Source organism: Ambystoma mexicanum, chromosome 2q (assembly GCF_040938575.1).
Source record: "Ambystoma mexicanum isolate Mex_15411 chromosome 2q, UKY_AmexF1_1, whole genome shotgun sequence".
Taxonomy (NCBI): Eukaryota; Metazoa; Chordata; class Amphibia; order Caudata; family Ambystomatidae; genus Ambystoma; species Ambystoma mexicanum.
In genome coordinates, this window is record NC_090924.1 from 412,342,877 (window position 1) to 412,631,234 (window position 288,358).

A 288,358-nucleotide genomic window follows, 5' to 3' on the forward strand; every position below is an offset into this window, starting at 1 on the left:
TGAGGAAGGGGATCTCCCTCCAAATCTCTGCTTGGAGAACCGGCTCACTCGAAAGGGACAGTATTTAGGAAGGCAACATTGAAGGTAGGTAGGTCCCTGGCCCCAGAAAGCCTTTTGGACAATGCAGAGGGTCTTGAATTTGATCCTTGCAGTCAGGGGGAGCCAGTGATGGGATTTCATCGCCAGAGAGATGAGGTCCCTGGGCTTGAGGCCCAGGATAAGTCACGCAGTTCTGTTCTGGATGAGGTGCAGAGGACGCAGGGCAGAAGCAGGGAGGTTGAGGAAGAGACTGTTGCAGTAGTCCAGCCTGGAGAGATCTAGGGCTCTGGAGACAGTGAGCCGCTGAGGGAAATTTAGAACAGGTAGAGTGCCTCTAAGGAGGTGTAGTTGATAGACTTTTTTGAAATGTCAGAAATTTGAGAGTAGAAGGTGAGAGTGGAGTCAAAGATGACCCCAAGGTTTTTGGCCTCACAGTTGGAGGTAGTTGTAGAACCAAGGGAGGCCGGCCAGAGTAAGAGGGGGAATGCGGGAGCAGGTGTCCCAATGCGGACAATCTCACTTTTATTGGCATTGAGACAGAGGTCTTTTGCATGACTGAATGGCGGGCAGACATTCAGGTATGAGTGAGGAGGAGGCGGCAGCTGAGGGCAGCCTGAAGGATAGCTGAGTATCATCCGCATAACACTGGAAATTAGTGGTGAAAGTGGCAATCACACCTACCAGGGCAGCCATGTAGATGTTGAAGAACCAGAGGGATAGGTTAGAATACTGGGGAACGCCGCAGGTTGACAGGGTGATAGCTGAGAGAAAGGCACCAAGTTCGACCTGGGATGGGTGGTCGGAGAGAAAAGAGGTTAACCAGGCCAGAGCCTGACCTGTGATTGCCAAGGTGTCATGAAGCTGTGAGATCAGTATGTTGTGGTTAACCTTGTCAGACGCAGAGGAGAGATCAAGGAAAATGAGGACAGAGGGAGTGTTAGTGTCAAGATTTGAGAGCAGGTCTTCACGGGTGTTCAGAAGAGCAGTTTCTGTGCCTCTGGATGCTCTAAAGCCAGACTGATGGTCGTGGAAACAACTGATTGATTCCGTGTGGAGGTTTAGCTGAGAGAGAGCCAGCTTCTCCAGGAGTTTGCCCAGGAAAGGAGTGATAGAAATCGGGCGGTAGTTTGAAGGAATGAAAGGGTCAGCAGAGGGTGTCTTGAGAAGAGGGTGCACAAGGGAGTGCTTGAGAGCAGTTGGGAAAACTCCAGTCAAAAAGGAGAGGTGGCAAAGGTCAGCCAAGGCAGCCAAGGCAGGTGCGAGGGAGTCAATGTTGTCCTTGAAGGTTTTGGAGGGGCAGGGGTCAGCTTGCTTGGATGAGGCCTTCATAGACCGGACTTGTCTGGTGACCTCATCAGGTGTGACAGGGGAGAGAGAGGAGAGTGGAAGTGGGGGTGGAGCCAAGGGAGGCACAGGTGCTGGTGTGTGCTGTGGTGTGGGGGGAGGGAGGAGAGGATGCCTTGGGTTTTAGTGATGAAGTGTGCTGCCAGGGCCAAGCAGAGGTCCTGGGTGAGAGTGACAGAGGAGGCTGCTGCAGGATTGGCCAGTTCCTTGCAGACATTGAAAAGTTTGTCTGTGTTGTTTGATGCCGCAGAGATGCAGGCTTGAATAAAGACTATTTTCTTGGAGCAGATGCAGAGTCGATATTGCCTTTGTTGGAGGCTGCAGGCCAGATTGTCAGATGGTCCACCAGATGAATTCCATTTCCGCCCAGCTTCCCTGCACTTGCGTTTAAGAGCAGCCAGGTCAGAGTCGTACCAAGAGTTGCACTTTTTGGAAGGCTTCAGTCGGACCCTCATGACAGGGGCAAGAATATCAAGAGTGTTGGAGATAGAGACATTAAGGGCAATAACGACTGTCTCAGGGTGGAAGTCAGCTGCAGGAAAGGGAGGCGGAGAGTAGGTGAAGGCAAAAGCAGCCACTGTCATTTTTTTCATGGGTCTGGTGATCTTGAAACCCAGTGACTGCCGGGAGTGTTGCTGAGAGTCAGAGGAGAGGAGAGCTTCAGGTGAGTTGATGGTAGAGAGTTGTCATTCCAAGAGAGGGTGATAGTGAGCAGGATAAAGAGTGAGTTGTCAGTGGAAATGAGAGCATCCAAGGTGTGGCCTGCGGTATGAGTGGAGCCGGAGGGTAGAATGGAGAGAGAGAGAGAATCACATAGCTTACGGAAAGGTCCAGACAAGTCAGGAGAGTCAAGGTGGATGTTAAGGTCGCCCAACAGGAAGAGTTGAGAGGAGGAGGAGAGTAGAGAAAAGGTTAGATCGGCCCATTCCGAGAGGAAGAGAGTGAGCTGTGCAGGAGGTCGATAGAAGGTGGCCATGAGGAGAGAACATTTAGGAGAGAGTGAGAGCCTGCAGACTAGGCACTCGAAAGAGGAGTAGGTCTGAATAGGGATAATATGTGTTAAACATCTGTTTGCAGCTCTACCTTCAAATAACCCACCTCCAAGTACTGCTTGTTAATCTGTGCAAAGCATGTGATTCTAAGCAGATCCACAAGTCTCTGAAGGCATACATTACTTACTGTATTAGTATTTATGATGCTTGTCTCTGCTCAGATTTATATTTGCCCACCCTTCCTCCCCTATCAGAGATGAAGGTTCTTGGGAAAACCATCTGAGGGACCTTGCCGTATGAGGGATCAAGGGTTCAGTGGACATCACACTCGGGAAAAGATTACAAACACGCCCAGTCGATGTCCGTTCGAATACCTCATGTGCAATACTCTATGCCTACCACTAGATGTCGAACTATGCAAAACATGTGATTGCAAGCAGATATAAGCATCAGAAATACGATTATGGTAAGAAATGTATGCCATATGCTTTAATCAAATGGACCATCTGCAAATAGAACACATAGAAAACACGATACAAAAACCCACCCCAAAGAAGGAACAGAGAAGATGTAACAGACTGAAGAAAGTAGCACTCTGAGCGTAAGTCCACAGGTGATGCAAAAGGATATGTCTTGTATGAAATCAAGATTGGTCATGACATAACCAGTCTCTAGGGCTCAAGTGGACAGAGGGTCAGTTCAGAGTCAACAGTACCTGGATTCAGTGCTTTCTGGGTTGACGCAGTAAGACCCGGCGTTGTATGTAGATGTGGGGGTGGATGAAGTCCAGTTCGGATACGTTGTATTGTGTGGGCCCAAGCAGCAAGCGGGAAAGGAGAAGGGCCGAAGCTGGTACCTCTCTGCAGATGTAGGTCAGCTCTGAAGGAGCAGGTCGGGGCAGTGCACAATCACTTTGCAGTTGGCCAAGCAGAGTCAGGCTTTAGCAGATGGGAGGGGTCGATACATTTGGCTTCATCAGGTCACATCATTGAAGAAATGATCTTGGATGCATCGATGGGCAGGTGGATGAGGCGGCAGTTCAATGGCTAGCTGGGTCAGCATCGAGTAGTTGCTTGGGGCCTAGCAAGTGATACGCTTGGGCTAGGGCATGATGCAGTGTCGAGCTGGTTTAAAGTGCAAGAAAGTTTGTGGTGGTGGAGTAGAGCAGCAACCAGGGATGGCAACTTCCATCTTGTTCCTGATGCTATGAACACAAAGCAACCGGTTTTGTGCTGTAGAACATGGGGCATCTGCTGTTCTGGACCTCTGGTTGCTGTGAGGTTCACTCTGGGGGACTCAAGGACAGGGTGTTTCCGTTCGGGGTCTGCTCTCCCAGCTCTGGGGTGTTCCAGGTCACTCCTGTTATACCCTGGGAGTGGGTATGGGACAGATATTCCTTCTGTCTTGGATGACTCCTTCTTCACCTCTAAGGACTTTGGCAAGTACAACTTTATCACAGGAAGTACAGCAAGTTTACCTGAGTGAATCTGCATGCTTTAAGGATCCAAGGGAATCTGAAGAAGGGGTGCAACACTCCTCCTTTAAAGGCATAAGTTCTCAGGTGATTGATCTTAAGCTAGCCTGCTTTAATGGTTAAATCACTCCCCTGAATGGAGTCACCTTTGCCACTCTAATGTCACACCCAAAGTGCATTGCTTCAGACGAAGCGGAGAGGACAGAAAAGGGAAAGAGAGATAGAGGGAAACAAAATGGTGGAAGTCTCCTGCCAGTGACCAGAGACCTCCTGCTAAAAACAAAGTTTCTTTGCATATGCAGCACTGCGCTGTGGGGCTACACCTATTGAATGCATGTGCTCCTTTGATGCCCAGAACTTGGACAGCTGACTCATGCGCTACGTTCTGGGTCGCAGGGTGTCACCTGCCCTCTTAAAGAGATAAAAGAGGAGGCCGGCTATCCATGTACCTGTCCTACCATTTAGTGGACTACACCATGCTGAGCTGATTTTACATCAGCTTCGAAAGCAGTGCTGACTCACAGGAGTTGACACGTGCACAATATCAATTGGTTTGTGGAGGTCAGGATCATGAGTAGTGTCATGCACAATGCCTAAACTCAGGTAAAGCTTTATTTTAGGGATTATCCTGCCACTATCCTCGGTTACTCATGATCAGCATAGTTTTGGGACAGTGGTGCACATCTTAAATGTAGCCCCTGTGCGGCAGACACTTGGCTGTCACTGCAGCTGTCAATTGCAAAGCTGAGACCTCTGAACCTGCTTTGTGCCGCTGGTAGAGAATGCCCTGGAATTAAAGATATTGATGCAGCAGTCAACCGATGCATAATATGCTTTTGGCATGGAGCTTAGGAAATGGAAATCTGATCAGAAGATTAAGCTTTCCAAAATGGAATTACCTGCATCATTTTATTATTTAATTAAAATTAAAAAAGCCAGTGATTTGCACCCTTGCCAGATAGCTATTCCTCACAGCATGATATAGACATAACTCCATGAACCCACAACAGGCACTGGTCACTAATTGTTTCAATTGAACTAACATGATTACTCCTGGTGCTACTACTCTTTCTCTGTGACCTTAATGACCCTGGGATTCCTGTGTTTTTTAGAATATTTTCTGAGATGCCTACATGCAGATGTTTTAGTAATGCAGGTGCAGGCAGATACCAACAATGCTGGAGTAGGAGATTCGGCAGAACCCTTCTCAATGTTGCAAGGCCCATTTACTAGGGAAAAACCGGGAATACAGAGTAAGGCAACACACCAAAACAGGTTCACCAACACTGGGATAACGTCTTGCAGACCTTCTGCAGTGACTGGACTTGCAGATTTATGATGCTGCAAAACCATCACTTCAAAGGGAACATGTACAGACAGGTGAAAAGGGTGGTGGCAAATGATATGTGTATCATCTAAAAAGAGCCAGTCAATAGAATATTACTGTTTAACTTGTGTTTTAAAACTTTTCAAAACCTTGTCCATTCATGAAACTCTTTTTAACTTCATTTAACTCTTTTAAACTCTGTTCTACTCTTTTAAATGTTGTAAAAATGCATGAATTCTTTAAGTTTGTAAAGTCTGTTTAACTGTTTTTATACATGTTTGGCAGCAACTACTATGCGGAGAAAGGGAAGTGAGGAGGCAGTAAGTACAGACAGTCAGCAATAGCCTTGTAGTACCAGGTGAATCCTAACTCAATTCTGACTCTTACTAGTAGATGCTAAATAAGTACTTTTTATTTTCATTTTTTTAATTGGGTTTAGTTGTACATTATAACTTTTCAAATAATATAAAAAACATTTTACATCTTTATATAATAATAACAATATAAAAAGAGAAAAGAGAAAAGAGACAAAAATCAAAAAAGAAACGAGAAAATTAAATATAAGAAGAGGATTCAGTAATTCACGAACGTATCTTTTAGTCAGCACATTTCCCTCACCTTGGCTTATAAGAGGGAGAGATCTAAGTCTGTCTAGTCAGGCTTTATCAGGTTAAAATCAAATACATTTAGACATGAGTTCTAACTGAACATTCTCATTAACACCACACTCTTTTGGATCTTTAGCATCATCATCAGGTTTTGCATTTGTCTGTTGTATCTCCTTTTCTCCAATCCAAATTTTATTTTTGAAGAATTTATCGTGGCAATACTTAGCGATATTTGTTGTTCATTCATAATCATAATCCACATTGCATTTGGTGTTAGAGTTCGATATTCACCCAAAAATGTATGAAAGTACTCTTTCCTCATATTTGATAATGCCCTACATTGTACTATTTTATGTTGTAGGGTTTTTAGTTGGGTCTCAAATTTACAAAACCTGTATGGAGTTATGTGCGTAAGTTTCTTATGTCTTGTAGCAAGTAACGTTCTTGTCGCCCGCAAATCAAAGCGCATTCTCATTATTTGGTTGCAATATATTTTATGTGGAAACCTTGTTAGGTATTTAGGAATTTGGTTGAACATTTTGGGAGCAAAGATGCTATGTTCAAATACTTTGGCCCTCATTACGAGTCCGGCGGTAGCCATGCCAGTAAAACCGGCAGGCTGCCGCCGGACCCGTAGGGATTTACTGGCTGCAGACTTGCCGGAATTACCGGGACATTACAGCCCCGGTGATCCGGTAATTCTGGAGCCAGCTTTCTGTAAATCCACATTCCCTTGGATTCCCGGAGGACTCCATGGGAATGGGTAAGTGTAAACACCAGCACCATGTGGTAAAGGTGCTGGTGTTTCCGTGTCCATCTGTGGCAGGTGGCGTAACGTCCACCAGGTCAGACTTGGAGGGTGTAACACCACACAGCCACAGAACTTGTAGTTAGCCGGTCCAGAAAACGATGCCGGTAGGGTTTTACCGGCACCGTTATATCCTGACCGGCTAACTTGTAATGAGGGCCTTTATATTGATTGCATTTTATCTCAGTCTTAACCCAATCATAATACCAACATTTTCGTTTGCCACGATTGGGGTTAGAGACTGAGGTAGTTCCATCAATGTCAGCTTCACTCATGTTCACCATTTAACCTGTTTGCCAGGTGCATAGCAGATTTTCAGATTTTTGTTCTATCATGTTTGCAATTATTGGTATCACTGATTGATTAAATGTGTCTTTCATTAGGCATTTTCCATAAAATGATATTGAATTCCATGATACAACAGCTCTCAAGGATATCAACCCTAATTCATAGCAGATTACAACAATGGGAAATCTTTTTGACACCAGCAGTAATGCTTTCCAGAATAGGCCAAGGAGGTATTCCCAATTGGGATGGGATTCCGAGCATTTAAACTGTGTGCCATATGTTACGGCGGGGATAACTGGTTGTACAATGTCAACAATGGGAGGCAAGTATATTTGCCATATTTGTGGTGAAGCACTTTTGCTTGTGAGCACAATGATTACATTTTGTGCTTCATTCCAACTTTATAGGGTACTTCAGATTTATTATCCTTGATGTTTCGACCTAAATATTTATATTTGTGTATAATGGTAAGTTATTTTGTACCAATTTGCCAGGTAAAATTTGAGTTTTTGTTTTTTGATTTGGTATTCTCAATTTTTAGGATATTAGATTGCTATTATTCACAGCAAAGCTTTTTAAGAGCTGGTCAGTTGTATTTGCAGGCCTATTGGGGTTTGATCGAACAAGATAAGATCATCAGCATATAATAGCAAATCTATTGGTTGATCTCCCAGTTTAGGGGGAAAGGCTCTAACTGAGGCTAGGTGTTTATGAATGTCTTTGATATAGAAATTGAAGAGTGTAGCTGCAAGAATGCATCCTTATTATAAGCATTTATTGGGCTGGATAGTAAGCCTTGTTGATTTAGCTTTTTCTCCCAAACAGATGTATTGGTGTAAAATTGTTGTAATAAGTTTATGGTGGACAACCAGCTAATTTCAATTTTTGCCATAGAATTGTGCGAGAGACAGAGTCAAATGCTTGTTTAAAGTCTATCAGAGCCGTATATAGTGGTTCATTTGTTGTTATAGCTTTCTTTTTAAGGGCAGCTACAATGAGTACATTTGAAGCTGTACCCACGCCACTAATACATCCTGATTGGAAGATGTGTAGCATATTTGCTGTTTGCAGCCATTTAGTTAGGTCTCTTAGAATTAATCTTGCATATATTTCCCCCGGGGTGTCTAGAAGCGCAATGGTTCTATATTCGGTCGGTAAATTATGATTGCCCTTTTTAAAATTGGTATTAATATGGATTGGTTCCCTTATATGCCACTGTCTGAAATATAGTGAGTAGAATTGGAGACCAATGATCAGAGTAGGCTTTTATATTGCTATTAGATATCCTGTCGGAACCAGGAGCTCTTGATGAACTTAGATTTTTAATTTGTAAAAGAATGGCAGTTACGTCAAATTTTTATTTAGCTGAATGGTTTGTATGGATTTCTTGATCGATAATAGCATTCTTTTGACCCGCAAATAGGTTAGAGAAATGGTTTATCCATTCCAGCTCACCTACTGCATTCAGTAGTAGCGAAGCGGTCCCTGTATCTGCTCCTTCTTTCAAAAGGTTCCAGATGTGTTCTCTGGATTTAGATATAAGTGCAGCAAGCATATTCTCATTGACATTTTGTGTCATAAGTAATTTGTGTTGTATTAGAAAGTTTGGATGTTTGCATCCTTTTTCCTACGTTCTTTGAGTGAAGAGGTTTGGATGTTTCTTATCTCCAATCTCATCTTGCGTTTTCTCGCATTAATTTCAGAATCATATGTATGTACATTTTTATGAATAGGAAGGGTTGTAGGACCCACTTTTTGATGAAAGAATGTTAAAGTATTAATCTATGTTTCTTGTGGGTTATGAGATGGATACATTTCTTTGGCAGAAAGTGCTTCATGTAGTTTTGCAAAATATTTAGTTTTGAGATTGTCCATTTGATACGATTTCTGCCCTCCATCAATTGCAGATTGGGTACATAATATTGTTGTCAGGAGCATTTATTATAAGACCATGTGGTTTCTAGTATATTTTGATCACTGTCAGAAGAGAAAATGACTTTGAATGTTGTGATTCGATGTATTTCTTGTGTGGAGATGTAGACATAATATAAAACAGCATATGATCAATTTCTTTTCCATGTTGGGCAAGAAGGTGTGCCGCCCACAATCGTGCCATTAAGCATGGTCATGTTTCTTTTGGCCATTAGGTTCATCCATCTGGATGCTTTTGATGTAAGTGGCGTATCATAGGGGGGGATGCATCTTATGTTTAAATCCCCGATGATTAACGTGGTTTAAGTATTTGTTTTGATTGCATTGATATCAAGCATTGCTGTTATATGATTCATGAATCCAACATCTGTTATAATAGCAGGGTTCCAATAGACATTGAGAATGGCTGAGCGTGCGGCCACAGTATGCGTAAGATCATCAAATTCAACTTTAAGAAGTTGGATGCAAGGGTGTGAGGCGAAAGCCAGAATGATATTTTACCGCGAGCATCAGTTCTGAAAGCAGCAAGTAGGCCAGCAATGGGTCCGTCTTTAGATTGTTTAATTGCTGGTATCCAGCAGAACTCATAGTTAGGCCACATGGGTTTGATGGTTATCCATGTTTCTTGGAGAAGAATGAGGTCATACTCGTGTAATGGATGGTTTTTGGGGGATTTTATAAGATGTGTGAAACCTCTGGTCTTCACGCCACCATTCTCATTGTTTGTGGTATAGACTTATTTAAAAATGAATAATTTTTCCCATGCTTAGTTTCTTTAATGGATTTTATGAGACACAACCATTTGGTTTCCTGCGGAGGTTCTGGAATCGTTTTAAAGAGAACTAATATTATAGATCAATTGCGGTAGGGATCTCTATAATGTCTGTCCCTCATTATTAATGTAAGCATATCAGACTGCTTTACATTGGTCTCTCCTGTTTTCAAATTTCCACACCTAGGGGATGTAGATAGATTTGCTTCTATATAGTTTACATCTTTAATTTCTGTCACACGGTGTCACTGAATGTTGTTAGTTTTGAGCTCAAAGGCTCACTCACGGGTTTTTTGTTTCAAATTGAACTAGATCTTTATTGCTCCAGTGTTAATTTTCTTTTCCTGTTCTTCACCTGGTTTATACATGAGGGGCTTTGTTATATCAATCGCTAGTTGCCATTGAGAGAGCAGGGGCTCACACTCAATTGTTAACGAGGAGGTTGAGTATGTTGAATAATTCAGCATGTCAACTTCCTCATTATCTTGGACTGACACTGACTCCATAGGTGGAGCAATGTGGTCCCTGGTTAAGCTGTTATCATCTAATTTCGAGCTCCTAAATGTCTTTGCGTCAAAGGCTATCAAAGTATATCTAATGGAACAAAATAAACCATTACTAATAGTTAATCTCTATCGGAAGCCGCTGAAATATAAGCTAGAAGAATGTATCCAAAGAATGTACAATATTTTGGAGCGATGGGTTATTACACATCCTAACTGTGCTATCATAATGGGGGGTGATTTTAATTCTGACTATTATGAGGGCCTAAAAATCAATAATGACATCATGACTTTACTAGTCTTTCCAAATTCCTAGATCCAGCACACACCATCTTACAATGGATTTCCGGAGGTGTTACATGGTATCCCCTGTGTCTAAATACTCATGTAGCAGTCAAATGCTACCCTTTCCTACTGAAAAGGCTAGTGGCAGTGGTTTTTCAACAAACTACCATGATTTTTCCTGACCGCGAACACCGGTAGCTAAAAATCACCATTTAATTTTGGAAAGGTCCATCTAGTGTTTGTCTCTGCTCGCCAAATCAGGTTTGCTCCCTTTGTTTGTGTGCCTTTGGCGGGCTTCAAGACTGAAGACCACCTCTGGCATTTGAGTGTCTGGGGTAGGCAAGAAGTGAGTGAGGTGCCCGAAACTCCCTGTGCTTAGTCTCCCAGGAGACCCAAATGCACTTAGGTGTGATTGGCTGGCTGACTGCAAGGACAGCCACCATGCTGGGTAAGTTATAGCTAGGCTGGAATGAAAGGGAGAAAACTGTTTAAAAGTCAAGGTTCTTGGACTGGAAAGCAGAGTCGACCACTGGAATGAAACAACCAAAGAAGGAAGAGGACGGTTGCTGCAACTCCTGTACCGTTGGTTTGCCCAGTGAAGCCCTGCTGCAGGTCCTAATTGCCAAGTTCATCTCGACAGAGAAGCCCCTTCAAGGGCGACTTCTTCCTTTGAGTTGGTGGGACCAATCAACTCGTAAGCCACCTGAACACCATTCTCAAGGCTGGTTAAGATTAAGCAGGGAGAGGGATACCAGCTTGTGTGCTTGAATCTACAGCTACTGGAACTGAACTGACTCCATCTTGTTTGCTTTTTCGATGATACTGTGCAGTGCAGAAATCCCCCGATGTCCTCCATCTCGTCCCCACGACTGAGGCTCAGGAACAGTGAGACCTGCAGGAACTGCCAGGAACCAACTACTTCAGCTGCATTTGTTTCTTTATACTAAGGTACTGTACCAACCCGATTGAGAGAACTTGCAGGCCTAATCAGCTTGTGACCCCACAATTGATTCTTTTTCGCCTAAACTAGTTCTGAGAACTTTTGCAAGACTTTACCGTTTGATACCAGAACTGCTTTTTCCTATCCAGAACAGTAGCCCATTGACTTTGGCCTGGCCTATTGACTTGAATTGAACTCCTCTGGTGAACTGAAACTATTTACGCTGTTTAATAAGAATATGTGATCTATTCTACTTACTTTTGTCCCTTTTGCTCACTTTTAAGTAACTGAACTGCCATTTTGGTCCTATTTCGGAGGAGCTCAAACTGTCTCAAAATCTTATAGTTTTGTATTGAAGTGTATTGGTATATAATATTAAGTTGTCTTCTACTAGTGAAATGTTTTCTAAATGATTGTTTAATCAATTACTAAGTGTTTTACCAAGAAACCTTGAGTATAAGTGTCTACTTGAACCACTGTGATTGAAGGTCCTCTGTGTAACTACTTGTACTGCTCACATTCACTCTTGAGATAAGCCTGGCTTCAGCTCGCTACCAAAAACTGTGTGGTACAGACTTATACCAAAGGTTGGTTTGGCTAACGCCTGTAGTCCTAATTGTGTGTAGTGGTCCCAGAGGATACTGCATGCAATTCTGCCTAACAGGCAGATCACCTCCCCTGTCATACATGGCATCGAGGTGGATCCTATTCTATGATAGACTACATTTATGTATTCTCCAACATTACATCTAGTTGTGGTTGGTGACCATTAAGGTTCCTGGAGTAGGTGACCATATGCTGCTTGAATTTGATTATTTAATCAAAACTCCAATGTTTTAAAAGAAACCCTTCATTGGTGTTTATTGAATTTGACTATCCAGGCATCTCTCTTAAATGGAACAGCAAACTAGCCTTGGCATTCTCGAACCTGTAAAACATGGAAGTTCTTTCCTCTGGGGTTTTAACTGAGACAAATATCCTTCAAACTTACATGTATAACATATTATCTGAGATTGTGCTTTACTGTCTAAAGACAACCATTTGCTCCAATCGTTCTATACCTGATAAAATCAAAAAGCATGCCTACAATAAAGAAGTTGCTCAATCCAAAAGTGATAAAAACAGCAAAATAAGAGAACTTCAAAAGATGAACCTTCCTATAAATCAATATAGAGAAAAGAGATGTATAAGCCAAACTCACAAGAATTTGCTCAACTCACTGAGGATCGTCATATAAACACGAAACAATCAGACCATGATTACAAATCTGTGTAATCATAATTCTAGAGCATTCTGGTTGACTATGAATCAGACTATTGGTAAATGATGTGACAATTTGGAACTTCATATTGCAGAAGAAGTCTGGGTTACGTTTTTCAGGATAAATATAAGCTACCACAATCGTCTGAGCATGTGAGTAATCTCTTTCAACATTTAAGCATTGATGGTTTATGCCCTTGAAATGATGATGATATTCTGTGGGTCATAAACAAACTCAATCCATTGAGAGCTGCTGTCCCATATGGTATCCCATCATTTGTAATAAAATAGAATATTTGGGCATCTATTTTGGAAATTAAATTTGATAAGATCTTCGATACAAAATCTATTCCAAAATCGTGGTCTCAATCGCTTGTTATTCCCATCCACAAGAAAGGAGATCTCTCTAAAGCTGCTAAATATATGCCTATATCCCTGACTGATGTGGCATCCAAGATGTTTGCATAGCTGATCCTTAGGGAATTGGAGGACATTCTGCTCCAGTCAAATACTTTATCTCATTTTCAGGTTGATTTCCGCAAAAGAACGGGAATTCCCGTGAATACGACAAAATTGGCCCATCTTTTGGAGGCGATCAAACATTGTCATACATGCCCCATCTTTTTGGCATCTTTAGATATCTCACCCACATTTCATTGTGTAATACGACCGATTTTATGGAATACATTGCTGGGAATTGGAATACCTATGAGACTAGTACAGCTGATAGCTGTGTTACATTGCAATACTACATACAGAATTCATCTCACTCAGAAGGGAGCATTACCAAGGACTATTCAGACTTTGGCAGGTGTCAAACAGGGCTGTTGCTTGGCCTCTACTCTATTCAATCTTCATCTAAATGATATGGATGAAATCTTGAACAACAATATAATAATACCTGTACATTGGGCAAGCTAAGAATGCACTAGTTGGCATTCAGAGATGATCTTATATTCTTTGATCAGATGCCTAGAGGGTTGCAAGCAAAACTTGAAATATTCATGCAGTATGCCAAAAAAACAACCATCAGGCTAATGCCCTTAACCCTTTAAGTGCCAGCCCCCCCCCCAGTGCGAAGGCCTTTTTTAGTGATTTTGGTATTCAATACCTTGTAACTTTTTTGTTACATGAGATATCTCTGCCAAATTCGGCCCCTTTTTTTTATATTGGTGGTCGTAACGCCACCAAGGAATCCTAGGTTGCTGCAGGGGGGTGAGAAAAAGGGGGAAAATGTTGGGTTTAAAAAAAAATGCCAATAAAATGATGTACAATGAAGCCTGTGTTTTTTTCCTTGTAAGAGCTAGGAACAAATGGTTTGCTGTGCTGAATTCCCAATTTCCTGGCTTTCAGGAACAGGGTGAGTGGTTATCAACCGTTTTTTGAGTGGTATGCGATTTTGGCGATTTTTGCCAATTGGACATGCGTGGACGGTATGGAAGAAAAGGGTAGGAAAGCCGAATTTGGAGGACAGAAAAGCATACATTTCCGAAAAGTAGATACAATTCCAAGTTTAGGAAGTGGTGATATGTGCAGGTCAGGCAACAACTAGGTAGCGGAAAATTCCATAATTTGGGGAAAAAAGCTGGAAAATGACCGAAAACAGAGGTATATGGTGGATCAGGTTGGCTTGGTACGGCAATGGCTTCTATGAATTTTGAGAAAAACAATGCTCCGCTACATTCCCCCAACTCTTGCAGTTAGGAAATCACAAATTTGTTGTAATTTTTCACAAAACAAGCAATACCACAAGCCAAAAACTGAGCCATGGAACACAGGAGTTTTATTCTTATGGTCTAGACAGACATACTTAGCATGTGTAAATCAGGAAAACCAATGTGGTAAGGAATGACAAGCATACATTTTTTGAAAGAGCACAGGCAGACCTTTTCAATGGTAGTTGACTTGTGCAGGTTACAAAAGTGTATGGTGCCTAAAGCATTGACTAAATGTAGGGCACATTTGGGAAATTAAACAGTTGTGTGAAAAAGGGCACCAGCAAATGGGTCAAAAAGTTATGAAAACCACAGAAACACATACCTTCCCGCGTTCCCACATGTGTGCCGACGAAAATGGTACCTCAGATGTGTGGGTGCAGCTACCTGGGTGCCAAGTGAAAAGCCTAAAACACTGCTAGACCCAAGTCTTTTCCGTCAGCTGAATTTCAGGATTTTTTCAGAATACACACCGTACAGATGTGGGCCTAGGGTGTCCAAGCCACCAAACAAAATAGGGAACCCCATGCATTTCCGAAGAGAGGACACCTCTGGGAAACCACAGAAGTCTGAGTTGCACAAATCAGCCCAGAATTTATTACCCAGAAACCCCAGCAAATTCCGAAATGTGGCAAAAAAAACCCAATATCCGTAAATTTCACTTGGCTCAACCACCGAAACATGCTGCCAACAACACATGGCCTACCTTCCCACGTTCCCACACGTGTCCCGATGAAAAACAGTACCTCACATGTGTGGATGTACCTGGGCACAAAGGGGAAAACCTAAAACACGACTAACCCCAAGTCTTTTGTGACAGCTGAATTTCAGGATGTTTTCATAAGCGCACACCATGCAGATATGGGCCTAGGGTGTCCAAGCCACCAAGGAAAACAGGGAACCGCCTGCGTTTCCAAAAAGAGGACACCCGTGGGAATCCGCAGAGGTCTGACTTGTTCATATCGGCCCAGAATATATTACCCAGGAACCCCGGCAAAGTCTGAAATGTGGGGAAAAAAACCCCAATTAATGTACATTTCACTCGGCTCACCCACCAAAACACGCTCCACCAACACATGGCCTACCTTCCCACACGTGTCCCGACAAAAACAGTATCTCACATGTGTGGGTGCACCTACCAGGGCACCAAGGGTAAAGCCTAAAACACGGCTAACCGAAAGTCTTTCCCGACAGCTGAATTTCAGGATTTTTTCAAAAGCGCACACCATACAGATATGGGCCTAGGGTGTCCAAGCCACCAAGCAAAACAGGGAACCCCATGCATTTCCGAAAAGAGGACACTGTGGGAATCCGCAGAGGTCAGACTTGAGCAAATCGGTCCAGAATGTATTACCTAGAAATCCCGGCAAAGTCCAAAATATGGTGAAAAAACCCCAATTTTGGCACATTTTATTTGGCTCACCCACCAAAACACGACCCAACAACACATGGCCTACCTTTCCAAGTTCCCACACGTGTCCCAATGAAAAACAGTACCTCACATGTGTGGATGTAACTACTTGGGCACAAAGGGGAAAACCTAAAACACGACTAACCCCAAGTCTTTTGTGACAGCTGAATTTCAGGATGTTTTCATAAGCGCACACCATATAGATATGGACCTAGGGTGTCAAAGCCACCAAGGAAAACAGGGAACCCCATGCATTTCCGAAAAGAGGACACCTGTGAGAACCGCTCAGGTCTGACTTCCTTAAATCGGCCCAGAACGTATTGCCCAGAAACCCTAGCATAGTCAGAAATGTGGCAAAAAAAACCCAATTTCCGCTAATTTCACTCGGCTCACCCACTGAAGCACGGTGTCAACAACACATGGCCTATCTTCCCACGTTCCTACAGGTGTCCTGATGAAAACGGTACCTCACATATGTGGGTGCAGCTACCTGGGCGCCAAGTGGAAAGCCTAAAACACGGCTAACCCAAAGTCTTTTCTGACAGCTAAATTTCATTATGTTTCCTGAAGCGCACGCCATAAAGATAATGGCCTAGGGTGTCCAAGCCACTAAGGAAACAGGGAACCCCATGCATTTCCGAACAGAGGACACATGTGGGAATCCACAGAGGTCTGACTTCCTGAAATCGGCCCAGAATGTATTACCCAGAAACCCTGGCAAAGTCTGAAATGTGACGAAAACCCCCAATTTCTGCCTATTTGACTCGGCTCACCCCTCGAAACACACTGTCAACAACACATGGCCTACCTTCTCGCGTTCCTACACGTATCCTGATGAAAACAGTACCTCACATGTGTGAGTGCACCTACTTGGGCACCAAGGGGAAAGCCTAAAACATGACTAACTCCAAGTTTTTTCCGACAGCTGAATTTCAGGATTTTTTCAAAAGCGCACACCATGCAGATATGGGCCTAGGGTGTCCAAGCCACCAAGGAAAACAGGGAACCGCCTGCGTTTCCAAAAAGAGGACACCCATGGGAATCCGCAGAGGTCTGACTTGTTCATATCGGCCCAGAATATATTACCCAGGAACCCCGGCAAAGTCTGAAATGTGGGGAAAAAAACCCCAATTAATGTACATTTCACTCGGCTCACCCACCAAAACACGCTCCACCAACACATGGCCTACCTTCCCACACGTGTCCCGACAAAAACAGTATCTCACATGTGTGGGTGCACCTACCAGGGCACCAAGGGTAAAGCCTAAAACACGGCTAACCGAAAGTCTTTCCCGACAGCTGAATTTCAGGATTTTTTCAAAAGCGCACACCATACAGATATGGGCCTAGGGTGTCCAAGCCACCAAGCAAAACAGGGAACCCCATGCATTTCCGAAAAGAGGACACTGTGGGAATCCGCAGAGGTCAGACTTGAGCAAATCGGTCCAGAATGTATTACCTAGAAATCCCGGCAAAGTCCAAAATATGGTGAAAAAACCCCAATTTTGGCACATTTTATTTGGCTCACCCACCAAAACACGACCCAACAACACATGGCCTACCTTTCCAAGTTCCCACACGTGTCCCAATGAAAAACAGTACCTCACATGTGTGGATGTAATTACTTGGGCACAAAGGGGAAAACCTAAAACACGACTAACCCCAAGTCTTTTGTGACAGCTGAATTTCAGGATGTTTTCATAAGCGCACACCATGCAGATATGGACCTAGGGTGTCAAAGCCACCAAGGAAAACAGGGAACCCCATGCATTTCCGAAAAGAGGACACCTGTGAGAACCGCTCAGGTCTGACTTCCTTAAATCGGCCCAGAACGTATTGCCCAGAAACCCTAGCATAGTCAGAAATGTGGCAAAAAAAACCCAATTTCCGCTAATTTCGCTCGGCTCACCCACTGAAGCACGGTGTCAACAACACATGGCCTATCTTCCCACGTTCCTACAGGTGTCCTGATGAAAACGGTACCTCACATATGTGGGTGCAGCTACCTGGGCGCCAAGTGGAAAGCCTAAAACACGGCTAACCCAAAGTCTTTTCTGACAGCTAAATTTCATTATGTTTCCTGAAGCGCACGCCATAAAGATAATGGCCTAGGGTGTCCAAGCCACTAAGGAAACAGGGAACCCCATGCATTTCCGAACAGAGGACACATGTGGGAATCCACAGAGGTCTGACTTCCTGAAATCGGCCCAGAATGTATTACCCAGAAACCCTGGCAAAGTCTGAAATGTGACGAAAACCCCCAATTTCTGCCTATTTGACTCGGCTCACCCCTCGAAACACACTGTCAACAACACATGGCCTACCTTCTCGCGTTCCTACACGTGTCCTGATGAAAACAGTACCTCACATGTGTGAGTGCACCTACCTGGGCACCAAGGGGAAAGCCTAAAACATGACTAACTCCAAGTTTTTTCCGACAGCTGAATTTCAGGATTTTTTCAAAAGCGCACACCATACAGATGTGGGCCTAGGGTGTCCAAGCCATCAACGAAAACAGGGAACCCCATGCATTTCCCAAAAGAGGAGACCAGTGGGAATCCACAGAGGTCTGACTTGCAAATCGGCCAAGAATATGTTACCCAGAAAACCCAGCAAAGTCCGAAATGTGGCAAAAAACCACAATTTCCGCACATTTCACTCAGCTCATCCACCGAAACACGCTGCCAACAACACATGGCCTACATTTCCGCGTTCCCACAGGTGTCCCGACAGAAACCGTACCTCACATGTGTGGGTGCACCTACCTGGGCGCAAAGGGTAAAGCTGAAAATGCAGCTAACCCCAAGTCTTTTCCGACAGCTGAATTTCAGGATTTTTTCAGAAGTGCACGCCATACAGATGTGGGCCTAGGGTGTCCAAGCCACCAAGGAAAACAGGGAACCACATGCATTTCCGAAAAGATGACACCCGTGGGAATCCGCAGAGGTCTGACTTGCGCAAATTGGCCCAGACTGTATTACCCAGAAACCCCGGCAAAGTCCGAAATGTGGCAACCCCCCCCTCCCCAATTTCAGCACATTTCACTCGGCCCACCCACAGAAACACACCCCCAACAACACATGGCCTACCTTCCCGCGTTCCCACACTTGTCCCGACGAAACCGGTACCTCACATGTGTGGGTGCACCTACTTGGACGCAAGGAAAACGCCTTAAACAAGGCTTACCCCAAGTCTTTTCCGACAGCTAAATTTCAGGATTTTTTCAGAAGCGCATTCCATACAGATATGGATGTCTAGGGTATCCAAACCACCAAAGAAAACAGGGAACCCAATGCATTTCCAAAAAGATGATACCCCTGGGAATCCGCAGAGGTCTGACTTGAGCAAATCGGCCCAGAATGTATTACCCAGAAACCCCATCAAATTTTGAAATGTGGCAAAAAAACAATTTCCGCACATTTTACTCAGCTCACTGAAACACGCCACCAACAACACATGGCCTACCTTCCTGCTTTCCCACACGTGTCCTGACGAAAACGGTACTTCATGTGTGGGTGCACCTACATGGGCGCAGAGGGGAAAGCCGAAATCACGGCTAACCCCAAGTCTTTTCCGACAGATGAATTTCAGGATTTTTTCAGAAGCGCACACCATACAGATATGGGCCTAGGGTGTCCAAGTCAAAAAGGAAAACATGGAACCCCATGCATTTCCGAAAAGAGGATCCGCGTGGGAATCCGCAGAGGTCTGACTTGCTCAAATCGGCCCACTATTTATTACGCAGAAACCCTGGCAAAGTCCGAAATGTGGAGAAAAAAACTCAATTTCCACACATTTCACTTGGCTCGCCCACCGAAACACGCCACCAACTACACATGTCCACCTTCCCACTTTCCCACACGTGTCCTGATGAAAACGGTACTTTATGTGTGGGTGCACCTACCTGGGTGCAAAGGGGAAAGCCAAAAACACGGCTAACTCCAAGTCTTTTCTGACAGCTGAATTTCAGGATTTTTTCAGAAGCGCACACCACATAGATATGGGCAGAGGGTGCCCAAGCCAAAACCCAATTTCCGCACATTTCACACACCGCCAACGACACATGGCCTACCTTCCCGCATTCCTACATGTGTCCCGATGAAATCGGTACCTCACATGTGTGGGAGCACCTACGTGGGGGCCAAGGGGAAATCCTAAAACACGGCTAACCCCTTGTCTTTTCCGACAGCTGAATTTCAGGATTTTTTCTGAAGCACACACCACACAGTTATGGGCCTAGGGTGTCCAAGTCACCATGGAAAACAGGGAACCCCATGCATTTCTGAAAAGAGGACACCCGTGGCATCCGCAGAAGTCTGACTTGCGCAAATCGGCCCAGAATGTATTACCCAGAAAGCCCAGCAAAGTCTGAAATGTGTCCGCTCTGCGCCCGATCCGTGACCAGCAATGCTTTACACAAGGTGTTGTTGCAAGGGGGAAAATCTCCCCTTTCCAACAACACCACCCTTTCATATCCCAAAAACAATTCCCTGGTGGCTAGTGGTCCCCAACCCCCTCCGCCTCCCCATTTTGGTCGATTTTCTTTTTTTTTCAATTGTCCCCCACCCCTGGAGGCAGATGGTCACCCATCAGCCCCCAGGGTCTCCATATATGTGGCCCCAAGTAGTAAGCAGCCCACCCTCCCCCCGCATTGAAAAGAAATCCCTGGTGGTCTAGTGGCATTGCTAGCCATGGATCAAGCACTCTGCACCCGATCCGTGACCAGCAATGCTGTCATACAAGGTGTCGTTGGAAAGGGGAGAATCTCCCCTTTCGAACGACAACTGCCATGATCTCCAGCTTGAAATACAGCCGGAGATCAAGGCAGAGCAAGGTGGACACTCACCTTGCGTTTTCTCTGCAGCAGCCGAAAATGGCTGCCGCAGTGAAAATGCTTTTACTTTCATGATTGCGTGCATTACGCACACTGACATGAAACTGAAAGTAATCCAGCCCCCGGGCAGTGAGGAGGGGCCTGCCACTCACATAGCCCGGGGGTTGGATTACTGTTTTGGGCATCGCCCAAAAAAAAGTGCCAAAAAGGACGAGTTATCTCGTCCTTGGCAACCTGGGGGTAATCCCAAGGATGAGATACCTCGTCCTTGGCACTTAAGGGTTAAATCTAAAATTGTAGTCTTCACGTGACCAAAGAGACTAAAAACATTTGGATTAACTCTTGGATTCAGAGAGAATTGAAAGTCCCAGAGCTACATACCTAGGCTACAATCTTTGTAACTCGATGAATATGTGGAAAGAATCAATGAAAGAAAAATTGAGTGTGCTAATATCAAAAATTAAATGTCTATTCTCCAGAGTTTGCATGTTCTCACTGCTTCCAATCCTTGAACTCTATATACTGAAGATCAAGCCCATAACTCTCTGGGGGCTAGTTGTGTGTGTTATAGATCTAAGTGAACATCTAAACTCTATTCAGGGCCATTTATAGAAAGTGGTTATTTGCTTATCCAAGTCATGATCTAATGCATTGATAAGGGTATCACTACATATTATCCCCACCAAAAAAATCGCCGTATATATGGTCGTATGGAACTGCCACAGGCGATATTTTTGGGGGTGATCATTTTTGGGTTTTTTGGGAGCAGGGGTTGCGGGGGTATCCCCCGCTCCTTTAAAAATAGGGCAGGAGTTGTGGGGGTGTCCCCCGCAGGTTCCATGCCTTAATATCGCCGCAAAAATATGGCAATATTTTTGCGGGGATATTAACACATGGAACCTTGATAAGGCATGAGTTGTGTTTAGTATCATTGTCCTCAAGACTCCACCGGAGACAAGTATCCAACTACTCGAAGATCATTAATCCACACAAAACCCCCATTTATGAAGATCTGGACATAATGATAAAGGAAAACTCAGTTAAATCTACTAATATATTCGGTCATAGAATGCAAACTTTACTACTGACCTTTGATTCTAATGAGGATGAGTGAATTAACCGCCCAGAGAAAGTAAAAAAAAAACAACATGACTATGACTGGATGAAAATTATAGAGTACCTGAGCAAGTGCTCACTTTACAAAGGAATATGCCTGCTTTCCTAGAAAGAAAAAACAAAAAAGCACTATTTTAAATGTTTTCCATTTAATAAAAGCACAAGCACTTTATATGCAATTTTGTTTTAATCACTTTCCTACTCGAGAAAGAACAAGGCAATGGGTCAGCACTAAGGATACAGATGAGAACTTTTTGTTGGTTCTGTGAACTGCCCGGAGAAGCTGACACTTTCAAACATTTGATATTGAAATGCCTGCATTCTGATACTCCCAGATTACAGCTTTATGGGGATGATACGTCAATAAAATCAGACTTTTATCTTAACTTTCTTTGTTTCAGATTGATGTGGGATGACAATGTTTCTCTCCTATTGATTTGAACTCATGATTTAAAAGTCATGAACCTTCAAATGTAAGTTCTGGTACAAAAATATATTGCTATAGGCTGACTAATGTTTTAACTCACAATGTAAAATTTTCATTTTAGAGATTTTTTTTAGACACAGTTTCTGAATTGCTAACATGTTCAAAATTGTAATGTAATGAAAATTGACAATCATTTGTAATTTTAAGATATGTATAAAGAAATAGTGTAATTTTGTAAAGGTTGATTAATTAAACTATATACAATAAACAATAAAAAAAGAGATAGGGTAAGATGCGAGCCACAGATGCCATGTGTTCTGAGATGAGAGTTGCAAGAGGTGATTTCAAAGAATACACCTGCAAGGTGAAAGAAGCTATTCAGGAGTGCCAAATTGTCTGGTCTCATGAGAAAGCTATTGTTTTGCCATGCAGGGTTGACCTCATTGTTCACATTCACTCCCTGATTGGGTCCTCTCCGTGGTATGCACATTATAAATTGGACAAAGCTATCTGAACCAATAAGGAGAGTACATTATTGCAACATTTTACCTGAATACAGTGGACCAATCACATCACAGTGTTTTCTGCTGACTGCACAATTAGGTCATCCTCTAAGGGGTTGTATTTAGATATGCACAACCAATGGGGTAAATAACTATAGGGGATGTTTATATTTTTGTAGAGGTGTTAGCTAAAGGGGAATGCAGGATTATGTTGTATCTGTATGCTTTGCTTATGTTAATTTGTGTTTTTCCACCTTAAAAGATGTAACCTGAAATGTAACAGATTTCAGTTCAATAGGACTGACGGTCACTCCCGGCCATATCTGCATGTAATAAAACTTTGTTTTTCTTGCAAAACGTATACGTATTGTTTACCCCCTTTTTGGAGTGATTCTTATCGATCGTTTTTTTGGCCTACCCTACACAACACACTCCCCTTCACATCTGGTACCAATGTACATACAATCTGCATGAGCCATAGTTTTGCCCACAGTAATATCCGAAGGTGCACAACAATGTACCTGAAATTAACAAATACCTTATGTTTTCTGCTAAGTATTATTGGGCAATACAGTTAAGGCTCACTGAGGCATGACAGCAAGGGCGTGCCAATGAGTCCCCTCATTTAAACCCTGGCTATTGGTCTTCAAACTGAAAATCCATTGCTGTTCTCTACGTAAGAGTATAGATGTAAGGTTACCACTTATTGTAGGTATCTGGATTGTTTCTAGAATGGTCTAGTTCAGTTCATCAGCCTGGTGTCCATTCTGGCTAAAATGTTCAACCATGGAGGCTGTCATCTTTTTGGGTCTTATTCAAGACTTATGTTCAATGATTGTTTTATTATTCATCACAATATACTTCAAATGGCATGGGCAGGTAATCAATAAATGATACCTGCAGAATTGCAGTTCGTAAACTTCTTTTGGATCCAAGGAGTCTTACATTCAATTTCAGTTGTCGTGGTTCTACTTGTTTGTGCAAAAACTGAACAAGTGACAAAAGGTGCAGGTCCTGTGATCTCTCTTATATTCTATTTTTTCTCTTTGTGAGGGTTCTTGGTTGTTCAACAAATCTGTAGCATGCAAAATACCATTGTAGATGTCACATATTTGATTTTTTGCCGAGGACGTCAGCCCCTGCCGGAGCTGATTTCCGGAGACACAACTTTTCAGAACACAACTTTCCAGTAAGAGGCAAGCGGGTTGTCGATGAAATCCTCTTTCCCTCTCCTGCTCCACCCCACTCCTTAGAGACAACATCTTGCTCTTTAGGTCAGTATTTTTTCACTAAAACAAGGGGACCCAAGTTGACTTTGCACTCTTGTTATATTTTAGATATCTGTTTTCCTGGATTAAGCAGGAAGCCCCTCATGTATAATATGAATGCAAAGGAGATTTGGTCTAACAAGGCTGAGATGAAACAGCTGCCGTTGGCAGGTGTGCCTGCCCCTATGAGTATGATGAGTGACTCTTAATTGTGCACATTTTGCACAATCAACATTATATATAGTTGAGTAAGAAACATAGTTTTCTAGAAAAAAGTTTACCAAGATGAATTAAGACATTAAAAATTAAAGGGTAATCACATTATCTATATCAGTGCACATACATGTTCTCAAAATTAACACATTTCCTAATGCTTTATGTCTTTCCCAAATGGTACCAGCTGACATCCTGGAAAAAGGTATACAACTATTGGAAACACTATTTTGGAAATATGTGTGAAGACATAAACATGCCAGATTAAACGTAACTGTCTACAAACTAGCAAACTAATGGAAAGTTTTTCATTTGTGATCAGTGGGTATTCCACAGGGATTCTCAGATAATGGTGACCAAGAGATGGAGAACAAGGGAAGCTATGCAAAGCTAATAACCAAGTGGTGACTGCTCCATTCAATTTTGGTGTATTCATGTTCTTACCCTGGAAAAAGGCCCCTCCTTTTATTACACAGCATGCAATCAAGGGATATATTTTAAGATTTGGGAACACGTCACACAAGAGATAAGGTGTGCCCACTGAATTCCCCTCCCCACTTCTCTCATTTGGCAGCCTAAATCACATTTCTCAGGGTCCTTTGAACCTGTACAATTAAAAAACCTTTCTTGAACAAAACCTGACCTCATCTAGGGAGCTGAAGAAAAGGTTTGGGTTCCCTGGTTACCTATGGATTTGTAACCATATGAAGATTTTTTGAGGGGTGCACTGAAACTGACCTGCCCAATGGAAGCCTTTGCAGGCACAGATTATACCTTAATATTAGGCCATATTATTGGATGTTAACCTATTATAATAAAGATCACAGTAAGACACAAGCTGCTGCATGGGTGGAAAAATAAAGGCAAGAAATAGATGTTGTAAATATGCTGACGTATTGGAATATGTTAACTTTGCCTTTGACAAAGTATCTGCAGCTTCACGTGGGACTCCAGACAACGTAAAAATTGAGGCGGTTGTGAAAAGGAACATCTGCAAGAGAATAGACATGTTACGACAGCCAGAAAATGTCCAGCAGAAGACAGAAAAATAGGAGGAGGAAAGGTAGAGTGTTGGGTCTAGTGGTTAGCCAGAGCAGTAGGAAAGACGATCATATGAAAGTTATGATGGACATGAGGTAGACCACAATGAATTATGGCATGTATTCATGCAGGGAAATAACATAAACCTGATATAGCACTTGACCTGATTCTAGTAAGCCATTGAACTAATTCTGAAAGAACTATAATGTGCAATCATATACTATTTTTATTTATGTAATGCTCATGTAAAATTATGTTGTATTGTATGTAGTGCTTAGGCAGAGTTGGAATGAATGGTTATGACATACAAATGCCATACAAATGGCCTTATTATACTAACAAAAAATAGGAAAGAAGTCCTTCTTGGACTACTGACAGGGGTACCCTAGAAAAGGACTGTTCTGTAACATAATAGAAGTACAGAGGCAGTTCCATATCCTGTCGTACCAGGAGTAGTGGCAAGTTCCAGATCCTAAGGTCTTTCAGACACCTTGATCTCACAGAGGACTCCACATAGGTAGCCCAGTAGGACTAGCATAGTTGATACCCTAAATACCCATACAATAGAAATGACAACCACAACCTGAGACAATAAAGTAGGTCCTGTGTTGATATTCACAGGTTGTTAAGCATTGTTTCACAGCCCAAATGTCGAACTGCCTAGGACAACTCCAGGCAACCCATTTCTCAATGAAACTCCCACACATGGATATGATAAGGGAGACTAGCATGGGTGTTGCTTTCAAAACCCCCAACAACAGTGGCAGAAGACATCCATCTTCTAGTACATGACCACTTACTTTATTGGACTAACTGAAACCTGGACAAACACATTAACAATCAACATACGTAAAGACAATTATTAAGACTGACTGGTTACATATGTTGGCCTAAAAAATAGAGGGGAATAAAACATCTGACTCATGTCCTTGCAAATTGATCTGGTGCCCAGGCCCACATTGCTGAATGAGGTGTGAAGCTATCGTTCAAATGTAGGGAAACTAGGCAAAACATTTTATATGCAGAGTCTTCACTTGATCCTGCAGATTTGTGACAATGTTGACAAACTAGATGACTTACAATCAATGGGAGCCTTTTTCATTGCCAATTTTTGAACCTGTGGGCGGACGCTATGGGGGAATTGCCGACGGGCTGCTGGGAGCTCTCCAAATCATCAGCCAGAAATAGAATTGCTGTTTGGCATGGTGGGAGGAAAAGGGGCTACTAATGTATTTCAGGTGGTGCGGGCAATTTGGAAGAAGCGTCTAGGGATGCTACATGTAACAGGGTTATATAACACTGACTTGCCATGGAGTGTGGACCCGAAGCTTCGATTGGCTCTTAGTAGGTTGGGGGTCTCTGACCTGGGAAATATTGGGGGGCCTTTTAACATGGTCTGTGGCTTCTGACCCCCCATATTTCTGTAATCAGTCACTGTGCACGTTTCAGAAACAGGGTATGCTTGATGCCTTTTCCCAATTGTACTAGATGGTGCATTGTGCACTGTACCATGTATAGGCATGTCACAATTTGCATGCTGGCACATTAGTATGCAAGCAGGTTGTTGGTATACTATCGTTGTGAGCCTACAGTATACAATCCTCACAATCCTGCTGAAATTCCCTGCCGATTCTGCACCAGTTACCTGGCCATCCTTTCTGATCTTGGGGCCAGGTCCCGCCTTTTGCTCACCTGCCCTGCCTCCCTGGCAACCCCCTGCACTTGGGGACTGGTTCTGTATCCCTTCAGTCCCCTTAACAGCACTTATGTCTGCTCTTACCTTGCACTTGCCACCATCAGGCCGTTTTATTTATCGTATTTATTCTTCTTTCTCATGTACTGCAATGCACTTTCCCCTTTCCCTTCCCCTGACACTCTTCCCTTTCCCCCTACCCTCGCACTTGTATGATCTGAATGACACCTGGCCTAGTAGAATCGTTGTCTGTCTTCCACTGTTTTCCCCTCCCTTGCCTCGTTGCGCCTTGAAACACTTGTGTATAGGCTCGTTATAAATGCCATATCATATCATATCAATGCTACATTTGTTTGACCCCCCCACCAGGTCAATTAACCTTGACCCAATTGCAGAATAAATCATTCAACAATGACCTTTCGGGAGTACAGTATCAGCTCCTCTACCACCACCAGCCGACAAACAGGAGTAGGATCCAGGGAGCACTGCTTCCCCATCATAGGGTAAGTGGCATAGTGTGACTATTGGGGCTTTTGCTCAGTCCAGGTTAAATTCTGGATGGACATTGACATATAACTATATGTCTCCAATGGGTCTTCAAACATGCCCTAAAAAAGGCAACTTGATTACCACTTTGGACCACCGAAACGTGTTCTGTTTAAGGGGCCTAATTAGCAAACGGGACCTCAGAATAGATCTGTGATTTGTCACACATGTTGGCAGACCCTTCTTGAGAAAAAATAGTAGCGATTGATAACTGATCCTTTAAAAACATCTTGCCGATGCCAGGAAAAGGAATGAAATAAATGCTTCCTAATTGGACAATTAAGGTCGTACACTTTTCACTTATCCCTATTGATGTTGGATACAGAATTATCCATGGAAAGCAAACCAGATGATTAGATAATTTGGTGTAGCTTTAGAAGTTTGTTGGGACACAAGAAAATAAGTAACTATGGAATGTATTGATTTTAATTATTTTTGATACCTCCATCCACCCTTTTGGTTTTCCTGTTCTCCAGACACACTTTCCTCATTTTCTCAGTACGGTGTTGGTAAATAGGTACTTCTACCAGGGATCTGGCAACCACATCCGTTCTTTCGGGTCTTTCTCTTTTCTCTGACCTAACCTCATGCCCAAGGCTCTGTCTACCCTTTGGCTCTCTACAAGTTGTGTTTAAATATTCTGTGTATTTTGTCTTATTGCATTTAAATTGTTTGTTTTGAATATTTTGATGGAATAATACATTTGTTTCCTTGAAAGAAAATTCCACTTTTACAGTATTATGTTTCTGTATTGTTGTGCTTCTTAATGTCACTCCAGAATTTTTACCATGCAGGATATCAGGTTTAGATACCTGTGTTTAACTAACTTAGTTAACTCACTCAAATAAACATACAGGATGGTGACCAGACGATTGGCTGCAATCTGGAAGAAAATCCCAGAGGAAGCAAGTACAAGCCTGATGATGCAGGTGCCGCTAGCACAGGAAGGGGGAGCAAGATTTCCCAAATCTACCAGGCAGTGCGGAGGGAACTCCCCTCAAAGGAGCTGGTGGTCAAGAATAAGTGGGAGAGAGACATGGGATGCCAGATATCAGAGGGAGAATGGAAAAAATCTGGTAACAGGTCAGTGAGTTTTCGAGGAACACTACATTCCAATGTATCCAATATTATCTCCGGCATAGGGTCTATGTGACCCCGGTCAAATTGCATGCAATGAATAACAACCTGAGTCAGGACTTTGCCCAATGTGTCACGGGGCTGCCTGGCAATGGACACATGATATGAGGTACGCTGTTATCACACACTATTGGTGGACAGTGATTTTCAAGATTAATGGATTGCTTGACTCCGCTTTGTATGTTTGTGGGGCATAATCCGGGGGGGGGGGGGGACCAACATAAAATAAGAAACCGCTTGGCTCAGTTCATGCTGATACTAGCTAAAAGGCAGGTAGCCATTGCCTAGAAGAAACCTCAGGGTCAGTCTGTGATATACTGGTAGAAGGACGTCTGCAGGTGGGGGATGGTGGAGTTGGATATTTTGCAAAGAACTAGGGACCCCGCGCAGGAGGAAAGGGTTACAGTGGACAGGAGGCAGGTGCTAAATGAGCTATGTTTATCTGAGGGGGAAGGATGGGTTGATAGAATGTTCAGAGTTGGAGGTATCAGGGGAGGGGGAAGGATTGGCAAGATGCAAATACCCCAGGGGCAGGAGTGGACGATGGATATGTGGCTGAAATACCCTGTTCTTAACCATATGATAATACAAGTTGCTGTACATATTGTATTGTGGTCTTAATGCAAACTGAAAACTGAAAACTCAAATAAACAAATGTTTCCAAAAAGTAATTGTGAACTATGATATCCCTGAAAACAGCATGCTGCCTTTGACTGCGGGTTCGTATGACTAACAAATACAGTATGTGTATGTCATAAGGTATTTGAATGGAATATGTTGGTCTGCTGCACATGCAAAGAATCATTAAAGTTGAAAAAGAATTTCAATGACAAGTTTATGTTTGTAGCTGTGGCCTTTATCATTTTTTTTTTGTTTGTTGTTGCTGTGATTGGCTTGAAATGGGGAACCAATGATTCCCCATCACACACGTGATTGCTGGAAGTGCATTTCACAGTGGCGTGCCTGAAAGGGGTTGTCACTGTGAAAGGTAAAAAAATAAATGGCGTTTCTATACATTTTTGGGGGATTATTCAAATGCAAGTGTGACAGCTGCAGTTTAAACCCTGGCTTTCAAACATCAAGAAAAATGTACAGGGAGACCGCCAGGGACCGCAGATGAGCATTGCGTTGTGAAACTGAAGCTCCACTGAACCCCAGCCAAGAAGGACCTTCCTATCCACCCAAAGGTCGATTCAGCCCCATTCTCCATGTAATGAACGCTGTTCTTTTAGGGGTTGGGCCCCGTGAGTTGTGGACAGAGCAAGGTGCTGAGGGCCATCAACAGCAGCAGAGGTTGGACCGGGGCAGCGATATGCTCGAGCCTTCTCGGCAAGGCAGGGGGGTTGGCTCCGATGAACGCTCATCAAGGGACAAGAAAGAGGAGGGAGCCAGGGTTGCCCCTGCAATCGTGGGGGAAGGCAGATGCGTGGCACCGGGGGAAGATATAGTAGCGGTGGGCTCTCCACTGCATGGGGGAGCCCCTGAAGCTCAGCTGAGCAGTACGCCCGTCGGAGCCCACAAGTGCCATGGAATCTCCTGGCCTTCCATGTCTCAGAGGAGGTACACGTGTGGTGAACGGCAATTCACCAAACCCACACACAAAACGAAGTTCCCTCTGAAGACTCAGCCCTCTCCAGGGATAAAAACTCCTCCAAGCCCATTGTAGGCACAGTGAGAGCCTGTCTCCTCAAGGTTTTACAGCACATGAGTGTGGCTCAGGTCGGCCTACATAAGAAGATTGACAGGCACCAGAAGCCTGTTAGGAACCCCTTCACCTGCAGGCGGCGCTCTGGATTCTTGTGAAGCGTGCTTATTTAATTGACTTGCAGGACACTAGGTGGGTGACACTAACCTAGGACAACCTAGGGATTGACAAAGAGACACTCTGTGCTGGAGACAAAGTAGACCTCAGCACTCAAGTTCTCTGAGCTCAAGGCAGAATGGCAGCACTCAGCCCCTATTAGCAAAATGTTGGGTATCAACACAGATGTTCAGAGTATTCTCTCGGAAATGAAGGTGTTCAGGTCAGAGGTCCAGACATCCATTACAGAGATCACAGGAAGGATCCAAAATGTTGAAGAGAGGCTCAAGGTGCTGTTGAGTAACCAGCGTCTGGCTGACATTATTGAATTAATGATGGAGTCCCGAATCAAGGAATTGGAGAAACAAGAATGTTGCCCTTTGAGTGAAAATGGATGACATTGAAAATAGAGAACTCAGGAATAGCTTAGCATCTGGGGCTTATCGCAGTTGGAGGGGGGAGACCCCAGCAGGTATAGAGATCTAGGTAAAATCACAGGTCAGGTCCTTCCGGAGTGGCTCTAATGAACCCATTTTTTTGACTGAATACACATAGGAGGAGACCCTCTAATATACATAGATCAGTGTCTGCTTAATGCTACAAATACCAGGATAAGTCAGGATCCTGGAGGAGGCTAGGAAAAGAAATGCAATCGAATGGGAAGGTGCAACAAAACAAGATTTGATCAGGATCTATCCTCATTCACTCTGGAGCAGCGCAGGCATTGCAAGCCCCTTACAAGCTGGTTAAGCTTGGAGGGGATCTGGTACAGATGAGGCTACCCATTCTCTTCATCCTTAGAGCTTCAGTAAGAAAAACACATCATCAAGGAGACAGAAGCAATCCCCCCATTACTGCAGGAATGTCGGGTACATTTGCCACCACACAGCACCAAAGACATGCAATCGATATAGGACAAACTGAGTAGTTCCTTGTCCCAACTGGGAGTGAGGAGGAAAGTGCCAGGAGTGAAGTCTTTCAGGAGGTTTGCAATTGTGTCACCGAAGGGGCACATAGATAGGGTGATTTCTCTGCTTGGTGCTGCTTAGATGCAGAGGGGAATACTGAAGGAGAGGAGTGCAGGCGAAAAGGTGTAACTTTGATTTCAATTTGGAGTTCTGTTTATTGGAGGGAGAGCTGTATTTGGGTCTGGAGCAGAAAAAGGGGTGGGGCATGGCATGTGATAAGAGGGGAGGACTGATATTGGTTCTTGCTGGGGCGGCAAAGTGTACTGGCTTCTGGTGTCCCAGGATCTTTGGGGAGTCTCTAGGTTGAGGAATGTTTTTGTTCTTATTATGATGTTTGGTTATGTGGAGGAGAGCTTGGGGGAGGGAAGAGGGAAGAGTGGGAATTGGAACCAAATAACTATGTGTGGATTGCAAATAAGACAGACATCGGGGGTGGTATTGTTGAATATGAAGGTTAAGATAGACATGTCAAAGGTGACTTTCAAAGGTTAGGGGAAAGACAGGGAATGTGGCTATGATGAAAGTTGCAACTTTGAATGTAAGTGGCCTAAACTCACCACATAAAAGTCCTTATTCTTGAGAGAGTTTGGGAAACTACAGCTATTGCTTCTATTCTTACACAAAACCCAATTAAGGGTGACGGAGGAACATACTTTATTTGGGAGAAGCATGGGGCAAACATTTTGGGCCTCAGAGAAGCACAAGAAAAAGATGGATGGTATACTCCTAACGAATTCTTTCCTATTGAAAAATGTGCAAATCAAAAAAGCCCTTGAGGGACGGCTTTTAGGGGTTAAGGGGCATTGGGAGGGCAACCTGATTTCATTAATTGGGGTATATGCACCAAACACATCACACACCTTCTTTTTACAATCTGATTTTTACAAAATAAACTGTTGTGCAGAAGGGATTAGGCTTCTGGAACAAGATCTGATTTAATACCAGAGCCTGCATTAGACTAGAACTCGAGTATGTCATCCACAGCAAGGAAAATTGCTCCTCAGGGTTTACCTAGAGGCGCATTCCCGGTGTGATGTGCGGAGGAAATATCAACGAGGGGTTGTAGGGTACACCTTGTTTTCGGTGCCACACAATTTTACACTAGAATTGATTATATCATGATAGGTAAGGAAAGTGATGCCCTATAATGTGAAATGTTTGTGGGTTTATTGGCCTCAAGGCTCGAAAGAGTGCTTCCCGCTGGGATCAATCCAGATCAGGGGGGGGGGGCTTTATGGCAAACAGACAAGGGGCAGACAACCTTCTCAAATCAGCAGCTGTCAGCCTCTCACTGGACGCTGAGAGGTCCTTTGACCAGGTGTACTGGACATTTCTGAGAAAGGATTTAGACAGGCTCTTTATGAGTCAGACATGGTGGAGTTGGGCAGATGCTCGAGCAAGGGTATCAGTGAATGGGATTAGCTCAGAGCCCTTTAACCTCTACTAGGTATGAGACAGTGGGCTCCCCTCTTGCCCTTACTTTTAGTGATGGAGCCCTAAGCAGTTGGTGTCAGAGCTAACCCTAAAATAGGTGGAGTAGAAGTAAAGGGCAAGTATTGCAGGCTCAGTTTGTTTGCAGATAATGTACTACTCTATGATTAAAAAAACACAATCTTTTCTCACGCACATAGAGGACTCGATTAGAAAAATGCAAAAGATATTCAGGATGCAATGTCAATTTTGAGAAATCAAATGATTTCCTATATGAAACCTCCCCCTGAAAGTAGACCAATATCTAAAGAAAAGGCCTTTTCATAATCAGATAGCGGGGATATTGTAGTCACATACTTATCATGAATCATTTGCAGACATCGGTAACCTATAAATATGATTGTTTATTTCCTCTTCATCTACATCAGTTATGGCTACATCCTCCTCTTTTTCAAATAATTGTCCTCTGCTGTGGGTTGAAATACAGGAAGGTATCGCTAAATGGGCCAAACTATACCGTTCGTAGATGACAGGTCTAGATGCCATCAAAATCTAAATTCTGCCCCTCTTCCTCTTTCTATTTCTACATCAGATGCTCTCCATCTTAGTGAATACTATTAGCTTTTTCGATTGCTTTGAAAAGCCCTATTAGGCATCTTGTGGTTGAAAGGATTCCCAGACCTCCAGTCTTACTACAAGGCAGTGCAGTTGAGAGTGCTAGTGGACCATCTGGATCTGCGCTCTCAATGAAGAAGTGGCTATATCTGGGCAAAGTGGTTCTGGACCCAGTTTCTTTGAGTCTGTGGCTCTGGGTCCGCCAAACTGGAATCCCTTTGAGGGTTCTTAAGAATCACGTCCTGGCAATTTCATGGGATAGTTGGATAGGGTGGAACCATACAAGGTGGCTTTCGTTGTGGCCTTCCCATGAGTTGAATATGGGCACCTCCAATTAGAAGCCTAATCCATGAACCTCTACAGTTCCAGAATTGGTATGAGGTAGGTTTAAAGATGCAGGGCAGAAGTGGTTACTTGTCCAATACTGATGTTTCCCTATGTTCAGATGAAGGGGGTATTACGGGATACATGTTGGGAAGAAAACCCCTGCAGAGAACTGACATCCTTTGAGAAGACCATACTAATAAACAATGAGTCAAAGGGTCTAAATACATGCTTATATACAGAGTTACGATTATCAAAGCCCAGAGACCACCTGCGAGTTCGTACCCAATGGGGTAAGGGCCTAGAGAGAGAAATTACAGATGGGGAATGGGCTCTGATTTGTTATAAATCGTCCCATCATCCATTTGGCAAGCGATTACGAATTTACATCAATGGCATTACTTCCCACACCATTAGTGCAATGTATGGTTGCTGATTTCAAACACTTTAATGTTAGGGTGAGTGTTGTGAAAAAAGAAACGAGCACCAAGTCCAGAGTGAATTATTTTCTTAGTGACTAAATCATGCAACCCTTTTTTTCGCAGACATATTTGTAAACTGTTAAGATCCGTGATCATTTGTATGTTGCAGAAATGCTCTTTTGTTATTTGCAAAAAGGAGTGATTTATCCCGTTATTTCTCATAATATGAATACAAAATTGTCCGTCCTGGAATCATAACCTCCCATGAATACACACAATATTGTATGCCTTTTGCTTATTAAAACTAGTGTAATGCTCTTATTATGAGCAACACATATAATTGAAGTTATCATTGGTAATGAACATTGCACACTTTTAAAAAGAGACAACATATGTTAGTACATTTTAACAATTTATTTTTTTCAGTGGCTTCTTTTGCCCAGAATACACGCCATTTTGTCTCCCAAAATATCCTTCTTTCAAAGAAAGGATCACACACACACACACACACACACACACACACACACACACACACACACACACACATTAATCCAATAATCTGGTTCTTCTGTGAGTAGGAAAGCAATGGTTAATTTTGCCTGCTGGTGATCCAAGTGAAGTTTCCAAATACCAGGCCAGCCTCCAAGTTGGAGAATGCCTCTGACACCACTGCCCTCATTCTACTTTTAACCGTAAACAAACACAACACCCACTTCAAGATATCTGCGTTCTTTCTTGGTCACGCTGATGCCAGCAAGGGATTGAGTGGTTGTAGCAAAGGTGCATCAGACATGGCACTCTCACCCACTGAGAGAGAGAAAGAGAGAGAGAGACACACAGAGTGAGATATATGGATACAGAGAGAGGGTAAAGGAGAAAGATTAACTGAGAAAGAACTTGCTGAGAGAGAGAGAGAAAGACAGAGAAAGAGCGAGGGAGTGAGAAAGAGCAGGACAGAGGGAGTGAGAGAGAGGGAGAGAGGGGGGAGAGAGAGAGAGAGAGAGAGAGAGAGGGAGAGATAAGTGGATTAGCCTATGATTTAAAGGCTCTTGCATTATCGCATGTACATTTTAAGTTCTTCCTTAGCTGTGGGCAGGCAAAGATATGGGAGGTCAAACTTGATTGCAACTATAGACAGCATGATTAGTGCGAAAGGAAACTAATCCGCTGATTGGGTTAAATAGTACATGTTATGTGACAGTGGCCATTGCACTCTATGTGACTAGCATGACTATTACACAGTATTTGCTGGCTGGCAGAAAAGCAGTGCAAGGCCGATTGTTCCTCTCTATGACAAAATATCGATGTGATTACTCTAAACTAACAAAGGACTGGAATCCTTCAGCCTCAGCCACCGGATCATTCATAGAATCTAGCAGATCCTCAAACATCCTGCCAACCATTTGAGTGCTGAAAAAAGGGAGGCAATTAATTCCACATCATGATCTGTCAAGAGGTTTGAAAGGAATCCTTACCTCTGGCTACAGTGTGTTCCTTATGATAACGTGTGTTAGGTAGGCTAGCTGTGTACTACAGGGCACGGTGCTGCTTTCACTCATGCGTATTCAGTAGTCTGGAGGAGTGGCTCTGGAAGCCAAAGGAAAGAGATGACTGCATTATTCAGTGTAGACACACATTGATGGATGGCAGGCAGGAGGAAGCTTTTATTCCAATTCTATCACTTCCCCAATTGGTGTTCAGGTACTCATTATTTGTGTTGCTCCCTTGACAGATCCTCCCTTCCAAATGAAAACACCTTCACCTGCCTTTATAATTGTTAGGTAGACTTGGTGACAGTTCGATGGTAGTAGAACCTACAATTACCTTTAATGTCTGTCCTTTCGAAATACAGTTGGCAGATGGTAGTCGGCATTTGTTCCTGTAAAGATGCCATTACTACATGGCATCATTTCTTTCTGGCACGTTCATGGTGCAGGCCAACTATGAATTAATTTGTCCTGCAGTATTATTGCAGGTGGTCAGTGTTGCCGAACTGCCGAAATGCACAAGAAAGTCCAACAATAGTATTGCCAAATTGAAGAACTAGGATGTGAGCATAGAGCCCCCACAATGGCAGAGCATTCGGCTCAGAGGTGAAAGTGCCTTGGTGAAATGAATAAATAGAAGAAATTAATTTCCAGGAGAAGGGCCGCACACATGTTTTTGCATACAGCTATTGTTGTGAGAAGATAACTAGAATGTCAGATCCAGAGTTGGCATCCTGTCTCAAAATGGGAGTTGCAGGTGCAAAGGGCAGAAGGCCAAAGGGCCAGTTATGGGGAAGGGATTGTGGTATTCCAAAGGATGTAAACAAGTTTTGAAATCACTGATTTCCACTCACTATACGATTGCTCCATTTCTGTGGGATGCTGCAGCCCGAGCTGCCTCAAGAATCACTGTCCAATTAGAGAAGAGCTTTTTTTAATCAATTGCACCATTAACAGTGTCAACCAATGTCACAGCAACATTTTGAGCTGACTATGAAATTAGGTCATGTTTGAGGGGTGGTATTTGTAATGGTCACGAGAAAGTAAACTCCCAGTTATACAGTTTAATATATAGGGTTCTTTAGGGCCTTGATGACGAGTAGCCAATTAAAGTGCTAGGATTAGAAATAATGTTGCCTTTGGAAAATATGTTAATTTTGCAGTTTTCCTTTTTAAATACTGTAGCCTGGAATGGGTGTGTTGATTTGTTTTTTGGTTCAGTTCCACAGATCTGCCCACTTCTCCTGGCCGTATTTGCAAATAACAACCAGTTTTTCTTGCAAGTTATGCACCCCATTTTTGTTATATTTTGGATTACATTTGGGGGGCTGCACCTTTACAAATAATGATGCCATTTATTGTACAGCAGTTTGGATAAGGCCAGTATTTTCCTAACTTCCGGGAGGCAAAAAACAGACTGGAGGTACCTAGGGATCTCAATGCCAAATTAACCTGGTGCATGTGGAACAGTTGTTGGGAGGAAAAATGCATGCCATGCTACCAGCTAGGGCGTTCTGATAACTGGCGTCACAGTGAAACGCTCCCCTAACGTCTCTTTAATGCAGAAAAAAAACAATGACAAACTTTGGTCTGAAAGAGCGCCTCTCATTGTTTCTCCTTTTTTGATAATTTTTTTTAAATCCAAATTTAAAAAAAAATCAGGGTATCAAGTCTTTTTTATTTGTTCTTCTGATTGATTCATATTGAGAAGATCAAAGTATTAAGCCTTCTTCTTTTTAATTCAGATTAAGAAAATCAGAGTATTAAGCCATTGAGAAAATCAGAGTATTTAGCCAACACGTGTTTCGAGCCTTGCTAATTTAAGCAATTCTCTTCTTTGTGGTTTAAGCGCATTTATCTGATTTATAAATACAATCTTTAACCAGTTAAAAACCATCCATAAGCCTAGAGGTTGTTTTGAACAACATAGAGTTCGATATCACAACAGTCATGCAAAATCAAAAGCAACTATTGAAATGGCTTACAATAAGGGGTCAACATTCATGATAATTAATATTCAAAAACATTAGAGTTCATGCAAATCAGAATCAATGAAAGGCAAATGCCAAAAGGTAAACCACATTTTGGATAATTGAACCAATGTGCACAACATAGTATGAAAGACAAAACAGACACAGAAAAACATAAATGATTGTTAATCAACAATTATTCAAAATAAATCAAAAGGAGTTTCACATTGATGACAACTGCATACCGAGTAGACATACGCCACCGTGGATTCCCAGAAGCACCACCTATATAACGTGATTGTTAATGTCAATCTTAGTAAACCGTTCCATAAATACCTCCACCTAGACTCTATTGGTAATGCTTCTTATGGCCAAAATATTGATCACAGGGATTGTTTTGTATACAATTTTAACACCAATATTACATTACATATCAAACCAGAATAGTATAGTATTACCCAGGGAGGTCATTTCAGCAAAATGCCAGGGGTAGCGGAAGTGACATCACATGACCCTTGACCTCTGATGGCATCAAGGGTAGTGATGTCACTTGACCCCACCCAAAGTAACATCACAGGAAGCGATGGAACACAGCATTTCACCCCTTGACAAAACAGGAAGTGACATCACATTGCACTGGTCCTAACTATACTACGAAAAATATGGTTACGATATCACTGTAATGTGATATCCATTTAATACAAGACTGGATCACCACATGTATCATTAAGATCAGTTTGTATAGACCGATATTAATAAATCACTGTGAATGCAAGCAGACGTCCAAGGCCAAATGATAATGATGTATTATTATATAGCACTTACACTTAAGCGCTTTAATACAGAAAATATACATTCAATATCACGCAACCTGTGTTGCTACTCATTTATCAACCTCAGAAGGATAAAAGGCTAAATTGACCTTGCCAGGATTCAAACCTGCGACCTGCAGCTCACTCACACATCGTAGCAGAGAGTTCAACCCACTGAGCTATTCTACTGGCTATTGCTATCGTACTGCCTATAGTAAAATGAGCAATTACATGTGCGAAGGTTCTCAAAGTCAGAAAGCAAATTACACTCTGTAGTGTACTGTTAAACTGGTGAGATTTAATAGCAGGCCAGTTCATCTGCTAGTCTGGTGCAAAATATTACACTTGTGGAACCCCCTGTTTTTTTAAGAGGCCTGAACAAGAAAGTCATCCTCTCCAGAAACAAACAAAGATCCACTTGGCACTTGGCAGGTGTGACCCCTGGCGACCCCCAAATGACGACCCTGGATTTATCTGAGTATGAATGGCTGTTGGTCATATTCTTCACTTGATCTGTTAATTTTCAGAAATTCTGCATAGAAAAATGCAAATTTTAGCATGGTTGCCATGGACCTTGCCTGTGAGATCATCCCTATGGTATTGTGGACTGACCTTGTGATGATCCTCTGAGCTCAAAACTCATTAAGTTCTTCAAATGCATGTTCCTCAGGCAGGATATTGTGGGTACATGCAGTTTCCTGTACCAAAACCATGGGATAAGGTCTCACTCAAATACTAAGTGCTCATCATATTCACATTTACTGAACAGTGGAGATGGGAAGCCTCAGATGGTTGTTTGCCTTACCTACGCTTGGGAAAGCAGTGATTCAGACATGTGTTGCCCTGCTGGTCAGTGTTGCTGTGTGATCCAACTCCATTTTAGGTTGTGTAGCTTTTTATACAGTCGCACAATGCACATTCATTAACATGCAAAAGGGACTGCATTGGCCGTCAAAGGTTAATGGATGGTCCCCATGATTAATTAGCTTTACGAAAAGTGTGACGACAAAATTCGAAAATTCTATTGAAATATCACCAATCTTCATATTTGCCCTAATACCGAAATGCAATCATATAAATATAAAAGGTGTGATCTATGAACCCCACAAAGGCACATGAGTGAAATCATACAGTAGTATCAATAATGCCCCACATTAAGGGTTTGGCATGAAGAGGTGAAAAAACGATTCCGCCTTATGACAATAAGAGCATATCCTTTTACGTTTCCAAATTGACAACATCATGTTAGTAATATTTGAAATATGTAACAATACCATGACTTTGAGCATAATCATTGATTGATGAAAACATGCATCTCATTGTCCTTGTTGAGGACATCTAAATTCAATTATCAACCTGACCTCCTTTTGTCCCAATTTAGATTCTCTATTGTCACATCTGGCCTCACGAGTGAATTTCCTCATGCCAAAGAAGCATATATGCTTAATGACTTCATTCCGATGTTCTAGAAGCCAATGTTTTGCCAATGGGTTCTATGTATTCCCTGTTATGATGGCATAGAGGTGCCCATGAATCCTCACTCTCAGTTCTCTCTTAGTACTTACAATATAAAATGTGTCACAGACATAGATGATACAATAAATGACAATGTCGATCTACAATTGACAAAACCATCAATGTTATTCTGCTTATTAGTGTAGATCGTATATTCAATAATTTTGTTAAATGCATGATTGTACATATAACACATACCATATTTGAAAGATCCTTGATGCTTATGCAACCAATATGTTTGTGAGCTATTCCACGCAAAGTTTATAATACTGGGACTGATCAATTTACCAAGATTTGTTGCTTTTGTGAATACTACTTCTCATTTGCTCTTAATGTAATGTTCGCAGCTAAGAGAAGTACGGGCTATGTACCTAAACAGCCTGTGCACTGACCTTGGGGGTCTTCAAGGAGAAGAAGAAGCCACATGGTGGAACAGGCTGATTGTTAAGTCTAATGCTTGGGTTCAATGAGTACAGCTAGTCGTTCAGCTTAGGTTAACTTCTTTACTAAGTTGACACAGAAGGTAAGTACAAATGGAGTAATTAAGTCAAGTATATAACAAGAAGAGACATCCACCAGCCCCCTTATCCTTTAAGTTTCAGGCCCCAACTGACAAATGTAGAACACATAGGCACACAGCATTCATAAAATTCCACACCAACATTCTGTCAGGGACTCAGGCATGGATACCAATCAAACAAAGGTAAACACAGACATAACACTGATGTCAGGGGAAAAGACGGCCTGGGCACTAGCAAAGGCGAAAATTCTGGAAGCCGCTTCCCAAAAAATAAACGCACTAACTGTAGCTCGATCCATAACCCAAGCAGAAGATCTGGCCGGATGATAGTTGTTGGAAATAGACTCTAAACTGACAAAAGGAGTGACTGGTGAACTGAACAAATCGTTGTGAACGTGCCCTTCATTGCCGTGGACTTTTGACTTTTGAACTTTAAAATGCATTTAGCGTACTCTCTCTCTCTTCTTTCTTGACTCCCGAAATGGAGCATTTTCCTCTAATCTTAGTGGTTATGTTACCAGACCTTTTCTCTTCGTGTTTCGCGGTTTCCTGCTTTTCTATCTGCCTCACTCCCTTCTTCCATCGTCCTCGTCTTCTTCTCCCTCTCCTTTTGTCATCTCTTCATCTTCATCTTTTTCTGCTCCCACTTCTTTTGTGCCTTCCTCTTCTGCTTCAATATTTCCTTTTTCGCTTCATCTTCTGCAGTTTCTGTCCTCTCGTTTTTGTCTGCAAACCTCTTAACCCCCAACGAACAGTCAAGAGTCTTGTAAAAATTGCTAATGCGATTATAAACAAGTAAATAAAAAAACAAAAAAATGTATGTAATGTTTGAGTTCCTTGTCCGAACAATACATTCCAATCACTTCTGAGTATTTGGTAATGAATCTGACAATGTCATTGTGTTCTCTCTTACATTTATGAGTTAACAGCGTAATATTATCTGTTTTGCTAGCTTTAGCAGCAGCAATCCGAATATCATGTGTATGTAGCCTCTGTTAATAAACCTTTCAGAAATCTTCAACACCTCTTCCTCAAATTCCTCTGTTTCACTACAATTTCGTTTTGACCTTAGCACTTTCTCCTTTTGGGATGTGTTTTACAACAATCAATTTATGGCCACTCTGTGCCTGTAAAATAGAATGAACCTCTGTAGTTTTGTGATGGGTTTTGGTAACAATTCTGTTGTTATGAATGCTGATCTCTAAATCTAAAAATCTGATGGCATTCTTAATGTGTGTGCAAGTTAGTTCAATTTGGAATCGACTTTTTTTTCATTTGGTAGTGAAGTGTTTCAGTTCGCTTTCACTCCCTGTCCAAATGACAAAGATATTATCAATGAATCTTTTCCAAATTAACACTTTTTTCACTGCCTTCCAGACCAACCTGGTACATAGTTTATCTGCCAAGTACCTGCATAGATGTTGGTCTTTTCCTTCTGAGAACACATAAATATGGGCACATGCAATTTTGACCCCTTCCAAGAAGTAAATGGGAAAATCATAGTCTGAGTTTGGGGGCAGAAACTCTACCTCTTTTTTTCTGAGCACATCAGTGTGCATATGGTTTTGGGCTGGAATGTACAAGTTGGCAGTACATGCCATATAATGACCAATGCAAGAAGAGGAGAAAAGAACATTACAGAAAATACAGTAGGACACACAACGTTCTTCTTGTGCACCCACCCTGCCACCCGCATCCAGACACAGACAAACCAGTTTGCAGTACTTAATCAATACATGGTTTGTGAAAAGCAAACATAGATGCAACAGGGAAAGTGGGGTGACTGCCGGTGAACAGGCATGCAGAGGTGTTCTAAGTGTCTAGAAGAAGCAACTGTAACATGCCCATAGCAACAGGAGTCTCCAAGGGGCAAAGGGAGAGCAACAAGCTATTATTAGTCTACCAGAGTCCTGAAACACAAGCAGGGAAGCAAGAGTGAGAAGGGATGAAGTGTGTGGTCTTGTATGATGAAAAAGAGGTTCCCTGTCTGACAATAATTCATGAAGTGAACATAGGGAATAAAGGTAAATGTCCAAGAGAAAGTCTGGCAAAAAGAGTACCATAGGTGGTTTAAAAACATTCCATGGAAAAAGAAGGTTATGCAATCGATTAACATTGGCAGGTGGGCAATAGGAACAAGTCCAGTGAGAAAAGATGAAGTCAACCACCAAGAATACAAAGGGGCCTAAGAACCAACACACAGTCCCATGGAGCATTAAGGAGTGCTAGGCCTTTGGTGAAGGGCCTTAAAAGACATCAGATGCATGGCATCATGGACTGAGGTGCCTCAGCATTGCAGTACAAATTACTTCTGGCCAAGCCACCATTACCGCCACTCATGAGCGGGTCAGTAAAGAAACCCAGGAGCAAGTTAGTCGAAGCACCAAACAGGGGGCAATGGCCCGACATCCACCTACCCAACAATAAGTACTGTTGCATGATACCATACTAGTGGGAGATACAAAGGAATTTATCACAGCCTCCCCCACTTCCTTCGATGAATAGTTTTCTCTGTGACTAACGACTCGAACATTTTCAATATTTCAAAAACGTTAAAGCAAATTAAAAGGTGTTTAATTAAGCTACTGTATCATAATCAGTCACACCTGTTAAAATGAGTTGTATAGTATTATGAGTCTAGAGTTTACAGTTTAGAGTTAATGGTTTTTCAATATATTTAAATGTTGCAATTTAGAATATCCAAAATGTTCATAAAGTTAGGGTTGACATGAACCACAGATTCCACAGTATCTTGTTTGTTTCATCCTTGTGCTGCTGTTGCCGGCTACCTTTGAAGCAAGGTGTTCATAGCCTTCTGAACCTGCACACCCTGGCTCATGGAGCAAAACATAATTGCAGCAATGATGGGCCTGCTTTGGAGTGTGTTGCATACCAGTCCTTATCCCCATTTTTGTGACTACCTTTGCCTGCATAGTTTTTCTGAGAGGGTATGCTCTCCCACCCCATTTCTGTATTCTGGGAATGTGTTGTTGTATACACTGCACAAGGCGAGGCACCTTCCCCTCACTAAACCTATTGTTCTATGAACCATCTAAAAAAAGAAATACTCCCAAGGATAGAGAAAAGTTCACAAATAGTTTACAGTTTAGATTTGATGGTTTTAAACATGTTTAAAAGTTACAAGTTAGTTTATCCAAAAGGTTCACAACGTTAGAGGTTACATAAAACATGAAATTAGCCTTGCCTCACATTTAGATAGAATTATGAAGATTTGCCATGTGTCACATTAGATTTGTGATGATAAGCCATGCATCACATTTAGATAGATTTGTGAAGATTAGGCATGAACCACATTTAGATGTGAAGATTAGCCATGTGTAACATATAGATATTTATTTTATTTATGTATGACATTTATATAATTCCCAAACCCTGAGGCATCACAACATTTGTTACAGGGAGGAAGGAAGAAAGGTTACACCAATAGACAAACATCAATCATAGTTGTCGATGAGCCAAGTTTTTAAACGTTTTTTTAATCCAGTATATGATTGTTCATTTGTGATATCCATTGGGAGGGTGTTCCAGAGGGGAGGTGCAATGACCCCAAAACTAGAGCCTCTAGCCCTTTTGTACCTAAAGCGAGGAGTGACCAGGGAGTTACTGGAGCTTGATAAGTACTCAACCTGGCAGTTTCTGGGAGAATCAGTGGTTGAGGGAGTTAAGTGCCTCTTTATAGATGCACTTGTGGGGAAGGGATTTGGTCAGAACGCTTTCGAACATTACAATAATCCAATTTGGAAAGGATGAGAGCATGTCCAAGCATGAGGCAGTTGTTGGGGGCTAAGAATTATCTGCTCAGGGATATGAGCTGTGATGTGTAAGCTTTGGAGGAGGAAAGAACATGAATGTGTTTCATCATACTTAGTTACACTTCTAGATGGACTCCGAGGGTGTTTGCCTGTTTAAGGAGAGGGATGGTGGTACCATTGATGCAGAGGGAGGTGAAAGTGGGGTCCAAATTTTTTAGGCGTTAACGGGACCCTACAATGAGGAGCTCCGTTTCTTCATCATTCAAGCAGAAGGTGTGTGTCGCCATCCAATTTTGTATGGTGCTGTAAATGGAGATGAATGTGTTGGTGTCCTGGGCGAAGTTACCCGTGATGTGAATGAGTATTTGGGTGTCATCTGCAAAATTGGTGTCAATGACAACCAAAGAGTCAAGAAGGTCGAAAAGAGGTTTGGTATATGTATTGTATAGCGTGGGTGAGAGGCAGGATCCCTGTGTCACTCGCAGTGGGGCAGCAGCAGCCTCTCCGATGAAGACTCTAGTGGTCTGGTTGCTGAGGAAGGAGTGTATCCAGGCAGTGGTTTCAGGAGAGAAGTGGAAAGGCTTTGGTGCTGGAGGTTTGTTTCCGTTCTATGTTTGGGGCAGAAGCCTGATTGCCCCCTTCCAAGCAGATGATTGAGCTCTAGAAAATTCTGTACTTGTGTAAAGGCAATGTGGTCTAGAATCTCGAGGAGAAAAGGGACTGTGATGATGGGACGGTAGTTAGTAGGACGAGATGGGTCGAGGGATTTTTTTTTATGAATGGGGTGATCCATGCTGATTAAATGTTGGTTGAGACTTCATTTTATAAGAAGGAGGCGTTAACAAATTCTATGATAATATGTGATAGGGTGGGAGCACACAGTTTCACAATATGGGCTAGACAGGAGTCACCTTTGCAATTTGACAGATTTAATGCAAGGATGGTGGCAAGCACTTCCTCTTGTGTGACTTCACAATAGTGGTGGGGTGGGCCACCATGGGGAGGTTGAATGACATGGGTTTAGGTGCTTTAATGGCAAGACTGGCTTTCCTGGCACTCGTGTTCACCTGCAGGGTGGTGATTTCTTTGTGCTAGGGCATCTTGTATGGTAGTACACCATGTTTTGTCTGTGAGGGTCGGAGGAGTGGTGGGAATGGGAGTCTCAAGCTCTCACAGGATAGAAAAGAGTTCTTTGGTGTTGCAACCTGTGTCATTGGGAAGAGGGAGGCTCAGACCTGTAAGGAGGATTTGGCTATGAGTGCTACCCGACCTCCTATGGTATTCAGGCAGTCAGCCATGAGGAGGTGTAGTTGGGCAGGGTGGCCAGAGAAAGGAGAGGACCTGAGAGATCGTGGAGTTAGGATTTTCGTGGTAGCTAGGAAGTCAAGTTTGTGTTCTAGTAGTGGGCCATGGATGTCTATTGCATGGGCTCCCAGTGACCGTAAGTTCATGAGAGCTTATTTAAGGCTGTTTGGTTGTTCAGTCGCGGTGGCTGGTGAGAGGCCTGATGCATTTCCACAGTTGGAGATGGAGAGATGTTTTTTTTTTTCAGTGAGGATGTGCAGAGGGTCAACTGTAGTGGGCAGTGTGACTGAGAGGCTGTTCTGGCACTTGATCTGGCAAGTCGTGAGACACCCAAACATGGCTGGGTTTCTCCTAGGTTTGTGAGAGGACAATGTGCTGGGTGGAGGGGCTGGTGATTTTAAAGTGTGGTAGGAAGGGTGTAGGACAAGGAGATGAGGGTGGGCAAATGCAGAGCGGGATGAAGGAGGGGGTGATGTTGAGGTGGGCAGAGTCTGGAGCATCTCTTGCTGGTGTAGTGTAGCGGAGTGATACAACTTGGGCGGGTTAGGCTCTGCTATTCCATACTTTGGAGCATGTAAGTTGGTTGGGCAGGCATAATACATTGGAGGCTCTTGCAGGGGCAGACTGGGTGCACACATATTTTTTCACAGTGTCATTGTGATAAACCCAGAACCAGAATGAGCAGGCAAACATTTAGCAATGGCAGCTTCTACATTAGCCTTACAGGAAGTCGGGGGGGTCTCTCACCAATGTCAGTTGCAGAAGAAATGTCCATTCAGCAAAAAGAAATTTGAGCATTGTTCATAGACTTCTGGTACTCCTATGGTCGGGTCAAGTCTGACTCATGCACTTAAGGTTTTTCTTCAGCAGTGATGGCAAAGAAAACAATATATTTCCACAGTCGCTGTGAACATTCCAACATTTTTCCCTTAAAGGGAAAGGTTAAAGTGTTTTACTCAATGTTTGGATATGGGCAAGGAGTTGGAAGTGTATACAAACAATACTAACATTAAATCTATCCTCAAGAGGTGTTGACATTACATTTTTTATATGGTGATCCTTGGGGTTGGGGTGTGTGCTCTTGTGTGTGGCTTCTCCATGTCTAGTGTGGGACTGTGTTGAGGTGGTCTGGGGATGCCTTGTATACCTCTTTTGGGCCCGGCAACCACTGATTTAGAGTGGCTGATTGAAACCATGCTCATTGGGTTGGATACGGAGAGTAGGGGCAAAGTAGAGCTCTGGAGTGGGGGGAAGATAATTAGGACTGAGTGGAGTAACCAGCAATTGCTGAGATGTTCTTTGAACAGAATGCTCTTCAGTTCCTTACTGATGGAAAAGACGGAAGGGTGCAGTGTGATTTGCATTGGTAACTGCTTTAAGAGACAGAGAGCAAAGTTAGGAAAGCCAATTTTTAATGATTGTATGAAGAAATTCTCTACCATACTGGATGTAGTTGCCCATTGATTTAGTCTATTCATACATTCAGAAATCTCACAGTAGCATTGAAACGGCACCTTGGTTTATGCTCAATGGAATTATATGTTTGATATTTTGAATGAAGTGAAAACTGCCAAACTGAGGAATACATTTAAAGCTTTATTTACTTGGGACAAAATCAGGACTTTGTAATGTGGTGTAGATTTAAAGCAATATTTACTTTAGCATTAGATATCATTTTTTTCATTTTTTTTATTTAAAATGATTTAGTTTTACAATTAAACTTTTCTTTTATATTATGTGAGTATATCAGGTTTTATGCAGTCTTGGAAAACCATGCAACATCAGATGATTTGAGAGAGGGAGACCCCTATTGAATTGACACTATGAAGTGATTCAAGATATCAGTCAAGTATTGGAAATTGTATATATCAATCTTCTGTCATTGCCTTTTAGAATCTTTTGTCATCTTGAATCTCCTTCCTCTACTTGTGAGGATATCTTAAATAGGTCACCAAATTGCCTTCTCTTTTCGTTGAGCGCATGGCATACCGTTATCAGGTGTTTCAAGGACTCTGCAGAAGGCTTCAGCCTTTGGAATTTTCCAGATGGTAGTGAGATGTTGTCTGGTCGGGACGATATTCAGGCGGATCTTCATAAAAATTGCGCATACAGAAGGGTCCAGAAACAGCACCAAATATTGTGGGAGTTCGTGAATTGCTCTGATGTCAAAGGTACACTGTAAGTTCATGACATGTTTTTGTTTGGCGTCTGTGGTTTTAGCCCAATCGTTTCATTGGAATTTTATCTTTGCCCGTTGTGATTGACTGATGAGCATTTCAATAGAAATGTCCTCGTTTTTCATTTGTTGAAGTATGGCAGTTTTCCAGGTTTCCAACACAAACTCGTTCATGGCAGATGGCGATTTGCGCAGAACTTGGATTGCTGAAATAGGTTCTGAATTCATCAGCTTTCGCAGAAGGTCCATCTGCTTCCACAGGACAATTGAGGATAACGATTGGATTTCCAATTCAAACCTGATTCTTAGTATCGGAAGATTTTAGGAAGTTTCAAAATTTTCCGCCAAAATATTGCTTCAAGGGATTTCAAGTTAATCTGGGAAGCTATGACCATCGCTTCACTCCCATAGGTGACGATCGGGATGACTTTTTGGTGATAAAACGTCACAATTCGTTCTAGAGAAAATGTGCAGTATTGTCTGTATAGCATGGCTCCTTGTCTGGCTAAGCTTAGAATCTTGTCATCTAGAGAGGTCGCCCAAGCTGTCTCGGCTTTCTGTTGATTGATAAGTATCCCCAAGTACTTAAAGGTGGATACTGCTTCTAGAGATTTGTTGTCTAAAGCGAAGATCATGCGTCTAGATCGTCCATTTTTTTTTCGTGGTGTAGTAAGTGTCATAATTTGTTTTTTATTTAATATTAATCTGTAATTAATTTGCCACCATATATTCTTCCATCATGCACAAGCTCTTTTGCAATCCTGAAGGGGTTTTATCCAGTAAAATGATATCATCTGCGTAGATGAGGTAGGGAATCAGCGTTGAATTGAGCTTAGGAGGGTTGAGGGTGTCTAGCTTGATGTGAGTTACGAAGTCTGCAGTGTATAGGTTGTACAAAGTCGCTGCAAGTGGGCAGCCCTGTTTGTGCCCATTATAAGATCGAATTTCTTTTGTGACAATGCCTTCTTTTGTTAGCCTAATGGAGACATAGGTGTTAGAGTACAACAGCTTGATAGGTTCAATGATGTCCACGGGGCAGTTCCAATTTTCAAGTTTTTATGGGGATTGGATCTGTTTATGGCATCGAACGCTTGTTGAAGATCTATAAAAGCCACGTAAACTTGCAAATTGTTTCTCAAGGATTCGTGCTTTATTAGATTGAGTATGAACAGGTTGACATTTGTGCCCACGTTAGATGTAAACCCTGTTTGGCGGATGTTAAAGCGGTTAGTTTCTTTGGCCCACATGGTCCGTTTTTGGAGAAGATATGAGGCAAATAGTTTTCCCAGCAGGTCCAAAAAGGCAATGGGTCTAAAGTTGGCAGGCTCATCTCTGCTCCCTTGCTTGTAAATGGGGACCAGTATTGCATGGGTCCAAGTTGTGGGTATGACTTTTAGGGTGTTGAGTAACGAAAGAATATGGTCCATTAGTTTCGCCCAGGTCTCAGGGGCCTTTTTCAGAATCACATTTGACAGGCCATCTGGGCCGGGTGCTCTAGAGGCGTTTAGTTTTTTATCATTAATTTGAATTGGATAATGTTGACTTTGAAGCTATGTACTCCCTTGTATTCATCTCGGGTTTCATGAAAATTATGTACATTTTGGGAGCAAAGATGAAGTACAGAAGTCCAGCACCAGAGGACAAGATTGCAAAAATCTCCACTGCTACCAGGTATTTTCCATTTGTGCTGAGATAAGCAGGGATAAAAGATAGCCATACACTAACAAACACCAGCATGCTGAAAGTAATGAACTTAGCCTCGTTGAAGCTGTCAGGCAAATTCCTGGCCAAGAAAGCGACCATAAAGCTTACACAAGCTAATAGTCCCATGAAGGATAGCATGCAGTAGAACATCAGTATGGAACCCTCGTTGCATTCTGCAATCATCTTCCCATTGGTAGATTTCATGTTGAGTTCTGGGAATGGGGGTGCACGCCAGAGCCAAATGACTCCAATGACAGACTGGATCAAGGTGGGGACAAGTACAATAGTGTAAGATGTCCTTGAACCAACCAATCTTCTTAAATTGCTGTTGGGTTTGGTGGCCCTGAAAGCAATGACAACTGTGATTGTTTTGGCCAATACAGAGGAAACACAAAGGGAAAATGATATCCCAAAAATAACCTGTCGTAGCATACAACTCATTGTCCCAGGCTTACCAATAAAAACTAAGGCACAAAGGAAGCACATCATAAGGGCAGCAAGTAGAATGTAGCTGAGATGAAGGTTGTTGGCTCGCACCACTGGAGTTTGCCGATAACGTACAAATACCCACAAGACCCCGGTGGTATTCAGGACAAATAAAATGGCTGCCAAAACTAAAATTAAACCAAGTGTTTCATTGAAGGAAAGGAACTCAGTCTCCTTTGGGATGCATCTGTTTCTTTTCCTGTTCGACCATTCATCATCTGGGCACTTAAGGCAATCTATGGAATCTGAGGACAATGAAAAAGCTGTTATTTTCTACAAAAACATGAATTTTAGCACCAAAGGTAAAAAATAAAAAGGAATTAATTCACAAAGATGTTACAGTAAGTAACTCTGCATTTCTCCTGGAGAAAATTATTCAATGCACAAAGAAGGTACTCCTAAATTAATAAATTAATTCTAGTAGACCAGGTGCAAATTAGATTTACTCATAGTAACTTCTTCTGGAGTTGAATAGCCCTTTACAGCAGTAAGTTAAGGCTGAACTAGAGGGAATCTTAGGTACATTATTGTGAATAGATTAAAAGGATTAAACCTTGAGATTTTGTGAAATATATGTCCAACACTTAAAGAACAATATAACATAATAAAACTTTTGTTTAAGCTCATAGCTGTTTTATGATAAAGTTACTTGAGATCCCATTGTGATGTAACTTGTTCCATTACTGTAGATAGGGATGATTACAAAATAAATTATTGTTAATGACTCAGACTTACTCTTGACTTACTCTCTCTTTCCATGAGAATGTCAGAATGACTAAATAAAACTTCTTTGTGAATGACATGGTCTCTCTGGGGTAGTAACTCAGAGTTATTCCTTATAATTTCTGTATGCATCAGTCTCAATTTGCTTTTCTGAAAAACATATCTACAAAATAACCTGTTTTATTTTGACAGGAATTACTTATATTTTGTCTAGCCACATCCTAAATATAAGAGGGCTGATCCATAAAGACATTAACTAGCGATAACTCAGTCTTTCTCTTGATAGAAACCATTTGATGAACAAGTTACCCAGAGTAACTTTGACTTGCATCTGGAAAGAGAAGAGTCATTCTGAAGTCAAACATAAACAAAACACCCCATTCCATGTGTATGTCCTGAAGGAATCAGTAGCTGACTTGCACTTAGCAAATATTTTGTACACATGGGATTGATTGGTCAGCTCCACAGTAGCCTTTAACGTTTGTTAATTAGTTACGTGTGATTGGTAAAGCAACTTGAATCTGTTAAAGTTCTGAGTCATGATTCTATTCCACTCTTTGGTACCTATGTAATTCATTTCATTGGTTAAATGCCCATATGCCATCATGTGTTTCGATCTTACGTTTGGTCTTTGTCAAAGCTGAGCTATCAAAATTAGATCTTTAGTGTTACATGACCAATTTACAAACTGTGTATATTATACATGTGCTAAATAAACATAAATTCATATTGAAAAGAAAAAAACACAAAGGGAAAAAATTAAAAATGCCAGTGACACAAGCATATAATCATAATTGAGGAGGGATGAAAGAAGACAAAAGAAAAAACAGAGCATGTATTGTTTGTTGTGACAAAACTGGCACACGTATATATTCAAACTTTCTCTTATGATTATTACTTGATAATGCTTCCCTTATCTCCCAGTTTAATGGGGCGTTGACAGCCGATACGGCAGACTGGATCGATGTTAAGGCCGTTACCAAAGCTGTAACCTGAGGTGTTAAAAAAAAGGCATTTTCATTCAAATGAATGGGAAGCCACACGCGTCCAGTTCAATGATTGAAAATGCTGTCCCATGATGGCCACCATGGATATGGAAGGTTGGGCTCCATATGGATCCCTTCTTCACTTTCCATGGTGGCCAATGATCCAGAGCAAAAGCACAGCAACAGAGGAGCTATTACCGCCAAAACAAACAGGGGCTGGTGGGTGGAGGGAACATAAAAATAAATAAAGTTATGGGAGGGTGGGGAAAGGTGGCGCGGTGGGCAGGGGAAGCAGCCTCCAGGTTCCATGGATTGCAGGTTGAGATTAACGGTTTGAGCCCGCGATCCAGGAAACCTGATTGGCTGATCATCCCATACCAACAAGAGGGAACACTGTTACATGTGGGGTTGGTGCTACATGGGTTATGCCATTCAGAAAACTCCTAGGACCAACTACTAATTATTGCCTAAAATGTTAAATTAACTGAATTATTCTTATGCCAGAAAATCAAAAATCAAATAGACCAGGATAGAATACTTTGTTGTTTAGCTAATGTATATTTTTGAACAGACTACACAAATGTCCAAATATATACATTTAACAGAGCAACATTTTCAAAATAAATAAGGTTGAATATGCACATAACAAATGAAATTGAAAGAAAAAACTGATGTTTTACCAATTCAACATTTAAAGAAACTAATCAAATTTTGACAGAAATAGACTACCATCAAATGTATGGATTATAACCAGTACAACATTTTCGTTGTTCAGCTGATATATACTCTTGAAGGAACAGCACAAATGTACAAATGTACAAAAATATAAATTTTAACAAAGTACTCAAAATAAATAAGGTTGAATATACATGTAACAGAAAAAATTGAAAGAAAAACAGAAGTTTTTGGCAATTCAAGATTAAAGATACTAGTCAGATTTTGACAGAAAGAGACTGCATTTCAAATGGATAGATTATAACCATTAGCACATCTTTTATCTGGGAACAGACTTTCAAATCAGATGCTTCTTACCAGCCTCGAGGCGGAGACTACCTCTCGAGATGGGGGCTGCTCATCCCACCTCGGGTACTAATGTTGGATGGTGAATTTCTATCACTGTTTTGTAATGTGCACTTGTGCCGCAATATATATGCAATGCCACCACGGGGAGCTCACCTTTTTTATAAAGTTTACCTGAACCCAGCTAGATACTGTTATAATGGTCCATACTGTGTAGTATATGTTGGATTTCTCTAAAAACATAAGTTGTTTGTTAACTTGGAGTCAGTTAGGCCATTGTCACTGCTAGTGATATGCCACATGTTTCAGCTCTCCTTATGTTAGGCAGAATCATATGCAGTACCCTTTGGGAACACCACACACAATTAAGACTACAAATGCAAGTACAAATTCACCTTTGGTACAAGCCTGAACTACACAGTAAAGTAGTAGCAATGGCTGAGCAGCCAGATTTATCTCAAGAGTAAAGTGAGCAGTATCAGAAGTTACACAAAGGACAATAATTACTATGGTTCAAACAAACACTGACTCAAGGTTTCTGAGTAAAATAATATACATTTATTTACACATTCATTTGTAAAACAGTTCACTAAGTAAACAGCAGAAAAATCACAATCTTAATATACTGTACAACACACAATCAATTCTGGACAAATTAAGCTCAAAATGAAGTGTGAGCAAAATGGCACTCCAGCCATTTAAAAAGGGAGGGAAAGGCACGGTTATACTAAATCAAGCAGCACCAACAAGTAAGTAGGCAGGGCAATCTATAAAAGGCTTGCTATAATGAGGATTCAAATCAAGAGGCCTGGGCCAATGTTAATGGTTCAGAGTCTTTGCAGAGGATCACCCATTTCAGAGTAATTCGCTGTTGTCTTTGCCAAGAGTTTGAAACAAAGTTGGTTGAAGGAAAAGTTATTTAAAAGAGTAGAGAAGGACAAGCCGTCAGATTGGTGAAAGATTTAAAACACTTTCACTGCGGTCAGATGAAATGAACAACCGCGTTTGAACAGTACCTTGGAAGAAGAAGAATGCTGTAGCTGAGGCAGAAGTTCCTGGCAGATCCTGCAGGCTCACGTTTCCTGAAGCGACTGTCAGACTGACACGAAGGAGGAAGACTGGAGGGTCCTGTACTGCCCCGGGAAGAAACCAGCAGCAGAGAAAAGCAACGAATAAAAGGTGCACTCCTTAAAAACCAAACAGGGTCTGGTCCTCCTGGCTATCCGGTTCACTGCAATGGTGCACAGCATATTCGACAAGGGAGGGAGGCATTGCTTGGTGTTTGGCAAACTGGTTGGTCCCACCAGCTCAAGGGAAGAAGATTCCTTGCAGATCTTCTCTGTCGTCGAAGTTTGGAGATTCGGACCCGCAGCAGCGCTTCACCAGGAGGTTCAGTAGCTGCAGCAGTCCTCTTCCTTCAGCTTCTCTTCGTTCTCTCGATCCAGTGGTGACTCTGCCTTCCAAGTCCCAGAGACCTGCTTTTTATGCAGTTTTCTCTTATTCACACAGCCTGGCTGTCAATCACACAGCAGGGTGGCTGTCCTGGCAGGACAGTCACCTAGCCAATCAAACAAGAGTGCGACTTGGGTCTCCAAGGAGACCCTGTGCAGGGGGCCTAAAACCCCTTCCTCACATCCTGTCTACCTAGACTCTCAGGCCCCAAAGGAGGGCTTCTGATTTGGCACACAGAGTAAAACATGAGAAAGACCATTACAAAAAGAAATGGCGAATAAACCCAGCCGGAACCAAATAAAATTAATTGGGGTCCAGAGGATTAAAGTTCGAGGCTACTAACATAGCCTAAAACAGTACCAAGGTTATTTTCATAGAACACAGTAGGAAAAATATGGTAGTTACCACTGCCACCAGACAAATCTTAAAGAAAGGGGAATGAAAAAATGTTCCATGAAAGGCAGACAAAAAGGGATAACTATTAACCCTTTTCAGTACTCTATGTAAGATAGTTTGTACTGGGTCTGTTAATTTAAAAATAATAATAAAGTCAATGGCAACTTTACATGTTCTGGGAGACAGTAGTCAGTCCCAGAAAATGGAGTTTAAAGTGGGAAGTCTGAAAAAGACAACCCTGTGTCACTGCACTAAAGGTGCTGTGTGACACACAGTAAAAAGATGATGCCTATGGAGTAGGTGAGGCTCCACATCCTAGGAACACAAACATTTTAAACACACAGCAAAACACATGTAATAGTTAGAAAAAAAGGCTCACACTCTTACCAGGTGAGAAAATATATTCTAGAAATACAGCAAAGCTGCTGATGGACTCAGTGGGTAAGGGAAATTAGCCATTCTGGAGAATTCTCCCTAACACCTTATAGTTGCTAATTCCTAATTTTGATTGGAATTGGAATTGTAAGCCAGTCTGATTTCTGAGTGGAGCGAATGTCTGCGGGAACCCAAAATGACTTATAGGAATGGGGTCATTCCGAGGTTGGAGGTAGGGGAAAAACGATGCCGCTAAAGGATTACCGGCATCGCTTACCGCTACGGGCAATTCTGACCCACCAGACCGCTATTTACGGCACTGCAAAGTACAATGCTGTAAATAGAGGTCTAGGGTCGCTCATGCGACACACCGTGCCGATATTAGCGACATGCCGTAAACCGGAGCTGATCCATGCAAATAACGGGCTACACAAGACAGAAATGTACCTTACCGGCATGGAGCAAATACCGGCATCGCGGACCACACGTAAACTGCCATGTGCAGTGTTCCCAGCTGTCACAGCTGCACACAATCAGCACTTGTGGAGGCAATATAGACTGGGCCAGCACAAAAGGAGCACACCCCACCCCTTCCCACACCCAGTCACACACAAAAATGATTCCAATACTACTAGCAATGCTGGGACTGGAGGACATGATTGCAGTGGAACTGCAGCAACAACAACAACAACAGGCAGCACAGGGAGATGCAGGAGGAGAAGGAGGGTGAGGCAGGCCCAGCATGCCCCACCTGTGCAGCCAGTGGTACCACGCAGGAAGCCCCCAATCCCTTGCATCAAAGCCAGTCCATTCAACCTAACCCCTGAGCAGATCCACACCCTGTACCGGTTGGACCGGGACACCATCACCACCGTTGTGGACATGATACAGGACAACATTGTCAGCCTCCTTGAAATACGCACCGCCATCCCACCTCTACTGAAGGTAGTGTCTGTGCTCCACTTCATGGCCACAGGCACCTACCAGCACACAGTGGGGCACATGCATGGCATATTACAGCAATTATTCTCATGTTCGCTGAACCAAGTGCTCGATGCCCTCCTGAAGCACACAGACAACCACATTTTCCTACCACAGACAGCCCAGGAGATCTCCAACACCAAAGTTAGTTTCCATTCACTGGCCCACATCCCTGGTTGCATTGGTGCCATCGACTGCACCCATGTTGAATTGGTGGTCCCAAATGCCATGGAGGCAGTGTACCGCAACCGTAATTTATACCGCTCCATCAACGTGCAAATGGTATGTGACTCAAACGAGATCATCACACATTGTTGTGCCCGATTTCCCGGATCAACCCATGATTCAATGGTCTTGCGGAACTCCACGATACCACGCTACATGGAGCGACATGCAGGGCAGAGATCCTGGCTTCTCGGTGAGTTACATGTCAGGCTCATGGCATCGCAATGTGGGTAGGTGATTGGGGGGTGAGATGCATACTCCACCTGGCTGAGATGGGTGGGGAGAGATGCATACTTCACCTGGCTGAGAGTACCTGAGAGGATGGACCATTCTCATTCCCCAAAGCAGGCCAGACTTCACCTGACACCTGACCCCAAAATGCAAGACATAAGCTGCCCTACCATGAAAATGATGCAGTGTTACAACCATTCCATAGCCATCAACATGTACACTGCACATAATCAGACCGTAGCCCCCGCAACACAATAATGCAGCGACAAGCAGTTAGTATGGCCAATGCACATCACCAAATACCATCATCGAGAAGTACAGTTCTCCATTACTGCATACAAAGGAGTCACATGAGGGCAAAATACATGAACACACCCCAACACCAACACAGAAGTCCACCAAAGCAGCATGCCCACATCTGTTGTGCAGAGTGAGATCATCATGAGTCTGCAGTCAACCGTGACAGGATGAAAGCATACAATTGACTACACAGCACCCAGATCATGGCAACAACCGGTGTGGACTACCACAGTGCATGGGCACTCACAAGGAATAGGACAGCCCTGCACCAACTAGACGATGCCACGCACACCTGTCGATCTGATGAATACACACATTGCAGTAACGTCATGAGGCTCTATTCATGCATGGATATGTGGGTGCCAACAGGAAATAAATGCATGCTATGGTGTCATTGATAGAAGTTCCATATGATGTGATCACTTATACATAACCATTCTTGCACACATGCAGGTGATGCAGGCTATCCCTTGAAGAGGTGGCTCCTTACCCCAGTCCAGAACCCACAGAACAGGCACAAAGAGGACTACAATTGTGCGCATACACGTACCCGTGTGGTGATTGAGCAGACATTTGGCCTTTTGAAGGCACGTTTTCGCTACCTCAGCACGTCTGGTGGGGCACTCCTGTACGGGAATGAGAAGGTGGGCAAGATCATCATGGCATGTGTCATACTACACAATATGTGCATCAGACGGAATGTGCCTCTGCCCCCTGACGCTGAACTGCAACCACCTGACGATGAGGATGAGGAGGGTGGAGATGGGACTGCACTTCAGGGAGGCAGTGATGCACAGGAGGGACGTGCCATGCGTCAGACTTTGATAAACCAATGTTTCTAGCACACATGGATGGGGAGTGTGACATGGAGGTGGGACTCTGGGCCACTGGGTGTGTCAGGGACATGGACACTGTAGACTGTTCACCAATAAATCACACATGCACAATAAGCAATGTCCGCTCATTTGAATTCTGATTTCACAACAGATGTATTGAAGAAATGTAACATATTTAGTGCAGAAGCCCTCCACCCCACACACCCACTCCCCCCTCCCCCCTCAACTTCCCCATACACCCTCTCACCCCTCCCCCTCAACTTCCCCACACACCCTCTCTCCCTCGGCTCCCCCTTCAACTTCCCCACACACCCTCTCCCCCTCCCCCTCCCCCTCCCCCCTCAACTTCCCCACACATGGTGTGTACTTGCATGCACCATTGTTCTTCAGGAGTTCGGATTGCCAGGCTGCATCTACACCCCTTTTCCACTGGCAGAATCGGGTGGACCCCTATCTGACTTGTGCACATTCCGGACAGACCTACGCAGGGGGCTGGTCTGTCTGGAGCTGCTATTTGAGGAGGTCTCTGGTTTTGAACCACCTGTGTGGGACGCAGGGCCTCCAATGCTGACACCATTTCGGTGAGGACCTGCCTCACAGCCGCCATTTCACTACATATGTCTTTGCCAGTGGACTCAATTACAGATTTGAGGGATGCTGTGCATTCCCTCATTTCCTCCCTTGCCTGGCCACATTCGGTTATGTGCTGGTTCAGCAGCCCTGTCAGCTCCTCCTGGCGCTGTTGTATTGCCCTGATGCCCTCCTGCCTGTCCCAGACACTGGCGGATGTTGTTGATGAATGCGGAATGGTTGGGGCCTCATGCATGCTCCCCATGGGGCTGAAGCTCCCTGGTCAGGACTCCACTGCAGACAGCTCATGGCTGCTGGCATCCTGATTGCTGGGTGGGGAGTCTTAGGGTGACTGCTGGGGGCCTGTACCAGTATGTGTTCCGGGTGTCGGAGTGTATAGTTCATCATCCCACACAGCTGCTGTGGCAGCTGTCTCCCCAACAGTACTGCTAGCAGTGGAAACCGTGGACCCTGCTTCCCATCATTGCACTGTCACTTCAGGGGGACATCATCTTGTTGTTCTTTACAGTGTTTCATTTGGGACACCTACCTGCATCAGCCGAAGACGGGGCTCCAAGCTCCATGTCCCCCACTCCCTCGATTGCCTCCATCCCAATGGTGCTTGTACAGATCTCCTCCCTGGGTTGCATCTTTATTTGTATTTGTATTTGTATTTTGTTTATTTATAAAGCGCAGCCAGGCCCGGGGGCATACGGGCATGTAAGTTTAGATCTGGTTACAGTTACAATTGAATACGGTAAGCAAAGGTTACAGTGGTTACGGTTACAGATGAGTACAGATATTAGTAATACAGATACATACATACATGTTGCAATGTTCATATGGCAGGCAATATAGGCTGCCAATAAAAATATAGTATAAAATTATTTACAAAACATTATGGGGGAGGCCGCACCACCACCTGTTGCCATCCCCAGGTTACGGTTGGCAGAGATGATTTTCCGGACACGTAAACGCAGGTTGTCCCAGCGCTTCCGGACATCTTTAGCTGTGTGCGGGGTGGTGCCAACGGCACTCACTTTCTGCATCACCTCCGCCCATATCTCTTTTTTCCGCTGCACTGCGGGTCGCTGCATGTTATTGGAGAACACGACATCCGCATTTTCTGCCAGGGTCTCTGCCAGCATGTTCAGCTCCTCTTGTGAGAAGCGTTCCTTGCGCAAGCGCTCAGCACTTTTCTTTAGGGCCTTGGGCATTGTGAAATGCTGCAGGTATATGTTGGGATAGGTATGGTGGTGATATGGATCCTGGTTACAGAGGTTGGCAATGGATTGTGTTTTTAAAGATGACCACCGTGCTCCTTCCCGTTCTTGTGCGATGACGCTACTTCCGGTTCCGCTTATTAGCGGTGACCACTAACAGCGGTCACAACTAATAGCGGTCACCGCTAATGCCTGTGGCATGGATGGCGGTGGAGCAATCTGCTCTTCGCGCAATGCTGTTAAAGGCGATTTTTTGCCTTTTAATGGCAGGGCGGTAAGGTCATTACTGGCATGGCGCAAAGCTTGTGCCCGCGTACTCGTAATGGCCCTCTACTAGTGGCCTTGAAGCAACATGGACACAGTATTTGCTCCATGCCGGTAAGGGCCGTTACTTACCTCCAAACTCGTAATGAGGCCCCATGTAACTGAGCTGTGCCCTGTAAATCTTATGGTTTGAGCAGAATGCTCGCAGAGCAACTCGGCATTATCAGGTATAATAGTTGAATCACACTATAAATGAGGGGTTCCTGGATTGGAGGTTCCCTAGCTGTTAGGTGACTCGCATGCTTTCTCAAAGCCTATTTACATCAATCCAAGCAGCACTCGATCTAATATTATACGTTTGATGCGCAGCCAAACTGAGTTTGCTCTATAATATACATTACTAATTCAGAGGTAAGCCTGAGTTACAACAGGTAACTTCTTTATGCATCAAATAGCCTCTTCCGAGGTGTAGCTCCTTCATGGATTGGTCTCCCTCTGTGTAAATGAGTTTTGCATCAGCATTACCCCGAGTTATTTCACAGTGCTTTTCTTGTTCCTAAGTGGGAAAATAAACGGTGCACATTTGTGTGTAAACATACAACAGAGCCTGGTAAATTCTTTGCCAATCAAATTGTCTATTTCCAGGAACTAAGCAATAGTAAGTGAGAGTTACCACTGGTAGCTTCCTTATGAATTAGCACCAAACTTTCAATAGGGGTGGTTATTTCACCCAACAGCTTGGAACTTGTCTTAGTTCTGTTGGGATCTGTTTTAGCAGAAAAGCTGGCATGATGTTCTTCTTCTGACAGAGGCAACAATAGATAATTCTGGGTGAACATGTTAGGTTATAACGTGAACCACATGAAACCACAGACTTTCTGGAACTCAGTGGTTGGGTTGGCCAGGATGATTTGGGCTAAATAGTGAAAATAGAGCTGTGTGGTTCAATGCCATGATTAGTGTTTCTTAGGCAGTGACAGGAGGTTGCATAGTAGCACAGGCCTTTGATCGCCCCAGCCACCCTCACTAGAAATAAAAAGAACATTACGACAGAAAAACTACTCCCCCTTATCCTGCCCACACTAAATACCGCTCCTGACACTTGCTCAGACCCCACCAACCTAGCCGACATGTATAACCAGTCACTGATTGCAGCCATCAACTCTATCGCCCTGCTCAAACTGAGGAAACCCAAACAACGAGCACACCTTAACTCGTGGTTTACTCCCCAGCTTAGAGTGTTACGCAAAGAGAAACGCACAGCAGAGTCACGCTGGAGAAGTCACCACTCCGACGCCCACAAAGACAGTCTTCTGATAGCCACCCTTAACTATAAAGAAGCTGTACTCCAGGCAAAAAATATTCTTATAATAACCGCATTATGTCAGCCCAGTCCAATACTAAGGAACTCTTTAATATCCTTAAGCAACTCGAGACACCTGCAGCCCCCCCTGACTCTTGCTCCAAGGACAATACTTGGTGCACCAATATTCAGTCAGCACTCCTGGGTAAAATTGCTACCCTCCAATCTAAAATCAGGGACAAACAGAAATCCCTACAGCTTGACCAACCACCGACTGACTACACCTACAGTTAATACACATTTAACCTATCTGCATAAATCTTTCTCCTTCTCCCCACTCACGACTCTCAAAGTAGAAAACATCATAAACAATTTAAAACCTTCCATTTGCCAAGGCGACCCCTGCCCAGCACCTATTATCAAGGAAGCATCTCATGAGCTAGCCCCGTTCATTACAGCATTCATAAATGCCTCTTTCAAGACGGGTATTGTCCCCGACAACTTAAAGGATGCATGGGTTATCCCACTCCTCAAAAAACCCTCCCTTTACCCTAATATCCCAACTAACTTCAGACCTATCACTACATTCCTGCTCAAGATCCTGGACCGCGCAGCCTACCTGCAGATTCGGGATTACCTCGATTTAACAATCTCCTGGGCTTAAGACAATCAGGGTTCCGCCCTAAACATGGCACAGAGTCAGCTCTGATCGACTTAAAAACTCAGATGGAGTCACTAAAGGACAATGGGAAGCTAGCTCTTCTCCTTCTCCTCAATCTCTCCGCGGCTTTTGATCTGGTCAACCACCAAATACTCTGCCAGCATCTCAAATCCGCAGCCCACTTCTCCGACTCTGCCAATGCCTGGATCCACTCATTCCTGAGCAATAGATCCATGAGGGTCTTCTCACCGCTGGCATCAGCGTATCCCTCCCCTATTCACTGTGGCGTTCCTCAAGGCTCGTGTGTATCCCCTACGTTGTATAACGTATTCACCAAGCCCCTCTTCGATGTGCTTGACTCTCTGGGTGTCTCCTACACTAACTACGCGGACGACATCCAGATACTCATCCCTATCACAGGAGACTACACAGCTGACACCAAAACCCTTAACAATGTTTACTCGGTCATCCAGGCCTGGATGGCACAGCACGAACTTTGCCTTAACGATGATAAGACTGAGCTTTTACTTTTAGGATCAAATCATCGGCTCAACAAACTAGACCAAACCTACAAGTCCTTCATTATTGACGGCAATGACATTAAAGTCTCCAAAGATACTAAGACGCTAGGAGTCTATCTTGACTCCTCGCTTTCTCTGAACAGACAAATAAATGTAGTTAGGTCAGCTTTGGCCTATACCTGCAAACTTATCACTGCCTGTAGACCCTTCCTAAACTCCACCAACTGTATCACACTTGCCAGAACTCTTGTTATGGCCAAAATCGACTACTGTAGTGCTCTCTACCTAGGGACCGGTCAGTCTAACCTTAATAAATTGCAAACTGTACAAAATAATGCCTTAAGGGCAGCCTTAAACATCCCGAGGCGCTCTCATATCTCCTCCGTCAGATCGGACTTACGCTGGCTTCCGGTAAAACAAAGAATTGCCCTGAAAACCCTAGCTTTGACTCACAAATGTCTGAGCAACAACGCCCCACCTTACCTGTCCACTCGCTTCTCACGCCACACCTCCACTCGACCTACCAGAGCAGCCCAAGCTCACAGCCTCATCGTGCCTAGATGCAAACTCCTAAAAGCTGGTGGGGTGAGTTTCCCCATCCTGGCCTCCAAACTCTGGAACACCTTGCCCACACCTATCAGAATTGAACCATCATTCCACTCCTTCAAGAACAATGCTATTCAAAACATGGCTGCTCTCCCAAGACTCATGAGACCCTGACACAGTCCAGACACCTTGTGGGGTACAGGACTGTATATACATTTTCTCTCTGCTCTGTCCCTGTATTATACGCTGTTAATGGTACCCTTCGGTACTTGTATATATGCTGTATATTTTTGTAACTCACTGTAACTACTGATTTTTGTAACATGTTTAAGAGTATGTACATGTATATATGCTGTATATTTTTGTAACTTACTGTAACTACTGCTTTTTGTAACATGTTTAAGAGTATGCACCCGGTTGCCCCTGGGCTTGGTTTTTTGCGCTTTATAAATAAAATAAAATAAAATCAAATCACAGATGTCATTTGGTGGTAGCCATGGGTATCAGCTGCTGCTCACCAGCTCCTCCTTTTTGGTACCCGTGGCACTGGTCTTGCAACTCCTAGGCCAGAGATCACAGGGACAGTACCAGGATAGTAGTCTCACAAACATTGTGCTTTTATTTTACCCATCCCACTTCAAACATTCAAAATAATTATCCATAGCTCAAAGGCACCATTCAGCGTGTGACTGGCTATGAGGCACTGACTGAAACTCTGTTGGGGACCTCTGACCAAACAATTCTTATTGGAGGTTCTTCAACGTTTCACCGGGTATGATTTAAGATTTACACTAAGTCGTCTCTGTATCAGACTGTGACATGCAAAGGTGGAATAGCCCAGGCCTTTTGGAGTTTTAAAAAGAAAATGATTCTGGGAGACCAGTCTCTGGAAGTGAGATCTGCTAAGCAGACCCTCTTTCAGAATGTTCAATACTGAAAGAAATAGTGAAAGGAAGTAACTCTGCTGGGCCCGTCTCCTAACACCTCTCAGCAGCTGCCTCATAGATTGGCCACAAGCCAGAACAAGTGACACATGCAATCCTGTAAATGGACTGCTAGAACACAAAGATTCAACAGGAGGACCTGCTTTTAACTGGGGGGGCAGCCATAATACACATTAAATCATATAAGTGTGTGCTGCCAGGAACTAGTGGCATATGTCACATCTATATATAAGACACTTCTGGTTATGACAGTGTGGTCTATGGGAATCCACAATTATGCTGGATAGCAACGTTTTGTGCCATGTTATCATCAGCTTAGTTTCTTGAGACCTTACAGTCAGGGCGTGCTGTGCATTCCCTGCCTGGGACTGAATTGCTCCTAAAAAACAGACCACTTAGGATTTTCCCCAGAAACAACATGTGTCTTCCCTGGGAAAGGCGTGTCACCTCCTGGAAGTCAAGTAATGCTGCCAGGGGGCAGGAAGAGGTCCAGTGCTTCAAATGGCAGGCTCTGTCAGGCCAAAGGAAATTTCAACAGAGAATCTTTAACGTAGGCAGAAATGAGAAGAGGGAGGAGTTAGAACAGCCAAGGGAGGGGAGCATCAGTTCACAGAAAGGTACCGACATCTTGGTTCGTCTCATGGATTCCAAATCTCCTGCAGACAGAGCACACTGGGTGTGACATCATTGGGCAGAAGATTCTGAAATATCTACTTGGATTGGTTCCTTTACAGGAGACTTGAAGGTAATCAGTCCACTATAGAAAACTGCCTATTTATCTGGTTGATACCTTGGACATCTGAAGGAGAAGAATTACATGTGAAATTCTGTTCGAAGTACAGTTTGCGCCTTTATCGTCTGTGATAGATGTGAAGACAGCAACCTCAAGGAAAATGGCAAGTCTTTTACCTGAACCATGCCAGTGGGTCATTTGGGATGAGCTGCTGCCTGCACAAGGCCTACTGCAGTTCGGAGTGTACCCTAGAACCTGCTGCCACAAGGTTACAAAACCCTGCAAGTGCTCTATAAAATCCTGCGGGGTAGGAATTGTGCAAAAAAGAACCTTGTCTATGGAGACCATGGAATGCACTCACACTATCATCCAGAAACAGTCTTTTACCCTGATTTTCAGCTTCAAATGATTTTTAAGCTGTCTCAACTGCTTTGAGATACTGCTTTGACACTTTCCCCTTTTCAATTTGCTTTCAAGTCATGAATCCGCTGATTCTATTCATTTCTTGCCTGTACTCCAGAAAGAACAGCAACTGCATCGTTTGGACCTGTTTAGCTACCTTCAAAATAAATACTACATTTAATGCTACAAAATAATGTAAAAATGTGACAATGCATCAGGCACACCCAGTGTGTTACATTTAGCTAGTGCCTGCTGTTCGTGACACTGAGGCAATCCCTTAAGTACAGAGAGTGTACATATTGTGGTACATTCCATACCAGGGAACTTTTAAATCAGAGTATTTACATACCATCCCTTCAGTCTGCCCCTCACTGGATCTGACCAACACCCTAGACTGCACATTACACAGTCTAGTGTCTGGACTATCCATGCAAAGGGACAGATGAATATGGTTAGTAAGCAGGATTAAGAAACAGGTTGAGATAATGTAGTGTTATGTCAAATATGGAGCATAGAGTAAATAAATGTCCATTTGATTGTCTCCACACAGGGTCCACATGCGGTCCTGAAGAAGGCAGTGACTTAGCATAACTGTCGAAACATCGAGCTAGCAGAGTAGCATATAGCTATACACTCTCAAAGAAATTGTTGTTAAGCCACGTTGACCCTGATATAGGGGGCCTGTTGCACAGTCTCTACAGGCCCAACAGGAGTCTTACAGACTCTATTACTTTTCAGCACACAGGCACTTTATACAGCACTGATCACTTTTATAGAACGCAAGCACTTTAGTTAGTTATATTGATTGTATTGTCATGATGTGACATTTGATATTCTTATGTGGCCAATTATATTATCATGAATGATGGCTCATGAGAACTAAAGAAAAATAAATATATAAAAATTAAAGGTTCATAAGGATAAAATAAGTTGCAATAAGGTGAGACATAGTTGATTTCAACTACCTTCAAAATAAATACAGCATTTAATGCTACGAAATATTGTAAACATTTGACAATGATATATGCATGTCATGAACACACAGTGTGTTACATTGAAATGCTTTGACACTCACCCATTTTTAATGTGCTGTCAAGCCATAGATCCACTAATTCTATTAATTTCTTGACTGCACTTCAGGCATCTTAAAGCCAGCGACCACTGAAGAACAGCATTGCAGCGTTTGGACCTCGTTACGCCAGACTGTCTTGTTTTGTTGGCACTCTGTGCGCATTGTGCTGCCCCCTGCCCCCTCCCTCCACCTCTCTTCCTGGTCCTCCTCTCCCCTCTCCCTTCCCGCCTCCCTGCCCGCCCACCCCCCCTCTGATTGGGTGTCCTCGTAGTCCCTCCAGGACTACGTGACAACGGCTCTCCACGCTCGCTTCCTTGTTGAGCCTGAGCGGGATCGAGCGGTCGCCCGTAGCCCTGTGTGGCCTGCTGTGAGGCTGCCTTCCAAGTCCCGTTGGGCTTCAGTAAGCTTCCATTATTTTTTTTTTCGGTTTACTGTCTTGTTTTGTTGGCGCTCTGTGAGCATTGTGCTGCCCCCTGCCCCCTCCCTCCACTTCTCTTCCTGGTCCTCCACTCCCCTCTCCCTTCCCGCCTCCCTGCCTGCCCACACCTCCCCTCCCCTTCCTCTCCTCCTGCCTTAAATCCCACCCCCCTGGGCAGCCCCCTGCCCGGCAGCGCCCTCGGCTAAGGGACCCTTAGGCAAAGGGCGGCTCCTACGGCTGCGGCTCCCTGTGTGTCTGCAGGTGTCCGCAGGGGACGCCAGGCGCCGGTCCGCCATTCTTTCTGGTTAACTCCACCTGCTCGCCCACCAACCTTCACCACTTCAGTGGTTACCGTCAATTGTGGCAAACTAGGGCTTTTTCTTCCCTCGCAGGACTCTCAAACTTAGGTGGCCTCTACACTGGATACCTAATTCGTATTTACTGTTACCGTTGCTCTGTAATTGGTCAACTAGGGCTTTTTCTTCCCTCGCACGACTCTCAAACTTAGGTGGCCTCTACACTGGGTACCTAATTCGTATTTACTGTTACTGTTGCTCTGTAATTGTTCAACTAGGGCTTTTTCTTCCCTCGCAGGACTCTCAAACTTAGGTGGCCTCTACACTGGGTACCTAATGTGTATTTACTGTTACTGTTACTGTTGCTCTGTAATTGGTCAACTAGGGCTTTTTCTTCCCTCGCAGGACTCTCAAACTTAGGTGGCCTCTACACTGGGTACCTAATTCGTATTTACTGTTACTGTTGCTCTGTAATTGTGGTAAACTAGGGCTTGCCGCTTCATTCCTGTCCGCTTGCTCTCGTCTGCCTTCCCCCCCCACTCCCTCCTTATTCCATGGTGCTCTCTGTCTCTCCTATCTTCTCTAACTGCTTCTCAATTGACTATCCTGCTCTCCTCACTAAATCTGGTAGGAAAAAGTTTAAAAAGGATATCCTGGTCTCCAACCCAGGCCTCCCTATCGATGACACCTACACCAGTGCCTCTTCCAAGGAAACTCTTACTGACATCCTCTTTTTCGTGCCTTCCCCTGACCAATGGACCCTTCATATGGTCTCTGTGCTCTCTCCCTTCTCCTCTTCTCCCATTATTGGTGGCACCCGTTGGGATGTCCTCTTGGCCCCCTTCCGCTCCTCTAAGGCCATCATTAATGTCTACGCTAACGGGACCGTCTTGGTCCAAGGCCCTCAGGCCAACCTTCACCTCTTTGATAGACGCTTCCCGCGCCTCATCAACTTCCTTTCCTCTCCTGCTGTCCCCTCTTCCCTGTCCTCGGCTACCTTACCTCCACCTTCTCACCCTGCCCTCTCTCTGGCGCCTTCTTCTTCACCTCCACAGGGTGTACCTCTGATCTGTACCCCTCCCCGGAAGTACTTCAAGGATGGCAACCTTCTCCACATTGCCACTCTCAACTCTCGCTCTGCCGTCAAACATTCCTCTGATATCTGTCGCCTTCTTGAGGAACTGGACCTTGACATCCTCGGCCTCACTGAGACATGGTTCACTGCCAGCTCTGTCACCAGCTTTGACACACTCCTACCTGACGGTTACAAGATCCTCTCCTTGCCCAGGCCCAACCGTGCTGGGGGGGGTGTGGCCCTTATCTTCCCGAGTGGATTCCTGTCATTGTCACTCCTATGCAGACCTACTCCTCCTTTGAATGCCTTGTCTTCCGACTCTCTCTCTCTCCTAGCCATTCCCTTACCGTGGCTACTATCTATCGGCCACCTGGTCAAATTTCCGCCTTCCTCTCTGAGTGGGCTGACCTCTCCTCCTCACTCCTGGACTCAACCTCCCAACTCCTCTTTCTTGGTGACTTCAATATCCACCTTGATGCCTCCTGTCCTCCGTCAGGACTCTTTCGCAACCTCTGCGACTCTCTCTCACTCTCTATTCTCCCGTCTGGGCCGACCCATTCTGCAGGGCACACTCTTGATGCTCTGATCTCTTCTGACCTTCCCCTCTCTGTCCCTCTCTCCACTCCTCTCTCCTGGAGTGATCACTTTCTCCTATCCTCCCACCTCACCCTCCCTACTCCACAGGCAAAGCCACCCTCATCACTGCCACCCACCTTCACGGTCATCCAACCCATGAAGCGCGTGTCAGTGAGGCTTTCGCTACCACCTTCTCACTCGCTCCTCCCCCTTCGGGTGACTCCCACCCTGACACAGCCCTCTCCACTCTCCACTCTGCTATATCTGATACCCTTGATATCCTCGCCCCTGTCATGAGGATCCGCCTGAAGCCCAAAGCCAAATGTAACTCCTGGTATGACTCAGATCTCGTCACCCTTAAACGCAAGTGCAGGGTGGCAGAGAGGAAATGGCGTGCTTCATGTTCATCCTCTGACAAACTGGCCTGCCGCCTGCTCCAAAGGCAATACCGGCTCTCCGTTCTCACTAAGAAGAGAGCCCTTATCCAAGCCTGCATCTCTGCGGCATCTAACAATTCGGCCGAACTCTTTAAAATCTGCAAGGAGCTGGCCAACCCTGCTGCAGTCTCCACCTCTCCTGTCCCCTCCCAGGCCCTCTGCACGGCACTGGCCTCTCACTTCATTTAAAAAACTCAGGACATCCTGTCCTCACTCTCCTCCTATCACCTCCCCCCCTCTATTCCCTGCTCTCCCTCTGGCCCTTCTGCAGCCACCCCTCCTCCCTCCTTCTCTGCCTTTCCCCTTTTTTCTGCTGACGAGGTTTCGAGACAAGTCTGATCTATGAAAGTCTCGTCAAAACAGGTCCACCCCTGTTCCTCCAAAACTATCAAGGACCACATCGACTCCCTGGCCCCTGCCCTGGCTGACTTCTGCAATCACTCCTTCGCCTCTGGAGTCTTCCCATCCCCCCTCAAGCACTCCCTTGTGCACCCCCTTCTTAAGAAACCCTCTTCTGACCCCTCCTGCCCAGCTAACTATCGCCCAATCTCTATCACTCCCTTCCTGGGCAAGCTCCTGGAGAAACTGGCCATCTCCCAGCTTAATCTCAATGCTGAATCTGTTGGTAGTCTTCATGACCATCAGTCAGGTTTCAGAGCTGCCAGAAGCACGGCAACTGCTCTCCTGAACATCTGTGAGGACCTGCTCTCTAACCTTGACTTTAACACCCCTTTTGTTCTCATTTTGCTCGACCTCTCCTCTGCCTTTGACACTGTCAACCACACATCCTGCTCAACCGTCTCCGTGATAACCTGGGTATCACTGGTCAGGCTCTGGGGTGGCTGACCTCCTTCCTCTCCAATCGACCCTCCCAGGTCCAACTGGGTTCTTTCCTCTCTGACATCTTTTTCTCTACCTGTGGTGTCCCCCAGGGATCTAACCTCTCCCCCTGGCTGTTCAACCAGTATCTGGCTCTTCTTGCTCACCGCATCGCTGCTCTCTGTCCCAACTTTCAGTGCTACGCGGATGATACCCAGCTCATTTTCAGGCTACCCTCGGCCTCCTCCTCCCCTTCCCTCATCTCTGACTGTCTCTCTGCTATCCAGGAATGGTGTGCCGCCAACGATCTCTGCCTTAATGCCAGTAAGACTGAGATTCTACTTATCAGCACACCCACTCCCTCCTTCCCTGCAGCTCTCTGGCCGGCCTCCCTTGGCCCTCTTCCTGCGCCTACCTGCAAGGCAAAAAACATTGGGGTCATCTTCGACTCCACACTCTCTTTCTCTCCTCACATATCTGACGTCTCTATGAAGTCACACTACCAGCTACACCTCCTCAGAGGTATCCTTCCTTTCCTCTCCTTCCCCCAGAAGCTCACTGTCTCCAGAGCCCTGGTTCTCTTGAAGCTGGACTATTGCAACAGCCTCTATCTAAATCTTCCTGACTCTACTCTCCGCCCTTTGCAACTCATCCAGAACAGGATTGCAAGACCTGTCCTTGGCCTCAAGCCCAGGGACCGTATCTCTCCAGGACTGAAATCACTACACTGGCTCCCAGTGGCTGCAAGGATTAAGTTCAAAACCCTCTGCATTGTCCACAAGGCCTTCTGGGGCCTTGGGCCAAAATACCTTCAACTCTCTCTTCCGAAATATCTTCCTTCTCGAGCTCTTCGCTCATCCACCTCCAACTACCTCAGGGTCAGCCGTTTCTCCAAGCAACGAGCTGGGGGTAGATCTCTCTCTGCAGCAGGGGCCTCCCTCTGCAACAGCCTTCCTGTTTCCCTGAAACATGAGGAGAACCATCTCCGGTTCCGGAAGCACCTCAAAACTTTCCTCTTTGCCTCCACTTTCTCTCCCTCTCTCCCCTGCTAAAATCACTGAACCTGCACTGAATCTGCTACTGGGCCACTCACCGATCTCGGTCCTTGGCCCAGCCACTCTTCCCTGCACTGCCTACCTGCACTACGGGACTGTCTCTGTATCCTACAGCCCCTTCTCCCGGCACTTACCTTGCACTTGCCACCAGCTGGCCCTATTATTTATCTTGTATTCTACTAACCATGTACTGCACTTTCCTTGCACTTGCCACCAGCTGGCCCTATTATTTATCTTGTATTCTACTAACCATGTACAGCACTTTTCCCCCTCTCCCCTTCCCCTTGCACTTTTCCCAGTCCCCTCTACCCTTGCACTTGCGTGATCTGAATGACACCTGGCCTAGTAGGATCGTTGTCTCTCTCCCCTTGTCCCCCCCCTGCCTCGTCGCACCTTGAAACACTTGTGTATAGGCACGTTCCAAATGCCATATCATATCATATCATATCAACTCAAATGATTTGAGACCACAACTCGAACAATCTTTACCCGATTTGAGATGATCACTGCTACCTACATCACTAGACCATCTCAAGCTATCTTGATTGCCTCAACATAAACTACTCAATAGGAACCTTGACGCTTAACATCTTTACACTAACTAAACACGGTAAGAGTGCCTAGAAACCTGTCTCAACACTAATTAGCCTTAGGTACACACAATAATGGTATCGAAATTGGTTCTGTTTCCCTGGCCTTCCCTTAAGGCCATAGTGACCTTTGGTTGGACAACCCTTTATTTTGTTGTTTGGTCTGTTTCTGTGCCAGTTTCACATTCTTTTCTTTTGGAGTTTGTTTTACTATTGCTGCTTAGGATGCTCATGTTAACACATCACGCCCCACCTGAAAATGATGACCTGCCCTCAGGCCATGCTACCTTAAAGAGGTGAAAGAGGTATACCTAGCAGACTGTGCCTGTTTCACCTTTCTGATTGGGATCACTGCTGGTTTAGTAGTATGGGGCTGAGTAGGAGTTGTATCCGCTCCTCACCCATGTACTCCTGCAGAGCAGTAGTCATTTTGTCACAGTCTGCATGCAGAGAATGAATGATTCGATTTTCATGCTTTTTACATGTCAAGAATCAGCACACTGTCATGTATTTATTCTGCTCAGCCTCATTCCTTCCATGACCAGTAGTTATTATTCTGTATTATTGTTAAGATATGTATTGACTGCATAGTTAGATTTGGGAAGCAACGGGGTGATTTAAAAATCATAGTGGGAAGGGCACAGTGAGGGAAACAGAGATACAAGGCAGCAGGGATATAATAATGGAAGATAGCCACCAATTTGGCAAAATGGGATCTACAAGCAACCAGGGGAGGACACAGTGGGGATCACATCGCCCAAACTCAGGTAGAGTGGAACGTGTATGGACGTAGGAGTTAGAGAGGATGCCTTCCATAATGACGAGTGTCTTGAACTCCTTCTTGAAATGTGGAAGTGAGGGGGCGAGTCTGGTGTTGATGTGTAGGGGATACCAGAATCTTGAGGAATAGACACAGAAGGCCTGTCTTCTGTGGTTTTCCTTCCTGCGCCTGCAGGGATCAAGTATGCACATGTCCTTACTTCTGGTGGATCGTAGGTCTCTGGAGATGCTTGTGGACTTCAGGGCGACAGTCTTGTGGATGATGCAGCAGAATTTGGTATATGCTTTCAGAAGGAACTTGTGCAGTTTGATGAGAGTCAGGGTAATGTGGTCAGCTTTGTGGAGTCCCATGATAAGTCATGCTGAAACATGCAGGATACCTAAGGTGTGCCATGCGTGATGAATCCGGGGAATTCATCCCTTCTCCCCAAGGGGGTGCCCCTGTGAAGCTAGGGAGGTGAGCCCACTCTGCAACAACCCCCCTAGGGGTCAAGGCAAGTGGGACCTCACCGGGAGAGACAAGGACTCTCGTTCATGTGAGGAAATCCCTAAGCCATTCAGCTTTAGCATTTTGGTGAATTGATGTCTCTGCACAGCATTTGATAGAATAGGGTTTAATGGAAGGATAGGCAGAATAGGCAACATAGGATTGATTCAGTACAATGTAGAAAGTTGATAGGATTTGGTTGAAAGATAAGTTGAAAATTATGATAGGTGACAGTTGAAGGAGAGGTTGGAAATATAAGTTGAATAGGTCATTTTGTGTGACCGCAACTTACCTTGAATGACATTAAGGTATGTGTCATTGAGAATAGGATTGCAGAATTGTTCAGAGACATTGCAGGAAGGAGATTAATTTTAGGGTGTGGTCAGTTTATACTTGCCAACTACATAGAGAAGTCTTTGAAATCCTTTTGAAAATTCTAATTCAAAATGATTCGGTTTCTGAAAGAAAACTCTTAAAAAACATTTTGTGAATTAAATGCTTTAGACAATTTCTTGCCAAGAAAAAGTCTTAGGGCCTCATTACAAGTTCGGCGGTAGCCTTGCCGCTACTGGCGGCATGGCTGCTGCCGAAATCGCGGCCGTGTCCGGGTCCTCGGAATGAGGATTTACCAGGCCATTCCGAGTTCGGAAGGCCCGGTAATTCCTCCCTCCAAGGACCCGGACACGGTCCTTCCCCATTCCCATTTCAGCCCCTATAGGGCTGAATGGGAATGGGAGAGGGAGCAAACAACGGGCCATTACAAGATGGCCCGTTGTTTGCTCCCTCTTCCCCTCGCGGGACCCGCTATGCACGTCTGGTAAACCAGACGTGCAGAACGGGTCCCGCGAGGGGAACTCGTAATCGGGCGGTACGGGGTTGACGGCACCGGCACCTTTACTTGTGCCGATAACCCCATACCGCCCAACTCGTAATGAGGGCCTTAGACATTTTTGCGAATGATAAGTGCTAGATATCCTTTTTCCGAGTCAGATGTCTGTGAAGATCTTTTAGACAAGAGGGTGGATTTGGTAGCTCTTTCAGAGGGTGTTGGCAAGTCCTCTTATGCTTCACTTGTGTAGGAAAGTTTTACAATTGTTGCAAAACAGAATCTGTATGAGAAGGAGGCATTGGTGGTACGGAGGGCTGCATCGCCATCTTTATTGGAACTCTTATCAGCTTGAGCTGATCGGTGTTGTTGGCTATTTGGAGTCAGAGACTTGGTTGGGTTAAAGGAAAGCATATGAGGGGGTTTGCATGCTCACGTGCCTCAAAAGAGGAAGGGGCTGACATGTTTCATCTGCAGGTTACAAGGAACGATCTTTCGATCCAGCGTGGGTGGGAATTGGAGGAAGGTGGGACGTTGCCATTTCAACTGATCGGACTGGACCACCAGGTCAGGTGCAAAGGGAACATGTCAGGGCGAAGGAGCTGGCCTTATGACAGTGTCCCCTATGAGCAGGGAGTGACAGGACAGACCAGACTGGGAGAGAGCGATGCAGAGAATTTCAGACATGATAAGGGGAGAGACAGCCGATCCCAGTGGTAAGGGTGGCCACGGTTTGGCTGCTGTCGGCCTGGCCTTGGCTCTCCTCTGTGAGGATCAGTTTCAGTGGGGAGTGTGGCAAAGGAAAAATGTTGGTGGGAGAGGGGGGCAGAGGTAACATTTTAAAATGTTCCTGTGGGAAGCATTGTCAAGGAGAGATGAGAAGGAGTGCAAGGAGTTGCAGCAAAGAAGCAGTCCCGCAGTAGGTCCTCAGTGGATAGAAAGGTTGAGAAAACTGGGAGGGCAGGTAGGGGACAGAAAGGTAAAAAAGCTGATAGCAGGCACAGAACTGGGGAGGAACACATGGAGGACAATTTAGGTAAGAAAGTGGTCATTAAGTCAACTAGGCCTGATAAGGAACTTGGAGGTGTTATGTCGAAATGGGTAAAGAATGGGATTGGTGAGTTAGAATCTGTGCAGGTGATAAGTGGAGGGAGATTGTTGGTAAAAGGTGTATGTGAGGAAACTAGGACAAATGCTTTGGACTTAGGTAGCCTTGGAAAACACCCTATAACTGTGATGTAACAGTATGGGGATACATGTACATATATGGAGTCCCTCATAGCACACATGATAAGGATATAGTAAGATCATTGAAGGGTATGGGGGTGCTAAATGTGTGGTAGTAGGGTGAGAAAAATTCTGATGGGGGCAATAGCTCTACGACTGTGGTACTGAGCTTTAAGGGGAGTGAAGTCCCAGAATGTGTGTATTTGGGGTATCAGCGCTTAAGCGCCAAGTAGTATATCCCAAAGCCTCTTTGGTTTTATTAATCCAAGAGTATGGCCATGTGGCACGAACATCTAGAAAGAATAAGCGGTGTAGCAAATGTGGTGGGCCCCAAGATATTAAGGAATGTGTGACAGAGGATACACCAAAGTGTTGTAATTGTGGTGGGGAGCATGTTGCATCTTATAGAGAATGCCTTAAGAGAGCAGAGGCCTCGAAACCAAGCAAACAAAAGTGAGACAAAAAATCTGCTAGAAAATTAGAGAGGAGAGGAAGGAAGTGGTGAGAATTCCTAAGGTCCATGAGGGCAGGTGGAGGAGGGTGTGGGAGATCCACAGGAGTGGGGAAGTGCCTGGAAAGGGGTTTAATGTCAGAATGGAGCACTTGTTATGTTTTATCGTTGCAACCATTAACATGACAGCTGAGTGTCCGCTGAAATCCGACAGATTGCAGGCGTTTGTGAGTATAGCAAAGATGTATCTGAAGATAGGGAATCACACTAACAGGGAGACTCACAGAACGATGAGTGGAGGTGTTGCTACTTGTGATATCTCAGGGGTATGAAATTGTGGCAGTGGAATGCTAAGAGTTTATTGGAGAATGGGTAGGATAGGAACTAAATATAGAGCTCTTGAAAGAGGGTGATGTGGATATTGTTGTACACAGGAGACTTGGTTGAGAGGCGGTCTCAATGTTCAATTTCCATGGCCTGTGTTGTATTGGAAGGATCGAGCAGTAGGTAGAGAGTTTGGTGTTGGTATTTTGGTTAAGAGTGGTATTTAATGCTCAGTACTTGAGTTTGATGGGGACATTGCACTTATAGGTATAAAAATACCAGTGGGTAATGGAACGATGGTTGTGCTCATCTTCTATAACCTGTGCATACCGCTTGATATAGGGGCATTACAGCACACCCTGACTCAAGGGGGCGAGTTTATATTCTGTGACGATTTCAATAGTCATAGTACTTTATGGAATAGTCCTGTAACAGAGATGCATGTGGATAGACATGACAGAAGAGTGTGGGCTTGTATTTTTGAACTCTAAAGAATGCACAAGGACGGATGTAACTTCAGGCAAGGGGTCCTGCCTTGATTTGGCATGGGTATCTTTGAGTTTGATGCCTAAGTGTGTGTGGAAGGTGAGGATGAATGGGGTGATGGGCAGTGATCATGGTTCTGTTGTGCTGGAGGTAAACATCAGTATGGTAATAGTGATGAGCTTTGTCCCCCAGGGTTGTAACATAAAAAAAATGGACTGGGTGAAGTTAGGTGCAAGGTGCACTGGATTTATGGTTGACAGTGGCGAAGTTTGAGGGCAGAGTTCACAATTGCCCTCCTCAGTAGAAGAGGTGGATCAAGAAATAGTGCGTGTTTCAGACTGTAGTGGAGGAACTTGCTCCGGCTCGGAGAAAGCAGTTTAGGAAACCAGAGGTCACGTGGTGGACGTCAGAATGGTTGGTGGCTGAAAGGGATAGAAAGAGGGAACAGCAGAAGTCCTTGCGCTCCAAGTGTGTGGAGGATGTGGTGGTGTATAAAAAGGCCAGGGATTTTGCTGAACATGTAATCAGGTCACATAAAAGAGATTATTGGAGGGCATACTGCAGTACGCTTTCTGCTGATACTAGTATGGCACATTATGGTTGAGATTAAAACGTGTGTCGGTCAGGCGAGACTGAGTTATCAGATCCTGCTCATCACTGTCGATGGGCGTGAGTTGGTCGATAAATGTAGTAAAGTGAATGCTTTTGGGACACATTTTGCAAGTTTCATTATTCCTCCGAGCTAGACAAGAGATGTCAAATTTCATGATTGCGAATCTGAGTGTGTTGGAGAATGTGGAAGTGTGGATGCCCTGCATATACGTGCCTTGCTCTAAGTGGAAGTAATAGAAAGCCCTGAAGTGGAGTAGGGACTCTAGCCTGCGAGAGGATGGTGTTTGATATGTCTTCCTGCAGAATTTACTGGTAACTGCTTGGAGCTAGTGTTGAGACTGTATAATATGGTGTGAGCCAGCAGGATTTATACCGTTTGGATGAAAGAGGGCTATCATCCTCCCAAATTTGAAAATGGAGAAACCAGCTGATTTATGTGAGTCTTATCGACGCATACCTCTGATGTCTGTCCTATGTAAAGTAATGGAGAAAATGGTATGTACAAGACTGGTGTACTTTCTGGAATCAGAGAGTAAACTGAGTGTGTTCCAGTATGGATTTCGGAAAAATAGGTCAGTTATGGATGCTGTGATTGCTCTCAATGTCGGACATCGAAGAAGCCTTAATTTGCAGAGAAATGGTGGGTGCAATTGTTATCGACATGAAAAGGCTTATGATATGGTGTGGAGAGGAGGACTGCTCTACGCATTGCGGGAGAAATTTGTTGATGGACACATTTTTTCTTGGGTGAAGAATATTTGGGAAAATAGAGTGTTTTGTGTGAAAGTGAGGGATACAATTATCCCAGGAATATCTGATGGAGAATGACACTCCTCAGGGAACTGTTATTACCTCTGTCCTCTTTAAAATAGCTGTGGATGGTCTCACAGGAAAGATCCAGGAGTGTGGATGTAAAGTCAGGTTCTATGTGGATGAGTGGGTCCTATGGGTGATGAGCAAGTGAGGTTGTAGTATTCAGGAGAAGTTGCAAACCACATTGAATGGTATGAAAAGATGGTGCACGAAATGGGGTTTTATGATGTCTAGCTCCAAATCAGTTTGTATGCTGTTTCAAAGACATGGAGCAGGAGCAAGACTGGACCTTAGATTGTGTGGGATTGTGGTTGAACAAGTGATGGAATTTAGATACCTGGGAGTGCCTCTGGATGAGTGTTTGCCTTGGACCACACAGGTGAACAGGATGGTAGTGAAATGTAATGGGTGCCTAAATCTGCTATGGGCGGTGTCGAGGCAGGTGTGGGGAGGATACCAAAAGAGTCTGCTGTATATAGGAATGGCTAGAAGTTTGTTGGAGATCGGGGTTCCACTGCAGCAAAGCTACAGCAAGACTCAGCTTACTTTGCTGAGTAGAGTGCAGGCAAGGGCTTTCAGAATTGTGTCAGGTACAGTAAAGTCATCACCTACTGAAGCCGTGCAGGTGTTGGCCGGGGTTTTTCCCTTGGATCTCAGGAGGGTGGAATTGTGTGTTAAATATTGGCGTAAATGCGACTCCTTCATGAATGGCACCCAGTAAAAACATGCCTGGAGGTTAACTGGATAAATGTGTACAAAGGTGAAAGCTGGGATAGAAGATCGGGGACCTTTGGGTTTCCTGCTGATAGGTTAGTGAAGTGTCTGGGGATTGTGGAGAATGTCGACTAAGTGATGTTTGCCATGTGGATGTTCGACAAACCAAAGATCTGTTTAGAATTGGCAAAGGTAGTGGTGAAAAAGAAGGGGGGCATCAAAAAATTGGCCCTTGGGTATGGGGGGTAAAGTAGGTGCACAAGTGTATACTGATGGATCCAGGTACCCCCACATGCACAAAGTAGGTATGGCCTACTATTCTAAGGAGGAAGAGGAGATTAAGATGGCAAGGCTATCAGATAATGTTTCTATATGAACTGCAGTGTTGATGGCAGTGGTTGGAGCAATGGAGAAATGGCTGGGAAAAGGTAGTGTATTTGTGGACTTGCTGAGGCGATAGAAGTAATATAGTGTTGTTTATTAGACAGCGGCTGGAGAAATACACAGTGTGAGGGATCGGGATTGAGTTGCCATGGTTCCCCAGTCATTGTGGGATATTGGGTAACGAGTTGGTGGACAGGGCTGCGTATGAGGCTATGACAAGCAAAGTAGTGTATATAGAGATCCCATTAAGTGTGACTGAGATTCTGAAAGACGGAGTTATGGGAGAATGGCAAAGCAGATGGGATACTAGCAGGAAGGGCAGGCAGATGTACGTGGTACATAGGAAGGTTCAGTGTAAGAGATGTGGATGGAATGCAGAGTTGACAGGCAGAGAGGAAACTAACTTGAATCGGCTTAGAGCGGGCCATGCAGGTTTCAAAGATTGGAAGTTTAAGATGGCTAGAGTCACTTCTCTGAATTGTAAAGCATAGGAAGCCCAGAAACGTTGAATCACTTTAAGATGGGATGCAAAAAGTTCAGACTTCAGAGGGAACTGCTAATAGCCAGGATGAGTAGGATTGGGATTTCAGTCAGGAGTACATCTGACTTGTTTCACCTCAAAACGGGGTCAGAGGATAAGCAGTGCAGTTTTCTCCCTCAGTATGTTAGGGAGATTGGGAATTGGGAGTAGCTTTGGCTGAGGTGCACGGTTGACATGGCTAACAGCGAACATCATCTCTCCTGATGGAAATCACCTGTTCAGGTCCTTGAGGAGCTATCCCAAGAAGAAGAAGAAGACGTTTCATCTGCGTGTTGGCGTTTTCGGAGTATGAAGATTGCTCGAGCACGTTTGTTTATTCGGCGATGAGCATGGAGCTGCACTGAAGATAATGTTTCAGTTTGCCTGGAAGTAGTAGACATGAGGTGCTGTAATTCGGAGACAAAAACAGCTTCATTTGGATACTGAACATTCATATTTCTTCAACAATACATTTGTTGGGGGGGACAAACATATTTATAGCCGCTTGTAGTGTTTTTATTAGGTCGCAGCGGTTTGCACAGCATGGGGAGTATTTAGGAAGTAAAGTTTAGAAATAGAGTTCATGGCTGATACATGCTGCAAGGTTTCAGCAGACAATTTAGGATGGCAATTGGAGCCATTCCATATGAGAATGAAATGGAAGACAATTAGTGATGTTTGCACAGATGATTTAGTAATGACTTATTTTTGCATACACGTTGTTTTGCAGAACGTGATGATGATGTCTATGTAAATGAGGAAGTGTTTTTTTAGTAGAAAAGGAGCAAATTGAGGCTGACGATGTATTTTATTAAGCAATGTCATGAAGATTTTAAAATGTTAAGTGGTGGATGAAGTGAGATTTTGTGAAGCTTGGTGTGAAATTGACATATTTAGCGTGTACTCTAAAATGTTGATTCGTTTTTTAGAATGTATAGCAGTATGTCATGAAGAATTTATAGTGTGAGAGTTTACCATGTATATCTATCATTTTACTACACCTTAGGGTGTAAATGCTACACTGACAGCACTGTTTTGAAGTGTGATGTTTAAGATGTCTGAACAGGGTTGTTACTTATTAAGGTGTAGTCTGTACACCCTGTAGAAGGACTGTTTTTATTTGACATCATTTTATGATCATCACTATTGCAGGACACCTTTGTACATTCTCGGGAGAGTTGCAGTGATGTAAATGGATGCTTTTTGTGGAGTGGAGAGTCACTTTGTGTCGCCTTGATGTTGTGGTGATGGACGTTGTGAACATATGGAGTTGTTATCTCTCGTGGCATTGTGTGATGTGTGTAATTGTATGGAGTGCAGTGCTTCTTGTGCAAATGTGTGTGATATCATAGGTTCTTATGTAATTATGTAATGTTGATATTGGAGTTTGACACCATTTGTGAGTAGCAGTCTGAGAGTTGTTGTATGGCGTTCTGATACTAGTTTCTGGTAGGTGTCTTGCAGTCTCACACCAGATATGAGTAGGTGTCTGGGAGTTGTTCGTTTAGGGAGCATTGGCACCAGTTTTTAGTAGGTGTTTTGGAGTTGTCTAGAACGTTTTGACACCAGTCATGGGTAGGTGTTCTGGAATGTGTGCACTATAGAATAGCCTGTTTGTTGTAAATTAATATTTTCTTACATTACTTAAAGTATTTTTGAGGTTTGACTGAATGGTTGGAGTAGCTAACCTGTGTTTGGGTGACAGGAGGGTTTGCAAGTGGACACAGGACTATTCACCTGTGTCCGTGTGTTCTGATGTGCTGCTTCCTTGAAGTGACGTTGTTTTAGTGTCTTCTATGTTTCATGAGTCACTTTTCTGTCTGTTCATGCTTTTATGTGTTTCCTAGGGAGATGTGGGTGTGTTGATGGTTTGGTCTATGGTTGTGATTTGGTTTGAGGTTGGTGTGCATGTGGTGTTCGGACGACTGGTTTTTGGGAGGGTGAAGGTATGACAGGATTTTGGTTGTGTTGTGTGGGTTGCTCTGGGTTGATGAGCGAGGTTGTGCTCAGGAGTGACAGTCCTGGGGCAGGGTGTTGCTGGCAGAAGGAGGTTAGGTTATATTGTGTTGGTTGTGAGTGTGGATTGGGTTTCTGCTTGTTTGTAAGCAGGTGATTGCACTGGTGTGAGCAGGTCGTGCTCGGGTGTGGCGGGCCCGAGGCCCTGGCATGGCAGACCAGAGCAAGAGGAGGTAGTGTTTTATTTAGTGTATACGTGTTCCTGCTGCACAAATGTTTATATATTAAGTGTTGGTTCTGAGTGGTTGTTGTTCCTGGAATGGTGGGGTGGCATCTTTGGTCTAATAAGGAAGGAAGTTGAGTGGTTGCATAATTGTATTCTAAGTGTTGTGAGCTGCTTCTGATTCAACTATGTAATGCCAAATGTACGGGTCCTGGAAGTTCTGGGAATGACTGTTGGTTGAGCCTTTCAAGATGGGAGATGGATATAGAAGGACGTTGGAGTCTGCTCTCCTGTATAACTTCAACCTTTGACCTGAAACCAATAAAGTACATTTCTGTTTTGTAATTACCTTGTTTCTGCCTGGTACCTGAGTCATTAGCTGTCCATCCTGTGGTCCGACATACTAAAACCACCCCTATGAAATAATTGCATGTGCCATTGCTTGTCAGAGTGATGGGAATATGATCACATAATTGTTTCAAGGCAGCAGCAGACAGTAGATCACATTCAGTGTCTGTAACTGAGTACACCTCCTTTGTGTCACCAATCCTCCTGTTTGCTGCATGCCTACGAAGTCTAAGAAATATGTTTTAAAAAGAGAAGTCTTGAAAAACATTTCAGGCAAGAGAGTGGCTGTAACGAAGAGTCTTGTCTTTTTGTTATTAGACTACATACTTGTTGCTGGAATAGAAACAGTCTTACAATTCTAGTAAGGACATTATATTCAGCACTACCTTGGTTCACCATTTTAGTACCAGTGATGAGAGAACACCACTGACTAGTTTGTATGGCTAACATGCATTTGCCATTACATTAAAAGGTAGTAAATTACATTCAGCATATGTAACTATGTCACATTTTTTTTGTGGCCAGAACAAGTACTTGCTTGCAAACTTCGAAATATTACACACTTAAAACTATTTTTCCAAATGAAAAGATGTCTATGTAGAAAAGAGAAATGCAGTCCGTTAACGTATCTAACTAAGTGTACTATTTATTTGCGGCTAGCCCACATATTTGTTGCTTGGATAGAAAAGTCTTATCCTTCTTTGGTGGCAGGACACGATAACCAACTTGAGGGACAACATGCCTGGAATACCACAACCTGCAGGTGTTTAAGCACCGATGTTTGTTTTTTTCCTCACTCGGGAGCGCCAGGAGTGTGGCGTTATTAAGGTAAGTTATGGTTCTGTTGGATGGTCACATGTTACAAGTGTTTGATAAGTAAGAATAGTTAATTTCCAATAAATGGTAGCCTTTCAGCTGAGGAAAGGTTAGGAGCTTTTCATATCAAGCCTTTGAAGTCATGAGGTTTGAAGTAGATGGAGACATCCTCCAGGAAGGCAACACTTTCATTGTTCACATCCGTTACTGCAAAAATCAAAATTGAAGGCAATCGAATCAGATGCGGTTTCACATTTCCCCATCATTGCTTCCATTACAATCTTGTGCAGTGTGTTATTATAAAGTTGAAGTGCGAGCAAATATTTAAAAAAAACCTCCACCTCTATTGTCATGCAGGAAGGATTTTTTGTTTATCTGAGGACGTTCCGATGCGTATAATTGTTTAGAAAAGTGACATTATGACAACCTCATGAAGTAGTGACACCATTCCTTGTATGTTGATTTGACTGTAAGGAGTTTCTTCTCAGTGATTGTATAATTTTGTTCCGCAGAACAACATTTTCTAGACCAATAGGCAACCTGATCTAGCTGATTGATGTCCTTATTTATTTTTTATTTTGTTTTACAATATTGTGCTCCAACCCACACTAGGGATGTCTGCTTCCACAGTGTATCGTAATTTGACATGGGGATGCACGAGAAGCTAACTGCTTTTTTAAGTTTTGAAAGTTTTTTTCTGTTTGTGTGTTCCCCAGGAGCTTCTTTCCTTTTTTAACAGATCAGTAATGGGATGGAGAAATGCTGAGGATTGTGGTATGACGCGCCTATGTATATATTGTGCCACTATGAAGAAGCTTTGAGGAGCACTGTCGAATTGATTCTATTTTCACTGTATCAATGATGATAAGTGGAAAGTGGACTTCTTGGAACTCGATTTGTGGGTGAAAGCTGCATGTTTGCACTTACACAAAGTGCCAATATTTATGCAGTTGACTGAGAACTGCCCAGATGTATATGATGTGTCCTTGTAGGGTCTTGCAGTAGATAAGGTATTATTTATGTAAACTATTGTGCATATTTCGGGCAGGTCCCTGTTTACTTACTGTTGTCCATTGCCTTGTTGAACAGTTCCTGAAATTCTTGATGCACCTCTGAAAGCTTTTCCTTCACCCCAACATTTGTGAACTCTAACACCTGAACCTTTAAGAACTGCTTCTATGGTAATCGATTTCTATTGCAGTTTTTTAAACAGTATTGAGAGGTAAATTGATGGGTACATTCTGCCCACAAGGGATGTGACTGTCCAACTATTCCTAGGATACGTTTGCATTGTGGAACAATGAGTAAGTCGAATTCCAGATTCTCCAAATATTCATTCAAACACTGAAGAAAGAGGGTATATGTACAGCTACATACTGGTATTGAGGTTAGGCTGGTTCTGTCGACTGCACATTTTATGTTCCATGTTTAATGTATTTTGGTTGTTATGCTGTAAAGCGCTTTGGTGTAAAGCGCTATATAAATATTAAAATACAAATACAAATTCCCTTTTGGCTTGTTCTTACCAAAAGAGGTGACTCCCAGACTTGTCGCAACAGATATTGCCTGTTGCTACTTTCTAAGTTAAGGCCATTAGGACTCTTGTTTTTACATCAGTAGTGGTTATGAGGATCAAAAGTATGACTAGATCTGCTTGAGAAATGGTTGTGAAGTGTTGAGAGTTCTGGGAATCCACTGGTTCCTTGGATGGTGTGTTCAGTTCATAAAGCAATGGGTTTGCTAATTTTCCAATTGCGGTCTGTGGTGTTGGCTGTGGAACTTGTCCTCCATAGCTACTTGACTTCCTCCTGGGATCTTTAGTCTGTTTGATTATTCGTTTAGAAAATATCCTGAGCAGTCACAATAGAAAAATAACTGTTACATCCATTGTTCCTCATTCTCACTTTCTTCTCAAGGCAGTGGGTTATCTAACCACAACAATGTGTACATCAGTTCAGGTGCTGGCTCAGTGTTCCTATTTGTTAGTTGAAGATGTTTTGAATGAACAAAGAGTGGGCAGAACAGTTCTTATACTCTTATCGATGAAGCAATGATCCAGTTGGAGCACAAGCTCACTATATTCACAGTACACCATGGCAGGTATATTGGTGTTCACATCCTTCAGTTCACCTTTTACCCCTGATGAAACAAAGAACATTGCTTTTCTTCCAGCCATTTGGAATCTACTGCTGGTCAGTTGAATGTGGTTAAATATAAAAGCAGGTCTTGACCACCCTAATGAAGGACCTGAAACTCATTATCTAGAGTGTATGCATGTTCCTTATAAGAGAATAAATTCCCATCTTTAATCCCCTTATATTTCTGGGGAATTGGATCCCGATTAGAGGTAATGAAATTCTCATTAATTCTCAAAAATTGCATAATGTAGTGCAACCCACTAAACTGGTCTAGGGGAAAGGGGCTAATGGAGGTAATGGTCTGTCCTGGATTGGTAAAGGTAATATGTTCTGCAGACTACTTGTACCTCTGAGTTTAAAGTGTTTGCCTGTTGATCTGTGGAAGGGTGTCAATGCAACACATCTATTGCTTGTAGAATATTAACATGATGAGGGAGGACGTTGGTGGCCTCTCTAGTGTTCTGCCTAAGGGTGTTGGTTTTTGGTCAGCTATCCTACACTTCTGCGTGCACATCTATAACCAGGGCAGATAATGAGGCTGGCCTTTCTGCCAAATTGCACCCGCCATTGGTAACACCCAGGAGCATTGTGGCAATCCTTGCTCACAAATGTTGTCTTCTGGTGAACTGAACTATTAATCAATTTCCCCTAAGAACTCCTTAGTGGAAGTGAGTACAGTTGCCATTAAGCAGAATAGGGGGAGACGAATTTTGTCAAGTGATATGTGCATAGCACCCCTTGCGGTTCTGACTTGGCTGTCTTGCCACCTGTAATATAATAAGGTTTATGGAGTTATTATTGTGAATTCTGCATTGGTTTTCCCTTTTCTGCACTGGAGCACAGTTAACCACCACTTGGACGTTTTGGGTTGGTGTTCCATTTTACAGAAGGCTCTACCATTTATGCAGAGGGACAAGCACCGATTCAGTATGAGGGCCATAACATCCACTTCACCATGGACATGTAGACCAGTGGAAAGAGCGTTGACGAAATTGATGTTACTGCAGGCTGAGTGACTTTCCTTCCCATTGTCAGTGGAGGGGAAATCAGATCCAAAAGTAATCCCAGAGGGAAACAAGTGGATGCAGTCCAGCATCAGGCCCTTTTTGCCTAAACAATGATGAGAATGCAAATGAAACAGAGGAGTCGTCATCTGGAAGAAGATAGAGGAGGTGGATGGGTAGCGGCTGAGAACATGAAACATACAGCTGTGATGTGTTGCTGCTGGCAATTTGCGGAATACCATTGTTGCCCTTCAAATTGGCAAGTTCATTCCTGTTCCATGCATTGCCAAAGTCATTTACCTTGTGTTGACACATTTTATAAGGAATTTCCAGCATGTTAAGGACATGGCAGCTATGTCCCGGAATAGCAGCTCATAATTCCTGCAGGCCTACTGTGATAAGAAAGGTGCTGAACCAATTGTGGGTGTTGTACTTACGCTGCCACTTGAATTCTACTTTGCACATGTTAAAGAGTCTAAGTGAACAATGCCATGCCATCACTGATTAGTGCAATAGTGACAACCAAGCATTGTATTGGGCATTCTTTATGACAAGACAGTGGCAGCTGCTCTCTGATGTTTCCAGTGTGCCATGGCATTTGGAGGGTCTTTAAAGCATGCTAGCTAGTGCATTGAATCATTCGGTGAGTTACTGCCAGAGTTGAACCTGCTAGAATTCAACCTAGCCAACAGTATAAGGTGCCATGATAAATACCTCCTGGCCTTGTTTGTTTAACAATGTTTCAAAATAAAAGTGTCTGCTTATCAGCTGCATGGGAACTTGGAGGGCCCAGAAGAATGAGACACAGTTCAGATGAGCAGGAAGAAAGGGAAGAACATGCAACAACTCCTGTGCTCAACACACCACCAGCATAGATGTTATCTTACTCCCTAGCAAGGAGTGTCTTGCTCTTGTCAACTACAATGCCTATCCCATTTTCTGTGGGCACTATTAACTGTAAAGAAAGATGGGAAACGGAGAGCCCATGCAATACACTACTCGCTCAGTCCTCAATGTGGATGGCTCTAAAAGAGCATACAGCAGACTTCTGACAGCTCACTTGTCAGATGCCTATCTACTTTATTCATCTATTGTATTGTATTTATTGTGTTGATATAGCACTTTAACTTAAAGTGCTTTACATTATAACAACAGAATACACAGAACAGTATAACAGGAGAAGCAATTTACAATCATGAATCAAACCAATAAAACAGTAAGTAGAGCAATTAATCTGTGAGGGAAGAGGGAAGGGGTGAGGAATGGAAGTAGGAGGGAACAGAAAGGGTATAAGGGGGGAAATGAGGGAGGGTAAGGGGAAGGGGGCAGGTAGGGAGAGGTACATAGGGGAGATGTGAGGGAAGGAGAGAGAATTAGAGGTGGGGAAGGTATCAGGGCGGGGAATGGAGAAGGAGAGATTTCAGGGATGTGCGGAAGGAGGAAAAGATAGGTATAGAGCGAATTGAGACAGGTAAGGAATTCCAGTGCAGGGGGGCTAGGAGCTGAAAGGAGCGGAAACGGGAAGAGGCACATGGGGAAGGAGGGACAGTGAGAAGGAAGTGATCAGCAGAATGAAAGGAGCGGGAAGGAGTCACCACAAGCAGAGATGATGATCTACTGCACAACTTGTTCAGTAGAAATTCCATTATGTGTGAGTTGCCATCGCATCCTTTGGCTGCTCTCTTCTTGCCCCCATCTGAGTGAGCATTTAGTGATGGCAGGGCTATTGTATCTCACTTCAGAAGAAGCCTTATGTTAAAGAACGAACCAGCAGTGCATTCAGAAGGACTATGGCTAGACTATGGCAAGACACATTGGGCCTCATCACGAGTTTGGCGGTAACCCTTAAATGCGGCGGTAGTGCTATTACCGTCGCATTTAAGGGTCCGCCAAATCATGGGTTTGGCAGATTTCCCCTCAGCTCTGAGCTGGGGGGAAATCCACAGAAATTTTGTGCTCTTACCGCCGGTGGGAAATCCGCCGGCGGTAAGAGTGAGAAAATTCCCCATTGAGCCCAATGGGGAATTCCCGAATGGGCTCAGTGGGGAACGGGCAATACCCGTTCCGCCAAATCTGTGATCCGGCGCTATTAGCGCCCGGGGGTTTGGCGGTAGGGCTATTAACGCTGGCACTAATAGCGCTGGCGTTACCGCCCAACTCGTGATGAGGCCCATTGTCATGGCTAACATACCAGCTCAGGTGATGGTTGTTTTAAGTCACACACTGAAAATTCAAGCAGCATTGTTTAGTGGAGCTTGTGGCTGTGGAATGAATAGCTCTAGTGCTGGGCGAGTCATGACTGTCATATCATGAGGAGATGCCTTTAACATTTGTGCTGCAACTCTTTTGCTCTTAAGTCCAGCACATTGGCCCTGCTCTCTTAAGTCCTACACATTGGTCCAGCTCTCGTAACTCTGGCACTTTGGTCGTGCTGTAGCTAGTTTAAAACCACAGTAGGTAAAGGGAGAGCTATCTTTCAACAGGCCACAGAACCACCAACAAGAGATTTGTTTTGAGTTTTCCCCTATACCTGAGTAATGTCAACTTTAGAGTAATTCAGGCTATTTCTGTACTATACAAGACAAGCGAGATCCAGGCCCCTTTTTTTAGATTCTCCCTAGTGATGGTGGGTGAAGTTTTGGCTATGAACCTCGAACAGAGAGCAGACCAACAGAGTGACAAAAATGAGTATTTCCACTGAAATGTCAGCAAGTATATAGACAGCCTAATTGGGGAGAGGGATCAAGAGTGGCAAAAATGTGCTGGGAAATCCTTTTCAAGAGTGGGAGATGGAATTAGAGGGCCAACATGAAAGCAAAATATCTTGGTGGCGTTTTTGATTATTCAAAATAGTAGCTCTATTTAGATGTTTACACACAACACAAACTCTCCAGGGCACTTTGTTGTTTTCCTCCATCCTTATGCTCATGCCAACCAAAATATGGTTCCTCTCACTCTTAAACTGGCCACCACAAAACTTGGCCACCACCCATGCTCCAAGATTGATGTGCCAGTCCATTCATAGCACATATTACATCCTTGTTGGGGTGCTTCCTGCAACCCATGCGACAACGTAGATGCAGAAGTTGTTTAAAACCTACATTTATAATCCTAGTGCAGTCTGGCCCTTTGGCCGCACCAACCTGGCACTTACCACCAGCTCTAGGGTCAGGGTGGATTCACTATATTTTTATACACACACCACATAAAACACTGGCTGATTAAAGTTGCACAGTTAAGTTATTGCAGGTACTCAATATAGTACAATATCTGATAAGAATTATATCTTCTCTCTTTTAGGTATTACCAATTCAGAGTTAACACCATTTATGCAGAGGAATCAAAAAATGAAGGTAGATGAGTTACATTGCCCTTTTCTATCTAATGGGTAAACTTTGCATTTTGCAAATAAACAAGTACATTTACACCTTTATATCTACTTATTTATGTTTTCATTTATAAAGCACACGATGCCCTGTGGCATCAAGGCACTGTTACATAACCAGTTACTCTTAAGGACAAATCATGTGCAGGCAGGTAATGCATACGGTTACAGGCACAGTATTAATGCAAATGGTAAAGTTTTTAAAGACTTCCAGAAGGTCCAGTAGAAGGGTTCGGATCGCATGGTGGGGAGGAGTAAGTTTCATTGTTTGGCTGCGATGGCTGGGAAGCTCGAGCAACACGCTTTAGCCCTTTTGAATTTGGGCTGATCTAAATGTTGGGCACCGGAGGTGATGGGGCAAGAGGGGCACTGGCATTCTCAGATAATACATTCATTGATCTCTCACTCAGGAAGGAGGTGACCCACGATGTGGCCTCCAGTGAAAAGTGTGCTGATAATTTTAGGTGATAGCAAAGGATCTTGTGGTCAATCAGATCAAACACAGCTGACAGGTTAAGGAGTAGCAATAAGGCAGACTTCCCCTCGTCCCTGATATCATTGAGCTGGTTCTTAAAGTCTAGTCGGGCTAATTCAGTTCCATGGCCGGGGCGGAAGCCCGACTAATATATAACCAAGATGTGATTGACCTCTAGACAGGTCTGAATTTGCAGATAGGCTGTTCTGTCCAGGATTTTCATTCAGAAGGGGACCGTGGTGATAGGACAATAGTTAGTTGGAATTGTGTGGTCTAGTGAGGGTTTTATGATGAGAGGGAGTACACAGGCTTCCTTGAGGCAAGTGGGGACTATGCCCAAGGTAAAGGAGGCATTGATGAAGGCACTGATTAGTGGCGCTAGAACCTCGGAGCAGTCCTCATAGAAACCACCATGAATCCCACAGAGAGGTCTGTTAAACAGTACAAGACTCATGCAGAGAAACTGTTTTCAAAAACACCATAAACACCCTCAAGCTGTGACAGTCTGAACAAGTATGTGCCTCTGGAGTAGAGGGGCCCAGACATTTCAAAACATATTCAAAATACAGACTATATTGAAGACAGAGTGTAACCTTTCATACACAGGTATGCCGTGAAGTACATGTAGTGCCTTACCGGTTATGTCTTGGCAAAAGCGTTGTGGATCTCAAGCCACCTCCACCAGGCTGCATTCCCCCATTTCAAGTTAGGGCGGATGGAGCCTGATGTTGGGAGCACAAAATAATTTTGCAGGGATCCCAGCTCCTGAGTGGTGGATGTGTTCCTGTAATAAGAATAACAATCAGGATTTGTGTTGTGGACCCTCCCTTGTAATCCCCATTGATTTTCTATTTATGCGGATGTCAGGAGGCTGGGTTCATTTCGCAATCTGAGGGAATTAGTTGGCTGATTCAGGCTTAATTTAATGATAAAGTCTTTTGTACCAGTTGCTGCACTAGTGTGTGTGTGCTCCCCAGTTGTATTCTTTAGTATCTCCCAATGTTCCCCAGTTGTGTTCACTAGGTATGCAACTACCTTGCTCTGTTATCATGTGAAGTCTAACAGTCTCTGTCCTTTTCTTTCTTCCATAGGTCACATGACGATGCTGGCTGGGAGAGTGAGTTGTGGCTGGGACAGGAAACAGCAAAGTATGTAGTTTGTGTAAATATTTGAATCCCAAAGTCTTAGGGCCTCATTACACGGACGGCGGTAAGGGTTAACGGTCACCGTTAATAGTACCGGTGACCGTTAACCCTTACCGCCTTACTACGAGGTCCCTTTGCGGGTTGGAGATTTTAATGCCTGCTTTTTGCAGGCGTTAAAAACCAACCCGCAAAGGGACCAGGGAGCTAATTACGGTACCGCAATTTGCGGTGCCGTAATTAGCACCTTCCCCATTCCCATTATGCCCTATGGGGCTGGGGAAGGGCAATGGGGGAAGGGGGAATTACCGCCCCACCAACCTTGGAATAGGGCGGTAATTCCCCTTTCCTCCAAGGCGGCGCCGTCCGTGTAATGAGGCCCCTAGTGTGTTCTGGTGTCAACTGTCTATTTACCGTGCCGGCATTACAAGTGAAAGTTCAAATACCACACCGTGGAATCCATTGAAGGTAAATATCAAAATGAGAACGAAAGACAACGTCTTACTGTGTGTATAACCATGATGATGTTTCTCTATTCTTTTCCTGCAGTTGTTGAGGATGGGAACGTCTTGCAAGTGCACTGAGCGGAGAAAGGATTTGAATGCAGGTAAGCCTGTTTGAACTCCAAAAATGCTGATCACAGTCATCACAGTGGCCCTATAAAGCCTGTTCACCAAAATGGGCACCATAAACTCGGAAGTCTTGCATGGTCACACAAGCTTCAGGGTACTGTAGCCCAGCCTCAAGGCTATCAATTGACCCCTATGTGTTGTCCATGTAGCAGCCCCCTCGGCCTATATATCCTGTTGAACCAGGTTTGGATGCAGCAAGTCATGTAGATCAAAGCGATGAATGGGCATTGAGTAGGTTCAAAGTGGTAATATCAAAGGAGTTCATGGCATTTGATAACTGCTGGTTAACATTAATGGGTGAAGCTACAGTAGTTTGAGTCAATGTAACCGTTGATGGCTCGAATTTGTGCTCCTGAAGGTCCGATATGCGGTTCGATGAGGAGGCGGATCAAGGTTGAGGTTGCCCTAGATGTTGAAACTACTGATTTGGGTTGATATACGTCATGATACTTTCAGTGATATGAGTCGAGGTCGGGCGATTAGCAGGTGGTTTGAGCTGAACAGGTGGCATGCTTAATTTGGGGCGATGAGGTAGCAAACTGGTTCGAAGGTGCAAGCACACCAGTTCAAGTTTCGAGTGAGTGCCAAAGGCTGCACTGGTTGGTTCTGTTGGTCATAATGCAGCGAACACAGCTCAAATGCATTTTCATCGGTTCAATGTGATGAGAAACAGGTATCCTTGTTGTTCTGGCTTTCAGGATGCTGCGAGTCCCAATCCAGGGCCTCATTGACAAGATGATTACATTTTCACATTCTACCAACATGGTGGAGGCTGGCTAGCATATTCAAAGGTCCTTCACCTCCAGCAATGTCCTCAGTACTTATGTAGGTGACAGAGAGGCACGTCTTGCTCCAGCAGCAGTTCACTCCAGTGTGCCCTGGGAATGGATAGGGAGCAGAGCTTGCTTCAGCGTTGAAACACTCAATATTCACCTCACTTGCAGAGGAATTTGGAGAGGACTGCTCTCCCAAAAGAGGTCCAAATAAAGTCCTTGATGATCCAAAATTGAATCAAAGAAGGGGTGCCCTTCTCAAACCCATAGCATCAAAGGCCCCTTGATATGCAACACCCTGGTGTGAGGCGTGTCCTTTTGTTTAGATTGAGTATCCAATGACAGCTACTACTGAGGGCAGACCCACTGGAGAGATGTGTTACCCGACCTCAGAAAGGATCAACAGAGAGGCACATCCCACTGGCTATGTTCCTGCCTTTACAGTCTATGGAGAATGCACACAGCCTGTCCAGTGCTGGCCTGGTCTCACAGTGTTGACATGAGTATGATACAATACAGATGTGGCTTTTAGAACTATGTGAATTACCAGTCAACCTACCACAGGTATGGCTTATGTCTACATATTACATTGCCTCCAAGTTGGACGTTCATAATAATTATGTATCTTTAAACAGAGGTGCACATTTTAAATGCAACCTCTGTGATGCAGTGAGGTTGCTGTCACCCAACTGTCAAAAAGTGCATGTGACCTTTGAACCTGCTCTTTGCCACTAGAGTGCAGATTCTGCAGATCAGGAGATTGATTTAGCAGAGCACATGTGTCACTATGAGTTTGGCATGGAGCCCAAAGAAAAGGGGGTGTGGTTGGAACTCCCCTCATCATTTTATTATTTAATACAAATCAAAAAGGTCAAGGATTCTACACTGTTGCCAGATGGAAATTCCTCACAAATATTGCTTTACTCTCCATAGTTTCCCCAAAATTGTAAGGACCTTTGGTTCGGAGGCCTGCCGCAGATAATGGCACAGTTGATTTGGGCTGTTAGTGCATGTGGGGTAATACAGGATGGTGAACCCAATTTCCTTTGCGGCGTAGGGGTTCTTTAATCAACGCAGATGCTTTTTGATTGCTGATAATGACCAAAGAACTGAAGCAGTATTTGTAATGTTGTTTAGCTGATTTTAGAATAATTGTCCCTGTTTGGGGACCTGTGTGAGGGAGAGAGCCATACTCTCGCTCCTACAGTGCAAAAAAAGTCAACAAAAATTGAGGAAACAGTGACAGAGATAAATTCCCTGATAAACAAAATTGAAGTCTTAATGGGGGCATTAGAAGAGATAATCCACTGACCCATTTATGAATGGACAAAAACAATAAAAGCCATCAGACCAAAGGCAAGCATTCATGAAGTTTCAAACATAAATTGAATTTTTTAAGTATAAAGACAAATAGAGAGTCAAATATTAGATCTACAAGACTTTCAAGATGACTACCAGATAACATAGAAAAACTTCCTAGGAAATTCCCGGGAACATGAATCAAGAAGGTGAGGCGAATCATGTGGTTGCCCCACTGATCCATGTCTCTCCAGACGTCACTGTAATTATAGCATAGAGCGAAGAATTTAATTTCGATTTGGCACCAGTTGAGGTCAGTAACAAGGTTTTCCTTTCTTATTTTGTCCCTCACTCAACTAGATTTGCTACCCTTACTTAATGGTTGAATCAGACACTCATGTATCAAGTATTCGGTCTCATCAGGGGTTTGGCCGAGCAGTAAAATTTGCAGTGTTAGTAGTGTTACTGCCGCAATACTGCCACGTGCAATCTTGAGTTTGGGAGGAAAGTTCAGCCAATTTCCGGCACAATTGCCACAGCGCAAGTTGCGGTGTGGTAATTGTGCTCAATATGCCCCATTGGGAAAGGGGACACCCCCACAACTCTGGATCGCGCCGGACCAAGTTGCTGTTACGCTATTAGCATTGGGTGGTATCACAACGCATTTACCACCAGGATACTGCCCAACCCCTGATGAGGCCCATTATGTTATAATATTACCGAGAAGGGAATTAATGATGGACATCAGCTGAATATAGGGTTTGAACTAACACTCTAGTTGTGCTCAGGATGTTTTAGTCTGGATAATAAGGTTACCCTTTTAAAAACTGAAGTTGCTACACGAAAGGCCCAAGTGAAGTTGATATTTGAGTTATCGTGGAAACAGAAAAAGAGAGCCTAGTCTAGATATAATTGGAAGGCACTCATTGCAGGGTTTCTTGAACTCTGACTACTGTGAATGAATCATCATTGACACAGGAGGCTTCCATTGTCAACATTTTGTAAGACATCGAAGAACAAACCGGAAGACACTGTCAGAAGCTCTCAAATGTCGAGTGACTTTAGCAAGGAGTGTGCCTGCATTAAGAATTTCTCAAGTACTATTAGCAAAACAGGGGGACCAAAATCCCTCTTGTCAGCACAAGAAATGGTATCCTGGGGAAAAAGTGCGTCGATATAAATATGCCCAAACGTGTCATCTCTGAAAGACCACAACTTTGTTCCATGATAACTCTTGGTCAATCCATGACTGAGTGGACATGAGTTTGGGGACCAAGCATGATCCATCTCACCCACAAACGTCTTGCCAAATGTTTAGGATCTACACCCTATTATATTATTATCTCGGAATATATTGGGATATAGCAGTGATGAAATCAAAGTAACGTGACAAGTGGCAGTCTTTCATGGTGGAACATTCAAGCTTTCAATTACAAGACACATAGTTCACCAAATCGGAATTTAAACCCAGCTATGTTACTTTTTGTTTCTGCAACCTAGTCAGCTAAAGGTCAGAACAAAGGAGACTTGATGATATGATTTGGATCTAGGATTCAGTGCAAAATCAATTCCATTGAAATGGTCTAACCTAATATGCATTGGGCCTCATTATGAGTGTGTCGGTCCGGATACAAGTGTACCTGTAAGTTCACCGGCATCCTTGTTTCCGGATCAGCAAAGCCTGAGTCTGCCTACTGTGGCAGCTGTGCCCAACAGGTCTGACTCTGCCAGGCACAGCGGCCACGGTAGGCAGACCCATCAAGTAAGCACCAGCACCGCAAGCAACCATGCCAGTGCATCTGTGTCCCCACTCCTATAGAGTCCCATAGGACCCTATTGGAATGGGGACTTACATTTTTACCAGCGCCTAACTTCCCGGCCGATGGACTCGTAATGAGCCGCTGGCACCGCAAAGTCAGGCATGGGTAAATCATTGCAAGGTCGGCGACAAACCATAGGTAGCATCAGCAGGCTTACCGCTGGGCTCGTAATTAAGCCCAATTGTGCTGGTTTATATTTCCTTTATACATTCAGTATTTTCTTGATTAATGTTTACAACACAGAAATTAGTTGTACTGGAACTCTAGAACTCAGATTAATTTGTCAGAATTATTCAACAACTTGGTTTGCCCTCCTTATCTTAACGGAAGAACTTTAAAAATATTAATAGGGGATTTTGAAGTGTCCTATAACATGAAAATATGTTAATATAAATATTTAGATTTTGATCTAGAGTCATGGATGATCCTCTGACCCACAGTTAATGTGGAAAGAGTAAATAAGACAGAAATACCAGTCTTTGACTTTATGCCAGTAAATGTACTTTGCCAATTGAATGACGGTACACCCTAAAACACCCCAGCAGCACATACGCGTGTTGTGTATAAGAGACAGACTACAATAGATCATATCATGATTGATGTATCCCACTGGAATTTGGTGAAGGACATGGAATTAATGTGTCACCTAGAAAGTGACCATGAGCCACATTTTGTTTCCCAATTAATTTTGACCCATTAAATGTGTAATTGTGTACTCATGAACTCAAAGTCTCAAGTTAACTTGAATAATATTCTGCAAAAGGGTGGTCTAGGAGATGTATTATTGTGTTGTCTACCTTCAATTGAATTAATATTAAATGCTTCAACTGATCTACCTGATGTAGTGAACTTGTACAATGGCCCCACATTTTATAATACAGTAAAAGTTAGGGAAGCCAGGATATATAACAAAAGCATTCTGGTTACTTAATAAGTGTAAAATAACCAAGACAAATCTCTGCAAAAACGAATGAATTTTATCTGAAAAAAGGAGATTAATTGTAGGCACTTGTAGTGAGAACAGATGAACAGGGATTTGGGCATTTTATCCTTAAAGCCTTTGGCTCCTCTGGAAATTCTCCTTTTCTACAGAATAGTGTGAGCAGTAAAAAATGGTATGAGTATTTTGTCAGTTCATATACCACATGAGATTCAAAAACTGATGAATTGTATAACTACAGTAGATGGTGAGGTTAGTAGTGAACAGTAGTGAATACAAAGGAAATCTCAACATTAGCCTCAATGCACTTGTTGTGAAAGGATGTAACTATATGGGGCCCAACAGCATATTGTATCCTATAGGCAATTTTGAAGACTGCCCATTTGCCAGCATCATGGATCTCTGCACTGATAAAAACCAATTTTACATGTGTTGGAATACCTATTTTCCCAAAAGGTGACATATCTAAACCAGTGAACTATGGTACAAGCTTGCTGCTGGACAGTTTCGGCAGGATACTTGGTAAACTGACAGTGGGAAAGTTAGATAAAGTTGGAGCAGATAATAATCTCCTTTATACAGCACAAGCAAAGTTTAGATAGGGTCAAGGCACTGTAGATCAATGTCTCTGTTTTTATTTTTTCAGAAATTTGTCAGTTGAGAAAAGAGTATGCTGTGAGGGTGGTGGGTGGACGGGGGGACGCAGGAGGTGGAGTTGTTGGCATGGGGTGGTTGTTTTTTTATGTTAAGCAAAACCAATACAAATATATATAAATATATATATATATTTGTTTTTAAAATGTAAGCTTTATAGGGCATTCTTTGGCCTGACTACTGCATTTGCGAGCGTTGTATTTTAAATGTCTGTTGCAGATATTACCAGTGTTATCATTTGTAGGCAACTGGGGAAAGCATGAATTGCTCTATCCATGTGTGACATAAGAACTGCGATTGATTTTATGCTACTGTGCCATTATTATTTGCATATTAGATCACAGTATTTGTACTGGTTATTTGGAAAAGCAGTATTTGGAAAAGCAGCATTAGATCTTTAATTGTGCATATTATCACTGTAGACAGTCTGATGACAGTGCTACGCTATCTCATGTGAGCCAGTATATCTGGTGAGCTTGGAGATGTAGGGTTGAGAAAGTTAAGTAGGGCATTTTTTGTCTAGTTTTTAACTGTATATTGTGATTGTTTTTAGCGATTTTAAAGAACAGTTTTTAATGTTAATGTTAAAGAAAATGTATACGGCACAATATCACTGCCAGAGTGGTCCCCTGGCACTCTGGCAGATCTGAAAGGAAAGCGCGTAGGATGGGTTAGTAGGATTGAAGCGGAAACGTGCAAGAGGGCTGTTTGTGATGTGCTGTTCGCAGCTTCAGTTCGGTTAACAAAGTTTGCTGAGTTTAGGTGTGCTTTTCAGTTGGTAGCCGTCATGTGCTGTTGTGCAAGGCTATATGTGGTTTGTTTTGTTGTTGCAGTGTAGTGAAATGCGTGCGGTTTCTTGTGCTTTAGAGGTATGGTTGTGTGTAGTTAGAGTTTGAGAGGTGTATGCATCTCCACAATACTATCTAGATGTGACACATGTGTATCTTAACAATACTATCTCGATGATATGGATGTTCATATTCACAATTCTGTCTAGATGTAACGCAAGGCTAATCTCCACAATAGTATCTAGATGTGACACATGCTAATCACCATAATTCTGTCTAGATGTGAAACATGTTTATCTTCACAATTCTATCTAGATGATATGGATGTTCATATTCACAATTCTGTCTAGATGTAACGCAAGGCTAATCTTCACAATACTATCTAGATGTGACGCATGCTAGTTTTTAAACAATTCTATCTAGATGTGATGCATGCTAATCTGTACAATTCTGGCTAGATGTGACACATGTTAATCTCCACAATTCTGTCTAGATGTGACACATGCTAATATGCACAATTCTATCCCATCCTGACTTACTCAGATGTAAGCTATGGGTGGCTCACACAATTGGCATGCTGCAAAGTGTGGCTACTTTATATAGCAAGGCTGATTTCAAGAATGCTACCTTGTATAATTGACCTGGAGCTGACTTTGGTGGATAGGTATAGGTAAACTGAGTGCCTGGGGAAGTAGGATAATTTGGCACTGAGAGAGGTGGGGTACTTAAGGTTGTCCAGAATGTTTAACTAACCTAATGGCTTAAGTATCAGATATGGCCGAAATACCAACATGGGCTAAGTGCAGCACACTACATGGTGTTGGGTAATAAGAGTGGTGGGGTAGTTAACATGTGATGTGAGAAGCTACTAGCTAACTTAATTCACCTGCAAGTGATAAATGGTAAGCAATTCACTAGGCCTGGATGGGAGGCTGATACGGTGGGTGTACATGAGAGGTGTGGTTGCCATATAACTGTGGGTAGATGCATCAGACTATAATAATTTTTTGGTGTTCTAGAAATTAGAGAGGTGGAGCAGTTTAGTGGGGAGCAGTGATGGCTACGCCCCCTGTCTGCACCACACTTACCTTGCCAGTTGCTGCTGGTTAATGGCACCTGGTTTCCTGCTTCCCTGGCTGACACCGGCAGACACACTCTGGAGCTGCTTCTGCAATAGCTGTCCTTTTCCTCAGTGTCCTTAGCCAGAGGGGCTGCATGGGCAGGGACTACCCTATGAAGGTGTCTTAAAAGGAGGAGCCTGACCAATCAGGGTGGAGGGAGGGACCATAGGTTTTTGAACTGTCCTGCACAGTATTAGTTAAAACAGCTCACACTTTGACCGCTGCACGGCTGTCGGCAAATTGGACCTGAAGCTCACGCAGATGCAATTAAATGCGCTCTGGTGTTCTGTTGTCTTCCGGGAAAACAAATGGATAAAAAAGGCCATGGCAAGAAGTTTTTAATGTGCCCGGTTTCCTGGTTATGCTTCACCCAATCACAGGCGGCTGGAGTCGAGGAGCGAGAAGAAATAAAACCAAACAAGGATTCTAGGGGGGTTGGGTGGCACACACACAGTGTGTTTGGGTAAGTTTAAGTGGAAAGAAAAGCCCAGCAATGGCGCTCTCATCTGCACGCTCAATATTTCTGTTATGTATAATATAAATTGATCATGTGGTTTGTTTATGTGTTTTGTATTGTATATTGTTGCTCTCTGATAAAATGTTGGTATATTTTGTTATAAAGCATGTTGCAACCAAATAAATGAAACATGAAAATACATTAATCTAATATTGTTCTTTATTTAATGAATGTTACACATAGGAATCTATGTTTACAAAATGTCATTACTTCATATGAGAACACATTTCACTACTGAAAATATGGTGGCAATGAAGAAGACTTAAATAAAAACGGTAGCCACAACCTGGGTGATAATCTGTTGAATCTCTTTATGTACAGCCACTAACATACTATGAATTGGGATATGTAGGATATGCTTGTTTCAATACTTTGAATGTTGAAAAAACAAGCATATCATGCAAGGTTTGTATTATTTTATGCTTTTCAAGAATGTTTATGATTTAGTTCATTCTTTTTTATGTGGTATTATGTTTGCGATATTGTGTGCTTTTTGTTATTTTTTAATTCTGAATCTGCATATGTTGGCTGTCTCTCCAACCACCAATCTGGCTTTAGAGCAGACAGAGGCATGGAAACTGCTCTCCTGAACACCTGTGATGACTTGCTCTCAGACCTTGATTCCAACTCCTTCCATTCACATCCTCCTTGACCTGTCCTCTGCCTTTGACACAGTCAAACATTCTACCTCATAAATCAGTTTTATGATACCCTAGTCATCACAGACCAGGCACTGGATTGATTGACCTCATTCCTTTCGAATAGGCCCTTCCAAGTGCAAATGGGTCTGTTTCTCTACTCTAGCTTACTCTCCAGCTACGGTGTCCCTCAGGGCTCTATCCTCTTGCCGTGGCTCTTCAAAATTTACCTTGCCCCTCTTGACCACCTGATCTCCACTTTCTCTCCTCAGTTTCAATGTTATGCTGACAACACACATCTCTACTTTAAGCTTCTCTCCCCTTCCTCTTCTCCTTCTTCTCTCATTTTCAATGGTCTGGCTGCTATTCAGGGATGGTGTGCTTCTCCCAATTACTGCCTCAATGCCAGTAAGACCGAGATCCTTCTCATTGGGACTCCTGCCCCCTCCTTTCCTTCTCCTCTCTGGCTGCCCTCCTCGGGCCCCCCCCTCACCCTTGTGTAAGGCAAATAACCTGGTTGTCATCTATGACTCCTCCCTCTCCTACTCATCTCACATTGCTGACCTTGTCAAGAAATCTCACTTTCAGCTTCACCTCCTCAGAAGCATTCTCCCTTTCCTCACCTTTCCCCAGAAACTCAATGTCTCCAGAGCTCTGGTTCTTGCCAGGCTGGACTATTGTAACAGCCTCCTCCTTAATCTACCTATTTTCTCCCTCCGTCCAGAATAAGAATGCAAGACTTATTCTTGGGCTCAAGCACAGGGGCTGCATTTTTTGAGCCCTAAAATCTCTCCACTGGCTCCCTGGGGTTGCAAAGATCATATTCAAGACCCTCTGCATCATCCACAAGGCTTTCTGGGGCCTGGGACCTCACTACATCCAACTATGTCTCCCTAAATACCTCCCTGCTGGAGTTCTTCAGTCTTCTAGTTTTAACTGCCCACAGGTCAGATGGTTCTCCAAGCGGAGAGTGGGGGGTAGATCTCTGTCTTCAGCAGGAGCCTCCCTCTAGAACGGCCTCCCTGCCCTTCTCTATCTTGAGCCGGATCTCCTTAAATTCTGTAAGCTTCTCAAGACCTTCCTTTTCTCCTCCTCCTTCCCCCTCCACCTCCCTTGCTAGTCCCACCTGCCTCTATGTCTGGTTACCTCGATCCCTCATGAGCCTTACGGGGACCAGGCCCTCCTTCGACTAGTCTCGCCCTCACCCTTTTACCAGCACTTGCCCCAGGGACCATTCCCTGACTAGCCTACTGAGTCAGGTCCACCCCCTCCCTCACACTACCTGACCCCCATCCACTTGCCCTTCTAGGTCTCCCTTAGCACTTGCCCAGCCCCTTGCCCCCCTGCCCCCTGCACTTCTTCCTCTTCCCTATCTGAATATCAAAAGGCCTAGTAGGACCTTTGCTGTTATCTTCTCCTTTGTCCCTCCCTGCTCTCTTTTTGTCTTGTGGCACCTGGAAACACAAAATGTGTTTTATTTTGTTTTAGGTGTTAAAAAATTACCTTCAGCAGTTTGTTTAATGTATGTGTAGGACATACTCCATTTTTTAATATGGATTCAAGCAGATTATATTTTTTCGAAATAATCGTTCTTAAAGAACCCTTTACACATAGGAACGTGAATTGATATGATATGGAAGTAAATGTACATTCTATAGTTAAATAACAATATTAAGCCCTAATTAAAAATCATCTTTTAAATTAAATTTAGACCACCCTAGGGAAAATTATTTGGATTATTAAAAACGTAAACAAGGCATACAGCCTCAAACAAGGGTGTGTCAAACCACTTCTGTTTTCGTTTATTGATGGCTGATTTAGATTACTCTCTTGCCTGAAATGTCCAATTAAGAATGTGATCAGACCATATCTCATGACTGGCATAAGCAGAAGGCTTGCTTCTTGAAGATTTTTTTAAGATAGGTCTATAAATCTACCACATAAATGAAATATTGTAGACAAGTACTTAACTTTAAACATATTACATCAGCAATCATATACAAATAAAAACCATGATCTCACATGGATATTAGTTCAGTAGGAAATAAACATGGTTAGGGAATTCTGGGTTTGGTACTTTTATTCAATTAAACATTTAATATGAATAATCTTCAAAGCATTGGAACAAATGGCAGCCCTCATGGGCATTAGTCATGAAAACAGGGGTTAATCTTTCCTTCCCTGTTAGTGGCCTAAAGTTCCCCCATTTTACAAGGAACTGAAGTATGGGGCATCTATGAAAGAGAAACTGGGTGAAGATATGGGAAGGCCAATTGTAGAAACCTTCCACGCGCCATCCAAAAGGCACCCCTGCCCAGAACATATGGGCAGATTTAAGTTTCCGCTTCCTGGCCACGTTAGTAAATATTAAAATAGTGACTGCACATTTTTAAATTAAAAATGCTCAAGGGAAGGTATTCGTAATAAAATGACAAGTCTTGTTTGAAGATTCACAGGAAGTTCTAGTAAGTTGGTGCATAGATCACTGTAAATCATATTTAGCTGTGGTTAAAACTGCAGCTGGCCAGGAACCCGCAAGATAAAGAGGATATACCAATCAGATCTTAAACTGAATCATGTGCAGACAAAGGTGATTAGAAAGAAATCCATTCAATTATCCTTGATGTCTCACACCCCTCAACCCTATCAGCAACAGTTCCTTGATAGAGAAAAAAGATTAGCTTTTACACAATTAGACTTATGTTTGAAATAGTCCTTGGAGATACGGAGCAAGAAAACACAAATCGTGCATACAGGATTCCATGGGTTAAAATCGTGGCAAAAATGGCTGTGGGCACAATTAATTGCAGCAAAAAGGCTGTGGTGTTGCTGCTGCAATCCATGTAAAGGATGCAGGGGACACCCCCACAACCGCCAGACCCATTATACCATTTAGGGGGCACGGGGGACACCCCTGAAACTCCTGCTCCCCTTAAATGTTGTACTGGGGTACACCTTTAACAGGTCAAACCACAGAATTTTTGCTGCGATTTTTTCTACAGGCAACTTTTTTGCCGCGATTTTATCACTGCATATCGCATACAGATGTTATGTAGACTATGCAATACAGCACAAAAGAGAGAGACCAGTCATCATCTGCCAAACCGATTGTGGTGAAGAACAGTTGTCTTTTGATAGATTTATTAAAACCTGATGAGGTGAAGGATCACAAAGGCTCTGACAGAGACGTGTGATGGTCATGCATTTTTATGTCCTTTGTTTTCTAAGAACTCCAATGTTTTTCGATGAACACTGTGACTTAATAAGTAAAGGTTGTTTAAATTGTTATTACATTTGTAGATTTAAGTGTAATTATTTGTATATGTCTAATTGTATGGAATGTTTGTTTTTAAATCATAACCTTATTTATAAATTTAAAATAATCCTCAGTAGAATTCGCAAATGGATTTCCTATCCTATTTCAATAAATGTTCTACTTTCTATGCACTAAATCATATGCTAGTTTTCTACTAGTTTTTCCTCACAGATTCTATCAATGTCCCACCACTCCCTGAACAAAAGCCTATTACCGAACTGCAAAAGCAACCTCTTTTTCTGTCCATGTAAGACTTTTCCCTAATCTGAACCACCATGCACCATGTATTTTATTAGAAAAGTGCAAAAAATGTTTGCCCCACTCCAGATAACATTCAGGGTAGCTTGATCGTACTAAAACATCCACTGTTTGGGTGACCCTTAACAAATGTTTCAATGATTTTCGCTTATGTATGCAATGTCATCTTACAGAATCCATTATGGCCATGGTAGAAATAGTATGTTGCCATATATATTTCATTATTGTTAATAATGATATTTGTATCTCAAGCATCTTAATTTTGCTCCTGCAGAATTCCACAATTGATGAGGATGACTATGTTACCTACATTTCTTTACATCATTTTTATTCAGGTCCACATATGGGAAAACAACAATATCTTATGAGCAACTTAAATTATTTATCTCCACCCTAAAACTGGAACATACTGCTAATAAGCTCTTACCTTCTGCCAAGACACCCTAATTAAGAAGGCTGGTGCTACAGTCCTGGAGCAGAACACACCAGTCTATCACCGTAATGTGGGCCAGTAAAGAATGGTTAGAGAGCTCTGTGTCTTGCCAGCACCCCATGGAATGTACAGTGAGCCTTTTCTGCTGTTCGTGAGATGGAGAATTGTATTGCACACCCTTGGTTCCGTCTTTGCTGATCACCTTTAAAATGTGAATTGACAATGGCTGCATCTGCCTAGCAGTCCAAATATGTTGAATCCTCCACATCAAATATGTTGAATCCTGCACATCCAATATGTTGAATCGTCCACCTCAGCAACCTAATTAAAAAAGCATCAATTATAGAGCCACTACCAGGTAGTAACACAAAATAACAAAACAGCAGTGGAACCCTAATGTTGTTAAAAGGGGATTTAAGTAATAGTCCTATTTTCTTTGACCTTACCATGACTAAGCTGTGGAGTTCAGCGAAACGTCTGTATTTTTCCTTGTGTTTATTTTGCTGAATTAATAAAATGGCTATTGTTTGAACACAATGGGCCTCATTACAACTCTGGCGGTAGCCGTGCCATTAAAAACAGCACGGCTGCTGCCGGGGTTGGATTTTTTCCGGCACCTGTGAATGGGCAAGAACCGGGTCATGCCGAATTAGGCATGTGATGCTGGAAATGCATCGGAGGGACAGGACCTCCATATCTTTGTCCTTTACTGCTTTTAGTTGTGTGTTCTGTCCTGTTTTCCGTGCAGGAGTTCATGTGGGACTCCTGGCGGTGCAGCTCTCTCTTTTGGTTTGGTGTACAGACCAATGGGATACCCTTATGGCAGCCCTGGGTGGGGGTACAACCCTGTGTCCCTAGTATATGTTTTTGGTCACCTCTTGGTAGCCCACAGAGCAGGGTACGGGCTGGTGGCAGCTCTGTGTGAAATTGACTGGTGCCCTGAGTTTCCTCCATTTTGGGATGGCCAGGCCCTGTCATTGGAATTAGTATATTCCTGATGGAGACAAGATGGCCCCCGTGGCCTCTTGCCTTCCATCGTCTGCTACCTTGATCTTCCCAAAGTCCCAGGAAGCCCTGACTCTGTCCCTTCTCTCTGACTGGCTGTTTGGTGGAAGTTCCATATATGGTAGTAGGGGGAAGTGCCGACCAGACTGGCTGGAGCCTTTCCAACGACCATATGTTGTGGGTACACCTGCCCGAAACTGGTATGAATGCAGTGTGTAGTGTTGAATGGCTTGGTACTTGTCCAAATCCACATTCTGTGTTGTGAGTGTCTGACTGGAGAAGAATGGCCTGAATGTGCCGTGTGCCTGATTAGCTGACTGACTGCTGAATGCCCTTAGAAGTGATTGGCTGCCTGAGTGTGACACCCAGCAGAATGAATGGAAGGACAACAGTATATCTGGGGACCTCTCACTGCTAAGAATCTTGTTCAGAAGCTGAAGTCCAAACTACAAAGAGAAAATGGTGTGAAACTGAAGCTTGACCTTGAAGCCCTGCTGGAAGAGAAGAATTGCAGTTGCTCTTCTACATCAATCTGAAAGCTGCTGTGTCTCCAAGGACTGACCCAGATAGGACCTGGTAAGGCGCCCTCTTCCCGAGCTACGAGGCCAGCTGATCTTTGCCAACGCTCCCTGGTAGACAGACCTACAAAAGGCTGCCGACCGGGGACATGGACTGCCTCGGACTGCCAAAGAGAAACGCCCACACTGTTGTCCGCAACCGTCGACAATCACCGGCGCCGCCGCTGACCGGAGCCACCGTGCCCCCTTTGCCTAAGAAACCTTCGATTCATGGACACGTTCGCCCGTGCCGCCGCCCGCCTCATCCTGTCGGAGAAGGCCAGGCCATTGACGTGCCGAGGAGCATCTGCCGGTGGGTTACCCGCCACCCAAAGACCACAGAGACGCTGACGACTCAACACCCTTGCTGGCCCACAGTTCTTCAAACTCTCTGCGGGCCAGAACTATCGACACCGAGGTGCCCTGCACGCCTCTTCCTTGCAGGACATTTACAATTCCCCCTTGACGAGCACCGCTAGGAAAGAAGCTGCCACCTCACCGTCGTACTTCACCGGACATTCGACGACCCGTGACTCCTGCCTTAAAGGGAGGGCACTCCAGAAGGGCTGTTGATTCCCTGACGAGGAACGCTACAACGCCAGGTACTTTGGGGTTGCTGAACTATTGGAAAGACTCTTGTGAACAACATATGAACTGGGATTGTGATATATCTTTATTCTACAGGTTGCCCAGGTGGGGGGATCTCCACACAGAACTGTGTCTAGGTAACGGGGCCAGTATTTTGCCAATTGCTCTAACCAACTGCTTTCCTCTTATATCTATTGTTGGTATCCTTTACGAACTGATTTGTGTGACATGTAACCATACAGTTGATGTACTTAAAGAGATCGAATAGTAATTGTGGTACCACATAGAACTGTATAAATTTGCCATTATAGATAACCTAGTACAAAGTGAGTTATTGTGATATTGTACATAACCTTGAATATTAATTATATAAAGACTGTGTTTTAACTAATACAGTGTGTGGACATTCCTATAGGGGTGCTTGGAGACTACACTGTACTTAAGAACCAGCCCGCATCACCTCCTGTGAAGCTAGGCCTTGATTGCTCATCCACTGCTACCGTAATAGAGAATCTTGGCTGGGGTCCTCTGTGCCTCTCCTCTACCATATAGAGAGCAGAACTACAGACACCCCCCTCCGGTCTTTACAAGGCAGACCCGGTACTTGCCCATTTTCAGGTGCCAGAATCAAGGGCCTCCTCATCCCCATTCTGCCCCATAGGGCTGAATGTGGATGGGGACGTCGGATGCAACGTCACATTCAGAGTTGTGCCAGTGCATCCGATGTGCTATGCTCGCGGGTGCCTGTCAGGCCGCCAGGAAAAACCTGGTAGACTGACAGGCACCCGTGACCACAACACGTAGTATGGCAGTCTGGAAACTGTTGTAACGGCATGCTTACCGGTACCATCGTTCCCGGACAGCCAGGTTCATAATGAGGCCCAATGTTCTTTAAAAGGATGTGTTTCTGGTGTAAAAGAGACAAAATAACTTGGGTGAAAGGCAAGCAAAGGCCACAATGTTCTTTAAAAGGATGTGTTTCTGGGTGTAAAAAGGATCAAACTGATCTAACCAGTGTCTAAGGCCCAAAATTTGACCAAGGGGGCGGTTAGCAATCAATAGTACCTTATAGCGGTTCTTGGTGGTTCAACAAGGCCTTGATTGCTCGTCCATTGCTACCGTAATAGAGAATCTTGGCTGGGGTCACAAATGGGCGGTTTACAAATGAACTAAACTTCAAACTTCAAACAGCATTGAACTAGGCTTCAAGCTGTGGTGTGAGCAGTTTTATCAGGTTTAGGTTCGGCAAGACATTTTGATTAAAGCTGGTGTCGAGCTGGGTTGAATGCGGTGGCCCAGAGTGGTTTTGAAGGTGGCATTGTAGCTGTCCAGTCATTTGGTCGAAAGACATTTGGTCGAAAGACAAATGGTCGACGGAATTTGGTCGAAAGACAAATGGTCGAATTTTTTTTATTATTTATATATATATTTTTTAGGTTTTCGTTTAGGGAAAAAAAGATTTTTTTAGAAAAAAAGGGGGCTGGGGGGGAGCCCCCCCCAAAAAAAAAAAATTGAAAATACAAAAAGCCCCCCCCAAAAAAAAAAAAAATTGAAAATACAAAAAAAAATTATTCGACCATTTGGCTTTCGACCAAATGGTGTCGACCATTTGTCCTATCGACCTTTTTTTTCCGACCAAATGTCTGGTAAACGGCATTTTAGTGATGCAGGTTGAAGTGCTCAGCAGGATTGGTTCAGGCATAAAACAGTTTGAGCTCTGTAGTAACCTCTGAGTAGGGCCGGTGACTGATGCTCCTGTGTTTTGAGTTGACAGTCTGTGACAGTTTGAAGCAGTGGTCCTAATTCTCCAGTGTGCGGTTCGACGAAGCAGGTGTTCAAGTTGGAGCCGCGACAAGACTTTATATAACTGGTGGTTTGAGTCAGCGAGTGCCACTACAGAAGTTCGAGTTGGGGTCTAGCAGTAAGCAGTGGATTCGAGCCAAGCATGTGATGGACTCTGGGAGTAATGCTGTGGCGTTGATCTGGTTTGAGATGCAAGGATGCTGGTTTGAATAGTTCAGTTGAGTGCCAAAAGACAGCACTGTTGGGTCATGTGATTCAAGATGCAGTGAAACGGTTCTAAAGTAATTTGACTGGTTTAATTCACTGAAAACAGGGATCTGGCATGCCTTGGCTCTCAGGGTCCTTTTTCTTAAACTCCCTAACAAGGGGGAGGCTGGTAAACTAATAGTGGTGAGGCCCTGGGTACCATTGTGGCTGGCAGATAGGCACATCTTGTCCCAAAAGCAGTTCACCTCCATTGATCACTTAGGACGGTTAGGGGACAGACCTTGCCTCTGCATTGGACACTCAGTCACCACCTCACTGGTGAAGGACCTTGGAAAGACCAACTCTCCCTACAGAGGTCAAATTTGTATTTTATTAAATTATAAAGTGCTTTGGTCAAACTGCTGTAGCAAAGAGGATCAACAAATGTACAAAATCCTGGTAAATTAAACAGCAGTCCGTAGGGAAGAAGAACAAGGGGAGCAGAGAGCTAGGACTAAGGGTTGGGGTTGAGCAGAAAGGCTTTGAGGCGAGACTGGAAATGGTGTAATGATGGTGAGGATCTTATATTGAGGGAGTTCCAAAGCTTGGTTGCCAGCAGAGAGAAAACGGATGAAACAGGAGGGTGCACAGAGGAGCTTAGGGCTACAGAGTAAGAACTGATTAGCAGAGCAAAGAGAAGTAGGAGGTACAGAGAATGAGAGCATAGAGGAGAGATACGGAGGAGCAAGTCCATGGGTGCTTTTGTAAACAATGGTCTGAAAGTGGAACAGTCTGCGCTTGTCAAATATGAGCCAGGATAGAGAGCAGAGAGATGATGAGACTGAGGACCGGGTGAGAGCAGGCAGAGAAAGGAAGACCAATGAAGAGAGAAGAAAAGTGGTTTAGCTGGGAGAAAATAAGAGTAGTTAAGAGAAGTTTAGTAGCATTGAAAGACAGGAAGGGCAGAGCCTTGTGAATGTTGAAGAGCTGGAAATGGCATGACTTGGAAATAGTGGTGATGTGAGAGGTAAAGAAAGGGGAGGGGTCAATATTAACCCCCACACTACGAGCAGCAGGACCAAAGGAAAGCAAAAAGGGGAGAAGGGAAATGGAAGGAGGAGGAAAAGGAGGGAGAATATGTCATGATCTCTGCTTCCAAAAGGTCAGGGTTTTCCCAACTCCCTTGGAAGCAGATCCATAACCCAGGTTCCGAGTGCCAACCAGTCCCGATTGGGACCTTTTGGACCCAGTCCTGGCGCCAGTGGCACCAGGCTCATAAATATGCCCAGTCCCAGCGCTGGAAGCGCCGGGCTCATAATGCTTGGGTGGACTTACCTGCAGCAGACCATGCTGCTTACTTGCCTGCCAGTTGAGCCTCTGATCCTCTTCTGTTTGGAACTACTTTTCCTGTTGGGGGGGGGCAGGAGCCACTCCCTAGATTCAGAACACTGGAACTCTTCTGGAAAGCAGGAACTCTTTTCTTACCTAGGCGTGGCTGTGGAAGGAGACACCTAAGCACTACAGGAGGCTATTTAAACCACACCCGATGGATGAATCTTGCTTTGCGTTATTCTGCATCCTCTGCAGCAGAACGTTCATCGTGTCTTCTGCATCTGATCCTGGGCCTAAGGAAAAAGGCTTACCATCCTGAATCCAGTCTTCAGCAACAACTATAAAGACAAGAAAGAACAGGTTAGCATTACGGTCTTCAGTGACAGTTCTTCACTTACCTGGTCCATCGGCTGTCACCAACGCCTCGCGCTGCATTCCGGCATCTGAAAGACAAAGGCTTACCTACTCTTCGTGCGCTCCGGAGGTCTTCGGCGCTGCATCCCGCATCTGAAAGACAAAACAAGGTGCGTTTAAAGACATTGGGGAACTTTAATACTCACGTGCCATTACGCCTTTCCACATCTAACCCAGTGGGTATTCCGGCACCCTGCAGCCGCTCCGAACTTGTACCTGCAAAATAAAAAGACAGTTAGAGCGCATCGTGAAGCAGGCAACAAGCGCTTACTTACGTGCTTCCAGGCGCTTCTATTCATCACACGGGCTCCATCTTCAACTCACTTCAGCCCGTCATCCGCCATCGCCGGAACCCTGCAAAACAAGAAACATCATTACTAAAGACTTTAAAGACATTAGAATTACTCGAAACTTACCGTTCGTGCAGTAAACGACGGACAGCAGTCCTCTGAAGTCAAGAGGCCTGCTCCCCTTATCCAGTGAAGAAACTGGTTACAGCACCCTGCCCCGAGGCAGATGGAGAGCACGGCGTTCACTTACCTAAGGTGAGAGCGTTAACCTTTGGGGTTCTACAGGAGAAGAGAAAGGGAAGAAGAGAGAGACATTCAATAACCCAGTTCCTTAATCCCATATTTTCTATCTGCAGACATCTTACCCTTCAAGTCAGACATACAGTGCACAGAGGTCCAGCCCAAAGAGCCAGCCGTGTGTTACACATCACCTTTGCAGATACGGTATACGCCCAGTCAAGACCGGCGCCTCTACGGGAATCAGGTGAGCGTTACAGAATAGCAGAGGAAGGGAAAAAAAGGATTCCGGATGTGGAAGCATTACAAGAGAGAAAATGGTAGTTCATCCAGGATTGGACGGCAAGAGGGAAGGCAGAGATTTTAGTGTGGAGTCAGTAAATGAAGAAAAAGACACAAATATTTTGTAAACATCTGCATATAAGTGGTTTGATAGAAGAAATAATGGAGAATAAAAGAGTGCTACAAAGAGAGAAAAGCATTGAGACTTGAGGGACACCATAACAGAGGGGGTAGATAAGAGAGGTTCTACTAGACCAAGAAACAGAGAAAGAGTGATCACTGAGAGAAAAAGAACACTAGTGTAGGTCAGAACCATAAAACTCAAATGAAGATAGAGAGAAGAGTAGGATGGTCCACTAGGTCAAATGCTGAAGATAGTTCAACAAGGATAAGGATGGAAGAAAGCTTGGAGTGGTGAGTGGAGAGAAGAGAGTTGGAAACACTTAGTAGTCCTAGTTCCGTAGAATAATGGAGAGGAAAGCCATATAAGGTGGGGCGAAGTATGAGTTAGAGTAAATATAAGAGGAGACCTGGGTATAGACCACTTGCATGTTAAAATGGAGTTCTAGAATCTGGCCTGGTATACAGATTGTAGAAGGCTACCCTACTTATAATTAACATGGAACGCTGAGAGGTTAGCCAAAACCCAATAAACATGGAGAGCAGTCAATGTTATTCTCAGGAGAGTGCAAGTGGATTCCAGGTGTGTATAAAAATACAATATGTATTCTAGGCCTTAGACACACACTAAATAATGAAACCAGCAGGTGATATTATGGCACAATAATCAATATTAAACTGTATTCAGTCATTTTATCGCAAACATTACAGAGTGGTACATAACAGAGTGGACAATTACACCGAAAAATACTGAAAATATTAAATAAATATATAAAGGGTAGTGGTGTAAGAGGTTAAAATGGGTCAGGATGGGGTTGGGGTGGCATTATAAGGGTGAAAAATCAGAGGGTTGGCGTGGGACCCGCCCCCAAATGAATAAAAAATAAAAAATGTGTGTTTTGACCACGATGAAATGTACCACTCTGTAATTGTGGTTGGTAAAATCTATTAAACATATGTATACATATACACCACAGGTTCTTAAAATGCATTCAAACTATGTGATCAACACAGGAGGGGTGTAATTTAATGCAGTAAGGATGCAACAAGTTCACAAGTGAATTTCCTAACTTAAGTAGTGCAATCCCTAAGAAAAATGGGGCCTTGTGCCCAAAGAAAAGTCACAGGACCCACAATGCTTTTCACCAGAAGATGTCTTTAAGGTAAGTTCTAAGTTCTAATGTTTCTTCTGTTGGTAATAGTTCAAACAAAATATTCAACAAGGTTAATGGGTAAGTAAATCGTGTTCTTATCTTTCAGAAAATGCTACCCAGGTTTCACAACCAAAAGGCAGTGGAATGGAAGGTTTAGGAAACAAAGGGACTTATTCCCAATGTTATCCTATGTAGGACAGGGGGCAACAGATGCTTTGCATTTACTTACCCAGAGTTTCCCAGATGACTTGATGGGTCGACTTAGGGGTCGCTGGAATTTGTATTTCCCGCTGTTGGTCCCAGTGAGAGGTGCTCAGGAGCTGCGGGTGCAAGGATTCTTCCGATCAGGTCCAGATGCAAGATGCAACCCCTGGCGATGAAGATAAGCGAGATTCACAGGTGCAGGCTTCTTCAGGACACTTCACAGGATGGTGGACAGTCTCCGCACAAAAACAATGACAGGTGTTCTTCCAGTTGCGCCTGCATAAGCCTCCCTAGGACAGGTTCCCTTAGAGCTTGAATGCTGAAATTCAGCAGGAAAGTAACTTGTACCATAAATTGACTACCATAGTTCTTGGTGAAATAGCAGAATGTTGACGGTTTTAGGGAGGAAGGCCATGAGAGAGCTGGTCAGACCATTAGGTGGTCCAGGGACACTTCTGAATGCTTACGATGGCTGGATCCTCGAGAAGGCATCAAGCCTAGTTGGTCCCACCCGTGCAAGGGCTGAAGCACCGCTCAGAGTCTTCAGAGATCAGGCAATCCAACAGGGCGTCACCGGGCCAGAAGCAGGAAGGGATGCCAGGCCTCTTCAGTAGTCATTTTCGGAACTTCAATCAGCTGTTCGTCTATGGGGGATTCTAGGCACCAATGCTGATCTCCAGATATGGCTGCTTGAGTCCTCCGCTCATCCAAAATCCAGCCTGGAAGCAAGTCCAAGCCCACCATTCAAGCAACCAGCAGTGGTCCAATAAGGGACAACTACTGGTTTCACTCATGCCCCACACCTAGACTCTCTGTCTCCAGAGATGCGGAGTGGGACTAGGCAGTCCCACCCCCTTCCTTGGCCACACACACACAAAGACGTCACTAGCCTGCCAAAGCAACAGCTTTCCCAGGCAAGTGCATGGCCTTATATGGAATTTCCTGATCTGCCAAAGTGAATACACTGCCTATGAGAGTTTTTTTCAGCTTGCCATTATTTGGATGCAGTGCGGATATGTATGAACTTGTTCCCTGCTATGTGCAGTGTTTTTCCAGATGCTGAACATTGAGCACTATGATACTTAAGAAATAGGAGAATGACTGGATACAATGTACAAGAAGGGTGACTGTGGTCCTTAGCATTTATATATTTACATTCTCCGGCCATTTATTTGTGCAAGGTACGTAATGTGTGTTGGGTTAAGCATGTTTACCCAAGTGCTATGGATTTCACCATGAGGTGCGTGTCTGTAATCATTTTATTCCCACTACACATTAGCATTTCCCTGGTTATGGCTCTGGTGATGGAATGGCTGTCATCTGTCTACACGCCTTGGGTTGCAGTATTACACCTTGCATGTGTAGGTTCTCACGTTTGTGCTGTGTACTGAATCCTTTAGTGTTTGGTATAGGGACCACATCAATAATGGTAAATACGTTCCATTGGTTTGCCCACACAGATTCTAGAAGTCGAATTGGTCCCTGAAGATTTATGGAATGACCTACGTTTAAGGTCTCAATTGAATTTACGAAGCCTATCATAACTGATGTGTGATACAGGAATAGACTGACATGGTATGTTGGAGGTTTTGGATTCATCCATTTATTTTTGCACATATGGACAGGGTGGGGTGAGGGTGTTGTTGGTGGAGTACCACGTGTTCCTAGTATAAATTGGTGGTCCCTTTTGTGTTTTTTTTTAGAATGGTAGATTGTTTGCCTGAAATTGCACTTGAAGATCGTTTCATCAATGCTACATATTTCTGGAATCTCAGACCCAAGCTCTCCCTTTCATTGGAGCTCGTGGAGTTGGGGTTTTGAGTGTACCATTGCCCATCTCCACGTTACATTTGACTTCTGGTACCCTGAGGAAGGTCCTCCATTCAAAGGACTATGGACGGAAACATGTAGGGTTTAGTTAATGTGATTAGGGCATTATGTGTGTATAGGTGTTATGTGTTGAGGTCATTAGGTGTAGTCATAAGGGTCATTTAGATTTGAGAATTGTTTGTGTACAATGTGTATGCCATTGTGATTTGGTTCAAGTTGTAATGTTGATATATGTTTTTTAATTTTTATTTATCATGAATTTAAACATATTATTTTTTTACTCATATTTGATGTATTGCATCTCCTGTCCTCTCCTCCCTGTCGAAACAATTTATGCATTCCCCCTCTGTTTTTTTTCCACCTTTCTTTGTATGATGGTATTGGTTGCCCCCAGGCAGTGGTTTTCCTGAGATCCCTCCATCTCAGGTTGCTGGGTTCGTGTCCGTGCTTGTGTTGGATATAAGGCAGGAAGAAGGCCATTTTAGGGCACTAGCCATGTTTAGTAGCAATACGCGGTAAATGCGAATGTGCACACTAAAACTAATACAAAAAACAGCCAAAATGTATATACTGCCACCAGCTTTTCTTTAGGCACATATAAAAGTAACCACAAATTCCAAGTGTAAAAGGTTAGAGTGATACAAATGTATGCCCATTGCACTGTATTGTAAGATGCCGTGTTCAACGTTCAAAAGTAACAAAATATAAAAAGGAAACCTAGTTTGCCTGTACTGATACTCTGCAGGACTGATCAGTCTCCCCATACCAAATGAGCAAAAGGCCACGGAAGTGAAGCTGAATACTTCACTTCCCTGTAAAAAGTAATCACAGGTTCAAAAACAATGCAAAAAGAAAGGGGGGTCCATGGAAACTATGGAGGGAAAATTGTGAAAAGAGAAATCTTTCCTAACACAATTCAATTAACTTAGAAAGAAAAAGAAGGGGAGAGATGGGATGAAAATTAGATGGGAGGGTAGGATTGAGGGAAGGTTTCTTTAAGAGGGGGATGATAATAACCCTCTTGAAGGAGGAAGGAAAAATGGCAGAGGATAGGGAAGAATTAATAAGAGATGTCAGGTAATGTAGTAACATGGGATGGATTTTAGGAATAGGAACAGAGGGAATGGGATGGGAGGGAGAGGCTGTAGGTTGGGCACAAATAAGGAAGTGAGCAGTATCAGAAGCAGAGAGGTGGGTGAAACAAGAGAAGGAAGAAGAAACTTGGTCAGAAGGAAAAGGGAAGGAATGATATGCAGAAAGGGTGAAAGTGAAGTTTAGACACCTTATCAGAGAAAAAGATAGCAAAGCCAGACAGGGACAAAGGGAAGAGTAGGGAGGGGTTAGGAGGAGGGGATAGAGGATTTGATTGAGAAGGCATAAGAGTCAACAAGTAGGGACAGAGTATGCAAGGGTGAGCTCAGAATAGTAGGTCTTTTTTGACAATAAAAGTGAGGCATCATAAGAAGAGTGCAGAGATGATATATAAGAGACATTGGCAGGCGAGGGTTTCCACTTATGCTCTGCCCGCTGCAGAGAGCAGCTAAGTAAGAAAAGTTTGGGCGAAAGCTAAGGTCGAGGAGGTTGGCACGGGGGGCAAAATGGCTTAGTAGGATGAAATGAATCAAGGGTGTTTACAAGACTAGATCTCAGGGAGGATAGCGTGTCATCCAGAGAAAAAGAAGAAACGTGTGAAGGGGAGGGAGCCTAGTACAGTAGGAATAAAAGTGGATAGGTGAAAGCAGAGAGAATAAGACACAAGCAGAGAAATGTAAAGGGGAAAGGGGTAGGATAGTGAGAGGGGGGAGAAAGTCGAAGGAAATAAGGACATGATTGGAGGCTGGGAAGAGGACAGATATGGCACATGAGGGAAGAGAAACAGAAGAGAAAATTAGATCTAAAGAATAACGAGAAATGTGTGACTAAGGAGAAGAGAGTTGGGAGAGATTGTAGGAATCCAGTAATCGGAGAAATGGGGAATATGCATGAGACGATGAGAGATGGAGAGTAAAGTCACCAAGCAGAAAAAAGGGGCAAGAGGAAGCGAGAAGGGATGATAAGAGTGGATCGAGATTGTTAAAGAAAATAGACAAGAGGCCCAGGGGAATGACAGACAATAAGGAAAGTCAGGGAGTGAGGTTTGGAGAAAGAAATTAAGTGATATTCAAAGGAGGGAAACTGAGGTAGAGATAGAGAGCAAGGGGGTGCTACTTGTGATGTGTGGTATAATATTCTTACACTATGCACTTCAAGTGAGCAGTTCTGAACATGTTTGTTATTCTCATTACACAACATGAGATCATAAAATCAAATCACATTTTTCAGTTATTCTTTTCGTATGTGAGATAAAATTGTGTCAGTATGCACTTACTAACCACTGACACCGGATAACAACGTGTTTGTCTAAATTGCCATGGATAGTATAGCTGAGTGGCAATGCGCTCGTCTTGGAATACAGAGCAACACACCTTCAAATCCCGGGTCCACGCTTAGAAACCTCTTTGGTATTGAGTGCGTTATAAAAATACAATTATAATGTATTCATGTTTTTATAGTATGACGTTATAAATGAATCAAATTATGATTTGTTTACACTTTTGCGCAAACCCATTTTGTGTAATGAGAATAACAAAAATGTACAGAACTGGTGTATTGTGTAAGAATGTGGTCACATTCTCAGTGGGTGGAGTAGTGTCCCCGTGTTGGTTTGAGTGTGGTATAATATGCCAATCTTGCCACCTTAACTGCTGGACCAGGGGGTATGCAAAAATGTGGTTAGGAAATAGAAGTTGAGTCTGAAAATCGTATCAGGTACTGAATGAGATGTGTTACATACTGATTGCTTATTGGCAAGCCCAGTGGAGACAGGTAAGAGAGGGAGGAAGGTGAGGGTGAGGACTAAGAGGGACCAGTATAAGATTGTTGATGTTGCATAATCAAAGGGCAGGGTGAGGAATTCTCTGGGCAGACCACAGGGATGTCCTTTCACCAAAATGCCAGGGGTAGCGGAAGTGACATCACACAACCATTGGCCCCTGATGACATCACAGGAAGTGATGTCATTTGACCCCTCCCCGAAGTGATATCGCGGGAAGCGATGGAACACGACCTTTCACCCTTTGACAAAACAGGAAGTGGCATCACATAGCATTGTACACTATGAAAAATATGGTTACGATATCACTATAATGTGATGTACATTTCATACAAGAATGGATAGCCATATGTATCATTAAGATCAGTGTGTATAGGCCCATATTACCAAATTACTCTGAATGCGAGCAGACGTCCATGACAAAATGATAATGATGTGTTATTATATACCACTTACGCTTAAGCGTTTTATATAGAAAAATATACACCCAATATCACCCAACCTGTGTTGGTACTTATTTATCGACCACAGAAGGATGAAAGGCTGAGTTGAGTCTTTTAAGAACAGACTAAATCAGTGACTCACCCTCTAAAGTGTGCCTGAAAGTCGCATTTAAGTCGCATTTAAGGAGTTCACTAGATGAGTTTTAGACTCAGGCTACACTTTGCCATTTGTATCTTGTTGGTTCTTTTATTTTTATTTTTTTTAAATGTATATATTTTAATTTGCAATTGATTTGGCAATTTTGTATATGTATATGATTTGTGATCATATTTTCATTCTTTTTATTCTAAACATGTTATGTAGATTGTATGTTGAAAAATCAAGTTTTACTTGATTAAAACAACTTTCAATAAACCTTTAATGAGTCTAGCAATTATTGTATAGAATTCCAGAAAGACACATTATTTGGTATTCTTATTCTTTCTTATTTAGGGTCAGTGCTGAAAGTGTTAGACTTGTGGCACTCCTGTTCTTATTTTTCTTTGAGCCACATGATGCTGGCCACAACCCAGGAGCTTGCATTACAAAAATAAAAAATGCAGAGGTCGCAAGGGAGACCACAGAGGCCACAAGTTGCGACCTCTGGCGACCCCTAAATGTCGTCCCTGGCGGACAAGAGAGCAGGGATTAGAAAAGGCATGAGAGAACAGGAGTAAAGGCAAAGAAATTTAGTCAATAACAAGGAGGTGTGAAAGGTGTGAAAGGGTGGTGGCAATGAGCTGAGCTGTGGTAAGAATGCGACATCATGGCAACAAAGTGCTAAGATAGCATTGTGATGTGCAAACAGGTGCAAAAGAGGGTCAAACAAGGAAGGAGATGTCCTTAGAACTGCTCTCTTCAATGAGGATGCCTGGGAAAGGACGCCCTAGAACGGGTGAAGGGGGGTTAAGAGAGTAAGAAGGGTCATGTGTGCTGGTCACAGGGGCAGCCCTGCACGGCATGGGAGGGCGGGGAGATGTGGAGGCCAGTCCTGTGGCGGTTCCTGGGTGGCCTGGCAATCCCCCTTCTGGGATCATGCACCTGACGACAGATGGACGAGTGGGAGCTTGTCTCAGAGCAGGAGGCAAAGTACGGCGGCCAGCTGGTCCCGGAAGGAAGTCAGGCAGGATGGTGTGACATCCGGAATGGCTCGTGAAGTAGGGTCACATAACCAAGTTACTTGGCCAGCCCTGCAAGGCGGGGAGGGTGGGGCAATGTAGAGGCCTGATCCTGCGGCAGTGATGTGACCAGGGGGCCTGCATTCTTCCTCCAGGGAGACTGAACCTCTTGCCAGATGAAAGAGTGGATTCAAGTGAATCATAGAAGTGGTGGGAATCCCTTTCCTTCAAAGGCAAAGCCCACAGGTGGTTGGACTGAAGGTAGCCTGCTTTAGGGGTTCAATCCCCGTTCTTAGAGCAAGTGAACATAGCCTTCTGATATCATGTCCAAAGTGCTTTGTGCCAAAGGAAGTGGAGGGAACAGAACGGAAAGAAAGAGCCATAGATAAACAAGATGGTCAAACCTTCCACCAGCTGTAAGGAGAACCTCTGTCTGCACTAAGCCTGCCCCCTTCGCTTCTCAATATAATCAAAGGCATTTAGATATGGAGCACCCTGGTGTGAGGTTACTTGTTTCGTGAATTGGTCTGCCCTTTGATTCTTGGTCCCATGAAAGCTTCCTGTGATGTAGCTGTCTCTCTGGTAAAGGTGTTACCTACACCCTCAAAGGAAAAAAGAGAGGAAATCCCCACGACACATACTCCTTTCACAACTGAGTTGGACTTACAGGGCTGACACATGGGTGATATCAAATGAGAAATGCCATCCACCACTTCATAACTCTGTTATGGGAAATATATAAAGACATATCTGAAACCAAGACAGAAAACTCAAAATCATGGTGCTTTGGTACAGGGGTGCATTTCTTAAATGCAGCCCCTGAAATGCAGAGAATTGGCTTTCAATGTATCTGTAAAATGGGCACTTGTGTTCTTGGAACATGCTCTGTGCCACTGGTAGAGCAGGTGCTGAAGATCGGGATTGATGCAGCAGGGCACAGGTACACACTGGGCTGTTGGAATGGAGTTTATGAAAGGGGATTCTTAGCATATGTCCCTTTAAAAGATGGAATTACCCACATATCTGTATTAATTAATAACAATAAAAAAGCCAGGGCTTCAGTACCCCTGCCAGATGGCAATCCGTCACAGAGCACCGCTCTCTCGGGTGACACACAGGAGAGCATTTGCCAGCGATGGCAGTGTGACTCCACTCCACCAATATCGTACCATTAATAGTAGATTTACATTACAGCCAGGTTGCAGGAAAAATATCAAACTGTCTACATTCCTGCTCTTGATCCCAAGGTTCAAAACTAGAATTACTTTCATCAACCTCAGAATCCTTTTCTTTAAGAGGGTCATTATAAAATGGGTGGAACTGTAAGGCAGGGCATACATGCATGGCATAATGAATGTACGCATTGCTTTACTGCTCCAGCACATCTTCATCCTCTTCTAAGGTGGAGATGAAGCACAAAGTGGAGTTTGGATCTACACTATGCGCCTTCTTCCTCCATCTTGGAAGAGCACAGCATTTTACACCAGCATGAGATTGTCCTGCAAAAGTAAAAAAGAATGGATTAGTTTGGAGTCTGCCTTGCATTAACACCTGCCAATGAGCAGGCAGTTTCCATAGGAATCCATTAGAAAACACCCCCTGCAAACCGTAATTTTGCAAAACGTAGAGTAAACGTAGAGTCAAGATATTCGCCTTGTTATTCTCTTTACCTTTGCACTCTATTTTGCAAAAGTTGAAAATTCCATCCAGGCAATCCAACAGCACGAGTGCAAATGATGATGGTCCCATAAAATGTTAATTGTATTCAAAATTACTGTTTATTGCACCTGATTGTAATGTTATGTTCTGATCTGCCTCCAATTGAGAATGTTTATTTTCATCCTCAAATACCAAATTGGGAAAAGTGTTCAGACCCACCTGTGTGATTAGTGATGCTCCCCTCTGGGCAGGGGAAACAATGAAAGCAGCAGTTTGGACGTCCAGGTGCAGCTGTAATCCTATATCCTTGGGGACAGCTTTCACTGCAGACCGACGTAGGGACCTGTGGCAGTGAGCAGGAGACAGAGAGAAGGACACAGAGAGAGGGGCGGGTCAAGAAACATCTTAACAAATATCTATGCCCACAGTGAAACACCTCTCCATGCCTTAAAGGCCAGAGAAACTGCATAATTTAGACATAGGGCCTCATCAGGACTTTGGCGGTAAACCTTAAATCCGGCGGTCGCGCTATTACCGCTGGATTTAAGGGTCTGCCAAATCAGGACTTCGGCGGATTTCGCCCCAGCTCTTGGCTGGGGGAAAATCCGCTGAAAATTCACGCTATAACCGCCGGCGGGAAATCCGCCGGCGGTAAGAGCGCGGATTTTCCCCATTGAGCCCAATGGGGAATGGGGCATTCCCGAATGGGCTCAATGGGGAATTACATTACCGCCAAACTCGTGATCCGGCGCAATTAGCGCCGGGGAGTTAGGCGGTAGGGCTAATACCGTCGGCGGTAATACCGCCGGCGTTACCAGCAAAGTCGTGATCAGGCCCATAGTTCCTCTAACATTAACAGATCCTAAGTCCATAGTAAGATATGAAATGACACACATTGTGCCATATAGAAAAATAACATGACCATAACACTCAAAATCAACAATCTGTGTGCTTTGCCATCTTTTTATATGCCTTACCCAACATAAATAACTGTATAATCTGTATGTGTAAACTGCATGATATGGCCTTTGCTGGCCACACAATGGGACCTTGGCACCAATACTGCCTCCTCCCAAAGCTTGTGTGAGGTGACCACACTAAATATGACCCACTTCAAAAGAGGCCGACATTACAGGCACCTCTTCTAAAAACCTTAACAAACTACAAGTCACACAGAACAATGCCCTTTGGGCAGCACTGAGTATTCCTAAAAGGGCACACATTTCACAGGCTAGGAAAGATGCACTCTAGCTGCCGGTGAACGAACGCATACTTTTTAAAACCATGGCAATCACACACAGATGCCTATCCTCCGACTCCCCATCCTACCTATCAGAAAGGATCACCCTCAACTCGTCCGCCAGACCCACCAGATCCCACCCGGCTAACCAGATATATGTGCCTGCCTTCAAAAGATCCAAAGCTGGAGGCTCCAGCTTCCAACACTTGCCACCAAAAACTGGAATGCCCTGCCCACAGCACTAAGAAATGAAAAATCCTAACCTGTTCAACTAAGCCTGTCTTCTCGATCGAACTACAAAGAACCTCCATGCTGTTCAAATGTAACTAAATGAGCATGCATAATATACAGATATCGCTACTCTTTGTACTAGTGTGCCTGTTCAATGTATTCCTGTACCTAGCAAGTATTCTCTAACAGCGCCACAATGCCTCCGAGCAGATGTGCGCTTTATAAATTAAAATAAATAAATAAATATGTCCCTGAGAATCTCTTGCCCTGTGCTCACAGTTGGCTACTAAGCATTACATCAAATGGAATTGTCCCATTTTCATGGGCACATATACCCATCCAAATGTGCAACACAAGCTTTTGAATGTGCAACCACAAGAACAACAGTCATTCTTTCTTATTACTTTCTGTCATACCCATGTGTAGCCCCTTCAGCACAAACACAGGAAGCTTTCATAATCCAGCCCTTTATGTTTCTGTGATAGATATGCATACGCTCATGGCAACCGGATACATTGGCTTTATTCGGTATACTGTTTGAAATATCTGCTCCTAAAATGGTCATCTAAATTCTCACCTGAGTGTACTTTCCACCCCATTTGATAGCACTATTGTTGATGGTCAGTTGATAGCCTGGCAACGCCTTGGCATTGTACATGCCCACTCTCTCAAACCTGCTACTATTATTGGAAGTCATGTGCCAGTACAACAAATCAAAGTATGGAGGGGCGTCTCCATTTGCATCGAAAAATATCTCTTCCCCAACAGAGTTCTTCACATGGACATTCTTCACATAGTGGAGGACCTGCACACAAATTAAACACAATTATTCGAAAGAGTAATGAATTCATTCTTTAAACATTTTAAATAGTTGGGTGTGGCATTATGAAAGTAGTGATGAGGAAAATGTTATGTCTGAAACCATCACAAAAACATGTAAATAGTTTGAAATCATTTGGCAGCACAAAACATGTAAATGGTTATGAAAGAAGACAGAGAGGAGGAACAGGGTGGAGGCTGGGGCTGCTGCTTAATATGGAACACAATAAAAGGACATTTATGGATTCACCACACGGTGTGCAATACTGGCAACGGGGATGAAAGTGGTGAGTAGCAGCACCAGCAACTGACTTCGGGTACACTCTTACGAAGCAACGACTGCCCGTTGCAGCCTGGGGATCCCTGTATCCCGGACCTTCACTGAGCCATCTGTCGCACCCTGTGGTGTCGTTCGAGGTTGCATTGAAGGCCTTCTGCATTTCAGAGTGCACGCGGCACTGCCAGAGACACACGCCAATCAGTTTGACTACAGGCTTTTGGATACACTTGTGTGCTCTGCGTCAGGGGTCTGCGCATGGAGCTGCCTAGGCGGCGGCACGTTGCATTGATCAAATGAACGGAAAGTTCTGGAGGCACCATGCTTGGATTTTTTAAAAGCAAAGAAAGCAAAAATAAAAGAAAGGAGAGGGAAAGGGGGAGGCAGAAGGACATCGTTTGTTACTGTAAGAGCATTGAAATTCGGCTTGATCAGTCGCCCAAACCTCTACAAGCCATGCAAGGAAGACAAGTGTTGATGGATTGCATATGTGGCCAACCACTTTTCTTGCTAGCACCAGTCAGACACTCATTAAGTGGCAGGATTGGAAGGATGGATACCTGCCTTATCTGCATAGAGCATATGGGGCCAATTGTGCAGCTGACCGGAAGACTTCCTTGCTCTTCAACTGCTTTGGTCAATAAGGGCAGACAATATACCAGAGGGTCCCAGAGCCCACATAAGTGAGGAAGAACAAATTGATTTTATTTGAAGTAAGACTGTTGAAATTGGATAAGCACTTCAATATGAGGACAAATAACATTGTATCCAGGTATCACTTTGCCACCAGGGAACAAAGTGAAAAATTCGACCATGGAGGAAAAAAAAGCACATGAGAGACCAACTCATGATAAAATCCAGTAACCATAAAATAGGTGATGCACTGTGGAGAGATGGAGAAATAACCTTAGAAACAGCTTCTGAAGTGGTGTAAATCATGGAGCACACAGAATCGTGCATCAAGGGAATAGATGTTGATGCTTTGAAACAACCCCAGTGGAGGGCATTCATGAGTAGAGTGCAATGGCAAACTAAGAGGATCGACGGAGGATCCCAAACTCTGTGAGAAAGAGAGTGGACACAGACATCAGGGTGATCCGAGGTTTGGTGTGGTGAAGAGGTGCTTTAGACTTACAACATGCCAAGATGGCCACCCCATATCTGCCCAGCAGATTTATACAATACGTTCACTCTCTGTGTCAAGAAAGTGGTAATCGTACTCTCTCTCTTTGCATGCTGATCTCAAAGCCTCCCCATTCCACTTTCCCACCCTTCACCTTCCTGCCTCCCTTCCAAACCTTCTGGAAAACTTTCCACACCCTGAGCATCCCAAGCAGCTCTCCAATCACACCGACCACTGCCTACACTGCCTCCCTCCAGAAACGTACAGCTCTCTGCCCGGAGGCGTGGCATCAGCTACCCTCTGTTTACTCGACTACGCAATTATACGATCGGCTCCAGAACCTTCCCACACCACACTCACCACTTACAAAGATGCATAAAAAGAGGTTTCATGCTCCTGACTCAAGCACAGCCTTTACCATACGCTCCTATACCTTTGCAAAATGCTACTGGTGCATCTATGCCCTCCCATGCCCATGCTCCCACTACCAGTGCCTGTATGACCTCTGTTGTTGCGTGCAGTTCCATGAGTAGTGTCTATGCACTTAATTCCAGTAATAGTATTACTAAAGCACATTGCTGCAGGCCCCACACAATTACCCCCTCCCCTCTATGAATGCCTGTTTGTCCAATGCCAGTGCCTTGAGCAATGTTGCTGCCCGCACGCCTACTGCCTGAGCGCCCAAGGACAGTGCTTTCACCAGTGTCAGTGCCTGCATGACTATTACCTGTTTGTCTAATGTCTATGCCTGCCTGCCCAAGTGTAAAGGGCAAATGCCAATGCCTTGTTTGCCTGTTCTGATTACTTGTATTCCCAATTATATTTCCAGTCTGCCTATTGCGATTACCTGTTCCCCTACTAGTAATGCATATACGCCCAAAGCAAGTGCATTGATCAATGTTAGCGTGTATACGACTATTACTTGTATGCCTCACATCAATGCCTACCTGCCCAATTGTGATGGGCCTAATGCCCATGCCATGACCAATGCTAATGCCCAAATGCCTACTGCATGCGTGCCCAATGACAATGCTTGTTTGCCTATTGTGATTACCTGTCCTCTCACAATTAATGCCTGTTCGTCTAATGCCAGTGTCCTGACCAGTGCTAACGCCTTTATGTATACTGCCTGTATGCCTAATGCCAATGCCTGTCTGCTCAATGCGATTACCTGTCCTCTAACCACCAACGCCTGTGTGCCCTCCATTATCACAAATACCTTGCCCTCCCACCCACATACAAACACCTACAACAGAGAACCAGATGCCCACCAGAGCCCATTTCTAAAGCTAGCCATAATCAATACTCGATCTCTACCAGCCAATATGCTAGACATCCACGACCTCCTGAAAGCCAATACGCTAGATGCCCTTGCAATCACAGAAACATGGATCCACGCTGCCGCAGGGCCAGCTCTCTCCCATGCCACACCACCAGGATACACTATCCTGAGGAGTGACAGACTGAACACCAAAGGTGGTGGAGTCTCTGTTATCAGTAAAGACCACCCATACATTAGAAAAGCAATCACCTCACTGAACAACAACTGTGACATCCTATCCCTCAAAATGCCCAAATCCCCTTCCTATAAGAATCACCACCTTCCCGGCCCCATCCTCACATTTGAAGAAGACTTTCTTCAAATCCTACTAGAGAACACAAAACCATCCTCACAAATACTCCTGGGGGACTTAAACTTTGGCCTTAATGACCCTAATGACTTACCAGTCACCTCACTTGCCAATTCACTATCCGCCATTGGCTTTATTCATCGTATCCATAGCCCCACTCATAACAGAAGCGCTCCCTGGACTGGATAGCTGTTCTAAACTGTTACATCTCTATCAGATAAAATACCACATGCCCATGGTCTGACCACCATGTTATCCTGTTCACCATCCCCCTCAGTCTACAAACCAAAACACCCATCAACACGATGCTCCCTCCCTAGCCCGCAGTGCCCGTAAGCTAACTAAAGAAAATATCTGGCCTTTTCTGGATGCCCTCAATCTGGACATCTCAGACCGCTTTGACACAAACAATCTTGTGGACCTCTACACCAAAACACTAGCAAATGCATCCGCATCGATTGCCCTGCCAGCTCACAAAAAACCAAATCACTAGCACGCATGAATTCCTGGTATACCCAGGAACTCACAAAACTTACAGCAAAAAAGAGACAATCTGAAAACTCCTGGAAAAACCTGACTCTGACACACTCAAACAAGCGTTCATAAACCTGTCCAAACAATACAAAGGCGCAATCATCCAAGCCAAAGCCAATACCTTCAATTCCAGAATCACCAACGTGACCTCTAATACCAGAGAATTATTTTCCATCCTTAGTGAACTTGAAGCCGGGTGACCTCACCATCTCCGCAGAGTGCCATGCTGAATACAATTATCTTGCTGCCAATGCCGTTCTTAGCGGCATGACTACCCCCAAACCGGGTACCGGGTCCGGGTCCTAAAAATAGGGAATTACCGGGCCATGGCGACTTTAGCGGGCCTGGTAATTCCCATTCTCAGGACCCTGACCTGGTACCTCCCCATTCCCATTTGAGACCCCATAGGGGGCTCAAATTGTTAGCATCCTGGTCTGCTAGCGGGTCCCGCTATGTACATCTGGTCTGGCCAGGCGTCCAGAGCGGGAACCGCTGCAGACCTTGTAATGTGGTAGCCCGGAATGAACGGTGCTGGGCCCTTACCGGCACCGTTCATTCCATGGCCGCCTACCTCCTAATGAGGCCCAATGTGTTTCCGAGCTATTTAAGGAAGTATGGGTGGCGAATGCTGTGGATGCACAACTGAAACATTTTAAGTCCAATGCTTGGATATATGTGAATGGTGTTATGGTCAAAATGTTGAGTGAGAGTGGGGCTGACTACTCCCTGATGAATATGTGTACTTGAAAAGAGGAATTGAACTGTTGTGAGTTGTGGAACTGACTTTTGCAGCTCATTCATATGGGAAAGTACCCATATAAATGGTGGGCGAGTTTAGAGCCATACTGAGGTTTAGGGATCACAGGACATCCAGTTTGTTACCGGTTATGAGAAAGGGTGGCAGTTTATTATCCTAGAGCACCCAGGCAAAATTAAGTTTAAAGTTGGACCAGGAGCACCCGGAACACGGTTTGACAGTGAGTGGTGCTGTTAAGAGATGTGCTTCGCAGAATGTAGAATTCTTCAACTTTGAGGTCTGAAATTGAAGGCGAGCTCCTCAAATGAATGATGGATGAGGGGATTATTGAAGAAGCGGTAGCTGATGAATGGATAAATCTGATTGTCATGGTACGTAAGAGCAATGTCGGCATAAGGTTGCGTATAAATTTGATATCGCTCAACAAAAGTGTTGTAGCAGACAGATTTCCCTTACCTAAAAACAAACAATTGATTTCTGAGGTGTCAGGAGTCAGCATGTTTTCTAGCACAGATGTAAAAGCTGTGCATCACCAAGATCGCTTAAATCCAAATTCTATGTACTAAACAACTTTTAAAACTCTATTTGGATTGTTTAAATGTAAGAGAATACTGTTTGGGCTCATTTCTGCCTCAAGTGTCTTTCAACAAGTAATAATTGAGTTGGTTGTGGATAGGAGTGCAATGAAGTGTTTTCAGGACAATATACTAGTATGGGGAAAGAGCCATGATGAGCATGATGAAAGGTTGAGAGAGGTGCTAATGATACTGTGTAAAGCAGGTTCAACGAAAGGCAACTTCAGGATGAATAAAGTAGATTACCTGGGTCTCGAGTTATGTTATATTATGCTGATTTATACCATGCACCGCTACCACCCAAGGGCAGTCTCCAGGCACTCACATGGCTCTGCAAGAAAGAGGATGGGGTTTTCTAATGAGGGAAGAGTGATAGGATAAGTCCAGAACCAGGAGAAACAGGCCTCTGTGTGTGTTGGATTGCAGATAGTTGGTTGTATGCATGGGCTTATTGTATCCATACAGGTAAAGTAACGTGCATGGTTTGTTTTTATGTCACTGTTTGTTATGTAGGAGTTTGTCTGTGTGTATAATGTGTAGGTTGGATGGTATTTCAGTTTGTGTGCACTGACATGTTTTATCTGTACGGGTATGGTCCAATACCTGGGTTGTTTCAATGTTCAAGTTATGCACACTGGCTTGTTGTATTTGTATGGGTGAGGTCCAGTGTCTAGGTTTGTTGTTCTAAGCTTGTGTTACTTGTGTTGGGTGTGTGTTAGTGTATAGGTTGGCTAGCCCAGTGGTCATGTATAGTGTTTGGTGGTGGGTTGTATGAAGCAGGACTGGGGTGTTAGTACATTGGATACTCTCTAAGTTCTTCTATGTGGCTAATCTATACAATTCTATATAGTAATGCGCATGGCTAATTTCACAGTCTATCTAAGCGTGACACGTGGCTAATCTTCAGCAAATGGATCCAAAAGTGCTGCATGGCTAATCTTCGCAAAACTATCTAAATGTAACGCATGGCTAATCATCACAAATGCATCTAAAAGCACAGCATGGCTTATCTTCACAGATCTATCTAAATGTGCTGCATGGATAAACGTCACAATCTATCTAAGTGTGACATGTGGCTAATCTTCACAATTCTATCTAAACATGCTGCATGGCTAATCTTCAACAAATGTATCTAAAAGTGCTGCATGGCTAATCTTCAAAGATCTATCTAAATGTGCTGCATGGCTAAACTTCACAATCTAAGTGTGACACGTGGCTAATCTTCACAATTCTAACAGAGACGCATGGGTGGTGCTTGCATTTGCTAAATGCAGAATGTGGTTACATGGCACAATGAGGCTAAAAGCAGAATATGGATACATGACACAATTCAGCTAACTATGGGTAGGCATATGATATTTGTTCATATGAGAGGCAAGGTTTCACAGAAAATAGGCTAAGTGTGAGATATGGCTCACTAACACAAATGGGCTATAAGCGAGGTGAGGCTACCCTACACAATTAGGAAAAGTGCAAAATATGAATACCTTAGACAGATACACTATATTTATAATAGGTAATAAGAGTGTTGGGGATCTAATGAAATACAGTAATGGCTGTACTCCCCACTCACACCACACTTACCTTATCAGTCACTGCTGGTTGATGGTGGCAGGCTTCCCAGGCGAACACGGGCAAGCACAGACTAATGATTGTTCTCCCCTTAGCGTGCTGAGTGATAAATGGACTGAGATGTTGAATTAAAAGCCATTGACCTTATTTCACAAAACTCCCTGAGGGGCTTCCTAACTGTCCCTATTCTAATCAGTTGTTAGTGGTCTAAACGGATATGGTATTTGTGACATGCAGACATCCTGGTTGATTTGGTCTTCTTTCATGCTCCTTCTCCTCTCCCTCTTTTTTCCTATCTCCTCCTATCCTCATTCCACTCCTCTCATCTCTCACTCCATTTGGGCCTCACCTTCTTCCTTTGATGTCATTACCTACTGTCTGTTGATGTTACTCTCTCCTACTTCACTACTACACACTCCTTCTCACCACTACTCCTCCCTCCATTAACTGCTCCTCCCAACAAACACTACACCTCCCTACACACTACAACTCCTCCCTACAACTACCACTCATCCCAACAACTACCACTCGAAACCCCTCGAAAACACTACTACTCCCTCAAAATCACTACTGCCCCCTAAAAACACTGCTACCCCCACAGTACAACTACTCAAACACCTTTCTTACACTCAGTTTCATACACTTCACAGTCACTCCTAATTCTTCTAATCACACTTGACACACTAACATACATTCACACTGCTGTACCACTTTCAGTCACTAGCTAATACCTCACTCGTTTCAAAAATCACCTCCACTCTCTCCCCTGCAGCCTCCTCCTGCTAGTCTCCTGGTCTTTTACCGCCTTCTTCTCTGACCTCATCTGAATAACCTATTCTTCATGCTTCCTGCTGCCTTTTTTACACCCCTCCCCCTCTCTGTGTTTGCCCTCTGTCTCTGGCCAATATGGCCCTTTCGTCCCACACGGGACGTGTTATATGGACGTATTAGAGGTTATCAGAAATAGGGATAAGACCAACATTGAATGCTGTGAAAGTGATAATGGTCATGAAATCTCCCAAGAGCAAAGGGGAAGTTTATTTGTTTTGGGTATAATAGAGTGTTATGGAAAAATTATAAAGAATTTGGCAGAGAAAACCAAGAGGCTGAGCGCATTGATGAGTAGAAAATGTGAAGTTCATCTGCGATGGTAAGTGTGAAAATAATTCAAGGGCATTAAACAACGTTTGGTGAATGCCCCTCCGCTAAAGGGGTTCAGAGAGTAATTGAAGGTATACCTGGATACAGATGCCAAGGAGAATGGGCTGGGTTGTGTGTTAATGTAGTTTGACGGGACAGAAATGCACACCATGGCATTCACCTCTCACACTTTGAAATAAACAGAGAAACCATATTATGTTGTGGAGAGGGAGGCCCTGCCATGTGGGTTGGGAGTGGAGAAATGTTATTCCTATTTGTGGCTAAGGAACTTTGGTGTGGTGACAGATCACAAGCCATTGGTCCCAATTATCTATTAGGAAAGGTTTGGATGAAGTGTCTAGGATGATTGTTTGATGGATTTGGAGCATGTAAGGCATGGACTTTGAGTTGGAATACATGAAAGGGGAACAAAACATTGCAACTGTGCTGTCAACCACTCGTCCGACATCTGTCTCCTTCTCAAAGACCTTGACTTGGATGTCCTCGCTCTTACAGAGACGTAGTTCAATGCCAGCTCTGTCACTGCTCTTGATATGCTCCTTCCTGAGGACTACAACATCCTCTCCAAACCCAGACCTAACAGGACTGGAGGAGGAGTGGCCCTGATCTTCCCTGAGTGAGTTCCTGCTTCCATCATTCTGACTCAATTCTACTCCTCTTTTGAATGCCTCGCCTGTAGGCTGGGGGTCTCCCCCACTTTCTCCCTCACCCTCGCCACTATCTACAGATCCCCTGGCCCTACTTCCGCTTCCTCTCTGAATGGGCCGGCCTTGCATCGTCTCTTTCAACCCCTTCTTCCAAACTCCTCCTTTTTGGGGACTTCAACATCCACCTTGACTCTCTTGAATCATCCACCTCTCAGTTCTGGGTCCTCTGTGACTCCCTCTCTCTCACTATTCTTCCTTCCAGCCCGACTCACTCTGCTGGCCACACTCCTGATGCCCTCATCTCTGGTGACATCCCTATCTCTAACCCGGTCACCACTCCCCTCTCCTGGTCTGTCCATTCTCTCCTTTCCCCCTATCTGGGGCCCCTTGTCCCTCTAGCCAATCCACCCCCTGCACTGCCAGCCTCCTTCACCGTCATTTGATTAATGAAGCGAGTGTCAGTTGCTGCTTTTGCCACCATCTACATTCATCTATGACCCCTGCTCCTGACTCTGCGGCAAATCTGATCTTGCCAGCTCCAACTCTGTAGACATCCTTGCTCATGCCACAAGGATCTGTTGTCTAAAACTGCCACAAAGAACAACAGCTGGTATGACTCTGACCTAGCATCTCTGAAACACAAGTGCAGAGTTGCTGAATGGAAGAGGCAGACCTTGGGCTCATCCTCTGACAAACTGGACTGCCGCCTGCTCCAAATGCAATATCGCTTCTCTATCCACTCCAAAAAGCGTGCCCACATCCAAGCCTGCATCACTGGAGCCTCTAACAACACGGCCACACTTTTAAAAAATGCTAAGGAACTTGCCAATCCAGTTGCAGTCTCCACCTCTCTCCTTCCTTCCAGGCCTTTTGCACTGCCTCAGCCTCCCACTTCACATCCAAAACTCAGGACATCCTGTCCTCACTCTCCTCCATCCTATCTCCTCTCCCACTCCTACTCCCCTGCCTCCTTTGGCCCTCCTCTTTCCACTCCTCTCACTCTTCTCCCTCCTGCCCATAAAACTGGATGAGTTCTCTAAAGTGGCACACTCTATGAAGGCCTCCTCCAAACAGGTGCTCCGCTGCTCCTCCAGAACCATCTCCTCTCTAGCCCCAGCCCTTGCAGACCTCCGTAAGCACTCCTTCACCATTGGCTATTTCCCTCAATTCCTCAAGCACTCCCGTGTGCACCCCCCCTGACTGGCTAACTATCACCGTATCTCCATTACCCTCTTCTTGGGTAAACTCTTGGAAAAGTTGGTCCCTCCACACTGATCTTGTTGGCTGCTTTTATGACCACCAATCTGGATTTCGGGCATCCACAGGCATGGAAAATGCTCTCCTGAAAACTTTTGAAACCATGCTCGATTGCAACTCTCCTGCTGTTCTCATTATCCTCTATCTCTCCTCTGCCTTTGACACATTGAACCATTTCATCCCCATAAAAAGACTCTGTGACACCCTCGGGATCACTGACCGGGCACTGGACCTGGGTGTTAGTCTTAGCAGTGCACGGTGGTGGCGTGAGTTATGGTTGCTTAGCTTACCATAACTGGGGAATTTCAGGGGGTTTTCGGTTTTACTTGGAACCATAATGGCACGTTTGTATTATGGCACGTTTGTAAAGTTTGTTTAGTGAATTTCACAGGTTTTCAGTAGCGCAACTTAACCATAACGTCCCCTTAACAAAGTTTTTTTTTGTGTGAATTGTACAGGTTTTTAGTAGGACAATGTAAACATAAGGTCTTGTTAAGAAAAAAATTGTGTACTGCATGTCACAGATTTTCAGGAGCGCAAGGTAACCATAACGTCCCTTTAGCAAGGGTCGTTTGGTAAACAGTATACACCTTGTGTAAAATGCCACATGAAGGTATGCTGGCATACTACACTGTGACATGTCCCAGAAGCAGTACACACTTAACTGTATGATGTATGCCTCATGGGCAGTGTGGAAATACATTTTATAATCATGTAGCAATGTCCACCTCCAACATTTGCCGTACACAACGCCAACATGTATTGGTATGCAGCGATTAGCAATGCATCACACATTATATATCGGTAGCAAAAGTTGTAGTTATCTGAAAAACACATCAGCTAAAGGCATCCTTCCTCCCTAAGAAACAGCGGCAGTGGTGTAATGTGAAAGCATAAGAAACAGTGGCGCTACCTTGCATATAACAAACAGATAAAATGTGTCGCCGTACATCTACCGACTCATAATACCGTTTGTTGCCTTTTTGCTCATTGCAGTTCGCAAAATTGCCTGCCGTGCCAAAAGAGAAAGGTGCCCGTAAACAAAGGAAATAATGCGTTAATAACGGCCTTTCACAGTGTAAGAAAAAAAAAATGGCATACACTCCAAGTACTGCATATTTCTCAGTAAAGTACATAGGGTAAATAATCTTTGGCAGTAATAGTCTAAATTAGGAAAGCAGTAACGTGTGCTACTGAAAAGTACACCTACTTGTTGTAATCCGGGACGGCTTTGGCAGTTTGGATTACAAAACAAAATCCTCTTTCAAGATGGCCACCATAGAAAGGGAAGGCGGTTATTGCATACATACGCCCTCTTCCCTTTCCATGGTAGGCTGCTCAAAGCACAAGTATGTGATGTGACGCAACACTTGTAAATTAACATACAGCGACGTACACCCTAATAACTTACATTTGGAAATAATACAGTGCAAGGTAAAAGAAAACGTGAACATTATAGAGTTTGCAAAGTAGGTTTATTTAACAACAAACTGGCAGAGTCCATCGGAGTAAGCCCATTTTCAATACGATCATAACAATGCTTGTAAGGGCGGCATAGGAAATGGTGAAGAAGAGGAGCACATTGTTTTTTTGCCATACAACATTTTTTTAACTCTTCGTTGAAGCAGTCGCTTTGTTTCCACAGTTATTTCCCAGAAGTCGTCAAGACCTGGAGCCTACCACACCATAAATGAAGTGGCGTTGCTCCAAATAGCGAGTTCAGCGTACGGACAAATCGGATTTACAGTCTCCTTCCACCGCCTACTCCCAACTAAATGCCTTTGTCGAAGCCAACAATCTCCTAGACCCCGCCCAATCAGGATTCAGAGCCCGTCACAGAACTGAAACCACCCTAACCTCAATCTGGGATGACCTTAAAAAGACAGCAGACTCCGCGGGATGCGCCACACTAATCATTCTCGACCTAACTGCCGCCTTCGACACGATCAATCACTCAATCCTCCTAGACCGCCTCCACGCCCTAGGAATTCGTGGAACCGCTCTTAAATGGATAGCTTAATTCCTCAAAGATAGGTACCAAATAACAATACTCTCCACCTATACCTCCCATGCCCGCCCAGTTGACACAGGAGTCCCACAAGGAGCATGCTTATCTGCCCTCCTGTTCAATCTCTACCTGAACACCCTCCCACCGATAATCCATTCACACAACATCCTGTGCAACAACTACGCCGACGATACTCAGCTAATTCTAAAACTCCTGAACTCAAAACTCAATCTCCGACCCGACCTGGCCTCCTGCCTCCTTGACATAGAACTCTGGATGACCCAAAGCCACCTCCTGTTAAACCCCTCCAAAACGTAAATCATGGTATGTGGCAACTCCAAACTTCTTCCGCACCCACTACCATGGCCACCCGCCATGGCCAACTCAACGACCGCCTCCAAATCAGTAAAAAATCTTGGGTGCACCCTTGACTCTGATCTAACTCTCTCGCGCCAAGTCAAAAACGTCTCAAAGTCCTGCCACTACCACCTTAAAACCCTTAGATGCATCTTTCCATATCTCTCCTTTCCCAACAGACTCTCCGCTGTCCAATCAATCGGTATATCAAGACCGGACTACACAAACCCCCTATACCTCAGAATCCACGCGTACCAACTGAATAAACTCCAAAGGGCACACAACACGGCAGCCAAATTACTACTTGCGCATGGCCCAAGAGACCACGTCTCCCCAGCCCTTAAGACGCTCCATTGGCTTCCAGTAGCCCGAAGGGTAACTTTCAAAACCTTATGCATCTCCCACCGAGCACTGTATAAAACCGGACCTGAATATCTTCAAGACAAACTAAAACCCTATCACCCCCCACGCACCCTAAGATCGAGCTCAGCCGGCCTCCTAGTCATACCGAAGACAAACTCAGTCAGGCTAGGCGGAGCATCATTCTCAGCCTTGGCCCCCACGCTATGGAATTCACTCCCACCCCACATCCGCCTAACTGAGGATCTAACGTCTTTCCGCAAACTGCTGAAAACCTGGCTCTTCCCATAAAACCAACCCGCACCATACTATCCCAAAACAGGCTAACAACAACTCAATGACACCAATCCAACAAACTACCGATGCAAGAAATCGACAGCTAATAACTCCTACTATAAACTAGAATGACAAACAGAATTAAATGAATAAAGTAGATCAAAGCAGTATAAGGGTTAATAAGAGTAAATCATACGGAAACAGTAAAGAAGGTTAAACTGCTGAAATGGACAGATTCCATGAGGAGTGAACGAAGTGAATGGCATGGATGATATAGTTAGAATTAATGAAGCCGGTAGAATAGATGAATGCGCTGAATCGAAGAATACATGAGTGGAAGAACAGATTGCTATATAGCGAATGAGTGTGGAAATCAAAAGAATAAGTAAATCGGATGAGTGTATAGAATGGATGAACATGTTGAATGGATGAGTGTGTAGAGCAGACGGGTATGTAGAGGGGACAAGCGTGTAACACGGATGAGTGCATAATAAAGATGAATGTGAAGAACAGATGAGTGTAAGCCGAATGAGTGTGTAGAACAGATGAGTATGTGGAACGGATACGTTTGTAGAGCATGTGACAGCTCCAGGTCATATCTGCAGGTTTCCGCAGGAGAGGCAAGAAAAGCGCATGATTGTGTGGATAGCGGATGAACTCAGAAGTGCAGAACGGATGTGTGTATGGAGCGGATGAGTGTATGGAGCCGATGTGTATATGGAGCGGACGAGTGTATAGAGCAGACGAATGTATGGAGCGGAGGAATGTATGGAGCGGAGGAGTGAATGGAGCAGAAGAGTGTATGGAGCGCATGAGTGTATGGAGCGCATGAGTGTATGGAGCGGAGGAGTATATGGAGTGGAGGGGTGTATGGAGCGGAGGGGTGTATGGAGCGCATGGCTGTATGGAACGCACAGGTATATGGAACGCACAGGTGTATGGAGCGCACGGATGTATGGAGAGGATGAGTGCGCAGAGCACATGAAGGTATAGAACAGATGAGTGTGTGAGATTGTATATAGAGAATAGGATATCGCTGTTGGATGCGTGAAAAGCACGAATGCTTAAAGCGGATGAGTGCGGAGAGGGGATGAGTCCATGGAGCAGATGAGTCGTGGAGCGGATGAGTGCGTTGGAGCGGATGAGTGCGCTCGAGCAGATGAGTGCGCTGGAGCGGATGAGTGCGCAAAGGGGGTGAGTGCGCAGAGCGGGTGAGTGTGCAGATCGGGTGAGTGCGCAGAGGGGGTGAGTGCGCAGAGGGGGTGAGTGCATAAACTTCAGAGAAGCGAGTAGAACGCAAGAATGCGCAAACCGGATGAATGTGCAGAACGGATGAGCGAACACAGGATGAGTGTGCAGAACAGATGAGTATGTGGAGCGGATGAGTATGTAGAGCCATCGAGTCTGGATAGCTGATGAATGCGGAAGTGCGGAGAGTGTGTTTATCGCCGGATCAGACGATTGTACTGACCTGGCGAATGTATGGAGTGAATGAGTGTAGAAAGCTGATGAGGGTATGGACCGGACGAGTGTAGGGAGTGGACGAGTGTAGGGAGTATATTAGTGTAGGAAATGGATCAGTGTATAGAGCGGATGAGTATGGAGCAGCCGAGTGTATGGAGCGGACGAGTGTATGGAGCGGACGAGTGTATGGAGCGGACGGTGGAATAGAACGCATGGGTGAATAGAAAGCATGGGTATATAGAGCGCATGGGTGTATGGAGCAGATGAGTGTATGGAGCGGATGAGTGTTTGGAGCGGATGAGTGTATGGAGTGGATGAGTGCATGGAGCCGATGAGTGTAGTGAGTGGATGAGTGTATGGAGCGGATGAGTGTATGAGCGGATGGCTGTATGGAGCGGATGGCTGTATGGAGCGGATGGCTGGATGGAACGGATGGCTGTATGGAGCGGATGGCTTTATGGAGCAGATGGCTGTATGGAGCGGATGGCTGTATGGAGCGGTCGGATGTATGGAGAGGATGGGTGTATGGAGCAGATGGGTGTATGGAGCGGCTAGGTGTATGCAGCAGATGGGTGTATGGAGAGGTTGAATGTATGGAGCGGTTGAGTGTATGAAGCCGATGGGTGTATGGAGCGGATAGGCATATGGAACGGATGAATATATGAAATAGATGAATATTCAGAGTAAATGAAGGTATAGGACAGGTGAGTGTAGAGATGAATATATAGACCAAGTTATTACTGTTGGATGCGTGAAATCACAAGTGATTAAAATGGATGAGTGCAGAGAGGATGAGTGCATGGAGCCGCTGAATGCATAGAGGGGGTGAGTGCGTAGAGGGGGTGAGTGTGTAGAGGGGGTGAGTGTGTAGAGGGGGTGAGTGCGTAGAGGGGGTGAGTGCGTAAAACAGGTGAACGCATAGCACGCGTGAGGGCACAAAGTGTATGAGTACCTGGAGCGAACTAGTGCCTGGAGCGATCGAGTGCCCAGAGTGAACTGAAGTGTTGCGTAGAGCCGACGAGTACATAGAACGAACGAGCACTGACGCATCCGGTATTGATGAGTGCGTAGAATGGATGAGTACGTTGAGCTACTGAATGCGTAGAGCATGAAGCAGTCAGGAGTGCATGCCTGGGGCAATCAAAAGTGCATGCCTGGGGCAGTCAAGAGTGCATGCGCGAGGCAGACAAGAGGGCATGTGTGGGGCGGACAAATGGACAGTTGTGAGGCGGACAAGAGCTGACTAGACCGCGCAGGGCGGATCAGAGTGTATTGGACCAGACTGGGGTGCATAGAATGGATAGGTGTGCACGGTACGGACTGGAACGCATAGAATTGCGTGACATACATAGTATGGTTTAGAATGCAGAGAACGTTTGAAAGCGCATAGAACCCATCATATCACACCACCATGCTTACTCTCTCCTTTACATCACCACTCAACTAGAACACAGAGATACTATGACACCATTCGGTATAACTGTTCTCATACCAACATCCGCCGCTCACTCCACATCATTCTATGTTGACCCTGCTGGTCTCACACCCCCCAGCCAGGTGTTCTCCTCAGGTCTAACGCAGCCCCAGCCGTTCTGGATAAAACCTGCCTGAACGAACAAATTCTCCTGCTCTCTCAACCACCACACCTACCGCTAAGAAGCAACTACTACACGGATATCGCACGTGCTGCACACATACCCGGTGCTCACATGCACCTTTTGACTCTCTCCACTCTCTCTACTAATCTGAACTTCGGTTCCCAAGGGCGTTCAACCTACCAGCGCCTTCAGACCATACCAATGGTATATAAGGCGCTATATAAATGCAAAATAACATAACATAACATAACATAACACATAATTATTATGGACAGGCAACCGCTCACCAGCAGTTGCATTTGCCGTCCGAAGAAGCCCTCATTCGGCATTTGAAAACCATGGCAGCCACAGTATGGCATGATACCTATGCGGGAAAAGTTACAGAAAGTATGTGTCAATAACCAACCTCTACCAAAAAATTTCAAAAAGACACAGAAAATGTGCAAAGTACAACACAAATGTATGTGTTCAAACATGACATGTTAGTAAAATGTTACTAATTTCCATGAGAACCTATAGTAGCAGTCTACAAATGGCGACATTTTGCATGTGCCGTAAGTAGGTTCACCAACTCTTTGATAGTCTGTCACGGGACACTTGCCCACAGGCGGTCATGACGTCACGTCATTCACTTGGCACGCCCCTTTGTAAATGTAATTTTTTTTCAATGGCTCTTAATTCCTGGCTTAATTGAAATGCAAATGGTTTGTCCTTGGGAGGGGATGGTCACGTTTTTTAACTGCAAACATGCCCATCACGACCCCAGGAACAAAGCATCAGCATTTCAATGAAGCCAGGTGTCAGAGCGTTACAGTTCCAACTGTAGGCTCAAAAGGAGCCAGGGCTGCAGAGCTGGCGGACAAAAAAAGCAGCAGGCGTCAGCGCCGTGCTGTATACATGACCCCTTCAGTTTGCAGAGTGGCTGTGCTGGAGGCAGGTTCTTCCGACGCAACTCGGGACAACCTGCGTCCCGCACAGCCACTCTGCAAACCACAGGACGGAGCACCTAATTGCGGGACAATCCCCCGAAATCCGGGACAGTTGGCCACCCTAGCCGTAATAGTAAAAAAAATAGCAACTACACAGGAAGAGGATAAATCGTTTATGAAATTAATTATAAAGGACAATTAAAAAATAAAGAATACCAAAAAAAGTGCAAAGTTACACCCAAAGCTATGAGGACAAAGTTACCGTTTCAAATAAAAAATATTAATGCTAAAAAAGGATGAGTGCACTCATAAGCTACAAACGTACAACCTGGTCACTCTGCAACGTTACAGGAAAAATGTAATAGTGCATAAAGATAATATGGAAATTATATTAGCACAATTAGATGTGCGGTAATGGTACAATAAAGTGCGGGTGGCTGTAGAGTGGGCAAAAATAAACGTACATAATACTTACTGCCTCCATTCTGTTTGTGCAAGTCACACGCCAATGTATTCGCATCGAAGAATCTTCGTATACTGATATTGCAAGTCCCTTGCAAACTTTTTAAAACATAACCTTATCAATTGCTATTTTTTTCGACCCTTTCATTCTGTGAATTGCTACTAACTTTCCCTTTCGGTCAAGGTCAAAAAACAATTGCCCCTTATACATTCACTCGGATGTGCAGGCGTATTGAGTGGTCAACCGAAAAAGCAACTCATGTGGCCTTCACTGAGAAACCAAATACATTCTTTCTTTGAAGCAACATATTGCAATCCAATTATGAGAACTGCTACTCCCATACACCTCCAGAAGTGCTGTTTCCAGCAAACACTGCAGATGGTGTCCTTAGTTTTGTAAACGTACGACGCAAGTCTGACCGCAATTTAATTTCAAAAACATTGTAACTGTCATGCCTTAATTAATCGTGGTACAGTGAGCAGAAACTTCCATTTAAACGTATCACTTTGGTGACAAGAAAAGTCCACTTTTTCAGTTTGTAATTGCACATCCCATTCTGCCCCCCTCAAAGGTCACCTTCTGAAATACTATTACATGAGTGTGATAAGTCCAATGCTGTCTTCTTTTGGATGAGTTTCTGGCGATATACGCGTACAGTAAAACATGAATAAAAGATAGGGGAGCCACAAAAGAAAGCTGACGTATTTCACGCTGTTCTACAACCAATCAGGGAAAGAGCCACATGTTTTCGGGCACAAGCTTTTTCCCCCCATTCAATCTAAGGGGAAAAGAAATGTTTTTTGGAAGCCCTGCCCCTTACAACTTTCGCACCCCCACCCCAAACATCACCAAACTTTCCAAAGAAAGTCAGAATGTTTGATTTTTTTTTTGTTGTTGCAAACTTTGGTAACAAGCCGTCCAAGGGTACCACAGGTACAAGGCTGCCAAAATGTGTTCTTCCTATGGAAACAGCAACTGCACCATAACAACACAGCCACTAATGTGCCTGTCTAATATGCTGCAGTGCTTTTGGGCTGGACCTAGACAGTTGGATATGTGCGCAAAAACATTTGAATGTATATGTGTGCATTGCCTTATAACTGCACTGCTGATAAGGTCGTTTCTGGGTGCATTGCCTTCGGCCATGCATCCAACACTGTGCACCCTCCCCAAAACCATTGAACATGCTAACCTATACTACGGGTGTATGCATTGATATAATATGATGTGGTGGTTCTGGACAGGACGTAGGGTTTTAGAAGTATTGCATATGGGCTACAGCCTGCAGCCATGCAGTCAAAACTCTACATCCTGCCCACAACCACCTCAGTGATGTGCAGTGGAAGGGGTGTATTGTTAGGAGTGGTATGCTTCACTTGATCTCGCCAGAGACTGCATGTCTAGCCATATGTCTATAGATATTAAAATGTGTTGGTGTGCACTGGCTTATACCTGTAGCCCTTATAACTTTGCTTTTGGGTGCATGGCCTTTGGCCAAGCACCCAACACAGCACACACTCCCCACAACCATGTAATCCATAATCAATACTACAGGTGTATCTATGATTGTGACATGTGATGTATCCCTGAGCCAGTGATGACAGGGAGCAGGAACCAGGCTGACTCAGGTTAGTGTAAAAGGAAACAGGCTTTATTCTTCTTGGTTACATAGTATAGTCATAATAGGTAGGAGAGCAGGTGATAAGCCTCTGCCCTGGTTCCCAGTCCATCTTCTAGTCCCAACCGTCACTCTCTAGAATCCTCAGGCCCCCCCACACTCCAAGCTCCACTTAAACATTCTAGGATGCCCTTGCACACACTCAGCCATTCAATACAGTCATATCAGGATACCAGCCATTAATCACAGTCATACCAGGATACCACACATCCCCCTCCTTAACAAACAAACAGAAATCAGAATACTCTCACCATCATGTTAGGATCACAATCAAAAGAAACCAAACACCTTCTACCCCGGCCTGCCACACCGGGGTCTCAGTGCTGCCACCACCGAGCGCATACCTTGCCACATGGACAATCAAATCTAAACTACCATCATAAACCCTCCTAACCTACCACCTTTTGCCAGAATTGCCACTCCTGGCCTCAAGCCTGCCACACCTGAGCACTAACCCTGTCTCAATGAGACCAACATACCTTCCAATATATAGTGTAGCCAAAACGTACACAATTGGCCTGAACAAAATCCTAACATGCTAGCAACAACAAAACCAATAGTATCCAAGACAAACACACCTTAGCACCTATCCCTTCTCCCCTAAAGAAAACACAGAAAAGGATGAATGTGAAAGCAAGAGACTAACTGGACAAAGACCACATAAACCACAACACGACCACAAAAGACGTGGTGCGTAAAATGTGCACAGTCACTACCATGCAAAACGAAACTTCCATCCAAGCACCAACAAAATGTAAAATTCTGGCTCCTGCTAAAGGTTTCCGCTACAAAAAAAAAAAAACACTGAAACCCAGTGCAAGCACAAGAAGGTGGAAAAATTTAGTGCTTTTCCAATGTTGAAATTGTTAGATAATAGTACAATAATAAATTAATTGTCTCCCCATTGTCAATTAAAACTTATCTCAACTGTCTGTGTGGTAAACTCGCAGTAACTTCAACCTAACTAGGTATAAAAAGAATAAACATCTCTCATGAACTGTACTTCCTGACACCACAGACATTAGGAGTCCAAAAAAATCACTCCTAACCCCGACACTATAACATTCATCCAGACACTGGTAACAAAAACACTAAACAATTGAGTGTAGAGCCTACTCCTATAACTTCACGCGTACCACCTACGCCTCAATGTCTCCTACTATAGTGTCCTACTATAGGATGCTTATACATAAAGATATATACGGTGTATAAGGTCCGCCGATGAGTGGTGCATGTGTTGTGGTATCTGTTGTGGTATCTGGCCAGGTTTCCTGTTAGTCATGTAGTGTTAGGTGTCGGCTCAAATTCATCACTGTGTGGTTATGTGGTCATGTGCCGTGTCACTTGCCTTGGGGCACAGTGTGCTGTGAGGTGAACATTGTGCACTGGCGTGGACATTCCCACCCAGGTGAAGTATGCATCCCCCCCCCTCTTTCCCACCCAGGTGGAATATGCATTCCCCCCTTTCCCACCCAGGTGGAGGATGCACCCCCCTTTTTCACACCCAGGTGGAGTATGCATCCCCCCCCCTTTCCCACCCAGGTGGAGTATGCTTCCCCCCCCTTTCCCACCCAGGTGGAGTATGCTGACAACCTACTCACAACCCCAATGCACTGCCATGGCCCATTCAGGTTACTCACCAAGCAGCCAGGCATGTCGTCCAGCATGTCGCTTCATGTAGCGTGGTAGTGTTGAGTTCCGCAGGACCAAGGAGTCATGAGTTGATCCGGGGTATCGGGCATTGCAATGTGTGATAGCTTAACTGGCATTACACACCATCTGGACGTTGATGGAGTGGTATTGCTTGCGGTTGCGATACGGCACATCCATGGCATGCGGGACCACCAATTCAACGTGGGTGCAGTCGAGGGCACCTATGCAATTTGGCATGCCTGCCAGTGCTTGGAAGGCAACTTTGGTGTCATATATTTCCTGAGGAGTCTGGGGTAGGGATATGTAGTCCCTTGTGTGGTTGAGGAGGGCATCCAGCACTTGGTTGAGTATCCGGGAAAATATGGCCTGTGAAATGCCATGCATGTGCCCCACTGTATGCTGGTAGGTGCCTGTGGCAAGGAAGTGGAGCACAGACACTACCTTCAGTAGAGGGGGGATGGCATTGCTGATTTCTATGCGGCTCACTATATCGTCATGTATCAGGTCCACTATGGTGGTAATGGTGTCCCGGTCAAGCCGGTACAGGGTGTGGATCTGCTCTGGTGTGAGGTTGAAGGGGGTGGCTCTGATGCAGGGGTTTGGGGGCTGCCGGCCTGGTAATGGTGGCTGCACCGGTAGGGCATGCTGGGCCTGTCTCACCCTACTTCTCCTCCTGTGTATCCTCTGTGGTGGGGGCTGTGGTTGTTGTTGTTGCTGTTGTTGTAGCTGCTGCCTTGCAAGCAGGGCCTCCAGCTCCAGGAATGCTGCTACAATTGGTATCATCTTGGTGTGGGAGGGGGTGTGGTGTGTGGGTGTGCTCCTTTTGTGCTGTGCCAGACTCCATTGCCTCCACCTGTGCTGATTGAGTGCACCTGTTCCTCTTGGAAACACTGCTCAGGGTTCTTTACACCTTCTCGGCGATGCCGGTATTTACTCCATGGCGGTAAGGTACTATGCGGTCTTGTGGAGGCCGTTTTTTCCATGTCCGCTTTACTTGGGATCAGCTCCGGTTTACGCCATGCCGCTAATTTCGGCATGGCGTGTCGGGCGCGCGCCACTAAACCTCTATTTACGGCCTCGTACTTTACGGCGCTTTAAATAACGGTCTGGTGGGTCAGAATGGGCCGTAACGGGAAACGATGCCGGTAGTCCTTTACCGGCATCGTTTTTCCCTTACCACCCAACTCGGAATGACCCCCAGTAAGTTAGTATGAGTACCTCTTTAACAGTCCATAACAGACTTGTTTCCTTTCATCGAGCGTTTATATAGAAATGGTTCCAAAACAAGATCCTTTAAACCTTTTAGGTAAAGTACACTCTACGATTCCGGGTGAACCTTTTCAGTTCAATTCTTGGATTCTCTTCATGACGAATGACTCACGGTTCACAGCCCTTCCTTTGATGTTGGCTGTGATACGCTCTTCCGAAGCAATAACAATGGCACTTCCCGGTACATCATCACGTACCGCCATGCCTCTAAGACCTCTCTTCAGATGCAGGCCTCATCTTCAAACCACGCAGCTCCGGAGCTCCGAAAATGGAAAAACAGATGGCGCAGGCATTTCTCATGCATTCCAGCCAACGGCACGGCTGGATTGCAGGGGCTCAAATGGGCGCGCGCCACCCACGGCCCCGAAGGACCCTCCAGAAGAAGAAAAAAACCACCAATATTTTTTTTTTTTTTCATGTTGATTTAGAAAGTTCCTCACGGACTTCAGGTCCCAGAAACCCTTGCAACGGCGCTTGGATCCACAGTAAATCTCCGGGCCAAACTCCAATGGCAAACTGCATCTGTCAGTGAGTCCTGTTTGATGCCATACAACAGGCTGCTCCAATCTCCCTCAGCTACTCCAGTACCCATCCTCATGCCAAAGTCTTCATGGATGGGTTACCAATACCTGATGCCCCAGTCATTGCCAGGATTACTTCATCTTCCGATGTCAAGACAGGTAGACGGGCATCAGGATTCTCCTCTTCAGTACTCCTTCACTCCTTCACTCTCCATACCATACTACAGGTTCAAAATCCTCGTCGCCAAATGATGTATCCCTGAGCCAGTGATGACAGGGAGCAGGAACCAGGCTGACTCAGGTTAGTGTAAAAGGAAACAGGCTTTATTCTTCTTGGTTACATAGTATAGTCATAATAGGTAGGAGAGTAGGTGATAAGCCGCTGCCCTGGTTCCCAGTTCCCAGTCCATCTCCCAGTCCCAACCGTCACTCTCTAGAATCCTCAGGCCCCCCACACTCCAAGCTCCACTTAAACACTTAAACATTCTAGGAGGCCCCTTGCACACACTCAGCCATTCAATACAGTCATACCAGGATACCAGCCATTCATCACAGTCATACCAGGATACCACAACATGCTGCAGTGGTTGTGGCAAGGGCCTACAGTTTTGGAAGTATGGCCTTCAGCCTACGGCCGACTGCCATGCATCCAAAACTCTAGGCCCTGACCACAACCACCGCAGCATGTCACAACCATGGTGGCGTACTAAACAATAAGAGACCCATATGAAAATGTAATGTAATAACGACATGTACTCATTTTCAATGGTCACTAACACCACGCGTGACCTTCGATCATTTTCAAGATGCCTGCACACAGCACGTACTGAAATACTACCATTATTACACCCCTCATTTTCTGGACGTACAAATATCCTGAACAAGGCAGCAATTGAGAATACATCATTAACAGTTGCCGCCCAAACAAGTACAGTATTTAACCCATCTCTTACTCTGTAATACTCCCCACGCACTGTAGCAGAGGAAAACACTTTCCAAAGCAGCATTTCGCCTCCGGTAGCGATCGTGCTGTCTTCGGATCCAAGATGTCGGGCGCATCCACACATTCTGACGTACATCATGACGCTACCCTCCTGGACAATCGGTATCTTGTCCGCGGAGCGAACAGGGAAGTGTAACCGCAGAGCGGGCATAGATATCACTAATTTTTTTAGACATATTCTTTGGTCGTTTTAAAGGAAACTACTGGAAGGATTGGCACCAAATTTACAAAAGCACGCTTTCGGGATCAAGTTTGGTGAGGATTCGTCCAGGGGGGGGGGGAGTTATAGGGGGGTCCCAAAACTTTTTTTTTTTCCCATAGACTGAATGGGAAAAGAAATTTGCTTGCGTCTACAGCCCAAACCGCTGGACAGATTTTCACCAAATTCGGACCAAGAGCAGCAGCTTGGTCCCGAAAGCGTGCTTTTGCAAATTTGGTGAAAATCCGTCCAGTTTTTTTTTTTTTAAAATGACCAAAAAGTAGGTAAAAAAAAATTAGTGATATCTGTATTCGGTCCGCGGACACACTTCCCTGTTCACTCCGCGGACAGTGTCCTGATTGGCCAATCGGCTTGCGTGATGTTCGCGGACATGCAACGTGTTCGCTGATTGGACGGCGTGGAGCGTGAAGCGCGTCAGATTTTCGGTAGCGCCCGCCATCTTGGATTTGCGGTCGTCCGCTGACAGCGCGGTGAAACCTTGTTCAAAATTTGTATTTAGTAGAGTGTGTTGGTATGTAGGAGTGTTTGGGGAGGGTGGGCGTGTATGAGATAGGATGAAAGTTGTGTTTTTTTATGTGTTAGACGTTCTTTTTGTGTTCGATTTGTCTGCGGACATCACGGGTGTTCTGAAATGTTCTAAATAAACTGAATGGGGGGTGTTCTGAGGACTCAATATGTGTCCGTTTTGTTCGCAAGCAAATTTAAACTGTTCTAAGAACACTCACAGTGTCCTGAAATGTTCGCAAATAAACAAAATGGGGGTGTCCTGAGGACGCTGTCCGTATTGTTCATTGTCAAGTTGAATATGTTCTAAGAACACTCGCGGTGTCCTCAATTGTTCGCAAATACACAAAATGGGGGTGTTGTGAAGACGTTGTCGAAAACTCGCTGTGTCCCGAAATGTTCGCAAATATGAATGGGGGTTGTGGCTGACAAGTTGAATGTGTTCTAAGAACACTCGCAGTGTCCTGAAATGTTCGCAAATAAACAAAATGGGGGTGTCCTGAGGACGCTGTCCGTATTGTTCTCTGTCAAGTTGAATGTGTTCTAAGAACACTTGCGGTGTCCTGAAATGTTCGCAAATAAACAAGATGGTGGTGTTCTGAAGACGCTTCTAAGAACACTCGCGGTGTCTGGGGAATGTTTGTAGGGGGTGTCCTGAAGACGCTGTCCGTATTGTTCTCTGTCAAGTTGAATGTGTTCTAAGAACACTTGCGGTGTCCTGAAATGTTCGCAAATAAACAAAATGGGGGTGTTCTGAAGACGTTTCTAAGAACACTCCCGCTGTCCTGGAATGTTTGTAGGGGGTGCCCTGAAGGCGTAGTCCGTATTGTTCGCTGGCAAGTTGAATGTGTTCTAAGAACACTCGCAGTGTCCTGAAATGTTTGCAAATAACCAAAATGGGGGTGTCCTGAGGACGGTGTCCGTATTGTTCTCTGTCAAGTTGAATGTGTTCTTAGAACACTCATGGTGTCCTGAAATGTTCGCAAATAAACGAAATGGGGGTGTTCTGAGGACACTGTCCGTATTGTTCGTTGTCAAGTTGAATGTGTTCTAAGAACACTCGCGGTGTCCTGAAATGTTCGCAAATAAACAAGATGGTGGTGTTCTGAAGACGCTTCTAAGAACACTCGCGGTGTCCGGGGAATGTTCGTAGGGGGTGTCCTGAGGACGCTGTCCGTATTGTTCTCTGTCCAGTTGAATGTGTTCTAAGAACACTCGCGGTGTCCTGAAATGTTCGCAAATAAACAAAATGGGGGTGTTCTGAAGACGTTTCTAAGAACACTCCCGGTGTCCTGGAATGTTCGTAGGGGGTGTCCTGAAGGCGTAGTCCGTATTGTTCGCTGGCAAGTTGAATGTGTTCTAAGAACACTCGCAGTGTCCTGAAATGTTCGCAAATAAACAAAATGGGGGTGTCCTGAGGACGCTGTCCGTATTGTTCTCTGTCAAGTTGAATGTTTTCTTAGAACACTCATGGTGTCCAGAAATGTTCGCAAATAAACGAAATGGGGGTGTTCTGAGAACACTGTCCGTATTGTTCGTTGTCAAGTTGAATTTGTTCTAAGAACACTCGCGGTGTCCTGAAATGTTCGCAAATAAACAAGATGATGGTGTTCTGAAGACGCTTCTAAGAACACTCGCCGTGTCCGGGGAATGTTCGTAGGGGGTGTTCTGAGGACGCTGTCCGTATTGTTCGCTGTCAAGTTGAATGTGTTCTAAGAACACTCGCGGTGTCCTGAAATGTTCGCAAATAAACAAAATGGGGGTGTTCTGAAGACATTTCTAAGAACACTCGCGGTTTCCTGGAATGTTCGTAGGGGGTGTCCTGAAGGCATAGTCCGTATTGTTCGCTGGCAAGTTGAACGTGTTATAAGAACAATCGCAGTGTCCTGAAATGTTCGCAAATAAACAAAATGGGGGTGTCCTGAGGACACTGTCCATATTGTTCGTTGTCAAGTTGAAAGTGTTCTAAGAACTATCACGTTGTTCTGAAATGTTCGTAGGGGGTGTCCTGAAAACGCTTTCCGTATTCGCTGGCAAGTTGAAAGTGTTCTAAGAACACTCATAATGTCCGCGGACATTAAAAGTTTCCATAGACCATAGTTGAAATGTTTGAATCTATGGATGTTATATGCTGCGGTGGTTGTTGCCAGGGCATAGAGTCTTGGGTGCATGGCCATGGCAACAACCACCGCAGCATATCACATTCATATTTGCTTATAACTTTGGGTGAAAAACAAATGTATAAGGAACAGAGGTATTAGATACTATGGATGTGATATGCTGCTATGGTTCTCCTTATTATTGTATACTTACTGTTTGGTCTAGTAACGGGAGTCCATGTTTTTCTTGTTCATTTCTGTGATAAAAGAAAATAGCATGTTAGTATTAGTATTTTGTAATGACTTATTACATTGTATAATCAATATACTTTTTTTTTTGGACCCTCATATTTAGTAGATTACAAATCAGAGTACTGTGCAATTTGCTCAGTTTCTGTATTTGTTGCTAAAATCATTGGGTCTGTGGGAGAAAAAAAAATCCATGTTGGATTAAAAAAAACCTTTTTCTGTTATGCTACAGTTTATTTGTTTGTTTGTTTTCAGTGTTCACTTGTTGTTTCTGGCTAATGCTTTATACTTTGGCTTGTTGTATTTTTTTGGAGCAGTAAAATATTATTTATTTGTTTTGATATTATAAAATTTTGGAGCAGTTAGATACCAATTGGCGTATTCTAACTGTCTATTATTTTGATATATTTTAGTGGTATTGATTGATCTATTTGGATATTGTTAAATTTTGGGACAGTTAGATACCAATTGGTGTATTCTAACTGTGTATTTTTTGGTATAATTTAGTGGTATTCATTTATCTGATTAGTTGTTGTAGAATCTTTGAGCAGTTAGATAGCTTTTGGAGTATTATAACAGTTTATATATTTTTAACACAAGTTTACTTAGGGTTTAAATACAGTTTAGTTATCAAATTTTGGTTTTAAGAACATCAAATAGGCGTTTGTAAGATTTCCTGGTAATCTCTGCTTTAGAGTAATGGTACTATCATTACATTCAAACCATCCACATTTCTTTATTATATATGCAGTGTAGTGCCCTGAAATGGTTGTGGCTCCTGCGTGGTAAATTATACCTATTGTTGCGAAGGTTTTCTTACCAAGTGATATTTGACCATGTGTGAATCCAGTCAGCTTGCAGTTGTTTTTGGTAGCATCTGCATTGTAACGTAGAAGCATTAGTATTATGTATTTACTATGTGTTTGTATTACTAACGTGGAGCGATTATCTGAATTGCAGGTAGAGCATAATCTACCATGGCTTGCATTTTGTACAAGTCGCTGAAATGGAATGGATTCACAATTTGGTATTGATATATATATATGAAGCGTTCATTGGGGATTTCTTCTTGTGTCACATTGTTGCAGAGAGTGCATGTATGTTTCCACATGTATGAAATCTGAAAGATTTCATTTATAGGTATGTTTTTGTTTTCCAGTACTTGTAGTAAGTACATTAGAAATTCTTGTGGATCTTCCTGTGAATTTATAGTGAATTTCACTAGTCCAATTGTTGTCTTATTCCATAAACACTATCAGGGTAATTCATAGAATTTCGCAGAAAAGTGTCGCAAGCGGCTGGCGCAGAGTGTCCGTGTGCGATTGTCTGCGCCAGGCACGTGCGCTAAAACCGATTTCCGCGCACAGCGTATTCATGGATTTTAGGCTCCCAAACCAGCCGTGGCACAGAGTATCGCAGCGACCCTGCAGCAGCGCCAGTAACGCCCCCAAGAACGCCCTCGCGCAAGGAAAAGCCATCAAAATCGCTAAATCATCGCAAAGGGCTGCGCTAACCCTGGACCAGTTTACAGGGCTGCCAAACAAGGAACGCAAAGCGGGTAACGTTCATATCAGGGGTACGCGGGAAGTTTTACACGCGATTAGCCAGGGTACGTGTATTACAGGGGTACGCGTGAAGTTTAACACGCGATTGGCCAGGGTACGTGCATTAGAGGGGTACGCGTGAAGTTATACACGCGATTAGCCAGGGCACGTGTATTACAGGGGTACGCGGGAATTATCACACGCAATTTGGCTGGGTAGGTGTATTACAGGGGTACACGGGAAGTTTTACACGCGATTTGGCTGGGTACGTGTATTACAGGGGTGCGCTGGAATTATCACACGCGATTTGGCCAGGTACGTGTATTACAGGGGTGCGCGGGAATTATCACACGCGATTTGGCTGGGTACGTGTATTACAGGGGTGCGTGGGAAGTTACACACGCGATTAGGCTGGGTGGGTCCTCACAGGTGTTCCCTGTACACCCTCCACGGCCCCTGCAGGCAGCCCACAAAACAGGGGACTACCCTGCACACCTGCTCATGTCCCCCTGCACCCCCAGCCCCCAGCCACCAGGGGCACCCTCCACCAGGCCCCCACCCATGTCTACCACCACCCCCACCCCCCAGCCACCAGGGGAAGCCTCCACCAGGCCCCCACTCATGTCCCCTATCACCCCCACCCCCCAGCACTGTGGGGCACCTGCCAGCAGGCCCCAACCCATGTCACCCACCACCCCCACCCCCCAGCAGTGCAGGGGCAGCCTCCACCAGGCCCCCACTCATGTCTCCCACCACCCCCACCCCCCAGCCACCAGGGGCAGCCTCCACCAGGCCCCCACTCATGTCTCCCACCACCCCACCCCCCAGCCACCAGGGGCAGCCTCCACCAGGCCCCCACTCATGTCTCCCTGCACCCCCATACCCCAGCCACCAGGGGCAGCCTCCACCAGGCCCCCACTCATGTCTCCCACCACCCCCATCCCCCAGCCACCAGGGGCAGCCTCCACCAGGCCCCCACTCATGTCTCCCACCACCCCCACCCACCAGCCTCCAGGGGCAGCCTCCACCAGGCCCCCACTCATGTCTCCCTGCACCCCCATCCCCCAGCCACCAGGGGCAGCCTCCACCAGGCCCCCACTCATGTCCCCCTGCACTCCCACCCCCCAGCCACCAGGGGCAGCCTCCACCAGGCCCCCACTCATGTCTCCCTGCACCCCCATCCCCCAGCCACCAGGGGCAGCCTCCACCAGGCCCCCACTCATGTCCCCCTGCATCCCCACGCCCCAGCCACCAGGGGCAGCCTCCACCAGGCCCCCACCAGTGTCTCCCACCACCCCCACCCCCCAGCAGTGCAGGGGCAGCCTCCACCAGGCCCCCACTCATGTCTCCCACCACCCCCACCCCCCAGCCACCAGGGGCAGCCTCCACCAGGCCCCCACTCATGTCTCCCACCACCCCACCCCCCAGCCACCAGGGGCAGCCTCCACCAGGCCCCCACTCATGTCTCCCTGCACCCCCATACCCCATCCACCAGGGGCAGCCTCCACCAGGCCCCCACTCATGTCTCCCACCACCCCCACCCCCCCAGCCACCAGGGGCAGCCTCCACCAGGCCCCACCCATGTCTACCACCACCCCCACCCCCCAGTCACCAGGGGAAGCCTCCACCAGGCCCCCACCCATGTCTACCACCCCTCCCACCCCCCAGCAGTGCAGGGGCACCCTCCACCAGGCCCCCACTCATGTCTACCACCACCCCCACCCCCCAGCCAACAGGGGCAGCCTCCACCAGGCCCCCACTCATGTCTCCCACCACCCCCACCCCCCAGCAGTGCAGGGGCACCCTCCACCAGGCCCCCACTCATGTCCCCTATCACCCCACCCCCCAGCAGTGCAGGGGCACCCTCCACCAGGCCCCCACTCATGTCCCCTATCACCCCCACCCCCCAGCCACCAGGGGAAGCCTCCACCAGGCGCCCACCCATGTCCCCCTGCACCCCCACCCCCCAGCCACCAGGGGAAGCCTCCACCAGGCCCCCACCCATGTCTACCATCCTTCCCACCCCCCAGCAGTGCAGGGGCACCCTCCACCAGGCCCCCACTCATGTCTCCCAGCGTGCTACATGTATTTCAGGGGTGCGCGGGAAGTCCCACTCGCGAATAGCCTGGGCGCGTGTATTTCAGGGGTGCGCGGGAAGTTCCACACGCGAATAGCCTGGGCGCATGCATTTCAGGGGTGCGCGGGAAGTTTTACACGCGACTTCAGCAGGGTACGTGTATTTCAGGTATGCGCGGGAATTCTCACACGCGATTTGGCTTGGTACGTGTATTACAGGGGTGCGTGGGAAGTTACACACGCGATTAGGCTGGGTGGGTCCTCACAGGTGTTCCCTGTACACCCTCCACGGCCCCTGCAGGCAGCCCACAAAACAGGGGACTACCCTGCACACCTGCTCATGTCACCCACCACCCCCACCCCCCACCATCCAGGGGCACCCTACACCAGGCCCCCACTCATGCCCGACTCATGTCTCCCACCACCCCCACCCCCCAGCACTGTGGGGCACCTGCCAGCAGGCCCCAACCCATGTCACCCACCACCCCCACCCCCCAGCAGTGCAGGGGCAGCCTCCACCAGGCCCCCACTCATGTCTCCCACCACCCCCACCCCCAGCCACCAGGCGCAGCCTCCACCAGGCCCCCACTCATGTCTCCCACCACCCCCACCCCCCCAGCCACCAGGCGCAGCCTCCACCAGGCCCCCACTCATGTCTCCCACCACCCCCACCCCCCAGTCACCAGGGGAAGCCTCCACCAGGCCCCCACCCATGTCTACCACCCCTCCCACCCCCCAGCAGTGCAGGGGCACCCTCCACCAGGCCCCCACTCATGTCTATCACCACCCCCACCCCCCAGCCAACAGGGGCAGCCCCCACCAGGCCCCCACTCATGTCCCCTATCACCCCCACCCCCCAGCAGTGCAGGGGCAGCAGGCAGTCAGGCAGCAGCAGGTGGGAGCGTGCTCGGGCTCTGGGGGGCAGTAGTTCGGCCTTCCGGGCAGGAGCGTGGTATTCCGTGTGCGTACGCGTGGCCAGCTTGGTACGGAGTGATTTTGCACGTGAAAATCCTGCACGTCAGCGTGAAAACTGAGGAAAGGCCCTCAGCGCGTAAGCGCGTCTGTGACGTGACCCGCACAGGTGTTTCCCACACAGCACGTGATGACAGAGCACACTTGGAAAGACTGCACGTCAGAGTGTAATCGCGTGTGATTGGTGGAAATGGCCCTACACGCAGAAGTGACAAAGCATGTAATAGGTGGAAATGGCCCTAGCGCGTACACGCCGCATAAGTGACGCTGGATGTGTGGGCCTGTATAAAAGGTACGTGTAGAACACGTTTTCCTTGTACGTGCTTTTCGTGGAGAGCGAGTGGGTGAATTCTGTACTTCTTGTCGTTTCACACGCGATTTACTTCACGGCGTTTCAAGTTCGTATTCCCTGTTACCTCTGACAGCTTTTTCTCTTTTTTCTCTTTTACTGGTTTACCTGGGCCTGTTCCCTCAAACAGTGTTCCCTTCTACTGTTGTCCTGTCTCCTCAGACAGCGGACAAATCTTCTTTTGGCGGGGGTGTTGCCAACCAAACGTGCTCCTTTTACACGCTCGTTTACCAGGCAGACGGTGAGTCACGCACGTATCTAACATCTGTGCTTGCCCCGTGTGTAGCCTACCCCTTCAGAGGTCATTCTAGGCTGCGTGTGACACGCATACGTTCATTCTTGTGTATCTGGGTGCCACAGCGTAGTGCAGGTTTTTCTTTCTGCACACGTGGTCTAGGAGGGGTTGCGTGCACGTCATCTCCCTTTTTTGGGCCTCCTGTGCGTTGCGTGACCCGTCATCTTTCCCCAGGGGTTACATTCAGCCTTGCTAGAGCACTAGGGTACAATTACCATCTGGTACCCAACCCCTTTGACCCCCAATTGCCCAGGACAATAGTCTACATCCACTCCCATACGCACATTAACATCAGTGCCATGGCTGGGAGGCGAGGATTCCGTAAGGGTGGCAAAGGTGGAAGAGCCACAAGTGGTGGCCGTGGTGGATCCGGTAGGGGACGTGGTCGTAACTTGCAGGGTGAGCCTGTCCCCCCATGTGTGGAGGACCAGTCACGGGCACCCATAATCCCCCCCCCCCTTCCCCTCTCCCATTGAGACACCATCCATGCTCAGCCCTTGTTGGACCAGCCCATTGTGGCACCAGACCTGGCTGACTCCATGGCTGACTTCCAGGTCAGCAGGGCTACGACACGTGCGCTGGTGCACGTTGATGCCATCATGCCACGTGGATCTGGGGAAGCAAGGTCATCTGCTGCACCAAGGAGGCAGGGCGGAGAGGCTGCAGGGGCAGCTGCGGCTCCATCCACCCCAGCCCTCACACACCCAGCCAGGACAGTGTCGGTCCTAGTCCATGCTGCTGACATTCCCCCTGACACCATCACACTAGAGCCAATGCCTGCACCAACTCCCATGCTGAGTGTGCAATCCCACACTCCTGATACAGAGTCCACCAGGGCTCCTGCCCCAAGTGTCCAGAGCGGCGCAGGACACTCAGGATCACCACCACCTTCCAAGCGGAAGAGGAAGAGTGCTCGTCCGGCACAGGCTGATGCCCCAGACACGGCTACACAGTCCGGCCCGTCCAGGAAGCCCAGCTTCACGGATGACGAACTGAATGCACTTGTCGAGTATGTGTCCGGACATGACAACGAGATGGTCATTGTTGCAGGATCCAAGACCACACCTGCACAACGCCAGGCACACTGGCAGACCGTTGCGGACATCGTAAGTGCCCTTGGAATCGTGAGGCGCACAGCCAATGATTGCTATAAGCGCTGGAATGACCTAAAGCGCAGGGCAAAGAGTAAGCTGGCCTCAAGTCATGCCGCAACTCTAGTGACTGGAGGTGGGTCTCCAGTAGGAGACATGGAACTCACTCCACATGAGTCAGTCGCTGGGACCTACGTCACGGAGGAACAGATCCAAGGCGTGGGAGATCTGGCTGATTACGAGGCATTGTCCGGTGAGTGCACATGCATGTGTGTGTCATCCATGTGCATGGTGTGTGTGTGAGGGCTTCTGTTCGGGTGCCAGGTGAGAGTGTGTGCGCCTGAGTCGTATGGGTCAGCCATGTGCTTCATGTAATCCTTCCTGCGCAGCTGCATTTGGCCATAGCAGTATCCCTTCTGCCAACAGTAGACATCTAGCCCAACTGCACGCCAGTTGCCCTTGAAGTGTCACCTTGCCACAACATATTTGCTTCTTTTTCACTGTTCATTCAGTCAGTTTGTTTGCATTCCACCACTTTCACTAGGCATGTCGCTGTCCACTAGTCACATGTCTGACATGGGTATGGTAAAGTGGAGTGACTTTGTTACCTGGATATCATTTGTACACACATGTCCCTGTGCAATTGGACCATTTCAGACTGGCAGCTCCAGGTGAAAAATCTGACCTGTTAGAATTAGAAAAGCAATTACATGCGGGAACTGGACTGAATGAATAGGTGCTGCCCTCCTCTCCATCTTCACTCAATAGCAATGGTACATGCCATCTGTGTGATGGCATGTGTGTTTCACCTGCCAATCACAGGCCAATGTGTGATGCCACTGCCAGGCAGCATGCAGAAAATGTGTTCATCTTCCATCTTGGTGTCATCAGTGTGTGCCATTTGCCTGCACTTCATACGCAGTGAGGGTGCATGCATGGGAGGGTTTTAGTCATGTGGGACATGTGTCAATCAAGTACTGGTTCTCTTGCTTCTCAGCCCTCAATGTGTGCCATGGTGCTAATGCCTGTTTCCATTTCTTTGTTTTCATGTCTTTGCAGGGGAAGACGCACCTGATACTGCTGGGGTTGTGGAGATGGTGCAGACCCAGGAGGGGTCTGAGGGCCGACCAACCACCAGTGAGGGACGTGGTGTGGTGGTGGGGGAGAACCCACAAGTGCTGCAGGTCGTGCTCTCAAGGGGTGTCTCTGGCTGCACCTCCCCCGAGCTGTACTCAGGTGTTGATTCGGATGAGACCTACGTGCCGTCGCAGGTGAGTGTTCCAGGGAGGGATTCTGTTCTGTCTCACCCACCTGCACCAGGGTCAGAACCCTCCATGGGGATGTCAGTGTTGGCAGCTACGCCTTCGGTGGTTACGGATGCAGGGTCACACTCCGCAACATCTGATCCTGTTCCTGGGCCAGCAGATCAGACGGGGAATGCAGTCCTGCAGCCTCAGGCAGTGCCGGCACAGCAAGGCGCAGTTCGCCTTGCCCCAGACAGGTGTGGTGCCCGCCGACGTGGTGGACGTACGCCACCCGGCAATACCGCATGGGAGCAATCCATTTACGGTATGGCAACCCAACAGGCTGCATCATCCGAGATGATGGCTCAGGCCATGGATAGGGTGGCCACTTCCATTGTCCCCCCAGAAAGGCTGATGGAGCGACTAGAGCAGGCAACCGACTCCATCTGCCAGTCACACAGGGAGGACATGTTGGGGTCCAACAGGGACAGGCGGGCGGCACTGGCGACTCTGCAGGAGGCCATCTCCATTGAGTCCCAGGGCCACAGGGAAGCCCTGAGGCAGGAGCTCCTTCACCTCAGAACGACTCTTGTTGAGCTTGAGGCTTCAACACACCAAAGGACAGAACAGCAGCTGGAGCGTCTCACCCGTACGCTCTCAGCTGAGATGCAGGCAACGAGGGCGGACGTCCGGGCATCCCGTGAGTTGTTGCATGGGGACCTCCGCACACTCATCCTCCAGAACCAGACCTACCACACCCGCATGCTTGCAGCCATGGAGGAGCAGACTAGGGCCTTGCGTGGGCTGCCTCCCATAGTGCAACCACCTCCAGATGCAGCTGCACAGGGTGATAATAGCGACAGCAGTGATACTCCCACAATAGGGTAGCCGTGTGGGCCATGAGCCCATGGAGGTGTTTTATCTTCCCAGGATCCACGCAGGTGGGTTCTGGTGTGCATCCTGTCCTCGGACCTCCTGGGTGGCCTCCCCAACCCCCCCGGGCCCATCAAGGGCCATTTTTGATTGTTTCTTATTTTTATTTTTATTTTGATTTCTTTTATTCCCAATTTTTTTGGGACGATCTGTTGGCTTCCGTGATTCCTGTGGGCATACGCTCCATTGTGGCTGGGCACATGCAGGCTTGTAATGTATTTGGTTCAGATGCTTGGGTTTGAGTCACACACACCCCTCCTGCTTCCCGTTTCCATGGGCTTGCAAAGGGTGTGCCCAAGTGACAGTGAATTACACAGTGACGTTGGACTCCCATGAGCTGTGTGGGCAGTCTGTAGTCAATACTGTGTATACATTCCTAGTGCATATTGCTGTTGTGTTGTACACTGCATGTTGCATTGATGTGTAACTCTTCTTCTGTGTCTACCTCCCAATTTGCAGGTCCCTTCCTCATGTCCACACAAGGACCTCTAGTCTGGAGATGGGGTCCATGTTGGCAGCAGTGCACCTACAACTCTACATGGCGACAACACTGCACAGTTGGTAGTGGTGGGAGTGCAGGCATTTCCAGGTGGTGAGACTACTAATATGTAACATTTGTGATGTCATGTTAATGGTACTACGTGCTCAAGTATGTTGTTGGTCCGGCATTGCTGTGAGCATTTCAGGTGTTGCAGGTTTCTAATAGTGCCACTGTACATAGTGAGACTGATGTCATGTTGTGGGGATTACTTTGTTTACCTGCAATTAGCATGACATGGCACGGTGTGTCGTGTGGCGGTGCTGGGGTTGGGTTGGCTGACATGGCACTGTCCTCTTGTTGCATTTTGCAAGTGGGTATTCATTTTAGCTGCTTCAATGTGTAACTTCACAAAACTGCATTGGTGGTGTCTGTGTGGGTAGGGATGCACACATTGTGACACTTCCAGGTGAACAATCTCAGGCTGACATGGTATTCCCGGTTCATTCTCCAGACATTCAGGATCAGTGTCAGGTTGAGTCATCATTGATTGTCAGATGAAATGTGCCAGGGCAGTGTGCACTCCACAGGGGTGTGATTTCTATGTGAAGTAATTAGCCACTAGCTGTGTACGGGCTGCCTCCCCCCGTGCCCTTTCCCCTCCCATGCGCAGCGGCTGTGCATGTGGTTGGGGATGTGGGGCCAACACCATGTCCACGGCCAGGCCCCGGCGTGTTGCAACGTTGTGCAGGACACATGCTGCCACTATGATCCTGCACACTACTGGGGGAGCGTATAACAGCTGCCCGCCAGAACGGTCAAGGGAGCGAAAGCGTGACTTTAGCACTCCGAATGTGCGCTCCACTATGCCCCTGGTTGTAATGTGGGCTGTGTTATATCTTACCTGGGGTGGCGTGGTGGGGTTCCGAATTGGCGTCATCATGTGGGGGCTGAGAGGGTAGGCACTGTCCTCTGTGGAGGTGGTGATTGGTATCATTGGTGGGGTTGTGACCTTGCTCAGTATCCAACATGCAAGCATGTGCAGTGGCATACATACTCACCAAGCAGCCATGTATCGCCATGCCGCCCAGCTTCTAGGTCCCGGCTTAGGGTGGACATTCGGTAAATGAAGCTGTCGTGGGTGGAGCCGGGATAGTTGGCATATACTGAGGTGATGATTCCCTTGGCATTACATGCTACCTCCACGTTGATGGAATGCCAGTGCTTGCGGTTCCTATAAATGTGCTCAGATGCCCTGGGGGGACGTAGAGCCACATGGGTGCAGTCGATGGCACCTAGCACTTTGGGGAATCGTGCCACAGCGTAAAAATCCAGGGCGGCAGCATGCCTTTCTGCAGGTGCTCTGGGCAGGTATATGTGCCTGCGGACTGATGGGCGTGCAGTGATGATGTTCAAGACCTGGTGTAGGCAGCGTGACTGGGTGGCCTGTGACACCCCACCCACTATGGCACTTGTCCGCTGAAATGATCCAGTGGCTAAGAAGTGCAGTACATTGAGGACCTTCTCCAGGGGGCTGAGTGCTTGGGAGCACAGGGTGGGTGATGTGAGGTCATCCTCCCACTCACTCACCAGGTCCAGTATAATGTGTGGTGGAAACCTGTACCTCCCATACACCTGGTCATCAGGCATCCCGAAAAGGCTGGTTCTGGGTGTGAATATTCTGGCCCTGACTATCCTCCTCCTCCTCCTTTGGTAGCCCACTGCCACTGCTGCTAGGAACGGTATGTTCATCCTGGCGTCTGAGCTTGTTATTGTTAAAGTCCGCAAATTTATGCTTTGCGCGTGTTCTAGGCGAGCGTGTGACCCGCGCACCCCTAGAATCCAGTTCCCAGTCCAATAGCGTGTGGAAATTCACACGCACCACGGGATACAGCGTGTGACCCGCGCACCCCTGGAATCCAGTTCCCAGTCCAATAGCGTGTGGAAATTCACACGCACCACGGGATACAGCGTGTGACCCGCGCACCCCTGGAATCCAGTTCCCAGTCCAATAGCGTGTGGAAATTCACACGCACCACGGGATACAGCGTGTGACCCGCGCACCCCTGGAATCCAGTTCCCAGTCCAATAGCGTGTGGAAATTCACACGCACCACGGGATACAGCGTGTGACCCGCGCACCCCTGGAATCCAGTTCCCAGTCCAATAGCGTGTGGAAATTCACACGCACCACGGGATACTGCGTGTGACCCGCGCACCCCTGGAATCCAGTTCCCAGTCCAATAGCGTGTGGAAATTCACACGCACCACGGGATACAGCGTGTGACCCGCGCACCCCTGGAATCCAGTTCCCAGTCCAATAGCGTGTGGAAATTCACACGCACCACGGGATACAGCGTGTGACCCGCGCACCCCTGGAATCCAGTTCCCAGTCCAATAGCGTGTGGAAATTCACACGCACCACGGGATACAGGTTCGCTGACGTACTTGCGTGTGTAAGTGCCCACGCACCCATTAAATACACGTACATAGGCCAATCGCGTGTACGCGCACTTTTGTCCAATTACACGCGATGACACTCTGACGTGCAGTATCTCCACGTGTGCCCCGTCATCACGTGCTGAGTGGGGAACACCCGTGCGGGTCACGTCACAGACGCGCTTACGCGCAGAGGGACTCTGGTCCAATAGAATCGCGTATGCGTGCTGACGCGCTTACGCGCTAAGGGCCTTTCCTCGGATTTCACGCTGACGTGCAGGATTTTCACGTGCCAAATCACTCCGTATCAAGCTGGCCACGCGAAAACACACGGAAGACCACGCTCCTGCCCAGAAGGCCGAGTTACTGCCCCCCAGTGCCCCGAGCAGCCTCCCACGTGCCATCTGCTGCTGCCTGCCTGCCTGCTGCCACCGTGCCCTGCCATTTGGTGCCTGCACATCAGCCATCTGCAGGGGTCCAGTTGCTGTGTCCACCCCTGCTGGAACTGAAGACTCCCGACTGGGATTACATTGCTCCACAGCCCAGCCCCAGGACCCAGTTGCCCACCCACACCTGCCTCTGGGGTTGCCATGTCGGGCACTTCCACATCTGGCACCAGTGGCAACCCCAGGCCAGAGGGGCAGAGGGGCACCAGCTTCACTGTCACCGAAGTTGGTGTCCTGGTGGAGCATGTCCTGGGGCAGTATGATGCCCTCTTTGGATCGTCCCGCGCCAGCAAGGAAGGACGGCAGAGGATCTGGGCCGACTGTGTGGTTGCCATCAACGCGGAGGGGGTGGCAACCCGCGACGTCCTGAAGATCAAGAAGCGCTGGGAGGACTTGAGGTCCAGGACCCTTGTGAAGGCCCGGCGCCTCGTGGAGGGGGGCCGGGGCCGCATGAGTTCCATCCAGATGAGGGTCCTGGAACGCGTACGCCCAGCGCTCCACGCCCAGATCCTTGAGAGGGAGGCCCGTCTGGAGTTGAGCGGTAAGTGTCCATGCATTACTGTGTGAGACAGGGCATGTTGCGGTGTGCTGGTTCTATGATACTTGCCTGTATGTGTGCCATAGGCCATGTATGCATGTATGTGTGCAGGGACATCATGGTAATGCATGTGTGACCAGTGATGTGTGATGCACATGGTTGTTGCATGTGTTGAAATGCCGCATGGGGAGCCCTATGCAGATTTTGAACATGAGAGCATGCCAGTCTCTGTACCTGGACATGGGTGGGGGTGAGGGATGGGTGCTGATGCCAGGTACATATATGGTAGCCATGTCTGTGTGCCTGACCTGCGTGTCTGTGACTTGTGCATGCCATGGATGCATGACACATGTGTGTGACAATGCACAGATTCAGTAAAGCAGCCAAATTACCCTTGTATCCGCTGTGTTTGGTGTGTTTGGGGCCAGATGGATGTGACTGAGGTGAAGTGTGTGCATGTGATAGGCATGAGCCATGATGCATGTGAGTTACATATCATTGAATGTTTCAAGAGTCCATTGGACATGCATGGAAATGTCCATGGCATGCACCATGCCTGTTACTGTGTGTGTTTTGCCTGGACTGACCCATGTGTTGTGGAGGGACATGATGGAAGTGTACTTTAACAGTGGTGCTCATCTGCTATTGCTTCCTGTCTAGGGGACCATTGTACAGTGCCCTGATGCTTGTTTTCTTTGTCTCCCTCTACGCAGTGGCTAGTGAAGAAGAGGGCGGAGACGGCGCTGTGGAGCAAGGCGGCGGGGATGCCCCCACGGCTGCAGCGGAAGGGGTGGGTGAGCCCCCACAGGGGCCTGCTACGGTGGGAGACGGTGAGGAGCCATCCAGGTTGGTGGTTTGCACAGAGGAGGAGGAGGCCGCCACTGGGGCACACATGGGGCCTGGTGGGGGCATCCCTGCTGGTGCAAGTGGTGCAGTCCAGGGCCAGGGGCAGGAGGCAGCACAGGTCACCGTGGAGGGGCCTGTGCATGTCGCTGTCCCTGACCCTGTGAGTGCACCACCATGCACCAGCAGGGATGCCCCATCCCAGGCCTGTCCGCAGGTAGAGGGGATGTCCATGTCACCTGACTCCCCTCCACCTGCGGACGTGGGAACCCCTGGCCGTGCGGAGAAGGTCCTGATTGGGGTCGCGATGCGCACGGCTGTGATTCGTGATGCCGTGCGTGCTTCCCGGGAGGAGCACGCACGTCATCACGAAGTGCACCGTACCGACGTGGCCCAATTGGGATCGGCCATGTTCGGGGGTTTCCTGCATGTGTTGGCCAATGTGGCGGCCCTCTCCTCCTCTGTGCAGGCTATCCACCAGTCGTTCTCCTTGCCGTCTTCCAGCCCAGATGCCACCAGGGCCCCCTGTGGACCTGCCCCGACCAATGCAGCCAGCTCGGTGGGGATCCCATCCCTGCCACAGTCGGGAGTCAGAGATCCAGCAGGGGTGGACACCACAGCAACTGGACCCCAGCAGATGGAGGATGTGACGGCATCATCGGGCAGGGCACGTGCACGACGGCGTCGGTGGTTTCCAACAGCCTGGATGCCGTCGTGCTGGCACAGGCAGTTGCGTCGGAGGCAGCAGCAGGCTCATTGTGGGAGGCATCATGGCTCGGGGCCATCAACATCAGGGGTGCAGGCATCGGCCGGAGGGCAGGAGAACCCTGGAATGGGAGTGGCTTCCGTGTGGGAGCGGTTGTGCCAGCGCATAGGTGCGGAGCGGCAGCGGGCAGAGGAGGAACGGCTCACGATGGTCAGGGCGGAGGACTCCATGCGGAGGGCGCTGAGGCGGGCTGAGTGCCTCGAGGGTCTTCGCAGGGAGTTTGAGCTTGACACTGCGTTATCCCTGCGGGACCTCGGGGCCAGGGAACATGCCCGCCTCCAAGCCATTGACCAGGAGTTCGATGATGCCCTGGCCCATGACAACAACCAGTGAGCCGTCCGAATAGCCCGCTGCCTTTGTATATAGTTGTATAGTTAGGGTTAGGTTTCCTGTTTTTTTGATTTTTTTTTGGTTGCGATTGGACAATGCACCACTTTTTTGTATATAGTTCAGTTTTTAGTTAGTAGTCATAGTTAGGTTTAATTTGGTTGGGCTCATGGACCCAGGATGATCTTCTTCATGGTTCTTCATTGGCTTATTTTAATTTTTCAGATTATTTTCTTGGACATTCATCTTGTTTTGTTTGATTTGCTTTGTGTTTTTTCTTATTTCATTTCCATTCTACTTGCTGTTCAATACATATTTTTTTTGATTCTTCAATGTGTCGTCTCATCTCATTGCTTTCAGGCATGTCATGTTGGGTGTTTTGTCATTCACTTGCAGCCATTGTGTGTGACAGACATGTGTTCAATTGCATTATATAAATTGGGGGTGTAACATGTAATTGCCTTTGATATGTGGGTGGGTGTGATAGTTGGTTGGGCCTTTTGGCAGGGGAGGATGGGCATTACGGACATGATTGGGGAATGTTGGGACCCAGGTGCAGGGGGGCATGGATTGGACATGGGTGGGGGCCTGCTGGCAGGTGCCCCACAGTGCTGGGGGGGTGGGGGTGGTGGGAGACATGGGTGGGGGCCTGGTGGAGGCTGCCCCTGGTGACTGGGGGGTGGGGGTGCTGGGAGACATGGGTGGGGGCCTGGTGGAGGGTGACCCTGCACTGCTGGGGTGTGGGGGTGGTGGGTGACATGAGTGGGGGCCTGGTGGAGGCTGCCCCTGCACTGCTAGGGTGTGGGGGTGGTGGGTGACATGAGTGGGGGCCTGGTGGAGGGTGCCCCTGGTGGCTGGGGGGTGGGGGTGGTGGGTGACATGAGTGGGGGCCTGGTGGAGGCTGCCCCTGCACTGCTGGGGTGTGGGGGTGGTGGGTGACATGAGTGGGGGCCTGGTGGAGGGTGCCCCTGGTGGCTGGGGTGTGGGGGTGGTGGGAGACATGAGTGGGGGCCTGGTGGAGGGTGACCCTGGTGGCTGGGGGGTGGGGGTGGTGGGAGACATGAGTGGGGGCCTGGTGGAGGGTGACCCTGCACTGCTGGGGTTTGGGGGTGGTGGGAGACATGAGTGGGGGCCTGGTGGAGGGTGACCCTGGTGGCTGGGGGGTGGGGGTGGTGGGTGACATGAGTGGGGGCCTGGTGGAGGCTGCCCCTGCACTGCTGGGGTGCTGGGGGGGTGGGTGACATGAGTGGGGGCCTGGTGGAGGGTGCCCCTGGTGGCTGGGGTGTGGGGGTGGTGGGAGACATGAGTGGGGGCCTGGTGGAGGGTGCCCCTGGTGGCTGGGGGGTGGGGGTGCTGGGAGACATGAGTGGGGGCCTGGTGGAGGGTGCCCCTGGTGGCTGGGGTGTGGGGGTGGTGGGAGACATGAGTGGGGGCCTGGTGGAGGGTGCCCCTGGTGGCTGGGGGGTGGGGGTGCTGGGAGACATGAGTGGGGGCCTGGTGGAGGGTGCCCCTGGTGGCTGGGGGGTGGGGGTGGTGGGTGACATGAGTGGGGGCCTGGTGGAGGGTGCCCCTGGTGGCTGGGGTGTGGGGGTGGTGGGAGATATGAGTGGGGGCCTGGTGGAGGGTGCCCCTGGTGGCTGGGGGGTGGGGGTGCTGGGAGACATGAGTGGGGGCCTGGTGGAGGGTGCCCCTGGTGGCTGGGGGGTGGGGGTGGTGGGTGACATGAGTGGGGGCCTGGTGGAGGGTGCCCCTGGTGGCTGGGGTGTGGGGGTGGTGGGAGACATGAGTGGGGGCCTGGTGGAGGGTGACCCTGGTGGCTGCGGGGTGGGGGTGGTGGGAGACATGAGTGGGGGCCTGGTGGAGGGTGACCCTGCACTGCTGGGGTTTGGGGGTGGTGGGAGACATGGGTGGGGGCCTGGTGGAGGCTGCCCCTGGTGACTGGGGGTGGTGGGGGTGCTGGGAGACATGAGTGGGGGCCTGGTGGAGGGTGCCCCTGGTGGCTGGGGGGTGGGGGTGGTGGGTGACATGAGTGGGGGCCTGGTGGAGGGTGCCCCTGGTGGCTGGGGTGTGGGGGTGGTGGGAGACATGAGTGGGGGCCTGGTGGAGGGTGACGCTGGTGGCTGGGGGGTGGGGGTGGTGGGAGACATGAGTGGGGGCCTGGTGGAGGGTGACCCTGCACTGCTGGGGTGTGGGGGTGGTGGGAGACATGAGTGGGGGCCTGGTGGAGGGTGCCCCTGGTGGCTGGGGGGTGGGGGTGGTGGGAGACATGAGTGGGGGCCTGGTGGAGGGTGACCCTGCACTGCTGGGGTTTGGGGGTGGTGGGAGACATGAGTGGGGGCCTGGTGGAGGGTGCCCCTGGTGGCTGGGGTGTGGGGGTGGTGGGAGACATGAGTGGGGGCCTGGTGGAGGGTGACCCTGGTGGCTGGGGGGTGGGGGTGGTGGGAGACAAGAGTGGGGGCCTGGTGGAGGGTGACCCTGCACTGCTGGGGTTTGGGGGTGGTGGGAGACATGGGTGGGGGCCTGGTGGAGGCTGCCCCTGGTGACTGGGGGGTGGGGGTGCTGGGAGACATGAGTGGGGGCCTGGTGGAGGGTGCCCCTGGTGGCTGCGGGGTGGGGGTGGTGGGAGACATGAGTGGGGGCCTGGTGGAGGGTGACCCTGCACTGCTGGGGTTTGGGGGTGGTGGGAGACATGGGTGGGGGCCTGGTGGAGGCTGCCCCTGGTGACTGGGGGAGTGGGGGTGCTGGGAGACATGAGTGGGGGCCTGGTGGAGGGTGCCCCTGGTGGCTGGGGGGTGGGGGTGGTGGGTGACATGAGTGGGGGCATGGTGGAGGGTGCCCCTGGTGGCTGGGGTGTGGGGGTGGTGGGAGACATGAGTGGGGGCCTGGTGGAGGGTGACCCTGGTGGCTGGGGGGTGGGGGTGGTGGGAGACATGAGTGGGGGCCTGGTGGAGGGTGACCCTGCACTGCTGGGGTGTGGGGGTGGTGGGAGACATGAGTGGGGGCCTGGTGGAGGGTGCCCCTGGTGGCTGGGGGGTGGGGGTGGTGGGAGACATGAGTGGGGGCCTGGTGGAGGGTGACCCTGCACTGCTGGGGTTTGGGGGTGGTGGGAGACATGAGTGGGGGCCTGGTGGAGGGTGCCCCTGGTGGCTGGGGTGTGGGGGTGGTGGGAGACATGAGTGGGGGCCTGGTGGAGGGTGACCCTGGTGGCTGGGGGGTGGGGGTGGTGGGAGACATGAGTGGGGGCCTGGTGGAGGGTGACCCTGCACTGCTGGGTTTTGGGGGTGGTGGGAGACATGGGTGGGGGCCTGGTGGAGGCTGCCCCTGGTGACTGGGGGGGGTGGGGCTGCTGGGAGACATGAGTGGGGGCCTGGTGGAGGGTGCCCCTGGTGGCTGGGGGGTGGGGGTGGTGGGTGACATGAGTGGGGGCCTGGTGGAGGCTGCCCCTGCACTGCTGGGGTGTGGGGGTGGTGGGTGACATGAGTGGGGGTCTGGTGGAGGGTGCCCCTGGTGGCTGGGGTGTGGGGGTGGTGGGAGACATGAGTGGGGGCCTGGTGGAGGGTGCCCCTGGTGGCTGGGGGGTGGGGGTGGTGGGAGACATGAGTGGGGGCCTGGTGGAGGGTGACCCTGCACTGCTGGGGTTTGGGGGTGGTGGGAGACATGAGTGGGGGCCTGGTGGAGGGTGCCCCTGGTGGCTGGGGTGTGGGGGTGGTGGGAGACATGAGTGGGGGCCTGGTGGAGGGTGACCCTGGTGGCTGGGGGGTGGGGGTGGTGGGAGACATGAGTGGGGGCCTGGTGGAGGGTGACCCTGCACTGCTGGGGTGTGGGGGTGGTGGGAGACATGAGTGGGGGCCTGGTGGAGGGTGCCCCTGGTGGCTGGGGGGTGGGGGTGGTGGGAGACATGAGTGGGGGCCTGGTGGAGGGTGACCCTGCACTGCTGGGGTTTGGGGGTGGTGGGAGACATGAGTGGGGGCCTGGTGGAGGGTGCCCCTGGTGGCTGGGGGGTGGGGGTGGTGGGTGACATGAGTGGGGGCCTGGTGGAGGGTGCCCCTGGTGGCTGGGGTGTGGGGGTGGTGGGAGACATGAGTGGGGGCCTGGTGGAGGGTGACCCTGGTGGCTGCGGGTTTGGGGGTGGTGGGAGACATGAGTGGGGGCCTGGTGGAGGGTGCACCTGGTGGCTGGGGGGTGGTGGGTGACATGAGTGGGGGCCTGGTGGAGGCTGCCCCTGGTGGCTGGGGGGTGGGGGTGGTGGGTGACATGAGTGGGGGCCTGGTGGAGGGTGCCCCTGGTGGCTGGGGTGTGGGGGTGGTGGGTGACATGAGTGGGGGCCTGGTGGAGGGTGCCCCTGGTGGCTGGGGGGTGGGGGTGGTGGGAGACATGAGTGGGGGCCTGGTGGAGGGTGACCCTGCACTGCTGGGGTGTGGGGGTGGTGAGTGACATGAGTGGGGGCCTGGTGGAGGGTGCCCCTGGTGGCTGGGGTGTGGGGGTGGTGGGAGACATGAGTGGGGGCCTGGTGGAGGGTGACCCTGGGGGGTGGGGGTGGTGGGAGACATGAGTGGGGGCCTGGTGGAGGGTGACCCTGCACTGCTGGGGTGTGGGGGTGGTGGGAGACATGAGTGGGGGCCTGGTGGAGGGTGCCCCTGGTGGCTGGGGGGTGGGGGTGGTGGGAGACATGAGTGGGGGCCTGGTGGAGGGTGACCCTGCACTGCTGGGGTGTGGGGGTGGTGGGAGACATGAGTGGGGGCCTGGTGGAGGGTGCCCCTGGTGGCTGGGGGGTGGGGGTGGTGGGAGACATGAGTGGGGGCCTGGTGGAGGGTGACCCTGCACTGCTGGGGTGTGGGGGTGATGGGAGACATGAGTGGGGGCCTGGTGGAGGGTGCCCCTGGTGGCTGGGGGGTGGGGGTGGTGGGAGATGAACTTCCCGCGCACCCCTGAAATACACGCGCCCAGGCTATTCGCGTGTGGAACTTCCCGCGCACCCCTGAAATACACGCGCCCAGGCTATTCGCGTGTGGAACTTCCCGCGCACCCCTGAAATACACGCGCCCAGGCTATTCGCGTGTGGAACTTCCCGCGCACCCCTGAAATACACGCGCCCCCAGGCTATTCGCGTGTGGAACTTCCCGCGCACCCCTGAAATACACGCGCCCAGGCTATTCGCGTGTGGAACTTCCCGCGCACCCCTGAAATACACGCGCCCAGGCTATTCGCGTGTGGAACTTCCCGCGCACCCCTGAAATACACGCGCCCAGGCTATTCGCGTGTGGAACTTCCCGCGCACCCCTGAAATACACGCGCCCAGGCTATTCGCGTGTGGAACTTCACGCGCACCCCTGGAATACACGCGCCCCCAGGCTATTCACGTGTGGAACTTCCCGCGCACCCCTGAAATACACGCGCCCAGGCTATTCGCGTGTGGAACTTCACGCGCACCCCTGGAATACACGTAGCCCGCTCCCCCAGGCCCGATCGCGTGAGGAACTTCACGCGAACCCCTGTAATACACGTAGCCCGCTACCCCAGGCCCGATCGCGTGTGAAACTTCACGCGAACCCCTGAAATACACGTAGCACGCTCCCCCAGGCCCGATCGCGTGAGGAACTTCACGCGAACCCCTGTAATACACGTAGCCCGCTCCCCCAGACCCGATCGCGTGTGAAACTTCACGCGAACCCCTGAAATACACGTAGCCCGCTCCCCCAGGCCCGATTGCGTGAATGACTTCACGCGAACCCCTGTGATGCACGTACCCTGCTGAAATCGCGTGTTAGACTTCCCGCGCACCCCGGTATACACGCACACGTATTTTTTGTCAGCGGGTGTCCGTGTTTGTGGGTACCCCTTTGCACGTCATTTTTCCTGGAGGGCCACAGTATGGGACATTCATCATGGCAGTATATAGGTGCTATTTGTTGGCGCACCTTTTGGCGCACATTTCTTACAGCCGCAGAGACGCTACCGCCTGCTTTCTTGTGGCGGTCGTGTTTGTGCCTGTGCGCTGGCTTGAGCGTGCGCTTTTTTGCCCTATTCTATTCCATGAATACGTGTTGTAGGCGAGCGTGTGGGCGTTCCGCGCACTTGTGCCCTGTACTTCCCCCATGACGCCCACGTTTTGGCAAGTTGTTCCCCATTCCGAGTGTTACGCCCGTGTTCCGCCTACTTTTGTTGCGTGCGCCGCGCTATGTGCGAATTTCGCTGTGGCCTGTGCGATTTTCGCTGTGACCTGGCGCACGCTGTTAGATGGCCTGCGCGCCAACGGGCGCCGCGCACTTTTTTATCGCACATCCGCTGGTTTTCTCGCGCACGGCCTTCCATGAATCGACGTGCGCTGCTTTTCGTGCGATTTTCGCAATTGCACTGCGATTTTCGCTATTCCACTGCGATTCGCACGTTTTTGCCCACTTGCGCCGCGCTAATTATTCCATGAATCGGCCTGTATATGTGTTGTCAGGATTGCCAGAGTTAGAGAAAATTGTTCTCTGCGTACATACATATCTTTGAAGAGAAGGAATCTAGCTGTTGAGCGTCCTATCCTTTTTACTTCTGAACGTTTGTCAAAGAGTATATTGACAAACTAAATGTTGTTGTCGCGTGGGTATGTTTGAAAGCCAACAACTGTACCCAATGCTCCATTAACTAGTCCTTGGTCCACGTCAAGGTTACGTTTAAGCATTACTCTGCAATTTAAGGATAATTTTAATATCTTTTCTAAGCCTGCTGTGTTTGAGATTGATTTTTCTAAACTATTTAGTCTTGTTGTGGCTTGGTCACACATGGGTAGTGTCATACATGTACATCTAGTTTGTCTGTGGCGCTAATTTCCATGATTGGTTGCATTTCTTTACTTAGCATGATTTCATTGAATTTAAAACAGCTTGCAAGAGTCAGCATTAAGGCCATACATTTGACATTTTTGTGGGCTAATTGTTCCATAACATCTGTAGCACATGCATTATCGCCATAAAGTGCATTAATGTGCCGGGTTTTCAATATTGCTTCTGCTTCTTTAGAAAGTATACCAACTCTGATACTTTTTAAAATGTTGGCATAAGTGAGATCTGCAGATTGCCGCATGCTTTCTGTTAATTCTCTGCATTGGAAATGTTGCCAAAGGTTGACATTTCCAATGCTGCCATCGGTTTTACGGCAGAGTTTGTGTCCTAATGTTTTAAAAATAGGCTCACCTTTTACTGGTGTTAATTGAAGCATATCTCCAAAAACAATAATGTGTTTTCCTGCAAAGAGCTCTTCATAGTCTGTTTTGAGTACTTCTTGTAATCTGAGGTGAATCAAAGCTAACATCAGGTTGGAGACCATGCTCACTTCATCTATTAGTAGCATTTTCATTTGTTTCAATACTCTGCGTAATTCCATTGCAGATTCTGCAGAAAGTTTGTAATAGTCTAATTTGTTCTGGTGTTCTACTGGTAATGGTAGTAATCGGTGTAATGTGACACCACCTATGTTGTAGGCAGCTAAACCTGTGGGGGCATTGACAACAGCTGACAGTTTGTTGTTTGTCAATTGTTGAAGGAACTTACTAATGATTTTGATTAGGAATGTTTTGCCAGAACCAGCTTCGCCACTGACGTACAGTAGTATAGGTTTATAATTATGGCCGGAACATTCTTTATTTTCATGTTTTACACCATGTGCAATTTGTTTTGTTACTTCTTGAAAAATGGTACTTTGCTCATTGTTTAGTTTTGATTGTAGTATAGTTAAGTCTTCCTTATCTTCATACTGACACATGGTGTTTTCTACTTCTATCATAGCTAATTCTGCCTCATTTATTATTAGTGGTTCTCCCAGTGGTTCTTGGCTTCCTGTTACAGAAGGTTGACGACTGTCAGGAGTGTCCTTATCTAGTTGGTATGGGAGTTGGGCTGGGAGTTCTTCTTTGTGTTGCTGTTCATTGTGCAACATTGTTTTGTACTGTGTAAAGTTTACATCAGTTATAGTGCTTTCATTTGCTTTGAAAGCATCCTCATGTGAGTCATATGAGTCATAGTTATCTAGTAATTGTTCTTCTTTTCTCCATGGTTTGAAGAGTTGTAGCAGGGACATGTAATATACTTCTTTATGTTGAGGAGTCTTTAATGACAATTTGATATGATTAATTAAATTTGGTTTAGTGAGTTTAACTAAGCTGCCTTCACAGTTTGTCACTCTATATTTACTCTATATTTACCTTTCTTTTCATCAGGTTTCATATTATTTTTGTATGTGTAGTTTTGGGCTATGTGGTATAGACACATGTTTTCCAAAGTATTAATTCTGTTTGGGTAGTATGTGTCTAATAAATTGTTTTTTAAAATGTCTTGGCTGTTGGGATCATGTTTGGCTATTGTTTCTATATCTTCATATGATTTTAGAACTCTTTTTCTAGATTTAGCTGGGCCAAGACTTAGCCATACTATATTTTCAGATTTACCATACAATGAAGTACCAGTTAAACGATCAGCTGCTTCATATGATCCACATTCTCTATGGGTGAGCACTTGTATGCCCAAACTGTATAATTTCTGAGATACTGTTGTATCTGATGACAGGTCATTCCAGAGGTCTTGGAGCTCTGTCTTTTCTGCTTTAGTTAAGTATGCTGTGACATATCGTGCAACTGCAGTAGAATTGTCTGCAATGTACTGCACATCTATGTTTGCATTCCATAAGTGGGCAATGATTGCATTATAATCATTGATATATTTTTCTTCTTCTTTTCTTTTTATGTAATATGTATTTTTATGTGACTTACCTTTAACACTATGGCCCTCATTACGACCCTGGCGGAGTGGGTTTACGCCAGCGGTATTCGCGGCGGACCCGTCCGCCCTACTACGAGTTCCCGTAGCGCCATGGAGCGGTTTCCGCCTGGTTTTTCCGGGCGGAGAAATCCATGGCGCTACGGGACCTTGTTGTTAATTACGCCACCGTATTTTACGGTGGCGTAATTAACGCCTTCCCCACTCCCATTATACCCTATGGGGCAAAAATGGGAATGGGGAAGGGTAAAATGGGGAATGGGGATTTACCGCCCCGTCAAGGTCGGAATGGGGCGGTAAATCCGCCAACCCCCATGGCGGTATCGGCAGCTTTCCGCCGTGCTCCATGGTGCATTTTGCACCACGATTTCCGCCAGGGTCGTAATGAGGGCCTATGTCTAACTGAAGACATGAGGTTGTTCACTTGACCTGTATTTGTAACTGGTCTAGGGAAACCAAATCGGCATTTGGTGTAGTATTTCCCTTTGTTTTTGTATTTGCGACGACAATATTTTCCACATTTGTGTCTTTGAAATTGTAAAATGTGTGCATGAAGATCACTATTTGTGGCTTCTGATGGAATTTAACAAGTGACATATTTTTCAATAAACTGTAAAACAGTGGCACCAAATTTAGGAGCATCTTTAATCCATAAAAGCATGTGGATATGTGGTGCTCCTCTGGCTTGGTATTCTTTTGTCCAAAAGAAGTGTTGCACTTCTCCAAGGGGAGGAACAGTTTTATTACAAATAAAATGTAGCATAGCAATGAAGCGATGGTGAAAATATCTTGAAACATTAACAGGATCCAAAGAACAAGGTTCTCCAGGTGTTATTATATCTATGTTTGTTTTGTTTTTATTTGATATGCGTAGGAAATCATGTAAATCTTCCCATGGATATTCTGCACAACTTAATGTAACAAACCAAGTGGGTGGGCCAAGGTTTCTGATCATACAACATACATCTCCATGACGTCGAAACCAGTACTCTTTAGTACCACGCATATTTGCTAATAGATTTGTAATATTTGATTGTAAAACCTCATCCTTTTGTTGCACTTTTTCTAATAATTGTGTAGCTGTCATATTTTGAAAGTGTGATCCTGATTTTAATATGTGTGCAACTCCGTGACATAAAGTTGCTAGTTCACTTTCAAAGAGTAGGTGGAATATGTATTCCATATTTTGTCTAAATCATCCGTAATGAGCGGTATTCTGAAGCTGATATTTGTATAGGTCTAACATCATACCTTCCTCCTTTGCCAGTAGGAAAGAGTAGAGGAAAAGCAGGTGCTTCTATACTTTTTTCCCATATGCTGATTGGCGATCCTTTTGTTTGACGCATTTGGTAAGTTTCCAGTACATCTTCTACAGTGTCATTACAGTGCAAAGGATGAATTGTATAATGGTCTAAAGTATTTGATATTGTAGCAGGATCTAGTAGCTCAAATTGACCAGCTTCTTGTGTTTCTTGAATTATTTCAATTGTATCTTTCAAGTTTTCTTCAATATTAATTTCTTTGTAATATTCATTATTCTCTTTAAGATATTGGAAGGCTTGTCTAACTTTATATAAATCTAACAGCTGTTGCCATATTTTTTTGTATTTTGTAGGTACCCCATTTACTAAGATAATTAAAGATTGCTGCATTGGACGTTGCACTCCTAGAGTATGCACATTTTCTTTTAGATCTAATTGTGAATAAACTACTTTTCCACAAATGTCTTTTACCAATTCAGAGGGAGGTAATTTTGCTGTTTTTGGTTGAAGGCGTATTATTGCTTGAAATGGGTGCACTGTTTGAATTATGATGCTCTCATATAAATTAAGTTGTTGTAGGCGTTTTGGTACTGGTTATAATTCCAAATTATTTGTGATAGCACGTGAAGGAGTTTGGTTGTTGTCAAGTTTTGTAGTGCAGTAACTGCAAAGTATTAAGGGCTCAGTTATTTCGTATTTGTTTTCTGCTACAAGGTAGAGAGCTAATTCAAACCATTTAGAATCTTCATTGTCTTCTATTTTGTATGATAGGTCTATAGTTTTTGTGTTACTTTTACAAAAAGTTCTATGGCAACATACACATACATGGTTTGGTACTTTAGCTGATGTACTTTTAAATTTTAGTATTTCTTTTTTGTATGTGTTTAGCAAAAGGTTGCCATGTGTAGAATTGTTGCTTAATTGGTTTAAAGCTATTTCATTCTGTAAATGGCTTTCACTTCCAAAATATTTCTTCTGGATATAGTGAATTTCTTCAAGTAGGTCTTTTGCTGTACCATGTAGAAGGATGTTATTTAACTTTGCTAGTGCTAAAGCAGGACTTTTAGCATAGTACAGTTTATAGACTAGATTTCTTATAGTTGAATGATGTGTTGATATCCTTTTGATATCATGGAAAATGGTTTTACAAGTAGGTCCTGTAATGCAGGCCAATGAATGTCCTTGTAGTCCTGTGTACTTGCGCACTGGACAGGTATCCATATTTTGCAGTAATTTAATTTTGATTTTGTCTTTGCTTTTTACATATTTATTGAGGAATTGGCGTAAAGATTTGAAACATTGTTTGGGAATGTTACACATTGATGTGCATGGCCATTTGTACAATAGACGTTCTGATTCAGTTGAATGGAGGGGTTATTCTAAGTTTTCAGGGCATATTTTTGTAAGGAGTACTTCTTGTTCCATTATGGTATTATTCACTTTTTCATAACCTCGACCACTGCTATGTATGGCAATTATATTTGTTTGCTTTTGTTTGTACGCTTCTTCATTAAAATATGGTTCTGTGCTCGTAGTGTGATTCCATTCACCTCCGCAGATACTTTAGAAGTTCTTTCTGTTGACATTTCACTTATTGAGAAGTCTTTTTTGTAATTTAGTTATTAGTTTTGTTAGTGGTTTCATTTTGTTTAACAGTAAAATAAATAACTTTCTTGTCAGAAGAATTGCACTGTCCATCAACGCTTCTAAGATTAATTTCCTACAATAGGTTTTAAGCATTGAACCTGATTTCTCTCCTGTTTTTATAAGATTTTGAAGGACTTTGTGACGGTACATTTTGGCTAAACTACTTTTCTTGGTATGCTTACTTTGCACTATATTAAAATTTGAAGAAGTAGTTGTATCTGTAGTGATAGCTGATTTTCTGCTAATTGTTTTTTGGTTTGTTTTACATTTTGATAGAGGAGGCAAAGTTTTTGTACTTGAAACTTCTTGTGTGTCACTAAATGACTGTATTAGCTGTTTTGTTTCAACTTTTGTTTATAAATTCTGCTAGAGATGGATGCTTATGTTGGACACTTTTATTTTCATTTGCTCTACTTTGCGTTGCTTTCTACGGACTTGACTTTTGGTAGGCATTCTTTAGGGTCTGTTGAAAAAAATAAAGAAGACATGGGTTGGGTGTAATGGAATGTATGTGTGCTGTGTGCATGAGTGTTTGAGTAAGATGATAAAGATGTATGTAATGGTGTGTGATTGTGCATTGGGAACTACAACTAGTAGGGATAGCTATTCTTGAATTTATCTGTTACTAAACTGGGGTTCAGATGACAAAAAAAAGTAAGCTAGTGGTGTGGAAAAGTACAAATAGTAAATCTAATGTATACAATTAAAACAGTTGTTTGTTCTATAATATGAAAATTGTAGCGGTTCAGTTGGGTAATTTGTGTGTCCAAAAATAGGAATGTGTGGGCCATTCTGGCTGTAAATCGCTGTTTAAGACATGGGGATTTTTGGACAAAATGGTACACAATCTCTATTTTTAGGCACCGAAATAGCTTGTATTAACGTTATACTTATGTTTGATTAATAATACAAATATTATGGGGATATTCTACTTACTTTTTTTCTTAAATTAACAGGTAACTTCTTAGTTCTTCTATGTTCTTCGAATTCGGCTGCTTCTTTTCAATAGACTGGTCTTCACTGCAATTGTAAAAGCTTCAAATTAGTAACTTTGTTTGTATATAGCGCTGTTTTTAATTTACATATTGATTTTTTTAATTGAAATCCTCAGTGCCTTCTTTAAAACCATTAAACTAATTTATTTACATAAGATACATTGCATCAATTCATCAGTGATGTCATCAATGACATTTGTGATGTCATCTTTGATGTCCTGGGTGTTTGTCTTAGCAGTGCACGGTGGTGGCGCGAGTTATGGTTGCTTAGCTTACCATAACTGGCGAATTTCAAGGGTTTTTTGGTTTTACTTGGAACCATAATGTCCCTTTAACAAAGTTTTTTCACTGAATTTCATAGGTTTTTAGTAGCGCAACTTAACCATAACGTCCCTTTAACAACGTTTTTCACTGAATTTCATAGGTTTTTAGTAGCGCAACTTAACCATAACGTCCCTTTAACAATGTTTTTTCACTGAATATATATATATATATATATATATATATATATATATATACAAACAAATGGGGGGAAACAAACAGACTTTTGGTGGTCGGACTTTTCAACTCGGTCATTTCACGCAGATCCAAAAGGAACAGCTCAGCAGCAGAAAAAAACAAAGAATCAAGCAAACACCAAATGACAGTGAAACTCCTCCTTGAAATTCGTTTGATTCATAAATTCAACAGAAGAAGTGGAGAGGGATTAGCAATCAAAGAACAAATTCAACAAGGGATGCAATTTGAGCGATATCACTCCTATATTCAAAATGACAAAAAAGGGGAAAGTAATGTCTAAGACAATCCCAATGTAAATCAGGGATCAGAAGATCAATCATTGGTAATCCGTGATCAGAATGAGCCTCTCCTATCACAGGGGGAGCAACCTTTAATCTCTCAGGCCACAGGAATAGTACCAGAAGTAATCTCTTTGTTTGAGGCAGTGGTGGAACAGGAATTGACCTGTTTAAGAGCACTTGATCAATCCGTAAACTCTCAGGTTTCACAGACAGATCAAAGCAAGGGATTTGAATCATGCCTGTTAAATGAACTACTAGACACCTACCACAGGACATCATGAAGGGTCCTAGAAGTTTTAATCAGGACTATCCAGAGCGTTCAATTATTTCCCAAGCTTTGCAGATGGAGACCAACAAAGAGCTAACGTTTAGGTATACCACAACGAACTTTGGCACAGGGTTTTTCGAGGGGTCAATATCCTATAAAACAGGCGCTGCAACAATCCAACAACAATCCAGACCCACTGATAGCATGACTGGCTACTACTTAGTGCCAGAGTGGCAATCTAAGCAAGATTGCAGCTGGACAAGATGTGCCAACTAAAGCTTAAATGACAGTGTGGAGATGGATAAGAAGCTGTATGCATTCTTGTGACATTGCAGCAGTTGATTTTTTGATGCCAAAAGGGTTGATATTGTGGCCTTAACTGTTTCTCTGCATTGGATGATTCATTGTAGATATTAATTGTGATTCCTACCCTTTGACTATTTCCTGTAAGGTGGGGCATAGCGCGTCCAGAATAGTTTTTTTGCCAATGTCAGTGTGACGGGTGATGACTGGACCTGGCTGACCATTGCTCCCACAAAAACGGGGGCCAAGGAAGGGCGGAAAATACCTGTTTTTTAGCATTTGTACATGGAAATCGAGAGGGTTCAATCATCTGATTGAAGACCTAGGGATTTCTGCTAATTTAACCATTAACGAAATTGTCCCTTTTCAAGAAACCTTCCTTTTGGAGGGAGTTACTTGGGACGCCTACCATATCTCAACCCAGAATGACATGGCACTGGGCGAGAAGTAAAGGTGGATTGATAGTCGAATTAAAGATCACCTGTACCCAAGAAGTTAGTATATGGGATATGGAGCTCAAGGGTTTTCTAGTAGTTCAAATTAGATTAAGGAACAGCTGAGAAAATATATTAGTAATCAATATCTATTGCAATTACCAGGCAGTATCCTGCGATAGCATACTGGATTCATTGCAGAGATGCTGTTGTTTTGGTTTGATGGAGGGAATCATGGGGAGGTCATCATTGCAGGTGATTTTAATGTTGGTTTTGCTGGGAAACAGGGAAAACTTTGCCCGGCTGTGGAAAACTGAATATGAATATCATCCTCAGAGAAAAACGGCACCTGCGCAAAGTTTTTCAAAGATTGGAACTTGTTTATAATACATGACCATAAAGACCTCCCGGGAGTGAAATTGAATACCTGGCATTGTAATAACTCTGCATCTAGAATAGATTTCATTGTAACTACCAATTAACTTTGGCATTGTTTGATTCTGTTCAACCAAGTCACAGGAGTGCTGAGTGATCCTCATCAAGTGATGGTGGAATGTAGTGCTTACTGGGGAACCGGACCAATTCTGAGTCATAATGATCTTTTGGTACCCCGTGGCAAGCATCGAGTAATATGGTCTGCCATACTAAGTACATTTAATAAAAATATCTGCAATGCCATCATATCCCGATATCCTAGAGAGGTAGCAGACATTTGCATGCCACAAGCATTTTTGATTCTCATAAAGAAAACCAAATCTATAAGAAGGCCACATGTAATCATGGGAAGACCAGGCATTGGCATTTTAATGAAGGGATTCAGATCTAAAATCATTTATTGTGGTGGACCATAAAAGATGCGAGAGTGAGTACTCTAGGGGAACAAACGAAATGGGAAGCCATTAGGAAAGCAGAACAAAAACAGACAAATAAAGTAAAATCTATGTGCTGCCGGTTGCATCAGTTTATGGGAGAGATCATGATGGCAAGTATTGCCTCAAAAAAATGATGTGAACTATTGAAAAATAGTAAACAGTGAGGACACATTTTCGATCACAATCACAATCGAATCTCATATTAGAAGCTACATGCTCCTCCCATTTTGGGGAATTATACTCTACACCTAGTGGAAATGATTTGAGCATATCTGTAGTGAACAAATATGATTGTTTTTTTCATTTTAGTTTCACACAAGTTACAGATTTTGATGCCTTTTATTGGACTACCTGAAAAATATATGCAGAGATGAAACAAAACATTCAGCCTGATTCATGGAATTTATTTATTTATTGATTAGATATACATATAGCCATTTGGCTTTGTATAACACATTAACAAAACAACATAAATACACACAATCTAAAAACATATTCCATTTTCACATGTGCTATACAATGCAGTTTAAAATTGCCACAATTTTCAAATAAAATACCACCATAGAATATATCAAGTTAATATCATTGCCTCGCATAAAATTCATCCATTGCTCAGAGATCTCAGTCATCACTGTGTCATTGTTAGAAGATTTAAAACATGTAGTTCTCAGATCATTTAGACTTTCACAGCACATGATTAGATGATGAAGGGACTCAACTACATTTACTCCACATAGGCGACAATACTTCAACATATGTGTGGAACCAATGTTCGCACAATTTGTTTCTAGTGCATCAGTCACATTAAATTTCATCATTAGGTAGGTGCGAATTATGCCAGCATTGGGATAAGCAAGGATTTAAGAGGGAGACAACACTCTACTCATATATTCATTAAGAAACCTGCCACTATGCTTTTTAGATGCTAAGTTTACAATATTTTGTTCATGGCAATAGTCCTGCACCTTGACCTTAAGTCTCATTTTTAAAGATAGTAGAGAAAGAGTGCCTGGATCAGACCCATTAGTCCATGTACAGTGTAGTCTTTGAATGATACCAATGGTACCAATCAGCACATTACCTTCCAGACTAAGATATGCTTTTACAAATGGCACAAAGATACTTTCAGTGCGCAGTGTTGCGGCTTTCTCATAGGATAGAACACATTGGCAGATATATGCATACAAATAACTTTTGATGTTGAATTCCAAATACAGATATTCCACACTCACTCTCGGAGGGAGACGTAGTAATTTTCTTAAGAGAATAGACTCAAAGACCACACTACGTTTGACAAACTTATGCCCCCAAATATCCACAGCATAGAGCAGCATTGATCTTATTTTTGCAAGGTAAATGTTGAGAACTGCAATGACCGAATAACAGCAATTGCGACCAATAAAAACACTCAAAGCGTTTGCAGCCACAGTACATCTGCTCTCGATAGATGACCACTGTTCCTCCCAATTCAACTTTTCATCAATAACAACTCCCAGATATTTATATGATTTGACCTGTTCCACTTTTTTGCTTTCCAAGCTCCATGAGTATTTCTTCGGTCTGCATTTATTAGAGAAGACCATTATCTTGCTCTTATCGATGTTAATGGTTAAACCATTCTCAGCAGTGTAGATAGCCAAAGAGTCAAGCATATGCTGGAGGCCCGCCGGGGTATAATCTAACAATAGCAGGTCGTCAGCATAGGCAAGCCATCCAATAGTTACTCCATTAACTCTCACGGGGTTAGCTTCTGGGATAGAGAATGCATTCATCATATCTGATAGATACAGATTAAAAAGGATGGGAGCCTGTTTGAAGTATGGGGATTTTCGGGCAGAAAGGCGCGCAAATCTGCGTTTCTCACGCAAATAATTCCATGAATCAGGCAGATTAGCTGTTGCCTGGAATTGATTTCTTATCTAAAAGGCCATTAATACACCTGGAAGTAGGCGACACAAGGGGTTGAAAACAGTTCACATTCTGAGAGTTGCATTTAACAGAAAAATCGAGGAAGAAAAGCAGATTCTATGACAAGACTGGAGGCGAGCATTATGCTTCAACCTCTTTAATTTACCACTCTTCAGCAGTTTCAACAAAACTCAAAAACCATAACAAAACACTGAAAACAGTCTGAACAGACTACTTTTCTTCTTTTGAGCTACAATCCCCATAGTCTCTCTAGTCCATCTCACTCCATGCTCAGCTATGACCACATCCTGTTCCTGAGCTCCTCCTCTTCTTTTACTGCTCTTAAAACAGATAATTACTATCCTAGTTATCCTCTTACTGATTGTGGAAATGTAATAGTTTCGGCATGTAGAGTTTGGATAGTTTTATTAACATATATTGTTAGAGTAAGGTGCAGGAAAGCGTATTATGTTTCAGCGCTGCGGAGCATTAATGTCAGATGTTTAAGATAATCGTATATTCAGTATTATTAGACAGCGTCATATTGACAGCCCACGTCGGTAGCTCGTTCGGGGTGGCTGCCCAGCATCGAGGAGCGCGCAGCGGCTCCGTGGAGCCATTCTAAGATACGAAGCTCCAGCCCCTCCACCGCGGAGGCGAGGCAGCGGGGACTCCAAGCGCCGAGAGCGGCCCCCTTCCTCAGGGAGGCGGGTTCAGCAGCGCTCCAGCGTGCTGGGGCCCTGCGGCCCCCGCCTTTGCAGAGGCGGGGCCGGAGTGAGCTTGCTCCTTCCGCTGTCACATTACAACACTGCGACACGGAACGGAGCGTATCCAGGGAGCCGGGCCTGGCAGTGATTTTCCTAATAAGCTACGCGGTAGCTTCAGAGGATAGTGCGAACGAGTTCCGGGCAGGAGCTCGAACTAATACTCGCGCTCGTAGCGCAGATTAAGCAGCAGGCAGCTGCTGAAAGATGACAGCCTCCCGTGACATTGAAAGGCAGTTGATAGAGGCTTACTCAGTGCTCCACAGCCACTGAGATCAACACGAATAACGCCCATTACAAGGCACATGTAAAACTATTGTAAGTCCGGCGCAGCCACTAAGATAAAAAAAACTTTTAAAAGAAGAAAGAGGAAGGACTATAAAGGATTTATTGTGAAAAGATTGTGAGCGCCTATAGTGAAAGGGCGTGCAGTGACATCCTCACTGGTATATCAGGCACATATTTATCAGGCACGTTTCTCACGCAAATAATTCCATGAATCAGGCAGATTAGCTGTTGCCTGGAATTGATTTCTTATCTAAAAGGCCATTAATACACCTGGAAGTAGGCGACACAAGGGGTTGAAAACAGTTCACATTCTGAGAGTTGCATTTAACAGAAAAATCGAGGAAGAAAAGCAGATTCTATGACAAGACTGGAGGCGAGCATTATGCTTCAACCTCTTTAATTTACCACTCTTCAGCAGTTTCAACAAAACTCAAAAACCATAACAAAACACTGAAAACAGTCTGAACAGACTACTTTTCTTCTTTTGAGCTACAATCCCCATAGTCTCTCTAGTCCATCTCACTCCATGCTCAGCTATGACCACATCCTGTTCCTGAGCTCCTCCTCTTCTTTTACTGCTCTTAAAACAGATAATTACTATCCTAGTTATCCTCTTACTGATTGTGGAAATGTAATAGTTTCGGCATGTAGAGTTTGGATAGTTTTATTAACATATATTGTTAGAGTAAGGTGCAGGAAAGCGTATTATGTTTCAGCGCTGCGGAGCATTAATGTCAGATGTTTAAGATAATCGTATATTCAGTATTATTAGACAGCGTCATATTGACAGCCCACGTCGGTAGCTCGTTCGGGGTGGCTGCCCAGCATCGAGGAGCGCGCAGCGGCTCCGTGGAGCCATTCTAAGATACGAAGCTCCAGCCCCTCCACCGCGGAGGCGAGGCAGCGGGGACTCCAAGCGCCGAGAGCGGCCCCCTTCCTCAGGGAGGCGGGTTCAGCAGCGCTCCAGCGTGCTGGGGCCCTGCGGCCCCCGCCTTTGCAGAGGCGGGGCCGGAGTGAGCTTGCTCCTTCCGCTGTCACATTACAACACTGCGACACGGAACGGAGCGTATCCAGGGAGCCGGGCCTGGCAGTGATTTTCCTAATAAGCTACGCGGTAGCTTCAGAGGATAGTGCGAACGAGTTCCGGGCAGGAGCTCGAACTAATACTCGCGCTCGTAGCGCAGATTAAGCAGCAGGCAGCTGCTGAAAGATGACAGCCTCCCGTGACATTGAAAGGCAGTTGATAGAGGCTTACTCAGTGCTCCACAGCCACTGAGATCAACACGAATAACGCCCATTACAAGGCACATGTAAAACTATTGTAAGTCCGGCGCAGCCACTAAGATAAAAAAAACTTTTAAAAGAAGAAAGAGGAAGGACTATAAAGGATTTATTGTGAAAAGATTGTGAGCGCCTATAGTGAAAGGGTGTGCAGTGACATCCTCACTGGTATATCAGGCACACAGCACCCTCCCATAATGTCGGATTTTGAGTGGAGCGAAGAAGAGCAGCCTTCAGACCTCGCTGCCAGCTTCAAGGAGGTGCTGGGGAGTTCACTTACAGATGTAATGGCACAAGGGGTTAAACCCCTTCAAGATAGGCTGGAGTCCCTAGAGGCAATGCTGATCCAGCCCTTAGAAAGCGCCGGACTAAAGGAGCACACGCCCACAGAACCCTCGGAATCATGGTCATTGCGGAGTACTAAGGCCCGAAAGGGGAAAGCCCCTCTAGACCCCCAGGGCCCTTCGGATGGGGCAAGAGATAAGGCCCCGGAGGTGGTCGACGCTTTCAAGAAGCTCCGTGAGGCATATATGCGGCGTCAGACTATGCCAGACCTCACGACCCCGACTTCAGGGGAAGAAGGTGATGGAGAAGAGAACCCAGGCTCGGGATCCTCCCTTTCAAGATGAGGAGGAACGCAATGAAGAGGAGGAACCCAGACCCAGTGGAGGCAAAAGACTCTGCAAGGAGAAACACCTCGAAGAGGAGGAGGAAGGTATGTTTGATCCAGACAGCATCCGGAATCCGAGATCCTCAGCTGGCAGCCCTCGCCAAGAGTAGCACAGTATATGAAAAGTGGCCGAGATGCCGAAACTAGATCCCAAAATGCTAACTTTCATTTCGAAAACAAGCAAAGACCCCCGTAAGGGTATTGATATATCTTGGAGGAGTTGTCAGGAGAAAGTGCTGGACCTGGCCGGGCCACTCGCGAAGATCATGGATCTGGCTGAGAGGGCCAGAGATACGGGGGAAGAGGTGGACCCCGACGCCCTTGCAGGCTGGGCGCAGAGAGCAGTACGCCTCTAAGGGAATGCGAACTGCGCCATCGCCTCGGAACGCCGGAGAGGCCTGTTATTGAAAATCGATGAGAAGCTTATTGATTTAGCCTCATACGAGGCCGGAGAGGCAGCTCAGGGACTCCTCTTCGGAGAGACTTTCGGCAAGGAAATGGGCCGCTTTGTGGGCACCTACATGTCTTTTGAGAAGGCTCAGGGTTCCATCCGGAAGATTTTCCCCAACCGAGTTTTTGGAGGGACCAGTCGCTACAGGGGTCATTCGACTGGTCGCAACCGGGGTGGAAGAAGACCCCAGAATCCCAGGGCTCAATTATGGGAGAATAGGCAGCAGGACTCCTTCTTCCCGTCCATAGGACGCTTCCCAAGAGGTTGCAGAGGAAGAGGATTGGGTCATGGCCAAGGATTCACTCAAGGTGAGAGCAAGGTATTATCCCCCGTTGGGGGGGCGGCACTGGCATGTTCTTGAGAAACTGGCGCGAGCTTTCCAGCGATGCCTGGATGTTGCAAACGATTTTGGGTATGCGCCTAGAGTTCGTACAACTGCCCGTTCAAGGGCACAGGCCTCACCAGCAGCGCCTGGAGCACGCAGAGCAGAAGCTTCTAGATTAGGAGATAGTCCAGCTAGCGGCAAAGAACACCATAGAAAGGTGCCCGAGAGACCCCGAATTTATAAGCAATATGTTTCTGGTGCACAGAAAAGAGAAAGTGCATCCAGTTATAAACTTAAAGGAGCTGTACGGTTGGATAGTCTACCGACATTTCAAGATGGAGGGCATCCATCAACTCCGAGACTCGCTCAGAGAGAAGGATTGGCTGACGAGATTGGATTTGAAGGATGCCTACCTAACGATCCCAATAGCAGAAGAGTTCAGGTCTTTCCTAGCTTTTCGCTGGAAAGGACAGCTTTGGCGGTTCAAGACTATGCCCTTCGGGCTTGCCTCGGCGCCTTGGGCTTTTACCAAGGTGATGAAGCCGGTAGCGGTGGCGATAAGAGAGAAAGGAATAAGATTGATCATTTATCTAGACAATCTACTGCTCCTAGCCGAGGATCCAGAGACCCTCTAGTACCAGCCAAGATGGGTCCAGGAACTGCTAGCTTCCCTAGGATTCCTAGTGAACAGAGAGAAGTCAGACACCGAGCCAGCGTAAAGACTGGACTTTCTAGGCTTCATCCTAGATACCAGGAAAGCGACGCTCGAGCTTCCAGCCCGGAAGATTCGCGACATCAAGAGCGAATTGAGAAGACGCCTAAAAATACAGGTAGTGTCCCTCCGAACACTAGCGAGGATTGTGGGGCTGCTAGCAGCCTCTATTCAGGCCATATTCCCAGGGCCATCACACTATCGACCACTGCAGAGGTTGAAGATAAGGCATCTGCAGCAAGGTCTGAGATACCACCAATCAGTGCCGTTGGATCAGGAATCCAAGACAGAACTGGAATGGTGGTTGAAGAATATGGACGCCTGGAATGGACCTTCCATTTTCGGAGACAGACCAGATCTGATTATAGAATCCGACGCCGGCCGACTGGGCTGGGGTGCACAGTGTGGAGACCTGCAGACAGGGGGGAAATGGAGCGAGGAAGAACTCCGCTTACACATAAATTGTCTAGAACTGCTGGCAGGATCCTTCGCGATCAGAACCTTCACGAAAGGGAAGATGAGATTGTGCGTCTTGTTAAAGATGGACAACATATCGGCAGTGCGATACATAAACCACCTAGGCATCACCAAATCCAGAATGCTAGCCGAGCTAACGAAGGACTTTTGGCACTTCTGCCTACAGTCAGAGACGTCGATCACAGCGGAGTACCTCCCCGGAACGCTGAACATAATAGCGGACTGAAACTCTCGCTACTTCACGGATTCCAGCGATTGGAGGCTGCATCCAGCAGTGTTTCAGAGCATGACGGAGATATGGGGGCCAGTACACATAGACATGTTCGCATCCCGGTTGTACGCCCAAACAGCAGAATATTTCAGCTGGAGGCTGGACCCGGGAGCTCAAGGGACGGATGCATTCCTGCAAGATTGGATCAGAGGTCCGCACTACGCGTTTCCCCCATTCATGATGCTGAGCAGAGTTCTAGCGAAGTGTCGGAGGAAGACAGCAGAGTTGCTATTAGTAGCGCCGTGCTGGAAGTTGCAAGTATGGTTCCTGATGCTTATAGAGCTAGCAGTGGATTACCCGAGGCTTCTCCCGGAAGGAAAGCACCTGTTCACGGACCCAGCTGGGTTGTATCACCCTCTGAGAGTGAGGGGGACACTCCTGCTAATCGCGAGCAGGATATCAGGAGACGCTGGGCGTTGCCAGGCATTTCGGCTCAGGCTGCGCAGCTCATTGCTGACTCCTGGGCCCCGTCCACAAGAAGGAGCTACGAAGCGGCTTGGGCCAAGCAGACTAGCTGGTGCAGAGGGAGAGGTGTTCATCCCATTTCTGCACCTGTAGTGATGATTTTGAACTTTATAGCTCAATTATTGCAAGTTGGTAAAGCGTTCCGCACCATAGGAGTGTACAGGTCCGCCATATCCGCGGGACATCTCCCTATCGAGGGTTTACCAGCGAGTGAGCACCTAGCAGTGGTTCAGCTTATTAGAGGAGCCAAATTTAAAGTACCCCCAGAGCCTCGATATAAGATGGTCTGGGATGTGCTGTCAGTTCTTAAGCTGCTGGAGAGTTGGCCAGGGAACAGATATTTATCGCTGAAGCAGTTATCAGGAAAGTTAGCGATGCTGTTGTGCTTAGTTTCTTGTAAACGCGTGTCAGGCGTGAGGGCCCTAGAAGTAGATAGGAAGTCATTCGGGCCGGAGGGCGTAACATTTACAATAGTGGGAAGGACTAAGAGGGGACATCCTCAGTTCACTACCCATATTTCCCGAGTAGACCTAAATGGTGCGTAGCAAGCTGCGTAAAAGAGTACGAGAGCAGGACAGCAGAATTCAGAGCAGCGAATGGTAAGCAATTGCTTATAGCGCGCAGGAAGCCATTCAAAGGGGTGTCTACAGCGACTATCGCCAGATGGGTTAAAGAAATCATGCAGGCAGCAGGGATAGATGTGGGGAAGTATGGAGCGCGTTCGGTGCGCGCAGCTATGGTATCTAAAGCTTTTAAGACAGGAATATTCCTTAGAGATATTATGCTAACAGCAGATTGGTCGAATGATCAAACTTTTAAAGAATTTTATTTCAAGTCGAGCGAGAGTTTAGCGGTCGCAGTGTTGGGAAGCTTTGAACAAGCATAATGCTCGCCTCCAATCTTGTCATAGAATGAAGATTACCCCTCCTATCTGCGCAGGGAGTATTAATTCTATTAAAGACTAGGAGGCGAGCATTACATTCCCACCCGAGTTGTGTATTGAGCATGATATTGGATGATCGTATGTGATAATAATATGATGGTATGGTCAATACATTGTCACCACCCTGATTTCCCTGCTTTCTATTATTCCTAGGAGAGGAGCAGAAGAACAATTGAAATAGGAGACTAGCAGAGGTAGTCACCTGGGTTGAGGAAGTTCGACATTCGTTTGGAGTGGTTCAAGTCGTTGCCAGTTGCAGGACTTAGTGTGGAGTTATCAGTGTGATTTTCAGAGTGAGTAAAAGAGAGGAGGAGCTCAGGGACAGGATGTGGTCATAGCTGAGCATGGAGTGAGATGGACTACAGAGACTATGGGGATTGCAGTTCAAAAGAAGAAAAGTCTGTTCAGACTGTTTTCAGTGTTTTGTTATGGTTTTTGAGTTTTGTTGAAACTGCTGAAGAGTGGTAAATTAAAGAAGTTGAAGGATAATGCTCGCCTCCTAGTCTTTAATAGAATTAATACTCCCTGAGCAGAAATCAGGGGTAATCTTAATTCTTTTCACATGTAACTATTAACTTAGGTGCAGGCAGTCTTAAGGTGGGCCATGCTGGTTTCCTAAAATTACTGATGGGTTTTCAAAAGGCGTATTGGAGTGAGAGGTTTGAAAACAATAATTGGGAAAATGGGTCATTTTGTATTTTCATCAGAGTCTAAAAAAGTGTTTTTCAGCCTCGATTTAGCATCCAGGTGTTTTAGTGATTCCAATGTAGCGTCTAATGCTTCCAGGCTGGTATACAGTTTGGCACTACAAAAGTTTGCTCTAAGGTTTCACTGATGCAGTCTCCAATGTTACCTTACTATGAACATTCACAATGGTTTCCTGGCATAAATGTGACAAATGAAAAAAAATAAAAACATTACCCATGTCTGCTGTTATATCAATTTGTCTCATGCTTGGTAATGGGTGCCAAACATTTGAGCTTAGGTGCCCACGTTTTCCGTTTGTGGGTGTCCTGTGCCCCTGACGCATTAGGGATCCTGTACAGTAGTGTGTGGTAGCTGTTGGTGAGATATGGTGCTGACTGTGTTGTGTACATCATAGGACCTGGGCTCAGAGTTGGTCATAGTGGGTCATGAATCTGATGTTGATGTTTAAACTGCTGTCTTTCAGGTTAAGCAGGTACTTGAGCTCCCACGTGTTTCTGTGTGTGGTATTTGAGAGGCCACCTTTTAAAACCATCACAGAGAGATAATGCAATGAATGCCCATCCTGTGTGAAGTGTCGACCCACTGGTGTTTCTGTTTTGTGGTTTGAGATGGCGTATCTATTTAGGTTTATCCTTTCATGCAGCTTTTTGCAAGTCTCACCCATGTAATTCACTTGAAAGCATTTTTTTGTATTGGATGAGCTATACAGCATTGGATGTTCTGCAGTTGTATTTCCCTTGTATCTGTATTATTAGTTTCTACGGATTTGTTATGGCGGATTGGGTGAGGATGTGTTGCAATGGTTTGCATCCCCTGATGTTGCAAGGGTACGTTCCAGGTCTTCCTTGCTCGTGATCTAGTGGAACTGTGCTCCTGATCAAAGACTGTGTTAGGTTTCACGGTTGCTTGTATGCAATTAGGGGAGCTTCTCTGAAGATGTCTCTCGGGTCATCATCCCTGTTGAAAATGTCCATCCTGTCATTCAACCGTAAACCATCTTCCCCCCTGTACATCATAGGGTAACGTCCCCAGACCACATTCCTCACAACATCCTCAGTCCCCTTTCATGCCCCTTGACCCAAAGCGTGCGCTCACTTAGGCATGTACCTGGCCCAAAATTCAGCCCATTCCAGCTCAAAGCTTCTGACTTTTCCGTGTATCGCCGCTGTGATCCTTTCCATCACATAAATGTAATACCGGCAGCTGCCGCCGGTATTCTTTTTTTCCGGCACCCAGAAATGGGCAATTACCGGGTCATTACGCCTTGCCGGACCCGGTATTTGCCCATTCCTTAATGCTGGAAAAAATGTGTCCCCATTCCCATTTGAGTCCCATAGGGCTCAATGGGAATGGGGAGGTAGGATGCGCTGGCACCGTTTACAAAGGTGCCGGCGCATCTGACATGCTGTGCTCGCGGTCCTTTCATTCCGCCAGGTCAGACCTGGCGGAATGAAAGGCACCCGCGTGCACAACTCTGAGTTTGCCGGTACGGATACAATGGTACCAGCAAGCTTACCGGTACAGTTGTATCCAGACCGGCAAGCTCATAATGAGGCCCATTGTCACCCCCATTTCTCCATCTCACTAAATAACTTTACCAGAGAGGCAGATAGTTTGCTTCATATAAACCACCTATGTCCTGTGTCACATTTATGCCCAGATAATGCATCTGGTCCTCTGCATCCATCATCCCCAGACTGCCCAGGTTCCATCTACCCTCCACCCCCATCTAGTCAAACAATCGGAACAAAATAGATTTCCCCTTGTTTATTTTAAAACCTGAAATTGGACTATCTCAACTATGGCCGGGACCGACGACATTGGATTCCTACGGTGAAGCGAAATGTCATCAGCGTACAAACCCAGTTTATATTCAGCCCCTCCCACAGAGATTCCCTCAGCTCGACTGTCATTGCGTAGTGTCTGAGCCAGAGGGTCCATGGAGAGAGCAAAGAGAATTGGTGAAAGGAAACAACCCTGTAGTACCCTGACCCAACCTACAAATATACCTATAAAAGGCATCTGTGTACCCATCTTCCCCTGGGGCCTTTCCGGATTGCAGGTGGCGGATTTCAATCCTGATCGCCTCACATGTTATAGGGGCATCCATCTCCACAGCCTCCTTGGGGGACAGCGCTGGTAATGACAACCTCCCCAAATAGGCACCAATACCTTCCTCATCTGGTCGGTCATCCACCTTACATAGCTCTTCATAGAAGTCTGCGAAAGTTCCAACCACAACCCTTGCCAACGTCTCAAGCGAGCCCCCTGAAACCCACCACCTGCGATATCCATTGACCCTGAATCCACGCTGCCAATAGGGTGTCTGCCTGATCCCCTTTTTCATAGTATTTCTGCTTCAGGAACTGAAGCTTCCACATTATCGTGCCTTCCTCTTAGAACCTGAGTTCCTCTCTCTTACCCCTGGCTTCCTCTATCAGTTCCCCTTCTCCCTCCTCCATCTCCTGTATCTGCCGTCCGTAGCTTGTTCTCCAGCAAGGCCCTCTCTTTCTTCCTACGCACCCCCTCTCTGATCAGCAGGCCCCTCCTTGTCTCCTTCCCTGCGTGCAAGACTGTGCCATTCAGAAGGAAGTAGTCCTGTATGGCCTCCTCCAACTCAACGTGACAGACGGGGTCCCTCCACAGAGACTTGTTACATCTCCATATCGAGTTTTGAGGGGCTAATTCTAACCAGGAGAGGTCTAGGCATACCATTTCGTAGTCGGACCATGTGATCGGATGAAACTCTGCCCCCAGGGCCCCCTCCAAAAGTTCTCTCGGGATGCAAAGATAGTCTATACGAATGTAGGTCCCATGGGGCATGGAGTAAAAGGTGAATCCCCTTTCCTGGGGGTGAAAAAAAGCCACGCATCACACAAGCCATGCAAATCCAAGCACCCCTGCAATCCATCCCAACCCATCAGGGCTGTCCTATCCCAGTCAGCCCCGTGGCACTTCTATCTAATGACAGGTCTGCCCACATATTAAAATCCCCACCCACCACTAAGTGTCCTGGCCATTCTTTCAAATGTTTCACCAGAATAGATTTGAGAAAATGTAGCTGACCCTGATTAAGAGGGTAGAGTTCGACAAAAGGTGCACCAGACTCCTCTCAAGAGGTCCTACAATAATATAGCCCTCCCGTCCTCAGACCTCCAAACTTTCTCTACTTCCATTTTCAATCTCTTATAGAGCAGGATGCCCACCCCTTTTTTTGTGGTACCCAACCCCCAATATACCTGGCCCAGGAGGTCACTTGGGATCTTTCTTTCCTCATCCCTTCAGAACCTAGTTTCCTGAACGAAAAGTCTGCAGAAGTCTCTGGCAAATAAGGACCTCTTGGTCGGCGACTTTAGCCCTTTAACGTTTAGCGTGCAGATCCGAAGATGGTCCACCCTTTTCCCCTTATTCACGTCCACCTTATACTTCCCTCAAACAACTCTGCCTAGATAGACCAGTCCCTAAACCAAATATTTTCCCCCTGGGTCAGAAAATGTTTAACCAAACACAGATCTTCTCCAACCATACCCCCTGCCCAACTACCCTTCCCCTCCCTCACCAGCCCCTTGCCCCCCTCCCTCACCCTCTGTGTTGCCTGGTTCCCTGCATTTAACATCACTGGATGAACACAGGACCACCAATAGGACCCGGTACACCGTGGCCACCTCCATATTCTCCTCCAAAAAGCAAGCCCCCCACATTCCATTTCCAAAATACCCCCCAAATGTTATCACTCACCCCCCCGAAGGACCCCCTTTCACAAACCGTTTCCACCCTCCGATGCGACCCACAGGAACAACCAATGGACAAAACGATACATCCCCACCCGGCACAACCAACTCACATTAGTATCTCTTCCCAAAAGAAAAATTCTAAAGCAATCTATAAGTTCTGTAAAAAAGACCCCAAAACTCATGTGCGTGTGTCGTGGAACCAAAGGGCCCGACGAGACCCGGGACACCCAGAGTCAGGTGGGCCCAGATGGGGAGTATTCAATTTCCTGAATTACCTGCAGCCAGGCATTCTGTGTCTGCCCGGACCTTTTATATGGCACTGTCTGTCCTTGGGGCCCTTTGGTCCTTCCTCCATTGAGGGCTCCTCACTTACCACCAGCTCTCCCATGACCCTCTGTATATCATCTTCTGTGTAGTTGTATACATCAACTTCAACAGATATGGAGAAGGGAAAGCCCCACCTAGATTTCATCCCCTTTTCATTAAGGCATTTTGAGAGGGGCATGCATAGGCGCCTCTTCGCCAACGTGTGGGAGGACAGGTCCTAACATTTTAAAATATTGGCATTCCCCAGCATCACAGTGCCATCCCCCCTCGCTATTCCCAATAGTTTCTGCTTGTCTGAATAGTTATTGAAGTGGGCCAAGACTGACCTCGGTCCTCTACCGGCCACACCTGATCTGTGCACCGCATCAATCTTGGGCCTGTCAATGGTGCCGTCTCTGAAAAAGACTTTTGCTGTCTCATGAATGACCCTCTGCAGATCTCTGTCCATCTCACCCTCCTTCTCCGGGACCCCAAAAAAATGTCAGGTTGTTCCTCCTTTCCTGGTTCTCAAAATCGTCCATCTTAAAGGTAATCTCCTTCTCTCTCCTTTCCTGCTCCGCCATCCTCAAGTCCATCTTCATCTCCAATGTATCGAGGGATGTCTGGTTATGCTCCACTGCCTGCAATCTCTTGTCCATTTTGTCGATTCTGAGGTTGATTTTATCCACCTTTCCCCCAATGTCAGCCCTCATTCCCCGAATCTCTTCCATTAGTGAGGCAATGTCCCGAAGAAATTTGGGTAGGAATGGGAGCCTCAATTGTCCACTATGTGGCAATGATGTGGAAACTGTTTTTCATGTTCTTTTAATATGTGAAAAACTGAAGGACGAGTTAGGTACTTGATACCCTTTTTTCGGCTATACCATGTCCAAACAGTCATGGATGTGTTGCAGCTTTGCAAGATGACCCCAGATCTTAATGTGGTTTATCTAGTTTCCAAGTACATCCATAGAGATTGGATAATAAGAAACCTGGTATTGTAATGCAAGTAACTACAGTCCAAGACCAACCACTATTACATACATGAGTGAATGTTGACCACACTGTGCTAGTAACAAACTGCTAGAGTCTTATTGAATACTCAATACCAGGCTCTCTGTAATTTTTATATGTGAGTGGTGTTTTAAAATGGCCTAATTGCATTTTGGCACATCTCAGATTTATTTAACATCCTATGTTGGATTGGATTGAAACAAGGTTTTAAAGAAGAAGAAGTATGGGCTATGCAGGAGGAGAGATAGGAAGGGTCTTTGTGGTACTCCAGATTTGATGGGTTAGATTTGATCGATAGATGAGATGTGTCCTTTCTTTGAGAAAAGGGGCAAACCAGTTAAGCAGTGCCTGATAGTTTCATCCTGTGGTATAGGATGTTATGAAGGATGGTGTGGTAGATGATGTTAAAGCCGCAAAGAGGTCAAGGAGGACTACAACGACTATGTCCATTGTCAGTGATGTCAAGCAGGATGTGAAGCATTACAGTGTCTGTTCTTTGATCGGGGCAGATATCTAATTGGAAGGGGTTGAGGTTGCTTGCGGTTATGTGCTGTTGGAGTTGGCTTGTGACGAAGCGTCCCATGATTCTGGTGAGGTTTGGCAGGATTGTGATGGTATGGTGAATTTCAGGGAGCATAGGTTTGAGTGTTGGTTTCTAAGAAGAGTGAAGATTTGTCCTGTTTGAGTACAGTGGAGATTGTGTCATGTGCAAGGCAGGAGTTGATGATGTTGAGTTAGGATGGCAATGAAGTTAGATGTGGTTTGAGCATCCAGAAAGTGTGATGGTTTTGTTTTCACTATGAAGGTGATATGGGGTCTTGGCTGATGGGGTCGATTGTGTCCCCTGTGGTAGGGGTTGGCATGTGCGAGAGGGACTGTGGAGGGCAGGGTTTGCCTGCTGTTGTGCATCTTGGAGTTGCAGTAGTATGATGATAGTATGATAGGTTATTTACAAAATGCTTAATACCCACAGGTTTAGAACATGAGGGAGTTGCATACTGTGGTAGGTGGGGGCATGTTAGCTGTGCATGGTGGTTTGGAGTGTGACCTGATGTCAAAATGTTTCTGTGTGTGGTTGGTGGTGTATTGGAGCTCTTTGAGATAATAGGAAGCTTTGATGCTGCATATGGCCATCTTGTATTTGTAGCAGCAGTCTTTGTCTTAGAGGGGTGTTTTTTGGAGGGGCATGGATTCTTTTGCCAGGATGCTTCTAGCTGTCTAGTTTCTTGTTTGATGCTGAGGAGTAAATGTTTGTACCAGGGCTTGTGGTGATAGTTGTGAGGGTTCTGTGTTTTGAGCATTCAAAGTTTGGTTGAGTACCCGGTTAAGTGTGATGTTTTAATTATTGAGGATTAAAGTATGTTGCTTGTGAGGTGGATGAATGATTATATGAGTGCAGAAAGTGCTGCTTGTGCTGAATTTGATTTTACTGGTTGGGGAAGGGGAAGTGTTAAGAAAGAAGAAGGCAATGAATATTGCAAGGGAAATGTGCACGGAATCGCACAGTGAAAAACTTTGAATCTAACAACGTCCATACAATACCCAAGACTCGTGTATACTAAAACCCAGGAGTGCAAATAGAGTGAAACAATAATACCAATATATGAAAAGGGATGTGGGGTAAGCACTTAGAACCTCCTTATGACTGAAAGGAAAGTCGGCAAACGCCTTACCCACTATGCTATTACAGATACTGACAGCGCTAAGCCCACATAGAGGGCAAGCAAGGACAGGATCTGTGAGCTGACGCTCTGGATGATACTGAATAAGGAACTTAGAAACAGTACTCACGAGGACCGTAAAGACCACTTGAATGTCAGTAAACCCACAAACCCAGTTGATCAAACAGGGAACCAGAAGGCTATAACAGCAATGGGTGGAGGATAACTAAATACATAAGACCCAAGTCAAGGGGCAAGTAGGAATTGTGATTATAGAATAGTGAGGAAAACAAAAGTCATTCACACAGGGACTAGTTACAACAGCACCCCACACCTAATAATCAATGGGAAATAAATGCAGAAGTGCAATGGAAAACATGGAATGGATCCCAATAGAAAGTAAGGATCAGGAGGAGGGAAAATGATATCACAAAAGGAAACCTTTCCCACACATCCAAGGAGAAAAGGCAGGAAGCTAAATCTATAAAGGGAAAGACTAATGCATCAAGTTATTCAGTAGCAAAGGACAGCATCAAAGAAACAGAGAACACAGGCAAATTGGGCAGCATCAAAGGGTAAAGCACAGAGAAAGGCTGCCTGCAGACAGAGGAAGACAGAAAGGGAAATCCAGAAAGCAGAAATCAATTAAGCACATAAATCCGAAATCCAGGGCAGAGGAACAAGAAACAGGAACTAGGAACTAGGCACAAAAGCTAGGAAAAAGGACCAAGGGACCAGTTACAACAGGAACACTGCAACAATGACCAGCACTGGACTGAAGCAAACTGAGGCCTTTAAAGCTGCTTAACGAGCACACCCCTCAGGTGTGCCTCCTGCTGCACCTGCAGCCCCAGGTGTTGCCTATCCTCCACCCAACCTTGTCCTGCAAGGGAGGAGGTGAAGCAGTGAGCCAGGCATTCTGGGAAGCATATTAATTAGATTAAAGTAGCATGCTGGCTGCCAAAAACCTGGAATGGATCCGGAAGGGAAGTAACTTGGAAAATAAGGTTTTAGCGCTCCCAATTCATCACAGCACTGTAGCATAAGGTTCGGAGGAAATGCCCAGTAGGGAATGAACCCCAAAACATGCCCCCAAGTGACGGGAACACGAGCGAAGGGAGCGAGCCGTGACAGGAAGGGATGCTGGACTGATAGGGGAATGTTGTGTGGTAGAGTGAGCCAGACGTGGATGTCAAAGAAGTCTACCCACTATACCTATATTCTGTTTTGCACCGCAGAAACTAATTTTCTTTCAGGAAACCAGGGAAAATGTGTGGTCAGCTATGTGTGTGGTTAGGTGATTTATTGGGTGAGGTCATAATGGGTGAGTAAAATGTAGATACTGCAGGATTACAAATGGTTGTAGGCAGTGTAAATCACTCCATGGGGATTTTGGCAGAATTGCCAGTAATTCTGCTGATGTTTCTGATTTCTCAGCACAAAAGTGGAGGATTTACCTCCAACATGAAGCTGGAGGTAAATCCTCTCCTTCATGGTCAAACTTGAGATTTGGCAGATTGGTAAAAGTAGTGGTAATTCTGTTACCACCACTTTTTTACCACTTTGCCAAACTCAGAATGAGGTCCATTGAGTTAACCAGTACATATGGCTTCTACTTATACTTACAGGTGATGCTCTTGTGTAAACAGACTAGCCAGGTTCTAGATCATTGGAAAGTTTCGCCCTGAATCTCACTGCCACCTGTGCAAACTTTAAAAGAGCCTGTGCGTTTGGTACTGAATTTTCTCAAATAAGGAAAGTAAAAGCCAGCTGGCATTGTCGAAAACTTTCATTTCTCAGAACAGGTAAATAGCATTGTCTTCTATAGAATGAGTATTCAGAAGAAAACAGCACAAAATCAAGTCAGCTCAAATGGACATCACTTGTCTTCGAGATTGCACTAAGCACCAGATAAAGCTTTAAGCTGAATTATATTAAAACATGCTCCTGTTAATAGAATACAATGGTAAGCACACAGAGTAGTTTAAATATGGAACCATAGTTTCTGTAACTGATGACACCTCTAGGTGTCTATAAGTGGATTTCATAATTTTTTAATGTGATCTGGGAAACAAATATTGATCGAATAACATACGTTTCCAACGTACTATCACCCTTTTGACATATACCAAGATGTCATTTTAAATAGAACTTAAAACCTTGACTAGTTCCACCTCTACCCTTTTCAGCCAAGGAATCTCACATGCCTTTTAACTGGCTAGCACATGTGTCAAAATTACTTTTTTTAATATTTGGGAATAACTCATTGAATATCGAAGCAAGCTGAGGACGCTGTGTAAAATGTCCTCTATATAAGGCATTTTAATTTCTCTGTGAGTCTCAACATTTGCAACTGCTTTGTGGTATTCCCAATAGCCTTTTGCTAAAAGCATTTTCAATACCTTACAGTTCTTTCAAGTTTTCCTAGCCAAAAATGCCTACACCATATAACACACTTCTTTTAGCTTTCACTTCATATATTTTCAAGATTACATCTGCTGGTTTTTCCATGTAACTATTAGAACAGTTAGAAACTGCACCAATTACCTGCTACATCTTTGAAGCGATTTAGTTATGTGGCTTTGGGTACTGAGATTACAAGCAAAATCCATACCAATATAATTGTTACTCACCAGTTGCTGGACTGGTCGGGGCGTTGCTCAACCTTGGGATAAAACCGAAGAGGGAGCAGCTCCAGTAAGTATTCAGTCTAAACTAGAGTGTACAATGGTATGATCCAGAACCAGACCTCCTCAACTCGAGGACCTCTTTGAGGCAACATACCCCTTTGCTGTATAACAAAAACAGTCAGAGGAATCAATTACCGAAAAGAGCGGGGAAATCCACACCGCCAAACCCAGGCTGTAAGAAATAAACAAAAGCACAATTATACGTCACTGACTTTGGACCTCACTGCATTAATTCAAGATCAGACCAAACAACAGTACCTGACGGAAGGGTCTGATAGGGCTCTATGGCAACTACGGGTGGTTAGACTGGGACCAAGAATACTGGAAACAAAGAAAGGATAGGTGAGAATGATAACCTATTGATTCCCAGGAAAACAAACACCAATGACCCCAGGCTTACCCAATAGGTGTTTTCAGGAAGGAATGTACTAATCAACGGTAGGAAAAAATAACAAACAGGAAGGAATGTATAGGAAGACTAGCCCGAACGGAACGAGGGTCGCAACCTAGGTCTGGGATGGTGCACTACAGGAGAGCATTCAGAAAGTGCACGGTTGCTAGTGAAAAGTGTCCCATACACAGAAGTTCACACGATAGTTCCCCGTGTAGTTCGGGTAACTTCCAAACACAGGAGTGTTCAAATCCGTCTATAACGGGCTTTGGTTTGAGTTTGTTGAGCAGCACAGAGACTTGACAGCCAGAGAGGCGGGTAGGCAGGCAGGCTTACCTTAAGGAACAAAGGCAGCATGGGGGCTCAGCAGGTAGGCAGAATCGCTGCTGAGCAAGCCGCTGCAAGGTGCGGCGTGCTGGCATGATCGCTGGCTTGAAAGATCGAAGGCAGTGTGGGGGCTCGGCAAGCAGCTGGGACTACTGCCGAGGAGCCGCTGCAAGTGCGGCAAGCCGACGGGACGGCTAGCCACGTTCCAACTTGATATCCAAGGGTAATCCGATAGACAGGTCGAGAAACGTTCTGAGTTCAAAAAGTGGAAGAAATCTGGATCAAAGTAATGGTATGACAAACGCTAATTAGAAGCAGCGTTAAACCTTTGACAATCGTATTTAAAGGAGGAGGCGTTACATTACGCGTAGCGCACATAATCGCCGTGTCATGTGACTACCCGAAACACGGGCAGCGGAAAAGCCACGTCTCCATGGTAACCTCCAGTGTTGCCAAACTGGAGATGCTTGGAGACGGGGAACGCGGCGGCGATTCATAACAATAATCATAATATTTTTCTACAATAATAGGTATGCAGTTCGAATAAAGGTCCTCAATTTCTTTTGGGTATTATAAGTAAAACACATTGTGGCAAATTTCCCAATATTTACAACTAAATCTAGATTACTTCTTTGTTTCAGTATAGACGTTAATCAGTTTCTGCAAAGATTTAGGGGTCCTTGCTAACAAAACACAATCATCTGCCTTAGCGTAAACCTTTATACACTTCTCATTAATTATCAGCACATATTCATCGATGTCAGAGATTTGACATATAGATTAAAAAGTACACAGGCTAAAACACAACCTTAACCAATTCCACTGGCTATTGGGGAAAACAGGTTTAGAATTGCCCAGGTCATGAATACGGACTACTGCACTGATGCAAAGCAACACAAAATGGTTTTCTTTTATAAATATTGATTTGGCAGCAAGTAAGTATAGATTTAACAATTGATATTCTATGCCCAATCACTCTCTGAAACTAAATTGAGTCTGTCAACATTTTGTTAGAGGTTATCTAGTTTGTTATCTTATGTATGAGTTTACCCAAAATTTTAAATTAGGAATCCAATTGACATATTGCTCTGTAGCATGTTGCATTCCCTGTGCCCCATTTCTTGAAAATGGGAACAATGATTGTCGTTTTTCAGGATTGATGATATAACCCGCAGCTGTTATGTCCTTATATAGGTTACATAAAGAAGGAACCTAAATAGCTGGATCATGTTTAAATTAGTCTGCAGCAGTAAAGCAAACAAGATTATTAATTCCAAATTTTCCAGATTTTCAAGTTCAGTTAGAGTCCCCATCATTGAATGCAAAAACTTTTACACAATCATGTGAAATCACATTATTTGAAATTATAGACGTTGTATTGCTTTCTAGGCCTTCACAACACATTCTCAGAATGTCCAGGTATTGGTTTCATCAGCAGCGAGGAAATCATTGCCCTAGCTGTTTCAATTAATTCTGATTTTCTCAATAAAATAATATCTTTAAATGTATTCCTAAAAAAAGAAAATCACTCTACCTCGATCCCAAACTTTAGATTGTAATTTAGCTAATAAAGCTTGATGTATTTTCTTACAATCCTTGTTTAACCATAAATATTTTGTCGGTGTTCTTTGGGCTGTCGATCAAAGTCAGAAAAGACGGAGACAATATGTCCCGTGTCATTGTGATAGATTGCTGGTGAGATTATTTAGTTCAGCAGGCAGTCACAGTGAATTCTGTGATAGCAAGCAGACACATTGCCATCAACCAGGTCACTAGCCATGGTAGTATTTAAACAAACATGTTGAAACTGTATTTTTATCATCAAAACTAAATAATCACATTTGGGTCTAGAAATAACCTCAAAATCGCCAAAATGGTTCCAATCATTTGCAGATACAAGACTATAAATAATAGATTTGCTTAAATTGGTTTTGAATTGGTTTTGCTGGAATATCTTTAGGGAAACATCCATTAACTTCACTTAAGTTCCATTTATACGTGAAGTTGTACAAAATCAAACCACTGGTTTCTACCCTATCATTATCAAACACTAGATGAGAAATACTCAATGCAATATCTTCACTGGCATTGAAAGGACCCTCTTGAGGGAATTTATCCAGTTTAGAATTAAAATTGCCTGCAATCAATGCCATTACTTTAACTAGATCTTTCTTAAGAGATATCTCCTCAATCAAAGGTCAGAACTTCTGGAGAAAAATAAAACATGTGACTAGTACTGACTGGCGAGTTACAACAATTAATAAAGATGAGTATTTTCCCCGGGACTACTAATCAGTCAATGGCTTGACGTTTGGGAGTGTTACATATAGTTGTATAATCATAGCAAAAACATGTCTTAAATAAGATTGAACAACCTCTAGAATGTCTTCTCCCTTTCCCTTCTAGTGCAGAACTTTGTGAAACCATCAAGCTATGATGATAACACAGTCCATCTTTCCTGCAACGTTAGAACGCCATATTTTGAGAATGAGCACTTAACATTGTGATCTTCCATTTTATGACCCATGCCAACTATGTTCCAAGATGAGAGATGCACTCATTAGAATGGGAGAACCTAGTAACAGTAGCTAAGGATAATGATGCCTTGCCTCACCAAAAGGAAACACTGAGTTTGATGAATGCTCCTTAAGTGTTAATGATGGAATTCTTGTTCTTTTCAAGTAACATTTATATATATATAATGCTTAGATATGGTTCCGTACTCAGCTGATGCAATTTATCACTGCTAGGTTGCCCTCTGCTGTCCAAATGGCAAAGTGCACTCACTTCAAATGAGTGCAGTTCTAGGTGGTCATGTTCACCTTCCACTATCGCAAACATTCAGATGTTACTTCTTTCCACCCCTACTTCACTACACATGGGGCACCGCGGTTCCAGTTACGATGAACATTTAATTACTCTCGCGTTTTAGTCTCAAAAGAGCGAAACGATGTAAGACGAGTGCCTCCTCACAAGCTAAAACTGAAAGTAGGTTCTGTAATTATGCTATTACGCAATCTTATGCCATCACAGGGACTTGGCAATGGTACAAGGTTGACAACCATGCATCTACAAAGACATATCATAAAGGCCTGTGTAATCAGTGGAACTTAGATATTGTTCTTATACCGCGCATACCACTCATTCTATCTGATACAAATATGCCTTTCAAATTCAAAATAAGAAAGTTACCTTTACATTTAGCCTTTTCAATAACATTATTAAGTCATATGGACCTATGCCCTCTTCCTGGAAGCGATCAGTGGTAATTCCGATATTTAAGAAGGGGGACAGAAGTGACCCTATGAATTACTGACTGATTCTGACCTTTAGGATTTGCTAAAACAGTGTATATTACGCCGGAAACGGCTAGCGCTAGATACATACTCAAAGAGTTATCTTCCGATAAGGTTAGCATATCAAAAATTGAAGTTTCCACTGCAGTTATCTGGGCCTCCAGATATCCTAGTGCTTTTTTTAAAACTAGGTAAGTATGGCAATTGACGGTATCCTGTTGTCCCTTACTCTACCAAGTGGATATTTATCCATCTTCCATTTAACCATCATACACTTAATAAGGGGAAAGAGGGAGGCATTTCTGAAAACCCCAAGGGCACCCTTAGTCTGGCACTTGGCCCTCCCCCTCATTCAAATGGCACCAGAAGTACCAGCGCCCAAGTTGTCAAATCATCACCCAGTATCATAAAATGACTTCCTCCATGAAGAAATGGTCTTGGTAAAATATACCATGCAGGAACAAACGTATTAAGAATATTTCTCCTGAATTCAAGCAGGAAACCAGGTTGGTACGATACATACAAAAGAAACTTACAAGTGTACTCACTTACTGTTGCTTTACCAATACATAGTGGAGTAGGGCTCCAACCTTTAACTCCATATAAAGTCCCTAGAAGGCTCTTTGGAAGATTATATGAGCACTGAGCACAGAAGTACTCAGATATGTCAATTAAGCACTCACAGAAATAAGCCAGCCGAAAGCCATCAGTAAAGGCATCGAGAGAGAGATGAGAGACCAAGGGTCGCATTGTAAATTGAATAATCAGGTAGACCACAAACAGGTATCAGTGCCACAGTGCACAGAGGTGTGTGGTGTGAGAGGAGCAACGGGAAACAGAAGGGAACAGTGTACTCCATCCAATTTATGAAAAAACATGCGTAATTGCTTGCATGATACCCAAGCAGCACAGCGGAAATCAGCCTGCATGAGTTCATAAATCAAGTAATACAATGGATTAAATGATAAATGTGGTGTTACTCAGAGTTTTGCAGCAGCCACCAGCACAACCACAGACTGGAACACTTAAAGTTGGACTGAGGGAGGCACCACGTTATTACTAACTAAATAAATAATTAAATGCACGCCCCCAAATCATCAGTCAGCAAGCTAGGGAATCCTCTGAGAGCCAACCTACACACTGGGGTTTCAAAGAGCAGGCCAAATGAGACCATTCTGAGACTGGGACCAGGATAGAAAGAAGATCTGTTCTTCACTTTCAATGCCTTTCCCCAGCCAACAGTTTCCATCAATTGTTATAGATCGTTACAGCCTAAAGTATCACAAAATCAAGCAGAGATATGCCAGGACCAGCAAATGGGAGTTCTCGGCCGTCCCACCGTTTGCATCCCCTCACCCCCACACCCGAGGAACAGGCGGAGACAAGAGGCAGTTAGATTAGATACACAGAACACAGCAGCTCAACATTGAATCATGGTTTGACATAGTTAGTTCAAGTCTAACACAGTGAGACAAAATCTGTGATGCACAAGCCCCTTAGGATGCAGAAACACAATACATTATCCTCGAACCTGAGCTGCTGGATCACAGGGGAATGCTCGGGTAAAGGACCCAGCAGCAAACCATCATGCCACACTGCAGTGCCCTGCCCAGGCGCTTGAGACAAGCTCCTGAGTGTTTTTTGTTTTACTTTCACAAGTGTAGCCCATCTTTGACATCACTGAGTCTGTCACAGGAGGATGACATTGACCACATAATGAGACAGTGGACGGGCACCCTGGACTGCAACGCTGAGGAGTAAAGATAGAATGCATACCTGATCAGTTTGCAATGCTAAGAAAAAAATAAACAAACACAGTAGAATGCTGGTACATAAATATGGATGACCATGTATGTGTTGATGTGACAAAAGCCAACCTTGGCACACAGCGGCAAAAGGGGGAACAAAGCCTTCTAGGTGATGTGCCCAAACGAGTACCACAACTGGGTTCAGGGGGTTCTTGTCACGATGTTTAAACAGGTATAAAGGTAATAGTAGACCCTCATTAATCACTATACTGGTAGCATGGGCTTAAGGTGTACAACACTTTTTAAAGATGTGAGTCAGCCACAGCAGCCTCCAAATAATGTTAGTACGGTAAATGTTCAACTGAAAGAAATATACAAGCAACATTTTATACAAATAGTTCTTACCCAATTGGAAATAATAAAAACATATTAAAAACCCACTACTGTGAGGAAAGAAACAGACAATGCAGACTAGACGTATGTTGATTGTAGGTTCTGGAGATTATTCTGCAGGAGTGGAACAGAACAAAGAGTTAAAATGCAAATGTTTAATTATTTTCTTTGTTTTAATGATTATAATACAGCCAGTACTTGGCTTTTAATAAAACATAAACCTTGTGGAGACTCCAGATACATTGAGTCTCACAATGTTCCCTAACCCATCAAGTCTCTCCAAGTACAGTCAATTGTTCAAGTAATATATGCAGGGAATGGTCTTACCCTTGAGGTAAGCATGACATAGTACATGCCATCGATAGACATTCCATGCCTGACATATGCAGATGACACCGTTGTATTAGATAGGACCCCAATGGGACTCCAACAATCGCTAAATGACCTAAATGCAATGCAGGAAATAACAGACTACTCATAAACTCAATGAAATGCAAATTATAATTGTGGGAGTAAGACTTAACTTCTCTTTTCAATGGAAATTGGGTGGAACTGGTTTAGAGCTAACCAATGCCTACAAGTATTTAGGCCTCTTTACAAATGCCACACCAACCCACTTGCAATATGCCGATACCAGATCGACCAAGGCCTGGTTAAAATGGCAAGCCATCAAAAAAGTAATTGATCAATGTGTGGTAACTCCATTGAGGCAAAGGTAATGGCCTTTACGATTTACATTGTCTCGGGAATGCTATACGCCCTGGAAGTCTGCCTGAAAGCGTGGCCTCTTGGTTGGTTAAGCTGGAAGCGAGGATTTAGCGTTCACTACTCGCTCTCCCTTCATCGGTGCCAGCGGAGGATATAAGGCTTGAACTTGGAATGCAGTCTTTAGCTTCATTATGGAAAGAGGCTGTTTGTAAGTTATGGGTCAAGATCAAGTATGATTTCTTCCAACAGGAAACCCTGCTCTCACACTGTAGAACCCTCTAGGAGAAAGGAGATTGTATATTATTATCTAACCTTTACGATTCACAGAATTCCTTGACCAATTTGTTTTGTATTATCTATTTTCATGTTTTTACAATGTGATATGTTCTTATCGTTGTTTCTGATCCAGTGTTTATTTTAACTTTGTAAATCTTGTAGTGCAAAAAATGGATTATCCTCAACCCCACACACTTAATAAAGGAAAGAAAAAAAATGTATATATATATATTTGGAAAGAAGGGGAAAAAAGCCAGGCTTCCAGCACCCCAAAAAGATTTGCACTCCAATCGATCTGCACGGTCCTCTGTGCTGCGCCAAATCCTGCGTCTCTATGGTTTCAGCTCTAGAGTCCCTTTTCTCTTTCCTCTTGTGTCCACATTCAATGCATTGTGTATGATGTTTAACACAGAAACTGTGGCGGCCATTTCAAGATGGTTTACTAATTTCTAATGGCATGCTTGTAGGGCCTTTGTATAAGCTTCAATATAATATGTTTTCTAGTTAGTAAAAGCAGTTTACTGTTTTAATATGTACAATGCATAGAAACTATTCATCGAGGAATATTTGTAATTATCAACCCACTTTTTAAGAGAAAATTCAGTTTGAAAATGCTAAATGCATAAGAAACATGGCAACTACAATCGCTATTTCAACAATAAAGTGCTCAGTGCCGAAAAGTGCTTAGTGTAACAATAAGAACATAGCAGCCACTCTTGTCATTCTAATCATAAAGTGCTTAGTGCATAAAGATAAGAACATAGCTGCCACTGTTATCATTCTGATCATAAAGCGCTTAGTGCATTCCTGCAAACTAAATAATTTGCATCTTAAGTGCATCATGCATATTCTTTAAGAGCAGCCATAGCGATTGTTTCCAAATTAAAATAATAAATGTCAATCCTGTAGTGCACTCCACGCTGGGAAGAGAGGCATTGATTTCTAGATCAAACTTCATAATGTACATATAACAACTGCATCAATGCCACTTTGCATATGGTGAAGTGCATGGTTCTTACTCCATTCCAATAATAGTCCATATTTGTGCTCAGGATTCTAGCTTTAACGAGTATTAGACACTTCAATCACATAGACATATGCCATGATCCTGATGGGAAAACTATAGACCAATCATCCATGGAACCAACATGAGACTGTGCACCCTGCCTAGTTACCAATTAAAAAAGAAGATAGCATTCAGCCATCTCTTCAAATACTACAGTGAACACACGATATTCATGGGAACAATCTAACAGCTTCATTAACTACAGTTTTCTGTTTTATGATAGGACACACTTTCTTACTCATTCCTTGAACATACAATCTATAGACAAAAGAAAACCTGTTTGAGAGAAGATGTTGGCAACAATCACACACGCTTCAGGCTTATATATTCAAGTTCCTAGGAATGTGTATAATTCTTCATCCAGGTTATGTCCCCTTGGCTTTTTAGTTTCAAAGTCTAGGATAAATCGTGTTTCCATTTGTCGGAGTTCTAGTTCTCAGTTACCCTCCTCCTACAGCCATTGGATATGAAAGATCAACATTCTTAATTGCTCTCATGTGCTGTAGGACTCTCAGTTTCAGCTTCCCAATAGTACTTCCAATGTACCATAAATTACAAGAGCACATGAGGGCCTATACTACAGATTCTGTGTTGCATGTGAATTTCGCTTTTAGTTCTACCATATGGCCCAGAACAGGGTGCACATAAGTGGTGCTATTAATGGCGTAATGACATGCTTTACACTTACCATTTACATTTCCGGTTAAACATGTGACAGAGGTTGATGTTTTGGTCACATGGGGCATACAACTACTGACAAGTAGATCTTTGATGGAACAAGACTTTCTGTAGGTAATGTTGAGCCTTTCTTCTAGGTGTGATGACACGGCTTCATCTGATAAAGACTCAAGACATCTAATTACATAAATTACGCAGGAAGGATTGTATCAGTATCGGAGGATACCGTTTGGTCTCATTTCGGCAGCCTCAGTATTTCAAAAAGTTATGCACCATATATTTGATGGTGATGAAGGTATTATTTTTTCAGGATGATATCCTTATCTTTGCAAATGATCAGCAAGAACAAGATAGAAGACTGGAGAAAGTATTGAGGGAGTTACACAAAGTTGGCATGACTCTCAGCAAGGAGAAATCAAAGATTGATAGAAAAGATATTGAATACTTAGGTCACGTCATATCAAAGGAAGAGATTACGCCCAAGCCAGATTTGATGTCAGCAATAGAAAAGATGGCCATTCCTAGTGATAAAGAGCAGCTAAGGACATTCTTAGGCATGGCCGAATATTATTCAAAGTATGTGAGGAAGTTTGCTGATTACACAGCTGTGTTGAGAGATCTTCCAAAAATAAACAAGAAATATGAATGGAGTGAAGAGTGTGAAAAAGAATATGAATATGTTAAGAATGCTTTGGGAACAGCACCAGCCTTCAAAAACTATGTAAGAGGACAACATACAATAATTACAACAGATGCCAGTAATGTTGGGCTGGGTGCAGGGTTAACACAGGTAAATGAAGGAGAAGAAAAGATAATAGCATTTGCTTTGCGATTACTGAAAGGAGAAGAGAAGGCATACGCAACCATAGAAAAGGAAGCATTAGCTATTATATGGACGGTGAATACATTTAGAAGTTTTGTGTGGGGAATACGTTTTGAATTGCCTACTGATCACAAGCCTTTGGTTGAAGTGTTCATGACTAAAGGATTGGATAAGGTGTTGGGGAGAATAAGGCGATGGGTTTCCAGAATGCAAGAGTTCGATATCATAATAGAATACATTCCCGGGGTGAAGAACTATGCTGCTGATTGTCTGTCTAGGTTGACAAACTCTCAGGAAGAAAGTGAAGAAGTAGAAGAACAACAAGAAATGATTTGTGTGCTTCAAGATACAGCCATTTCCAAGATCGAATGGGTTGAAGGGATGAGCAAAGATGATAAAATGAAGTTTGTGATGGGGAATATTAATAGGAGAACTGTTCCCATTAGCAAAATTCAGGAAGCTGGAGTTCAAGGATTCTGGAGTGTTAGAAATTAATTAAGTATCCAGAATGAATATCTGATGAGGGGAGACAGATTGATTCCACCTGAGCATATCAGAGAGAAGATAATAGAATTGGGACATGAAAGACTTCAAGGAATCTCTAAAACAAAGAACAGGATAAGGAATACATATTGATGGCCGGGTTGTGATGCACAAATCGAAAGGAATGTTAGAAACTGTATCCTTTGCAATAATTCTGACAAAAGTTGTGTGAGTGAAAAATATCCTATGGTAATGACTTATATACCAGATAGACCATGGAAGAAAGTGGGTATTGGCATTGTAGGTCCAGTGTGGAGTGATGGATGTCAAACTATTTGTATTGTGGTGATTGATATGCTGACTAGATGGGCAGAAGTAAAGTTTTTATCGTCAAATGTAACGACTAGAAATATCATTGAGTTTCTAGAAGAAGTGTGTGGTCGGGAAGGATATCCTGAAATTATGTTGTCTGATAATGGTTCACAATTTATATCCAAGGAAATGGAAAAGTATTTGAAGGGAAAGTCCATTACCCATATTACCAGTGCCATCTACCACCCCCAGATGAATGGAGTTGTGGAAAGAAATAATAGGATACTCAAAGATGTGATTAGGTGGGCATGGTCAAATGGAAAGGATTGGAAAGAAGTAGTTAGAATGACTGTGATAGCACACCGTTTTACTCCACATAGTACAACAGGAGTGTCACCTATTGAGTTAAGTAGGGGCAGAACAGCAACCACCAAGTTACTTCCAGGGTGGATGTGTGAAGTGTTAGGTATGAATGTGTCAACCAAAAATGTTGAAGTTAAAATCAGGAAGAGACAAAGGGGGTCATTACGAGGTTGGAGGTAAGTAACCGTCCTTACCGGCATGGAGCAAATACTGTGTTCGTGTAGGAAAGAGGCCGCTAATAGTGTGCTATTACGAGTTTGCGTGCACAAGCTTAGCGGCATGCCAGTAACAGCAGTACCGGCATGCCGCTATAGTCCCAGAAATGCCCCTTAGCGGCATCATGGAAAGCGCAGACAGCACTACCGGCATCAATGGATATGGCATTAGAGGACACCGCTATTAACGGGCACCACTATTAGCGGTGACCGCTAATAGCAGTGCCCGCTAATAAGCAGGACCGGAAGTAACGTCATTGCGCCGGAACGGGAAAGCGCACATCGGCCATATTGAAAATCACAATCCATTGCAATCCCATGGCTTCAGGCACTGAAATCCAAAACCGCGATCCCAGCCTGCCAGAAAATGACACAGTCCACCCTCAAAGGCACACCTCGTCTGCGCAAACAACATTTCTGTGACGAGGAGCTAAACATGCTGGCTGAAACCCTGGCCCAGCATGCAGATGTGTGTTCAGCCCAGACCTGCACAGTGTGACACAAATCAGTTGTCACTACTGTTGTCTGAAGTGCTGGAGTTTGTAAGTGCTGTTCAGTTCCAAAATATTTCCTTTCGATGTGCTCTATTTCTTCGAGCAGTATTTTGGCTGTACCATGCAGGAGAATATTGTTTAAATGTTGAAGTGCTAAAGCTGGACATTTTGCATAGTATAGTTTGTAAACAAGATTTTGTACAGTAGAATGGGGTGTTGTTAACATTTTGATATGGTGGAAGGTGCTTTTGCAAGTAGGTCCAGAAATACAGGCTAAGGAATGTCCTCGTAGTCCTGTGTATTTGCACACTGGGCAGGAGTCTATAGTTTGTAGTATTTTCATTGTTCTTTTGTCATTGGCTTTCACATAGTGATTGAGGAACTGCTGCAAAGATTTGATAGAGTATTGCCGATTGTTGCATGTTGATATGCAAGGCCATTTGTAGGTGAGGTGTTTTGGTTTTCGGTGGAATTGATAGTGGCATCTAAGCTTGATGGGGATATTTGTGAGAGCAGTGTTTCATCTTCCATTATGGTACTGTGTGCCTTTTCATACCCTCGTCCACTGCTATATATGGCAATTTGGTTTATTTGCTCTTGTATGTATTATTCTTCACTGATGTAAGGCTCTGTGCTGGTGGTGCGATTCCACTCACCTGTATACAAATTGTGCCAAAGCTATGTATGCTGACATTGTGTTTGTTTCGAAGTACTGGTTGTAGTTTAACAATTAATTTTGTTAGTGGTTTCATTCTGTTTAAAATTAATATAAACAATTTCCGTTTCAGGACCATTGCACTGTCTAGAAGAGCTTCCAGGATTACTTTTCTGCGGTAAGTTTTAAGGGTTGAGCATGATTTCTTCCCTCTATTTCTAAGGTTCTAAAGGACTCTGTGGTGGAAAATATTTTGTAAAATTCATTTTTTTGAATGGTTCCTTGTGGTGACATTACCATTTGAACGTGCTCTGTTAGCAGTAGTATGAGATGCACTCTTTTTAGTGCATTTCTTTTCATTTCTACATTTGGATAGAGGAATTACAGTTTCCTTACTGGTAGGTGATTCCATTTTCGTTAGTGACTGTATTAGCTCTTCTGTTTGAACTTTCTGTACAAATTCTGCTAGGGGTGGATGGCTACTTTCTATGCTTTTAGGCTGCAGTGATCTAATTTTGTGTTGTTTTCTATGGAGTTGCTGTTTGGTAGGCATGCTGTAGGAACTATTGGAGAAAAAGGGAAAGTGGGGGTGTGCAGATTTTGAAATGTATATGTGTGCAATGTGCATGAGTGGTTGATTATGAGGGTAGGCATATAAATGGAAGTGTGTCATTGTGTATTGGGCTCTAACCTTTGGTTGGGAACACTATATTACTATCTGGGGTTTAGTATTATGATGGCGTGCTGACAATATACAGCGAGGAACTTTAGAAGCTTACAAGAATACTACACTCTCTTAGTAAGACATAAACACTACGAAGGTACGGAACTTACTTTGTTGGTTGGTGAGAGTAGGTTTATTCTAGGTTGTATGTTGAAGGTCACATGCCAGTGGTTTCAGGATACGGGCGGGTACTGTAACTGTATACAAAGATCGTAAGAAAGTACGCTTGTTAAGGACACAGTGATTGCATTTGGAGAATACATTCTTTAAAAGTGTAGGACGATCTCTTGGCAGGACGAGTTAGTGTGTGTGTATAAATGGATGGCCTAGTATATGAATAGGGACTTGGGAACATCAGCTTGTTTGGGAAGGGCGTAAGTGGGGTATTTGTAAGTGTGTTGTATGACCTGCTCTTTGGCAGTGTGTCCCTTGGTGTAAGACTATTTATTTTGAAAATTGGTTACTTCTCATTGTAGAAGGGTGAGAAAAACATTTGAAAAGATGTACAGATTGCAAAGGAGAATGTTTTTGTTTGTACACTCACATTTACTTTTCTGCTTACTACATGAGTGGAACAATTGTTTCAGTTTTTTCATTTATTTTTTCAAATGTATGAATGGTACTGTTGTACATGCACATATACTTTTTTTTGTTTTTTAAGTAATGTTGCAATCTATGAAGTGTGCAAGGTAAGTGGCAGGCAACCTGTTGTCATGCGTGGAATGAATGCCCTTGGCTTAGTTTGGTAGAATACATTCACAGTTCGTTTTCTGTGCGATGTTTACGAATTTCGTAGGAGGTGCGTTAATGGGGGAAAAGATTGTAAAATTGACTGAAAGAAAGAAGAGAGTAACTGTTTGGATATTACAATGGCTGCTATGGGTAAATGCCACCTTTGCAAGCACATATCACTGTAGGTGGCATTTGATGGTAGGTGATGGGTGAAATGACAGTATGCTTATTCAGTACGTAATGAAAATACAGTGGCATGTACCCTGTTTTGAGGCACTAATAACATAGTTTCAAATGTACTGTACAAAAAGTATTCATACCTGCAGGTTGTGATGATGGGTGGCGATGTGGATGAATCTGGATGCAGAAATCGTAGATAGTTTTACAGTACTTTCCAGTGGAGGTGCTATTGAGTCACAGGAAACTTGCACTCTGAGTGTTTAACGGTTAGTATGGAGTGTTCAACAGAGATGATAGTGTTAGATGCAGAGGTCTTGGATGTGATTGGTGGATGTGTGTGTTAACAGTAGCGAATGAGGGAGTGCTGGCAACAAAAGTACTGGAAAGGGAAGAAGGACTTCTGCTGCTTTACTGGGGCGTGGCCCTCGCAGTAGTTGGGGAAGCGCACATGCTACATGCTGTTCTTCTTACTATGCTTGGCATGGAAATGGGACTGTGGATTATCCAATCAGATGTTGAGGGTTTGCTTAATAGGAAGGGGTGGTCATACTTTTTTTTTAATTGCTTGTATTGTGATGATGGCAGTGATGCAGAGAGTGAGAGTGCTCATCGTCGGTGATTCATTTGTGGGTGACCTGCACACATATGCCCAGGGTTGCGGCGTTGATGAAAACTTTGTTGTGGAAGGAGTTCAAGCTTTGTGGCGCAGTGTGGCTCTACCGAGTTTGAAAGCTGTCCTTTCAGAGTGCAGAGATGTGGCCATTTGGACTACTGTTGACATGCTCGTCCTGCATTGAGGAGCACTGCATGTGTCTTTTCGCACTGCTGCAAGTTTGCTTGGTGAACTGAAGGAGGTGCTAAAAGCATTGAGGTGCTTTTTTCCCACTGTGACAGTGATTTATTCATGTAAAACACCATGACTAGTCTGGAACAATCCCGATGTACTTTCTTTTGAGGTAGAGAAGGAAAGGTGTCTTGTAAACGGCAGCATGTCTGCTTTTCTGTTCGATGCTGGGATGCTCTTCTGTGCCCATGAGAAGCTTAGTGCTTCTAATGTGAGGTTCTTCAGTGGAGCTGATTTTGTTTTGCCCCTCATTGAAAATGCTCTTGTGTTCCAGAATCTAAAAGACATTTTGGAGAAGCTTGTGTAATAATGTAAGGAGTAGAAGAAGAAAACAATCCCCAACAAATACAAAAAAAGAAAGGTGTTTCTGTACAAGCAGCGTTACAAAAAAAAAAAACACAACTACCAATCAAGAGGGGATCCTCCACCCTGCTTGAAATGTGTTTCCGCACCCGAGCACCAAGGACAAGGCATTTGGAGGTGCACACGTGCCACATGCGGGTCTTTGAGTGTGGTTGGCATAGAAATGGGACTGTGCAGGAGTGGGGATTCGTCAATAAGGTTTCCTGGCTTTGGTGTGTAAGGACAGATTGTGCCAGAAGGTGTGTTTGCAAATAGCAGTGTACATGGCTATGGGTATGGCTGTGCCATGCAGGAGGCAGAGTGTATGGCTTTTGGGCGACTCCTGGATACATTGGAGGAAAGTGTACACAGACCGCTGTGGAGTGGCTGTGCACCTTGGGTTCCATAATGAGGATGTCCAATGGTAAGGAGTATGTGGGATGCACTGGCTGCATGTAGCTCCTCTTTGTGCCACTTTGGTGACGCTCAATCATCCAGACATTATTATTATTATTATTCATTGTGGAGGGAAGAGTTTAGGACATGTTATCGTCATCTCACTGCAGTTTGCAATGAAGGAGACACTTCAGCAAGTCATGGAAATGTTTCCAAAGTCGCAAATATTTTTTTCTCGCATTACCCAAAGACAGGTGTGGCTGTGTCAATAGCGCCATGTGAACAAGGCTGGTTGTGCCTTATTGCGCAATGTTGGCATGTTCTCCTTCCACAATGAAAACCTTACGTTTCGTAGTACCAACATTTTTCCTTCAAATGGAGTCCCTCTTACTGATGCTGGCAATGAGCTGTTTCTGCATAATATCCAAAATGCAGTGCAGCGCTTCTTGCAAGTATAGCAAACATTTCCCCAGTAGGCGTTTACCACTTCAAACCTTCCAAACACAAACAGCTCAAAAACGCTCTTTTCAGTGCCACCACTTCCTTTTGGGAATGCGTGCAATTTTGTGAGAGAGCAACGCCTCACTTTTTTTGTTGTGCTGTCAGTGGAGCTCACAGGTTGTGTGGTGACATGCATCATTACCTTGGCATTCTATTTTTGAACTGTGAAAGGTGGCTCTGAAAAGAGCCTTTTTCTCCCTTACTGGTTGTGTTTGCTTTTCTATTGTTCTAATAACACACGACACAGAAGGAAAGGGAGGGTATGGAAAGGGCACCAACAACAGGGATAAGAAAGGGCTAGTGGAGACAGGAAGATGTTGGGTGTTCCTTACTTAGGTAGGGGGCACTCCTTGTCATGTTTCCAGACCAAAACCTCGAAATCCCTTCGAAGTTGCTCTCCCCCGCAGAGTACCGCATCGTAGTACTTGCACAATACAGTGGGCCTCATTACGACCCTGGTGGAAGACCATGGTGCTATTAGCACCATTGTCCATGCCGGTAAGTTACCGACCCCGCCATGGAGAAAGGGGGAATTACCACCCCATTCCAAGGTTGGCGGGCGGTAATTCCCTCTTCCTCCATGGCCCTTCCCCATTCCCATTTTTGCCCCATAGGGCTCAATGGGAATGGGGAAGGTGCTAAGTACGGTGCTGCAAATTGCGGCACCGTAATTAGCATCAAGGTCCCTTTGCGGGTCCCTACTTTAACGGCTGGTCTACACCAGCCGTTAAGGTCGGGTGCCGCAAAGGGACCTCGTAATTAGGCGCTAATAGGTTAACGGCGCCGCAGCCTTTTACGGCACCGTTAACCCATTAGCGCCTGGGTCATAATGAGGCCCAGTGACTTTTGAAAGGAATGGATCTGCTGCAGTACGTATGGCCTGCAAGGCTGGTTTAGGGATCCATTTCCCCACTGGAGTGTCCCTAGTGGTGGCAGGGGCTGATGTGGAGGATGCTGTAGAGGAAATTAACCTTCTGCCTTATTGAAAGGAGACAACCCTCCGAACTGCTGTCTTGTGGTTCGATTTGAGGTGCCGCCGAATGGAGGTGGTGCTTTAGCTGTACAAGCCAGGTTTTCCATGACTGAGCATCTCACCTGGTTCGCACAAGACTTGAGCATGTCTCCCATGGTGGTATACAGTTTCCACACCCACGACTCATGCTGGCTGCAGGCAATGGGGAATTCATCTACTTTATTCTCGTTCTCCTCTTGATCTCTATCTACATTACCACATCTGTTCCCTTATCCAGGCCCTTCAGAAGGATGTGGTGGTGGTGAGGGTGAGGATGTGGGTGCTGCTGAGTTGGAGGCAATAGCAGTATCCATGGTTGCTAGTAGTTGCACAGGTAATATAGCAGAGCATAATTGCTCGAAATGCAATTTGAGCATAAAGCAATGTGCACCGCTGCTCTGCTCCGGAAAGCCAAGCACAGAATGCAGAGAACTTGACCTCTGTGGTGTGGCATTTTATAGGGCTTCTGTGGATCACTTGCAACCGGAAAGCGGCCCTAAATCTTTCCCAAAAAATTAGATGTACAAGGGCTGACTGTAGGACCCCTGTACGGGTGCACTTTCATAGTTACACTCCATACATTGCAGAAAAACAGTACTTTTTCAATGTCCATGGGCCTGGATCATGTCCAGCAAATAAGGACCCATGCACAGCCTGGGTCCGTTTCCATTGTGATGTTGCAAATGTTCTCTATTGGGATGGCTGTATGCAGGACGCGTATTGGGCGGAATACTTTGTGCGCATGTGCATAGGTGTCCTAAGGATACCGTTGGGATCCCTGGACTAATTCACAGTGCTACACACATGCGCCAAACATTTTGGAACAAGCTGGGTGTTTGTAGGTTACAGCAGGTGGGAGGTTGAGGTGCACAGCTACCCGCAGGACGTGGGTGGCCGCCTCGAAGTACTAAAAGTATGTCACATGTTTCTTATGATATATTGCACAGGGGCGGTTTTACCAGGACACAGATGAAGCCATACACATGCGTGTACTTCTGCGACGGACAAACATGCGCTCCCAAACCTAATTACAGGTGGTTCACACGATGCAGACATGCGGCTCATTGTGGCGTCCTATGGAAGCCTTCATTCTGATTGCGGATAGGCCAGGCAGGTGCTGTGTGCGTAGGACACCTCCATTTTGCTTACTTGTGGTCATCCCCACCAGTACTGTGCCCTGCAGAGTCATAACAGGTCTTTGAAAACAAAGGAAAAACCACATGTAAACTCAGCAACAATTTACATATGAACCTTTGTTTCCACACATTCATAGATACTATTAGTAAAGGGAAGGGGTAGCGGAAACGGATACATATACAGGGGAATTGGGGATTTGTACAAGTTGGTCGTGAGGGGAGGAAGGGATTGAGGTCTCATCGTAACGTCAGTGATGACATGGAATTTGCGGGGATGGCAGGCTGGGAAATGGGCAAGGGGTACACGTGCAGGTGGGGCAGTGGCACCTTATTTTCTCCATTATTTGTCCTTCTACACATTCTTTTAAGGTGGCAAAATTGTTCAGCAATTCCTCCATTTTGGCGTCTAAGCTGTCCAGTTTTGTTTTTACCGCGTTTCCTTCACTTCCTGTGGGAGAACACTGTTGTCAAAGAGGTGCCTCTTGTGGTGCATTGATTTGGTTTCCAGTATGTTCTGTTAAAGAAAAAAAATGTGTTTGGTGTACATGAAGTAATTTATATTATTTGTTTTACTTTCCACACTGCGGTGCCTACCAATGGTCTTACTGTCGTCACTCATTTCGCACGCACTGTGCAATTATAAGACAGACTTTACTGTACTTAGCACGTTGAAGTGACGTTCTGCTTTCAGCACTTTGTAGTTCTTATTTTGGCAGTTTGTTCTTCGTTCCTATTTAAAGCAGCACTGCGGTAACATTGTTAAAGGCCGGCGTTACTTCTCTTGTTGGTGCATTCCATTATGGTGTGTACCCTATGTCTTTTCTCTGTTTCTTTTATAAGTTGACAGACCTACTCTATTTTCTCTTGCAATTTACGTAAATGGTGCTGTTTGTATATGTCCCTTGACTTTGCTACATGGTACCACTATGCAGGAGAACCCCTGCGTTTCTGAGCAAGTTGGATGCTACCCGATGTCCGCGAACAGACGCATAGTCCGCAACCACTGTGCCCATTAACATGGAGCCAGCTGGTTCAGTATGCTGCATTAATACAAACTAAGGGTATCCTGGTAAAAACTTGTGAAAATCAGTGAAACAGTGTTGTTAAAAGGGACGTTATGGTTCAGCTGCCCTAAAAAAATCTATCAGATTCAGTACAAAAGCTTTGTTAGAGGAACATTATAGTTACTTTGCACTAAGAACAACCTATCCCTATTATGGTTACTAGTAAAACAGAAAAACACCAGAAATGCTCCAGTTATGGTAAGTTAAGCAAGCATAACTCGCACCACCACTGTGCACTGCAAGGACTACCACCCATGACATCAAAGATGACATCACAAATGTCAAATGGCAACAAAGTTATAAGCCATCTAAATGTGGACAAATGTGTTCAGAAAGATTATAGACGCAACCTTGAATGTGTGTGTAAAGTATGAATGGATTTTGTCAAATTGGGGGCTAAGTTATATGACTATTGTATGTACATACATTTTCACAATTTTGAAGAAAAAAAACATGGGCGGATTTCAAGCAAACTTGTGTAAGGAGCATTGGTAAGGACCTGAAAGCATGGTTTAGCAAACGTACCTGTGTTTTAGTTTTTGTCAAGTGTCATAATGTAGGTACAAAAAATAGTGATATAACTTTGGTGACTAGGTATAGCCTGCGGCCATGGGCAGTGGCCAGATTGTCCGGGTCATGGTATAAGGTCATGACCCTGAAAATCTGGCTGCTGGCCATGAGCGCGAGGGATGAAAAATTGTGTTAAAGTGGTCATGTCCACCTGGGACGGCTATGTGATGAAGTTATTCGAAGGTAGGATAGGTTTGAAAGGGAAAAAACATGTGCTTGTGGTAATATGGTCATACGGTTCTGACTTCGTCTTCTGCAGTCTGCCATGGAAAGGGAAGAGGGGCTCTGTACTGAGTCCCACCTTCGCTTTCCATGGTGGCCATCTTGGAAAAGGATTTTCCTTCCTACAGCGGAACGGGAAGACAAATCTATTTTTTTTCACCACAGCTTCTCGCTTTGGGAACCAGGGGTGCTATGGCCTCTATATGCCATTGCAGAGGCTGCAATGGAGGATAATGGTTTGGAGCCCTTGATATTTATTTATTTATGTATAACAGGCCAAAGCCTGCAGGCATCAGAGCGCACACAGACACACTTTTTTGGGCCGATAACTTGGGCTGTCGGGCCATTATCCCCCATTCCAGTCCCATTAGCATAACACAAAATGCTAATGGAAATGTTGGAAACATGTATTGAATCTATGTATGGACACGTGGCACTGTCCAGAAGGTCCACAGTGACGTCAGATGTTCGCAGACGTCGACGGAAGAAAAAACTGTGGAAAAAGTATAGAAGTGTTAAAAATGATGCTAGAAGGTGGGAAATGGCAGAGTTTTAAAGTAACATGTTGTAAATTGGACACACACGTTGCTATATTGAGGTAATTATGATATTAGTAAATTGTAGGAAAATAGCATGCACTGGTAAAAACCCATGGAATCCTCTGGAAAATACTTTGTTAAAGAAACATTATGGTTGTGATACACCAATAAAAACCTATCCAATTCAATGAAAAAACTTTGTTAAATGGACGTTATGGTTAAGTTGCACTAGTAAAAACCTATGAAATTCAATGAAAAATCGTATTTAAGGGGACGTTATAGTTAAGTTGCACTAATAAAAACCTATGAAATTCAATGGAAACACGTTGTTACAGGGACATTATGGTTACAGGTAAAACCGAAAAACCTCAGAAATTCACCAGTTATGCTAAACTAAGCAACCATAACTCACCCCACCACCGTGCACTGCCAAGACTAACACCCAGGACATCAAAGATGACGTTACAAATGTCATTGATGAGATCACTGATGACATCACATACCTGGCTCACTTGTTTTTGTTCACTGAAATATCTAGGCCGGGTGGTTTTGTTCACTGACATTCAGAACATTCAAATTCAAAAGTTGCTGTATATCTAGACGTTAACCTTGTCACATGTTGTTGAAGTACTTTCCTTAGGGTTTGGTCTCATCTCATGGTGCACATACATAGGGCAATAGCAGTCCTCAAACACACAATTCATTTGTATACATGAAGATACACTTTAATGCTATTAACATTTTCTGATGATTGTGTTGCTTTCTTCCTTACTTTAGTTTCCCTGTATGAGACTCTGATTTGTATGCATTGTGGGTCTTCATATGTATTGTTTGTACTAGCACAGGTGTGTAGTAAGTCTTGAATTGTTAGCTAGTTATTACATATTTAACATTACACAATCACCCCTGACATCCTGTTACTAACATTATAAAGACTACCCCTTGTAGGGACATTTCATCAAAATTAATTTCACCTGTGATGCCATCAGTGATGTCACCAATTACATTTGTGATGTCCTGGGTGTTAGTCTTAGCAGTGCACGGTGGTGGCGCAAGTTATGGTTGCTTAGTTTACCATAACTGGTGAATTTCTGAGGTTTTTCGGTTTTACCTGTAACCATAACGTCCCTGTAACAACGTTTTTCTGTTGAATTTCATAGGTTGTTATTAGTGCAACTTAACCATAAAGTCCCCTTAACTAAGTTTTTTCATTTTATATATATATATATATATATATATATATATATATATATATATATATATATATATATATATATATATATATAACACTAACACCCAGGACATCAAAGATGACATCACAAATGCCTTTGATGACATCACTTATGACATCACATGGCTGGCTCTCCCTTTTTTTCCTTTACTGACATACCTAAGCCACATAGTTTTCTTCAGAAAAGTCAGGAAGTAAAAATTGAAAAGGTACTATATTTGTAGACTTAGGGTCAAGTCATGTCATATGAAACATACATATAGCGGAAGACACAGCTTGAAAGAGAGCAATACTTTCTGTGCATGAAGATAATCATTAGAGTTATCAGCACTTTCTCAAAGTTTTATTTTTACTACTATACCTTCCCTGTATATGCTCATATTTGTATACATTGTACTCACACTCCTTTCCTTAGGGTTCACTGACATCATTTGATACACATACATAAAGTAAGTAGCACCTTTGAAACAGAGCAATCATTTCTCTGCATAAAGATAATCAGTTAGCTTATGAACTCTTTCTGCTACTACTTCTGCTTTTTTGCTTACTTCTCTGTCCCTGTATATACTCATATTTGTATGTGTTGTTGTCTCTTTGTGTTTTGTCTGTATTAAGTGTAATTATGTATTAAGTGGGTTTTATTAGCTACCTATTACATGTTAGATTATGAATATTGCACCTTCATCATGTATACTGCACACACTGCCTAAGTTTCTGCATGAGTTGCTTAGTATACTGGATAGAACTTCATAATAAAATGCTATTTATATCAATGCATTGCTTAATGCACTAATTAGCTCATGATATTTATTCAAATGATCCTTCACACTTTTTGGTCAACATTATAAGAATCCCTCCTACAGAGTTTTAATGAAAAGTAAATGCACATGTGATGTCATCAGTGATTTCATCAATGACATTTGTGATGTCATCTTTGATGTCCTGAGTGTTAGTGTTAGCAGTGCACGGTGGCGCGAGTTATGGTTGCTTATCTTACCATAACTGCCGAATTTCAGGGGTTTTTCGGTTTTACTTTGAACCATAACGTCCCTTTAACAAATTTTTTTCACTGAATTTCATAGGTTTTTAGTAGCGCAACTTAACCATAACGTCCCTTTAACAAAGTTTTTTTACTGAATTTCATATGTTTTTAGTAGCACAACTTAACCATAATATCCCTAACTTTTTATACATGTAACATAGAACATACTGAACCCCTAGCTAGTGATTTCAATGTCCGTGGACTACCGCCATGTCCGCGGACATATCGAAAATCTGAGCGTGGTGAATGTAAATTTAAATAGTGTGCCCCATTTCCCCTTTGAGGTTGGCTCTGAAAAGAGCCGTTTTTGGGGGGGGTGGGGGGGGGTTTGCAGATGCTTGACAGACACCTGTTATTTTGTATTTTTTTTCTTACTTTACTGCTAAAATCGTCACATAACCTTCTCCAAAGCAACCCTTACATTCCAAAACAGAATGGCATTTCCCATGAAAGATAAGGAAATGCCATCATCTTTAAAATAAACAGCATTACTGGAATCAATATTCTCATTATTACAGAAGAAAATACCAGCTCTAACCATGAAGGCACTCATGCCTCGGTTGATTACACACCTAGCATTGTTTTGCTGAGGACAAAAAACTGAACTACTGTCCCATATTGCCCTGGTGTCATGATCTCTGCTTCCAAAAGATCAGGACTTGCCCGACTCCCTTGGAAGCAGACCCATAACCCCGGTTCCAACTGCCAGCCAGTCCCAATTGGGACCTTTTGGACCCTGTCCTGGCGCCAGTGGCACCAGGCTCATAAAGATGCCCAGTCCCAGCGCTGGAAGCGCCGGGCTCATAATGCTTGGGTGGACTTACCTGCAGCAGACCATGCTGCTTACTTACCTGCCAGTTGAACCCCTGATCCTCTTCTGTTTGGGACTACTTTTCCTGTTGGGTGGGGCAGGAGCCACTCCCTAGGTTCAGAACACTGGAACTCTTCTGGAAAGCAGGAACTCTTTTCTTACCTAGGCGTGGCTGTGGAAGGAGACACCTAAGCACTACAGGAGGCTATTTAAACCACACCCGATGGATGAATCTTGCTTTGCGTTATTCTGCATTCTCTGCAGCAGAACGCTCATCGTGTCTTCTGCTTCTGCTTCTGATCCTGGGCCTAAGGAAACAAAGGCTTACCATCCTGGAATCCAGTCTTCAGCAGCACCTGTAAAGACAAAGAAAGAACAGGTTAGCACTACGGTCTTCAGTGGCAGCGCATCTCTTACCTGGTCCATTGGCTGTCACCAACGCCTCGCGCTGCATTCCGGCATCTGAAAGACAAAGGCTTACCTACTCTTCGCATGTTCCGGAGGTCTTCGCACTGCATTCCGGCATCTGAAAGACAAAAGCTTACCAGCTCTTCGCAGGCTCCGGAGGCCTTCGGCGTTGCATCCCGCATCTGAAAGACAAAAGAAGGTGCGTTTAAAGATATTGGGCAACTTTATTACTCACGTGCCATTACTCCTTCCCACGCCGAATCCAGTGGGTATTCCAGCACCCTTCAGCTTCTCTAAAGCTCCGAACTTGTACCTGCAAGATAAAAGGGACAGTTAGTGCGCATCGTGAAGCAGGCTACAAGCGCTTACCTACGTGCTTCCAGGCGCTTCTATTCCTCACGCGGGTTCGATCCTCAACTCTCATCAGCCCGCCATCCCCCATCGCCGGAACTCTGCAAAACAAGAGATATCATTACAAAAGACTTTTAAGACATTTGAAGCGCCCAGAACGTACGGTTCGTGCAGTTAACGACGGACAGCAGTCCTCTGAGGTCAAGAGGCCTGCACCCTTATCCAGTGAAGGAACTGGTTACGGCACCCTGCCCCGAGGCAGATGGAGAGCTCGGCGTTCACTTACCTAAGGTGAGGGCGTTAACCTTTGGGGTTCTACAGGAGAAGAGAAAGGGATGAGGAGAGAGGCACCCAATAACCCCAGTTCATTAATCCCATATTTTCTATCTGCAGACATCTTACTCTTCGAGTCAGACATACAGTGCACAGAGGTCCAGCCCAAAGAGCCAACCGTGTGTTATACATCACCTTTGAAGATACGGCATTCACCCAGTCAAGACCGGCGCCTCTGCGGGAATTAGGTGAGCGTTACAGAACGCAAAGCCTACCGCAAAACTCCCACCCAGGCGCTATGGAAACCTCGGATACCGACCAACTAGCCCAGTTACTTGGGGAACTAAGAGCAGAAGTGCATGCAGCCCGTCAGGAAACGAATGCTCTAAGAAGGGAACTGATTATTTCCAAGGAGCGAACAGACGATCTCGCTAGACAATTGCTACAGTCACAAGACGGACAAACTCTGTTACCCGCATCAGGGGCAAATCTTCCTTCAACATCCTCTACGAACCCAGTGCAGATCAACCTACCTGGGAATGTACCTCTGGCTCCGCCCGAACGATTTTCTGGTGACCCAAAGAGGTTTGCAGTATTCATTAATCAGTGCCGGTTGCACTTCTTATGCCGGCCAGCAGCCTTTCCAACTGATCAAGCTAAGGTAGCTTTCGTGCTTTTGTACCTTAGTGGCAATGCGGCAGACTGGTCGATCCCTCTAGTTAATCAAGATGATCCGGTTCTCCATGATTTTCAAGCTTTTCAGCTCAGTATGGAAAAACTGTTTGCAAGACATTCACAGGGGCAGGCCTTGGACAATGAGCTCCTTTCATTGCGACAGGGTAATCAAGACCTTTTGGCTTATATTGCGTCTTTCAACAGACTGATAGTGGAAACTCGATGGCCTGAGGACAAAAGGATTACGCTGTTTTATAGAGGTCTACGTGGAGAGCTCAAAGATGTGTTAGCCCAAGTAGTGAATCCCCCGCAAGACTGTTCGGACTATATTGACTTAGTCATTCAAATTGACCACAGACTGCAGAACAGGAAGGCCGATAGTTCCAAGTTTGATGCTCGAGTATTTTCCAAACCACCAACTCCTACCAAAGGAGTAGACTCCGGGGAACCCATGCAAATAGGGGGCCTGAAAGGACCACTAACATAAAAGGAGCGGTAAAGGAGAAAACAGCTGCAATTATGCCTCTATTGCGGAAACTCGGGGCACTTTCTTCGAGACTGTCCGGTGAAACCAGCCAAGAAGGCAGTAGGAGCTGCAGTTACCAGGGTCACAAACTCTGAGCAGGGAAACAACCTCGCCCGACAAGAATAGAGGTCCTCTTGCCGAGCGTTAAAACCAGTTCTGTGACCTCGCATTTCGTGATACCTATGGTCCTCATTAGCCCTGAACATCCGGATCGATTACATGCGATTGAAGCTTACGTCGACAGCGGTGCCATTGGCAATTATGTGGATCATGAAATGGTTTTGAGGATGAATCTGACTCTTTGTCCAAAGGCTGTAAAGGATGTCATTACTACGGTGGATGGTACGGAGATAGCCTCCGGACCAGTAACGCATACCACCCAAGAAGTGACGCTAGTAAGTCAAGATGGACACCATGAGAAGATCGTGTTCGATGTGATCAAGGCCCCTCGGTTCCAGATTATTCTAGGAATTCCTTGGTTAGAGAAGCACAATCCTCAGATCGATTGGCGAGCAAGAACGGTTCAGTTTCCAGAATGTGTCTCTACTTGTCACCCTCGACCTGGTGTTGCACTGGCAACAATTTCCTCGGAGGCTCCCCAGTTACCTCCTGAATACCTAGAATTCCAAGATGTTTTCCGGAAGGATCAGGCTAACTCTCTACCTCCTCATAGGTCTTATGACTGCCAGATAGACCTGATACCTGGATCTACTCCTCCTTGTAGTAGAATTTATGCCCTCACCGAGCCTGAGAATCTTCACCTCCGACAATACCTGGATCAATACCTAGCGAATGGGTTTATTCGTCCTTCCAAGTCCCCTGCTTCCTCAGCTTTGTTCTTCGTTCCAAAAAAAGAAGGGGACCTTAGAACTTGTATAGATTATCGCGCCCTGAACCAGATCACCGTTAAGAATAGATATCCGTTACCTTTGATCCCTGAACTCCTGGACCAAGTCAGAAAAGCATGCATATATACAAAGCTGGATCTTAGAGGAGCCTACCACTTGGTACGAGTAAAAGAGGGCGATGAATGGAAGACGGCCTTCCGCACCAAGTATGGGCTATTTGAATATCAGGTCATGCCCTTCGGACTTTGCAATGCCCCGGCCGCCTTTCAATATTTTATGAACGATGTCCTCAGAGAGCTCATAGATGTGTGTGTTGTTGTTTACATTGACGACATCCTCGTTTATTCTTCATCGGAAACTGAACATCGGAAACACGTGAAAATGGTCCTCGAGAGATTGCGTCAACACAAACTTTTCGCTAAGTTGGAAAAATGTGTTTTCAACGTGACTGAAGTTGAATTCTTGGGATTCATATTATCACCTAGCGGAGTGCGTATGGATTCAAAGAAGGTCGATGCAATTCTCAAATGGCCATCGCCATCCTCCGTAAAAGGTGTTCAAAGCATGTTAGGCTTCGCTAACTTTTACCGCAGGTTTATCCCCGAATTCTCTCGAATAGTCCAGCCCATCACCGCCTTGTTAAAGAAAAACAAACGTTTTGAATGGTCTACCGAGGCGGAACAAGCTTTCCAGAATTTGAAGACTAGATTTATCTCTGCACCGATCTTAAAACATCCTCGCCCAGAACTCCCCTACATCGTTGAAACTGATGCTTCGAGCCTTGCCATGGGGGCAGTTCTATTACAAAAGGACCCAGTAACCAATCAGTCGCATCCCGTGGCATTTTGGTCCCGCAAATTCTCGCCTCCTGAAATCAATTACACTATTACTGATAAGGAACTTCTAGCTATCAAGTCCGCCTTTAAGGCTTGGCGGCATTATCTTCTGGGGGCCCGACACACCGTTACTGTGATTACAGATCACCGAAACCTGCAATATTTGAAAACCGCAAAAGCTCAATCCTCTAGGCAACTCCATTGGGCACTATTCTTTGCCGAGTTTGACTTCATAATTACCTATCGACCTGGTACAAAAAACGGTAAAGCTGATGCCCTTTCTCGGATGGGAGTGGAAGAACATTTGATCAATCCTAAACCTGTACCTATCATTCCCGAACAAAGAATTCTAGGTGTAATCGCCACACAATCCATAGAGGAAGTTAAGGATAAAGCCAGGCTACTGGTAACTCCATCAGACATACAGAATTGGCATCTGCAGGGAAAGGACTTTACGGTGAAGGACAACCTATTATATTTCCAAGAACGGTTATACCTGCCCAGCACAGATTTACAGAAAAAGGTAATCTCTTGTTATCACGATTCTTTAATGGAAGGACATCCCGGTATGACCAAGACCTCGGAAAAGATCAAGCGCTACTTCTGGTGGCCGTCTTGGAAAAAAGATATCAGAGACTTTATAATGTCCTGTGGAGTATGCGCCCAAAACGAGTCAAAAGGAAAAACCAGCCGGCCTCTTACGCCCTATTGACATCCCGCCTCGCCCTTGGCATACGCTTTCTATGGACTTCATCACCGATCTACCTCCATGCTCCGGATACAATACGATCCTAGTAATCGTGGACCTATTCTCCAAGATGGCGCATTTCATTCCACTCAAAGGCTTACCAACAGCAGCAACTCTGGCCCGAGAATTTCTCAAAAACATCGTCCCACTGCACGGTTTTCCTTCAGTTCTAATTTCGGATCGAGGTAGTCAATTTATTTCTCATTTTTGGCGAAGTTGCTGTCGGTCGGCTCAAATTGATGTGAGACCTTCGACCAGCCACCACCCTCAAACCGACGGACAAACCGAGAGGACCAATCAAACTCTGGAACAGTATTTGCGCTGCATGCTACAACAAACTGAAAAAACTTGGAAAGATATCCTTTGGATAGCCGAATATGCCTACAATAACTCTGTCCACTCGGGAACTGGGAAGACCCCGTTTTTTCTTTTATACGGTAGTCACCCTCGAACCTCGGAGTTGGATCCACCCCAAGATCTTGGAACACCAGCAGTAGACCACCTGCATTCTACAATCACCCAAACCTTTAAGCAAGCCGTTTCTCACCTTCAAAGGGCTAAAGAACAATACAAGAAAGGAGCAGACCAACATCGCAAGGAAGCCCCCCAATATCAAGTAGGAGATCAAGTCTGCTTATCCACCAAATATCTACCTCTAAAAGGACCACGCACATTCAACCCAAGATACCTTGGTCCCTATTCCATCACTACCATAGTAAATCCAGTAGCGGTCAAGTTGGACTTGCCCCCTCACATGAAGATACATCCGGTCTTCCACGTCTCTCTATTAAAACCCGTGCAACCTCAAACCCGACTAACTACATCTCCAAAACCTATTCTAGTTGATGGAGAACTCGAGTTTGAAGTCAAAAGCATCCTGGATTCCAAGATCTCCAAATCTAAACTATTTTACCTGATTGACTGGAAAGGCTACGGCCCCCAAGAAAGATCCTGGGAACCTGCAGAATATGTCCACGCGCCTCGTCTAATCAAAAGATTTCATCGAACATTTCCTAACAAGCCCAAACCCCCGGAGAAGCCCGGTTTGGGAGGGGCCTTGAGGGGGGGTGCTGTCATGATCTCTGCTTCCAAAAGATCAGGACTTGCCCGACTCCCTTGGAAGCAGACCCATAACCCCGGTTCCGAGTGCCAGCCAGTCCCAATTGGGACCTTTTGGACCCTGTCCTGGCGCCAGTGGCACCAGGCTCATAAAGATGCCCAGTCCCAGCGCTGGAAGCGCCGGGCTCATAATGCTTGGGTGGACTTACCTGCAGCAGACCATGCTGCTCACTTACCTGCCAGTTGAACCCCTGATCCTCTTCTGTTTGGGACTACTTTTCCTGTCGGGTGGGGCAGGAGCCATTCCCTAGGTTCAGAACACTGGAACTCTTCTGGAAAGCAGGAACTCTTTTCTTACCTAGGCGTGGCTGTGGAAGGAGACACCTAAGCACTACAGGAGGCTATTTAAACCACACCCGATGGATGAATCTTGCTTTGCGTTATTCTGCATTCTCTGCAGCAGAACGCTCATTGTGTCTTCTGCTTCTGCTTCTGATCCTGGGCCTAAGGAAACAAAGGCTTACCATCCTGGAATCCAGTCTTCAGCAGCACCTGTAAAGACAAAGAAAGAACAGGTTAGCACTACGGTCTTCAGTGGCAGCGCATCTCTTACCTGGTCCATCGGCTGTCACCAACGCCTCGCGCTGCATTCCGGCATCTGAAAGACAAAGGCTTACCTACTCTTCGCATGTTCCGGAGGTCTTCGCACTGCATTCCGGCATCTGAAAGACAAAAGCTTACCAGCTCTTCGCACGCTCCGGAGGCCTTCGGCACTGCATCCCGCATCTGAAAGACAAAAGAAGGTGCGTTTAAAGATATTGGGCAACTTTATTACTCACGTGCCATTACTCCTTCCCACGCCGAATCCAGTGGGTATTCCAGCACCCTTCAGCTTCTCTAAAGCTCCGAACTTGTACCTGCAAGATAAAAGGGACAGTTAGTGCGCATCGTGAAGCAGGCTACAAGCGCTTACCTACGTGCTTCCAGGCGCTTCTATTCCTCACGCGGGTTCGATCCTCAACTCTCATCAGCCCGCCATCCGCCATCGCCGGAACTCTGCAAAACAAGAGATATCATTACAAAAGACTTTTAAGACATTTGAAGCGCCCAGAACTTACCGTTCGTGCAGTTAACGACGGACAGCAGTCCTCTGAGGTCAAGAGGCCTGCACCCTTATCCAGTGAAGGAACTGGTTACGGCACCCTGCCCCGAGGCAGATGGAGAGCTCGGTGTTCACTTACCTAAGGTGAGGGCGTTAACCTTTGGGGTTCTACAGGAGAAGAGAAAGGGAAGAGGAGAGAGGCACCCAATAACCCCAGTTCATTAATCCCATATTTTCTATCTGCAGACATCTTACTCTTCGAGTCAGACATACAGTGCACAGAGGTCCAGCCCAAAGAGCCAACCGTGTGTTACACATCACCTTTGAAGATACGGCATTCACCCAGTCAAGACCGGCGCCTCTGCGGGAATCAGGTGAGCGCTACACCTAGGTACTAATCCAGAAAAAATTACTTTGGCATTTGGAAGGATGTTCATTACTGCTTGAACCAAGTGTTACAAATCTGCCAACAAAGTAGGGGCACTGACATAGCCCAAATGGAAAGCACCATAGTGCAAAACTACCACATGGGGACTGTTGATCCTGCCCATATCTTCTTCACAAACTTGTACAATTCCCTGTACTTTGCAATCAGGCACAGTGCTCCACACCACCTCCACTCCTTTAACATCAACATTCTTTGCAACATGCCTGCATTGAGCATACTGTTGTAAACCATGCACAAACATATCTCCGAGCACCAACACCCTGACTTTCTCCACTTCTGCCATCTTCACTACACACAGTCTCTTTGAACACAAATCCACAACCTCAACATCTGATTAGCTGATCCCTACAGTCTTATTTCCATGCTAGATTTGCTGGAAAACCCCGGATGTAGCACACCCTGTCCGCAGACCGCATAACTCTTAGGCAGCCCTTCTACCATTTCCACTTCATTCTCTGTGCCATTCCCTCATTGGATACAGCTAAGCATGCACACAATACGGAGAACGTCCTCAAAACACCCCCAGTTTGTTTATTTTCGAACATTTCAGGACACCGCAAGTGTTCTTAGAACACATTCAACTTGCCAGCGAACAATGCGGACAACGTCCTCAGAACACCCCCATTTTCTTTATGTACGAACATTTCAGGACACAGCAAGTGTTCTTAGAACACTTTCAGCTTGACAACGAACAATACAGACAACGTCTTCAGTACACCCCCTGCGAACATTCCAGGACCCCACGAGTCTTCTTAGAACACTTTCACCGAATCCATTCTGTTTATTTAAGAACATTTCAGAACAGCCGTGTTGTCCGCAGAAAAATCGAACAAAAGTGTCTAGCACATAAAAAAACAGAACATTGAACCTATCTCATACTCCCCCACCATCCCCAAACACTCTTACACACCAACACACTCCACTAAATACAATTTTTAATCCAAGTTTCACTGCGCTGTCCCCTGTCGTCCGCGAATGCAAGATGGCGGGCGCCACAGAAAATCTGACACGCTTCACGCACCATGCCGTCCAATCAGCGAACACGTCGCATGTCCGCGGACATCGCGCAAGCCGCTCGGCCAATCAGGGCACTGTCCGCGGATCGAACCGGGAAGTCCGTCCGCGAAGCGAACAGAGATATTACTAATTTTTTTGCCTTACATTTTGGTCATATTAAAAAAAACTACTGGACGGATTTACACCAAATTTGCAAAAGCACGCTTTCGGGACAAAGCCCCCGCTCCTGCCCCAAATTTGGTGTAAATCCGTCCAGCGGTTTGGGCTGTAGGCGTGCGCAAAGTTTTTTCCCATTATGACTATGGGAAAAAACAAAAGTTTTGGGACCACCCCTATAACTTTGCCCCCCCTGGACCACACCTCTCCAAACTTTGCGAGAGTGGGCCATATACTTTTTTTGCAAAGTTTGGTGAGGATTCGTCCAGAGGAAGCGAAGTTATAAGCCACCCAAAAAATGCTCTTCCTATGGAAACACCAACTTAACCATAACTATATGGATGCTACCGCGTCCATGTAATATGTATGTGAGGCCTGGTGCACGTGGCGCAGTATACACAAATTCAAATAAATAAATAAAATAAATATATTTAACAAAAGAATATTTGGTATTGGGAATATGATAAAAAATAAAGTAGGAATTGCAACGTACTTTCAGCATCTCTAAGTTATTGAAATGTTGAAATATGCCTTTTTTTGTAGATAATTAAAAAAAAATTGCACAATTGTGTTCTGTTTAATCATTAGATCAGATATTTGGGGTTTATACATTTTTCATCAAAAGTCTGTCGATAAGGCACAGTGAGAAAATATTATTTTCCCAGGCTCTGACACTTTAACTAAGTGATAAAGCGGGTATTTGACCCAGTCTGCAATGTAAGCACTTCACTGCATACCTTCTCAGGTGTAGTTGGTAGGAGCTTTTGTTAATATTTGGCTTTTAAGAATTCTCTGTCATATAAAAATGATCAGCGGAACAGAAATCCTAATAAAACAGAACTAGAAATGTACATCTTTATAGACATGGGTAAAGCAAAAACAGTATAATTCCAGCCCCGCACTCCTTGAAGAGGAACACAAGTTTCAGAATGTAAAGTACTGCACGTTTTAAAAAAAAATGACTTAGGCTTTGCAAATGTGTTCTCAACACTTAAAGCCCCATAACAAAGGATGCTTTGAACAACGTGCCTGTTTTGTTAACGTAGGTATTCACCTTACTTATATGTAGTTTAAAGAAAAAGTTAAATTCTGCATAATTGCAAACCCTCTTGCATTTACCCTTGTTGCCTTGAAATAAGGCCCAGACATAGAGATATATGTGGAGATTAATTTGGCCTTTCTGATGTAAATGGCGAATGCCCCCCAGTGGTTATCACAGACCTTTTCCAAAGAGGTGCCAAGTGTTTAAGTGCCCAGTGGGAGCTCTGTGGACTTTGCTGCCAGAGCGGCATTGTACACCCTGTCTGTCGCAGGCAGAGAGAAGGCAGGTGCTGCACCTCATTTTATTGCAGCCGGGACAATTCTAGAGGTTTCAAGACCTGGAGTAGAGCATGAAAACCCAGAGGCTCTGGGAAAAACCCAGACGTTAAGCAGGCCTGGCAAGAGTAAAATCCCTCAAACCACATTTGAAGAATGCCCTTACCTGCCATGGCTGAGGGTTCTCGGGATCGGCACATGATCTGTTGCCAAATGGACCTTCTTGGTCTTTACACGAAATCAGATCATCCAGAGCTTGCACCAAGGCATAGATGGCATTGTATGCAGAATACGTAAATCTGGAGTTATACACAGAAGCATCAAGATCCTCTAAACTTTCTCTTCCAGTGCACAGCACCTTGCCATCAGTGGTTTTTCCTGCTTGCGTTGTATTCGTCTCCCACATCCATGTGCACATAAAGACGTGCTCCCAGAACCTTGTGATAAAAATGTCTGTAATATCCTTATATGGGTGGATTCCATAGAGGAATTCTTTAAATCCAGGAATTTCCCTATTGTACACAACAAAGCCCAATGCGCCATTTAACGTTTCCCATAAATCCCTCTTGGTAAATAATGAAGAAGCCATAAAGGTTGTACTGCCAATCCATATTTTTCTAGGAACACTCTTCTTTGTAATCTCTCTCAGGATTGGGATGGTGTGAACTTCGAAGGTGTAGCAGACAATCACCCTTGCTGTAGATTTGTACAGTATACCAATTATATGGTCTAAAGAGGACCTTTTGGCATCTGTGGGTAAGGTTTCAAAAAACTCAATGCAGATCCCTCTCCTCTCTGCTTCTTCCTTCAGAATCTGGCTGCCATAGAGACAAACATCAGTGTTAGAGATCAGGATTCCAATCCATGTCCAGCCAAAGTGGAGTAGGAGCTGCACCAGTGCCAAAGGCTGGGCATCAATACTGGTTACTGTCCGCAGGAAAGACGGGAACTGGATTTTGTCGCTCAGTGTGTGAATTGCTGCTGCATAGCTGATCTGTTTAAGTGGTACAGTGTTTAAAGTCAATAAATATAGCTGAGAGCAGGAACAATACTTTAGTATATTTTATTTGCATGTCATTGTTTTGGTGATAAAGCTGGGCCTCACCTCAAGGAGCAGCAGAATCCTTTCAGCGCAAAATAATTGTAAAGTGTATTTGCACCTCCTCTGACCTCCCCCTCTCACCACTCCTCTCTCCTGGAGCGATCACTTTCTCCTTTCCTCCCATGTCTCCCTCCCTACCCCACAGTCCAAGCAAGATCCAGCACTGCCACCTACCTTCTCGGTCATTAGACACATGAAGTGTGTGTCAGTTGAGGCTTTTGCTGCCACCTTCTCTCGCCTTCCTCCACCTTTGGCTGACTCCTATCCTGACACTGCCCTTCTCAAGCTCCACTCTACTATCTCTGATACTCTTGATGTTCTTGCCCCTGTCATGAGGATCCGCTTGAAGCCCAAAACCAAGTGCAACTCTTTGTAGAACTCTGACCTTGTCATCCTTAAATGTGTAGGGTGTCTGAGAGGAAATGGCGGGCTTCCTGTGCATCCTGTGACAAACTGGCCTGCTGCCTTCTTCAAAGGCAATACCGGCTCTCTGGCCACACTAAAAAGAAAGCTCTCATCCAAGCCTGGGTCTCTGCGGCACATAACAACTCGGCCGAACTATTTAAAATCTGTAAGGAGCTGGCCAACCCTGCTGCAGTCTCTATTTCTCCTGTCCCCTCCCATGCCTTCTGCTTGGCCCTGGCCTCTCATTTAATCTCTAAAACCCACAACATCCTGCCCGACCCCTCGTCCTCTTCCCGCGTCTCTCTCTGCTACCGTCAGCCCCCTTGCAGCTGCCTCTCCTCCCTCTTTCTCTTCCTTTCCTCTGTTCTCCCTTGACAAGATTACTAAACAAGTCTGATCTATGAAAGTCTCATCAAAACAGCTTCTTCCCTGTACATCCAAAACCATCAAGGACCATACTGACACCCTTGCTCCTGCCCTGGCCAACTTCTGCAACCACTCCTTTGCCACTGTAGCCTTCCCCTCTCCTCTAAATCTCTAAAGCACTCCCTTGTGCACACACCTCTCAAGAAACCCACAGCTGACCCATCCTTCCTGACTATCACCCAATCTCTATCACTCCTTTCCTGGGCAAACTCCTGGAAAAGCTGGACATCCTCCAGCTTAACCTCCACACTGACTCTGTTGGTTGCCTCCATGGCCATCAGTATGGCTTCAGAGCTCAGTTCTTTAACCTTGATTCTAATCTCCCCTCTGCCCTCATCCTACTCAATATATCTTCTGCCTTTGAGACGGTCAACCATGCCATGCTGCTCAGATGACTCTGTGATAACCTGGGTATCACTGACCAGGCCCGGGCCTGGCTGACTTCCTTCCTCTCCGATCGACCCTCCCAGGTCCAACTTGGATCCTTCCTTTCCTCTATCTCACTCTCTACTTTTGGTGTTCCCCAGGGGTCTAACATCTCTCCCTAGCTCTTCAACTAATACCTGGCACCCCTTGCCCACCACATTGCTGCTCTCTGCTCCACGTTTCAGTGCAATTTGGATGACAATCAGCTCCTTTCTGCCACCTCTGCTCCCTCTCTTATCTCTAACTGTCTGTCTGCAATACAGCAGTGGTGTGCCGCCAATGACCTCTGCCTTAATGCCAGCAAGACAGAGATCCTCCTTATCAGCACTCCTGCACCTTCCTTTCCTGACTCTCTATGTCCAGCCTCCCTTGGTCCTCTTCCTGCTCCTACCTTTGAGGCTAAGTACCTCAGGGTCAACTTTGACTGCACACTCTCCTTCTCTCCTCACATCTCTGACGTCTCTAAGAAATCACACTACCAACTGCACATCCTCAGGGGTATTCTTCCTTTCCTCTCCTTCCCCTAGAAACTCACTGTCTCTAGAGCTCTGGTTCTCTGTAGGCTGGACTACTGCAACAGCCTCTTTCTAAATCTGGCTGCTAACACTCTTCGCCATCTGCAACTCATCCAGAACAGGACTGCAAGACTTGTCCTTGGCTTCAAGCCCAGTGATCGTATCTCTCCAGCCCTGAAATCTCTTCACTGGCTACCAGTGGCTGCAAAGATTAGGTTCAAGACCCCTCATTGCCCAAAAGGCCTTCTGGGGTCACAATACCTTCAACTCTCCCTTCAGAAATGCCTTCCTACTCAAGCTCTTCGCTTCTCCACTACCAACTCCCTCGGAGTCAGTCGCTTCTCCAAGCAACGAGTTGGTGGTAGATCTCTTTCTTTGGCTGGGGCCTCACTTGAAACAGCCTCCATGCCTCTCTGAAAACTGAGGAGAACCATCTTTGGTACCAGAACAACCTTAATACCTTCCTCTTTGCTTCTGCCTTCTCTCTTCCTCTCCCCTGCTGATCTCTTCTGTTTCTGCACTAGGACCTGGCTATCCTCTGAATTCAGGCCCAGATCCCTTCCCACCCAGCTGCATACCCACACTGCTTCCTGGCAACCCTATGCACTTGGGTCTGTATCTGTAACCCTACAGTCCCCTTACCCACATGTATTTGACACCCACTGTTTGCGCTTAATTCTTGCACTTTCCTCCTGCTGGCCACACTTCCTGTCGTTGTTTTGATCTCGTGTTCAGCACTTCCGACTCCTCCCTTGCCCCTTGCACTTTCCCCCTTCCCTCTCCCCTGCACTTGCGCATTCTCAATGTCACTGGGCAAAGTAAGATCGTTGTTTTGTCCTCCTTTGTACCCCTCCCTTGCCTCCTTGTGCCCTGAAACACTTGTGTATGGGCACGATATAAACAGAATATCATATCCTCATATCATGTACTTTGAAGTGATTTATATAAACAGAAACATCATACCCACAGAATGTTTCAGAGCTGATCTTGTAACAATACACAACAGTATACAATCAATACATTGTGCATGGAAGCCTGCTTTCTCAACATAAAAACCAATATATTGTCCTTGTTACATTCATGTTGTGACACGGCAAGTCACCTGTTAGGAGATGAAGGAGTTTAGAGATTGGCAGATTTGTTAAATTAGAGTATATAAAAGGAAGGTCGCATCTCAGGTTTCTGGACAACCAGATACAGTCTGATATGAATTAATACTCCATAGTCCTTCAACAATGGACTGGTACAATCTATAGTATTAAACAAACATATACTTTAATACACTTATAAAGTATAATAAACAATAAAGGTAAAATCATAAGATCACAGGCACCTACATGCGAAAATAACAATAATCCCTTCTCAAGAAAGAACATAAAAACAATTATTCCTGGGACATCAAACATAGTCAAATATAGAATATATAAATCTGTGTTCAAACATAGCAGTGTGAGGTATTAATTCATATCAGAGTGTATCTGTTGGTCAAGAAACTTGAGACGTGACCTTCCTTTTACATACTCTAAAGGTTACTATGTCCCAGGCAGTAGGAAGGTTTTGCTATACCCCCCACAGTCTTGGGCCCACCGTTTATATATTGTTTGTCAGATTTCTTAAATAACATTTTTACACCAAAAATGGAAGATGGAATATTCTCCTGCAAATTTATTTTAATGATGCAGCATGAGTGGGATGCAGCTAAAACGTCCTGTGATAGACAGATCCCTCTTTTCCCTGATGGCGATAGGCTGCTGAATGTCTAATGAGCCCTACTGATGAAAAAAAGCAGTTCTATGTTAGAACAACAGATTTTTTTTGACCGAAAGTAAAAAGGTAAAAAAAGTGTTACCCGCTATTTACTGCAAAATGTGGAGAGAGACTTCCCACACACCCTCATCGATCCACATACGTCCATACTATATACTTACCCCAAACTCACCATCTACATGTTTGTAGAAAAAGATGAGGTAAAAGATAAGGCAAATAAAAAGGTGAATAGCGATACACCAATGTGTCTAGTCTTAGGCCCGTTCGATTTCCCTAGTTACTTTGTACTTAACTGAAAGAATAATATTGTGAAAAAATGACAATATAGAGTAGCACAATATTTGAGTCCCTTGCACATAGGCCTTGCACTTTGTGCTTCAGCATCAGTGACTGTTTGTGAGGGTGTGCTTCACCATCCAGTTTGTAGTAAAAGAACTGCGTTGATATTGTTCCCCGTGCCAAGTGACATCTTGCAATTACCCAAGTAGACATTGGGCATCATTATGAGACCTGCGGTATCATTTTTTTTTTGGTGCCCGCGAATGGGCAATTACCAGGTCATTAGGGCCCCGCCGGACTCAGTAATTGCCCACTCGCCGGCGCCGGATTTCTTTTTTCCCCATTTACATTTGAGACCCATAGTGCTCAATGGTAATGGGGAGGTCGGATGCAGCAGAACCATTTGTGAATGGTGCCGGTGCATCCGACATGATCTGATTGCGGGTGCCGGTATGCCCGCCAGGTCACACCTGGCGGGTGGGAAGGCACCCACAAGCAGAACTCGTAGTTTGCCGGTCCGCTAACAATGGTACCGGCAAGCTTACCAGTACCGTTGTTACCAGACCGGCAAACTTATAATGAGGCCCATTGTCAGTTGAGAATTTGGGAATAGAATTTATTAACAGACTTGTGACTAAATGTTGGTGTTGGTTACCATGAATGGAATTCCAGGAGTCTGATGCAGCGACAGGGTTCCATCAAGTTATGCACGAGTTTAGAATTCATTTGATATTTAAATGAAAAAATATTTTGTGACACTATATTGTCCTTATAAAAGTACTTCATGTAACAGTGGTATATAGTAGGTTGTAGAGAATCGGTGTTTTCCATTGTACCTTTTGAAATGGCTAAGATAGTCATAAAAGAAAGCCTTTAAGCTGTGCAAATAAAAAGCAAGATTTTGGTAGGACGTGTACATCAGTCCGGAAGTTTGGAACCACAAAATACTAGTGTGATGAATGGCCACCAGCACATGGACATTCTTCTCTGAGTGGGAAGGCTCTGCTTTGTTTTTCAAATCTTTATATGAATAGTTGTAGAAGTAAGGTGAGTTGTGCTTATTGAGATTACCTTTCAAAGTCGGTATTCATTGAGTAGCCCAAGTGTTTATTTACAAGGATGAGTATGCCTACAAGCTAATACCTAACCATTAAGAGGCCCAATGCTCTGTAGGGTAAAGCGGTTAATCTTTTTTTTTAAGAGTACTTACTATGAAGCCTTGTATTGTTATCACCAAGGGCAAAGCAATGGGCCCTTCATTAAGGAATTCTTTGAATTCTGTTTGATAACATATTCTCAGGGTCCTTTTTAGATCTAAATGAATAGTAGATTGCAGACACCCGAAGAAGTGGGATGCTATGTTAGAGGTGTATGCCATTGTGATCGACATATGAAAGACTAGTACTAATGTGAAATAATTGGGAAATAGTAGGGGTCTTACCTTACAGACATACTTGGCATAGTGACTGGGGTTTTCTTTTCAACAGGAACAGGAAAATAACCACTGGCATTCATGCTCTATTGAGGAGCTAGAAGTAAGCAGATTCATTTTTTTTAGGATCAGAAGAGTTAAGGATTTGTTTTTCTATATATTTCTCTAGGTGTATTGTTATTAATTGCTTTTAGAATCAATGAGCATCTTTTTGTTTTGACAGAGCTAGGTATTTATTAATGGGTAAATGGGCTGAAACAGTAATGTGCCCTTGTAGCACAATTATTTAATTATTATCTAGCAAATATGGCATCATGTAATCGTGGCAAGTTTGGGTTTTTTGTCACCTTTGCAAGGAGAAAAATAAATCAGATTATTATCCATGCTGAAGATATGGTAGTCATGGACACTGATTATGTTTCAAAGAGGTTTGACAACATTGAACATTCTTTTCTCTCATTATTTCAATCAGGCGATCCAGTGTGCCGAGCAGCAGAGACAGAAGGTGGACACCAAAGAGAATTGGTCAATGGAGTTCTTCAAACACTGTGAACCTGATCCATAGCAGACGATACTGACATGTAGAGACCCAACATGCCATGGAGGGCCAATCTACTTATTTTTGATAGAGTAAATTGCAGTGAGGACAAACAAGTTGCCCGGTTTGAGCCTGCCAGTGAAAATCAGAATGAATGAGGGAGTTGAACATTTTGTCACACTCTGGACATAAAGCCACTCACAAGGAAGATAAGACACAGATCTGTGAATGCTGCATTTGTAAGGGAGACACCAGATGAAAAAGAAAAAGGGAATCCATCCTGTGCAGCACCCATCCACACCTTCTTGTGGGTAGATAATGGCAAGGAGAAAATGGAGTGAATCAATTAGTACCAGTAGTGTAGGCAAATCTGATGACATGAGGAAGTTGCCAAGCAACTGAAAGTCTTGGGGTCTGTGAGTATGAGGTGTCTGGTAATGGCATTCAGAAGAAGGATCCTTTCCAACACCGTTTCAAATGAGAAGGCCATGTCAAAATCTATGTTAAAATCCATAACCCTTATGGAAGGAGTCACCAATAGCTGGCCAACAACCCTCTAGAGCCACAAACCACAGACATTTTCAAATGATACTAACAAGGACATGAAAGAGGCAGAAAACCACCACATTCCAAATAAGCACACAGTTCTAGTGAACTAACTAACACACAATCACTAGCCTAAAAGAAAAGTATACAATAAAAACATGCTAAGTTACTCTGCTAGTAGAAACTGATAACTGTGGTAATGCACTATTTTCTCTCTGTAACTAAACCCCACATAACTGTGTTAATAATAAAATGTAACTGTGATTTAAAAAAACAATAATTAGACCACTAAAATGGTGTACCACCACAATCAGCTTACCTTCACCACAAATACATGTACGATATATGTACATCTATTAGTGCAGAAAGGAACAAACCAGAAGAGAGGCCTTCTCTGTCTACATTCCAAGACTCTGGAATATCCTCCCTGTCAACAAATTGCCCCATCAATTCTACAGTTCTGGAAAGAGCTCAGGACCTTCCTCGTCAAGGAATGGCTCCTACTTAACACCTAGGTCCACACACCCTGCACTCCTCACCCTACCAGAGACTCAGTGATCTTTTTCCCACGGTCTTCCCCATGCTGCCAGTTGCCCACCCTTCCCTATTAGCTGCCCACTGCTTTTTTCTCTGCTTCACTCACTGTATTCTTCTGTCTATGACTGTAAAGCACTCTGTTGCTTCCCGAAGCTAGGTCAACACTCAATAAATACCCTAATAAAAATAATATTAGCAGAATCAGCCTCACCAGTGCACCACAGCCAAAGCACTGTGTCATGTGACCATGCAGTGGTGTGCAATGAGATGACATGTTCGTGAACAGGTCTGTGCTTCGTGAATAGTTTGAAACTGCATTTTCAGCTGATCTAGGAAGTTTTGAGCTGAAAATGTACCCTAGCACAGCTCCTAGACCTGTTCTTACTGATTTTCCATCAGCAATCCAGTAGAGAACACATGCTTGGAGGAATATTAGCACAACAGCTATTTAACTTCAAAAATGGCACGAGCCATGGCAATTCCTCCTCCCCAAGAGCCACCACTACCAACACTACCACCAGCTTGAGGGCCTAGACATTGGAAAAAGCACAATGATGCAGAAACGAATGAAGAGGACCAGGAGGATGAAATAGAGGAAATGCCTACCTCCAGCACCCATAGAGAATCATGAGTGTGTAAGTTCTTTACCACCATTGGGGGTGCACCAAGGTCAAATGAACTCACGGACAACCTGGTCATTACTCTACGGGACCATCTCCATGTGCCGACACACCAAATCCAACCACCGGGATGCTCTGAGAAAGGCTGTTCCTTCAACACAAACTTTGGCGGGTTGTTGTCCATCCTCACCATTATAGTTGCATTGTCAAGGAAGTCCTGGAGCTTCTCTGTGATGGCCCAATGTAATGCCAGAAATGTCAGCTTGTGGACTGGGTAGTTCTTTTCCACCATCTGCAGGTCTTGGCTCGCCACAGCAGTTCGTCAAATCTCACCATTGGTCTCCTGGTAAAGGACAGCTCCCAGTAGGACAGCCCATGTGCAAGATATAAGTCAAATGAAGATCTGCAAATTCCAGGACAGGTGCTCTGGTCAGGGATGACTTGAACTCTTTGAAGGCCTGCTGTCATCGATCAGTCCACCTCTCCCCAAAGGGCTCCCATAGATGATATAAATGGTCTCCAGAGCTGGTGATAATCCTCTGGCTTCTCTGGGTAGGGGGGTATAGCTATATAAACTAAGGGAATCCTAGAAATTCATGATATATATATCTATATTCAGTGAAAAAAATGTTGTTAAATGGATGTTATGGTTAAGTTGCACTACTAAAAGCCTATGAAATTCAGTGAAAAACTTTTGTTAAAGGGACGTTATGGTTAAGTTGCGCTACTAAAAACCTATGAAATCCAGTAAAAAATCTTTGTTAAAAGGACGTTATGGTTACAAGTAAAATCCCCAAACCCCTGAAAATCGCCAGTTTTGGTAAGCTAAGTAACCATAACTTGCGCCACCACCGTGCACTACTACGACTAACACCCAGGACATCAAAGATGACATCACAAATATCATTGATGACATCACTGGTTGCTTAGCTTACCATAACTGGTGAATTTCCTTTTAATAAAGCTTTTTTAATGAATTTCATAGGTTTTTAGTAGCGCAACTTAACCATAAAATCCCTTTAACAAAGTTTTTTCACTGATATGAATTACTGTAATAAGCTGCAAACTTGCATCTCTTTGGTCCTGACGACAGTGCCATTTAATTATGTCAAAGCACCAAAACGGCTTTGAGAAGCTTTGAATGTTGCTTGGGAATTTATAAAAAAAAAACACAACTCTCTATTGGCTGAGCTATGACGTTGACCTCAGAATTTTGTTTATATATTGACCTTAACATTTTGTGTCTGTATTTTTGACTTTACAATTTTGTGTTGGTGTTTTCCTTTTCCATTAAATTGATCCTACGTTACACCATTTCACTTTCTTTTCAATAAGTCATATGTTGGGTCCCGATTTTATTATCATGTGTTTACTAAAAATATGTATGAATCTGTGGATGAAATTTTACCTCAGTCAATTGTGAAATATTTAAATGCATCAGTTGCCATTATATAAAAACACCTTTTTGATTTATGAATTAACTGCTATTATTTTGAACTGATATTGTGGCACTGCAAGAAGTGAAGAAAGGGGTCATTTTCCCTCCTTTTTGTGTTCATTATTTTGAAATGGTTTGGGTATGAAGTAATGGCTTTTCATTAATTGTTTAGCTAAAACCAATCTGAGCTGCACATGAATACTTTTTCTGCAGGAGGAAACAATGTATTTTATATTTTTTGGGTCTAGCCTTAGTTTCCTCTGATGAATGAGTGTCAACTTTTGCTTTTTGCATTAGCATCCACTTGTGCACTTGTCACTCCTTGCTTGCATAGGTGACCGAGCACCTATAGGTGGTCCAGCACCTTCATGAGCCTCGTGTTGTGTTCCACCAGGTTCCTGCCAAACACAATCATGTCATCAAGGTAAACCATTACCTCCTGTTGGTTTATGTCAGCGACCAGATATCAGTGTGACATCCTGACAAACCAGTGTAATCCAAGCGGGCAGATGAAAACCCTCTTCTCATAATCTGCTGGGTGCTTTGGGGTCTGATTTTAACCACTCTGTAAGTCCAGGACTGAAAACCACTTACTCTCGATCATACAGTCCAATACATTTTCCACTCGTGCATTGGTCCGGAATAGTGTGGGAGTTAAATCAACGATAATTGATGCACATCTGGACATCCACATTCTTTTTCTGTGCAACAATGATGGGAGAATTGTAGTGTCATCTGATCTCCTGGATGATTCCTCTTTGCAGAATATCGTCCAGGTGACGGCATACATCCCCCACATCTCTTGGGGATAGGCATCTTCATCGCTCCATGAAGGGTATCTTGTCATTTACACAGATCCAGTGTCCCACTCCTTGGGCTTTCCTTGCCGATGTCCCATGGGCTGATGTAGAAAGCCTTGGCATGCAGGGCGAGTTATTACCTCAGATGGTCTATGTCTCTTTCTAATATGCAGGAATCTCCAAAGTCCAGGATCTTTGGATACAAGGCTGTCCCTGAGGGGGTGGTGGCAATAGTCACTGGGGATGCAGATGCAGTCAGATGCAATTGTGTGATGATGGTGCATCATGGTAAGTTGATGGTGCAATTGGTCACATTTATGAATGGTACCTTAATGGTCTCCAGGTCCATGCCATCCATCATCACCAGGATCCGTTGGACCAGTAAACCCTACTGGGAGCACTGCATGTTCTGGTGCCTCCACCACCAGATGCCTTGAGCTCTGCTTCCTGCTGAGTTGCACTCTGGCAGGTACCATCATTGTGATGTGTGATGGGACACAACCTCTCTCTCGCATGCTCTCCAGCCTGACCTCGCCACACCCACCCACCTGCCTGCTCAACATGGGAGACCATCAGCGACTCAGTTACCCATAGCTAACTTCAAACTGGCCAAAATGCACATACACATTATATAACTCTTTGATGAATTTCCCATGCTTGGACTCCCGTCCACCAAGGGTGTTCAACCGACAGCGCGTTGAGATCATAGCAATGGTGAAAAGTGCTATACAAATGCCCATTGCATTAAATATGAATGTGCCTTAACTGGGTGGTGCAAACCTCTCCAACAGGTCCATCAGGTGGAGCTCTGGACCTAATCTCTCTCTGAAAGGCCTGCTGGCACAAGCACACATGGACAATGTACTGGCAAATCGTAGTCATCCAGTGCATCAGACATTGAGGAATTGGTTCCAATCACCACTGGTGTTGTGGGTTCTTCACTCCGACTGCTGCAGACCAGAGCCAGGGTGTTGATAGGGATGTTGACTCAAACTAAATTGTGTGGAAAATGCAGTCTTACCCAGATGTAGCATAAAAAGTTACTGGGATTGTCTCCCACGCGGAGATGGTTCAGTCCAGCCAAGCTCTCCAATGGGATATGCACCTGGGGTTTTCTGTAAAATGCTCATACACAATGGTCACCTGTGAATCACTGTTTATTAGAGCTTTAAGGAGCACCCAATTTCAGGATTAATCTGGGTGGGGCAGTGGTGGTAGTTGGGCACTCCCCCTCCTCTTGAGTAGCGCTGTGAACGAGGTCATAGTGGTGAGAACTGTGTCCCTCCTGGCTACAGGGTGCCGCACCAAACAACCACAATCAACCAGGTATTGTTTCTTTACTTTTCATGGTGCTGAGTGTGGCACCCGCTTGACCCTGTGTTGTGAGGGTCAGACTCAAAAGATGTAACAATGCTCTGCTTGCACTTTTTTTTGTCCCACAGAGGGTTATGTCCTTTCTTTTCTGCGCAGTCTAATTTCCTTATATATCGAGTACACATTTTTCTTTTTTTCTATACAGAATTTCGCCACAAACCCTTATTCTTTCTACAAGTAGATAATGGTTGTGCATGCATTATTCAGACTTCAATTTGGCAACAGTATTGGAATCTACTAGAATAATGTGTAATTGATTGTACATATAAGAAATATCTACCTTTTAGGGTCCTCTTTGCCCTCCATCAAAGAATCAAAGATTAATCTCGACGTGTTACTAAATTGGAAGCAGTGCACAGGAGGAAAAACAACTTGTTAACTTTTATTTCAGTGTCTCCTTACTAACCTCCCACACATTTTTTTTTTATTTCAGTGTTTCATAACATTGTTTCCACATAATGAATCTCATTCTTTCCACCCTTGCAGCCCTAATCGTCCCCTCTGTCTTCAGTTCTCACATTGTCATGAGGCAAATATGCAAACATCGCATATTCACTCAAACTATGTTAAGTGTTTTTCTGCCACCTACAACAGGATTTGCGCTGAAAGCACATGCCATATAAAATTACTAAATTAAAAAATAAGCAACAAGGCACATTGGGCCTCATTCCGAGGTTGGAGGTAAGTACCGGTCGTTTCCGGCATGACGTAAAGTACGACTCCGGCAAGGTTACAGACCGCAAATTGCATCCCATTCCGACCTCGCGGACACGCGCTTTTCGCCATGCCGGAAAAGTACCTAGCGGCATGCCGCAAAACCCCCTGAAAAACCCCTACCGGCCTGCTGCGACACGTACATTACAACACCGCCATGGAAGCAGCAGCGACAGTAAATAACGGGGACCGTAATTTACGGATCCCGTAAATTACGGTCACTGCAAAACAACGGAACCGGAAATTACGTCATCGCACAGGAACGGGAAGGAGCGCGGCGGCCATCTATAAAAACACAATCCATAGCCATCCTCATCAGGCAGCACCCTCGGGAGCAATCCGAAGTTGGGGAAAGCATCAGGAACCCAGGAACTATGCCTAAAGCACCTAAGAAGTCTGCGGACCGGCTCCGCAAGAAGCGATTCTGCCCTGATGAGCTCCAGGTCATGGTGGACCACCTGGCAGAACACGCTGACGTGGTGTTCAGCCCAGACATGCGGAGGGACTCCACTATCCGCAAAAAGAACATCTGGGCAGAAACCGCCCAAAGGGTGAGCGCTGTAGGCTCCACCCCTCGCACCCCCAAGGACTGCCGCAAGCGGTGGGATGACTTGCGGGTGCGGGTGCGGGGACTCCTCACTGCCAACAGGAGTCAGGCCATGCAGACTGGAGGGGGCCCAAGTTCCCCTGTGCGACTTGAGGCATGGGAGGAGACATGCGCCGCAATGATTGGCACGGAATGCATAGAGGGCATCGGTGAAATGGACTGCGGGGCAATGTCGTCTGCCGATGGAGGTGAGTGTCCAAAGTCAACACTGCCAATGGCAATTGCATGATGTAGACTCCCCCAAAGGCACCTTGTCATGTAGCCACCCCCCCATCCAACTAATGCAGAGTCAACTGCAACGCAATCAAGGGCCAACTGCAAGTACATAACACACATCAGCCATAGTGCAGTAACTTGCACATTCCATCATGCACATTGTGCATCAGGTTCGGCAGTGTGTGTGCCAGACTGCATATTACTATGGCAGGACGAGTCACTCCGACACATGCGTACACATGCGTACATTCAATTCACATTCATATGTACTAGTACTGTTGCAACGCCCATAGGGCCACAAACCCCAAATTACAGAAATGTTAATGCAGCGATCTATGCAATTAGCGCATCATACAATCACTCATGTTGTCCCTCTCCTCTACCCCCACAGGCACCGATCATGACAGCGGGGATACCCAGACGACCCGTCCATCCACCTCCACGTGCAGAGGCCGGTCCCGGAGCATTCCCGCACGGAATAAGAAAACCACCCAGGCACCACAAACGCCAGTGGAGAATGCACCACCACAATCCCTCCCTGCCACGGCACCTGCCACATTAGACACCCCAAGGTCGGCAGAATCAAGCATTGCTGGGGAGTTGGCAGCTACGGCCACCCAGGAGAATGTGGACAGCCCCTTATCGATCTGTGGTGCCACTGAGGAGGACTTTTACCCCACAGTCCACACCCCGGAGCCCACCAATGTCCCCCTGCCATCAAGCAGTGTCTCTGTGGAGCAGGAAACACCTGGACGTAGTGCTCCGGCAGATCCTGGACCTATTCCACAAGTTGAGGCCATGCCAGGGCAGGTAGGCCCAAGACCTGCCAGGAATGTACCTACATACATTGATGAACCACGTGCACATCAGCTGACGGACCTCATCAATGCGTTCATGGAGGACACCCACCAGGGCAGGGTGGAGTGGGTGGATGAGCTAAGGCAGATGCGTCAGGCGGTCACTGACAGCAGAAATAGGTTGTGTGCGGTCCTGGGACGCATCGCAGATGCCCTGGAGGCTGCACCTCTCACACGACAGCCCCAGCGGGAGGACACACCGTCACAGTGCTCCTCCACCCAGACCAGCCCGCTCCGACGCTCATTGCGTACATTGCGCCGGCCCAACATGGATCCCCCTGGCTCTAGGGGCACGCCTTGAACATGCTGGCACACACATGTGGCCTATGTTGGCCTTATGGCACTATTCTGGGGTTGTTGTGGGTGAGGGGGAGGGGAGTGAGGGTGTGTTTGGGGGTTGGGGGGAGAGGGAGGGTGGTTGAGGTTTTGTTGTACACGTTTCATGTCAATTATTCAATACACTGGTTGTTCATAATGTAAAACGGAATGGACATTGATCATTGCGCAGGTGTCATTTGATGTCTCACAGTGCATGGAAGGCAACATTTGCATCCTGGGGAGTCCGTGGAAGGTATATGTAGTCCCTTGTGTGCTTGAGGAGGGCATCCAGCTCTTGGTTCAGTATCCGGGTAAATAAGGGTTGTGATATACCATGCATGTGCCCCACTGTGTGCCGGTAGGTGCCTGTGGCAAGGAGGTGGAGCACAGTCACTACCTTCAGTGGAGGGGGGATGGCAGAGCTTCATTCAATGAAACTCACTATGTCGTCATGTATCAGGTCCACTATGGTGGTGATGGTGTCATGGTCAAGCCAGTACAGGGTGTAGATCTGATGTGGTGTTAGGTTGAAGGAGGTGGCTCAGATGCGAGGGATTGGGGCTGCCGGCGTGGTAACGGTGGATGCACTGGTGGTGCATGCTGGGCCTGTCTCACCCTCCGTCTCCTCCTGTGTGTCCTCTGTGGTTGGGGCTGTGGTTGTTGTTGTTACTGCCTTGCAAGCAAGGCCTCCTGCTCCAGTTGTGCCACTACTATTGGTATCATCTTGGTGTGGGAGAGGGTGTGGTGTGTGGGTATGCTCATTTTGTGCTGTGCCAGACTCCATTGGCTACACCTGTGCTGATTGTGTGCACCTGTGGCTGTGGAAACCACTGCTCTGTGTTCTTAACTCCTTCTCTGAGATGCCTGTATGTACTCCATGCCGGTAAGGTACTTTACGGCCTTAAGGAGACCGTTATTTACGTGTGCTCCTTACTTGCGATCAGCTCCGGTTTACGCCGTGGCGTTAATTACGCCATGGTGGTGTGCGTGCGCGACCCAAGACCGTAAATTACGGCATTGTTGTTTACGGTGCCGTAATTTACGGTCTGAAGGGTCGGAATGGCATGGAGCGGAAATCCATGCCGGTAAATCATTACCGGCATGGTTTGTACCTTACCTCCAACCTCGGAATGAGGCCCATAGACTATTGATATGTGACATGGGTCTTAATCTTTGTTTAATCTATGTGTGTAAAAAAGGTTTTAGTACATCCTCAAATGTTCTTTGGTTCCCATATGCACAGTTGATCCACACATGACAGCATTTTGTCTCAGGCAAGGTCTAGGCATTCCTATCTTAGTTCTAAGGCCAGGGCGACAATGTTTGGACAGCTTTGGAAGGTCAGGTACATGTAACCATGCTGTGTTAAGGCCTCATACCGCCTTTTCTGTTAGAAAGCAAACAAGAACATGTAGGTCAACCCCTGTTCTTCGCAGACATTTTCTATTTCCAAAATTCAATTATCCTTCTTTTAGTTCTTCCCCATTTAAGTGCTGAGCCACCAACTATACAGTGATCTTTTAAGCAAAAATGAAATTCTAATCACTTACCTGAGGGATCATGTGGACACCAAGTACTCTGGCCATAGAAATGGCTCCTGATGAGGGAGCATCTCCGATGAAGCCGACCAGCTTGGGCTTTGAACGGCAGCTGTAATTTGGAGCTGTCTTGTTCTGTCCTGTGAGCAGCCATAGTGTCCTTTCAATGGACCCCGCTTCTGAGAAACAAGAGTCCACAATTTGAAACCCCAAGGATTTTGTGTGCCTTAGTCTCCTGTTCTGATGCACTTCATTGGTAGCAAAGACCATGGCTAGAATGGTTTGATACATATCTGTTGCAATTCTGCAGGGGGAATAGTAAGCAAAATGCAAGCATATAAAATGCAATTACGGTACTTTAAAAAAAAAAGAACATTGGTATTGAAAAACAAATATTACAAATTCCTGTCCAAACATCGGTGGAGTTGTGTTGCCAGAAGCACTGTCAAGTTGAATGAGAGACACAGTAAATGTAGTGGCCACGACTGTGAATGACTTTGAAAAAAATATACATGTCAGTACAGAAACATTTAGTCATGGCATCATGTATTTGTGTTTATTTGCATCAACACAATCCAGCTAACTCATTTATACATTGGCCATACAATCTATTAAATGTCATTTCAATATTCCCACGTTATTCACATTGAAGAAAACATGCTTCACTGTAAATCATATACATATAGTTTGTTCTAAAAACGTCTCCTTACTATTATAGTGTGAATCTTGGAGAAAAAAGGAGGAAAGTCTAAGCATACTATGATATTATATAAGGTATCATAGATCAAAGATATCATGCATGGAATTTAGAAAAGCTAACCATTTGACATAATGTATTACCATGTTGACCATGTTGTTTAAGACCGTTCAAATATTACATCTCAGTTTCCAAGCCCAACCCGATTATTTGGCTACTCCAAGAGTCACTGTGGAGTTTAATCAAAAGTCCCAAGCCAACAGAACTGAAGGGCCCACTGGAAAAATGACCTACCAACCTTCAAGAACCTTCACACCGAAAATAGGCCTATTTAGGCAGACTATGTGGGTGTCTGTCTGCAGTTGAAATCCAGAGAAATCTAAAACAACAATGTAATCAGGGTGCAAAATGGAAAGGCACCTCACATTGCTGGCTTAGAGATAAATCCAGCATTTTCACTGAAACTGACACCCATCAAAAGTTGGTGCACTATGACAACTCAGAGACTTTATCTGCATAAAAACAAACAGCAGATAATTAATAATAATTAATTTAATTTTAATGACTGAAATAAACGTCCCTGTACTTTCAGCCGTCCTGTTTAAAAATCAATGCTGTGAGAAAAGAAAGAACTCCACCGATTCAAAAGTAAAGAGAACCCTGGTCAGTGAAATACACAGTACTTAAAGAATAAAGGCTAATGTTAGGAAATTCAATATGTGAGTTCATTCAGCCAAGGGTAATCTGTGGGTCCCTGGGCAGAATTCACAAATGGCTTCCCCATTGCAGGCCTGTTGGCCTCTGGATCTGAAGAGGGAATTCCTTTGAAGCTATTGCATCCCAGCTATTTACAACTGCAATTAAGTGTCGCCTGCCCTTAAGGTTGTTGAGAACAAACTTCCCCTATTGCTAGACCTGTTGTCTCTGAAGGCTTATTTTTGTGCAGGGAAAATGGCCTTGCGAGTGCGTGACTGGAATGTAGGGAGGAGATATGAAAACAGGGGCTGCAATCAAGGGAAGCTGAACTCTGAAAAAAATACAAGAAAATAGAAGGTTTTCAGATCGAAATGCTGGTCAACTTCAGATAACAGGACAGGAGGCCAGATGTCAACAGGGCCACGTGACATTACAGGGATGGCCCAGCTCATTATCTGCAGTGGGGGATCTCTGTTTAGCCGATGGATGCCGAGTATTTACGAACAGCAGCCCACCAACTTTTCAAACAACAGAATGGCAAAGGGCCGTAAGAAAGAAGAGACCATTTGCATACATATGAAGATTTCTCATTAGTTTAAATGGACTATCATAACTGATGCATTTTCCCAGCAACCACAAGTCACACTGCATCCATTTATGTGTAATTTATAAGATCGTTTCAAATTGATTTTGTTGAAATAAAATGTATCCACATGAGATGTATCGAAATGTAATATCAAGTTAACTGTGTTTTTGACTGCTCTGCAAAATATCAAATTTAAGTATTGGCGAGCTGGTGGATTGTAAAATTAGGTATGTGAGAGTAAATTGCATGTTCATAACTATTATGCACTTTGTATAAATGACACAAAATTTCCACACGCCCAGGCAACATGTTACAAACTAGGCTGGCGTTTTATTTAATTCCTATCATTAGCTGAAGTGGAATATATGTACATTATGAGAGTTACTATTTAATTATGAAGTTTTGACAAATAGCTACTTTCTGGCCAATGTTGACATAAGAACAAACAAAAGGGAATTTCAAATGGGAGTTGCCATATTTTTGTTCTAGACTTATGAACCAATCCTTAGACAGGGGACTGGGGTTGGAGTGAAACGCAAAGGTGCGAGAATATTTTCAGGGCACTGCCCATATTGAAATCTTGATGTTGTGATCACTGGTATATGAAGTGGATGCACTATGAGGGATGAGGAGAGCTACTAAATTCACGAAGAGGAGAGCTACTAAAAATCACCAACAGGAAAGAGCTGCAAAAAAATTACAGACAGCGAGATAGCTGCCAGAAATCACCAAAAGAAATCTACTGAAAATTTCATCTGGGGGAAACATTGGAAGGGAGGAAGATTTCTGTTGCTGGGTAGACTAGAAAGCAGAGGCTGTGATTCTTTACTGGAGCCAGAGAGAGAGATGTGCTGTGGAATCCAATTGACTGAAATGCTGGCTAGAATCCTGTTTGTCCCCTACAAGCGAAGCTGCTCAGTCCCTGTGTGCCAAGCCCAGAGACTTCCAAAAGTAAATAGGTTGTCTCAAAAAAGGTCAGCGGCGATCTATTTAACTAACCCATTCCCTTCCATTGGTGGCTCCTTTTCCATTAGTGGGTGGGGGACAAACTGTGTACATTCTTAGCCTATTTGACTGAATGTAAATGCAATTTATTCCCATTAAGGAAAACACCCCGCAGTGATCCATGTTAACATTTGAAATTAACAAAGCTCATTCCCAATGTACAGTGAAAACTATAGCCTGTAATTTAATTGGGTAATCCTATTTGTTTTAGTGAACCCAACTTGTTTAAGCAATCAGGGAGTCCTTGTCCCTAAATGAGAAAAATCCCTAAACTGATAACTTCCCCAGCTCAAGTCTTTAAGTGGAGGGGGGGTTTGAAAATTCAAAATTCCTAAATAATCCCCCTTTTACTGTTCAGCTTCCCTAACACATGCCTTTAAGTGGAGGAGGGTCTGAGAATCTAACATTCCTAAATCATCCCAATGTTTACTGTGCAACTTCCCCAACACCGCCTTTAACTGGACGGGGTCTGAAAATCCTAAATTCCTAAATCATCCTGACCTGTTACTGTCCAACTTCCAAAACGCAGGCCTTTAAGTGGAGGGGGGGTCTGAAAATCTAAAATTCCTAAATCATCCCAATTTTTACTGTTCAAATTCCTCAACATAGGCCATAAATTGAGGGTTTCTGAAAATCAAATTTCCTAAATCATACCAATCTTTACTGTCCAACTTCTCCAACACAGTCCTTTAAGTAGAGTGGGGGTCTGAAAAGCCAAAATTCATAAATCATTTGAATTTTTACTGTCTAACTTCCACAATACAGGCCTTTAAGTGACAAGGGTTCTTAAAAATAAACTTCTAAAACTTTCCCCACTCCCCAGACCTTGCCTTTGAATAAAAGAGTGCTGCATGCATTTGATGCTTGAGTTTTTGGGGCTCGGGGAGAAGTCCTTGCTAAAATGAGAGCTCATGTATGCAACATTGTGAACCAAACTGCTAGCCTTTTGGAGCATGCAGGAAAATTGATATTGCACAGCAGTGCATACGTAAATTTATTTTGTTCTTTGAGCAGTGTTGATTGTTCCTTGAAGTGGAATCTGTATAAAGAAAAGTATTGTGATTTGAGTTTTCCCAACCAACCTGTGTGATTTATTTAAGTAAAAAGAGGTTTCATTGTGAGCCACAGAGAAGGTGGCATGTGTAGTTTTAGTGTGATCTTTATTACATGTAATTCAAATAAATATGGATATATTTTCTGTACAGCAGCCTACTTCTTGGCTCATTTGTGGCACAGGGCGAGAGATCGAAGGGGCATGCTATGAATCTGACAAAGGGCTGAACAAAGAATCCATGAAACATTTTTTTGTATGACACTTGATTGGGGAGGGAACTCCCTGTGTTGATGGTGGTCTCTCAATAAACCGTTCCACCACTTATACAAAATATTTAGTTTTGCACATATATATCATGACTAATACTGTTTGCACATTCGCATTTTTCAAAATGAGTACCAGTCAATGTTTTCCAGGTCTTCTATAGAAAGGACATTGAAAATTAAAATGGCCTTCATTCTCCTTAACATTGCACTTCTCCTTCGATGACCAGTGTAGGCCATGAGCTCTAAACATGCTATCCTTAACATAACATATACAGCGCTCAGGGATTCAGAGGGAACCATACCCTCATAATTTTCAAATTCAAAAGAATCTTTTACCTGAAGATATTTTATCATCCAGCCATTTTATCTACTTGATAGTTCCTACTGTGTCCGGTATCAACTTTAATTGGCCTCTATTAGCTCAGCTTTCCTTGGCTGAGTTGTTGAAGAGATGAAGCATATTCAAATGTGTTCTGTCCTGGCATACCTAAGCCAGGGCAGGCAACTAGCCCCAGATAATGCAAGAATGTCCACCAGTGGCCCCTACATATCATTAGGTAAGGTGAACTCCCGACCCTACCTCATTATTAAAGAGAGTTGAGCTGAACACAATTAGAGAATCCTTTATAACCCAATTCCAGAGGAAGCAGAATAGTAGGAACAATAGTCTGTGTCCCAAGGGTCTTTGTGAATGACTTCCTCTCTGTGGTTTCTAATGGAACTATTTTACCAACTTTGCAAATTGTGTCTATAAATATTAGCTCTGAGATGGCTTGCATGCCAGATACTTCATTCGTTGGAACAATTGCCTGGTTTCAAAATCATGTTTCAAAGCTCCCTACCACTCTGCACATTTAACTAAAATCATGTTGCCTTTGATTAACTGGGATTTCCACGATGCATTATTACTCATCTGAACATCCAGATAGTCAAAGATGTTCACTTGTTCCAAACATCATCCAAGGTTTTATCCTGCACTTCAACTGGCAGGATATGCACTTTGTCTTTTTCACCTGTACAGTTAATCCTCTCATAGTACACCAAACATGAAATGCATCAAGTTGACACTGGAAGCAAATACGTGTCTCTTGGATTAGTATAGCACCCTCTTCAAGCTGAATTTCTGGCATTGCGAGATCATTGTCTTGATAACACAAAATCCTAGCAATATCATCACTAGCAGGGCTCCCAGGAACTTATATATGTCTGCCATCCATTGTGGGACCCATGAGAATAGTGATCTAAACCAACTGTTATCATCAACTTCGTCAGTTTCATCAATCATTTGGTTCCGTAATTTTGTCAGCATACCTATGGCTTCAGTTAAGGTTCCATTCTCCTCATCATATTGACCTTGTATTCTGTCTAGCTAATGTAAGTGTGTCTGTAGCCAATCTTGTGGTATTGATTTCTTCATCCTTGAAACTATTTTGGAAAAGATTCAATTGTAAAAACTCCTGTCGGCAAAACAGCACAATACCATCATTGATATATATTGAAAAGAAAAATGGTGCCATAACACACCCTTGCTTGATGCCTTCTATTATTGAAAATGTCTGTGTTCTTTCCACACCCAGGCACTAGTGCACTACTGTGTAATTGTCTATGGAAAGGGATTTTATTGCCATTACTAACTCACTAATTTCCAATACATTTCTTAGGGTTTTCCAAAAACATGCACATGGAAGTATATCAAATGCAGTCTTTAGTTCCACAAAGATCATGTCAAAGACCTATTCGCCGAGCAGTGTATTATTGGGTGTGCCAAGTGAACTGTAGAGATACCAGGGCTGTCATTTGGGGATTGCCAGGGGTCGCAGCTGTGACCCCTGAGTTCTCCCTTGCTACCCCTGTGGTCTCCATTACTACCCCTAAAAAAGAAAAATCTTGTTTTTTTTTTAATAAATGGAAGCTCCTGGCTGTGGCCAGTGCCATGTAGCTGTTTGTTTCTGGAGTGGCTGGCTTTCTTGTTCAGGCTCCTTAAAAAAATCAGGGGCTTCCACAAGTGTAACACGTTGAGCAGTGACCCTAAATAAGAAAGAAGAGGAATAACAAATAATTTGTCTTTTTGGAATATTATAAAATCATTTCTAGACTCATTAAAGGTTAATCTCAGGCACACTTCAGTGGTGAGTCCCCGATTTAGTCTGTTCTTAAACGCCTCAAATTCACAATGCAGACAAACACGCCCAAAAACCATTTAGAGTAGAATAAGCATCCATTCCGGACTATTTACGGACTATTTATTTTGCTTTTCGCAAAATATAATAACACATCATTATAATTGCATCCACAGTAATTTGGTAATATGGGCCGAAACACACTGATCCTAACGATACATATGGTGACCCATTCTTGTATGAAATGTATATCACATTACAGTGATATTGTAACCATATTTTTCATAGTGTACGTAGAAACAATGCTATGTGGTGCCACTACCTGTTTTGTCAAGGGGTGAAAGGTCGTATTCCATAGCTTCCCATGATGTCACTTTGAGCGGGGTCAAATGGCATCACTTCCTGTGATCTCATCAGAGGTCAAGGGTTGTGTGATGTCACTACCGCTACCTCTGGCATTTTGGTCAAATGACGTCCGTGAGAGATACTTTTTTAAAGGCAACTTGCAAGTGAGCTTGAATAATGCACTTTATACACACGGGCTACGGGAGATATTGGCTCATAATTACATGGGCCACTTTGTCCCCCTTGGCTTGTATATAAGGATTATTTTGGTTCCACTCCAACTTTCTTGGAATATAAAGGTGGTAGTCATGCTATTGTATGATTTCATCAGAAATGAGGCTAATAGGTCAAGTTCTTGTTTAAACAACTGAATTGGCAGATGGTGTTATGCAGGGGATTTGGCCAGTAATTGTGCATCCAAAGCGTGTGCAATCTCTCCTACAGAAAAGCTCACAGGTGCATCGTTTGGGGCCTTTTGGGGTCCTTTTAGCAGAAGTGTAAGTTTAATTCGGTGACCCCCATTTGTAGGTCGAGTGTTGTCAGCCTCTTAATGCTGATCACGAAAATGGGTTTACCAACTGTCCTCTGTGATATTACAGACATGTTTGTTGCTATAATGTCACAGAACACTGATTTACCTTGTGTGTAGTTTTTCATTACCAGGGCCTTCTGTAACGACACCCAGTTGCAAATGCATCCTTGTAATTCTTGGTTTGAAGTAGCTCCTTGTACCTTTTCCGCATTTGCCTTAGATTACAACACTTTTGGACCTGGGGGTTGTTTATAACGGAAACGTAGTTACGTTGAAAGCTTTAACATGCATTATCAAGACTTTTGTCACATGCGGTATACTTTATTGAGATTGTAAATGAAGCATTGCTACAGTATCAAAACATGGGGAATTAACATGTGTTTCTAAAAATGGCCCTAGTTATGTGTGTACATGTGGGAAACCAATCTGTTTGTTCAGCCTTGACCATTGTATTCAGCACTGGTTGGTAGACACTACTATTATCATGTCTCTCCCTCCCCAATGCTATTACATTGTCTTGCACATGGTGTTCTGATGTTCAGACCACTGGGCCGTTTTCACTTTCTATTAGCACAGCCACTTACAATGCTTTCGAACAAATGCCAAGATACCACCACCATGTAATCAACGTAGCTGTTCTTGGATAATGTCCTATAAGAAGATTCTTCTGGGTGGTTGCCTACTTATCTGCCATTTCACATTTGCACCCCAGTCTTTTTAAGGCTGCTCGTCATTGTGCATTAACATATTAGCAGACTGGACTTGGGGCTTGGACAGTCAATACACACCCCACCTGGTCGTCTTCACAGTGGACTTTGGAAAGGGTCTTCAGGTGCCCCCATCACTACACTATTGTGTCTGTAATTGGGGTCTCTGACATGACTCCTTGACTCTGGCAGATTTTTGAGCTACAATAGTGTCAGATATATGTTGTGTACATATATCACTTGAAGGGCATGGCACAGATTTCATTTTAATAGCCATGATGTCAGGTAAATACATGGGAGATGGTGCTATCTGTACAGGTATATCTACCTATATCTAGGGATTCAAGCCCCTGCCCCATTGGGTCTCCCATAGGGATGTGTTCACTGGTGCTCTTTTGAATATAACATAACTTGCCTTGTAAGGTGGTTCCATTGTCCATGTCTCTTGGAGGCATAGGATCTGGACATCAGTATGAACTCCAGCCAGTCTGCATCCATTCACCTATTTCCGTAACCTACCATGTCCCAGGTAAAGAGTTAGTGTGTTAGCTGAACTCAAAGCATGATCGAATTTAGAGGAGGATATTTTTTGAACAGGCCACCTATTTGGGCTGTCAATAAAGGGTCAACAGACCAATGCCCACTATTACTCAGGGTGGTAAATGTATTAACTTTTTGTCTACTACAGCGAAACTGAATCCAAAGGCCTTTTGGTGGTAGAGATGTATACTCTATTGACAAGATACTTTCTGACAGGAACTTGTGTGTTAAGATTAATTTAATCACGTTGAGTTTAATATTGATTTCATCTGGTATTTGTTGTACATGTATTATGCACCCTTCAATAATAGATAAACAGGCATGCTTGTGTCTTAGCCAATAAGTACATATTTTTGGAACTAAGTCAATCATTTCACAAAGTACACTAGGAAATTTAGGTGCCCTTATCATATAGACTCCTATATCGATATCCATAGGAAATATTATCAATGAGTCACACACCACCTTGTTTTTCCCCAGTGATAGTTGGAGGAACTCTGTTGCACCACTGGTGTTAAGTGGGGCTATGATGGTGACGAATATATATTCGGGTGAGGATTTCTTGCTACATAGTTGGCAGTAGCAGACAGAAACCTTAAAGGAGGCTTTGCACTTCCCCCCCTCTTTAGATTTCCTGTCATACCTTGCACTAGGCTCACCTTTGCACTACTTTGAGGACAAACACTTGTCTGAGACCAATAGTTATAATTTGGAAAGTTACTGTACTTGATTCAAGGCAATCCATGGCATTATTTTGGATATTAAACAGCAATACGGTTCATAGGTTAGCGTTCAGATTTGTTTTGCTTCTTGTGGGCTTTGTGAAGCATTATTCGTGTTTCAGCATGAAGTGCAGCTATCTTGATCATCATCTTCTTGAGCTTGGCCTCCAGGCCCTGGTAGACTAAATACATATATAAACTGGTCAGAAGGGAACCTGCTGTCATGTCATGACTTGCCATCTTATATGGGCCCTGCTAATTTCCGTATGACTTGTTGTGTTAGCCCCATAATCGCTACCCACTTTTACTGCATCTGTTGGGGTGACAAGAGCTGCCACACTGGATGTGATGCAGGCAATGGTGGCAAATCTCCTCAAAATCTACTGCTGTAAAGGAGTATAAACATTACTTAGGCAGACACATTTGTTCAGATTATAGGTTAAGCAATCCATGATGTTGTGCTTGATTAAGTTCTATTTTCAATAAGGTGAGCAAATCTCTACCATTATTTTACGGTTGCACCACCTTCCTAATGTGGGTCGGAGTGAAGGCAATAAAATGTCATTTTTGGTGGGAAGTTTTAGCTTGTATGAATGCAGCCTGCCCATCCCGCGTTTGTAAAGCTCCATGGATGTGATGGTGCATCGGGTAACTGAGTGTGAACACACTGCCTTCGAAACAGTCCCTCCAGAAAGGTCAAATTCCCGCTCCCCACCCCCTTGATATCTCACTTGCGCACTTCCAATCTTGTGAGGCTTGCAATGGGAAATTAGTCTTTAAATCACTTCTTTGTACAAGAAGGTCACTTAAGAGTCTCTTAGTCTCATTAATTATTGTGTTTGCTTTGCTAATCGGGGCAATGATCACAGCAGAACATGTTGCCACTAAAGTAGGGGATAAACATTTGATAGCCTTGTGCGTTTTCATTCTCTTCGTCTATTTCTCTACTGCTCTAGAATGTCTGCAATTAAACAGGGCGGATGCTGGAGCATGCACCAATGTCCTTAAAAATATGTTTGTGTTGTTTCTATAAGCCAGCATCTTTGCCTTGTGCGAACCTTATTAAGCACAGAAGACCCCTGTACTGTAGGGGTACCTCCTATTGCCACATACTGCTTCATGTAGGGGGGCTGTATGTGCTGTGAAGAATCTGGGCATTTCACCCCTTATCCTCAGAGGGGAGCTGCCCCCTTTGAAGGTAGGGAGGTAAGCCTACTATGCAAGACCCTTCCTAGGGGTCTGGGCAAGTGGGACCACACTGGGAGTTACTCCCCTCTTGGGGACAAGTACAAGGCATAGTAGCTTCAAACCCCCCTGCCCCCTAACCATTGTCACTGTCTCTCCAGACCGCGGGTCTATGCTATGAACCTCAAGGGATTCACACCACATCTGGCCCCTTGTGCTAAGTCACTTGGGTTCAGAGCAGTTCCATGTAAAGATGAAGATCACTGGGGACAGGGTGGATCCTTGTGGGACTCCACAGGTGATGGGTACAGTTGGTGATCTGGAAGAATCCATTGTATGAACTGTTGGCAGTTCATAAGGTAGGATTTGAACCAGTTGAGGACAATCTCGCTGATCCCCATGCAGTGATGTAGATTGTTGGTGAGTATCTGGTGGTCTAGTGTCTCAAATGCTGCTGAGAGGTTAAGGAGAACTAGGAGAAATGGATGACCATCTTCGAGGGAAACTACCCTAATCATTCACAGTGAAAGATATTCAAGGGAAGTTCCACATGGATCTTGGAAGTTGTTTCAATATGTTTTGGTCGGAATTGTGATAATAGCCAATTGAAATAAGGGTCCCAGTCTTGTCTGCAGGGAATGCACAGTGACCATGGGCTTTACAGGAAGAGTCCAGAATCAGATAACTCATTTGCCTCTGATGTACCATGCCCCTCTGTGAGACAGAAAAGAGACAATGGGCCTCATTCCGAGATTGGAGGTAGTCATGGTGCTATTTGGCCATGACTGCCTCCAATAACAGTACCAGCACTGGTCTTGTTCAATTGGGACTTACCGGTGTAGTCCGACCTTTGCGGGACCGGTAAGACCCCATTGAAAAAAACCTTCTGCATTCCCATTTGAGCCCCCATAGGTCTCAATGGGAATGGGGAAGTAGCTAATAATGGAACTGCAATTTGCGGTACCGTTATTAGCTCTGAAGTCCCTTAACGGGTCCCATCCTTAACACCTGGTCAGACCAGACGTTAAGGAAGGGACCCGCTAAGGGACCTCATAGTAGGGTGGTAAGGGATTACCAGCACCGGTCTCGCCTCCTACAAGCACTTACACTTCTCTGTCCTTTTGTTCACCATCTCCAGATTGAGAATCTTTGCAGATTCTCCAACTGATACAAAGATGAGACCAAACGTTTGTTTGGTATCTGATGTTTCCAGTGATCTGGCAGATGGGCCTCATTATAAGTCAGCCGGTTCGTTATTCAAGTGCTGGTATTAACATATACGTGCACTTTACTGGACCAGCGACTACAGGTTTGCCAATGGGGCACCTGAGGCAGGTGACTTATGTACAAAAAACACTGTTATTACTGGCGCAAATATTGCAGCTGCCAGTATTGACGGAAAATTCCCCCTATTGGACTCCATGAATGGGGATTTACACCGTCACTCGGGCACTCGTAATCCAGCAGCAGTGCCGCCGGACCGAGCATGGGAAACGGTAATAGCATTTGCTGATATACTGACGAATTTACCGCCAGGGTCGAAGTGAGGCCCAATGTTTCTTCATATGCACTGTGTCTTAAAGATTGTGTCAGTGCTCACACATGACCTGATTTCTGGCTCAGGAAGTATGTAAACTAATTACTGACATCCATATAGTTGATTTCTGTATACTTCCACTGTGCATTAAAGACACACCAGCAAGTGGAAATTGAAATAGCCACCTTTCTTATAATAAAAGTGCATGCAGCTTCAAATGTGAATGCGGGTAACTGTGCAGTACTCAGAGAATAATCTAATATTAGACAGATAACTATTGGCAATATCTGTCCCTATGAGAACACAAGGGTATGGATCAGAGAACCCATTAGAGTAACAGGCAATACAAATATGAACATCTTTCTCAGGTCAGAACCATCTATAGTAATGCAGTTCTATTTCAATTCGTAAGACCTCATGTTAAAACCAATTAGGTTTTCCAGTATTCAGTGATACCTGGTGACACTATCCAAGAATGCTCAAAATAAGATGTTATTTATAACTAAATATAACAAAATGTGTCAAAGTTAATTGTTGTGGTATGAATAGAAATACAGTGAAAGCAATATTTGTTGTAACAGAAATAAGATTAATACACTTTTAATTGAATAATTGGTTAGAAACAGAAAATGCCTGAGGCAGAAGTACCTCTTTCAGGACTGATGCCAGCTGGCATTAAACCAACCTAAGAATGTCTTTTGTTGCCTTCAAGTGACATGTTCACACTTCATCTGGATGTTAAGTGGTGCATTTGCAAATTTTGGGATGAATCCAAAATAAACCCTTGGAGCCTGTTCAACATGTGCTGATTTGGCAAGAAAATATAATTTTAGGTAGAGTCCTTTCTTCTCTAGCAGGTGGAATATAGGTGAAGCTAGGGCAGCAGGGGAGCCAAAGGACAGAGAAGAACCTTACAGAGTTTTGGAACTACCTATATGTTATTGACTGCCTTCAAGCAACTCTGCCAAGAGGAAGGCACTGTGAAAACTGTTTCTAAAGAGGGAGGGTACTCCACTAAGGGGATGTCCTTATTGGATCACACAAGGAGATTTGCAATCCACCATTTCCCTGCTACTATTAACATTTAACCTTTAAGATCAGGTGAGGGAGAACGTCCTTTCCTGTTACTTCCCATGGGAACAGTGATATTTTTTGTACTTTGAGCTTTAGTAAAGACTACTATTTTCAAAGAGCCTTTTTTGCACCGTCCTTTTATTTGAGTATTTACTATATTGTTGTTGTATGGCAGAATCCGCTGCCAATGTACTGCTCTAGAGAATAGCCTGCTCTTGGCCCAAGCTACCATAGCAAGGCGAAGGAGTTATGACATTTATAATTTTCTGTTTTCCTTTTGGACTGAAACACCTCTGAGCAAAATTGTCCTACAGGTTTGAACATAGGACATGGACATGGAACACTTTGCTCTGTGCCTAGTCATAAACGTGGCAGAAACCAAATCCATATCTCAGCAACCGGTCTGCACAAGGAGGAAACCAAAATTGTGAATAATAAATGCGGGCATTATGATTATTTGCGTATTAGGATTGCGGTAGGTGGAGCCTCCAGTGGGATTAAGCAAATCTCACACTTGCGCAATATTGTCTAGCAATTGCAAGATTTATGAGGGTCCATGGCACCCTGGTAATGGGGCAGGTCATCCATCCTTATGAACGTATGAGATGAAGGCTAGGCAGGCAGCTCTCTAAGGGGCTGAGTTATGAGGGCACCAACCCTGCTTGTGCTTGGCTGATACGGAAAATGAATTCCTGAAAAATATTGAGCAAATGCCGAAATCTAGACCTACCCTCCCATTGCATATTGAGCTTAATTTGAGAGGTATCATTAAATAATAATCATAAAACTTCTTGTATATTCAATACGCTTATGGTCTCCGCGGCAAGTAATACAGTACTAAGAAGCAATGCAGGACCTCATTTGCAGGCCGGTTGACGTTTATTACCATGGAGTAAACATGTTAAGTCTCTTGCAACTTATATGGAGCATCCTGAACTAGAGGCAATTATTATGTATCAGTCTACAAAACAAATGCCCAAAAGAGCTTTCTATACTAAAGAGGAGAACCGGATTATTGGTTCTGCAGCGATCTAAACAGCTTCTTGAGATATTGTGCGATACTATGAGTACTGCGGGGGAAAATCTTCTAGGTCAGGACTTTAGGGCGTTTGCTTGTTCTGTTCCCAGTACTCTAGAAATGGTAGTGTGCGATTCCCTTAGTGATGCAGTGAGACTGTCCATGTTATATGTCTCCTTTGCCTTGCACAACCATTCCCTTTTTGACGTAAGCATGCTACCCTTCCATCGTATTGTTAAACACACCTGAGCTGCTGGAAGTAGGTTCCTAGGGTGATGTGGCAAGACTAAATATTGGTCTTCTACAAGCTCAACGCCAAACAAGACAAGGATTGTGTTCGGGGAGCTCCTGATTCCCTCTATGTCATGAATCCAGACCAAGATTTCCTTCCAATAGGTTTGAACTATGGGACAATCCCACCATTGTTGCCATTAGTTGAAAATCTGAGGGCCTCATTGTGAACAGTAAGGGCTTATCCCTGGGTACATTTTTTATATCCTCTGGGGAGTGAGGTACCATTGCAGGAGCTGCCTGCTGTTGAGCTATTGGCATTATTAACTGGTGTTCGACTATGAATGCTATTTACATTTTATTAGAACACCTTATGCTCGTTCAGTTTTCTTCAAATTTAGGTTAGGGAGTTTGCCCCTAGCACACTGCTTACAGACACTTGTTCATTTTGCCAAAATGTAGTATAAACAGAAACACATTTTTGACATGCTGTCCCTTGTATAATAGATGTATGATTGTTTACCTAAAGCCTCGGTTTATCATTAATGCTATTTTCAGTGTTTCATCAGCTATGACATGTTGCAAAGGTACAAGTGAGGATAGTACAGCGAACATTGTGGCTAAATGTTTACATAGGGGCTGGTCCATCGTATCCCACATTGTTTATTGAATTATTATGTATTAAATCTATGTATTTCATAAGGTCCCAATATTTTGTCTGGATTTTTGATCGTTTAATGATGTGATTGCTTATATAAAATTGTGGACTGCGGCAGGGTCCTTTTAATACTGAATTACGAGGCATGATTTGGTTTTGCCATTTTAATAATCACTGTTGTATTCATGTATGCTTGTTATTGTATTTGTAGCCAAATTATTATTTGTTGAATAAAGGCTTTGAAAAACATTCAAATATATTAACATCACTGACACTAGCCTCGCCATTTCTGTACAATTCCGGAGGGTGCATGGGGTCACAGAGCTTTACGATTAAGCATTCATCTAAAACGGCTGCTGGTAATGCCCAAAAAAGGTGTCTTTTTACAAATATATACCACTAGCAGGTGTGCCCGTGCTTAGCATGATAATTCCTATTTCAGTCATTGCGAACACTATTGAAGAGACATGCACCGTTTCCTGTCACCCGCATCACTACAAAAGCACAGTTTTGTGTCAATAGCACGACTTCAAAAGTGAGTGCCGCTAATGTCAGATACAATGCTGATAGTGTGGAAAGTTTAGGAGCAATGAACTGCTGAAGTTTCCATGAACTGCTGAACTTTAGGTACAATTAACGTAAAACTACGGCACAACTACGGCGCGAAGAGCCATATGGCAGGGGTAAGCATTACAGATCACTTAAAAAAGAAAATCCCTGAAAGGTATATTATCTACTTGCTACATTGTCTACACCATGCAACCTACCCACATGCCGGGTTGTAGCATGTTGGGAAATATGCTGAACATTTTGAGCAGAGACACACACATATCCAAGCATTGCATTCTGCTTAAAAAAATAAAATTAGAACAATGTATATTTTATACTTTTTACATTGTCTACACCACGGAAGCTGCCCACATGTCACATTTCAGGTGTGTAGCATGTTGAGGAGTATGCTGAACGTTTCGAACAGACACATACACACACACACACACACATCAAGCATTGCAAACTGCTTTAAAAAAAGTTTGTAAAATGTATATTTTATACATTTTACATTATTTGCACCATAGAAGCTACCCACATGCCACATTTCAGGTTTGTTGCATCTTGGGAAGAATGCTGAACATTTCTAACAGGCACACACATACCCAAATATTGCAGACTGATTAGAAAAAAACATTAGAAACATGTATTTTGTATACGTTTTACATTGTCTACACCATGGAAGCTACCCACATGCCACATTTCAGGTTCGTAGCATGTTGGGAAGAATTGTGAACATTTCGAATGGACACACACACGTATGCACAATTTCCCTATTATATATAGAGAGATTAGTATACACCTGTATTCGGTAAATACGAGGGAATCCATGTTCAGTGAGAAAGTGGCAGGGTTGTGCATAACCCACTGTAAAACGAATTACAGAAAAGTGCCCTCATAGCTGGCATAGGGAGGATTCTTTGTTGATGACAAGTGCTTAATTGAGAACATTGGAGACACTAATTTGTGAAGTCTTACACTTTATGCTACATGCAAGAATGGATCATGTTACAGAGTAGGACATGGGAAAGAGGCCTCAATACTTATCCTAGAGAACAGGTCTCTGTTAAAGTCAAGGGAAAAAACTCAAAGGTAATTGAACTGATACGATGAAACATAATTCCAAAATGTCACTAATGAAACATCAAAATGAGGTAACTCTTGGCGACCCTGCCAAGCCATAATCTCCAATGCTACCTTTCAAATGTCACAGTGTATGTTCTTTGAGCCCCGCCATTATCTCAGAAAAACAGAAATAACAGACACAAATATAAATATATAATTACGTTTGGCAAATTCTGGGAGCAGGTGGATCCGTGAATTGTAAGTTTGTGGCTGGAAAATAACTATCCATATGAAAGGATGCAAGCCCTCCAAAGATCAAATCTCCATCCCTGGTATACACCTCCATCTTGGGGTTGGAGAGCATACAGCCCTGTGTGGCATGGTCCATTGCATCAGCAGTAAATATGACTGTCCAGAGCTGCAGCAGGGGCAACACTTTCTTCAGTGCCATTCCAATGTTACGTGCTTGGTGGCCAATATAGGGAAAGACAGTGAAGTTGGATCTAGAAATGTAAATAAATAACAATAGTGGGTATCATTCAAGATGATAAAGTAAAGCTGGCAATGTTACCAAAACAATTCTATAATATATTGCAGTCATTATACACTGTCAGTCTCTATTTTGTCTTAACTGAGAACATAACTGGAGCAAGTCCCTGTAAATTGCAACAGTAATTGAGAGACAAGCCTTTGAAAACGACCTCCACATTTTGGTGAACCTGCATACATGAAATAGCGGGAGACCAGAGCCTTGCCTTTGGTTATAGCAATAGTGAAAATAGGATGGGTCAAAGAAATCAGCTTTGGTAAGTGAAGATTGAGAGTTGAGGGATAGGTTTAAAATTGGAAGGGGGGAAGTCTGCTTTTGGAATGGAGAGCATAACACCATAGGGGGCATGAGAGGAACATTTCCTGACATTAGGAGACAGTTGAGAAATATCTATTTTGACTTGCTGTAGTAAGCACATTTCCTAAGTGTCCTATGTGACCATGCAGTTTCATGGGGCAATCAACAAGTGGGTCAGGTGCATGATGCTGCACCTGGAGGTAATTTGGGGAGGATCCCTTGGACAACACAACTATGCCACAAACAGGAGTCATTGTACCACCACACATGGAGCAACCTTTGAGCACTGTCTCTTTGAAGACCACACATGTAAGCCTCATAGAGAATCTGTCAATACCTTCCTGTGAAATACGGTTTCTAAAAGCAATCAGAATGTTTACTTTGGCAACATGCACACCCATCAACCTAAGACCAGTCCATCCCTTACCATGGCGAATGTAGAGCAAAACTGTGCAGTCACCCAACAAGGGCATGCCACATGGAGATGGCTGCCCATGAGTACAGAGGAGAGAGATGCAGCAGGGAACTAGTGCACACAACCTAATCCACCCAGTGAAACCAGAAGAAAGTCTTTCTAAGATGGTGGTTCCCACCTTTAAACTCTCAGCCCATGGACTATTGCAGTAGTCCATGGAGCCACACTCAACTGGGGGAAAGTAGGTCACATTTCTTCTCAACCAATCCAAAGGGACTAAACCGGGAACCCTGTGCTTTCAAACACTTCCCGTATTAGGTCACCCAACTTTAAGGTCTATAAAAGCAGAAGGCTGAATCAGGATAGTGTAGGTGTTTGGAAAAGGATTCCTTTTGGAAGAGGCTGGAGTAGCTAGCAGAGAGAGTGAGGACAGGAGGCTAGGACTTGAGGAGAGAAGGAGGAGTTTGAGAAGAGAGGATAGGAGGGGAGGAACACAGAGAGTTGAAGAGAGAAGGAAGAGGCTACGAAGAGTGGAATGGAGAAGGGGAAGAATGTCAGGAGTTAGTGAGGGCAAGGGCAGTGTTAGTGTAGATTTTCTTTTTTGAGTGAAATTCTCTCCACCTGTGAGCCCCCCCAGCGCTTTTTGCTGGACTCCTGGATTTTTGACCAGTTCTCCTGAGTGAGTGGGAACCTTTTTCCACACTCGTCCATTCTTTTACTCTGAACATGACAAGCCACTTTATGCCTTGTTGGCATTTTGCTTTAGAGAAATGATTTCCTCCAACTTGTATGGCATCTGTATTTTCCTATTACAGCACACAGCACTTTCTGTGCAGTGTTGCTGGGAGTTACTAGAGCTCCCATGTTATTCTCATTGGTCTAACAGATGTTACCAAGGGCAGGGGGATGTTTATTGTCTTAACTGTTTGAAATCTGCACACTATGTCGTAAGTGGAGTGCTGAAGTGAAACATGGGCCTCATTACGACCCAGGCGGTAAGTTACCGCCTGGGTCGTACCTTTACCACCATGGCGTAAACTACGTTTACGCCATGGTGGTTGGCGGACTTACCGCCCCATTCCGAGGTTGGCGGGGTGGTAAGTCCCCATTAACCCATTTACCCTTCCCCATTCCCATTTTTGCCCCATAGGGCATAATGGGAGTGGGGAAGGCGTTAATTACGCCACCGTAAATTACGGTGGAGTAATTAACAATAAGGTCCCTTAGCGCCATGGATTTTAACACCTGCTAAAAGAATAAAGGTTCTAGTGAAAGAATATATAGCAAAGGTGAGAAGGGGCAGCCCAGCAGAGTTCCTCTGAGTAAAGGGAAAAAGGAGGATGATTGGCTATTTAGATAGATAGAAGATTTGGGGGATGAATAAAGAAGTTTGACCAGTGAAATAAATGTACCATCTCAACAGTGCCAGTGTAGGGCTTGAAACATAAAGTTCCAATCTACACGGTCAAATGCTCTTTCTGTGTCCAATGCAATGGCTGCATAGCCTTGTTTGTCTTTTTTGTCTTTAGCTGCTAAGTTAATGGCATTGAGTAGCAGTCTAGTATTTGAGGATATGTGCGTCCTTTCACATAGCCAATTTGGTCTCGTTTAACAAGAGCTGGGAGTGAGGATTCAATTCTGTTAGCTAGAGCTTTTGCAAAAATGTTGCTTTCAATGTTGATAAGAAAAATGGGTCTATAATTACTGGGGATTGTAGGGTCTTTGTCTGGTTTATGTTTAGGAAATATAATAAGTAATGCTTCTGAGAATGAATCAGATGAGATATCAAATATGGGAATAGTGTTTTAGGTTTTGGGGTTAACACCTTAGATAGGTTGATATAGAATTCAGTGGATAGTCCATCCGGAACAGGTGCTTTGCCTTTGCCCAAACCATTAATAGCTTTAGTAATCTCAGAGGATGTGATTTCCTTATCAAGGTGGGAAAAGTCAGTTTGAGTACCTGTTTGAGGTACGGCTGATATTATTAAGAAAGGATTCAACATTATCATTAGTAATAGGATATTCAGGGGTATAAAGATCAGCATAGAACTTCCTAAAGCAATCAAGTATTCCTTCTGAACGATAATGAGATATGCCCTGAGTATCCTTTATATGGGAAATATGGAACTTTTCCTTTTTGGTTTTTAAATAAGAGGCAAGTATTTTGCCAGTTTTATTTGATGTTTGATATATCTTTCTTTTATATTGAAGTATTGTCCCACAGCACGTTCTGTGATTTTGTTATTGATTTTGAAACGTAGCTCTCTGAACTTACAAAGGATAATCGAGTTAGAGTCTAGATAGTAGCATCGTTCAGTTTGGGTAAGTTGGGAATAAAGGTCATCTAGATGTTTTTTCCTTAGTTTCTTATTATTAATGCAGAAGGCCATAATTTGACCTCTTAAAGCAGCTTTAAGCGCATCCCAGTTGTTTACAACTGAAGTGTCACAGTCTTGAATATCTATGAAATATTGTTGGATAAATGATTGAACGGATTGAATAAACTGTGGATCCTGTAGGAGGAAATTATTAAGTTTCCATTTACTAGCCGTTTTGTTCACATCTGCAAGATAGAAGGATGTAATAACAGGAGCATGATCGGATATGATAATATTAGAGATTTTGGAATCTACAATGGAGCCGGAGAGGGTTTTGATTGCAAAAATATAATCCAGACATGATAGTGTATTGGGCAGGGGTGAATGAAAGCTATAGGGCCTCATTACGACCCAGGCGCTAAGTGGTTAACGGCGCCGTAAAAGGCTGCGGCGCAGTTAACCACTTAGCGCCTAATTACGAGGTCCCTTTGCGGGACCCAACATGAACGGCTGGTCTGGACCAGCCGTTAAAGTAGGGACCCGCAAAGGGACCTCGCAGACAATCACGGTACTGAAATTTGCAGTACCGTAATTGCCACCTTGCCCATTCCCATTGAGCCCTATGGGGCAAAAATGGGAATGGGGAAGGGCCATGGTGAAATGGGGAAATACCGACCAGCCAACCTTGGAATGGGGCGGTATTTCCCCATTTCACCATGGCGGACTCGTTACAACACCGGCACCAACCATGGTGCTAATAGCGCCATGGTTTAGCGCCGGTGTTGTAATGAGGGCGATAGTCTAATTGTGTGGGATGGGAAAGTCTCCAACTGTCAATTAGACCTGTGTCGGCTAGACAGTTTACAAAGGACTTGTGGGTTTTGTTTGTTTTAAACATACAACTGGATTTTCAGTCTAAAAAAGGATAAAAGATCTGATTAATATCCCCACACATAATCAAAATGGTAACGTTGTTTTTGAGTATCATTTGTTGGACTGTTATCCAAAAGGAGGGATCTGGTAAAGTGGGACAATAGATGTTTAAGATAGAGACTGGTGTTAGATCAATTAGACGTTTTACCCAAACCCATCTTCCATTGGTGTCAGCATCTTGATTTGAATTTTAAAGGGTTGTTTTTGGCTTATTAATATGGCCACTCCATTTTTTTGGGATATTGCTGGACTGGAAATAAACTCTTTTACGCAAAGGGATTTAACCTTCATTGTTTCTTTGTTGGATAAGTGAGTTTCTTGTAAACAAGCTATCAATAGTATTAGGCAGAATTATATGCAGTACCCTTTGGGAACACCACACACAATTAAGACTACAAGTGAATGTACAAATTCACCTTTGGTACAAGCCTGTACTACACAGTAAAGTGGTAGTGATGGCTAAGCAGCCAGGCTTATCTAAAGAGTAAAGTGAGCAGTATCAATTGTTACACAAAGGACAACACTTACTATGATTCAAACAAACACTGACTCAAGGTTTCTGAGTAAAAGAATATGTATTTATTTACACATCAGTTATAAAAATGTCACTATTCTTAAGCAGTTGAAAAATCACACTCTTAATACACTACACCGCACCCAATAGATTCTGGACAAGTTAAGCTCAGAATGAAGTGTGAGCAAAATGGCACTCCAGTAATTAAAAAGGGAGGGAAAGACAAAGATAGACAAAAATTGAGCAGCACCGACAAGTAAGTAAGCAGGGCAATCTAGAAAAAGGAACTAAAGTGAGGAAATCAAATCAAGAGGGCTTAGCCAAAGTCAATGGAGCAAAGTCTATGCAGAGGATCACACAGTTCAGAGTAGTTCGCGGTTAAGTCTTTGCCAAGAGTTCAGAACGAAGTTGATAGGGCGAAAAGTTACTTTAAAGAATAGAGAAGGACAAGCCCTCGGATTGGCAAAAGCTTTCATGCACTTTTACCGTGGTCGGACAAAACGGGCCACCGGATTTGAACAGTACCTTAAATGGCGAAGAAGGCTGTAGCTGAGGCAAACGTTCCTGGAAGGTCCTGCAGGCTCACGGTTCCTGAAGCGACTGTCAGACTGACACGAAGTAAGAAGACTTGAGGGTCCTGCACTGCCCTGGGAGGAAACCAGCAGCAGAGCAAAGCAACAAATAAAAGGTGCGCTCCTTAAAACCCAAGCCGGGTCCATTCCTCCTGGCTATCCAGTTCACTGTAGCTCTGCACAGCAAATTCGACCAGCGGAGGGAGGCCTGGCTTGCAGTTTGATGGACTGGTTGTTCCCACCAGCTCAAGGGGAGAAGATTCCTTGCAGATCTTCCCTGTCGTCGAAGTTTGAAGATTCGGACCCACAGTAGGGCTTCACCGGGAGGTTCAGTCGTGGTAGAGGTCCTCTACTGTCAGCTTCTCTTCGGTTCTCTCGATCCAGTGGTGACTCTGCCTTCTCATTCCCAGAGACCTGCTTTTTATGCAGTTTTCCCCCATTCACACAGCCTGGCTGTCAATCACACAGCAGGGTGGTTGTCCCGCCGGGACAGTCACCACAGCCAATCATACCAGAGTGTGACATGTGTCTCGAAGGAGATCCTGTGCAGGGAGTCCTAAACCCCTCCCTCATATCCTGTCCCCCTCAGACATTCAGGTGCCTAAGGAGGGCTTCTGTGCAGAAGCCTGCAAAAGGACGGCGAACAAAGGAACCAAACCTGGTTTGGCCCGCAGAGTAAAACACGAGAAAGACTTTTACAAAAAGAAATGACGAATAAAGCCAGCCGGAACCGTATAAAACTAAATATGGTCCAGCGGGTTTAAGTTTGAGGGTACCAAGATAGCCTAAAACAATACCAAGGCCATTTAAAATAACCACGGTAGAAAAAATAGGGTAGTTACCACTGCCACCAGCCAAATCTTAATGAAAAGGGAACAAAACAATGTTCCATGAGAAACAGACAACAAGGGATAACTATTGACCCTTTCCAGAACTCTCTGTAAGATAGTGTGTACTGGGTCTGTGATTTTAAAAGGACTAATAAAGTCAATGGCGACTTTACATGTTTTGGGAGACAGCAGTCAGCCCCAGAAAATGGAGTCAGAGTTGGGAAGTCTGTAAAAGACAACCCTGTGTCACTGCAGTGAAGGTGCTGTGTAACACACAGTAAAAAGATTATGTCTATAGAGTAGGTGAGGCTCCACAGTCTATGACCACAAAAATGTTAAACACACACAGCAAAACACATGTAAGAGTGGGTAAAAAGGCTCACACTCTCACCAGGTGAAAAAAATAAATCCCAGAAATCCAGCAAAGCTGCTGAGGGACTCAGTAGGTAAGGGAAATTAGCCATTCTGGAGAATTCTCCCTAACAGATGGCTTACATTTGTTCAGGTGAGATATAATCTTACATCTCTTTATGGGATTTTTATATCCTTTGATGTTCTATGTAATACACTTAAATATCATTTAATCATATACGTAATGATAGGCATACATACTTAGTATTGTCATTAAATGCATCACTAACAAAGCACCCAGCTACCTCAATAACACTGTCAAGAAAAAAATCTCCTGTAGGCAACTTAGATCTAGTAAACTGGCCCTCCTGGAAGTTCCTCAATAAAAATATTGTAGAGCAGGACAATGTAGTTTCAAAGTCCTAGCCCCTTCGCACTGGAACGGACTACCCCTAAGAATCAAAAACGAGGACTCTCTACTAAAATTTTAAAATGCACTGAAAAACAGGCTATTCAATAAATATTAACCCTAACTAGTCCTACCTGATTCCAGTATTAGAACGCTATAAGCCTACCCTTAAATGAACTGTGAGTTGCTACTTTGACCCAGTGTAGCTTAGTATATGAAATATGACTTAAGATGATATGTGTAACGTCAGTATAAATGTTTTGATTTTCTGTCTGTAACTGCAACACTGTATAAATTGTGAGAATCTGAAACTTTTCGCTTTGATACCCTCAGGTATGGGCGAGTAATAAATGTAAATGTAAATAAATGTAAATGTAATAAATAAAAAAATACATCATATAGTTTTAGTACAAAATCAGAATCAGATTAATTGTTATGTAGTTGGAAACATATATACCCAAATAGTGACACAGAAGGATAGTACATTGGGAATCAGGGAGGGGAGAAGGGGGTTTGATCACAGTCAGAGAACATATAGGTAATGAGATAAGGATGACTTTAAAGATCAAAGAGGACATAGGAGAAGGAACAGGGAGGAAGGATGAAACACAGATAGGTAACACCAACTGGGTTGGCAAAAGGAGAAAGAACAACCACAGTGGAAGATTAATGCTGCTAGAGCGCTCGCCTCAACATGTTAAAGTAATTGGGTAACGATTGCATTTTGTAAAAAGGAAGAAAAAACCTGAGTATGTTATGAGGTCAAGTTCTCAAGTAATAGATGAGGTTGAGGCACTTGCAGATGTAGAAGTGTCCATACCATCACTTTTGATAGATTGAATAAAGGCCCTGAGATCGGCTGGATCATCAAACACAGCTGTACGACCTTCATGTGTTACTTTAAAGGAACAAGGGTGATATAATCCATAGCGGATATTAAGCTGCTTCAGGGCAGGACGAAAGAATAGAAAAACCTTTCTGCGTTGGGCTGTACTTCTGGCCACATCTTGAGAAATAAATAGCTTGTTTCCATGCCAAATGAATTGGCTGTAGAAATAATAAGTTGAAGCTGAGAGTATTCCAAGAGGTAAAAACATGAGTGTTCTGGGTAACCGACGAGAGGTGGTTGAGACTGTAGGTTGACCAATTCGATGAGCCCGCTGTATGTTAAGTATTGTTTCCGAGGGAGGTGACGGGCTGCTCCCGCCTAACATAGCTGTGGACCCTGCTGGTGGGAGTGACACGAGGGTTGTTCACAATAACGCAGAGGCCCCCCTAAGACCCCTAAAAGGGGGACCCCTTCCCCAGCTGATTGACTGGCTGGACCTGCCTGGCCCCCTGGCTTTTGCAGGCGTTAAGGACAGGACCCGCAAAGCAACCCTAGAGCTAATTGCGGTACCGTTATTAGCGCCTTCCCCATTCCCATTGAGCCCTATGGGGGCTCAAATGGGAATGGGGAATGGCCCTGGTGAATGGGGAATTACCGGTCCCTGCTACCTCGGAATGGACCGGTAATTGCTCCATTCACCAGGGCGGAGTCGGAAGGGTTTTGGAGGCAGCCACCTTCAACCTCGTAATGAGGCCCATTGTGTTCAAGGCTGACATACCGGCTGATGTCAAGTCTTTCTTTGAGCATAACACCCCCCAGGCCAAATCCATTGGGGTCAGGTGGGACGCCTTCAAATCATATATCAGGGGGATGTCCATATCCAGGGAAGCGGGAGTGCTGAAAGCGATAAGAGACGCCCTTAGTCACTCTGAAACCAAGTTAAGACAACTGGAACTGGAATGCTCAGCTGATGCCGATCCCACCAAACTCGCCCAAATTATCGAAGAACTCCAGACATACAATACACTTGCCACCAATGAAGTCCAATACTTTAGCCGCCCGCAAGCCGCTCGGAAATATGGCAAGGGTGATAAACCTGGGAAAACCTTAGCGACTCTTGTGAGAAGGGAATGAGGCCAGGCCCAGATTGCCTCTATTAAGGATGAACAAGGCACTCCACACTGGGCGGACCAACAGATTTTAGACATATTCACTGGGCCTCATTGCACGGAGGGCGTTAAGGGTTTACCGGCACTGGTAGGGGCACCGGTGCCGGTAATCCCCTACCGTCCTACTACGAGGTCCCTCAGCAGGTCCCGTCCTTAACGTGTGGTCAGACCACACGTTAGGGAAGGGACCCACTGAGGGACTTCACAGCAAATAATGGTACAGAAAATTGCGGTACCGTTATTAGCTCTTTCCCCATTCCCATTGAACCCTATGGGGGCTCAAATGGGAATGGGGAATGGTATTTGGCATGGGGACTTACCAGGTCGGAATGACCCGGTAAGTCCCCATACCGCCAACCCGGACCCAGAAGGCGGTAAGGGGTAGCCATGGTGCTAAAAGCACCATGGCTACCGCCTACCGTGTAATGAGGCCCACTGACTTTTACAGGTCCCTATACTCCCAACCCACTGAACACACTGAACAACACACGCGGGCGTTGCTTGACCAAATACCCACCACATGCATCTCCCCCTTCACCAGAGACCAACTGGACTCCCACATCACCTTGGATGAGATAGTTCGTGCTGTCTCAGACTTACCTAAGGGTAAAGCGCCGGGCCCTGATGGGCTCACTACAGAATTCTATCAAGAACACATTGCTATACTGGCTCCCAAGATGCTGGAGGTCTGGAATGAGTCGCTCTGCGTGTCCGTTCTCCCCCCCTCCTTATGCAAAGCTGTCATTACGGTATTGCTTAAGCCTGGCAAGCCCGACGACGAATGTGGGTCATACAGACCACTCTCTCTTATAAACCTTGATACTAACATTTTTGCCAAGGTCATAGCAAACTGTTTCCTGCCGATCATGACATACCTGGTTCATGAAGACCAAGCAGGCTGAGTACCAGGGAGGTCCACTTCCCATAACATCAGGCTATTCAATGTAATGTCCCGTATTGACCAGGATGCACATGCCGTAGCGGTCACACTCGACACTCAGAAGGTGTTCGATATGGTCTCGTGGAGGTACATGTGGTTGGTGCTGGAGACAATGGGCATTGGCCCGAATATGATCGGATATATTAAATTATTATATACCTCCCCCGTGGCGCGAGTGCAGGCTAACTCATTGACATCCAACCTGTTCACACTCTTTAGGGGTACCCGACAGGGTTGCCCCTTCTCCCCGATCCTTTTTGCTCTAGCAATAGAGCCAATGGCGGATCACATCCGAGCGCGCCATGCCCACAGGGGAATAAGACTAAAAGACACCCCCGAAATCATATCCCTTTATGCAGATGATGTATTACTATACATGAGAGACCCCACCATTCATCTCAACCCCATATTACGAGACATCACCCGCATTGGCACCTACTCAGTGTACCCATTTAATTATTCAAAATTGGAGGTGTTCCGGCTCACTAACTCCACCCAACAACCTACCACCGAATACCCTCTCTGCTGGTCCCCCGATGGATTTAGATATTTGGGAGTCCAGGTATCTCTAACTAAGCCCACCCTGCTTGCAGATAATTACCTGGCCGCAGCACAATTAGTTGAGATGAAAATCTTGCGGTGGCGATCGCTCCCACTGTCAATGGCCGGGCAACTCTCCCTCATCAAAATGGTCCTACTTCCCAATCTGCTCTACACCTTCAGTAACATACCCATATGGCCTGGGGGGAAATATTTCACTAAACTACCTACATTATGTACGAAGTTCCTATGGCACTCCGGCACAGTGCGCAAGAAATGGGCTGATATGACGCTCCCATATAAACAAGGGGGGTTCACTGCTCCCGATCTAACACTTTATTGGACAGCGGCCCAGGCCCAACACGCCTCTCACTGGTACCCCGGTTCTCCAACCCACCCGCATGTTAAATTGGAAAGCTTGGCAGCTGCCGGAATCAACATAATCTCCCTCATACTACACCAGCACTATGTACCTGACTCCCCCATTGACCCGATTGGTACCACCCTTTGTGCCTGGACTCGTTTGTTACCCTCAACAATAGAATCCCCTCCATACTATAAATGGCTGCCTGTGTGGGGCTTCCACGGTCTGGAACCGACACATGACATTGCTCTAGCTCGACATTGGGGGGCTCTAGGATACCAGGCATTGACTGACTTCTACCCCGATGGCAGGTTCATTGACCCCCAGACATGGAAGCCGGGACACACTGGGTCCGCCTTGGAGACCCTGCAATATTATAGGCTCCGGGCTGCATTCCGAGCTTCATGGCCCTCCTTCCCCAATGAACCCCCCGACACCCCGACAATCGCATACATCGCCAACTCAGGCAGCGCCTGCGGTGTCTTCTCCTCTTTATACAAGATATTACAGGAAACCATCCTGATTCAGACTCCCGGGGCGTGCGATGAGTGAGCGACAGAACTGTGCCTGGAGATCTCCGACCAGATGTGGGAGAAAATGTGCTTACATACTCAAAAGGTGTCCCTCAACTTCCGCTACCGGGCCATGCAGTATAAACTATTAAACAGATTGTACTATACCCCATATAGGACCTCGAGGTTTGCCCATATCACTGCACACTCCTGCCCCCGCTGCGGCGCGGAGAAAGCGGATCATCTGCATATGTTTTGGACCTGCAATAAACTGGGGGGATTTTGGGAAAGCATCTTAGAAACACTTACTGAAGCAGCTGACACTATAATCGACCATGACAGGGGGCGTGGCCTGCACGCATGGAGTGAAGTCAGCAACCCGCCGTGCTCCTGCCCATGATCCTACAACGGCCGATATAACGGCGTCTGAACTAAAAGATCCGAGACACAAATCAACGTGCTCGAAGGAGAACCCTTTTGCCGCACTTGACCGTGTCGCTGGAAAAAATCGGCACCAACAACGCAGTGAACGGAGCATCGGAAAAGGCACCCCGGTGGCACCCAAGATGGCGGCTTCCAGCACGGAGGCTGACGGAGTGCCGCGACAGTGAGACGGACTAGAGTGCCGGCGAGCTTGCTGGATGAGGCTGATGTCTCGGGCCCATCTGCGAGCAGCCGAAACGAAGCACGACTAACACCGGCACGAGCGTTGTGGCCTCGGTGCATTCACGGCGTACTGAACGCGAGAGGAGATCCTAGTTGGCGGATGAGCACAGGAGGTAACGGGGAATCCCAGCGGTGCACTGAAGCAGGGACCGTTCGGTGCCCGCTCCTGCCGGCACCCGTTAAGAGGATCGCCGAATCGTCTGGTCGGGAGACCGCGAGTGCTATCAACGGATAACTCCTCGCAACACGGTCCCATCGGTTGGAGGCGGAAGGTGAACCCGATTGCTGGAAACAACTGAGGCACGCTGGGAATAGTCCCATACACGCACCTGGTTATCTTAACCGGTAGAAGGAACCACAAAGCACCCACAATACGGAGGATCCACAGAAGGTAATTCTATGCCTGAAATTTGGCGGGCTAAGTAATACGCCAGGCGAGCCTCTGGACTAGGCGGCTGGGACCGGACGCACCACCACCATCCGGGAACCCACAACAGTCTGTTGCACTGCTCCCTACTAACCCAAATACCACCCCACAGTGCCACAGATCTTACCGGGGCAAAAGACACCGCTAACCAGACGGGACCGCCGGAGGCATCTAACGGTTGGAGAGAATTGAATACTCACACGTGTGCCCAAAAGGTAGAGCTCCCACCCCGCCTGCCGGAGGTACAAAACGCGAAGACTGGAGGCCAAACACAGCCCATAAAGCCCGGCGGGTCAGATACTGGATCCGCACTGGACCTGTAACCATATTCCGCCTGAATAAGGGCCACCCGAAACAAACCTTTGGTCACAGGCTAAAGCTCATATCGTAGAATACAAGTCTGGATACCCCAAACCGGGCCATGTCACCTCCAAAGAACAGATCAAAAACTGCAACGATGGACGCCTTCACAACGACTTTGCAAAGGCAGCAACCAACGCAGGAGATCAATCCCCCGACTGAGACACCCACTCTGGTGGCGGACCCCCGAGACACTCAAATCCTGCAGGCTATTGCGGCCCTACGAACTTCCATGGAAGATAAGATAGGAGAAATCAGGTCAGACATTCAACTAATGAGGCAAGACGCCCGCAACCTGACGGAAAGGGTGACCAAAACTGAAGCCTCCCTACAAGAAACCAGTGAGGACACATGTGAACTGAAGGCAAAAGTCCAAGAGCTGGAATCAATAGTGGCTAGACTGGAATCTCGCTCCGAGGACGCGGAGGGACGTGCCCGCCGCAACAATGTTCGAATTCTTGGGATTCCGGAAGACACGGAGGGCCTGAACCCCACTGAGTTCATCGAATCGCTGCTACTTCAGGAAATTGGAGCAGGCAATCTCACCCAGGGATTCTCTGTGGAGCGTGCCCACAGGTCTCTCCAGAAAAGGCCGCCACCTGGTTCATACCCACGCCCAATAATAGCTAAAATCTTAAACTTCCGAGATAGAGAGGTAATATTGCGGTTCTCAAGAGAAGGCGGAGAGATCAGAAGGAACGATTCTCTAATAGTCATATACCCTGATTACACCCCCACGGTGCAAAGAGCGCGGAACTCCTTCGTACCGATAAAAGCTAAACTACGGGAACTCAATCTGAAGTATATGCTGCTGTACCCAGCCAGACTCAAAATACTGTACAAAGGGAAGGCAATCTTCCTTGAAACTCCGGCGGCTGCAAATATGTGGCTTGAACACAACAACCTCGCCGATGACACGGAAAAACTCGAAAAAGGAAACAAGCGATAAAGCAACGATTGAAACTGCCTGAGAAAAGGATCACGACACTAAGCAATCACGACATTGTCTGCGGAGCCTGAATTAACGCTGCAACTAACAGAAGTCTTAATTGGGCAGGAGCACGAGGGCCCAAGTGCAGGAACACCAGCGACCCGCCCCACCCAATACAGTGTTGGCCGAATGCCTACACACCACCCGTACCGAAAGGCCTGGAGAGGCCCCGGAGGCTCGGGAGCCCCCGAGCGTTGTGAGTTTGAAACAACTGCTGGGGGCAGTTACTTGTTGTTCCCTTTGGTTAACACATCCTTCGAGATGAAAGTTGAGAAAGTTGGTAAGTCTCCGAACGTCAATATAAGGATAAGGGATGAGAGGGTGGAAATAGTGGACTTGATGGGTTTGAACCTACAGCTAAAGGAACTTTGTGGGGGCTCAGCCAAGTTAACAGATGGCCCCTATGAGAGGTGGATTGACCCCGGACCCCTTCTGAAACCATTATGGCTGGTCAATTCAGGATAATGACATGGAATGTGCGGGGCCTGGGTACCTATCTCCGCAGAAATAGGATTAAATCCTACCTGCATAGGAAAAAAGTAGATATAGCTCTGCTACAAGAGACGCACTGCACTGCCGAGTCAGAGGCGAAGATCAGGGAACACTGGGTGGGACAGGGCTTTGGGGCCTCCTACTCCAGATTTGCAAGAGGGGTTTACACCTGGATCAACCCCCAGGTACCGTTCCGACTCACCAAGATGGAAAAAGACCCAGAAGGCAGATATGTGGTAATATGGGGGACCTTTGAGCAGATGGAAGTATGTATTGTGAATTCGTACTTCCCCAATCACAATATCCCAACACACTTGAGGGAGCTGAGTACTAAAATGCTACAATATAGGAATGGCTTCTTTATATGGGGGGGTGATTTCAATTGCGTCCATAACCCAACGCTGGATAGGTCCTGGCCTCCAACAAGGGGGCCCTCCACTGCCACCACGTCCCTGAAAGCTATGACCGATGAACTAGATCTGGCAGATGTTTGGCGGGAAATACACCCAGAGGAAAGAGGTTATTCGTACTTCTCGTCTCCACATGCCCTTCACACTAGATTAGATTATTTCTTTGTGGGTAGAGAGCACTTACCTCAGATAGGGGATGCACAATATCTGGGAAGAACCATTTCAGACCATTCTCCACTCCTAATGGAATGGAATCACACTGGCCCAAAACCTCCCATCCCCATGTGGAGAATGCCGGTGGAAGCCCTGAAAGACCCGGCATTTAAAGAGGAGCTACATGAGTCCATAGACAATTTCATATCAGAAAATACTGGGAGCGTAGACCACGTCAGTACTCTATGGGATGCCCTAAAAGTAGTAACGCGAGGAGAAGTCATTGCTAAGGCGGGTGGCATCAGGAAACTATTGCGCAGCGAATTAAGCAGGAAGGAACGGGAAATTGTGAAACTGGAAGCTGCCCCCATAGACACCCCGAAGAGGGAAGAAGAACTTAGTACGCTTAGAGAGGATTGCGCTGAAGCATGGAGCAGATTAGCTAGATTTGACTTTGTCGCTAGAACAAACAAAGCACACGCAGAAGCAGACAAACCTGGCCGGTTACTAGCTTGGCTCTGCAAGAAAGAACACCCCAGACACATAACCACCACACTACGGGATGAATTTGATGAAACTCACAACACTCAACAGGGTGTTAATGATACTTTTACGAGTTTCTACATGCAATTATACTCTCACACTGATCGAGTCCCCCAAGACCAAATACTAGATACTCTTGATGAGATTGGCCTGCCTAAACTAACTCCCACACAAACTGAGACCTTAGACATGGACATCACACCCGAGGACATAACTGAGGCAATTAGATCCCTGGCTACATGTAAAGCCCCGGGCAGCGATGGGCTGCCTCCGGAATTTTACAAGGCATATGAACCCTCCTTAACACCGCTATTACATGAAGTCTTCTTGGAATCTTATGAAAGGGGGACCCTACCGGATAGCATGAGGGAAACTCTGGTCGTCCCAATGCTCAAGCCTAATAAACCCGCAGATAGATGCGACTCTTACCGCCCCCTTGCCATGCTTAATTATGACGTTAAAATACTTACATCAATTCTAGCTAAGAGGCTATCCAGAGTAATTGGAGACATAATACATACGGACCAGAACGGCTTTGTGCCTGGTCGTAACACGACCATGAATCTGCGCAGGCTCCAGCACATAATAGCTCAAACCGATACAAGCCAGGAATGCTATGCACTACTGTCCTTAGACGCCATTAAGGCATTCGATTCTATTTATTGGGAGTGGCTGGTGGCAGTTCTGGAGGGATTTGGCTTTGGCCAGGGGTTCATTAGGTGGATTAAGATCCTTTATAATAAACCAAGAGCACGACTAAAATCTGGGAGATATGTGTCAGAGGCCTGGGACATCTGTAGGGGAACTAGGCAAGGCTGCCCTCTCTCACCCATGCTTTACATCTTAGGTCTGGAGCCCATAGCTATTTACTTTAGAAAGCAGTTTTTTGACGCGGGCATAAGGATAGGCGGGGTAGACCACATTGTTTCTTTATATGCTGATGATGTGCTTATATATGTCAACAACCCTCTTCTTAATGTGCCAACAATGCTGGAAGTCCTTGACAATTATGCGAAGGTCTCGGGCATACAATTCAGCAAAACCAAGTCCTGCTTGTTTCCGCTAGCGGGACTAAAGGGTCGGCCTGCTGAAGAACTTCCTTCGGTGGGCATAAATTGGCAAACCACTTCATTCCGTTACCTTGGGATCCAGATAATGCACACCCCAGAGCTAATGCATGAATGTAACACGAGGGCTGCACTCCCGGGACTGCGTAAATCCATGGGATTCTGGGCTAAGCTACCTCTATCAATGATGGGTAGGGCCTCCATAGTTAAAATGATTGTTCTTCCCAGATTCTTATACGGGTTCCAAAATGTGCACTTCTACATCACTAAACCCTTCTTTCTATTACTTGATGCAATAATCCGGGACTTTTTATGGGGAAGTGGTAGACACCGAGTTGCCCTATCCACATTGGTTCTACCATACAAACAAGGTGGAATTCAACTACCGAATCTAGAGAAATATTACCTTGCTGCCCAGCTGGGCTTTGTAACTAAATGGCTAGCAGACGAGATCACGTCTGAAACTCCCCTGCTACAGGACATGATATCTCCGGTAAGACTGAAAGAACTGATTTGGGCCCCCCAAAACCTGCTACGCAATGCACCCTTTTTGGTGACCCTGGGTAGAAAAATTTGGCATAGAACCAAGTCGGTCAGGCAACTAAAACAGCCATACTCTCCGGAAATGCCAATAATATCGGGGCAGGGCAAGGCCGACACCGATCTGCATAATATCAGACTCTGGGAAAGGAAAGGGGTATACACTTGGGGAGATCTATATGCTGAGGGGACCTTCCGGGAATTCCCCATGTTGCAAGCGGAGGATGGTATCCCCTCTGGCCAATACCTTTGGTACCAGAAGATTCGAAAAATAGCACGAATAGAATGGGCAACCTGGCCAGAGGAACCGGAAATGGACCCCTTCATAACACTACTATATAATCTCGGAGAAGGCGGGAGGGTGGTGTCCCAAATATACGGTCACCTAATCGACACTCCTAACCCCCGGAGTGCAGTACTTAGGTCTAAGTGGGAAACGGACATGGGACTGGAGATGTCAGATAAGGAGTGGGATAGAGCACTGGCGTTCCCTGGGGAGGTCTCTAGAAACCACAGATTTCGACTGATCCAGATAAATGTATTATACCGCACCTACCTTACCCCAAGCAAATTGGCTATATTCAACAATTCTACACAACCGAACTGCACCTGGTGCGGGACGGATAATGCAAACCTGATCCATATGCTCTGGAACTGCACCAAAACTCAGACCCTCTGGTCCAAAATAAAGCAAACGTGTGAAAAGGCGGGTCTGACCAGGTACACATGGACTCCGCATGAATGCCTTTTGGGAACCTACCCCAGACTAGCTAAATTCAAGCACTCAGTTAAACTGATGGACTTAGTGTGCATATTGGCTAAAAGAACTATGGCCATGTCATGGAAAAAGCCCACAGGTCCGATCTTCACGGTATGGCATAAAGAACTTGAGAAATGGGCGAACGCCGAAACAAGGGCCTGGGAGGATAGTGTAGCCAGATCTTCCGAAGACTCGAGCATGGCACTAGCTGCATGGAAAGACACCATGGTAAAACTGTTCCACTCTCCAGACGACAAACCCCCTTGAATAACTCGCCAGGACGAATCGCTGATCCATGCAGCCAACTAAGTCACTTGGAACTAAACCATCATGGCCCAAGAAGGCTCCTGGACTGGTTTTGCCCCCCCCCCATAACCCAAACATCCACCCTGTCGGAGACCAGTAAAACATTGTTCAAGACGACTCAGGAGACGGTTAATGTTAATTTGTTGTTTGTAGTTACTGTTTAATATGCTGCTGAACTATGTGGAAATTTGCTCATTTGATATTGACAGATGCACCCGCTGATGGTGTTGTTTTGTAACCCTAACTAAATGCCAATAAACAAATTTCAAAATAAAAAATAATCGACCATGACCCCTTGGGGATCCTGTTTGGGGTGTGGAAAACGGATGACACCAGACGCATGGCTAAATTCCTTAATATAAGTTGCATGGTAGCTACAAAATGCATACTTCAGAGTTGGAAAAGCCTCCCCCCCCGGTATTTCAGAAATGGTTATGCTTGCTCACTTGGTCTCAGAATTGTGAAGAAGAATACCTCACCATGCTCCCTGCTCATTCCCGCTCCAAGAATATCTGAGTCGAATTTAATACCTACCTCAACAATCAAGGGGAAAAGACATCTGAGAGTGGCTCGTCCCCGTCCACATCAGAAACTGCTTGCACTTCATGAACTACTACACTCGGCTCTTCCCCATGTGTCATACTTGTATTTCTGTGATTGATGCATTGCTCTATATTGTATCTGCTGTATACATCATGCGCTTTAACATGTGTGTCTGCTGTAAACCTCTGCCAATAAAAATAATAAAAATAAAAGTAAAAAAAAAAGAAAAAGTATTTTTTCCGAGGGCAGATGTAGAATGGCTGGTAGGAATTTTTGTAGAAAAACAATGGGGTCATTGCCTTCAGAGCCCTCTGGTAAGCCTGTAATACGCAGGTTGTTGCGCCTAATGCGATTTTCTAAATCCTCATTGTGCTTTTGGAGGTCTTTAATGGATTTTTCTAAAAGCACAACTCTAGGGGATAAATCTTCTATAACCCCAACTCTTTTCTCCACCTCCTCCACTCTGTTGTTAACACAGATCCATCTATTGTCTAATTGCTGCAGTTTAGGGTTTAAGTGCTCTAATTTTAGCAAGAATGGCTTCAATGGCGGGAGCAGAAATACCAAGTGGAGGTGGTGAGTCAGTCTTAGGTCTGTTAAGATTCGTTGAAGAGGAGGTGGCATCTTTTGTAGTGGATGTGTTTGTTTTAATTTACTTTATTAGCAGCCATTCTGACAATAGTTATCAAAGATTTGAGTGTGAAGCAGTTCACTGAGGCAAAGAATTGACCATAGATGTATGTCCATACAATATTCAACTTGCAGATAGATGTTTAAACACCTTATTGTAGTAAGTTGGAGTGACTTCTTGACTGGAAGAGGTCTAGTGGAACCTCTTATATTTATTTTCTATTACATCACATAGTATGCAATTATTACATCCATATTATGTATACTGTCTTTCTCTTACACTAAGAGACCAAAATGAACAGACAGAAAATAGTAAGGCGCAGACTATGGGCCTCATTACGACCCTGGCGCTAAGTGTTTAACGGCACTATAAAAGGCTGCGGCGCCGTTAAACACTTAGCGCCTTACTACGACGTCCCTTTGCGGGACCCGACCTTAACGGCTGGTCTACATCAGCCGTTAAAGTAGGGACCCGCAAAGGGACCTTGGTTGTAAGTACGGTACCGCAATTTGCGCTACGGTACTTAGCGCCTTCCCCATTCCCATAGAGCCCTATGGGGCGTAAATGGGAATGGGGAAGGGCCATGGTTCAATGGGGAATTACCACCCCGCCAACCTTGGAATGGGGTGGTAATTCCCCATTGAACCATGGCGGACCCGTTACAACACCGACACCAGCCATGGTGCTAATAGCACCATGGTTTAGCGCTGGTGTTGTAATGAGGGCCTATGAATGCTAATGGATATAATGAAGACCAAGCAGGTATTGATGGTAGCTTAATGGAATCCAGATGAGATCCTCTGGCACTGTACATTATGAAGAGGAGAGCTAGCAGACAAAGCAATAAGGCTGTAGCGTTGAGATGAATCTGTCAGTGTTATTTGTGAGGAGGTGAGGAGGTTAGGAGTTAATAGTCAATGCTGTATAATTGGAACCTGCACACGAGCAAGAGGGAAATGCCGTAGATTGTAGAAATAAGTCACATGGCATTCAGCTATGATTATTAGAGGAGAGGAGCATTCAGCGCAGAGACCTTAGATTACTTAGAAATTAGCTGAAGAGAGGTAATATTCATGTAGTTTTATAACAAAGTCCTTGTGGATGTGTCCCTCCTTTTTGTATCTCTAGTCCTTCCTTGTCTTCATTTAGTATTCTGCTTCTTCGTCTTACTCGTTTGCTTATTGCCCTTATATATATTCTACTGAATACTTATTCTCTTCCTTTCCCTCGTTTTAAATTATTTTATTTCATTTGGTGTTACTTTTTTTTCTCCTTTATAAATATCCTTTTCTCCCCTGTTTCCTCCCCCTCCTCCTCTCACCCCCTCTTCTCACCTCTGTAATTTCAAAGTTATGTCTGCTTACTTTGCTCCCTCTTTCTTTGTGAGGCGTATTCTTATTCACATTGTTATTCTTCTCCTCTTATAACTGTTTTCCTGTTTCACCATAGGTGGCGCCGCTTAAACAACAATGATCGTGACAAGAGGCCCGAAGGCTGCGCGTCACCTGAAACATGACGACACACCTCTCCACATGAGAGGCGGCGTGTTTCAAATCAACCCACGGAGCTTCATGTCAGAAAACAGCGCGGCGTCCAGCAATGTTCTCCGCGACGCCAACAGCATCCAAGGCTCTACAGTTTCATGCATACCCGTAGTGCAGCCAATAACTCCAACGAAAAAGGTAAGTATAAAGCTATAATAAAGACTTAATACATAATTTAAGTATTTGTGAGGCGGAGCGGCCCGTTCAGGCGGCTATCTTCTCCAGCGTTCGGCCACGCCCCCCCCGATACTCACCATTCTACCATAACTGTGTGTGGTTCAGGCCTGTGCTAAGAGTTGTAACCCTAGACACTCTATGAGTGAGTCTGCTAAGGTCCCCTCTCAGATAGGACTTTTGGAAAACTGCCTAGCATAAGTGGTGTTAGAGCAGTGTGAGTGTGTAGGATTGACTCTTTGAGATACCTGAGTTTAGCAAAACTGTCTACTAAGGCTGGTTTACAAAGTCTATATAAGAGTAAAACTTAACAAATCAGTGGTCACATAGAACACTTTAACAAAGACGCTCTTGGGAAACTTAAAAGTAGATCAACTTAATACATTGTGTAAATCAAGATGCCTCAGCTGTGAAGATAGCAAATCAGAATTGTTTTAAACGTTAATGGACTTTCAGAAGTCTCAAAGTAGACTTCTGTCACATAGGCCTAATATTGATTTGAGTGAGGATATTGAGGAAGAGAGTGGCTTGAGTCCCAATGTTGATAAGAAGGAAGACTTTTACACAGCACCAGCTAATAGCCCACCTCCAGCACTGCATCTCTGCCTCAGTCCCCCACTACCATGTCTTCTTAGTTAGGATTGGAACTGGAAATGGAACATTGGAAACTTGAACTGAGAGAAAAATAAATGAGCCATGACTTAAGGCTGAAAAAGATGTCTCTGGATATCTCTTTGTCTATTTCAAGGTCCTCTCAGGTAAATTCTTCCAGTAACAGGAAACCTAAACTACCTAGGGAACTGGTGAGTCAGTATGATGTGAATGAAATGTGACATTATTGACTGGGTGAAAACATTTGAGCTGGCTTGTGAAATGCAAGATGTGAGTGAGGGTGAACAAGTCCCCTGGGTCCTTCCTAGGCTCCCCCAGAATGTCTGTGATGTGATTGTGATGTGATTCTGGAGATGGATGTTGCTGATGGAAGCAAATGCAGCTTGGTGAAACATGCCCTCATAGCCTAATATGGGAAGAACAATTACCAAGGAACTTAGAAAGAAAGATGGTGTTCTTTGGGCAACCTGGGTGTTTGAATCCCTGAAGAAAGTAGATGAGTGGATTGAAGGCCACAAAGTGAGAACCTTTGATGGCATGAGGACTAATTTCATGCTAGAAAGCAATTCTGATGGCTGTTCTCCAAAATTGAGACTGCATCTGGCTGACTCAAAAGAACGTAACCCTAAGAAGCTAGAACTAGCTACTGACTTGTGGGTGTCCTAACACTCACAAGGATTCCGGGTCTTGTCACAAGGAGAAGGAGGGGAAGAAGCACAAAAAGGAAGGGAAAGATAATCCCCCAACCAACCCATCCAAAGAGACCCATAGAAGTATCAAAAACAAGAAACCCTTTGACAAATTCAACAGGTCTAGTGAAACCTTTGGAGCCAAATCAGAGCGAGGTTACCAGAACCCACTATTCCTGAAAACCTTCGGGAAGTGTGTGGTTTTCCGGTCTGGTGACCATGTGAAAGGTGATCACAGATGTAAGGGCAAACCCTTGGGGATCCCATCTGTCTCCTTAGCCTTCGCCCAAGAGGGAGAAGCTCCTATGACAGGTGCCAACTTTCACTCTCTATCTCAAGTACCCAGGCTAGAGTTACTGTAGTGTCCCTTGGTTCTTGAACACATCAGAGTCAGGATATCTATAGTTCCATCCCAGATAATACTAAGGATTATTTTAAGGACAGTGTTCTCAGCAACGGGCAAGAGACTTCTGCCATTAGAGACACTAGGGCCAGCATCTCAGCAGTGGAGGAGTCCCTACTCAGCTAATGCTCCTCTGAGGCCTCTGCTGGAGGCAATATCCAAATGCTCCCCATAATGCCTGTCACCATCAAATGCAATGATATGACTGTCAGGATTTCTGTCATTGTTCCGGCAGACGTGCCTGGTACTCTGGTCCTGGCAACAACCTGCAGGTCCTAGTTGTTGTCTCAGACAAAGTAGCCCTCAAGTTGAAAGACAAGGTCTCAAACAAAGAAGGCTAGAGAGCCCTCCTTACAGGACCTTTCAGGAAAGATTGTTGATACATTTAGTGTTTCAACAGGGAAAAGGGCCTCAAGTCCAAATCTTCCCTTAGGAGAATAGATCCTAAACCCAAAAAGCACAGGGTCACCCCATTGACCCTGCCTCCAGCTGAGGCTGAGGTGACTGAATCACTAGAAGACCCACCTACTGCTGACACAAAGGTGGAGTAGATTCAACCTTGCTTGGATGATCTGAAGGGCAAGAAATGCCTGCATCTTTCATTCGCCAGCAGGCGAAGTCGACCCTCCAGCAGGCCTGCACTTAAGTCTCTTGCCAGTCTGTACCTGTTCGGGCATGGATGGCCAAGAATCCAATCAGCTCCTGCATCACAGGTAGTGCCTGCTACCCAGCTCTGACCTCCAGCCACACGTTTACTGCCGAGACACCTAACCTCACATTCATCTATACCACCCAAGAGATTCCCCCCTCCACTGTTACTCCTCTCTGAAACTCTGTCCCACTTCTCTCACCTTGCCACTAAGACTGTAAGTACCACACTATGCCCAACCAATGTCATTTCTTGCCCCAATGGCTCACGGCTCTCCCAGCACCTGTGAATTGGCCTCATCAGTCAGACTCATCCATCTTGCCACCTGCACTCTCACCCCCTCACCACCTATCACCCTTCCTCCTTCACCCACTATCAGAAATGCTCATCTTCATTCACGTACCATGGGCCACTCACCTATCTACGAGGCAACACCTCCCACCCTCACCCAGGAACCTCACTCCATCACCCACTGTCCACACCGAACTGGCCTCTGGCAACTTCACTACCAGCCCCTCTTCAACCTTACACTGCACCCTGATTAACATTAGATCTGTCATGGTACATGCCCCTGTTTTACACAACATCATCACCACGTACAACTTAGATATCCTAGCAATTACAGAAACCTGGCTTCATGCAGCTGCTGGTCCTGCCTTATCTATTGCTATCCCACCAGGATATTCTATCCTCCGCAGTGACCAACTACCTAATAGAGGTGCAGCACTCTACAAAGAGTCTATCACTTTCAAAATGCTCACCTCCTGCCCCCACCCAACGGAGACCTCCTCTCTTTGGAACACTTGCTATGCCCGACATCTACCATCTCCCTCCATATCATTTACAGTCCACCAGGACCCACCCTCTCATTCGAAGATGACATCCTACAGCTTCTCACCACCAATCTGAAGCCGAGCTCCAAAGTTCTCCTCCTAGGCAACCTCAACATAGGATTCATTGACACCTCTGACAAAGATGCTCTCTCCTTTGCTAATGCCCTCCATGCCTTTGGCTGCAGTTATTGCATACTTACACCTTCCCACAGACTAGGTTGTACACTCGATTGGCTCATTGACCACGAGTGCAACACCTGAATCACCTCAAACGCACCTTGCCCTTGGTCACCCACCACATCATCTCATTCTCAATCCCCACGGCTAAAGAATCAGCTAACACCACTGCCCTACCCCCTGCACTATCATGCTGCAACTGCAACCTCACTAAAGATCATGTCCTCCCCCTGCAAGCAACTGACCTTTCTCCCATCTCCCTCTCTACAGCCATCCCCACCATACATGTCAACCGTTACAATAACACTGTTGCCCAAATCTTAACATACTAGCCCCTTTAAAACATTGTAAGGCAAAACCCTCCTCACACAAAAATGCCTGGTTCACCCCTGACCTTCAAACCATTTGTTCCAAGAAACAAACCATTAAAGCGGAATGGTGACACCCCCTCTATGTCGCTAACAAAGCACGCTTCCTCACCATCTGAAAAGAACATAAGCAAACCATTCACAACGCCAAAGCCTCAGTCTATAACGACAGAATCGCCAAAGCTAAATACGAATTATGAGAGATCTTTGCCATCCTGCACGAGCTGGAAACCCCATCCACTCCACCAGCTGATTTCATCAAAGACAATCTCAGGTGCAGCAAGGTACAAGATGCCCTTATGAGCAAAATCACTACTCTACATGACAAAATCCAAACAAACAAGCCATCATACATAACAAATTCCAGAAACCCACTCCCCCAAAACCTCCCATCCCACCACCCTCATTCCCACATTTTCAACTTCCACCCATCTCCAACCGTCATGCTGCAAAGGTGGCATCTGCTTTTATCAAAGACTGCGCTGATGCCTTAATACCCATCATCATCACTATCTTCAACACATCCTTTGTGTCCTGCTCTGTTCACACCAGTACCAAAGAAGGCTTGATTTCACACCTCCTTAAAAAGCCCTCGCTCGATCCATTGATTCACACCAACTTCTGCCCTATCACCATCATCCCATTCCTCCAAAAAATCCTGGACCATGGCACCTATCTCCAGATTAGAGACTTTCTGGAGCGACACAACATCCTCAGCTCTCGCCAGTCCGGCTTCCGCATCGGATATGGAATCGATGACATCAGAGGCTCAGGCAAATTCACCCTCCTTCTCCTACTTGACCTCTCCACTGCCTTTGACTTTGTTGACCACCAAACCCTCTGCCATCACCTTACTACCACTGCCAATTTTTCCCTGAAAGCAACCAATTGGATTGCCTGATTTCTCGCAGACAGAACTGCCCGAGTCTCCGCCGGCAACTTTGTCACCCCTCGTGCTCCAGTCTCTTATGGCACCCCACAAGGATCCGGTATCTCCCCTACACTCTACAACATCTTCATAAG

At 45.1% G+C, this 288,358-nt stretch overlaps 1 protein-coding gene across 1 annotated transcript; it reads right to left on the reverse strand.

The window, feature by feature from the left end:
- Window positions 1-49,113: 49,113 nt before the first annotated feature.
- Window positions 49,114-179,179, reverse strand: LOC138568721 (vomeronasal type-2 receptor 26-like). The gene is made up of 4 exons (XM_069646504.1): window positions 178,637-179,179; window positions 121,298-121,525; window positions 119,469-119,592; window positions 49,114-50,030 (listed from the first exon to the last, which is right to left on the reverse strand). The coding sequence occupies exons 1-4, from the start codon at window positions 179,177-179,179 to the stop codon at window positions 49,114-49,116; spliced, it is 1,812 nt and encodes a 603-aa protein (XP_069502605.1).
- Between the last annotated feature and the right edge of the window lie 109,179 nt (window positions 179,180-288,358).

Excerpts from the sequence above, each read along its gene's own strand:
- LOC138568721 (XM_069646504.1), bottom strand. The coding sequence starts at position 179,179 with ATGATGAATGCATTCTCTATCCCAGAAGCTAACCCCGTGAGAGTTAAT. Across the intron at positions 121,526-178,636 it reads TACTACGTCTCCCTCCGAGA|GTCCTCCACTATGTGAAGAA; the intron begins GTGAGTGTGGAA and ends ATTTGTGTGCAG. Across the intron at positions 119,593-121,297 it reads GGGGTGGAAAGTACACTCAG|GTCCCTACGTCGGTCTGCAG; the intron begins GTGAGAATTTAG and ends TCACTGCCACAG.